General features: G+C 37.0%; 2 protein-coding genes across 3 annotated transcripts in view; one reads left to right on the forward strand and one right to left on the reverse strand.

Annotated features, from left to right (window-relative positions):
• The window catches only part of Asph (Aspartyl beta-hydroxylase), a 284141-nt gene extending 255936 nt beyond the window's left edge, over positions 1-28205 (forward strand). For both annotated transcript variants that reach the window (XM_090406732.1, XM_090406733.1), the window contains exon 14: positions 27035-28205. In XM_090406732.1, the coding sequence (XP_090262858.1) occupies positions 27035-27185 (151 nt within the window). In that variant the 3' untranslated portion in view covers positions 27186-28205. The remainder of the gene's footprint in view (positions 1-27034) is intronic.
• Positions 28206-38842: 10637 nt separating this feature from the next.
• Positions 38843-210300, reverse strand: LOC150097671 (glutaminase liver isoform, mitochondrial-like). The gene is made up of 15 exons (XM_090407710.1): positions 209942-210300; positions 209375-209468; positions 193031-193167; positions 176899-177028; positions 171544-171623; positions 160226-160389; positions 151740-151810; positions 135872-135904; positions 112898-112956; positions 91894-92011; positions 91611-91787; positions 83817-83948; positions 62616-62770; positions 52883-53023; positions 38843-39158 (listed from the first exon to the last, which is right to left on the reverse strand). The coding sequence occupies exons 1-15, from the start codon at positions 210214-210216 to the stop codon at positions 39011-39013; spliced, it is 1914 nt and encodes a 637-aa protein (XP_090263836.1). The 5' UTR covers positions 210217-210300; the 3' UTR covers positions 38843-39010.
• Positions 210301-225333: the final 15033 nt, after the last annotated feature.

Genomic DNA, 225333 nt, shown 5'->3' on the forward strand with positions numbered 1-225333 from the left:
CTCAGCTCTGGCTTACATTAGGATGCAGCTTGAAGCAGTACCATGGCATAAAGATCCGCAAGGGAAGGATGTTCACAGTACATGGGGATAATCTAGGGCTATCTGGAGGAAGTAATATCACACTGTATACCCAAGGTCAGCAAAGTAAATTGGGTCGGAGTTAGATGAGTAGTATCATTAAGCATGAGCTCCAAAAATGAGAATGTTGTGGAGAGTATATTAAGGAGAAAGATGGCCAGCTAACTCATGGACAATACAAGGATCAGGCAAGAAAGGTGACCAAGCATGGTAAGGAAGACAAAATCAGATTATGGGAAGAAATTAGCCCAGCAGGCGACAATCCCAAAGAGTTTTTTAATTATGTGGCAAGTAGGAGGAAGGATAACTTTAATAAGTGCAGATGGTCGAGAGGTAGCAGAAGCAGACAAAATTGTTCAGCTGCTGTGTGACTATTTGCAAGAGTATATCATCCAAGTGAAGATGTCATTATGGCAGAGGTGATAGGATCTAATGTGAGAACAGAGGTTGATGAATTAGAGATACTTAGGATATTGTAGAATTTTTATGCAGCTGTCAAATTAGATGGGATATCGACTTGCATTTTAAGAGAATGTGCAGCAAAACTAGGCATGCCCTTGACTAGGCTGTTTAATTTAAGTCTCAGCTTAGCAAAGTTCCAAGAGAGTAGGAGGAGGGCAAAATAATTCCTTTGCATGAAGGAGAATCTACGTCTGTAGTAGCAAATTATAGACCAAGCAGTATTTCAGGAGCAGTTCTAAAAGTACTGGAAAAGTTGGTCAAAAAGAGAATTCAGGAATGAGTGGATAATATCATAATATTTTATTATATATATATATACACACACACACATATATATATATATATATATATAGCTAGATAGATAGATATAGGTAATTATATATATTATATAATGGTATAATGAGTGGATATGATACTCTTTTAGCATTTTATTATTTCTGCTCTATACTGAAGTAAACGTAATGCTTGAAATATATGGTTTGATAGAAAACATTCAAAAGAAATCAGGAATCAAAACAACACCCAAAGCCATATTAATCTTTGACTTTGGTTATGCATTTTTTACTAAATAATTTAAGGAAATTACAAAACTAGGATATACATTAAAATAAATTTTAATATACTTCAGTATTTCGGCAACGTCACATTGCCATTTTCAAGAAACTTAAGAACAAGACACGTGCATGCAGGCACAACAAACAGTAAGTGAGGAAGAAGCAGGAAGCTATTATTTCTCTTAAAGTCCTGACGGTGTCCCCTAGCGGGCAATGTTGGTATTCTTGGGCATTTGGGCTGAAGGTCTTCTGATGTAGGTTTCCCGAATTTGAGGCAGTCTCATGCAGCCAAATTCATTGAGGTTTCAATTGTTTCTTAGGGCTGAAGCTGATTCCATGAAAAGTCTTTCATATTTGTATTTACTACGGTGTATTATTGTGGCTTTCTTCCACCGTATTCTATGGCAGTTATCCAGCGTATGGTCAGCAAGACCAGAGTGGCTGTATTGGTGAAACCGGATGTAGTCCTTGTGTTCTGAAATTCTGATATTTGCTGTCCTGCCTGTTTGGCCAAAGTAGGACAGCTTACAGCTGCAAGGGATCTGGTAGGTCTGTGGGGGGGGTCTTTAGTGGAGCAGATAAGGGATGCCAATTTTTTATATGATCTGTAACAAGAAGTTAAGTCATGTTTTTTTAGGATTTTTCTAATTTTTTCTGAGGTGCTTCGGATATAGGGTATGGTAATGGATTTAGAGTAATCCTTGTTGTGAGGGGGGAGTTGTAGTTTACTGGTTTCAATATTTTTTGGGGGGGGTAGCCATTGGCTGAGAAAGTGTTGAGAATGTGGTTTAGTTCTGTGGTTAGGGCATTGTCATTTGAACAGATAAGTTTAGCCCTGTTGTGTAGTGTCTTAATGACTCCATATTGTTGCGAGGAGGGGTGGTGGGATTGTTGGTGAATGCCTGTATGGGTGGGTTTTCTATAGACTGAGAAAACCAAGGTTCCATCAGGCTGACAGGTGACTAGTGTGTTTAAGAAAGGAAGGCAGTTGTTTTTTTCTTCTTCCAGGGTGAATTTGATTCTGGGGTGTTGGTTGTTTAAGTGTGTTAGGAAGGAGAGGAGTGCATCAGAGCCATGTGGCCAAATAGCGAACCCATCACCAACATAGCAAAGCCAAATGGTTGGTTTTTGTGGGGCAGAGTTTAAGGCTTTCTCTTCAAAAGTCTCCATATAAAAGTTGGCCAAGGGTGGGGAGAGTGGAGAACCCATGGCTGTTCCCTCTATTTGTTTGTAGAATTTTCCTTGCCAAACAAAATAGCCTGAGTTCATTGTGAACTGAAATAGGGCTGTGATATTGGAAGGAAATTTAGCTTGGATTAGTTCTAGTATTCTTTGAGTGGGACATTTGTGAATAAGGAGGAGACATCAAAACTGAATTATATCAGTGTGTTTGAGTGTAAGGTTTTCTATGCTGGCTTTGAGGTGGACTGAGTTTTTTTTGTGTGTGAAGGTGTGTTGCCAGTATAGTGTGTGAGAGAGCTTTGGCCAAATGTTTAGCTAGTTTGTATGTGGGGGAATCAATGCCATCCACTATGGGACGTAATGGCACATTTTCCTTATGTATTTTTGGGAGTCCATAAATACGGGAGGGGGGGGGGGTAAATGGTTTTAATTTGTTAGTGATTTCCACAGGCCAAGAAGTGACCTTCTTAAGGAACGTGTGGAGTTTTCTAATTTGTGAGCTGGTGGGATTGTACTCGATAGGGAGGTAAGTAGCCCGATCTAACAATAGAGCTTTCAGCTTACCTGTGTAATCCTTTTGGTTAAGCAATACTATGGCATTCCCTTTATCAGCTTTGGTGATTACTATTTTCTTGTTTTTCTTTAATTCTAGTAGAGGTTTAATTTCCTTACTGGGCATGTTGGCTTTTGGTGGTTTAGCTTTGGTCAGAACACAAGCCACATCCAGTCTAATATCATTGGCGATATTAGACTGGATGTGTATATTAAAATTTATTTTAATGTATATCCTAGTTGCCGTTGTAATTTCCTTAAATTATTTAGTAAAAAAAACTCCAATAATGCTAATTATTTAACAGACTAACTGATCTCTTAAGAAACATGATATTAAGTGTCTTCTTCTTCTTCTTCTTCTGCAGCTTCTCCCACTTAAGTGGGGTCACTGTTTGTTATGAGTCTCCTCCACACCTTCCTGTCTTGGGCTGTCACCACATCCAAGTTCTTCATCTTCAAGTCCTCTTCTACCAGCTCCCTCCATCTCTTCTTTGGCCGCCCACGCTTCCGCCTTCCTTGCACATCCATCTGCATGACCCTTCTTCCCACATATTCGTCCTCCCTCCTCATCACATGACCAAACCATCTCAACCTTGCCTCCTGTATTTTCGCTCCTAAGTTCGTAACTTTCACTGTTCCCCTGACATAGTCATTTCTCAGATGATCCTTTCTGGTCACACCGCACATCCACCTAAGCATTCTCATCTCTGCTACTTCCATCCTGCTGAAGTTATTTTTCCTCAGGGCCACAGTTTCTATAGCATATGTCATAGCTGGCCTCACTACTGTCCTATAAATTTTGCCTTTCAGATTGATCGGCACCCTCTTATCACATAACACTCCAGCCATCTCCCTCCAGTTCCTCCAACCTGCTTGTTGCATCCCACTTCCTTCTCACCTCCTCCATCTTCTTCCACTGTCGAACCTAAGTATCTAAAGTCTCTCACCTTCCTGATGACATTTCCTTCCAGCTCCAGGTCTGTCTCCTGGCCACCGCCCACTGCGCAACACATATACTCTGTCTTACTTCTGCTCAGTCTCATACCTCTCTCTTCCAGTACTTTTCTCCATCTTTCCAGTTTAGTTTCCGCTTCTTCTCTTGTATCTACACACAGCAAGATGTCATCTGCATACAACATTGTCCAAGGTGCATCTTCTCTCACCTCCTCTGTTACCTCCTCCATCACAATATTAAACAGAAACGGACTTAATGCTGACCCTTGATGCAAGCCAACTGTTACTTGAAAACTTTCTGTCTGTCCCAAACAGGTCCGAACACTTGTCTTCACATTTCTGTACATTTCCTGCACCAACCTGACATATTTCTCCGGTACCTTCTGCTCCCTCAGACACCTCCAGACTTCTTGCCTTGGCACTCTATCGTATGCTTTCTCCAGATCAATAAATACCAGATGTAGCTCCCTTTGTTTCTCTCGATATTTTTCCATCATCTGTTGTTGATCTACCAGGCATGAAGCCAAATTGTTCCTTTGCAATCTCCACCTCCTCCCTCAATCTACCATCAAGAACCCTTTCTAGGATCTTCATTGTGTGGGACATCAACTTGATTCCTCTGTAATTTTTACAGTCTTGTGCATCCCCTTTACCCTTGTAGATGGGAACAAGAGTACTCTCCCTCCATTCCTCAGGTATATTTTCCTGTTGGCAAACTTTCATGAACAGGTCCCACAGCAGGTCAATTCCCTCTTCCCCCAGTGCCTTCCATGCCTCCACTGGAATTCTGTCAGGGCCCACCGCTTTTCCATTCCTCATCCTCTTCATGGCCTCCGTCACTTCCATTCTACTGATGTTCTGCACCATCCCCTCAGAAGACTGCCCATCTCCTCTGTGAGTCCTTGCATTTTCCTCATTCAGAAGTCCCTCAAAGTATATTTTCCATCTGTTTCTTATGTCCACATCCCTCCATAATACTCTTCCTTCAGCATCTTTGATCTGCCTCACATGTAAGATGTCCTTAGCTGCTTTATTTCTACATTTCGCTAGTTGGTAAATTTTTCTCTGTCCTTCCTTTGTTTCTAATTGATCATACAGATCTTGATATGCCATGGCCTTCGCCTGTGCCACAACTCTCTTGGCTTCTTGCTTTCTCTCTTTGTACACCTCTCTGTCCTCTTCCACTCTTGACTCATCCCACTTCTGCTTTGCCTTCCTCTTAGCTGTCATTGCCACTTGTACATCATTATTCCACCACCAACCCTCCTTCTGCTCTCTAATCTTTCCAGATGTCTCACCAAGCACCTCGATTGCACAGCTCAGGATTACTTTTGAATTATGTTTCCACCAATCTTGTACACTTTCCAGTCCATCCGAAATCCTCTCTAACACTCTCTCCCTAAAACGATTCCTCACACTCTCTTCTTTTAAGCGAAACCACTTAATTGTCTTCATCCCATGGCAACCAGAAGTTCTTATCTTCGATCTTAATTTAAAGTCTGCGCACAGCAGTCGGTGTTGTTGTGCTACTTGATCTGTTGGAATTACCTTACAATTTGTCACAACCTTAAGATGTTTTCTTCTAGTCAAAATGTAGTCAATTTGTGAGCTGTTGTTACCACTTCTAAATGTTATCAAATGTTCTTCCCTCTTGAAGAAAAACGAGTTCACAATTGCCAGATCAAACGCTACTGCAAAGTCCACAACCCTCTCTCCTTCCTGGTTCATCATTCCCACTCCATGGCCACCATGCACCCTTTCACAGTCTCTATTCTGTCTTCCTATGTGCCCGTTCAAGTCTCCTCCGACAATCACCATCTCATTTTCTTCCAATTCCCTCATTTCTTCATCTAACACGTTCCAGAACTCATCTTTTTCCTCTGCTGTACAACCAACTTGCGGGGCATATACACATAATACGACCACCCGCTCTTCTCCAAGACCCAATTTCATTCGCATGATCCTGTCGTTCCTTCTACCCACGTCCAGTACTTCACCCTTCATTCTGCCACACACCACAATTCCTACACCATTTCTTCCCTCGTTATTCGCTCCAGAGTAGAACAATTTATATCCATCTCCCAGTTCCTTTGCCTTTCCACCTTGTCTCCTGCACACATAAAATGTCCAACTTCCTCTTCCTCATCATGTCTGCCACCTCTCTTCCCCTTCCAGTCATGCTTCCAACATTCAGTGTTCCCTCTCGCAACATCCTCTCCACCTGCTGGGCTCGCTTCTTTAACCGCACCCGCCCTTGATGCGGTAGCCCTCGTCCACTTCTCACAGCTGTAGGGCGATGTGGCTGCGCATCGCTTAAGGGGTACGCCCTAGCCCTTATATCATTTTCTCTTAGACTCATAATCATAGTTTGAGTTGGCACTGAAGTTTTACGACCGGATGCCCTTCCTGACATCAACCCTCGCATTTATCCGGGCTTGGGACCAGCACCTATTGAGGCTAGCTTGCCTCCTTCGGAAACATGATATTAAGTGTAAATAATAATAAACACTATTAAGAATTTCTAATAATGACTGCATGATCAACAGTGCTAGCTATATTGTCATTTAACTTACTGCCTTTCATAATTATCAATAACAGTGAGAAGCACAATGCTAATTGCATATTAGCACCTTAAAGTCCATCCAATAATTGACCACTGTAACCATAAAATATGAACTCCTTATACTAGTCATGTTTTTCTCTTCAGGAACTTCTATTATCTCCCTTAGAAGCCTTTCAGTCAAGATCATCAGAATCCAGCTATCTATATTATATCTTGTGTGAATGATCATCATTGACCTCATCAGTTTCCTGAATGTACATTCGGGGGGGGGGGGGACAGTATGCTCTGGCAGTATTACACGATTAAGTTTGAATCATTACTAATCCACTGTGAACAATTTTCATCCAGCTTTACATATCACAGGTCAGCACCAAAATATTGTCAGATTTTATATTTCTGTCTTCTAAGGCACATTTCTGATTGACATCAATTCGCCTATATTTTGATCTTCTTTTAGGTCTTTTCATGCTAACTTGACATCAAACATCTGTCTTTCTAGCCTTTCCTCTGCCATGGCTATACTCTTAGATTAGCTTTGCCCACACATTCTTAAATGCTAGCAATGTCAGTTCTTTCCTAATATCTTCATTATTAACATAATTCTGCCATTGATGCTATTTTGTTCAGTTTCCTAATTTTATCAGACTTGTAAGTTGAAATGAGTTTGAACACTGTCTTATGTATACACTGCTAGTTTAGTCGCTATTAAATTCCTGATGTACTATCGCAAGTTCAAATCCTGCGATAGTACAAATGAAAAGTTCACATTATTATTTTCTGGATTTTCCTCCAAATTAATCTGTTATCTGTCTGACAAATTATAAAAGCTGACAATATTGTTAACTTTTATATTTCAGTCTCCTAATACACTTCTTACTACATCAATCCATCTCAATCATAGTTATCCTGATCTTTTCCTGCTATCCTAGCATCAAACACCTTTTGATTCCTCACCCATTCTGCTACCATCCATACCACCCAAATTAGCTTTGTCAGCACACACATTCCTGAATGCTAAGAATGTCAAGTCCCTTCCTAATATCTTCATTTTTAATATGATTTTGCCAGTGATTCTATCTGTTCACTCCCTTAATCTTTCTCAGAACTCTCAGATCCATAACTTAAAATATTGCTTTGAACACTATCTTATATACCAAGTTTAGTGTTCTGACTAATTTCTTCATGTAAAGTCTATTGTCTATTTCCATATTTAATTTGCCATCTTCACTAAAAATCATGTGTATATAGCAGAAATGTTTTATTTGCTCTATAAGTTTCGTATTCTAGATACAGCTGATGTTTTCAATATTCCTACCTATTTTCATCTTGTCATGTTGATTTCATACCGAATGGGTTGAAGCATAGAGCAATTATTTGATTTAGTCTTTTACTGGCTTATTAAAGTGTGTAACATCACCTGCATAAAGTAAAGAGCTGAGTTGAATATCTACAATTTTGATATCAAGCCTAAATGACTGGCAAAACTTTTGTACCTCCATATTTGAGTTTCTACTTGAATATCATTTACTCCAGCTGCCTTTTCATGTTTCAGCTTTTTGATGCTTTTTTGTCTCAAGTATTGATATGTACTGGTGATTGCATTGCTCTTAAATATTTTCTATCACTGTTCTGTCACTTCTTGTTTCATTTAGCAGTCTTTCAGAGTAATTTCTCTTACTCCATACATCTAGAATATCTTTATCATCTGATTCCTTAAGCATACTGTTTCCTCCATTTCTAAACTTTTTCTGAAGCCTTGAAAACATTTTGCCAACTATCTTATATTTATCTCCCATATTCTTTATTCTTACCAGTGTCTTCCTATAACTTTTGTTTAGCTCCCTTTACATAATTGCTTTGCTGATTTACTTTCTAGGAATTTTTTATTCACTTTCTTCTTTTCCATGACTGCAGATTTTTCTCTCCTTTCAGACAACTTTTACTACATGCTGCTCTGGCTGAATCACTATTTTCTTCAGTATCTGCAACTGAGTCTCCAAGGTTCTTGTTTTCAGACTAATTCATTTTTTTTAAATAATATTTTGTATTTGATTCTACAATTTATTTCTGAAAGTTGCTTGACTTTGATTCTCTTTCAAAACTTTTCTAAATATTTTTCTTCTCACCATGAAATTTATTTTTAGCCTGCATAAAACTAAATAGTGACTACTTCCTATTTCAAATCCCTTATATACTCTTGTCTCTTAAAACCAGTATGAACATATCACTGTCAGCAATAACATGGTCAGTGAGACATTATTTCTTGTATCGCCAGAATTGCTAACCACTCGGCCAACCACTGGTTGGCCAAGTAGTTAGCATATCCAATCTCCAGCCCAAAGGCTGCAGGTTCAAATCCTGCCATGAGCAATCTTCTCTCCATGTGCATTGGTACACATCTTTATGTTGGAAGATGATGTAATGATTAGCCTATGTCATGAATAGAAACCCAGCAGGTACCTACCCTACCATTCAGGGGATTTTTTTTTTTTTTTTTTCAATTTATAAAAAACATTTCTGTATGTCTAAATAGTTTAAAATCAAGTTGCATTTAATCTTTCATACTACAAACTTGAAATCATTAGCTAAGAACATCATGTTCACCAAGAAAATTTGTCATTTGTCATTTATAAAATTTAATATTGCTATAGTATTAACTTTTAGTGGTATCAACTGAATTGTTGATTTCTTGAGAACTCTTTTCTAGAAGAGCTTTTACATTTCCATTCCACAAAAGAGTATCACAAAGATACTATCCTCTGAGTTTATTAATCTTTGCTCTTGCAAAATGAAATGCCTCCAAAGGCATCAGATTACGTTTTAGAAGCAGTGTGGTTAATGATGCCAATTCTGAAAAAACATCATTGAAAATTTCCATTATTTGATATTCCAGAGCTTCTTGCTGAAAAGAAGTGACAAGAAGATTGCAGCTATGAATAATGGCTTGAAGCGCAAAATGTCTACACAGCCAACATGCTTTGTTAAGTGGTTTGAAAGTCACAGATTCACAATTAGAAGCATTCACTATTTTTGCAAATCTACACTTTTTTGTTGTTGTTGATGATGATCAGCAAAAAGTGTAGAGCTCTCATTAATGTTTTAGTGTCTCCCATTAGCATGATCTCTTCCCCATGTCTTCATTACAACTTCATTCTCTAGGTCTTCATTACAACACAACGTTGTTGTACTAAGTGTGGAAGTTCATGTTTTAGTTGACTAGCTATCCTGAATCCTGCCTACTATGACAGTTTGATATCAGAGTAGGTAGCAAACTTCCTACCTCCATACTTCATGGATTTCTCTTGAAGATTGTTTACTAGAGTGGTGGATAGGTCGAAGTTGGGTATCCCCCCCCCTCCACACACACACATTTACCTGAATATCTTTATCTGACTTAATCAAAGTTATCTGAATTATCTAGCATACATTAAATAAGTGATAATCTATCCTATCTATTTACCTTATTGAATATTTATAATTTGATTGTTTGCTATTGCTTCTGTAACTGTCAAATAAATACATTTTCTGGAATCTGTAATAGTTGCTTTTCTTTTAAAGATATGTTGTAAAATTGTGAAAAAGCTTTCTCAAGAAAGCTAGTGCTCTGAACATTATCACATAATATTTACAATTATGAATGCTACATAATTGTAATAAAAAAAAGAGAGGACATTCATAATTTACAATTATGAATGTCCTCTCTTTTCGACTACAATTGACTCACTATAGTAAACTAGGGATCACAGAAATGGTTTGTTATAGGGGATGGTTTGCTATAGTGAATTTCTTTTAGAATAGCATTGTGCCTAGGGGGGGATTTGGTCAGGACTTTTCAGTAGTTTTGGTGAGCAAGCTTGTTTGCTGTTTTGCAAACTGACTATACAAACACATTAAAGCTAATTTTAGCTTATAAATTATATCAGCTTGTTGGTGACAATTAAGTCTGTTAATGATCTGATGAAAAGATTAATTATTTATGAGTTAAGTAATTTTTTGCATTGATGTCTGCTTGATACCTAGAATAAATAAGTAACATTTGTAGTGATTGTGATATCTTAAGTGGCAAAAATACATATACAGATGATACTATGGAATTTCAAGAGTTTGGGCATGTGCATCTCATGAAGTGGTTAATGGATTCAAATGCACATATGGTGAAAGAGGTGCAGAAATTTTGTAGAAGTATCTGACCAAATGTTGTTGTCAATAAAAATGCTGCTCAAAAGAGCAAAATAATGCAACTTCTTTTGTAGCCTATTTCATATAGCAGTTCTGAAGTTTCAAATAATGTACAAACATATAAATGGACACACATACAAGTGGCCTATTTTTAATCAGAACTGATCAGATAAGCAGAACTAACTTGACAAAGTGATGTAGAATATTTTGACTTTTTTATTTTAATTTCATAAAATTACAAATGAAAACTTGCTTAAGAAGAAATAAACCATTGTGGTCTTGATCTGTCTCTGCAAGCATTTCAATCCCTCTATGAAACAGGTAACTGGAGGTGAAAAACTTTTGGTTTCCTCAATATGGGTTGAAGCAATGTCTGCCTAGGAAGAAAACCATCAGTTGGAATAAGTGAACTTCAGATGGTGTCATTAACTGTATGTTGGGTGATGGATAAGTTCCATCTCCTTTATTATTTCTTGTCCACTGTCGATGGTCCATTGCAAGATAGTGCACACGTTAAACTGCACGTATTTATTCTTCTTGTAGAGAATAAGTCTGCATTGATAGAATGTTCTTCTGGAACTAGCTGTAGACTACTCTTGAAATTTCCAAATCAGTATCTTAATGGAATAAGGAATGCTGTTTTGCTCCACTGATTTTGGTTCAGATTATTGAAGTAGACCTTTTTTTCATCAGTAGGCAGGAAAACTCAGCAAAAAATACAGTTCACAAAAAAAAAAAAAAAAAAAAAAAAAAAAAAAAAACTGATAAAGTGAAATAACTTGTTAATAAAAATAAAGATTTTTATCAAATGAAGATGGTAAGTAAAACTCCAGAATGACATCATTACACAAGAGAAAAAACTTCATGATTATAACTACAAAATTTTCCTTGATGGTATTCATCATCATCATATTTCTGATATGTAACCTTGGGGGGGGGGGTTTACCGGATGTTATGATAGTACATGACAATCTGTTATTTGCCAAGACTCCCAACATTATCAGATCTTATATTTCTGTCTTCTAAGGCACCTATATCAACTCACCTACATTGTGGTCTTCCTCTGGTTCTTTTTCCTGCCAACCTGGCAAAGAATATTTCTACTAATCTGTCTTCTCCCATTCTGTTTAAGTGATCATACTACATGAGATTAGCTCTATTAACACATTCCTAAATGCTGACAATGGCAAGTTATTTATTAATATCTTCATTTTTAACATGATGCTGCCATTGATGCAATCTGTTCACTTCCCTAATCTTTCTCATCATCATCAAAATTTTTTATATATACCTTCAACTAGTGTTCAGGTTACTACAATTATTATTAATCTCCTATCAGCAATTTTCCTCCAAATTAGTCTTGCTTGTCAGCACTCCAATATTGTCATATCTAACTTTCATGCTTCTAAGGCACTTCTGATGGAATCAATCTACCTAGCCTTTGGTCTTCTTCTGGGTCTAATTCCTTCCATGGCATTAAGCACCTATTTTGCTAACCTTTCCTTGCTCATTCTATTTAAGTGGCATCCACCTTAGATTAGCACTGCTTATACATTTTTGAATGCTAATAATGTCAAGTTCCTATCTTCAATTTTAATATGATTTTGCCATTGATGCCATTGGTTCACTCTCCTAATATTTCTCAGAACTGTCATATCTGTGGTCTCTAATCTTGGATCAAGTACTCTATTTCTAGCCACTCTCAGACCATAACTTATAATTGGTTTGAATACTGTTTTGTATATTGCTGGTTTTGTATTCTAGAGAATAAGAGTGGGGATAATATGCATCTTTGTCTTACTCCTGATTTTAATTCATCCTCCTGTATTTCCTTAAATTCTAACTACTGATTTACAACTTAAATTTAGACTGTGTATTGATCTGTATAATGTTCCATTTACTCCATATAACTGTGGTGTTTTGAAAAGCTTTTCTCTTGGCATCTTGTATGTATGCCTTTTCCAGATCTACAACACTTCCCATTTCTCAACTATTTCTCATAAAATGAAAATCTGATCTTGACAGCCTTTATTTGGCCTGAACCTGGCTTGTTCTTCAAGTTTCTCTTCCACAATTTTTCTTAGTCTCTTTCAGTATACTTGCAACACTTAGTAGAGAAATTCCTCTGTAATTCTCACATTTTTGCTTTATTAGGAACTACAAGAGCTCTATCCCCAATCATCTGGAATTCAACCTTCTGAACAGGCATTCTGAATAATGTTGTGTAGCCACTGCAAAACTTTTATACCTCCATATTTAAGCATTGCTGGTTGAACATCATCTACTCCAGCTACCTTTCCACATTTCAAGTTTTTGATGGCTTTTTCTATCTCAAGTATTGATGTGTACTCCTGTTTGCATTCCTCTTGAAAATTTTCTCTACTTTACTGTATGTTTCATTCAATAGTCTCAAAGTAATTACTCCAAACATGTAGGATATCCTTATCTTCAGTTTTCATGTCACTTTTATCATCTTTGTTCCTCTTTAGAGTACTCTTTCCCATTTCTAAGCTTTTTTTAAATAGTGTCCAAAACATTTTCCTATCCTCCTGATATTTAATTTCTATATTCTTACCAAAGTCTCCCCATGACATTTTGTTTTGCATTTTTCTCTGTATTCTTTTAGATTATCTGCCGACTTGTTTGCTATAAACTTTCAGTATGCTTTCTTCTTGTCCAGGACTACTTCTTTAACATCGTATGTCCACCCTTGCTATCCTTATTTTTCTATTAGATACTGTATTTCGGGAAATTTTTCATGTGGCTCCTCTAAAATACAAATCAGTACAACATAGTAAGTTATTTTCTTAAGGAGCACCCTGCGTTTTGAACACACTGGCTCTTTCCTGTGATTTAATGAATAAAAATATTATGACATATATATTGCATATTCCTGACACATACTTTGGAGTAGATCTGAGTACTCATGTTCTTGTTTTGCTAACTTGAAACATAACTGAGATAATACGTCGCTAATAAGTATAAAGTCATAAAACCAAATAACCATAAAAGAATAAATCACAAGGGAATTAAAACTGAACTGTAAAATAAAATTGAAGATTAATTGATATACATGGCAAATTTTAAAATAAGAAAGAAAGAAATTATGTGGTGACATAATAGAACTTCAAAAAAAAAAAATAATAATAATAATAAAATAAGAACAAATAAAACCAAAACGATGTAACAGTATTTATTTTACAGTTGTTTTACAATAAGTATAAAATCATAAAACCAAATTGTAAAATAAAATTGAAGATTAAATGAAATATATGGTAAATTTTTAAATAAAAAAATAAATAAATTACATAGTGACATAATAGAACCTCAAAAAAAAAAAAATAATAATAATAAAGTAAGAACAAATAAAACCAAAATGATGTAACAGTATTTATTTTACAGTTCAGTTTTAATTCCCTTGCAATTTATTCTTTTATGGTTTGGTTTTATGACTATTCTTATCAATGATGTATTATGTCAGTTATGTTTGCCAGAATATGTATTATTTATGTCATAATATTTTCATTAATTAATAAAATCACAAGAAAAAGCCAGTACACTCAAAATATAGGGGTGCTCCTTAAGAAAATAAGCATTGCTATGTTGTATTGACTTATTTTTCTATCCTTATAGACAACTTCACCACATGCCTCCCTAGTTAAATCATTCAATATTTTCCTCAAAGTTTGCCACTGAAACTCTGAGATATGGTTCTTATTTTCAAAGCATTTCATTCTTTCTTTGCTAATGTTTGTATGGTTGAGTCGACAGTTTACCTGTAAAAGTTTTTGTATTGACTTTCATTCTTTTTATCCTACTTAAAACTAAATGATTGTCACTTCCTTAAATCTTCTGTTAACTTTTGTATCTTGAACCAGCATCAAGATATCACTATCAACAATGACATGATCAATAAGACTTTTTTTGTGTCTTCTTTCTACATGAACTTGTAGACATCTTTATGTTGGAAGATGATGTTAGTAATGACTAGTCCATATCCTGAGCAGAAATCCAGCATATACACTTACCATTATTATTACCCTTTCCCTTTTCTCCAATTTTACCAAAATATTTCTATATATCTGATGGGATTCATTTTCTCCTTTGTTGGCTGCCTGCTCCAGTGACTTGAAAAATTCCTCCATTCTTCCTTATGAGAACCTGTGGGACTAGGCACAAATAAGTTCCATTGTCTATTTCCTCATTTTGAAATTTTCCCATATAACTACTTGAAACTGTCTTCCAATCAAGAAGTTGTTGGTGTTCAGTGCACTAATCCTTCCTTTCATTATAAAAATTATGGAAACAACTACCATGTTAGAACAAAATTTCAGTTTAATCTAAACCAAAATAATCACTCTGTGTTTTGATCTTCACCTTAAGGTCATCATCTGGAGTATACACATATACAAAGAAACAAGCTGCACTACAATTACATGGTATACTAAAGTTACATTGATTTGGTCACCCATTAAAACTACTGGCCTGACCTCTGTTGGAAAAAAACTTGCTACATCAATGCTAGAGTCCTGTTATTATTATTATCTATTTGGTTACAAAAATAAATTAAGCTTAGAGAACATGTTCACACAAAGTTACTCATGTAAGTATACATATAAATTAAAACAGTATGGATGGTGTCCAATAAAAGCTGAAATAATTGCTTAGAGTCAAGTCAGGGTTTGGTGGAAAACTTGAACTAAGTGGGCTGAATGTGTGAAATTCCAAGAATTTCACACATTTATTTCTATGCCACCATTATTGTTAAAATTAGGATGGTTAATCAAAATTTCACAGGCTTCTTTAAATTTCCATCCAGGTTTTTTTGATGTAAAGAACAGGTACTTTTCCAATCAGTTTGGTGTAGGGTATTAATAAAATGTTAGCTTAATTTATTTTTGTAACCAAATAATATAACAGGACTCTAGCATTGATGTATTAAGTTTTTTTTTTTTCCACCATAGGTCAGGCCAGCAGTTTTAACGGTTGACCAGATCAGTGTAACGTTGGCATACCATGTAGATTGCAGTGCAGCTTGTTTCTTTGTATATGTGTGTATACTCCAGATGATGACCTTAATGTGAATGTCGAAACATCGAGTGATTGTTTTGGTTTATATTAAACTGCAGTTTTACTCTAACACAATAGTTGTTTCCATAATTTTTATAATGAATTTTGATCAATGTATAACCATGAAGGAAAAGAATCCTTCCTTTCATTGATCATTATTTGCTTGAATATAATATCCTATACTTATTATTTTGTAAGATCTCACCTGTTTTTGTTTTCTTGTCTCAGTAATGCCAATTTTGTCCACATGGCACTTTTCCATTTTTCATGCAAGTTTCATTTCTTTTCCATTAATACTCCTTACATTGATGGTTCATATTTTCATTTCCTCTGGTGCTGGGTTTATTCTACTTTTTCTAGATGTTAAGTTTGAGTTTCTTCATATAGCTGACTTTTCACAGTTTGTCTCATTCTTGATGAAAGCAATATGGGAAGCCTTGTTTAACCAGGTGACATGCCAACCAGCATGAAATCTTATCATATCATACAATCATATGTATTTATGGTTTAACCAATACTACAATTTTTTGACCAAGTCCCAAATTGCAAGTCCATCCTTGTTCACTCACTACCCTTCTAATCTTTCTCAGAACTCTTATATTTGCAGTCTCCAGTTTTTGATCAAATATTTTATTTCTAACCCAGCACTCAGAACCATAAGTTATAGTTGGTTTGAACATTGTTTTGTATATAGCTAATTTGGTGTTTTGATGCTCTCTTATTCCATATAATTTTTCCTATCATACCAGCTTTACTAATTCTGTTGTTGTCTATTTCTATATTTAATTTGCCATCTTCACTAAAAAAATTGTGCCTAAATAGCTGAAATGTTTTGCATGCTTTGTTCTCTAAGTTTTCAATTCAGGATAAACTTGATGTTTCTGCCTATTTTCATAATCTTTGTCTTTTTAATTGTTAATTTTCATAACCAAATTTATTACAACTGCTAGTCAATTTAGTCAGAGAATCTGGCAGACTTGTACTGGATTTATTTAGAAATATAACATCTGCATAATGTAAAGCGCTGAGATTAATATCGCCTACTTTGATATCAAGTTTAATACCAATTTCCTTCATAATGTAATCCATATAGATAATGAAGAACATCGGAGACTATGTTTACTGTTGTTGCACATCTGATTTAACATTCTCCCATCTTCCTCTACATCCTTCAATTCTAACTACTGAGTTGCAGCTCAAATAGAGACTATGTATATCTTGATATAATGTCCTATTTACATTGATGAGCTTTCTTGTTAGCACCATATGCCTTTTCCAGATCTATGAAACTCAAAGAGAGAGATGCTATTATATTTCCATGATTTCACAACTAGTTGTCTTAAAGCGAAAATCTCATCCTTACAACTGCTGTATATCATGAATCCAGCTTATTCACCAAGCATCCCTTCCACAATTTTTCTAAGCCACTTCTCAAGTATACTTGCATAAATCTTACCAGGAACACTCAGTAGGGAAATAACTTTGTAATTTTCATGTTTAGTTTTATTCCTCTTTTTTATAGATGGGTACTATGAAAGCTCTACTCCATCATCTGGAAATCGAACATCTGACCAGCCTTTCTGAATTATGTAGTGTGACCACTGTAAAACTTTTATATGAGGGTGGCCTGAAAACTTCTCAGCCTAACAATGAAAAAACGAATTTATAGTTTCAAAATTATTTTTATTTTCAACATAATCTCCCTTAAGACTAATGCATTTATACTTGTGCCATTATCCCGTCCCTGTAGTGGTTCTCAGTAAGCTCTGCAAAATACCCCTCTAGCTGCAATCACCTCTTGATTCAAAGAAAAACACTGACCAGTGAGGAAGATTTTTAGTTTTGGGAAGACATAGAAGTCAGAGAGAGCCAAATCTGGGGAATAGGGTGGATGTTTTAACAATTCATAGTGCAGATCCCTTAATTTTCCCATTGCCAAAACACCTTTGTGGGTAGGTGCATTGTCCTGATGAAAGATGATTTTTTCTTCTACAAACCGAGTCTTTTCTCGCGAATTTTTTCATCTAGTCTGGTTAAAAGATCGGAATAATATTCCCCAGCTATTGTTTTGCCCTTTTCAAGATAATTAATAAACAAAATGCCTTTAGTATCCCAAAACACTGATGTCATGACCTTGTCTTCTTTGGTGCTGAACAACCGGCTTCTGTTCACTGTTTTGACTGTTGTTTGGATTCTGGTGTGTACTGGTGAATTCAAGTCTCATCCACAGTAATAAATCGACGCACAAAATCAGTTTTATTCTTGTTAAAATGCTCCAAGCACTTTTCAGAGATTGCAAGTGCGTTTTTGATCTGTTGTGAGCAACTGCAGCACCCATCTTGGGTAAAGCTTTTTCATTTGCAATTCTTCACGCAAAATATATCCTACAGGTTCTTTAGAAATGCCTATAGTCTCAGCAATTTCACACACTTAGACTCGCCAGTCATCCAATACCATATCGTGCACTTGATCAATGATTTCTGGTGTTGTTACACTTTTTGGACTTCCTTCACGTGGATCATCTTCAAGGCTGGTACAGTCATGTTTAAACTCAGCAGCCCATTTTTTAATTATCAAAAACGAAGGAGAAGAGTGCCGATAAACTTTTATGAACTTCGAATTAATTTCTTTTGCCGTTAAACTTTCTTTTACAATGAATTTTATAACTGCACGATACTCAATTTTATCCATTTCAAGAGATACAGACAACACTTTTACTTCAGACAGTTGTATAAAACAAACTACTTGATAGACTGACTTGCAATTTCACATGGATGCTTATGACAGATGTATCAACTTAGAAAAAAAATCTTGCCAATAGTGTTGCCACCTATAGTCAAGAACTTTTCAGACCACCCTCATACCTCCATATTTGAGCATTTCTGATTGAATATAATATACTTCAGCTGCCTTTTTTTCAAGTATGGTTACTTATTGTTGATTGCACATTCCCTTTGAGTGTATTCTATCATAGTGCTGACAATACCTGTTTTGTGTAAAAATCTAGAATATCTTTATCTTAATTTTCCATGTCACTTTTATCATCTCTTATTCTTTTTGCAGTACTTTTTCATCCATTTCTAAGCTTTTACAATAGCCTCCAGAATATTTTGCCATCTTCCTGATATTTATTTTCTATGTTCTTAACAGTCTCCCAATAACTTTTATTTAACTAGTTTTACACAGTGCTTTTATACAATGAAAAACAGATGAATGTCTATCAACAGTAATGAGCATTCTGGATGACCATTGACAAGCACATCACAAAAGTGCACGAGGTTATCCTTCGATCATAGGTTAACTATTTGTGATTCTGAGATTGTAGGACTATTGTATGGAACTGTTCGATGCATTTTGCAGACATTTTAAACAATGTATTGCTGCAAAATTTGTATCAGGACTGCTGAATGATGTAGCACAGAAAGAAGACCAGATAGAAGAATGCATTTCTGTCTGTAGAGAACTCAAAGATCAAACCAAAGATGACCCCAACTTCATCTTCTTCAACTCCAGTGTCATAACTGATGATGAATCATTAGTTTATGGCTATGATCAATCCTAAGTCAAAACAGCAGCAGTTGCAGTGGAAGTTGCTAAAAGAAAGTGCTTAAAGTTTGCCATAATGTTAAGTCAATGTCGATCATTTTTTGAACATCCAAAGCATTGTCCACAAGGACTCTCCCGCCCACCCCCATCCCCATTGAAACTATCAACATCAAGTTTTACTGTGAGGTTTTGAAGCAGCTAAGGAAGCAGTGGAAGAACAGCGACTGGGCTCTCCACCATGCAACTTTTTTCCTATTCTCCAAGAATATTTCACCTGGAAGAGTGTCATTTTGACACAGCTGACAACATAGTCACACTTGAGGAGTTCCAGGGATGCATGGAATTATGAAAAATCTGTTGGGATCACTATATACATGCTCAATGGGGACTACTTCAAAGGAGATAGTGGAAACTAGCAATTAGTGTCAGTAATTTTTTTTATTATTATTATTGTCAATTCCCTGAACTTTTGGATAATAACTCTTACATGTTTTTCCACTCCTGTGGAATCTTCCCTGCACTGAGATTCATCTTTTTCTTTCTTCCATCATCTATATGGATGATGATGAGGCCGAATGAACTCTTTCCATTTCTGTCTGTCCCGGGAGAGTCTGAACAATTCTGTCCAGTTTGGTGTCGCTTGTTGTGATTTGGTTTTTGGGTCCTCTTTTATTTTGTCTATCTATCTAATTCTGGGCCGTCCTTTGCATTTTTCTTTATTTTATCAGAAAGCTACCATCAAACTTTTAGATGGTAGCTTTCTGTTCCCATTCTGGTCACATGGCCAAACCATTGCAGTCTTCTTGGATTTTGTTTATTATTGTTATTTCTTGTTTTAGTCATTTCCTTATGTCTTCGTTTCTTAGTCGATCCAGTAGAGATACTCCAAGTAATCTTCTTAGCCAACCCATTTCAGTAACTAATATGTTTTTCACTTCCATAGAGGAGTATTGGGAGGACCATTGTTTCATAGATTCTTACTTTTATTACTTGTTTGATGTCTCTTGACTTCCATATTTTATTAAGTCATCCAAAAGTTTGGAATGCTTGACTGATTCGTCTGTTTATATCTTTTGTAATTTCACCATTGTATTCAATAACTCCTCTAAGGTAGGTGAAGTTTTCTACCTGCTCTAGATTCTTACTATCAATTTCAATTTTCAGATTGGTGATTCTTTTTCCTATTTGCATAATTTTTGTTTTGTCTATATTTATGTTTAATCCATATTTTATACACTTCTCCTTTATTTTATCAGAAATTCACTGTAGATTTTCTTCTGTGCTTGCAAGTAATGCAATGTCGTCTGCAAATTTTAAATTTGTTACATTTTTCCCATGTATTTTGATTCCGGAGTCTTCATTGTTTAAGGCCTTATTGGTTGCTTCTTCCAGTGTAAAATTGAACAGGTCTGGTGACAGATTACATCCCTGTCTTACTCTGTTTTCTGTGTGGAACCAGTTGGTTAAGGTGTCCTCCATTTGTACTGTACTTTCAGATTTCTCATGCAGATTCTTTATTATTCTTATTGAATAATAAAGGAATTCCAAATTCTTCCATAGTTCTCTTCTACGGATTGAATCAAATGCCTGACGAAAGTCTATGAAATTTATGTAGCAACTTTGGTTGTACTCTAGTGTCTTTTCTATTAGCTGTCTTAAGGTGAATAGTTGATCAATTGTGCTTCGTCTTGGTCTGAAACCTGCTTGTTCTTCTCCTAATGCTAGTTCTATATATGACTTAATTTGTTTTTGGAGTACTTTCGTAAAAACTTTACTTGGAATACTGAGGAGGCTAATGCCTGTAATTATTGCATTCTGTTTTATCTCCTTTTTTGTATATAGGGGTTATAACTGATTTGGTCCAATCAGTAGACACTACTTCGTTTTTGTAGATCCTTTCAAATAATCTTTTTAATGGTTCCAAAAGTTGTTCCTTTCCTGCTTTTAAGAATTCTGCATCTATTTGATCAATGCCAGGTGCTTTCCTAGTTTTGAGTTTTTCTATGCTGTGTACTATTATTTCTTTGGTAAAGATATCTGTTTCCTCTTCATTTCAATGGCTGGAATAGTAATATCCTGGGAGCTGTTTTTATTATATAAATCTTTGACGTATTCTTCCCATCTGGCCATTCTTTTGTTTTACTTTCAATTAGTTGTCCCTCTTTGTTTTTGATCATTATAATTTTTGTTGTCCGTGTCTTACTAATTTGGTCTATTTGTTTATATAATCCATGAAGGTTATTTTCTTTTGATAGCTTTTCTGCCATTTTGCATTTTTCTTCTAACCAGTTATTCTTGTCTCTTTTAACTAGTTTTCTAATTTCTGTGGTTAATCTATTATTTTCATTTCTGTTTTAGCTTAATTTGAGATCAAATCCTTTTTACTTTCTCTTTCTGTGTAACCTATTGTTTTTTTTGCTGATTTTAATATTATTTCCTTTAATTTGCACCAATGTTCTTCGATGTTTATATTCTGTTTTGGGTTCGTTCAGGTTTTTATCTAGTTCTAGTTTATATTTTCTTAGAATATTGTTGTCTTGTAGTTTTTTTTTACATTCAATCTCCTTTTTACTCTAAAAGTGCTTTCAGATTTTAACTTTATTCTTAGGTTTGCTAATACTAGCTTATGGTCTGATCCACAATCTGCAGAAAAGGATCTGCAATTTAGGATACTTAATTTCCATCTTTGGTTTACAATAATATAGTCTATCATATTCTTGGTTTGTCTGTCTGGTGATATCCATGTCCATTTTCTTTGGGGTTTTGGATGTTTAAAGAGAGTGTTGGTTATTGTTAGTCTATTATTTGAGCAGAAGTTTAGCCATCTTTCGCTACGTTCATTGCTTTCTCCATACCCGAACTTTCCAATTACTCTTGGCCAGGTGTTCCAGTCTTTGCCTACTTTTGCATTTAAGTCCCCCATTACAATTAGGAGATCTTGACTTGATGTCTGCTGTACTGCTTTTTGCAAATCTATATAGAATTCCTCAATGTCTTCTTCTGATGATGTCGAAGTTAGTGAGTATACTTGAATAATAGTCAGTGATCCGATTGATGTTTTAAATCTTGCTTTAATTATCCTAGGTGAGATAGGATTGTAAGACAATAGAGAGTTTTGAGCCTTTGGTTTTAATATAAGTGCTACTCCTTCGTGTTTGTTGTCCTCCCTACCTGAAGTTAAAATTTTGTACTGTCCATGGTGGAATTCTCCTTTTCCAGTCCATCTGGTTTTGCAGAGTCCAATCACTTCCCATTGGTAGTTGTCTAATTCATGTAATAGTATTTCCAATACTCCTTCCTGGTGAAGAGTTTTTACATTCCATGTTCCTATGTTTTTCTTGCAATTTAGGATACTTGCAGGAAAACATCAAACCAAAACATCACAAACTAGGTGATGTTTTGTTCCAATAGCATATTTTTCGCCTTCACTATCTTGGTAACCTAATAGTGGGTGCGACCCTTGTTTGACCGGGCAATGGTCGAGCCAACGTGTATCTTTAGGTTTGTTAGAGTTCATTCGGTTTCAGTGGTTAAGTTTCATCAATTGTCAACCACCACTCCTTGACCTGAATTCAGCCGCTCCTAACATGAAGTACAGATGCTGTTTACAGCCGATTCACCAAATACATTTGCTGCTTGAGATTGCGCTGAGATTCATATTATACAGTAAATTCGAGGCATGACCATTTCAGCTTAACACCACTGTAGTATTCATTCTAATATCCCCTCAGACCCTATTGCTGAATTCTTATTCAGTTTATGCAGCAGCAGTTCTAATACTGCTTCCTCATATACCTGAGTTATGGAGTTTCTTTTTTGCTTACATCAGGTTCATAGCTCTTATCCAAATGGACACTCATTATTTAAACAACCACTTCTGCATCTGTCACCCACATAACATCTGCATTCAGTAGAGTTAGTCCTCCACATTCATTCTTTATTTTAATTGTAGCAAAAAAAAAAAAAAAAAAAAAAAAAAATCAGCTAACGCCTTTTTATTCCCGTATGTGGGGAGTAGGCGAGGCCATTTAGCCCTGTCTAACTTTTGGAGACTGAGTGGGCAGTTCAATCTCCACTGGTACCAATCAGAGATAGATGGCCCAAGGCTATCACTATTAAGCGGTACTCAGTGAAGAGAGACGGCTCAAATGTGCCGCCATCTCGTGGTCCCTAACCCTAACACAATATATTTAATGTCTGAAATAATGTGGGTTCTACGGTCGATTTTCTTGAGTTTACAGGACGAAAAACCCGAGTTTCCGGGAGGAAAAACCTGCTTGCCCGTGCCAGAGATCGACTAACTCGGGAACCGGTCGAAAAAAGGCTTAGAAAAATTTCCTCTAGTCGCCGACTAGACTCGAAACCAAGTCTTCCTTCGTGCGGCCAAGCGCCGTGGTTGGCAAACGCCACATCCACTGAGCTACACATGCTCTTGTAGCATAACCATAAAATCTTTTGGGCTGTCTTTATCTTGCAGAGCCAGTTTCTTTCCATACTCAGGCTTAGCTTTCTGTACAATACTTGTAACTCTTCTGACGTCATCCTTAAGTACACAGTGTTCCTTCCACATCATCTTAATAAGAAGAGATACTTAAGAATTTCTTACTTAATGAGATTGCATGTCCATTTTACGTCTACATTATTTATTCTTCAAATTCTATGGGCACATCCTGATATTGCATCATTTAAGGATTTGCTTCAAAGAATAACTCAACTTACAGTGCAATCAAACATCCTTTTGACCAGGATATCAGAAATTTTATGAAGTATTTAAAAAAATCTTCTGTACTTTATATTTTCTCAAAATCTTTGGATTGGACTGAAAGTTAATCACAGTCCGGTAATAAGATATAGAATGACATTATAAAATAGGAAATATAATGCTTAAAAGTCTTAATTGTTAAGAGGCATGCATACTTATAATTTGAGTAATATTAGCAGGCTCTTTCAAAATATAGGTAACCCCTGTATAACATGGCATTCCTGCAACATGTCTTGCTCTTACACAGTTCGAGAATTGGGGAAATCCCCCATACAACACAGGACATGATGAGAGCTTTTAAGAATAAGCACGAGCTCATTTGATATTTTTCATTCAAGCATGTATGTCATGTCAGATTTGCGTACAGAATTTTAGAATTTATTAGAATTTCAAATTCATTTTGTTCGTGGAGTATTAAACATATTTTAAGACTTTCAGTGTTTTCTTCTTTGTACATTTTTTGTATGTATTATTGAACATCAGGTTTTAATGCTGACGAGATGAGCCATTGTTGGAAAAAAATGCCCAAGAGAACATTTATTTCAAAAAATTAAAAAGTTGCACCAGGTTTTAAAATATCAAAAGATCGTGTAACATTACTTATGTGTAGTAATGTTTCAGGCGATCACATGGTAAAACCCATGCTAGTTTATAAATCCCTCAATCCTCGTGCAATGAAAAACCTAAATAAGAGTGTTTTACCAGTATATTGGATGGCAAATAAGAAAGCTTGGGTAACTACTGATTTATTTAAAAAATGGTTTCTAAACTGTTTTCTACCAAGTGTGGAAAACTACTTAAAGCAGAAAAATCTAGATTTTAAAGTTCTACTGATGTTGGATAATGCACCCAGGCATCCAAAAGATTTAAATCACCCATATGTCAAAATAATTTTCTTACCACCAAATACAAGTTCATTACTTCAACCATTAGATCAGAGATTTATAGTTTCATTTAAAACTAATTACTTCAGGAAATCGTTGCAATGGGTTTTGAATAAAGTCGACAAATCTATCGAAGTCATGGAAACTTTTTACAATTTTGGACTGTATTAATCTCATAACTTCATCCATCAAAGAAATAAAACCAAACAACATTAAATGCCTGTTGGAAAAATATATGGCCAGAGTCAGTTCAAAGCAAAAATCTAATCAAGCCAGCAGAAAACAGAATGGATGCAATAATAGAACTTGCTAAGTCTCTAGGAGGGGAAGGTTTTGACAATATGTATGTCGAAGATATTCAAGAATTACTGGTGGAAGAAGAGACTAATGAAGCAAATTTGGTGGAAATGGCATCTGGGATAAACCAGATTAATTCAGAGGACAAAAGCAGATGGAAATGAAGTTAAACATTTTACCCTAAAAAGCATAAAGAAAGGCCTAGACTTAGCTGAACAATTGGAGTTATATTTTCTAAATGAAGACCCTTCCACTGAAAGAAGCACAAATTTTAAGAGAGAACTTCACAAGTGCTTAGCTCCATACAACAAAATTTATAAAGATCTCTCAGCTAAAAGCAAACAATCGAAAATAACATATTTTTTGCAAAAAGTAGATGTAATTATGTAACATTATGTAATACTTTTGATCAATTATTGTTTTAATAAACATACATTTCTCTTAGTTATAAGAAGAAAATAGTATGGTTCTTTTAACTTTTGGAACCTAACCCTGTTTTTTGTTTCATACAACACAGCATTTTTTTTAGGAACCTAACGACTGTGTTATACGGGGGGGGGGGGGGTTACCTATATAAAATATAACATTTGGCAGGAAAATAATGGTTTTGATGACTGCTTTTTTTTGTTTTCTAGGAATCCTTGTCATTATAATTAACATTCATTTGATGAAATATTCATAAAAATTAGTTTTAGTGGCCTCTGTTAATCTTACTAAACTGATGACAATGTTTCCTTCTGTGAATAGAGTTTGGTCTACTCCAAGAGAAATGTTATCAACTCTGCTTTGTTGGCTTTATACATTGTTTTGTGAGTGATCTTAATCCCAAGTTCAGAATTTATTTGGGATTTTAGAAATAATTTTAGTGATATTGCCAGTGTTGAATTGGTCAAATGCAGTGCTTTCTGAACTCCTACCAAAGGATCTCTGAAGTTTAACTTGCAAAGTAATAGTTTTCAAATTAGACAGCTTTTGTCACTTGTTTTAAATGAATACAAATAAGATAAACGATGCATATATAATTTTGCTCATGAGAACAAACTACAGTAGTACTGTTTATCCAACTTTCAAATTAACTGACCCTTGCATGTCAACTGAGTTCTGATAATTGAAGGGTCCAATAAAATGTTAGATTACTGTAATTAATTTGGTGTGTAGGATATATACAATTATTTGTGATTTGCAGAGAAAAGTGCAATTGAAGTATAAAAGTATAAATATCAAAATATTACCCCATTTTTTTTTACAAAAAAAAACATTACTTTTATACATTCCACTCTTACTATAACATACTGTGGAAAATTCCAGTTGCCCTATATTGATCTTTCAGAGGAAAATTTACTAAACTTTCTATCATAACAGATTATTCCTTTAGCCTTCTGTAAGTTTTTGGTAGTGAGAGTCAATTTGTAGATAATTATAACCTATTTTTTTGTCTTTTGCTAAGTTCTAATGATTGTCAAAATTATATTAAATTTCATATGGCTAGTTTATAATAAATTGAATATAATTCTTTTATCTTATACATAAAGTTCTGGAAATTAAACATGCAATTTCCATAACTTAATATATCTTTTGACCTTATTAGTCTTCTCATGCTTACGCTATATATAGTCTGTTGTAAGGAAGTCAGATTACTCATATAAACATTACATTATATGTATTACATAGTTTTCAAATTTGCTTTAATCATAACTGATTTCTTTATTAAATTTATGATAAGCTAAGTTTTATTTCATAGAAATTCTGGTTCAAATGATTCAATATAGTACACATTCAGTGTAGTTATATGGTATTCCATGTAAAAAAAAAATTGAATTGAGTTTTTGTATTATACCATGACAAGAGCATGGCTTGCTGAGCATTCGTATTTTTCAAATTGCAAGACCATTTATTCAGATTTTAACTGTTATGTGATATTTTATTATTTATTTTATCTTATTTTCTAAAGACAGTGGAAAGAAGGCAAAGTGATTATGTTTGATGACTCCTTTGAACATGAAGTCTGGCATAATGGGAGCTCTTTCCGTCTTATATTGATTGTTGATTTCTGGCATCCAGAACTGACAGCTCACCAGAAAGCAACTTTGAGTGCTATATGATTTTTCTAAATCTTATGTGAAGGGGATGACCATAATGATTGTAGATATTTTGTTCTTCAGAAACAAACAAAAAAAAATTACAATAATAATTAAATTTCATCTAGCTTAAATGAAAGCAATAATGCACTAGAATCTATAAATTTTTTAATTGATCTTATATGCAAAATGTACTGTTTTGGGAGAGCTATTCTTCAAGTTTGATGGATACAAAGTCAGAGGCAGCTATGTTTTTGATGGTGTTGAGTTCATAATTGCAACTAAATTAGTTTTAAGGATTTTGTGCATCATGTTTGTTCAAGATTGTTATTGCCTTGCTAAAAAGAGATCATGTTGCTAATATTGTTACTGTTAGCATATCACATTGTTAAATATTTCATAATGAAATACTCAATTGTATTTTTATAGTGTTACATTTATAAAAAAAATTTTACTGTGAATATTTCTGTGATCAAACAAATATAAGGTTGTATAAATGATTTTAAAAATTGTCCTAGTTTACTTATCACAATCCCCAATAAAAGTGCCTTAGCTAGCCTGGTTGCAGTGCTAGGATTTTTATCAAAGTACCTGTTCTCATGCATGATCTAGCAGGTGGTCTTGTCTAAATTATATACATACATACATAATATATATATTATTATTATTTATTCTACTTGATTGGACTTTCTCTGGTAAAAAAAAACATTTATTCTTTTTTGTAAAATAGTACTTATAAAACAATTAGAAAATATTTATGTTAAGTAAAGATTAATTGACCTGTAAAAATTATTTTGTGACATACCATTTATGTTATTACACTGGAAAGAAACAAAGTAGTAGTTGTTGCAAAACTACAATTGTATAAATTATGTTTTTGTCTTTTTTGGTTATTATTGTCTATGGGCTGTTTTATGTTGAAGTCCCAGTGATTGTAAAACTTTTTTTTTTCCCCTGCGCATACCTACAATGTATTCTTTATCATGTTGTTACTACCTTCAATAAGTCTGTCTTTTGCCAAGATTAAAACTTAAGATAATTTAACTGGTCAGGTTATTCATTTTCATATTGCATTATTCAAACTTTTAATTATTAGGTAACACTTTAATCAGCAATACTTGGCATATTTTATTCTGGACATTGGTCAGTTTGTGATGCAGTGAAGAAAAATGAGAAACATTCTTGAGTGAAATATACCTTTGTTGTTTGTCATAATAAAAAAAAAATCCACCTGCAAAACATTGCTAATCTATGATACAATGTGGTGCTGTGAGATGGGCTAGATAATTCAGAAACTCTGAATCTCAGCTTATTCCCACATATTGATAGGAACCTTCATAGCTCAGTCAGTATAGACGAAGTCCTTTGGTTGGAAAGACCTGGGTTCAATTCCTGTCCATGATGTGAGGAACCTTTATCTGGTCTCTTTCAACTAAAGGTGAGTTAGCCAGTCTCATACGGAGGTAGAGGGTTTTTTCACCTGGAAACTCTGATTTTTCATCCCTCACACACATGGATCTATAGTCATAAAATACATATCATTAAGAGGACTCAACTCATCCTAAGGGATAGGGGAAAAAAGGGAGGAACCCCATACGAAATAAATAATTCCCACATTTTCCTGTTCTTCATCATCTGTTACCATCTACAAAAGACAAATGGCACTTCTATTGTTATGAGGAATCTGATGTTTACCAGATTCCTCATGAATATAATATGACACACTTGGGGCAGACACTGTTCTGTGAAAAAAAGAATTGAACTTTGGTATTGCATTGAATATGTGACACCTCAAAAGTCTGGTCTGGCACAGCACAGTATTGATACGACACAGTATTTGGTGGGATGAAGCTCGTCTTCTCCATAGATGCAGTTTTAAGCCTTTTCGAAGAATGTTGTGAAACCCTTTTGTTTGGGAAATTCTCATTTTATGTAAACATCAAAAATAGTTTTAATATTATTTATTAATATCTAGCTTGTGGCAACTATTTTTAATTGGTAAACCAATTGTTGTATGTATCGTGTATTCCTGTTTTTTGATTTGCTTGTTTCTACACAGTGATGATATACTGTTATTTTCAGTACAAAATATCTGTACTCATTAAAGTTAATTACTGTGGTTAATAAAAACATAAGGTTATTTATGATTAAGTTTACATTGTTTAATTTCCTATCGACAGTTTTTCTCCAAATTAGTCCAGTATTTATAGTTATATCTAATATTTTGATCTTCTAAGGCACTTCTGACTTAATAAGTCCACCTAGATCTTGGTCTTCTTCTAGGTCTCTCTTTGCTAACTTTTCCATTCTGCTCACACATTTCTGAATGCTAATAATCATTAATAGTGTCAACTTAATTCCTAATATCTTCATTTTTAATATGATCCTGCCATTTGGCAGAATGATATTAGGATTCAAGTTGGTGCCATCTGTTCAGGTCTCTAATCTTTATCAGCTCTAATTCAACTCTCAAACCCATAACTTAAAAATCAATTGAATACTGTTTTGTACATTGGCTGATTTCTCTTATTCCATATAAATTTGTTCCATATGGCTTCCTACCATGCCAGCTTTGTTTATTCTCTTGTCTATTTCCAAAATTAATTTGCCATGGTAAAAAATCTTTTACCATGTTAAATCTATATATATATATATATAGATTCTCCATTGAGAATGCAATTGAAGTTTTCTGTTTCTGCTTATTTTTGTAGTTATTGTCTTTTTTATTGCTGATTTTCATACCAAATTTGTTACAGCTGTTCAATTTAGTCAGAGAATCCTCAAGACTTGATATTATTGTCATCATGATTAAGAGTACAATATCATCTATGTAAAGCAAAGAGTTAAGTTTGACATTCTAATATCAGGTTAAATGCCACTTTCTTTTGTAATGCGATCCATATAGATGATGAATAAGAGTAGAGATAATGTACATCCTAGTCTTACGTCTTACCCCTGATTTTATATCTGATCATCTTCCTATATTTCCTTAAATTCTAACTGCTGATTTACAACTTAAATACAGATATTTTTGCTCTGTAGAGTGTTCTATTTAACCTATGTAATTGTATCATATTGAAAAGTCTTTCTCTCTGCATCTTTGTCATGTGCCTTTCCAGATCTACAAAACTTATATTCCCATGATCAGCTTCATTTTCCTTTTTATAGATGGGTGCTATGAGAACTCTACTCCAGTCATCTGGAATTTCACCCTCTGACCAAGTCATCTCGATTTTGCAGTGCAGTTACCGCAAAATTTTTATACATTTGAGCATTTCTGGTCAAATATCTAATCCAGCTTCCTCTTCCTTTCTACATTTCAGGTATTTGATGACTTTCTATCACTGCTTCTTTCATTCAGCAATCTTTCAAAGTTATTCCTGACTTCTTGAATATCCCATCTTCAGGTTTCATTTAACTTTATTATTATCTTTGATTCCATTTACAGTGCTCTTTTCTTCATTTGTGCTTTTTCATTAGCCTTCAGAACATTTCCCCCTCATTCCTGATATTTATTTTCTATATTCTTACTAAAGTCTTCCCATGAATTTGTTTAGCTGCTTTTACATGTATCTTAGCTCTTTTGCATCTTATTTTCCAGGACTACTTTTTTTAAATGCTTATGCTTATTATGGAGTTCTTATTTTCCTATTCTTGCACATTATTTTATCACATGCTTCCATGCAAACAAATGGAAGTCTGAAGGTGCTAAGTCTGGGTTGTATTTTTTGTGGGGCAGAGTTTCCCAACAATCACAGTGCAACCACTCACAAATGGTGTGTGTGGAGTAGTGTTGCCATGCACCAAAATCAAACCCCGTTTGTCAGGATTCCTGGCCATTTGCATCAAATTTTGGCTTTGTTTGTCCAACATTGCACAGTAAAGCTCTGCATTACTTTTTCCTCCCAGAACACTGTGGCCATGACTTTTCAGACAGTGGGAACAGTTTTGAATTTTTTGCACAGAGGAGACTAGATTTTTAGAGATCATAGTCTTGTTTGCTTTGTGGGGTTAAGTGATGAACCCACTTTTCATCTCCTGTGACTAGACAAGCAAGAAAATCCTTGCGTTGTGCTCCTCTGACAATTATCGAGGCACCCAGCAGGAGTGCACCTTTTGAAAGCAATGGACATTGTGAACAATTATATGCAGTTTCACTTCACAGCTTGCTTTAAATTCATTGCATCAAAAACATGACTGTTTCTTTGACATCACCTTTTCATTATACACAGCAACCAATTCATGGTGAATGTCACTTGGTGAAACCACTTTCGCTTGTAAAAAGTGAATAATTTCATGGATACATGTTTTGGATCACACTTGCATGGTAGCTTCCATCATGCAGCTGGGCTATCCACTGTGTTTTACCTCATTCCCTTCTACCATTATTAAAAAAATATATATGTTACCTTACTTTTTGGCAAATTTAAATTAATTTTTTTTTTTTTTTTTTTTAATTTTGGATTTACTTTTTTGGCCTGTTTAGATAATTTTCTCTCATAATTTGATTTAGCCTTCCTTTCCAGACTAGTTTACCTTTCTTGCCTGCACTTTGTATTTTGCTCATGAGCATGCTGATCCCCTTCCAATCTGTGTCACTGCAGTTGAATTCTCCTATGATAATTGTTTGGCCCGCACTTATGCTAATCTCCTGGTGCATGGCAACCATTTCTTTCTCTGGGTCCATGGGTCTATAGCAGCAACCAACCATATATTTTGTTCTGTCAGCCTGTATCTCACACCAGATAGCCTCAAATGAACAGTCTCTCTCCGATCCATGATCTTTTGTTGAAGTTCTTCAGTTGTCATTAATAATACACTTTCCCCTGTCCTATTCCCTATATCTTCTTCTTCTTTGAAAAATACAATATCCCTTGCATTCTGTCACTGTAACTACATCATTCTGTCACCAGATCTCTGATGCTGATAATTTTCAGCCATGTTGAGCTGACCACTATAAATTGCACACCATTCCTCCTGCACAATGACTCATTGGCAATCATAAAAAAAAAAAATTTTTGTTTTTCACATTTGACATCCGTAGACGCCATATGGTCACTCCCAGAGTTTGTAGGACAATCACAGACATCCATGCCTATGCCAGGATTCGAACCTGCAACCTCTTGGTTGGAGAGCAGACATGCTAACCACTCAGCCAACCAGGCTGCTTAGCAATTATGGCATTTCTCAATTCTGAGGCAGCAGACTCAGTCTTTTACTTTCTGATTTTATTTTTGCTTCTTTCAACGAGTCTTTCATTGCATATTTCTCTCCTCTCAAATCATTGGTGCTTGCCAAAACAACAAATCTTACTAGCCCCAACTATCTGTTTTAAAACCTTAGTCATCTTTCTTGTTTCTTCACATCCTGTAATTTCAATTCCTAGAATTTGTACCCTTGGAAGAAAATTGGTACTATTATTTCATGCATATTTGGGAAAGTGGCTCCTGTAGCTCTGGACTTTTGGGGCTAATTTTTCCCCTCTGCAAAATTAACAACTTTGCTAACATCCTTGATTTTTGCACCCAGGAAGCATGCCTTCCTTAGTTTCTCATTAAGTACACCTATCATCAAATCTCCAAACATTTTTTCCTTACTCCCAGTTTTTCACACTTGGATACTTTTCTTATTCCCTTTTCTTTCATTCTTCCTCCTGCTGTATCACACACTAATTATTTCCCCAGCCACTTGACTCACATTTTGTCCTGTGAAGGAGTCCATGTAAGTGTACTGTTTTCTCTCTGCACTGTCATCTCATTATCCACAACACTTTCACAATCCTGCCTTGCATTCTTAATATTAGTTAGTTCATTTTTCCATTTTCTACACAACTCATATTTCTTGCACTCATAAAACATTTCTGACACACAAACACACTGCCTTTGCATATTTACCACAAACCATTTTTTTCATACATATCAGTGCCATGAATATAGAACACTTTTTAAGCCATATTGCATAAAGTCACAATTTGAATACGTACACAACTAACAACAGTCAAAAATAAAGAAAATACTACCAATAATGATTAGCAATATCATGAATATTTGCTAAAAACAAGGACATCTGAAAAACATATGCACAACACTCACTCAAAAAGATGCCGCTAGTCCTCTAGAATCATACCTATAATGGCTTTTTTTCTGCTGATTTACAGAGCCTAAGCCTGAGTTTTGCCACAAGGCTACACAGCCACCTTAATTATTTTCCAACATTTCTTATAATTGTTCTTGTAATGTTATATATGCATTTTTATCCTACTTTCTCAGTAACACTAAGAAAGAAAGAAATAACATAATTAATATTCATATGGCATCTTAACAGCTCTTTTGTATTCTCAATTCTTGTGTATATTATTATTATTACAGCTACTTTCACTGAGTCACTAGACTCATAGTGAGAGGCTTGCTCAACTACCAACATATTTATCATATTGAACCTTATACTCCTTAACCATTCACAATACATTTTGGGAATATGTTCTGCTCAGCCACCATTCTCCATATATAAAAAAACTAACATTTCAAAGGCCTAATATTGTTTTGTTGCATATCACAGAATGCTCTCTAATTTTCCACATAAAAAAAATAAAAACTAGGCAACCAAATTAGAGCACAACACCCCATGTGTAGTCAGACTCACCAATGCTTTATGCAGTGCTATAACTGTTACCATATTCTGCTTGTCAGTGTACTTTTTATGTAGTTATATAGCAGCAATATGATGTGTAGTCTTTGCAACACTTGCAAATGACCTCTAAATTTCAGTTCATTGTCAACCATCAGCTCCATATCTCAAATCTCATCTATTTTAAGGCACAATTTCACTTATATCTCAGGATGCATATATCAATCCTGATATATGAAATATGGGTTTGATTCACATATTAACTGAAATAAGTTACAACAGCATGGCCGAAGAACATATACACAACACTCGCTCAAAAAAAAAAGCCTCTAGTCCTAGAATCATACCTATGATGGTTTTTTTTCTTCTGGTGATTTACAGAACCTAAGCCTGAATTTTGCCACAAGGCTACACAGCCATCTTAATTATTTTCAAATCTTTCTTACAATTGTTCTTGTAATGTTATATATGCATTTTTTTTATCCTACCAACCTGCATGTGGTAATCTATCAAATGCCTTTGCAAAATCCAAGAATATCTGTATACGAATCTTCTGTATCTAACATATTCATCATTGAATCATAAAATGCAAATTGACTGCTAGAACAAGAACAACCCTTCACAAACCTATACTGACCATCGTAGAGAATCCTATGTCAACAACTACAACTGCAAACAATATTTCTTCTAATTTCATATATGCATGAAAAACATTTTGTGCACAAGTTGGCAGTCTCGTACTCAATGTGTGCACGTGCTCACAACAGTCACAGCAACATTTTAATTTGATATGTCTAAAACTGGTGACATCTTTTTCAAAAGACCTTTTATGTTGCATGCTAAATATTTTTAAGTGTGACTTAACTGTTTACTACTTTAGCTATTTAAATACTGCATATACATGCAGTTTATATGAACAAATTGTCACATTTGTTCATTCGCTCAAAAACGAATTTGCAGTTCTTTTCCACCTTAATTTTGACAGTGACATTTTGAGTTGATGCACTAAAACTGTTAATGCAACATTTCTCATGTTAATTGGCTTAAATCTGCATCTGTACACAGCTATAAAAATTCATCACCATTTGCACAAGTTCAAGTGACTGTACATTACTAGACAGTAGACACTAAACAAATATACTTCTGCAATTTGCTAACATCACATCAGTTCACTCACACGGCACAGCCTAAAAGTAACTAATTAGAGAGCATTAAGTTGGAATGGGTTATGGAGTCATATCAAAGTGGAGACATTGTAGAAATTACCAAATAAAATAAGTATGATTTATCATGTAATTCATTTTTATAGCATATTCAAAAATTATTGACTGTGAAATAGAAATTCTGAAAGCCAAAATTTTGTACACTCCCGTTTTGAGTGGTGTGCATGTGCACAGCTTACAGAGAACATCGATTGCAGATATATAGACTATCTGTAATTGAAAACTTCTGCCCTAGAACCGTGCTTGTGGAGCAGTACTATTTTGTCTTCTTTCTACTCCTTAGGAACCTTTCCCACTGCAAAAATTTTAATTCAATAACCAGGTCAAAGCCATAGCTAAATCTTTTGCATGCCCCTTAAAAATACATAGTAATATGTCATCCATTCCTACAGCTTTATTAACATCTAACCAACACTTCATACACCTGACTTTCACCTCTAGTTTCCCTATTATTTATCTTCCATTATGTGTTGCACAGCATCATTTACACTACTGTTATATGCTGATACAATGCTCATTAAATAATTCCACTACATCCTTTGCTATGGTCACTTCTACTACCATAACTATCCACCCTTTCATAATTCTTCCTATTGCTTGCCGTAGTGGAAGAATTCTCCTGAATTAATTTTGGCGTAACTGTCTGGTCTTCTCTCATGCTTAATTTTTTTTGCTCTTTTCCTTGCATTCATCTTTTTTAGCAGCACTTTATATTCTGTTTGGATCTGATCACTACTACCTGTCTTGTACCTACTATATAAGATTTTCTTTTTCCACACTGTTTTTCCTGATTTCACTATTCATCCATTTCATCTCTGCTCTTTATTTGCACAACTTTTGGGATGCAGCTGTACATTGCTTGTTACTGGTGCTTCCTGATCATTTCCCATGCTCATATGGAATTTATGGACAGTGAGAGGATGTCAATTTATGTACAGGAGGGAGACAGTAAGCAGAAGCAATCTGAGATATGTGGGTGGAGAAATCTGAAAAGAGGTAGCCATCTACCACAGCACAGAGTAGGAGACCTAAGGGAAAGGTAGCAACCAAGGAAGGCAGACATTGAAGTATGGTAAGCAAGCCTCTATGCTCAGATCCATCAAATATCAAGATGAGTCACTTTAGTTTCTCCAAGCCTTTCATGGTTTGTATCTAAAGGTGGTTCGATAGCTAGAGAGAGAGAGTTCTGCTATGGATCAGAAGTTCTGGTTATAAACAATAAACATCTGTATTGGATTTGTGCAACAATATGGAAACAGTGTAAACTGAAAAAGCATATTTTTTAAAAAAGATGATTTCTGCATCTAAGAACAAAAATGAACTTTTTTTTTTGTGTTGGAAGAGATTCAATAACCAGGTCAAAGCCATAGCTAAATCTTTTGCATGCCCCTTAAAAATAAATGGTGATATGGCATCCATTCCTACAGCTTTATTAACATCTAATCAACACTTCATACACCATAGAAGGTACTTCCATAGAGATTGCCAGAGTCTGTTGTGGGTACCATGACTGTGAATGAGTTCAAAGCAAAGTATGATAAGATATTGCACAAATGTGGGCTAGTACTGGGTCAGGGTTATGGCCTCCCTCAATGAGTAAGGACTCCACGGTGTAGCCCATAATGATATCATAGTGAGCTTTGATGTCACCTCCTTATTTGTAAATATTCCCCTTTTTGATACTAAATTTACTGAAAAATGTCCTCCCCCCCGACATTACTGATGTTTTTAATTTTGCTATCCATACTGGTTGCTTCTCCTGGAAGGGTACCTTATATATAAACAGATAGAAGGTACTTCCATAGACTCTAAATCCCCCTATGGCCAATTTCTATATGGAGCATTTTGAAAAATGTGCTTTTGATGCTGCCAGTCTCAAACCTTCTATTTAGTTAAAATATATTAATGATGTGTTCTCTATTTGGCAACATGGCTCAGACACATTAGACTCTTTCTCCACCTCAATAGTCAACACCCCAGAATCTAGTTCACTATTGATAAAGAAAAAAAAACAACAGCTTACTTATTTTAGATACTCTGATCACATGTCTGCTAATTGGTATTCTTTCTTTTTCAGTTTACAGAAAAACTACCCACATAGGTACATAATACATACATAAACTTTTCTCAATCTCCCCTTCTCAGCAATATAGAGTCTTCAAATGTCATCCATAAAAATGAATTCTTCGCCTTCAGCACCATGGAACAGTCGAACATGCCTTTGAAGAACTTCATTGTAATATCATTCACTTTTTCCAGCACTTGTAGCTTGGTGCAGCCATTAAGTATAATGCCTCCCCACACCATAATCCCCAGCACCAACATATCTATCCCTTTCAAGAACATTCTGGTGATGGTAAGTAGTGCCACTTTCATGCCAGATCAAGTGTCTAGAATTAGAGTAAAGACAAAAATGACTCATCTGTAAAGAGTACATCAGCCCATCACTGTCTTGTCCAATTTTTATGGATACAACACCACTGAAAACATGCTCTATGATTAGCTGTGGAGAAAGGGACACAGATTACAAGTAGCCCTATAGGCCTACTTGTCACAGACGCCTTGCCATAGTTTGTCAAGATATCTGCATACCTGTGCTTGAATGGAGCTGACCTGCCACGGTGTGTCAATTGCATTTTGCTGTTATAACCAAAAATCTGTCTTCATGCTCCTATGTAGAGTGAGGGCAACCTCTTAGCAAACATCTTGGTGCAATGCTATGTGAGATTCCAAATTCTCTGGCAATATCAGTAATTCTGCAAGCCTTTCTAATAATTCTTTCCTGCATGAAATCAACTAGATGATGTCTTTGAGACAGTAAAAGGCATCCAAATTTGCATCTTTATTCCTTCAAACACAATTTGCTTAATGCAGCCTTTTCTGGTAAGTGACCCCTTTGCACGCGATTCAAAAATTTGAACATGTACCCACTTTCTACTCAAAATCATCAGTTATACAAATTGCCACAAGCTGATTTGTCTGAATTTGCAGTTATCATCTTCAGAAATAATGTTCATCCTTAGGTTTTTGGTCACCAATGTGTTATTCCATTAGTCAAGAAGGAGCAATATGATTGAGATATATAAGTTGGTTAAAGGATTGTTACAAATTAAATGCAGAAGATTTTCATAGAAAAGTAGAATAAGAGACCATTTCTGGAGGCTGTAATAAGAAGGATGTGAGCCATGAAGTTAAAAGTAAATTCTTTGTTGGGAGAGTGGTGAGTAGAATGCCCTGAGAGTGTGGTCAGCATAGAAAGAGTGAACGAATTTTATTATTACATGACACTTCCAAGGAGTCTAAAGACTCATCGAGGGGGAGCACCACTCAATCTGCCAACTACAGCAAACCTCATCTACACCAATGCCATCTACTGCCCATCACCACTAGTATTTTCACAAACATCTATGTCCATGGTGGGATTTGAACCTGCAGCTTTTGGCTGGAGAGCAGGCCGGCAATTTTAGCCATGGTTTAGTGAGTTTTGCGTGTGTGACAGAGACAATGGGAAACTCCTACAATGTCTCTTGACTCCACATTTGTGTGATAACTTTTTTTTAGTATTTTTACAAATGTTTAGCAGGCCACTATGCGTACTTTATCTCAACTATTTAATGGTTTTTGATTACAATTAAATTTAATTGTAATCAAAATAGCAAATTTTAAGGAACTGTTACTATATTTGTAAGTCATTGTAAAAATAAAGGTTGGAAACTGCATAGGTCATGACTGTACACCTATCCATCTAAATGATTCAACAAATTTTGGTGAAATCTAATATTGAACAGCTACGTTAAATTCTTTAAAAAAAAAACTCAAATTTACACAATATCCAAGTCTAATTGTGTTTTATTTACATAAAGAACACTACTGGAAATTATGAGCTATCCAGCATGTAGAGCCTTTAATCTATAATGTACATTAGTTTGTTGTTATACAATTACTGCTTAAAAATATTTTTTTAAAAAAAAGGTCAAATATTTTCAATAACCAAAAATTTTATAAGCTTTCTGGCAAATGCTTAGTGCTCTTCTGAGTGAGTCCATGTACTATTTCCACATCTGAAATGGTTTCCCAACTATCCAAGAAGTCGGCAACATTGGTGTATTTAAATGCCAGAGCATCATCTAAAGGAGTGTGTCCCCATCTAATGAACAGAAAAATATTTCATATTTAAGCTTATTTTGAATCAAAAATCACATGGGGTAGGGGTAAATTGAATCTTATGCAGGCTTAAACAGTATTTTGCAAATTTTGTTGCTGTTATTGCTATTTTATGTAATTATTATAATAGAAATATATATTCTTAAATTAATTGAATATATCATGTATATAGATGCTATATTACATCACTGTTCTGCTCATCATCCATCCCAAAAATATGGAATAATTAAACCTAAGATGTCAAAGAGCTCACAAAATCTGATCGTCAAAATAAGCTATCTAACAAAAATACCAAATATTTCCTTTTTCAATCCTTAAAATCCAACAACAACAAAAAAAAAAAAAAAAAGTATTGACCATTTCTCTCCTCATCCTCTGACTAAACAGAAGATGAAATTTACAGAATTTTGGATATAAAAGCACTTCTGAACAAGGTATAAAAATATGGACAAGGCATGCAATATTTTTTTATGAAATATTAGAAATTTTTAAATGTGTCAGCCAAATTTATCAATTATTATCTTCTAACAAAGAGAAGTTCTTTCCTTTGAAAGACATATTTCTGAACATAGAGTTATATTAACATGATTCAACACTAGCCATGTTATTAATTGTACTGATTCAATTGCACTTTTTTTTTTTCACACTCACTTGTTGGAAACCTAGACTACGTTATGCCATGAATGGACGAAGGATTTTTTCTATATATATACATACACACACACACAAACACATACAGTAGATTTTGGTTAATCAGGGCGGCCATTTATTTGGGACAAATAAATGGCTGCCCTGATTACCGAAGAATGGAAACAAATCGAGAATATAACCCAAAGTTGCTTTGTTTACTTGGGCCACCTTTATCAGGACAGTGGCTGTAGATGGTGCATGTGTAGTGAGTTTCATAGAGAGAGTTGCTGTCAGTCAGCACTGTGATGCAGAGTAGAGAGGACACACATTTTGACAGTAACAATTCTACTTAGGGTGACTGCTAGGTAGCATACTTTAGATTAAAACAAATGTGTGTTAATTTTTTGGTAAAAAGTGTAACAAGCAGTGTAGCGATTCTTTTTTTTTTTTATGTCACTGGCGAGATGCCAAGGAAAGATCTAACATTAGCAAATAAAATTGCCTTACTTGACAAAATAAAAAGCCAACCATCTAACATCAGTTGGCAGAGATAACTGATGTTTCAGAATCTACAATTGCACGTTTTGAAAATCCCAAAAACGTAAGTGAGAAGGCAAGAATCCAGATGTTGGGGAAGCTCTCAATCAATGTTCTCTATTGTAATTGGACAAGGCATGTGTATTAATAGTCAAATGTTATAAAACCAAATCAGAAGAGTCGCCTTTAAAGCTACAGATGGTTAGTTATCATGATGGAAAACCAGACATGAAATAAAATTTGAGGAGGACAGTGCTGAAGTGGCAATCAACTAAACTACCCAAATTGTTGCAGAAGTTTAGTCCTAATGAAATCTATGATGCTAACAAAACAGGTCAGTTTTACTGTGCCACACCATACAGTTCCCTGAGCTATAAACTTGCAGCGCTGTCAGGGTCAAAAAAAGCAGTGGATTATGTTGCCGTAACATGTCGAGAAGTGAAAAACGGAAGCTGTTGGTCATTGGAAAAAGCGCCAAGCCTTGATGCTTTAAGGAGTTTAGAATGGATAGTTTGCCAGTTCTTATTGTGTCAAAAAGAATGCACGGATGACTTCTGTTATTTTTCAGGAATGGCTAATGAGTTGGGATGCAGAATTGCAATGAAATTCAAGAAAAATTCTGCTTCTGGACAACTGCATGTACGTCCTCAATTAGATTGTTTGAAAAACAATTGTGGGCAGCATGGCTTTGTAAAAGGTAGGTCTTGTCTTAGTAACTTATTCACATTTTATAATAAAGTGACAGCAAATTTGGATAAAGGTAATGGTGTTACACCATGATACTGCTTGACTTTAGCAAGGCATTTTGACAGAATGCCACATGGAAAACTATTACAAAAACTGGAGCAAATGGGAATGGATACGAGGCTGGTAGCATGAGGAGTGGCTGACAGACAGACAGACACTAGTGTATGGTAGAGTGGAGTCTAGGAGAATGATGGTGACTAGTAGAGTACCTCAGGGTTCAGTATTAGGGATCGCTACTCTTTAATTTGTATATCAATGACATAGGGAAAGATGTTGGGGGGGGGACACGTTCAGCTGTTTGTTGATGATATAAAAACTGGGGAGTGCAATAGTTGATAAAGGCAATGTAGATATTCTGCAGGATGATTTAATAAATTGGCATTGTGGGCAAAGGATAGTGATTGTCAATTTAATGTTGCAAAATGGAAGGTTATGCACTTCGGGTTGAAAAGGTTGCATACATATGGTGTATCATATTGATGAGGTTAGGAACTTGGGGATAATGGTAGACAAAGAGTTAAAGTTCAGAGGGCATATTGCAAAAGTTGGTAAAATAGCTCAATGAATTACTTGGATGTTGAAAAATACGTTTATCTTTACTAGTTAACGTATTTTACTACCTTATAGAGAGGAAGTTATTATTCCTCTTTATAAGGCTATGATTTGGTCACCTGGGTTTCTTGGGGACCAGGTGGTGGTCAAAAAGATTCGGAGATGAGTGACCAAGATGGTGACAGGTTTAAGTTTTGTTGGTTACAAAGTTTAGTTGATAGGCAGAAAAGAGGGGGACATGATAGAAACTTTTAAGATATTAAAGTGGTTTTTATAAAATTGATGCAAGTGAAATTTTTCAATATATGGCAAATAATCAGAGAACTATAGGCCATCCATGTAAGTTGTAGAGGAGTGTTGTTAGTAGGCGTGTGCAGACCAGATTTTCTGCACAGAGAGTGGTGAGTACAATGGATTGCCATAATTGGTTGCGAGTTCTCTAACAGTGAATGGATTCAAGGAGAGGTATGATAAGATTTGTGTATATGATGGTTGATTTGAGTCTCCAGATTTCACAGAGATGCCGTGAAGTCCGGAGACTAAAATAAAAAAATACAACTATATAGTAGTCCTACTCACCAAAGAAGAATATGTTTAATCTCTACTCGTTGAAGGCTTTGATTGATTCATTTGTGCAAGTTAATAGTTTAAAACCTGGCTGGTAGGATGTCAAAGCTGTTCTAAGAAGCTCGATGAGGTGGCTGTTAGTGAGGATAGGATGTTTTTACTTGACAAATTTCATTACAGAGAAGAGAGATTCACAGCAGTAAGTTGTCCCAAAAACAGAAGTCAGAAGCCAGTTTTCTGAAGATTGGGATACTTTGCTTCTGGGATTTGTTTCCAAAAGTCAGCAGATGAGCTTTTATCTACTAGCTTCAAACGCACGTCTTCCTGCAGCTCAATAAGCTGTCTCTATTGAAGCAACATCCACGGTAAAAGGTGCAACAACAACAACAGGACATCCATCATTGATGACATCAATCACAAAAGGATTCACAAGAAATTCAAAACATGGCTTTAACTTTTTTAGTTTCTCAAACCTATTCTGAAGTGTTTCTAAGTTTCCTTCGTATTGTTTCAGTTAAAATCGTCCTCCCATTGTTGATTAAACACTCATTTCTTGTTCGTATTTCCGTTTTATGCTCTTCTGTTGCTCAGTCATTTTAAACAAGGGTTTTATAACTTTCACTAAAATCAATCTTAATTGTTTATTAATCAGAAAAGTACTTATCTACACTAAAATTCACTAGTTATGTTCCGCTACCACTACAAGCACGTAACCTGTGTGTATTGCATGAAGAGTGATGATGCAGAGTCATGGCAACAGAGGCAGTGGGTAATGCAGCGATCATAGTAGTCACTTTTGGAACTAATTTTGGCTGGAGCGACACAGGCCATAAAATGTCAAAACACTTTTTACCAACCAAATATGATAATAAAATCCACATTAACAACCCTTTTGGCCGGTACCATTTAAAAGCTAAAAATGTAAAGTTTCAAAATATATGTTTTTTACTTATCTTTAAAGCATTTGCGAAATAAAATATTCTAATATTGGTACATACTATACTACTATAGATTATTAATATAAAAGTTTAGAAAAAATGACAATGAAAAGCAATATTGTCTCGGGAACTGCAGTTTGCCCACCCCTGGTATATGATATCCTCAACAGCCTTCTGTAATATCACATCTCAAAAGCAGCTATTCTTCTTTAGGTTTAAAGTCTCACATCCATAAGTTGCTGTTGGAAAAACAACTGCATCCAAAATCCTCAACTTTGTTCCCATGGAGATAGACCCATCCTTCCATATTTTAAACAAGTCTCTGACTGTTGTTTTAGGCATTCCTAATCTTCTTCTGAATAGCAATTCTTCACATTAATAATGGATCTCAGGTACTCAAATTTGCTGACTTCCTCAATTCTTTCTCCATTCAAGTGTACTTGAATGGAGAAAGAAATGAGGAAGAAATACAAACAGGGAAGCTCTTGTTTCTCAAGAGCTTCTCTGTCTGTATTTCCTTTGAGAACAATAATCTTTGCCTTGCTATGATTGAGCTGAAGTCCTCTGTTATTACTGATCTTGTTAACTTTATCAATAATTTGTCCTAGTTATTCCTTGTCATTACAGAAGAGTATGATATCATCAGCATATCACAGATTACTGATCAATCTACCACCTGTCTTAATTCCTGTCTCGAGCTCATCCAGTGCTTCACGCATGATGTCCTCTGCATATATACTAAACAAGTGAGGAGAAAGTAAACATCCTTGCCTAACTCCTTTTCCCACCTGAAGCCAATCAATGAATCCAAAACCTGTTCTTTCCGTGGCTTCTTGCTCCCTGTACGAGTTGGCTTTCAACCTGTCTCCTAAGTTTGTCATAATCACTAGCCTTGAACTTTCCCATATATCTTTTCTTCACAGAAGTCTGCATATGGCTAGCCACAACCCAGGTGATTACTTCATGATCACTCTCACCAACTGGAGGAAAGTGCAAAACCAAAAAAGCTAAAACCTTACCATGTTAAAATACTTCAGATAACTCCCACACTTCATCCAACAGTTGACACCATAGACATACCTACAAACGTCAAGCAATTAGCAAATCACTCCCCTCCCCCAAGGGAGACTCTCCCTCATTTATTAAAAGTTCACTTTAAAACCATAATAGGATATATATTAACCTGAAAGATTCAGACATGATGGTCAGATTTTACATTACTTCACTGTTCACCAATGTACCCTTATTATTTTTATTATTTGACACTAGGGAGTCCAAGGACTCATCGAGGGAGGGCACCTGCTCTAAAACACCGTCTCCACCAACTGACCGCAACTACACCAATGCCATCTACTGCCAACCACCACTAGTATTTCACACAGACAATCACAAACATCCATGCCCACGGTGGGATTCGAACCCGCAGCCTTTTGGCTGGAGAGCGGATACGCTATCCACTCAGCCAACCAGACTAGTAAGGCGTCTTAACAAAGACTCCTTACCTTAATAAGCCACATTTTCCCTTTGACATTCATGAATTATTCAGATTATTTTACATTAATTTTCTAGATGGAACTGCTATAGCCCCCTCCTACAGTAGCTGGTTTATGTGTAGCATAAACCAGCCACTGTGGGGGGGGGACAATTTCTCAACACAGCTACACATAAACCAGCAGCTTGTTTATACTATGTAAATGATGATTTTGCTATTTAGCCTTATAGCCTAGATGCATTAAATAGTCATTATCCAAAATTACTCTACTCCATAGAAAAGAAACTAATAACTGTCTTCCCTTCCTAGACACACTAGTGAACGATTCATTAACCTTTTCTGTTTATAGAAAACTCAGATAAATGAGTAGGTACATGGAGGGAATCACACCACTACCTATCCCATCCCAATAGTATGGTGTCGTGACGTGTTCTCTTGACGTTCGAATCCGCCATCTTGCTAAAAGTCACTTTCATCAAATACGGAAAACTAATTGCAAATTAATCACTGATCTAAGGGTAGAGAAATTTCTATTATACTGCGCCACTCTATATGAATTAGTAGGATCAATTCAAAATTAGTTAGCAGTCTTTTCACTCATTCAGGCCGATGGTATTTATTTTCATTCCTTCTGGGATTCCCGCTAGATCCGAATTTTTGTGAACGGTGCAGTAAAAAGAAATTCAGGCAAACACAATATTTAAATTAACAAACAAAACATTTAATATATGGTTATATAACAATTACATAACTTCCACTTCTAAATATGACAAACCAGTCAAGTTAGCATATCAAGTCAAGTCATTCATATTAATCCAATCTTCCAAACTTTCACATACAAATTCACAGTTTCAGAATTACAAAGTTCCTATACCCAACTTATTACAATAGAAATTCTTAATTAATCAGTTTCCTTGTATCTCTCAACTACACTCTACGATTAACTCATAACAGGCACTAACCACGGCAGATATCATTTCAATGTCTATATTTTCAACTCTCAGCCTCGATGGTATGCTACAGTTAATGTTAGAAACAGCGCGACGGAACTAATACTTAAATCTTCATACACTGAAATAAACTAATATGACTGTCCTTACCAGAAATAATCTTCAGTACTTCCAATATTTTGTGAGCACACTTCCAAATTGTATTTATCACACTTGCGAGACACTAAATAACTAAAACATTACTAATCGCGCTTCAAAAACTCCACATAACAACTATAAGGTACATTAATTATTCTTATTTTTCATTCATCAACTAGTTTAACTCCGTACAATTCCTTTTTTGGTAGTATAGAAATAAGTCGTAATTGTAGACTGACTGGATTTATTCAGAATTCTTCGTTGAATGTCCAGTTCTCTAATTATCCGATTACGGCAATAATTTCCTTTTATTACTACAACTGATTTTGCTTTCAGCCAACTATAAGATTCACTTATAAAAAAAAATATCTACTATACTCCTATCCTTAGGAATCTTTTAATTACTTCTACTTCTTTAGTTTACTTCCTTGCTACCTTATAGTTCCAAAGTTCCGTTCCGACTCCCTACTACATATATATTTTCTCTTCTTATTCTGTCCACGCTCCCTTCACACGCGCTCGTTTATTTCACGCGTCTCTATGACAACCGATAAACGTAAACATTCTCGCGAATGTTACATTAGGCTACACAACTACATCGAGTTATTACATAACATTAAGCTTTCACAAAAAGAATAAATAGAATAATCGCATTTCAACAAATGCGTAGTTAAATTACAAATATAAGACTTTATAATATTGACATAAGAACAAATAAAATAGCTTAATAACATTTAATACAGAATCTATTTACCATTAACGCATTTCTTTGATTAAGCAATTAAATATTTGACATAATTAAGGTAGTTATATGATATCAATTATAATTTATGTTATTTACATTAAATAATATTTACAAATATAGTTCTTGTGACGGAAAATCATGTTGGATTCTGAATCAAATAACATTTATTCTATTTTCTACATAATTAGAATCCAACAATGGGATCCTTGAAAACACTTAGACACAGAGTCAGGACTATTTGTTCAAATGATATGCAGCCCTGGAAACTAAACTCAGATACCTTCACAACACTTTTTTTAACCAATGGCTAAAACACACATAAAGTTAACAAATTACTGCACCGTGTGCTTCCCCCCCACACACACACCAACCCTCCTATAACCAACACACAAGATCACAACAAAACTGTTCTCATCCCTTATTCAAGTTACAAAGTTTTCCACAAATATAATATTCGTATCATCTTTAAACCACACATTCAGCTAACTACTTTCATCTACTTTTCTATGGATCGACTTCATTCTTTTGCACATCCTGGAGCATATAAACAGGGTTTCCCAAACTCTGTTCCACAGAAAGTGAATAAGTGATCTGTGAAAAATTATCAAAATTAACAAGCCTGGAATGATTTTAAATTCTTAAGCAAGTTCAAACATGTTTGAAAATCAGGTGCTCCTCACTTTGCATGTTGATTGTGCTATTAAGACCAGTGCGCGCTGGCCTTGACTCAGCCGCTTGCAGTTGTCGACACCTCCAAGCACGAGGTGTCGACAACTCTATTCAATAGAGTTGTCGATTGAGTATCTATTCAATAGACAGAGCGTACAATATATCTAGCACACAGATGAAGCAAAATGAAGAATTAAACTACCTGACACAGAAGCTCACACTTAATGGTTTTGAACCCAAGACATCAAAAGAATTCTTAATACAGCTCCTGCAACTCCCTTATCAAAACAAGATTTCAAGAACACAATCATGCTGCGGTACTTCAAGAACGTCATGGACAAATTGGCTACATTGCTCCGCAAGTACAACATAAAAGTGGCTTTTCTTCCTTTACAAAAATTATCAAGATTCCTACATCCACCAAAACCTCCACATCATCCCATGAAAAAAACCAAGCGTCTATCAAATTCACTGTTCTTCTGGCATTTGTTACATAGGCCAGACAGGAAGGAGACGAGAGATCCACATGGCTGAACATATAAAAGATGTCAAAAAAAAAGAAGGGAACACAAATCAGACTTAGCATTCCATACAGCTATTACTGGCCATCAAGTACTCTGGCAACAGACAAACATGTCATATGTTGATAAGAACTGTTTCACAAGAAAATTTAAAGAAGCTGCAAGAATGCTTAGAATCATGGCAACAACCAACACTGTTCTAACTAGCATACAATAAGGAATGTCTCATTTTGTATTCGGGTTCTCAATTAATGAACAGTTTGTGAAGTCAAAAACATCTAATTGACTATTAGTTATCAATAATCTTTGGTTGTTGCATTAAACTTTTATACACCATTACCGCTGACGATGCAAGTCTTACGATGAACAAAACTTGTCGGAATTTTATTATTTTATTTTTATTGTTTAATAAGCATGTGGTCTCAATACCGAAAACTATCTCCAGAACTGCTTACGTTAATTCTTTTTCTTCTTTGCTTCATGGATAGGCATTTGCCTGTTCTAGTTTCGCTGGTCTTTCCATTTTGACACTGGTCTTCCTCTCTCTCTCTCTCTTTTTCCCTTTGTCTATATCTATCCACTCTTTTGGTAGCCAATATCTTTTCATCCTAAATAGATATTCTTTCCATTTTTCTCTATATTCTTTGATCTTTCCATTTACATTTCTATATTTTTTCATCTATATCTTTATCTTTTAGATATTATGTTATTATGCAGCCTAAATAATTAAACTGTGTCATCTGTTTTATTATTTTATTTTCTATAACTGTTTTTGATCTAACATGATCTCAACCTTTAAATGCCATGACTTTTGTTTGTTTGTTTTTGTGAAATTTTTGAGTTGTATTGTTGCCTTATTTTGTTTAATTCATAAACTGATTTTTGAAGGTTATCTTTTTAACAGTTTGTATAATCTGATTATCTGCATACAGCAGTGTACTGATAACAGTTCTTCTGGTTAACTGGATACCTTGTTTTGTTGTTGTTTTCCATATTTTAATAATCTGATCAATATATATATATATATATAATTGAATAGAGTTGGAGATAAGCTACATCCCTGTCTAACACCCCAATTTATTTCAATCTCTTCTGTTAATTTATTACCTAACTGTAAATGTATTTTTGTATCTTTATATAAACTTTGTATAGCTTGTGCCAAATGTAATGGATATCCTTGTTTTTTCATTATATTCCATAGTTTTTCTCTGTGTATTTTATCAAAAGCTTTCTCGTATCTATAAAGGCCATGAATCTCTAAATTAAATTCTCATCTTTTTTCAATAATTTGTTTTAACACATAAATATTGTCTACACATGATCTTCCATGTCTGAAGAATCTTAATTTTAAGATATTCTCCACCATAATAAATTTAGTTTAATCCTTTATCCAAGTGTGAGCAAACAAAGTTTGTTCACAGCTTTGAAAATATCTTCAAAGTTTGTTCACAGCTTTGAAAATATCTTCAGGACTGGGGTAAGGTAGTATAACACTGGGCAACTCATAGCAAAGGTGAACCAAGCTAACATCACTCTTATCTCAGTATCTCCCATAATGTAAAACACATCTCCTTGCAGATATGTATAATGTTATACATTAAGAGAAGGGCCACTACCCAGACTAGTTTCGAGCTTTATTGAGATCTCTTCAGTGGGAGCCAGGCCCAGAGTTGGAGATACCAGGCAGAAGCATTAGCAAGGTCATCTCTACCTATAGGAGTTGCCAAGTGTGCCACCTTTTTATTAAATTACTCTGGATTTAGAGAAAGATTGAAAGTTTATTTTTCACTTGGTTAGACTATAATAAATTTAGTTTAATCCTTTATTCAAGTGTGAGCAAACAAAGTTTGCGCCTGAAAATATCTTCAGGATTGGGGTAAAGTAGTAACAACACCGGGCAACTCATAGCAAAGGTAGACCAAGCTAACATCACTCCTATCTCAGTATCTCCCATAATGCAAAACACATCTCCTTGCGGATATGTATAATGTCATGCATTAAGGGAAGGGCTACTACCCAGACTAGTTTCGACCTTTATTGAGGTCTCGTCACTTCTGGGCCTGGCTCCCACTGAAGAGACCTGAATAAAGGTCGTAACATAAAGTTACATTCATCCTTTGAACTCATTCCACACATTCACACATCACTGTCACACCTGGGCAATACTTTTGCTATCTTTCCTCTCACACTACTGTCTTTTATTCTTCTTGGCAACTATGTGATATCCAGTCTTATACTCTCCTTATTTCCAATCAAGTCATTTGTTCCTGTCCCTCTACCAATTCTTTTGTTTGGTTATACCTCATATCCAATGTCTCAATCCCTCTATTCATTCCACCACCCAAAAAACAAATGCATATTCTTGTTCATGGCAAAAAAGCACATGCAAGTGATGGTAAGATAACGAGAGTAAGTAATATCATAAAAATAATGCAAGATTTGAAAGCAGAGTTGGTTAAGATGAGGCAAGATATGAATTGGATGGCAATCTTAACCAACCATGCTTGCAAATCTTGCATCAGTTTTTTGTCATATGAAAGAGGTAATGGAAACCTACCAAATGGTGTTGAGGGATTGATTTTTAGAGGGATCATGAACAAGAAGATGCAAAAGGTTTGTTTTTTGGGTTGTGGAATGAATATCATCATGCAAAAAATATAAAATTAACTTATTTTGCTGCAGCCCATACAACTACCATATTTTATTATTATTATTAACATCTGACTTCCATGGAGTTAGAGACTTATTGTGAGAGGTACACACTATCACACATAAAGCTCATCACTGTGCCTTAAACCGATTCAATGTGTCTACATTCACAACACATGTCTCATAACCACTGCCATTATTTCCTTCTTTCATGTCTACCTTATGTGGATATAATTCCTCTGCTATCATCAACAGCACTCCCCTTTCCTTCTTGTCCTTTCTGTCCTCAAAAAAAAATATTACACCTTTCCATTTCTATTCCCATTAGGATATCATCCAGTAACGGCTAGTGAGAAAAAATTTTTTTTTTCATTTTGTATAGGCAGCACCCCCACTTAAAATTTTATCGGCCACCACTGATATCATCTTCATTCAACACTTATTCTAATGACTTTGGAGAATAAACTATTGGTGAAACCATTTCATCTCCCTTATTTCCTGGCCTTTGTAAATAAACATAGCAGTTCACTTTTATGTCTATAACCAGTCCTACATAACCCACTTGTTAGTTGTGATTTTCCCATCACACCTGCCCTTGCCCAATCACCTTTATCACTGACTACCACATATATCTGCTCTGTCTCAACTTCCCCACTCACATCCTGATCTATTCCATTTCTATGCTAACCATCCTCATACATCCATTCGCTACTACTTCCAACATGTGCTCTGCCTATGCCATGTCTTTCTGGGCTTTCCTCCCATTTCTCTGTTCCTCTTGCATTTCTGTTCTCTCTTCATCTCTCAAGCTACTCCTGTTTTCATTGCCAAGTACTTCTGTCTTTTCAATATCACTCTCCTAATCTTTCACTTCATCTCTCTTACTTCTGATCTCTTGCTTGCATCACACTGCACTTCCATCTAGTAACAGTTTCTCCAGTTAACTCACTCCAATGCTATTCAAATGCAATACATCACATCTGTATAATTCTCTTCTTCATTCAAATACATGCCATACATCTGTAAACTGCACTACCTTCTCCTCACTCAGCTCTGCCAGTATACCAATTCATGATTCTGGCTCTCCATCTGAACTCATCATTGTCATACCTCAGCAACAAACCAACATCCTTTCCCACTATACTGTTATCTTTCACTCTCCTCAATAACTATCTGATATTTGCCCTTACATTCTTCTGTCCACTTAAATCAGTTTTTCCCACAACTACCACTAATTCTCTCGCTCGTTTCCTCCTTATGTCCAAAGCATGAATTATCTTGCTCATTCTTCCTCCTGTATCAGTTCTTGTGGACTTTCTCATTAACCAATCCTCTAACAATGGAATCTCCATACTCTTCTATTCTCGAATCACTCGTCACTTCTTTTACCCTTTTTTCTTTCATTCTATTCTTTTGCACATTTTCATTTGTTTCCACTAAACATATAATATCACACCACATATTCCTCATTTCATTTTGAATAACTGTTTCATCAGATCTTGCATTCCAACAATATCACTCTCTGTCACTCCTATAGTCTCACTACCTCTCGTTCTGCCAAACCTTACTTCCATTTCCTCCCTTTTACATTTTTGCATTCTTTCACTCCCTCAGTCTCATTAGCTTTCCTTCTGTTTACATTTCTTTCATTTTATGCTATCTTTCTTTCCTTCAGTCTGTTTTGCATTTGTTAACTCACAGTCTAACAAAATATTGCACTTCCTGAAAATCCGTTTTTGTAAGAAGTGTAACTAACATTTTTGAAAAATCTATGTTGTTAACTACACTTGATTTTTGTGATGCTTGCGTTGCACCGATTGACATCCACATAGTTGACCTCATGAGTACAGCCACTGTTCCATTCAAAGAAGGCAAGATTCAAAATTTCAATTAATAAAGTTAGTAACAATTCCTCAAGGCCAAAAATCATGCAGGTACACTATGTTATCAAAAGTAAACAACAGTATAGTAAAATTCAAGCAATATCAACCAATTATTATGCAAAATAAAACTTATCTTTTCCAGAGCTCTTTACTAACTCTGTGCACATTGTAGCCTTCTAGTGATCATGATATACATAACAAAATTATGATAAAGAGTAAGCAGAGCTATGAAAGATGATATGGTCACTTAAACAGAATGGGAGATAAAAGATTAGCAAAACAGTTGTTTGAAATAAAAATCGTAGGGAAAATATTCAATGGAAGACTAACATATATAACAGACAGCTTTAGAAGTTCAAAATGTTAGAGCTGAATAAAAAAGATCTGTCAAATGATTGACAGAATAACAAACAAAACAGAAATATAAATACAAAATAGTAATAATGAAATATTAATTATGTCATCATGGGAGTCTAGTAAGGTGTAATGAATGCATCTAGTGTGAATGAGTTTAAGAGAAGGCATGGCAGCTGGTTTGGTTGATGTATAGCCTTCTTCAATGATCCTTGATCCCTGGAAGTCTAATAATAATAATAATAATTATAATATCTGTTATTCACCCCCCTCCCATGAGAGTATATACAAGAAAGTGATTATGACTACTGATTTCATAAAAAAATTATTTTAACCTGTCTTCAGGGGCAAGATGAACGTGACAGACCCTCAGTAAAAATTCAACACATTCCTGATGACCTTGTGCTGCTGCCAAGTGAAGTGCTGTGCGACCATCATAATCACTCTGTTGCATATCCATTCCTGATAGGTAACATCTATACAAGTAAAAACATTTAGGATGCAGTTAATTAATAAATAAGAATTTAGGTTGAAATACATTCAGTACTTTCCCACCAGAAAAGATGGAAGCCTATAGTTTATTTCTATCAGAGCTAAAAATAGAAAAATGCAAAAATTCTGACCAAACTGGTTGGAATTCCTGAATTTCTCCATCCTTAACCCTGCGGACATCGCGATCGAAAAAACTGCGGCTTAGGTCGCATGTATATGAGAGATATATTCATTACTAGTATGTGCTGAAATGCGAAAAAACTTAAAAAAAAAATTACACTGCAAATATAATACATGATGGTTTATTTATTTTCAGTTACAATCTAGAAATTATTGAACAAAGGAAAAAAAAACAAAAACAACTAAACCAATACTATCTGACATCAGAGTTCGCGGTATCTGTCAGATACAATTTACTATCAAATATCACTTTCACTTTTGCATTAGACTCTATCATTCTCATCATCGGACTCCAGAAACATTTGCTGAATCTTTTCAACATCTGATGGATTATCTAATCGATATATTTTTCCAGTCATTTTCAATTGTGAATTAAAAAAAAACAACTAAACCAATAATATACTGACATCGAAGTTTGCAGTATCTCCCAGATACAATTTACTATCAAATATCACAAACCTTCACATAACATGTGTTAAACTAAACTGATGGCATAAACAGAATATCACTCATAATATATGTATGCACAACTAGTCATGACCTCCAAGCTATAACTGGATATGTGTAAGAATATTTATATTAAAACAATTTGTTTGTATCTGTCAGATCAGCCGTGACCTCCGCAGGGTTAAAAAAAAATCTCTAAGTCAAATAGGTTGGATAGCATCTTGCTTTATTCTTTATTTCATCTAATGGAAAAAAGATATTCTTCTGTCCACAACTTTTTCTTGAGCTTATTTAGGAAAGATAATCCCTGTATTAACAATCAATATACTCATATCAATCAATATGCCATAAACGAATTACTTGGTATATACCTCAAGAATATCTACAACCACTTCTTTAAATGCTGGTTATCATACTGTTTGCTGATATGGAAAAAAATAATACATTCAGCTTCAGTCCCATCATAGTCGTTCCACCTTATTTCTCACAAAGAATAATCCACTCCACATATTCTTACTTTTTTTTTTTCTGAAAATAATCAGATCTCCACTTGAGATGAACTCCCTTTTTATTATTATTATTGGAAATAGAAATACAATTTTATTAATACAGACCAGTTTACAATAAAACATTTATTAAAACCTACCAATTTCACCAGCAAACTGTCTGGCTTTTTCAAGGCATTTACGGAGATATGAAAGTAAATGCAAATTAAAAGGAACATAAAAAACGTTGTAAACCAACTAGTAGCTATGGTTACACGTTTCGTGTGTGAGAGAGAGAGGACTTATTGTTCTTATTCATTATCATGCATGCGTGTTTGTTGTAGACGTGTAATGTGATTACTGGCTAGCTGTAGTTCAGATTGATTGAGAGAGAGGATCAAGTTTTTCCACGAACTGTTTAGAATTACACCCTGATTTCTGTTGAGGTTTTCGCCGATTATTGACACTATTGTGATACCTTTCATCAAGTCAATTTCTTATCAAATAGCAAGAATACTAAGAGCCCACGACATCAGAGTGATGTTCAAACTAACCACCAACATCAGACAAGTTTTAGGATCCCCAAAAGATAAAGTTCCATTCTACAAATATCCAGGAGTATATTACATTCCCTGCTCCTGTGGTCTTGCCTACATCGGACAAACTTCACGAAGTTTAGAAATTAGACAAAAAGAACATGTTGGTGATGTAAACCACAACAGAAGCATCTCTTCCGGCTTAGCACATCATTTCTACGTCTAACCACACGATAGAGTAGCAAAACAGCTCCATGCCATATCTCGATGACGACTACAGGCATCGTGTATTTAAGGAAGCCACAATAGTGTCAATAACTGGCAGAAACCTCAACAGAAATCGGTGTAATTCTAAACAGTTCGTGGAAAAACTTGATCCTCTCTCTCAATCAATCTGAACTACAGCTAGCTAGTAATCACATTACACGTCTACAACAAACACGCATGCGTGATAATGAATAAGAACAATAAGTCCTCTCTCTCTCACGCGAAACGTGTAACCATAGCTACTAGTTGGTTTACAACGTTTTTTATGTTCCTTTTAATTTGCATTTACTAGCTTTCATATCTTCGTAAACACCTTGAAAAAGCCAGACAGTTTGCTGGTGAAACTGGTAGGTTTTTAATAAATGTTTTATTGCAAACTGGTCTGTATTAATAAAATTGTATTTCTATTATAAAACGACCAAATATGTATAATTTAAATATTATTATTATTATTATTTAGGCCTCCAAGGAGTCAAAAGACTCATCGCGAGTGGTCCTTCCTAGCAAACACAAAGTCTATCAAGCCTCATCGCGGGAGGGCCCTCCTAGGAAACACAAAGTCTTATCATACCACTCCTTAAACTCATTGACCATTCTTGCTCTCACCACTCTATCAGGCAATGCATTCCATGGTTCAACCACCCTTCATGCAAAGAAACCACTCCTGTTCAAGAAACACCCTCTTGTTCACAGTTTCCTTTTGTAACTTTCAGGGATAGCCCCTTGTCATCATTCCTTTCCACTGTTCCACCAAGCAAAAGAACACCCCAGTGTCAACCCTGTAACCACCCCTCAACAGTTTAAAAGTCTCAATTCTTCTATCCACCAAACTCTGCAGTCCACATTCCCTCAGCCGATCCTAATAACTAACATTGTACAGTCCTGAAACCGTCTTTGTTATCCGCCTTTGTACCCTTTCCACAGTTAATTTATCCTCTTCAAATCCTGGGGACCAAATCTGAAAACAATAACCTAAGTGTGGTCTAATCAGGGTCTTATACAACGGAATGATAACTCTTTTATCTCTGCAGGTCAGCATCCTTCTCATTATTGCAGCAATCCTCTGTGTTACCTTCACCACCTTTGTAATATGTCCCCTAAATTTCAGGTTTCTATCAATCATCAACTCCAGGTCTCTTGTCTCCTCTACTTCCTCTAGTATAGTTCCTCCAATAGAGTATGCAGCGTCCCATCGATGTGTCCCAAACTTCAAGACCTTACATTTTTCTGCATTAAACCGCCATCCCCATTCATTTGCCCATTTGTCTAGCTTATTCAAATCCTCTTGCAGGGCTACCACATCTGCACTATTACTAATAACATTTCCCAGTTTCACATCATCCGCAAACAACTGAATATCTCCTTGCAATCCACTGACAATGTCATTGATATAAAGGTTAAACAATATAGGTCCCAGTACTGAGCCCTGTGGGACCCCCACTTGTAACCCTATGCCTCCTTGAAACTGTCTCATAACCAAAACTTCAAACATCCAGTTAACATCTGTCCTGGTATCTTAAAAGTTGAGCTTGCTCTTCTCTTGTTCTTGATGAACTTGCTCATCACATATTCTCATCTGATGATGAGAATAACTACTTATATGAGAATAGAGATTTATAAAAATTCCAAATCTCTTATGGTATGAGACACTGATCCCATATCTGGGGAAATATTCCTAAAATTTTCTTAAAAATTCTAGACTGTTCAACAGAGAACATTCATACACTAATGACCCCATCTACTCAGATGTTCAGTATTTTTTGCCTCTTCTACAAGTACTTCCACAAGCATTATTCATCTAAACTTGACTATAATTCTACTACTTTAAACCTGATAAAATGCAAGTAGTAGATTGACTAACATCAATTTTGAGTTAAATTCCATATTTATGCTAACTGCTCCTCTTCATTCACCTTACCAACTTTATCCAAGGAACATACTTCTTTCACTTTTTTGAAGAAATTATGATCTATAAACATTCAAAAAAATAAATAAATATCAATAACTATGTGTAATAAAAAGTTACATAATAAAAAGTTCTATATTGAGGAAGAAAGAAAGAAAGCAGTAAAGAAGCAATTGGACATGGAGCAATATAGAACTTCAAGGTTTATTAGTTCCAATATTCCTGGAATACAGTATAGAAACTGTAATAACACAGAAACATGCAAAACAATAAATGGAAGATATTAGATTAGAAGCCTCCAGTCCTACTAGGGATGCACTTTTTGGGTGATTGGCCTTGGCTGTTAGATAGGTCTAAGAATTAATTTCCCAAAGTTTGAAAAGTTTAATACAGCCATATTTATTTAGATTAGGTGGTTTTTTAAAATCTGCTGTGGGAACCTTTGCTTGTCAATGATACACTCACTGGATTGAGAGATGTTCAGTTATTTGCAAATGATGTGAAGCTTGTAAGGGTTATATTAGCAACAGTGCTGATGTGGTGGCACTTAAGGAGGATTTAAATAAGCTGTACAGATGAAACTGATACACAAATGAGTGGGGATGTCAGCTTAATGCAACTAAATGTAAGTCATAAAATTCGGGATCCACTATTGCAAAGGCGGTGAAGGTAAGTCAGAGTTTTGCTGCATTACTAAGGACTTTGACCAGAGGATTTAAAAAATCAGCATAATATAAATAAATATAGTTGTGTTAAACTTCCCAAGATTTGGGAAACATTAATTCTTAGACCTCCCATCACCAGCATCCATAGGGGAGTGCATCTCATAGGATTTTATGCTTCTATTCTAGCATTGTCCTTTTTTTTTTCTTCTGTAAGTGAGTGTTATTATAATTTTTATATTGTAGCCCAGAAGGTATCTATATGACAGAGATGAAATATTAGAACTATTAAACCTGTGTTTAATAATTTCTAGGTGCTGCTGTATTCATTCCTTAAACCTACTTATGAGCTTAAACTTGGCACATACCTGATATGATTGATAACTAGGTATTTTATAGCATGTTCAGTGTGCCAAACAACAATTGTGCTCTGATATAGCTCAGCCAAATTCTGCATCAGCATTTGGTACATAAAGTTCTTTACCTCTACAAAAAAGAAATGTAGAGGAAGTCAAATTGTGGAGCTAGAGACCCAGGTGATTGGGACTTGCGCTCCTAATAAATCGTTTAGAAAATGCAAATTAAGGAAGACTTTCACTGTGCTGGTATGGTAGTGTTCCAGCATGCTGGAAGAGGTTATCCTTATGATAATTGAAAGATTGCATAATTGTGCAGCATGTTCAATCACATTGCCCTGTTATTGTGGCTTGCAAAAAAAAAAAATGACCTAAATGATGGAATCTTAATTCAGACATACCCCACACATTCATTGTGGGGCTAGCACTCCATTACAAATGTGTAGATCTTCACTTCCCAAAAGTCAACATTAATAATGAATAGCATAATAGCCATGATAGAAGAGAGGCCTGGAATGAGCAGATGTTTGGAGGGCATTTGAGAACAGAAAGGAACTGTATGCAAGAGACCGTTTGCATTTGAATGAGGAAGGAAAACTAGAATTACCAGGGTGGATGGTAACAGGAGTGGCCTCTTGTGGGAATAAGTGCTTGGGAGAAGGGGGAATACATCAGATAATGCTGAGTCAAGTGGAGTCAGGAGGAGATAATGATAGGTATAGAAACAGTAACATTTTTATGCTTTAATACTAATGCCAGAAGTATCTGGAATAAAGGAGATGAATTGGTGGTGCTGATAGCATCAGCCTGCCTGAAGATTATTTGGATCTCTGAGATGTGGTTGATAGAAGATGATATAATAACAAGAATAGAAATAGAAGGTTACAGCATTTTTTGAAAGGATAGGAAGTGAAAACGCAGTGGTGGAGTACTGCTTATGATAAGTGATGCCTCATGTCCTCTGTGACGGCTTTGGAGGGCAGTGACACTAATGGGTTTTGAAAGTGTGGTGTGAGGTATAGGTGGGCAAGACAGGATATTTAGTGGGGTGTTGCTACAAGCCAAGGAGCACAGAGGGGGAGATGTTTAGGCAGTTGAGCTTGGCAAGTGCAAGAAGAACGATTGTTATGGGAGATTTTAACTACAGCAGTATAAATTGGGAAGACGAAAGTGCATGCAGTAATAACGGAATGGAATTTCTAGAATTCTTGAAGGACAAATGTCTTAGGCAACATGTAATAGAAGGAACACGAGGTTCAAGAGTTTTAGATTTGGTCACAGCATCAGAAGATCTGATTATAACTGAGATGGAATATCTGTCCCCAGTTGGAGAGAGTTACCATGTGGTTTTAACTTGGAAGATGAATAGACATGCAGAAGTATCAAAGAGAAGGGAATATATGTGGAATTATAAGGTAGGTGATTATAATAGTCTTAGATATAAACTTGGGGAAGTTTCATGGAAGGAGGAATTGGAACAGTGAGATATCATTAGTGCTTGGGAAACTGTGAAGGATAGCAATAGTAAGCTGTATTCCACGAGTGAAGAAGAGGACACAATTTGGTGTAAAGTCGATGACAAACAATATCAAACAGGAACTGCGGGTGAAGAGGAGGTTATGGAAGAGATATATATAAGGAGAGCAGATGCATAAAGAATATAAGACTCAGGCCAGGAGAGTGATTAGTATGGTAAGGAACGTAAAACTGGGATATGAGAAGAGATTGGTCCTAAGATCCAAAGAAAATGCTAGGTAATGTTTAGCTATGTGGCCAGTAGGAGGCAAAATGATTGTGGAAGAATGACATTGTGGGATATAAATGGGAATAGAGTTACTGATGGAAAGGATATAATGGAGTTATTCAGTGAACACTTTATTGGAGTATTTCATCCTGGAGAAGTAGGTTTTAATACTAGAGGGATAAGGCAGGTTCAAGGTTTAGAGGTGCAAGAGAAGAGTGTGTTTCAAATACTGAGTGGGACTGGATGGAATTTCACCACGGGATTTGCTAAAGAACTGTCATTTTTTCATTGAAAAGCCAGATCACTACCCTTGTTCTGGCTTTTCAGTGAAAGTCTTGCTATGGTACCTTTTCCCATAGCAAGACTTCCATACCCAAGGAATGGAAGGGAGGTAAGATAGTGCCATTGCATAAGGGTGGTAGCAGACTGGAAGTGTCACATTATAGACCAATTTGTGTTTCATCAGTAGTTGTTACGATCTTCGAGAAATTAGTGGGGGACCATATATAGCGTTGGGCAGATGAGAGTAATGTTATCTGTGAGAGTCAACAGATTTTTCAAGGGGCACTCTTGCTTTAGTAATATGATTGCCTTTAATAATAACGTGACAAAGAGCAGCTGATGAGGAAAGGCATATTCTGCCATTTTTTTGGATTGTGCAAAGGCATTTGACGCCACATGATAATTTGATATTTAAGTTGCAGCGCATGGGTTTAGATGTCAGATTAGTGAAATGGATTCAGGATTGGCTGTCTGAGGTATCAGAGAGTTGTGTATGGTGGGGCAATATCAAGGAGGCAGAAGGTTACAACTGGGGTCCCACAGGGCTCAGTACTGGGACCTGTATTGTTTAACCTTTATATCAATGACATTGTCAGTGGATTGCAGGGGAATATTCAGTCGTTTGCAGATGATGCAAAGCTAGGAAGGATTATTAGTAATAGTGCAGATGTGGAAGCCCTGCAGGAGGATTTGAATAAACTGGTCAGATGGGCAAATGAATGAGGTATCAGTTTAATGGAGCAAAATGTAACGTCTTGAAGTTTGGGATACATCAATGGGAGACAGCATACTACTTTTGTTGGAGGAGCTGTACTGGAGGAAGTAGGGGAGATGACTGATATAAACCTTAAATTCAGGGAACATATTGCAAAGGTAGTGAAGGTAACCCAGACAATTGCTGCAATACTGAGAAGGACACTGACCTGCAGAGATTGCATAAAGCCCTGATCAGATCACACTTGGACTATTGTTCTCAAATTTTATCCCCAGGATTTGAATTAGATAAATTAACTGTGGAAAGGGTACAGAGGCAGATAAAGATGGTTTCAAAACTATATAATGTTGGTTATGAGGATTGGCTGAGTGAATGTGGATTGCAGAGTTTGGTAGATAGAAGAAGAAGAGGTGATATGATTGAGACTTTTAAACTGTTGAGAGGTAGTTACAGGGTTGATACTGAGGAGTTCTTTTGCTTGATGGAATGGAGGAAGGAGCAAAGATAAGGAGCCAATTCTGGAAGTTACAAAAGGAAGTTGTGAGCAAGAGGGTGGGGATTGGTTTCTTTGCATGGAGCGTGGTTGAACTGTGGAATGCATTGCCTGATAGAGTGGTGAGTGCACAAACGGTCAATGAGTTCAAGGAGTGGTATGGGGGTGGTTGAACTGTGTTTTCTAGGAAGGATCTCTCACGATGAGTCTTTTTGACTGTATGGAGGCCTGAATCATCATCATAATAATAATTTTTCTACTGTGAATAATAAAAAAAAAAACCTTTTCTATTGTTCTTTCTATTAATACTATATCCCTATGGCTACATCATCATCCTCAGTCAACCAAATCTAACTAATGCTTAAAACGTTTGGCCATGGTGATCTAACCGATGTCAAAATCTCCTTAATCCTTAGTCCAAATACTTCTGGCATTAGTGTAAGCAAGCTGTAATACCTCCTTTCATCTCAAAACTTCCTTTATATCTTGTGTTGATTGGCTCACTAAAGCTAAGAACTTTAGTGAACAGCATACAGCATCTTGTAATCATTCTCCCACTTACTCACCTGTAGATTGCCTGGAGACTCACACCCACCTACATTCCCTTAAACATTCTGGTTTCCATGACCTGCACTTTCAAACTCTTTCTCTTGAGAATAATATTTTTTCAAGACACCTGACCACAAATCCATTCAAATGCAAACCATCCACCTTATATAAATCCTGCCTTCATCAAACTCACTCCACACATCCACAAACTTCACACTATTTCTCCTGCAAAATCTGCATTGTCTCATTTGTTATCATGGCTCTTTGTCTCAGCTTGCTTCTATCATACCATAGCAGCAAGCTCGCAACTTTTACTTTCTTACTCTTCCTATTCACTTGTACTAAAATATGAAAGATTGTTAGTACAATCTTTCATATATTCTTGCATACCACACATCATCTGTTAGATGATTTGTACCAGCAAAAATAAACATCTCTTCACCTACACTCTCTCACTCTCTCTCTGTATCCTTAAAACATTGCTAGCATTCTTATTATTGGCTCCAGGTGAAACACAATTTCACATTCTCTCACTCTCCTAAAACACTCCTTGTATCACTGAATTACTATACAAAATTCAGTTCTTATCTCTCCCTTTTGCTCCTTCAATATTTTGCCAGGCATTTCTCCACCCATTCAATATCATGTTTTGTTTTGTGGAGAACTTCACATAAGCAAACTATCTTTCTCATTTCCATATGGTCATTCTCTGCATTTTCCATTGTTTCATTCTTGCCATATGCCTCTCACTATTCAATTCACCAAAAATGTATTTTCAAATATGTGATTCATTCATTAGTCTTTGACATTACTGATTGTGCAAATTCAGCTGGTGATATATCCAAGAAATGATTGTTAATTTTTTTTAATTAATTAATGCTGTAGCAATAACGATAATAATTTATATAATGAAATTGATAATATGAAAAGCATGTTGCCAGAAACATTTCTTACCTCCTTAGTGTAGCAGCATCACCATTAGCAGCGGCTAAGAGAAGAGTAAAAACATTAGAGGCCACTGCATGATGCTTTTGATATCTGGGATCCTTTTTCTGACTGGTATGTCTCAGGTTATCAAAATGATGAAAGTTGAATATATGATTCATTTCCTTCAAAAATTAGAACAGATGCAATTTAAGTAATATCTGATACACAGTAATAATAAATAATTAATAAATAGTATAAATAAATAATAAAAAATAATAACCAAGTGAAAAATAAACTTTCAACATCTAAATCCAGAGTAATTTAATAAAAAAGGTGGCACCTTTTGGCAACTCCTATATGTAAAGATGACCTCAGCATTGCTTCTGCCTAGTATTTCCACTTCTGGGCCTGGCTCCCACTGAAGAGACCTCAATAAAGGTCAAAACTAGTCTGGGTAGTGGCCCTTCCCTTAATGCATAACATTATACATATCCGCAAGGAGATGTATTTTGCATTATGGGAAATACTGAGATAGGAGTGATGTTGGCTTGGTCCACTTTTGCTACAAGTTGCCCGGTGTTGTACTGCCTTACCCCAGTCCTGAAGATATTTTCAGGTGCAAACTTTGTTTGCTCACACTTGGATAAAGGATGGATTAAACTAAATTTATTATAGTAATAATAAAATTTTGTTTAATCATTATATTTCATTCATGATTACCTTCAAAAATAATTGCAGTGTAATTAACAAAACTAGTCCCTGCTAATTTTTTTTTGCACAAGTTGTGAAGTAGTTAAAGCAGATAATGGCAATGATGTGAAGGATCCTGACATGCAGAAATAAAGAGGTTACAATGCCATTGTATAAGGCCTTACAACAGAAGAACCACAGCCTGATCGTTCACACAGGGAAGGTAATGAAGATGTGATTGTGGAAGAAGAAGATTTGGGGGATTATTTCTCCCGTTTTATAGTGGCAGTAACATACAGTACAGTTTAATAATAAGGTTAAAAAATCAAAATGACAGTATACTTATTACAGTTAAGTCCCTAACCCCTATAACTCTGTTGATTTAATGTATTGACTTATGTCCTGCTGGATGGAACGAAACCCGAACATAAGTCGAGGGATGACTGTATAACAAAACCGTTACATTTCCCTATCATACTATAATTCAAATTCTTAAAAGTAAAACAATAAAATGCACGGCATGGCAACTGCTTTATTGGTTTATTACTTATTACCATGGGGGCTGCATCTCAACAGCAGCACCACACAGTCAGTACACATTCCAGAAAATGTATTGTTTTTTTTTTCCTTCTAATTTTGCATATAACTAAGGCCATCAACAGGATTTTATGACCCCAGTAATAATATTTCTGCAGACCCCTATTATATTAGGGTTTTTGCTTAATCCTTTCGATGCATTTATGCAGTGTATAAAAATTAACAAGCAGGATTCCATTTTTACCCTAAAAATAGTGAAAATGGCCGATTCATCATTAGCTTTTTTTAATCTGTTACACATTTATATCCATTGGATCATTATCGAAACCATTGAAAAAATATTTATTGTTTATGCATGTTTAGTCTAGAGCAGTGGTCGCCAAAGTGTTATACGGTCGCCTAACAATGTTATATCGACCCCCAGAGGTCGATATAACATTGTTAGGGGTCGATAGAAAAATATAAGACATCATTATACGGATAATATTTAATTCGGTTGACTTGGATTACCTCCATCCTGATTGATAACGCAATTAAGAGTGAATCGTGGAAGCAGTGACATGAATAGGACCTGTAAGATGGAGCAAGGTCATGAAAATAGTTACGGAGGCCAATCATGTAGGCCAAAATGACGTATTTACCAATAAATGGATGTTGGTGGTTCCCGCCCAGTGGCGCAGCAGGAGCGAGAGCGCAACACGTGCATGGTTGCTTATTTACTTATACTTACACGTATTCGATCCCAGTCTCATTTTTGAGCAGACATACAAGTGAGCGTTAATGTTCTAAAATTCATTAACATACATATTATAATTCAATCGTTTCATTATTCATTCATGAACTAAACTTCAATATGTTGAAGAGTTGAGCAGGGCTGGTAGTTTTGTACATCCTATATATACTTATCGGAAGATTGTATTATTGTTATTTTGTTATCTAAATTAAATTTTATATTTTATATATTATTTATCCCTCCTATCAAATATGCAATGTTAAGAAAGTCGTCAAAAACAAAACCGTATCCCTTTGACATTAAGCCAATATAATAATATGTACTATATTATACCGACAAGAAACACTAACTATAAAATAAACAATCTAAAAACTCACATAAGCATCTTTTTTGCTTGTCCTATTATAATTACGTAATAGTAAAATAGAGGGAGTTGATAGAAAAAGTCAAGAAACTCTTGAAGGGGTCGATGGTCAAAGAAGTTTGGTGACCCCTGGTCTAGAGTCTAGATTTAAACAAATCATTCATACTGTTGCACATTTATGGCAACCAGGGAGCTGTGGCAAAAACACTCACCAGTTTGATGAGTAGTGACGGTGACTAATCCTCAGATTGTTATAATTTGATATCGTTAAGTGCGTGTAATATCTTTGTGATTTTATATCGTTCTTCTTTGTTTTTCTGAGGTGAGTTAGAGTATCGCAGTTTTTTGTGGCATGTACAAATCACATGCTAAATTTGGCAGGTGCACATGCAGAGTCTGTTGCTACGAATTCTGTTACCTTTTTTTTAGAGCTGTGGAGCATTTGTTCATGTTTTTTCCTTCCTCAACCCATCGCTGGGACATTCTGACTTCAGTCGCTGGTCAAAGTGTCAAGCATGGAGTGCACGGGGAGATGCTGTGAGTGTTGTAAAGAAAATTACTTGAAAATCTTAAGTACTGTAGAATATTTAACTGGTGAAAGAAAAGAGAAAGTTAATAGAAGAAAACAGAGTTACCAGGTCAGATGCTGGCATGCTGCTTGTTGCATTACAATCATTTACCTTCCTGTGCTTTCTTGTGTTCTAGAAATGCAACAAGCAGCATGCCAGCATCTGACCTGGTAACTCTATTTTCTTCTATTCTTTGATTTGGAGGTACACAGGTCTACCTTCAAATCAAAGGATTGAATATACAATACAACAATGTGACATAAAACTTGAAGCTTTAAAAGCATTTTTAATTGAAAATAGGGACGAATTAGTTAACAATTCAGTAGCTTATGCCAAAGAAATTTGTGATGATCTGGGGATAGTCATGGATTGTCGGTGTAGAAAGAAGAAACTGATGGTAGGTGAAGAGATTCTTTCAGACAGTAGGTCTAATTTAGCTTTATGATAGATTCTCTTTGCACATTCAGTTCTCGGATACTAAATGCACTCTCGCTTTTCTTTTCAATAAAAAAAGAACCATAGCTGAAAAACTGGAAGAATCTCTAGATAATGAAAGTTGGCATACCTTTAATACATACTGTGAATCTCAAGCAGCCAGAATACAATATAATAACAAAGTAAATCTTATAAGTAAATTTGAAACATTAAAGAGATTACAAAATAATAGGAACTCAAAACCACACATCAATATTGACAAAGTCGTTATCAACAAATCCTCCTATATACTTTCAGATGTAGAACAAAGCATCCTTAGTAAAGGTCTAAACTTTATTTCTTCCCCAAAATTAATACGGAGACACTACTTACAAAAATAAAAAAAGCTGCTTCTTTTCTCCCTCCACAAGATGCAAACCTTCTATGTATTGAACCAATCTTTATTATCAATAATGCAAAACCACCTGCAGACAACATTACTTCAACTGAACGCAAAGATATTAAAAGTTTAAAAAACAACAGAGATATAATCATCCTCCCTGTGGATAAAGGAAATCATCCTGAACTCTGAAGATTACCAGAATAAAATGACTGAATTACTACATAATGATACCTACTCAATACTTGAGAGAGATCCAATTCGTGAACTTCAAAATCGTACAAACAACTTATTAAAAACAACAACTGAATTATCCCGAAACGTTCATTTATCTCTATGCTCTCTCCATCCGTTAATTCCTCGCATATATGGTATTCCTAAAATCCATAAAGAGAACACCCTATTACGCCCAATTGTAGAAGGTATCGATTCTCCTACATGCAATCTTTCAAAATATCTTGCCAAATACCTCAAAAGTTTTTCAGGGAAGTCACCATCCTTTATCAAGAACACTACAGAATTTGTTACATACATCAAGGATATTACAGTTGATGAAAATGACATCATGGCTAGCTTGGACATAACTTCTTTGTTCACTAATGTCCCAACAGATGAAGTCCTAACATTACTCAAGGACAAGTTATCCAAAAAAATGTTAGCCTTGCTTACACATTGCATTAGGTCCGGTTACTTCAAATTTCAAGATAATATATACAAACAAAATCATGGACTGGCTATGGGTAATCCTTTATCTCCTGTTCTTGCAAATATTTACTTAGAAAATTTTGAAACCAAGGCTATCTCTTCCTTTATTTTAACACCTAAAGTTTGGAAACGTTATGTGGATGATGTCTTCATTGTTTGGAGCCATGGACATGAATCCCTTATGGTTTTCCTCGAACATCTCAATAGCCGACATCAAAGTATTAAGTTTACTGCTGAGCTTGAAACGGATAATTCCTTGCCTTTTCTTGATGTCAAACTGACTCGCTCTTCTGGTAAACTAAAAATATCGATATATAGAAAGCCCACACATACCAACAGATATCTGCACAGTCAGTCCCATCATTTCCCTCCTCATAAGCTTGGAATAATTTCCACCTTGGGATATAGAGCCCGTTCTCTTCTTGATGACCCAAATGAACTTCTTACAGAAATAAACCATCTGAAAACTTCTTTTGAAGTTAATGGATATTCCAAGAAAATCATTGACAAATTCCTTCTTAATCCTCCTAGACATCACTCAGAAGAAACAAATAGATTCAAAGGCAATATATCTATTCCTTACATAAGTACTGTTTCACATAAATTAGCAAAAGTTCTAAGAAAATACAATATCAGAACCTTGTCCACTTCCAAAGATCCGTTCCTTAATTAGCCACCCAAAACCTTGTCATCATCAACTCAAATACCCTGGTGTGGAATTTGTGGATGTGTGGAATGAGTTCGAAGGGCGAAAGGACTTATATAAGATGGATGGGTTACATTTGAATGGAGTTGGTGTACGGAGACTTGAAAGAGTGTTGATGAATGATGTGGAAGTGGATGTACAGACTCAGGGAAACTAGATTTATTAAGAGGGGGGGAGTAGATATGCAGACTTTAGGAGGGCAGTTAAGTGTATGAATGAGTATATTATGCCCGAGCAAGTACGACGGACAACAAATCAGAATGGGATAGTTAGTATAAGGCATCAAAGTAGGGATGGGACAAATGGGCTTCTGCAATTCATGTACACTAATGCCAGGAGTATTAGGAACAAGAAGGAAGAGTTTTTGGCCATGGTTGGCACTTCCAGGCCACAGGTTGTCGGTATTAGTGAAACATGGCTGACAGAAGATGATAAAGCTAGTGGGATTGAATGCGACAGGTATAGAGTGTTCAGGAGTGACAGGGTGAATAAAAAGGGGGGAGGAGTGTTATTGATGATAGCTGATGAGCTTCAGCCAAGGAGTATAGAAGTTGAACTGCAGGATGGGGAAAAAAGCACATTTGAGGCTGTTTGGTGTGCGATAGAATCTAGCAGAACAAAATATACAATTGGGTGCTGCTATAGACCGGGTGATGGAGTGGATGGTGGGGATAGTATGCATAAGCAAATAGAAGAAATGTGTGGAAGGAGGGTAATTATTATGGGTGATTTCAATTATGGTAACATTGACTGGAAAGAGGAGAGGGCACATGGGAGGAAGGAATTGGATTTTATGCGGTTATTAAGGGACAACTATCTACGGCAACATGTATTGGAAAATACCAGGGGGCAGAGAGTGCTGGACCTAGTAATTGCAACTGAGAATGTGGCTGTAACAAACATGACCATGTTGCCACCAACTGGTGAGAGTGACCATAAGGTCATGACTTGGGAGGTGGCTAAAGGAGTCGAATTTACAATTAAGACAGGGTACATGTGGAATTACCAGGCTGGTAAGTATGACAAGCTTAGGTGTGTGCTTGGCTCAATGCCATGGCATGTAAAACTGCAAGGGCTAGATGTTGATAGTGCACGGGAGGTGGTTAAGAACTGTTTGCAGGAGGCAATGGTTAAATGTATACCGAGTCCGAATAATAAATCAAGTAGGGGTTAAATGGATGAATAACACTATTAAGCTTGAACTGCAAAAAAAGAAACAATTGTGGAGGGAATTTAAGGAGAAGGGTGACCATCAGGTGCAAGAACAGAATAAAGCTCAGGCCAGGATGGTAACAAGGGTGGTAAGAAAAGCAAAAGCAGATTACGAAAGGAAATTGGCCATGCAGGGTAAAGAGAATCCCAAACAGCTTTTTCAATATGTTGCAAGTAAAAGGAAAAATGCTCATGGTAGAATGATCTTAAAAAATGCTGAGGGTAGGGAGGTAACCGAATCAGTCGATATTGTGGAATTACTGAGCGAGCACTTTGCAAGAGTATATCATCCAGGTGGTGACTTTGCAAGAATGGAAGAACCAACAACTTCTGGAATTGTGATGAATGAAGTAGAGGTAACTAGTCTATTACAGAACCTCAATGTCAATATCTGTGGGATTGGATGGTATACCAGCTCGTGTCGTACGCGAAGCGGCCAAAGAATTGTCAGTGCCCTTGACCATTTTGTTTAATTTGAGCCTCAGGACTGGGTCAGTCCCAAGGGGGTGGAAAGAGGGGAAAATAGTTCCACTGCACAAAGGTGGTTCCAAGGCTGCTGTTGAAAATTACTGGCCAATCAGCATAACAGGAATCATTATCAAGGTCTTAGAGAAAATAGTCAAGAGGAAAATACAAGACTGGATAGAAGAAAATGGGATACTGTATCGGGGACAGCATGGTTTTGTGAAGGGTAGGTCATGCCTCAGTAACTTGCTCACGTATTATAACACAGTGACAGCTGAACTGGATAAGGGTAATGGGTTTACAGTGATTCTACTGGACCTTGCTAAGGCCTTTGACAGGATACCACATGGAATTCTAATCAGTAAATTGCAGCATATGGGAATGGACATAGGGTTGGTGAGATGGATAGGAGGGTGGTTGATGGAGAGATATCAGAGAGTGGTTTATTCAGGAGCAGAGTCCACAAGACAGCCTGTGACTAGTGGTGTGCCACAAGGATCTGTTCTTGGACCACTGCTGTTTAATTTGTTCATAAATGATATAGGAAAGGATCTGAGAGGAACAGTTCATTTGTTTGCAGATGATGCGAAGTTGGGTAGGGCAATAGTGAATGCAGATGACGTCAAAATTTTGCAGGATGATTTGGATAGATTGGAGGTCTGGGCTAAGGATGTCAATTTAATGTGGCAAAATGTAAGGTTATGCATTTTGGGGTGAAAAGATTGGCGGCAGTTTACTGAATTGGTGGAACCGTGCTCCAGGAAATTGATGAGGCACGAGATTTAGGAGTGTTGTTGGATAAGGAATTGAAATTTAGGGGACACATTGCAAAAGTGGCCAAATCAGCTCATCAAATCACTTGGTTGCTGAAGAATATGTTGACAAGCAGGTTATTGTTCCTCTGTATCGAGCATTGATAAGACCCCATCTCGACTACTGTGCTCAGATTTGGTCACCTAGGTTTCTTCTTGATGGGGAGGAAGTGGAGAGGATCCAGAGGCGAGTGACCAAGATGCTAGCAGGTCTGTGGAATGAACAGTATGAGAACAGGTTGAGGATTTGTGGGTTGCAAAAATTGGTTGATAGGCGGAGGAGGGAAGATATGATTGAGACATTCAAATTACTGAAGGGTTTCTATAAAATTAATTCAGAAGATATTTTTGAGAACAGGGCTGGTTGTGGGAGGACTAGGGGACATCCATGGAAACTGGCAAAAGTGTCGTTAGTAAAGGTGTTAGAGCTGGGTTCTTTACTTTTAGAGTAGTGAATGAGTGGAATGCGCTCCCTGAGTCTGTGGTGGATGCTGTGACAGTGAATGAGTTTAAGGCGAGGTATGATAGATACTGTATGAATGTCGAATAGTTGTGATGAATATGATTTGGGGCCTCCCTCGATGAGTCTAATGACACCCTGGAGTTGCCCGTAATAATAGTAATAATAATAATAGTATATAAAATATTATGTGATTGTGATATTCCTTATTTTGAGTAGACAGACAAATCTGTTGAAATGCGTATGGAAGAACACATGAGAGACATTACTTAAAAGAGACAGCGAGCGAGTGCATTATCAAGTCATATCCTTTTCTCGGCTAATCCTAATGATGATAACCAAAGTCACAAAGTCTGCTGGGAAAAATCTACTAACATCTTCCGTTGCAGTGACGAAATAGAGAGAAAAATTGTGGAATCTAGAGAAATCATCTTAAATCCTGTTCATCTAAATAACATCTTAAGCTACAACCTCCCAGATAGTCATTCAGCTGTAATCTTGTACTGGCGTTCACGTGATGCAGCAAGCACACACTCTCCCAACAATGCAACAAATGAAAGAACAGCCTCAAATACAACTACAACGTTTTCATGCTAATTATGTATAAAGACTGTCTATGTTGTTCATAGTCTTTTAACCCTCAATGTTTAGTGTTTTTTTCTTTTATAATGTCACCTGAAGAAGGCTGTTACAGGCCGAAACTAGTAGTGTGTTTATATTAAAACCTTTTTACTTAAATCTCGGTTCTAGTCATTTAATTCTTCATAAAACTATGTATGTTAACTGAATCAATGATCATTCTGTCATATATATATATATATATATATGTGTGTGTGTGTGTGTGACTGATAAAAATTAAACTTTCCCAAATTTTGGAGAAGCAGTTGTTACGATTCACATTTGGGTAGATTCAATGTGTCTACATTCACAACACACTCAGGCAATGCATTCCACTCTGAGAAATCATCTTAAATCCTGTTCATCTAAATAACATCTTAAGCTACAACCTCCCAGATAGTCATTCAGCCGTAATCTTGTACTGGCGTTCACGTGATGCAGCAAGCACACACTCTCCCAACAATGCAACAAATGAAAGAACAGCCTCAAATACAACTACAACGTTTTCATGCTAATTATGTATAAAGACTGTCTATGTTGTTCATAGTCTTTTAACCCTCAATGTTTAGTGTTTTTTCTTTTATAATGTCACTTGAAGAAGGCTGTTACAGGCCGAAACTAGTAGTGTGTTTATATTAAAACCTTTTTACTTAAATCTCGGTTCTAGTCATTTAATTCTTCATAAAACTATGTATGTTAACCGAATCAATGATCATTCTGTCATATATATATATATATATATATATATATATATATGTATGTGTGTGTGCGCGCGCGTGTGTGTGTGACTGATAAAAATTAAACTTTACCAAATTTTGGAGAAGCAGTTGTTACGATTCACATTTGGGTAGATTCAATGTGTCTACATTCACAACACACTCAGGCAATGCATTCCACTCTGTGCAAAGAACCTGCTTCTCAGCCTCTGTTTATGCCCTCCTTATACAGTTTCCAGAGATTGCCTCTTGTTGTACTTCCCCCCCTCTCTCTCTCTCCAATTCTATGAAAAATCTCTTCCATGTTAACTTGATAACAAACTCTGACTAGCTTATATGTGTCAATCAAATCCCCCTCTCTCCCTCCTATTCATGAGGCTTTGCAACTTACATTCTTTCAATCTGTACTTGTACTCCACATTCCAAAGACCACTGACCACCTTTGTGAATTGTCTCTGGACCCTTTCTAACATACCCTCATCACCATGAAAACCCAGTCTCTGTACAATAATCCATATGAGGCCTGATCAAGACCTTGAATTTCAGGTCCTTGTCCACCATCACTCCTAGATCTCTCATCTCCTCTACTTCCTTTGAAGTTTCATCATCGAGTGTATACTTTGCATCCCATCATTGCTTACCAAATCTCAAAACCTTACACTTTGCAACACTGAACTCACAGTTCCACTTACCTGCCCAATCAGGCAATCTGTTCAAGTCCTCTTGTAAGGCCATAACATCTGCTTGACTCTGCAATTGCTCTCTCCAGTTTTGCATCATCATCTGCAAGCAGCTGCATATAATTAGTTAAACCCATCATGATATCATTAGCATACAAATTGAACAACAATAATCCAAAACTGACCCCCCTGTGGTACACCAGGGATAATGCATCCCCATAAACAACTTTCTGAAAACTATCTGACAGCCAATCACTGATCTAACTCAGAAGTCTGTTATCCAATCCCATCTGTTTCAATTTACTTACTAGTTTGTCATGTGGCAGTCTATCAAAAGCTTTTGCAAAATCCAAGTACACCACTGTATTGCATCTCCCTTGTCCAAGGTGTTTGTTAGCTTGTTACAGTACATTAGTAAAACATAATCTCCCTTTAACCACGCTACCAGCCAGGACATATATATACGTCCAAGTTACTATGGATGCGAAGTGCATATTAAAATTGTAATGCCATTCATATTACATTGAAATATATGATGGAGACGAAGTGTATGAGGATGCATATTTGATCCATAATGGCCGGTAAGGTTGTTAACAAACCCATGCTGATAACCACAGTGAATACTTGAATACCGCTGTTATCAACCCATTTCTGTATTCAAATTCTCACCAATCTCTCCAGTACCTTCACTACAACTCCAGATATATAGATTAGCTTATAATTTAAAGCTGCAGCCTTATCACCTCCTTTATGCAGTGGAACAATTTTACTCTCCTTCATTATTATTATTATTATTATTCCTGACACCTCCAAGGAGTCCGAAGACTCATCGCAGGAGGACACCTACAACTGTCTCAACCACTACACCGAACCTCCTTGGAAGCTGTACTGTTGTAAGACTCTAATTAAACAGGCATGCCAATTCCCTAGAATATTCCCTTAAGATGCATGGTGATATGAGGGTTGTTTGAAAAGTTTGGTAAATTTCCAATAGATGGCAACACAATTCATTCATTCATACCAGTGTCGGCACATATCATCTTTTTCATGACTCTTGGCAAAATTTTAGCTAATGCGATGCATAGTTCTTGTTTGACAAACATTTAAAATAACATTGTTTGCATTTTTCATAAAAATGGAGAAAAACAAGTTTCAAGCAGTGATAAAACACTTATACAGTGGTACTTTGAGATATGAGTTTTGTTCATTCCAAGACCGAGCTCGTAAGTCAAAATGCTCGTATATGAAATCAATTTTCCCCATTCAAATTAATTAAAATGAGATTAATTCGTACCAGCTCCAAAAAAACTCCAATTTTTTTATAATAAACAAATATTGTATACAAACAAAATAAAACCAAATACTGTACATTCATACACGTAAAAGAGAATCTAAAGAAATAAACAGATTAGTGGAGCTGATTAGTGTATGGTATTAATTTTTTCTTTCACTTCACTTTTGCTTAAATTAATTTTCTTCTTCACTAGTTTTTTCTTTTTTGCCACGCTTTCGTCACTTTCATCTGCAGGGTGTTTCAATAGAAACCTGTCCAAGGATCTTTGTTTCTTCCTCCCTTTTAGAATGTTTCTGAAATGAGTTAGGCAAGTGTCATTAAATAGCGACGCTGCACGACCAGTTGCAACTTTTTCAGGGTGTTTCTTTTCAATAAAGTCCGAAACTTTTTCCCACATTGTCAACACTTTCTTTATCTCGCTTGAAGAGATAACCTCCTCTGCCTCTGCGGTTGTACCAATCTCCTGCAGAACCTCCGTATGTTGCTGCATGTGTAGTTCCGTCAACTCCTCCGTTGTCAGTTCCTCGGAATGTGCGGCAACAAGGTCTTCGATGTCTCCCTCATCCACCTCCAGGCCCATGGATTTTCTGAGGGACACAATCTCTTCCAGCACTTCCTGTTCAGATCTAAATCCTTCAAAGTCCCTTTCAGCCACAGCCTCAGGCCATAGCTTTTTCCATGCAGAGGTCAAGGTCCTTTTTGTAACACCCTGCCAAGCCATATCAATAATTTTGAGGCATATGACAATGTTGTAGTGGTCCTTCCAGAACTCTTGAAGGGTGAGGTTTGTGCTCTCTGTAACCTCAAAGCAGCATCGGAACATGTGTTTGGTAAAACATTTCTTGAAATTGGAGATCACCTGTTGATCCATGGGCTGTAGGATAGGGGTGGTGTTGGGTGGAAAGTAGAGAACCTTTATAAAGCTGAACTCCTCGAGGATATTGTCCTCAAGGTTTGGTGGGTGGGCAGGAGCATTGTCAAGGATGAGAAGGACTTGCAGGGGTAAGTCATTGACCTCGAGGTATTCCTTAACGGCAGGACCAAAGACCAAGATGACCCACTGCACAAAAAACTGCCTGGTGATCCATGCCTTTGGGTTTGCCCTCCACATAACCTGCAGTTTTTCTTTTAAAACCTTATGTGTCTTGAAGACTCTGGAGTTTTCTGCATGGTATACGAGCAGCGGCTTGATCTTGCAGTCGCCACTTTTTTTGACCAATGTTGATTTTGATCCACATTTGCACACAGTGCGAGGGTCAACTTATCCTTCATGGGCTTGTGACCTGGCATCTTCTTTTCTTCTGCCATTATGTAAGTTTTGCTTAGCATCTTCCAGAAGAGCCCTGTCTCGTCACAGTTGAAAACTTGTTGGGAGATGTATCCTTTGGCTTCGATCAATTCAGCAAAGGTTTTTACAAATTCCTCGGCTGCCTTAGAATCAGAGCTCGCTGCCTCACCATGTCTGACAACAGAGTGAATGTCGGTCCTTTTTCGGAAATTTTCGAACCACCCACGACTGGCTTTGAACTGAACTGCTCTTGTGAAGCCTCCTGTGCTGAAGTATCTGGGATCTGCTGCAGCAAATCTGCATAAATGGCTCGTGCCTTCTCGCAAATTATAGTCTCTGTCACAGTGTCTCCTGTGAGCTGCTTCCCTGTCAACCAAAAAATCAGCAGGTTCTCCATCTTTTCATGGACAGAGTTGCGTAGCTTTGAAATAATATTAACGCCCTTAGCTGGAGTTATAGCCTATATCGAGTCCTTCTGCTTCAGAATAGTACATATCGTAGAAGTAGTGTGATCGTACTGCGTTGCCAAGTATATTACTCTTACGCCTTGCTCATATTTGTCTATTATCTCACGTTTTAATTCCATTGATATCACCTTTTTCCTTTTCTCACCACTGTTCTTTATACTCACCTTCTTTGGACTCATGGTTATATGAAAAAAATTAGCTAAACTGTACATACAAAAAAAAACACAAAATTAAAACTCAATATGACAGAAATGCTTCTGTGGGGAGGTAAACATGTGAACTGAACAATGAGCAAGACTCGGGAATCTGACCAGAGTGGTGGTTGTGACGTCACTGAAGCAGGCTAGTATCTCAAATTCTGGCTCGTAACTCAAGGTAAAAAATCAACCTAGTGACGGCTCGTATCTCAAAAAAACTCATATGTTGGGGCACTCATATCTCAAGGTACCACTGTATTTGAAGAAGTGAATGGCAGCGCAAATCAAAGCCAAGTTAGATGAAGTTCATGGGGACTCTGCACCAGCATTAAAGACTATTTATTTTTGGATAAATGAGTTTAAACATGGTCATAAGTCCATCGAAGATGAAGTGTGCTCCAGACGCCTGACTGAGGTCATTATGAAGGAAATGGACAAAATCCATGGTATCGTTATGGAGGACTACCGAGTGAAAGTGCGTGAGATTGCTGATATTGTAGGCATTTCAACTGAATGGATGTATAATATCCTGCATGAAAAATTGCACATGAAAAAGCTGTGTGCACGATGGGTGCCGCGATTGTTGCCTGGCAATCAAAAACGCATGCGAAAAGACATTTCAATGCAACGTTTGCTGATGCCTAATCACAATTTGCAGGATTTTTTTGCCTCGATTCATGACTGTAGACGAAACTTGGATCCACCACTACACATCTGAGTCCAAGCAGCAGTCAAAACAGTGGACAATGCCTGGTGAAAGAGCACTGAAAAAAAAGCGAAGACCATTTTGTCAGCTGGGAAGGTGATGGCCACTGTTTTTTGGGATTCCCAAGGAATTATATGATGGACTATTTGGAAAGACAATAACAGGAGTCTATTATGCATTATTGTTGGACCATTTAAAAGAAGAACTGAAGAAAAAACGGGCAAGATTGGTGCTCTTTCATCAAGACAATGCACTGTCCCACACACTGGCCATCGCAATGGCAAAATCGTATGAATTGAGGTTCAAATTGGTTCCACATCCACCATATTCACCGGACTTGGCCCTGTGCGACTTCATGTTCCCAAACTTAATTTTTAACCAAATTTGGCTCGGTGGGAAAAAATTTTCTTTGAACGAGGATGTCAACAAGGCTGTCAATGACTATTTTGCACAATTTGACAAATCGTGCATTTTAGATGGGATGAAAAAATTGGAAACTCACTTGATCAAATGTGTAGATCTCGATGAAGACTATGATGAGAAATAAAGATGATTTTTCCAAAAAAATGTGTTTAATTATTTTTTTATCAAACTTTTCAAACAACCCTTGTAATGTCATCAAATCCTATCACCTTATTGATATCAATGTTATTTATTTATATCTCAAATACCTCCTCTGCTCACTCACAATTAAGCCATCCTCTTCTGCATCCTCTACACTTAAGATGCTCATTATGCCACCCTGATCAGGATGAAACACCCTTATATATTGATCAATGAATATTCCAACAATGTCTTCTCAAGCAGTTACCATTCTACCATTTTCATCCATTAACATAATTTAACCATAATCATTCTTCCTTCTACTTGCCACATATCTCAAAAACTCTGTGGTTTTTCTTTGCCTGATTTGCCAATTTCTGCTCATACTGCAGTTTTGTTTTCCTTACTAACTGAACCACTCTCCTAGCTTGTTCTTTATACTTTTCATGTAACTGATTATCACCATTATTCATCTTTACTACCTTCTTCTTCCAGATTTCGTGCTTAAGCTCCTCATTCATCCATTTTGCACCTACCTTATTCAGCCTTCTGGCCTTCAGAATACATTCCCATATGGATGCTGTTATGTATTTCTTTGTCAGTTCCCAAGCAACATTATTTCCTTACTCGTCAACTCCTCGTTCCATGCTACAGCTCCAAGCTGTCTCCTATGCTTGTCATAATCACCAGCCTTATTATTCCATATATATCCTTTCCTCACAGAAGTCTGCATATGGCTAGCCACAACCAAGGTGATCACTTCATGATTCATCTCACCAACTGGAGGAAAGTGTGAAACCCCACTCTCAATTACATCCTCTGATTAAATGATCAGATATCTAAAACTCTCGATTCTTGTGTATCCTCCTTTATGTGCTGCCTGAGATAGTTATCTCTCAAGAACTCGAGAAAATCATTTTCCTTATTCCCAAATGCTATCTCTTCATTCCAATCTATACCACCAGAATTAAAATCACCCATATAATTTCCCTTCTTTTGTTCACTAATCGAAGTTGTTTATACATTTCTTCATAACCACCCTCCACATTTCCAGGACTACAACAACATCCAACTAAATATGTCTTCCTAAACCTAACCTACACCACTCTGCCTCATAACCACTGCCACTATTTCCCTTTCTCATGTCTACCTTATGTGGACATAAATCCCCTGCTATCATCAGCACCCCCCCCCCTCCATTCCTGTCCTTTCTATCCTCACAAAAAAATACTGTATCCTTCCATTTCTATCATTTCTATTCCTGTTAGAATATCAACTTCATTTAACCATGTTTCACTTATTTCCATGATTTGGGGCAAATAAACTCAATCAGCGAAACCATTTCATATTTTGTAATATTTAATTTTCACTTCTGGCATTTGTAAGCTAACACAGTATTTGTCATTTTAATTACAGTTTAATCAATATTGACCTACAAATAAATTGTGTAATTTATTGGGAAAAGGAGATTTTTTACTTACTTAACACCTTCAGGGAGTCCAAAGACTCATTGAGGTAGGGCACTTACTCTACATCTCTCTGTCTCCACCAACTGCAACTACCTTCATCATCTACACTAACGCCATCCACCGCCGACCACTCCCACTAGTATTTTCATTTTACCAATCACAAACATCTATGCCTACAGTGGGATTCGAGCCCGCAGCCTTTTGGCTGGAGAGCGGACAAGCCAACCAAGCCGAGATGAATTTCACTGCCTGGTGTGAGATGACCACTCTGCTTATTAGAGAGCTGAAGTGACTTCCATGTTTAGTCTCTAGAGCAGGGTTTCTGAACTATGTAAAAAAATAAATTTAAAAAATACAAAAATTAAGTAATAAAGATTGCACGAGAACTTGCCAAAAATGTGTTCTAATTATGTAAATAGAGGAAGAACATGAGGTTTTGAATGCAAGTGAAATTTCTAACAAAGGATCAAATGCAAGACTGACTGGATAAGTGGTAGCCATACCTACTCTTGAACCAACAAGCTTTGGGTTCATATTGCCATGGGCATGAATGTTTGTGAATGCCTTTAGGTGAGAGATGAATTTCACTGCCTGGTGTGAGATGACCACCCTGCTTATGAGAGGCCTGAAGTGACTTCCATGTTTAGTCTCTAGAGCAGGGTTTATGAACTATGTAAAATAATAAATTTAAAAAATACAAAAATTAAGTAATAAAAATTATTTTAAACAATTCTTAGCTTGTCCATGGTGCTAATGTGCTGTAAGTTGTAAACCTATAGCACATTAGTACTATAGGTTTATAGTACAGTACTAATAGTACATTTTTTATATGATTCCCACTCATGAAAGGTTATAAACCTATAGTACATTAGTACTGTGAGTAGGCTAAGGATTTTTTTTTTTCTATTTTTATTACTTTTATATTTTTTTGTAATATTTAATTTTTACATAATCTGGAAATCCTGCTCTAGATACCAAACACGGAACTCATTCAAACTACTTCAGGTCTCCAATAAGCATCATGTTGATCTATCACAATGAGTGACAAAATTCATCTCCTACCTAATGGAACACAGCTGCATAAATCAAAAATAATTATTATTTTATTTATGATTATACAAATATCTCCAAGGAGTCAAAACACTGATCATGGAAGACCCACACTAACCATTATTTGTTGAAAGTTTTTTCACTTATATGCTATAAATTAAAGACGGCAAAAAATTATGTTTTTGGTTTCATCCTATATCCAAGTGTAAGCAAACAAAGTTTGCACGTGAAGTCACTTCATAACTGAGTCACTTATATATAGAAGCTAATGACTTCACATCCAATTGCCTTAGTATCCCATAATACAATGCACATATCCTTGCAGACATGTATAATGCATAGCATTATACATGCCTCTCTGGTCTCCTTAAGAGGGTGGCTGCTGGACAGATAACAAAAATGGTACATGGAGGGTCAGAATCCTTACTGCAAAAACAGGCGACTGGCAGTGTGCCACAAGGTTCAATGCTGGGACCATTGCTGTTAATTTGCACATAAATCATATAAGAAATAACTTGAAAGGAAATATTCAGTTGTTGCTGATGATGTGAAATTAGGTAGTGTAATAGTTAATCAAGATGATGTGGAGAGCTTGCAGGATGATTTAAATAGGATGTCAGTATGGACAAAAGATAATAGGTATCAGTATGGACAAAAGATAATAGGTATCAGTTCAATGTAGAGAAATGTCAAGTTATGCATTTTGGGATAAACAGATTATAAGATGTGTATCATATTGACTGCACTATACTCCATGAAATAGAGGAAACCTAGAGATTTAGCGGTGGCAGTATACAGAGAGTTAAAGTTTAGAGGACATGTTGCTAAGGTAGCCCATAAGATTACTTGGCTATTGAAGAACACATTAACAAGTAGAGATAAAGAAGTTGTTATTCCTCTTTATAAGGTCTTAATATGTCAACATCTGGATTACTGTGCTCAGGTCTAGTCTCTTGGGGATGTGGAAGCAGTGGAGAAGATTCAGAGGCGAGTGACCAAGATGGTCAGTGACCTGTGGAATGTTCCCTATGAAGATAGATTGAGGGTGTGTGGATTGCAGAAGTTGGTTGATAGGAGAAGAAGAGGGGATATGATAGAAACATTTAAGTTGCTTAAAGGGTTTTATAGGATTGATGCAGGGAAAATGTTTCAGCACTTGACTGGAGGATCAGAATAAGGGATCATCCCTGGAATTTGAATAAAGGTGTGGCTAGCAGGATGTGTGGACTAGAATTTTTGCTTTGAGAGTTGTGAATGAGTGGAATGGGTTGCCACAGTCAGTTGTGAGTTATTTGTCTGTTAATGTCCAACTCCATGGATGTGTCTGTACAATAATAATAATAAATATAATTATAATCCTATCACTGCTTAGATAATGAACTTGGCTTTGTGTCCCATCTTGAACCTTACAATATAGGGGTACTTGTCTTTAGAGTTATTTGTCTGTTAATGGGTTCAAGGAGAGGTATGATAGACTAATCTTGATAGGTTCAAGGAGAGGTATGACAGACAAACTCCATGGAGGTGCCTGTACAATAATAATAATAAATATAAATGCGTGGATAGGCTTATGTGTTCTTCAGACATGCTGTAATAGATTTAACGGTATTGATATGAACACAGATGGATAAGAATATAACTATTTATTAACTTAAAAGCTAATATTTCGCTGGTATTATATCCAGCATCTTCAGAGCACACAACACAAAGTTTGTTACAAATGCAAGACAACCACAATCCGATGGAACATCTTATCCATCTGTGTTCACATCAATACCATTAAATCTATTACAACAATAATAAATATAATTATAATCCTATCACTGCTTAGATAATGAATTCGACTTTGTGCCCCATCTTTTATTTAGAATGAAGGTGAACCTTACTGTTCCATTACTTACTCCAAAATGAATGATCAGGAAGTCACCATGCTTCATCTAGTTTCACTTATTCCCATTATCTGAATATTCTGATTTATGTTTTCCATTTTCCAACATCTAACTGGGCACTTCATGTTGAACCCTACAATATAGGGGTATATTTATTATTATTGAGTATTTTTATTATTATCCCATGATCCCCATTAAGTCAAAGACTCATCTAGGAGTTCCCTTTTGTCCTACGCACAGCTCATCATATACCATGCCTTAAACACATTCAAATTCTCTGCAGACATCATGCTCTCAAGCAATGCATTCCAATCATTTACAATTCTCTATGCAAAAAACCTGCTTCTTACTCCCTTGCTCACACTTTCCTTTTACAGTTTTCATGGATGATCTAATTTCCCACCATTTCATGAAAAACCTCTTCAATGTTAATTTATAACAACCACTTACAAACTTGTATGTCTCTGTCATATCACTAGACTCCACTATCCACTAGACTCTGCAAATTACATCATCTCAATCTTTCTTCATATTCAACATTCCAGAGATCAGAAACTATTTTACTCAGTTGCCTCTGGACCATCTCCAAAATCTCTTCATCCTTTTGAAAACCAGATGACAATCTGTGCACAGTAGTCCATATGTGGTCTCACCAGAGCCTTATACAATCGAACCAGAATCTCCTTACTTTTATAAGCCAGTGTCCTCCACATCATTGTCAGAATATGTTCCAATTAAATTCATTTTTAATTGGAACATATTCTGGAAAATGCAATGCTCTCTACTTTGTGGCATTTCTATGGAAATTACCATTATCTCTTTCAAGAAAACAATGCACCATGTCATAAGACAGCTGCTGTAACTGCATGGTTTGTGGACATGAACATCACCACACTTGATTAGCCTCCACAGAGCCCTAATCTCAACCCTACTGAACATCTGTGGGAGATGAACTGGGGTGTTGGGTATGCCAAGGGACATCCACCCCACAACAGTCCAGGACCTCATTACATACCTACAGGAAGAATGGTCCCAAATTCCCATTGATTGCTACCATATGCATGTGGAAAGTATTCCTCATAGAATTGCTGCAGTCATTGCAGTGAAAGGAAGCCCTACACCTTATTAGTGATTACCATGACTGTTTGTTCCTCACACTTATGGTGTCCATTAACTTCTTTCCAAGCAGTGTATATATACTGCCATACAAGCAGAAAAGATATTTTATTTAAATAATATGTTGCACTAATGTGTCACACTCAAGTACAGTACTAATTTGATTAATGCCCTATTCATTTCATTTTTTTAAACCAAATGCATACAGAATACTAATCAAAGTTGGCTGAATGGTTAGCATATCCACTCTCCAGCCCACAAAAGGCTGCGGGTTCAAATTCTGCCATGAGCATGGATGTTTGTGAATGTCTGTGAAAATACTAGTAGTGGTGGGCAGTAGATGCCATCGGTGTAGATAATGATGGTAGTTGTGGTTTACTGTAGTTGGAATGAGTGGCGGAGAGTGGAGAGTTGTGGAGCGGGTGCTCTCCCTCAATGAGTCTTTGGACTCCTTGAAGGTGTCAAGTAATAATAATAATAAAAATAATAAAGTATACTAGCTAAATTAGTGTACCTACTATACAAATTGCTGTATATTTTTAATTTACATTTTAAAAAATTATATATTTTTTAATTTTCTTTTTTTATTTACATATTTTTTTTAATCATATTTTTTTGTAATTTTATTTTTCTTTATAAAAACATAGGACTTGCAGGTAAGTGGCATGTAAAAAATTTCTCAGAAACTGAGAAAATCAAAGTGGTGCATAAAACTTTTCTTTTATCTGCTTCATATTTCTGTAAATAAATACACTGTTCAAGAAAATTAACAAAATACTAATAAAATGTGCTGTAACTTTAACAGTGCAAAGTTACAGTAACTAAATTAGTGTACTTAGTGTACAAATTACTGCAGATTTGTAATTTACATTTTTTATTTTTTATAATTTTTATAATTTTTTTTGTTTTTATTTTATTTTGATTTTTTAAACCATATGCACAAAGAATACTAAACAAAGTACACCCACTAAATAGTGTACTTACTGTACAAATCACTGTATATAGTTATTTTACATTTATTTATTGTATATATTTTACTGATAAAAATTTTTTGACTTTCAGAGATGATGATATGACAAGATTTAAAAAGTTTTTCAATTTAGTTGTAAAGTATGTTATATTACTTACTTCACAGAACTGAACAGCTCGAAGTGAGTTACCATATTCATCTAAAGGAGGTGACCAAAGACAAAGTCCAAGAACATTGGGTACAACAACCATGGTACATCCTGAAACACCAGACTTTGCAGGTAGTCCAACCTGTAACAGAATTTTAAGCTTACAGTGGAAGCATAAGTTTAATTAAGTAATTAAGAATCAATGTGAGATTAATGGTGATAGAGAGGATGTCCAGGGAGAGGTATGCAGGAGTCACATTCAAGAAAAGATGTTGTTGGAATTTTTATAGAACCAGAAATGAGCTATTATGTGTTTACAAAGCCTTACATTATACTGCCTCAAAACCACTGCCATTGTAACTCCTCAGCTATCATCAACGGTATCTGAAATAAGAGGAGTGAAACTGTTGCACTGATTGAGTTTTAGCTCAAAAATTGTTGGATTAGTGAGATGTCAATGGATGAGGATGACATTCTGAAAGGAAGATCATATGATGTTTATCATAAAGACAGACAGGACAGGGCAGAAAGAGTGCTGTTGATGATGGCCAAGGAGTTATGCCCATCTAAGCTGGAGATGCAATGGGCAAATAGTGGCAGTATGATGTAAGGCAGAGGTGTACAGGATGAAATATTTAGTTTGGTGTTGCTCCAGACTTGTTAATGTGCAGGATGGGGAACAGGAAATGTATAGACAAATTAGCCTATCAAATAAGAAAAGAGTTATCATTTTTTGTAAGTAATTTTAATTATGGTAATATACTTTGGAATGGAAAGATGGGATCTAGAGACGAGAATGTTCAAGTGTTTGAGACGCAACTGCCTTAGGCAGTAATAGAGGGCACTCAAAGATCAAGAGTTTGGATTTGATCATTACATCAGGGGATGTTATTATAAATGGGGTGTCAAAAGTACCTGCAGTCGGTGAAAGTGACCATGAAGAAATCACCTAGGTGATGACCAACCATATGAGGACTTCTGTGAGAAAGGAATAATTTGCAGAACTATAATCCTTTCCTTCATAGTTACACAGTAACCAGAATTCATCATAAAAATTATGGAAACAACTACCGTGTTAGAGTAAAACTTCAGTTTAATATAAACCAAAATAAAAACTCGACGTTTCAATCTTCACATTAAGGTCATCATCTGAAGTATACACACATATACAAAGAAACAAGCTGTACTACAATCTACATGGTATGCTAAAGTTACATTGATCTAGTCAACTATTAAAACTATTCGCCTGACCTCTGGTGCAAAAAAAAACTCTTACTACATCAAAGCTAAAGTCCAGTTATTATTATCTATTTGGTTACAAAAATAAATTAAGCTAGAGAGCAACATGTTCATGCAAAGTTACTCATATAAATATACATATAACAAATCAGTATGAATGGTGGCCAATAAAAGCTGAATAATTGCTAAGAATTTTAAATTCAGGGTTTGCTAGAAAACTTAAAGAACTAAGTGGGCTGAATGTGTGCCATCCAAATTCTTAGGATTTTTATGTCACCATTATTGTTAAGATTAGGATGGTTAATCAAAATTTCACAGGCTTCTTTAAATTTCCGTACGGAAAATTATGATGTAAAGAACATGTATGTTTCTAATCGATTTGGTGTAGGTATTAAGAACATGATCTGAGAGACCTGCTTCACCAAAATTGTTAAATTTAATGTGTCATTTGTGTTCTTTTTTCTTTATGGATAATGATTGTAAGTCCAGTTTCACCAATATGAGGTAAGTTAAAGATGCAATAGATATAGATAAGCCCCAGGGTGAGCCAATCAGGGTAGAGGATTCTTAGAGGAGTTGAATATGTTTTTTAATTTTATAGGTGGTTTAAAAGTGGCATTAAGATTATAATGGTGTAGAATTCTATTTATTTTTTCTGATAACCCTTTAATATATGAAATAGCTATGGTTTTACTGTAATCTATATTATATGCATTTTTGGATGAAGTTTTATGAAGAACTTTATTGAGTGTTTTTGCTATAGCCATTATTTATAAATGTATTGCTAATAATTTGTAATTCTTGTTTAAGAGCTTGTTCATTAAAGCAAAACCTACAGTTTGACTAATTAGATGCAATGACAATGTTTTCGTTATCTGGCCACACAGCAGCCAACGTTAAAACACCTTCCTCAGCCACCTGAACAAACAACATGAGCGCATACAATTTACTATTGAAATTGAAAATCAGAACTCGCTTCCTTTCCTGGATACATTGGTCACACATCTTCCCACAGGCAGTCTATCCTTCACTGTTTACTGCAAGCCTACACATACCGGCCAATATATACATGCTAACTCATATCACCAGCAGAGCTATAACAATTTGCTCCAACGAACAAGCTCTTAAACAAGAATTGCAAATTATTAGCAATGCATTTATAAATAATGGCTAAAGCAAAAACGCTATCAATAAAGTGGTGCCATATGATATAGAAACAGTAATGCTGCTACTATAGATGTCTCAACATACAGATTACTGTATGTTGAGACATCCGTGGCATAGGGGTGGAACAAGTATTTGGTTAATTCAGTTAGAATTGTAGTCATTAGATAAGAAGATGTGACAAATACAGTTAAGTTCAGCTATGGGGGAGCCTGAGAGGTTAATGGCTCCATTCTAACTGGGAGGTGGGGCATAAGAAAGTTTGTGAGTATAACTACCTATGTGAGTTAGTTTTCTTCAACGGTGAAAGAAAGTGTAGATTTAGAAAGATGTGTGATTCAAGTATCTAGAAAGGCCAGACTTTATTTTTCTATAGTAAACTGAATTCTAGGGTGAGGTGGAGGAAAAAATGGAAAACACATCATGAATGTATTTTAGCTAGGCAGTAAGTTTAAGAAAGGCAATGTCAAGAACATATTTTTCAAACTGATCCCACTAAATGTTTTTAGAAATGTAAAAAGTGGCCAGGGGAGATTGCAGTAGCTGCATTCTCTGTATATTTTGAACTTCCAAGTGAAATAAACAGCATGGATGCCAAAATGTCCAGTGTCCAAACTGTAGAAGTAAAGTTTTAGACAGGGTAGGAGGTAACAAATTCATGAGGCCAAGGCTCAATTTTGGCTATAGAACCATAAGATGAAGAAGAAGAATGGCAAAAATGAAGTGGTGCCATATGATATAGAAACAGTAATGCTGCTACTATAGATGTCTCAACATACAGATTACTGTATGTTGAGACAGTGACATTGGGGGGGGTTAGTTAATGATAACAAGAGTGAGATTATTAGAAATATATACACTTTTGCACAAGAATAATGTTTAATTTGCTAAATATTTCTGGTATTCTTACAACAACAGTTTACAGAAAACCAACTTTCACAGGTCGTTATATTCTCAAAGAATCTGCTCATCATCCTGTCAAAAAACAGGAATCATAAAATGTTTAATCCAATGAGCCAAAACTAACTGTTCAACTTCTCATTTATTACAGAAGAAACTTTCAACTATCAAACATCACATGAAACTAAATGGCTTCTCCAAAAAGAGTACACAACATCTTTTTGATTCTTACAATCCAATACAGAACAGCAAAGATTCAATACGTTGAGTTCCAATTCCTTACATTTCTGGGATTTCAGAACCAATTTCAAGAATTCTGAAAGAATATGATTTAACAGCCACTTATACACCTATTAACAAATTATCCACCCATTTTCTTTCAAAGATAAACGCTCAACCTTGTCTCTACCTGGTGTGTGTAGAGTTCCTTGTAATCTTTCTGACTTTGGACAAACTGGAAGTTCTATAGAAAAAAGAAGTCAAGAGCATCAGTCATCAATTCAACAACAAACCTGAGAAATCTGGATTAGCTCATCATGGATTAGAAACAAGTCACAACATCCTTTGGTCCAAGACTCTCCTCCTACACAGATGTCGCTACAAATTTGAACGTTTATTTAAAGAAAGTGTGGAGGCCTTACTTCAACGTCCTAACTTGAATCGTAATGACTGTATATCTACATAAAAATTTGGGAAAGTTTAATCAGGATAACACATTATTTTTTTTTAATTTTTTAATTTTTTTTTTTTTAGCAAATTTCCTATATTAGTCTAATGTTATTTAAGATTATTATATGAGTTTCTGAATTAATATCTTTAATTATGACTTTAAAAATGTTTACTCTTCTAATACTTAACAATATGACATCACGCGGCTCATTCTATGTGTGAATGATCAATTGTTCATATTCCACTTTTTTTTTTTTAAAATGATTCTTATGTAGCCACTGAAGATGGTCTGTAATATTCAGACCGAAATATTTGGCAAATTAAACATTATTCTTGTGCAAACGTGTATATATTTCTAATCATTATGTCATATGTATCGTTAAAAAATCAAGTGAGATTATATCATTATATATATATCTGTTGATATTTCGAAAATACTTTTGATATTTTCTCTGCTACTAGTATGTTCTTTCTTTTGGTTACATCAGTTTCTTTAATATCATTTTTGTTCTAGGTGTTTATCAAAACTTTCTAGATTCCCCCCCCCATCATATTACCAGCCTATTCAAATCATCCTATAAATGCTATATATCAGTTGCATCTCTGATTGCCCTGCTGATCTTTGCATCATCATCAGCAAGCAACTAAAGATATTCTCTCAGCCTCTTTCCAATATCATTAATGTATGCATTAAGCAACAATGGTCTTGGGACTGATTTCTGGGATATACCACTGGTCACCTTAAATCTGGCAGATTCACATCCCCCTATGTATCCCTTTCTGATATCTGTCCATCTGCTACCCACTTTTGAAGCCAATAGTTTATATTCCAATTCCACATTCTCTAGCTTATGCAACAGCCTTTCATGTAGTATCCTATGAAATGCCTTAGCAAAGTCCAGAAGTATCATAGTGTATCCATTCTCTTTACCCAACTCAGCCTTCACATTATTATAAAATATGAACAAATTGCTGAGACATAACCTCCTCTAAGTAAACCCATGCTGTTTCTTGCAAAGCATATTTTGTTTGCCCACTAATTTCTGTATGAGAGTTCTTACTGTCTCTAAAATTAGGTTGATAGTTAGACACATCAATCTTTGCATCACCTTTGTGCAATGGGATTATCATACATTCTTTCCATCCCTGTGGGATCTTTCCTGAACTATGACTCAAATTATGCACAGGCCAGAAGGGTGACGAGTGTGGTAAGAAAAGCAAAAAAGGATTACGAAAGAACATTGGCCATGCAGGCTAAAGAGAATCCTAAACAGTTTTTTAGATATGTAGCAAGTAAAAGGAAAAATGTACATGGCAGATTGATTTTAAAGAATGCCGATGGTAGGGAGGTAACTGAATCAGTTGAGATAGCTGAGTTACTGAGTGAGCACTTTGCAAAAGTATATCATCCAGGTGGTGACATTGCAGAAACGAATAAACCAGTAGATTATACAGGAATTGTGGTTAATGAAGTGGAGGTGAGTAGTCTATTGCATAACCTCAATGTCAATACATCTGTGGGATTGGATGGTATACCAGCTCGTGTTGTACGAGAAGCAGCTAAAGAATTGTCAGTACCCTTGACCATTTTGTTTAATTTGAGTCTCGGGTCTGGGTTAGTCCCGAGCGGGTGGAAAGAGGGGAAAATAGTTCCACTGCATAAAGGTGGTTCCAAGACTGCTGTAGTAAATTACCGACCGATTAGCATATCAGGAATCATTGTCAAGGTCTTAGAGAAAATAGTCAAGAGGAAAATACAAGATTGGATAGAAGAAAATGGGATACTGTATCGGGGACAGCATGGTTTTGTGAAGGGTAGGTCATGCCTCAGTAACTTGCTCACGTATTATAACACAGTGACGGCTGAACTGGATAAGGCTAATGGGTTTACGGTGATTCTACTGGACCTTGCCAAGGCCTTTGACAGGATACCACATGGAATTCTAATCAGTAAATTGCAGCATATGGGAATGGGCATAGGGTTGGTGAGATGGATAGGAGGGTGGTTGACGGAGAGATATCAGAGAGTGGTTTACTCGGGAGTAGAGTCCACAAGACGGCCTGTGACTAGTGGTGTGCCACAAGGATCTGTTCTTGGACCACTGCTGTTTAATTTGTTCATAAATGATATAGGAAATGATCTGAGAGGAACAGTTCATTTGTTTGCGGATGATGCGAAGTTGGGTAGGGCAATAGTGAATGCAGATGACGTCAAAATTTTGCAGGATGATTTGGATAGATTGGAGGTCTGGGCTAAGGAGAATGGATGTCAGTTTAATGTGGCAAAATGTAAGGTTATGCATTTTGGGGTGAAAAGATTGGCGGCAGTTTACTGCATTGGTGGAACCGTGCTCCAGGAAATTGATGAGGCACGAGATTTAGGAGTGTTGGTAGATAAGGAATTGAAATTTAGGGGACACATTGCAAAAGTGACCAAAACAGCTCATCAAATCACTTGGTTGCTGAAGAATACGTTGACAAGCAGAGACAAGCAGGTTATTGTTCCTCTGTATCGAGCCTTGATAAGACCCCATCTAGACTACTGTGCTCAGATTTGGTCACCTAGGTTTCTTCTTGATGAGGAGGAGGTGGAGAGGATCCAGAGGCGAGTGACCAAGATGATAGCAGGTCTGTGGAATGAACCGTATGAGAACAGGTTGAGGATTTGTGGGTTGCAAAAATTGGTTGATAGGCGGAGGAGGGGAGATATGATTGAGACATTCAAATTACTGAAGGGTTTCTATAAAATTAATTCAGAAGATATTTTTGAGAACAGGGCTGGTTTTGGGAGGACTAGGGGACATCCATGGAAACTGGGCAAAAGTGTGGTTAGTAAAGGTGTTAGAGCTGGGTTCTTTACTTTTAGAGTAGTGAATGAGTGGAATGCGCTCCCTGAGTCTGTGGTGGATGCTGTGACAGTGAATGAGTTTAAGGCGAGGTATGATAGATACTGTATGAATGTCAAATAGTTGTGATGAATATGATTTGAGCCTCCCTCGATGAGTCCAATGACTCCCTGGAGTTGCCCGTAATAATAGTAATAATAATAGTAATAGTAATTATACAAATATGCCAGTTTGGCTGAATGTTCCTTTAACACATGTGCTGATATCCCAACTGTTCCAATTGCTGAATTCTTCTCCAAGTTATGCAACAGCTCTAGAACCTCCTTTTCATGCATCTTTATCTCTTTATCCAATGTAGTGGTAGCACTATGTTACATACACCAGGTTGATAAATCTTGGTGGCAATCACTATTTGAACTACCTCATTCAAATTTGCTTCTGATACTAGGGTACTGTCTGCCTTCAAGTAAATTTATTCTTCTGCATTCATTCTTTCTTTTACTTACAGCATAATGATAAAATTCTTCTTGGTTGCCTTTAACCTGTGCAGTGAATTTTTTTTTTTTTTTTCATACTTCAACTTTGCTTTCTATACAATACTCATTTCTGGCCTGAACTTGATATATTTCATAACTCCTCTCAATCTTATTTTTATAATGTTCCTTCCACATCATCTTTTTCTTATAGCTCTTTTGTTTAATGAGATTGCACATCCATTTCACTTCCATTCTATATGTTTTAGTTCCAAACTCTAGGGACACATTCAGATACTGCATCATTTAAGCATCTTTTAGAAGCTTCCCATTCACAGCTGATACCACAGAACCAAAGATAGCATTGGGAAATCTGAATATGAAAAATGAATAACTAAGGCATAAATGTGTTATAAATTATCTGATATAAAATTAATATTTAATTGAAAAAATTCATTAAAGGTGTTATGTGAAAGACATAACATTTGCATTCTATATATATATAAAATATACCTTGAAAGCAAACTGTCCAGAGTAGTCATACATCCCACAGGAATGCATCAGAGACAAGACATTGCGTACAGCATCAACATTCAAAACCTTGCGATCAGTTATGGGACAAATACCACCACTAGCAAGAGTTGCTGCCATTACACTGAGAAGTTCACAATCCACTTCTAGAGAACACATCTAAAATGTTATCATCAATGAGTACGAAACACTCCAATAATGTTAATATATACAGAGAAATGAAAATTAATAAATATCAGCTCAGTTTCTAAGTGTATACTCTTACCTGGAAATAAAAGTTCATTACATCTCGTAATTGAGCATTTGGAGGATAGCATCTGTGCTCCTTCATGAAAAATCCAATAGCATAATTTCTGTCAGCAGCCTCTCTCTCTGACAAATATCTAATAAAATGAAGCAGAGGAAAAGCATTGCATTGCACTGATTTATTATTATTATTATTATTATTATTATTATTAAGGGCATCTATACGGAGTTGGACGACTCATCACAAGAAGCCCATACTGGCTGTCATTCATACAATATTTATCATACAACTGCCTAGATTCATTCACTGTCAGAACACATTGGGTTGTCAAGAATTGCTGGAATGGGTTGTCAGAACACTCTGACAACCGATTCTAGCCATTCACCACTTTTCAAGCAAAAAATCTATACTACCTATAAACCATCCTTACTACCACATTCTTAGAAACTTCTAGGAATGATCCCTAATTCTCTTTCTACCTATCACATACTGATTTTTTTAACAGTCTTATCGAATCCTTTAAAAAATAGTGGACAGGATAAGTTTCTATCTTGTCCTCCCTTTTCTACCTGTTAACTGAACTTTGTAACCCACACAAATCTTAAATCTATCCTCATAAGGAGCATTTGAGAGGCCTGCGACTATCTTGATCACTCGGCTCTAAATCTTCTCCACCATCCCCAAGAAACTCAGGTGACCAAATCTGTGCCCAGATTTGGTCACTCCTGGGTCTCTAGGTCAAGATGTGGCTGTATCATAGCTTATACAGAAGGAAAATAACCTTCTTTTCTCTATTTGCCAGTGTTCTTGAACTATTTTGCCAACTTTTGCAATATTCCCTCTGCACTTCACCTTCCTGATTGCCATCCTTCCCAAATTCCTAGCCTCATCAATTAGTTGCAGTCCAGTACCATCAGTGTATTTAATATTTTCATCCCCCAAAGTGCATGCATACCCTTACATTTTGCCAGATTAAAATGTATTATTCTTTGCCCACACACTGTCAATTTATTTAAATCATCCGGAAGATTCACTGCATCTTTTTTATTATTATTATTATTATTATTATTATTATTAACATCTGATCTCCATGGAGTCAGAAACTCATCATGGGAGGTACACACTATCGCATGCGATGCTCATCAAACCGTGTCTTAAACTGATTCAACGTGTCTACTTACGTGCCAGCTCCAGTTTTGCATCAGCAGAAAGCAATTAAATACTTCTCTTCCCCTCCTCTCAAATTATTCCCTATGTCAAATATTTTAATACATTATAGTACAGAGCTCTGAGGAACTCCACTAGTCATCTTCATTTGCCTAGATTTTATTCCACCATATATCACTCTCTGGTGTCTGTGTGTCACCTCTTATTTATGTTACACATTTTATAATAGACTGAAAAACGAGTTAGATAAGGAAAACACCAATGCCATGATGCAGCTGCTAGATTTTACAAAAAATATTTAACAGCATACTATGTGAAAAAGTATTACTTAAGTTTGAGCTTCCCTATATTCTCATTGCTCCAACTTATGGCACTCATCTTCTGTTAAATGTTTTTGCAAAGTCCAGCAGTATTGTGGCATTAGTATTTTCCTTATCTAAATCATTTTTCATTCTATTATAAAATGAGTAAATTACTAAAGCAGGAGCTACCTTTCACATAGCCATGCTGCCCACCACAGATTATCATATCCCTATCGATCCATTCCTGAATTGTATCAATTATCTTTTCCAACATGTTAACCACTACTCCTGGGATTCTAACTGGTCTGTAATATGCTATTTTTGTCTTGGAGCCTCCTTTATATAATGGGACATATTGCTTAGTTTCTGTAGCTCTTTTATTCCACTTTCTTCTAGGGCTTATATACATATTATATAATCATATAATGCACATATACATGTATGTGTATATGACTTCAATATTCTAGGGCCTTATATACATGTACTTAAATAACACCATTTTATATTGTTATTTATACTTTTACTGTTACTTAAATAACAATATTTTATATTGTTATTTAAATTTTTAAAAATAAACTTTTAAGAACTCAAACTCTTTATGTAAGAGTACAAAAATACAAATAAAAATATTGTATTTCAGTGGAAAGGCAAAAAGTCAGCAGTCTTTTTAAAAATGGAATTTTGTTCAGTAATTAAATATATACAAGGTAGTATCAAAAAGTTTTGAGACTAGGTTTGTAACAAGCCAACAGATGGCGGCACAAGGCTGCACGCACAGTCACAGGGAGTACCTACCTTCATAAGTCAGTGTGCCAAAAGACATCATCCTGTGTACATCAGGAGCTGTGCAACTGATGCTATTCTGACCACCTGCGTTACCACATCTGTGATTTCATCATGGACAGCAAGCTAGAACAAAGAACAAATGTGAATTTCTGCATGAAACTGGGCAAATCTGCCACAGAGACATTTGACATGATTCGGCAAGTTTACGGCGATGCTGCAATGAGTCATTCGAGGTGTTTTGAGCGGAAGAACATCACTTGAAGACGATGAGAGATCAGGAAGACCTTCAACAAGCTCCAACCCCCAAAATTTCGAAACCATTCGGCAACTTGTGCATGCGGATCGTCGGAGAACACTCCACAAAATTGCTGCCATTGTCGTTGTGTCATACAGAACAGTCCAGGCAACCCTCACGTGTGATTTGAACATGCGCCGTGTTGACCCAGGAGTAGAAGGAACACTGTGTCGAAGTCTACCAAGTACTCTATCAGCGTGCTGTGGATGGCCCATCCTGCATGTCGAGGATCATTACCAGTGACGAAGCTTGGGTGTACAGGTACAACCCTGAGACGAAGCAACAGTCTTCACAGTGGAAGAGCCATTCGTCTCCACAACCGAAAAAGGTGAGGCAGGTCTGCAGCTCGACCAAGTGCATGCTCATCGTCTTTTTCAACATTCGTGGCTTTGTGTATCGAGAATTCATCCTCAAGGGCCAGATCATCAATAGCGAGTTCTACTACCAGGTTTTAAGGCATCTGAGAGAGGACATTCAGCAAAAGCTACCGGATCTGTGGCGCACGAAAAACTGGATGCTCCATGACAACAATGCACCCCGTCACTGAGCTCTCCTCACACGTCAGTTTCTTGCCAGAAACAACATGATCTCACTTCCACACCCACCTTACTCGCCAGATTTGGCTCCTGCAGACTTTGCCTTCTTCCCGAGGATGAAGATCCAGCTCAAAGGTCACCGTTTTGACACCGCTGCGGAGATCCAGCGTGAATCGCAGAAGGTGCTTGATATGCTTTGAAAAGAAGACTTCCAGGACACATTCCAGAAGTGGAAAGAATGCTGGATCTTCATCTTCAAATTAGTCCCTTTGCATATCAATACAGTGCTGGGAGCACTGTATTGATATGCAAAGGGACTATTTTGAAGGTGGTAGTGTGTAAACATAGATAAATAAAGTAATTTCTCATAAACAGAGCTAGTCTCGAAACTTTTTTATACCACCTCGTATGTATAAATATGACAACAAAAAAAATCAAACAAGATTATAATACTTACAGAAGTTTTTCCTTCTTATTTTATATCTAAATGTTCCACTGATTTTAAAACAGGAAGGAGATCACATTTATGGAATTATAGTTGTTGAATAAGGAGTCAAATCACTCTGACAATCATTGAAAATGCAAATAAAGACTTTTATTATTATTTTATTATTGTTGTTCCGGGAAACTCCAAGGAGTCGACAGACTCATCGAGGGAGGCCCTAACATCATGTCAAGAACAACTATTCAACATTCACACAGTATCTATCATATCTTGCCTTGAACTCATTCATGGTCGTAGCACCCACAACAGACTCTGGAAGCTTATTCCACTCATTCACCACTCTCCAAGTAAAAAACCTAGCTCTAACACCCTTGTCAACCATGCTCTTGCCCAGCTTCCATGCATGGCCGCTAGTCCTCCCACCACCAGTCATATTTTCAAAAATATCTTCTGGATCAATCTTATAAAAACCCTTCAGTAATTTGAATGTCTCAATCATATCACCCCTCCTTCGCCTATCGTTCAATTTCTGCAACCCACAAATCCTCAACCTATTCTCATAGGGTTCATTCCACAGACCTGCTATCATCTTGGTCACTCGTCTCTGGACCCTCTCCACTTCCTCCCCGTCACGAAGAAACTCTGGTGCCCATAACTGGGCACAGAAGTCCAGATGGGGTCTTATCAAGGCTCGATAGAGGAACAACAACTTGTTTGTCTCTACATGTTAAAGTATTTTTCAGAAGCCAAGTGATTTGGTGAGCTGTTTTAGTCACTTTTGCAATGTGCCCCCTAAACTTCAACTCCCTATCCACCATCACTCCCAAATCCCTGGCCTCATCAATCTCCTGGAGTACGGTTCCACCAATGCGATATACTGCTGCTATTCTTTTCACTCCAAAGTGCATAACATTACACTTTGCCACAATTAAATTGACATCCATTTTTCCTAGCCCAGTCCTCCAAACTATCCAAATCATCCTGTAAAATTTTGACATCCTGTGCACTCACAATTGCTCTACCCAACTTTGCATCATCAGCAAACAAGTGAACACTTCCTCTCAAATCCTTTCCAATATCATTGATGAACAAATTGAAAAGCAGTGGTCCAAGAACAGAGCCCTGCGGCACTCCACTAGTCACAAGCCGTCTTTTAGACTCCACTCCTGAATAAACTACTCTCTGGTATCTCTCCTTCAACCACCCTCCTATCCATCTCACCAACCCTATATCTATCCCCATCTGCTCTAGTTTACTGATTAGGATTCCATGTGGTATCCTATCAAAGGCCTTGGCAAGGTCCAGTAGTATCACTGTAAACCCATTACCCCTATCCAGTTCAGCCGTCACTGTGTTATAAAACGTGAGCAAGTTACTGAGGCATGATCTACCCTTCACAAAACCATGTTGTCCCCCATACAATATCCCATTTTCATCCAATCCTGTATTCTTTTCTTGACTAATTTCTCTAAGACCTTGACAATGATTCCTGATATGCTAATCGGTCGGTAATTTACAACAGCAGTCTTGAAACCACCTTTATGCAGTGGAACTATTTTCCCCCTCTTTCCACCTGCTCGGGACTAACCCAGACCCGAGACTCAAATTAAACAAAAAGGTCAAGGGTACTGACAATTCTTTAGCTGCTTCTGGTACAACACGAGCTGGTATACCATCCAATCCCACAGATATATTTACATTGAGGTTATGCAATAGACTACTCACCTCCACTTCATTCACCACAATTCCCGTATAATCTACTGGTTTATTCGTTTCTGCAATGTCACCACTTGGGTGATATATTCTTGCAAAGTGCTCACTCAGTAACTCAACTATCTCAACTGATTCTGTTACCTCCCTACCATCGCATTCTTTAAAATCATTCTGCCATGTACATTTTTCCTTTTACTTGCTACATATCTAAAAAACTGTTAAGGATTCTCTTTAGCCTGCATGGCCAATGTTCTTTCGTAATCCTTTTTTGCTTTTCTTACCACACTCGTCACTCTTCTGGCCTGTGCTTTATACCGTTCATGTGCCTGCCGGTCACCTTTCTCCTTAAATTCCCTCTATAGTTGTTTCTTTTTTTGCAGCTCAAGCTTAATGGTGTTATTCATCCATTTAACCCCAACTTGATTTATTATTCGGGCTCTAGGTATACAGTCAGCCACTGCTTCATGCAGGCACTTCTTAACTACCTCCCATGCACTATCAACTTCTAGTCCTTGCAGTTGTACATGCCATGGCACTAAACCAATCAAGCTCCTAAGCTTGTCATACTTTCCAGTCCGATAATTCCACATGTACCCTGTCTTAATTGAAAATTCTACACCTTTAGCCACCTCCCAAGTCAAGGCCCTATGATCACTCTCACCAATTGGTGGCAATATGGTCATATTTATTACAGCCAAATCCTCAGATGTAATTACTAGGTCAAGCACTCTCTGACCCCTAGTATTTCCCATTACATGCTGTTGCAGATAGTTATCCCTTAATAACCGCATAAAATCCAATTCCTTTCTCCCGTGTGTCCTCTCCTCACTCAAATCAATATGACCATAGTTGAAATCTCCCATAATAATCACCCTCCTTCCACTCATTTCTTCTATTTGCTTGTGCATACTGTAACCACCATCTTTTCCATCACCTGGTCTATAGCAGCACCCAATTGTATATTTAGTTCTTCTAGCCACAATCTCACACCAAATGGCCTCAAATATGCTCTTTTCTCTATCCTGCAATTCAACTTCTATTCTCCTTGGCTGTAGCTCATCAGCTATCATCAACAATACTCCTCCCCCCATTTTATTCTCTCTGTCATTCCTGAACACACTATACCCATCACATTCAATCCCACTGGCTATATCATCTACAGTCAGCCATGTCTCACTAATACCAATAACCTGTGGTCTGGAAGTGCCAACCATGGCCAAAAACTCTCCCTTCTTGTTCCTAATACTCCTAGTATTAGTGTACATGAATTTAAGACCCCCATTAGCCCCAACCCTACCTTGATGCCTTATATTAACTATCCCACTCTGATTTGTTGTCCTTATTTGCTCTGGCATATTATATTCATTCTTACATTCAACTGCCTCCCTAAGGACTGTATATCTACTCCCCCTCCCCTTAACAAATCTAGTTTCCCTGAATTGGCACATCCACTACATTCAGCAACACTTTCTCAAGTCTTCTTACACCGTAACCATTCAAATGCAAGCCATCCATCTTATACAGATCCTTTCGCCCATCAAACTCACTCCACACGTCCACAAATTCCACACCACTCGTCATACATAACCCATGCATAAAGTCATTCGCAATTATGGCCCTCCTTTTAAACATTTCACTGTTATACCGTGGCAAAAGACTAATCATTCTAACTCTCTCACTCTTTTCTTTTACTACCTCAAACAATTCATTCAGGTCTTCTAGCATTTCCATTTTATCTCCTTTCAAATCATTCGTACCTGCCACAACAATCATTTCTTTTACCCTTTCCTTTTGCTCTGTAATAGACTCAGTTACATGACTTAAATATAATTCTGAATCGTTATCATGAAAAACAATTGATGATACTTCAAACTTTCATATATGATAAGACAACTATAATACAATAAGTAGTAAATTAGTATATTATTTTAGGACTCTACAGAGTCATAAAATCTCTTAATGTGATTTCTGCAATATCTAACTTTTTAAATTTACCATTAGTTTCATGGTCAGTGTATTTATTTATTATGTATTTGTTATTATTTATTTATTAAATAAATAAATAAATATTAAATAAATAATGTAAACCATGTCATTGCCTACATTGATGGATCATCTGATAAAGCACTCAACCATGGAGGTTCAGGGATTTTTCCAACTCTACCTGAAGGAGAGGAGATGCAAATCAAAACCACAGCTTGCAAAATAGCTTCAAACTTCACTTGTGAATTAACAGCCATACAAAACAACTCTCATGTTCTATCTCTCTAATCCAGTAATAAACATTACAGAAGGAATAACCATCTACAGCGACTCTAAATCTGCACTTGAAGCTCACACAGGAAAGTCATGAACAACTAACAACATTAAATTTGAAAAATAAGAACTGCATACTGCAATGGATACCAGCCCATATAAATATTGAAGGCAATGAAAGAGCAGACAGTCTAGCCAAAGAAGCAATACATTTACCTCAAAAATTACACCCACTATTACTAATTGATGCTAACTCTGTCGCCAAAATAAGATTGGTAAAACAAACACTTGAGAAGAATGAAATTGGTGAAATTAATGAAAATAGAGAAATAACCACAATCATCACCAGACTAAGGAAGGAACATTTTAAAGGCATGAAAATTCAGCTAGACGGTAGTAGCAGCTATGAAGCATACAAGAACTGTCCAGGAGTTGAATTAACACCTGCCCATATCTATTCTTGTCCAGCAATTGCTGCTGCTCTACAGAAAATTGGCAATAACCCTAAAGAAAAGCTTTACTCCAAAGTTCAACAGATTGCCAAAGCAGTTCTACAGTTCCACAGTCATATCTAGAAACTCTTCAATGGACTCGACAACAACATTATTTATTTATTCCTCAGGAAGGCACGGAGAAGTCACATCTAATAAGTGATATCAGTGAAACTTGTTATAGATCCAAAAATGAACTTTTGTGTTTGTATATGAATGTTATAAATATCAGAAATAAGGAGAACGAAATTTTTGCACTGAGTTCATTCACCCAGAAATTGTTCAAATAAGTGAAACATGGTTGGATGAGGATGACATCCTGACAAGAATAGAGACTATGATATTTTTCAGGAAGATAGAAATGGTAAAAAAGGAGGTGGAGTGCTGTTGATAACAGAAAAGGAGTTATGCCCAGTGGTGAGCTATAAGGGGCTCATGCGAGCCCTTCATTAAATTTTTCTAAAATTTGCGAGCCCCTTGTTCTTCTTGTTTAATAATCTTGTAGAACTAGAAAATACCACCGCTGAATGTATACATGCTACTATAATTGCTACTTTAAATTCATATGGATTTTCTGATAACTATATAAAAAATCATTTCATTCTGATGGAGCTAGTGTAATGTTAGGAAACAAATCAGGTGTTGTAACCAAACTTCTACAAAAAATTTCCCAACGTTGTGATTTGGCATTGCGCTCATCATTTACACTTAGCATTAGACGATTCGATAAAAAACATTAAAGAAATAAATCATTTTAAAATATTTATGGATAAATTATATGCTTTTTATCATCAATCACCAAAAAATCAACGAGAATTAAATATGATTACAAAAGACCTTGGTATCGAAATTTTAAAGATCGGCCGTGAGTTTGGACCACGATGGGCAGCTCGCAGTTTACGAATGGCTCTTGCTTTGTGGAGAAATTACCCAGCTTTATGCAAGCATTTTGCATTGAATGATAAATATCTAGCAAGATATTTATCATTATTAATAATCATTAATACTAGATCTTAAAAGATCTAGCATTAATGATTGATATCCTGCAGGAATTATCATATCTGTCAGAAGCTCTACAAAGTTGCAATATAAGTATTATAAGGGGTATTATTTTTTTTTCTCTACGATGCGAGCCCTTTGTTAAAATTTCCATAGCTCACCACTGGTTATGCCCGTGCAAGTTACAGATGCACAGAAATATAGCAGTAGTGATTTTGAGGCAGTATGATGGTATGATGTAAGATAGAAGTGAATAGAATGAAATACTTAGTCAGATGTTGCTATAGACTTGGTAATGTGGAGAATAGTAACCATGAAATATATACACAAACAGGAAAAGAGTGATCATTATAGGTGATTTTAATTTATGGCAATATAGATTGGGATGACAAGATGGCACAGGAAGCAAATAAATTAATTTCTCAAGTTTGTAAGGAAAACTACTTAACTACTACTACTGTAACAGAGGGTACGTGAAAATCGAGGGTCTTAGATTTGATCATCTCATCAGAGGATGTTATTATAAATGAGGTGTTAAATCTCCCTTCAGTTGGTGAGAGTGACCATAAAGTGATTACCTGGGTGGTTACGAGCTATATGAGGACTACTGTGAGAGAAATGATATATGGAAATAAAGTTGCTGATTATGAAATGATCAGGAGACAGCTTGCAGACTTTGCATGGAATAAGGAGTTGAGAGGAAAGGAGAACAATGTTGCCTGGATGACATTCAAAAATTACCTAATAGAAGCAATGTCTAAATATATTCTGAAGGTCAGAAGGTTAAATAAAGTAGTGTGAAAGATGAATAGAAAGATCAAACATGCAATAGAGAGGAGGAGGAAGGCATGTGGCAATATAGATTGGCAAGATAGATATGTAAGGCAATAACATAGGTGAGTGGTAATAATTAGTTCCGAGAGGAGTATAAAGATCAGCAAGAAGAGTAACTCAGTTGTTAAGGACAGCAACAGTGCAGAAGCAGCAGCAGTTAGCTAATGAAAAAAACTAGGGAGTTCTTTGATATTATTATTATTACATGACACCTCCAAGGAGTCCAAAGACTCATTGAGAGAAGGCACCTACTAGTAGTGTACTTAGATTTTATTCTACAGTTCTTGTTTCCACCACTTAATCCACTAACTACAGCGAACTGCAACTACCATCATCATCTATTGTCCACCACCATTAGCATTTTTGTCTGTAAATTGTGTGTTTTCTCAAGGCTGCTTTGTCTGTATGCAGGATGAAAAACCCAAGTTTCTGGGAGAAAAAACCCTGCTACCTCCGTATGAGATTGGCTAACTCGCCTTCCATTGAAAAAAATCTATATAAAGATTTCTCTTGTTATGACAAGAATTGAACTTAAAACTTTTCCAGTCGAAGAGCACAACGTACCATCATTCTTCCAACTGCACTATGGAGCCGCTAATGTGACCATCAGGAAAAAAAGAATGATTATGAAGGGATGGCATTGATTGAAGAAAATGGTAAAAGGATAACTGCTGCAGAGGATATAGTTGATACATTAAATGAGCAGTTAATAAAATTATTTCATTCTTGTGAATATGACATTATGTGGAGTTTGGGAGCAATGGAAGGGATAGTAGACAGACTGACTGTGAGTAACCAACAGCTATATGGGGAATTGAGCAAATTTGATGTTAATGAGGCTGTGAAACTTGATATATCACCACATTTTTTATGGAAACATGCTCAGGAGTTTACATCTGCTTTGGCATTCTCATTTAATATGAGTCTTCCAAAGGAGACAGGTGCATTGAACAACAAGGGAGATGGATATGCAGTGGCATACTTAGATTTTACAAAGGCTTTTGATAGATTACCACATGATAGTTGATAGTTAAATAACTTATCATGTGTAATCTAAAATGGATGATGCTGGCTCGGTTGGCTGAGTGGTTAGCGTATCCTCTCTCCAGTCAAAAGGCTGCAGGTTTGAATTCCACTGGGCATGGATGTTTGTGATTGTCTGTGAAAATACTAATGGCGGTGGGCCTGATGTAGATGATGATGGTAGTTGCGGTTCGTTGTAGTTGATGGATTGAGTGGTGGAGACAGAGTTGTAGAGTAGGTGCCCTACCTCAATGAGTCTTTGGACTCCCTGGAAGTGTTGTGTAATAATAATAATAATAATAATATAAGATTAGTGCACTGGATTGAAGATTGGCTGTCTGATAGGTATAAGCAAGTTGTATATGGGGGAGCAATATCCCATAAGAAGAAAGTCACACTACTGGTTTCCCTCAAGGATCTGTTTTAGAGTGATTGGTTGTAAATCTGTATATTAATAATTTTGAGGAAGGTTGAATGGGAATATTCCATTATTTGCAGATGATGAGAGTTGGGAAACAAGTAGAGAGATGTGACTTTACAAAATAACTTGAATAGACTGAGTGAATGAGCAGAGTTATGGGTTCAATGTTGCAAAGTGCAAGGTTTTAAAATTTGAACAACAAAGATGGAATGTAGAGTATACACTTGGTGGGGATATACTGAAGGAAGGGGGAATAAGGAATTTGGGTGTGATAGTGGATAGGGATCTAAAATTTAGAGGACTCATTTCCAAAACTGTAAGGATAACACAATGAATTTTGGCAATGATACAGAGGACACTAACTTGGAAATAAAGAGGTTTTTCATAGGATGGTGGAAGATTGATCCCTGGGAGCTGTATAAGGAGAGTGTGACTAAAGGAGTGAGAAGCAGGTTTCTTGCATGGAGAGTGGTGAACAATTGGAATGCATTGCCAGAGAGTGTTCGGCAGAGAATGTGAATGTATTTAGGCATGGTATGATGAATCCCTCCCAAAATGGGAGAGGCCGTCACCAAGCAGTAGGGAAGATAGGCTGAATAATTATGATGAGCTATGTATATGACAGGGGACTTCCCACAATGAATCTTTGACTCTATGGTGGTCTGAGAATAATAATAATAACATGCTGCTTGCCTATCACCCCATGCCAAATGTCATCATCATTTTCTAATAACTGATATGTGTCTTCAAGGGATGTACAGGATACCATGATGGTATTTACATGAAAAGTTTACATTATTTCTGACTTCTTATCAACAATTTTCCTCTAAACTAGTCTGTCATCTGCTAGAACTCCAATATTATCAGATCTTACATTTCAGTCTTCTAAGGTACTTCTAACTGCATGGTACACCTAGATCTTGGTCTTCCCCTGAGTCTTTTCCAGCCATCTTGGAATCAAACATGCTTTGCTAATCTTTCTTCTCCCATTCTGTTTATGCCATCTGTTCACTCTCCAAATTTTTCTCAGAACTCTTATATCTGTGGATTCCAGTCTGATCAAGTGTTTTACTTCTAAGCCGTTCTCTGATTCACGAGTTAAAACTGGTTTGAACTCTGTCTTGTATATAGCTAGATTAGTGTTTTGACTAATTTCTCTCCTATTACATATACATTTATTAAGTTTACTCCATATCCTTACCATACTTTGCTAATCATGTTCTCAATTTCCATATTTAATTTTCTATCTTTGCTAATAATTGTGCTTAAATAGATAAAATGTTTTGTTCTATAAGTTCTCTAATTAGGATGCAGTTGATGCTTTCAATGTTCTTCTTGTCTATTTTCATAGTCTTCATCTTTTTTTTTTATGCTGGTTGTCATACCAAATTTATTAGAGCAATTATTCAATTCAATTAGGGAATCCTCCAGACTTAATTTATTTAGCTTTTTGATTGAGATTCAAAGCCACTTTCCTTCATTATGTGATCCATACAGATGATGAATAGCATCATCTGTATGAAAAAAAAACAGACTGTGTATTGCTTGATATAAAGAGTAGTACAGTATTTTTAGGAAGAAAAGACAACATAGGAGAAAATGAGTGTGTGATGCTAAGATGATTTGAGTCTAGCTAATTGATTTTCATGAATTCAATGCATAATTGATTATGCATTGAATCTCATTTCTTGTAGGTAGAGTGGTATCTGCTGCTGCACATAACCTTAGCTGTCGTAAATTGTCGACAAAATCTTCATCACAGAGATTTGATAAATATTCCACCCATCTCTCATTTATTTCTTTACAAGGCTTTAATACCACCTCATCTAGACTACTGTATACAGATCTAGTCTCCTGGTAGAGGGTGCAAAGGAGAGTGTTAAAGATGATATTGGGACTGTGAAATGTACAGAATTTGTGGACTGCAGACACTAGTTAACAGTAAAAAGAGCACTGATATAAAGAGCCAGCCTAGTTGGCTGAGTGGTTGGTATATCTGCTCTCCAGCCAAAAGGCTGCGGGTTCGAATCCTGCCGTGGGCATGGATATTTGTGATTGTCTGTGAAAATAGTAGTGATAGTGGTGGTTGGCAGTAGATGGCATTGGTGTAGATGATGAAGGTAGTTGTGGCTGGTGGAGTGAGTGGTGGAGATGGAGAGTTGTAGAGTAGGTGCCCTCTTCGATGAGTCTTTGGACTACTGGAGGTGTTACATAATGATAATATGATAGAGAGACCTATAAACATCTAAAAGGGTCATATAGGACACCAGTAGATGGAAGTTTCATTTTATAGAGGGTGAAGAGAGGATGAGAAGTTGAGAATGAATGCAGTGAAGAAAGGGGGTGAGGACTAGATTTTCTCTCATAGAGCAGTGCATGATTAAATGGGTTGTTTTTGAAGATGGAGAGTGTGGTAGTGTGAATGAATTCAAGAGAACATATGACAGGTGGTGTGAGTAATGTCTAGCTTTCAGTGAGTCCCTGACCTGGAGGATTCCTATAATATTAATAATGTCCCATTTACACAATATAATTGTTGCATTTCAAAATGTTTTTCTCTTTGCACCTTGTTATATCTTTTTTCTAGATCTACAAAATTAACTACAAATCCCTGCTATGCTTTCATGATTTCTCAACTATTTGTTTTAAAGTGAAAATTTGATGATGACAACTTCTATTTGTCCTGAACCCAGCTTGCCCTTCTCCTAGTTTCCCTTACACTTATATTTTTAGATTTTTTTAGGATTGAAAGCTCTTTAATCAGTTCTATTAGAATAGCTTATTATTCATTAAACTGAAAAAGGAAGAAAGATTATAGAAAAACATGACAAGCTCTTAAATAAATTGAAACAGATTGGATTGGATAACAGACTTCTGGGTTAGATCAGTGACTGGCTGTCAGATAGGTATCAGAAAGTTGTATATGAAAGTGCAGTATCCGGGAAGAGAAAGGTCACCAGGGTGTGCCGCAGGGATCAGTTTTGTAGCCATCGTTGTTCACTTTGTATATTAATGATATTGGGTTGGGTTTAACTAGTGATATCCAGCTATTTGCAGATGACGCAAAACTGGGGAGAGCAATGGACAGTTAAGAGGATGTTAATGCCTTACAATAGATTGCATGAATGGGCAGGTAAGTGGAACTATCAGTTAAATTGCCAAGTGTAAGGTTTTGAGATTTGGAAAGCAACGATGGGATGAAAAGTATACACTTGGTGAGGAAACTTTAATGGAAATAGAAGAGATGAGAGATCAAGGAGTGATGGTGGGCAAGGACCTAAAATTCTGTTGCCACATTGCACAAGTTGTGAAGACATCACATCAGATAATGGCAATGATGCAGAGAACCCTGACATGCAGAAATAAAACTTATGATTCCATTGTATAAGGCCTTGATCAGGTCTCATATGGATTATTGTGCACAGATTTGGTTGCCGCGTTTCCATGGTGATGAGGATATGTTGGAAAGAGTTCAGAGAAGATTCACGAAGGTAGTCAGTGGTCTTTGGAATGTAGAGTATGAGGATAGATTGAGAGAATGTAAGTTGCAGAGCCTCATAAGTAGATATGATTGAGACATATAAGCTGGTCAGGGATTGTTGTCAGGTAGACATGGAAGAAATTTTTCATAGAATGGGAGAAGGGAGTAGAACAAGAGGCCATTGCTGGAAACTGTATAAGGAGGGTGTGAACAGAGGAGTGAGGAGCAGGTTCTTTGCATCTAGGGTGGATGGTGAATGGAATGCATTGCTTGAGTGTGTTATGGATGTAGACACATTGAATCAGTTTAAGAAGCAGTTGGACAAGCATTGTATACAATAGTGTGTACCTCCCAAGATGAGTCTCTGACTCAATGGAGGTCAAATGTTAATAAAAATAATAATAAAAAATGGAATGTGAATTGAAAGTTAAGATTTCTAAGTATCCCCCATCAACTCAGAGAGATTCCTTGAACGTTGGGATGGCTACACAGTTAATCTCTTCCTGAATGGGTGGGGATTTATGACACTGATGGGGAATAGTCAAAGGGTATCTGGAGGAAACAATATCACACTGTATACCCAAGGTCAGGAGGTTAAACTGGGTAGGAGTTAGATCGATGAGTAGTATCATTAGGCAGGTTGTGCAAAAGTAATGATGTAGAGTTTGTGGACCTATGGCCTGATGTAAATATTTGTATAATGCTGATGGACTGCATTTAAATGGATTTTGAGTTAGATGTCTAGTGAGAGCTTTGTTAACTGAGAGTGTAGAAGCAAAGTCAGGAAAAACTAAAGAAATTAGGGTAGATGCAGATGAGTGTGTGTGTGTGTGTGTGAAGGCATCGATGAAGCAAATAATTGTAAGAATGACCAACAAGTGCAGAATCTAGCTCTCAAGCAAAAATATTGAATAGGATAGTCAATTCAGGAAGTAAAGACGGTTGGGGATGCTGCAGTTTCTATATACTACTACCAGAAGTATCAGAAACAAGAGAGAGAAGTTTTGGGCATTGGTTAGTGCCATCTTGCCAAACATTATAGGAATTAGTGAGACTTGGCTAACAGCAGATGATGTAGTTGCAGGAATATAATGCGATGGATTTAGTATTTTCAGAGAAGATACAGTAGATAGGACAAGGATATGGTACTGTTGATGATAGCACATGAATTGCAGCCAACAAGAATAGAAGTTAGTCACACAGATGGCAGTTCATTTGAGTTAATCTGGTGTGAGATTGAGGCCAACAGGGCAAAATATAAAACTGGATGCTCCTATAGGCCAGGAGGTGCCAGGGATGATGTGGAAGATATGCATCGCTAGATTAGTATGAGTGCAAATTGAATAATTATTATGGAGGACTTCAACTTGGGAGACATAGACATGGAAGGAGGAAAGATCACATGACAGGAAGGAAATGGAATTTATACACTTACTGAAAGATTATTACTTGAACCAGAATGTGACAGAGGGAACCCGAAGTACAAGAGTGTTGGATCTTGTTACAAGATCAGAAGACCCATCCATAACTAAGGTGGGCACATTGCCTCTGATTGGGGAAAATAATCTTGTGGTCTTGACTTAGGAGATGGCAAAATGTGGAAATCCCAGTTAATAAGGGAGGGCATATGTGGAACTACAAGGCAGGTGATTATGATATACTTAGGAGCTTGAGGCAATACCATGGCATAAAGATCTGCAAGGAAAGGATGTTCACAGTGCATGGGATAGTCAAGGGGAATCTGGAGGAAGCAATATCACACAGTATACCCAATGTCGAGCCTCCGTAGATCAGTCAGTACAGAGGAGCTTGAGGCAATACCATGGCATAAAGATCTGCAAAGAAAGGATATTCACAGTGCATGGGATAGTCAAGGGGAATCTAGAGGAAGCAATATCACACTGTATACCCAATGTCGAGCCTCCGTAGATCAGTCAGTACAGAAAAAGCCCTGTGGGCGGAAAGACCTGGGTTGGATTCCCATCGGTGATGTGATGAACCTTTATCTGATCTCTTTTGACGAAAAGTGAGTTAGCCAGTCTCATACGGAGGTAGGGGTTTTTTCACCCAGAAACTTGGGTTTTTTTTAGTCCCCCAGAACAGGCAAACAGGCAAACCATGTGAACACACATGGATTACATTCATGAATTCGTCCCGGCCATATGCTGGTCCTGAGCCCTGATAAAATTGGGGGGAGGGAGAAGCAATGGTGAACTATCCTGTAAAAAAATCTCACCAAGAATACTTTGTGGGCAGTGCCTAAAGAGTCACCTAAGGTTGGAAATGACTGAAAGGGGGGAAAACCACCAACATACCCAATGTCAAGAGTGTAAATCAGGTAGGAGTTAAATGGATGAGTAGTATCATTAAGTATGAACTGCAAACAAAGAAAATGTTGTGGTGGATACATAAGGAGAAAGGTGCCCAGCTAAAACTCATGAACAATACAAGGATAGTAACCAGCATGGAAAGCAAAATCAGATTATGAGAAGCAATGACAAACAGCCAAAAAGAAATCCCAAAGAGTTTTTTTAGTTATGTGGCAAGTAGGAGGAAGAATAACTCTGGAAGGATAACTTTAATGAGTGTTGATTGTATATAGAGAGAGAGATAACAGAGGAAGATGAAATTGTTGAGCTATTGAGTGATCATTTTGCAAGGGTATATCATCCAAGTGAAGATATTATTATGATTATAGGTATCAGGGACTGATGTGAGAACAGAGGTTGAAGAATTGGAGGTACTTAGTATATTGCAGAATCTGAATACAAATACAGCTGTGGAATTGGATGGGGTATCAACTCATATTTCACAAGAAAGTGTATGGGATTTGGAAGATGCCTTTGACCAGGCTGTTTAATTTAAGTCTCAGTTCTGGCAAAGTCCCAAGAGAGTAGGAGGAGGAGGAGGAAAAAATAATTCCTTTGCATAAAGGAGGATCTAAGTATGTGGTAGCAAACTATAGACCAATTAGTATCTCAGTAATGGTGGTAAAAGTACTGGAAAAATTGGTCAAAAATAGAATTCAGGAATGGGTAGATAAGAATATGATACTCTATGAGGGGCACCAGCATGGCTTTGTGAAGGGTCAGTCATGCATTAGTAATCTTTTTTTTTTTTAAATGGAGCAGTGCTTACTTTTATGGGAAACTGACAAGAGGTTGCTAGTACTGCAGATGGGTAAGAAGGAACTTATTCACATTTATCTTGAAAACTGTGGAATGTATTCCTTGGAGAAACACATAAGATAGCAGACTGTTCCAAAGGAAAGCAATGGAAGGGATGAATGAGGAGGAGGAGAAATTTGTTCTGTGAATTTGGAGATATACTGTGAGGGAGTGTTGTAGTTGCTGCACACATTTGAACTGATTTGATGGAGAGTGGAGGTATTATTGATACTAATTCTAATGAATGGAGCCACAGAAGTATTTGTAGGAGATGCAAGCAGCAGAAATTGAACACCTGTGTGAAAGTCAATGAAGTGTATTAGTGAGTGGAGGATCATCAATCAGTTTGACTGCCTTTCCTGTACAGAGTCCAGTATCTTTAGAAAGCTCTTAGGGGAACCATCCTATATATGGGAGCAATATTCAATGGTTGGACAGATTTGTGATTTGTATAAAGTTAGAAGTTAAAGTAATACTTCAAGTGAAAAAAAAACAACAACAGCTAATTGTTTAGAGGCAGAGGAGACAATATTTGTAATATGTTTATGCTAAGAGAGATCTGAGGTTAGTATTATCCCAAAAAGATAAATCTCATCATGCATGGTGATTTGGGTGTTGTCAAAAGGAAGGCTGGAAAAGAAGGGTTCTTTGTGTGAAATAAGACAGAGTTGAGCTTTTCTTGCACTGATCAGACTAGATTATCCAAACCCCCCACTGATGAAGGTTTTGGATAACTGTATTTACGGTGGTAGTGGTCAGGGCTCTGGAGATTGTGGTAATTTGTGCATGCTGGGTTTGTCAAACGAAAGGGAGGAATGCAATCATCAGCAACTATGCTGGGTTGAGAGTCTGCTGGAGTAAGTCATTTATATATAGAAGGAATAGGGTGGGTGAGAGAATGGTGATTTGGGTGTTGTCAAAAGAAAAGCTGGAAAAGAAGGGTTCTTTATTGTGTGAAATAAGATAGAGTTGAGTTTTTCTTGCACTGATCAGACTAGATTATCCATTGATTATATACTTAGAAGATAAGTAACCATTTACCATCACCCAAAGTGAACATCCAGTCAGAAAGCTGGCAGTCCAATTGCAGAAGTCAGGGGGTAGACCAAATGATGAGAGTTTGCTCAATAGGTCTTTCACCCAGTCATGTCAAGGGTGACAAACTTTTCCATAGTATTTGTACAGATGTGGGTGTGTAGATCACCTGTTGACTGACAGTGATGGAAATATATTGGTGGTCATTTATTAGCCGAGTCTTTGAGATACACAGCAGTTACATGTTGATAGCTCTTTCCATTACTTTGGAAAGAACTGAAATAAGAGAAATCAGATGGTAGTTTGGTGATATTGATTTGTCTCCCTTTTATCAGGATAGGTTGAATGTGAGTTAATTTCCATACTGCAGGGTAGATATTAGTGGAATAAGAGAATGTAAAAAATTACACAGAAGGGGAGTTTGTTTTGAATGGGAGAATCTAACTTTTTATAATAGAGTAGTAACTGAGTTTGGTAAAGGGAATAGCTACACAGTGATACTGCTGGATTTTGCAAAGGCATTTGTCAGGATACCACATGGAATTCTGTTATTCAAATTGCAAAAAATGGGGATGGATAAGAAACTGATGATATTGATAAAAGGGTGCTCATGAACAAATATCAAAAGGTTATATATGGAGGAGCAGAATCCAGGTGTCTAGTGATGTAGTGCAGGGCTGTGTACTTGGACCACTGCTGTTTAATTTATACATAAATGATATAGGAATTAATTTGAAGGGAGATATTGAGTTGTTTGGTGATGATGCAAAGTTGGGTAGAGTAATAGTTAATTGTGATGTAGAGAGTTTGCAGGGTGATTTAAATAGGCTGACAGTATGGGCAAAACATAATGGATATCAATTTAATGTAGAAAAGTGTCAAGTTATGCATTTTGGGATACAAAGATTACAAGCTGTGTATCACATTGAGGGAACTGTACCCAAGGAAACTGATGAAGCCATGGATTTGGATAGTAATAGACAAAGAGCTGAATTTTAGAGGGCACATTGCTAAAGTAGCCAGGGTAATGCACAGGATTACTTGGTTATTAAAGAACACATAACAAAAAGAGATAAGGGAGTTATAAAATCTTCATAAAAAAACTCTTTATAAAGCCTTGAAATAACCACATCTGGATTACTGTGTTCAGGTCTGGTCACCTGGTTTCTTGGGGAGATAAGGAAGTGGAAGTGGGGGGAAAGGATCCAGAAGCAAGTGACCAAGATGGTGAGTGGTCTGTAGAATACTCACAATGAGGACAGACTGAGGGTTTGTGGATTGCAAAGGTTGGTTGATAGGCAAAAAACAATGGGGGTGGAGGGATATGATAGAAATATTTATGTTATTCAAAGGCATTTATAGGATTGATGAAGGGGAAACATTTCCCTTCAAGGTCATCTCTTGAAGTTGGGTAAGAGTGTGGTTAGCAAGGATGTAAGGAGTGGATTTTGTTTGCTTGGAGAGTGGTGAATGAATGGAATAAGTAGCCTGAGTCAATTCTGAGTGCTTTGTCTGTTAATGGTTTCAAAAAGAGGTGTGATAGATATTGTGTTGATAGTTTGGGCCTCCTACAATGCGTCTCAGAACCATGGAGGTGCCTAAGCCTCTGTAGCTCAATTGGTATAGACAAAACCCTTTGGTCGAAAAGACCTATGTTCTATTCCCATCCATGATGTGAGGAACCTTTATCTGGTCTCTTCTGACTAAAGGTGAATTAGCTGGTCTCATACGGAGATAAGGTTTTTTTTATCCCAGAAACTCTGGTTTTTCGTCCCCCATAACTGGTAAACTGGCCCTGTGAACACACACAGATCTACAGTCATAACTACTTAACCTCCCACAAGGGGACTCAACTTGCCCCAATAAGGATAGGGGAGAAAAGGAAAGAAACTCCATACGAATAAATAAATAAATAAATGGAGGTGACTGTGTAATAATAATAATAATCTGTGTTTGTTTTTTGTTTTAAAAAAATTATGAACTAGTGGTATGCTTTAAAAAGTATTCTAAAAATTATATTTAGAATAAAGGATTTAGCATTTTAAAGAATACATGAAATACATATACATACATGGAATTATTAAATCCTAAATGCTGACCACCAGCTATTGCTTCATAGTGCTGGCACATCTGAAAATAAGATATATTTATTATTTATCATACAGGAAATAACCAATCCATCCTTAGCTTACTCAAGGCACAAATTTTGTTGTTAACAGAAACATCTATAGACATTTTTAAAAAAAATAAACAACAGATAACCTGCATAAGAAGAAAAAATCATTATCAAATTCCTGATATGTAACTTCTAGGGGCATACAGGATGCTGTAATACTACTACATGAAAAGTTTACTTTATTTCTAACTTACTATCAATAATTTTCCTTTAAACAAATCTGTTATCTGCCAGGACTTCAATACCATCAGACATTATATTGCTATCATTATATTTAATTTACATTATTAATTTATATCATCATAAGACATTATATTACAATACTATCAGACATTATAGACCAGGTAATGTGGATGGTAGTGATAATGAAATATATAATCAAATTAGCCAAGCAAATAAGAAAAGAGTGATCATTATGGGCAATTTTAATTATGGCAATATAGACTGGAATGATGAGCTAGCAACTAGAAGTAAAGAAAATGGGTTTCTTGAGTTTTTGAGGGATAATTACCTCAGACAGTATGTAACAGAGGGCATGCGAGGATTGAGGGTCTCGGATTTGGTCATCTCATCAGAGGATGTAATAATAAATGGGGTGTCAAATCACCCACCAATTGGTGAGAGTGACCATGAGGTGATTACCTGGGTGGTTGCCAGCAGTGTGAGGACCTCTGTGAGAAAAGGGTATTGTTGTGTCCCAATTTACGATTTCTAATCTAATCTTACAAATTCCTTTTATCTATATTCTTCTAACTTCTATGCCCGAGATTTCACCAAAACTTATACCAATATCTAAGTTATTGCTCCCCGTAGTACCCCTAATATTTGTATTTATACTGCGCCTTTTGGGATATTTAGTTTAGGATATTACATACATAAACAAGGAGAAAGAACTCAAATATATCTGAAAGTGTAACTATTGCAGTCGTGACACTTAACTCGATTCTCAACTTAAATTTTCTGCATGACTAAGTACAATATTTTCAAGCGGTTATCAACTTCACCATTTATGTTGTCATAAATAGGGAGAAAGTCAATCTCGAATATATCTCTTAGTATTTAAATATTATTGCAGTCGTGACTCTTAATCTCTTTCCTCAACATTAAATTTCCTGCATGATTAGGTACGATGATTTTAAGCGGTGCATTGGATTAGCAACATCAGACAACTCTTTTATCATTGAACAAAAGGTTTATTACATTTCTAAACATGGTACAATTCAAATACTAAACTAAAATACTTATAGACTAACATTAAATTATTACAAGCAATATGGCTATTTGTGATTATGCCGCCATACACATTAATTCATAAATTCACCTGATGTGAACAAATTAGATCAATTCATACTATCTGATTATTCATACTGAAGTAGATTAACAAATCGTTCACTGCTAACACATACTTGTGACATTTCAATTATTTCATACATTACATTAGGCATTCAATTCTTAGGATACGTAATTACTTAATTCACACTATTCCGTTATACCGTTATTTGCACTAACACACAATTATGTCATTTAAATATCTTGTGCAATATAATAGACATGCAAAATTATCTTAGGACTCTTAATCATTCACAAATCTTTAACACTAGTCAATCTACACATAACACATTCTATCATATACTAAAGTCCTAGTATAACTTCAACAGTTCTGTATTGGAATCACGATACTTTTCACAGACAAATTTCTAGCTAACATAGGTTATGATTTACAGTACCTTTCTTGAGCTCTTCGTATGGGCCTTTATTCTTTTCCAAACGAACCTCTGATATAACTTCTCGTAACTCTGGAATACTTTAACACACATATATTTGCTCTACTATCAGCAACGAGGACATTGATCTCTTTACAGCTTTCTGCTTTACGTAGTTATCACTACCGTCGAAACGAAAAAGATCCCTCCTTTTCTAGGACTCTATGGCAATTTTTCCTTTGCTTCCTACTCGGGAAAACGGGAATCGAAATCCCGCTCACTTTCGTTTCCGTGTTGTGACGAGGAGATATCACCCCTGTCGCCACTCAGGAAAACCCAGTGAACTCCACCGGCACCAAAACCAAACTCCAAGGCCAAAAGCGACTATCCAAAAAAAAAGCCCCTTGGGGGGGGGTTACCAACCCTTTTATAGCTGCTCCCCTAACGGCACCTTTTCTTACTTCCTTTCTCCTCCTTCTACTCGTTTTTTAATCATCGACCAATTAGGGTGGCGTTTTCCCGCCAAACGTCATTTGATCGGCAAGCCCGTTCTCAATGTTTCAATCCAGGGATCGGCCCTAAGCGATAGCTTTGCTTTTCTTGTGCTAGCCTGACTTAATCCCCTTTCAAACTTTTTCTATGAATTCTACTTAATAACTTAATCTCTCACATAACGTATTTTATGACTCGCCCATTTCTACTTATTTACTTAACTCTCTCATTTTTAATGGTAATACAAATAGTAATCTATACTTTCCTTTGTTAGCTACTTATTTAGTTAGAATTCCTTATTTTAAGTCATATTACAATATTAATACATTCCTTCCTTTATCAGCTACTTTAACAACAATCCTTACGTTTTATACATATTACTGGATGCAAGAAATATTCCATTAAATAATTCATTTTTTTTATGCAGGGGTTTTAATTTATGATATTTATTCTTCATGTTACACCATGATAGCTGAGAATACTATATTCCTAAGATATCAGGTGTAACAGTATATGTGGAACTACAAGGGGGTGATTAAAAAGAGATCAGGAGACAGCTTGCAGGCATAACATGGAATGAGGGGTTAGCTGGAAAAGAGATCACTGCAGCTTGGGGGATTTTCAAGAACTATCTAGTAGATGCAATGTCTAAATGTATTCCAAGGATGAGAAGGTTAAATAAGGTAGGTGTGAGATGGATGAATAAAGAGATTAAGTATGCGATACAGAGAAAAAGGGCATTATGGAAGCAGCATTAGAGAAGTGGAAATAACCAATTCCATGAGGATTACAAACATCAGACAAGGCTGGTGACTTGCTTGGTAAGGGTAGCAAAAGTGAGGTATGAACAGCAGTTAGCTAATGAAACCAAAAAGAATTCTAAGGAGTTCTTTCCATGTGCAGCCAGCAAAGGAAAGAATGATTATGGAAGGATGATATTGATTGGATAAAATGGTATAAAGACAGTTGTTGCGGAATGTGTGGTGGAGATACTTAATGTGCAATTCGTAAAGATCTTTCAATCTTGTGAATGTGACTTCATGGAGAGATTGAGAGCAGTTGATGATGGGGAGGAGAGACTAACTTTAAGTGAGCAAGTGGTGTATGGGGAGCTGAGCAAACTAGATGTTAATAAGGCTGTGGGACTTGATAATATATCACCACGTATTCTGAAGGAATGTGCCAGGGAGTTGACATCTGCTTTCGCATATTTTTTTAATATGAGTCTTGCACTGGGTCAGGTTCCTAAGGAGTGGAAGGAGGGCAAGATTGTGCCACTTCATAAAGGAGATGATCGAACTCAAGCATCAAACTATTGGTCTATCTGTGCGTCAGGTGTTGTGGTTAAGTTGTTGGAGAAGCTTGTGAGAACTAGGATCCAGAAGTGGGTTGACAACAATGGTATTATCTTTGATGGACAGCATGGATTTGCTAAAGGAAAGTCATGTTTTAGTAATCTACTTACTTATTACAATAAGTTGACTGCTTCCTTGGATAGAGGATAAGGATACACAGTAATATACTTAGATTTCACAAAGGCTTTTGATAGATTACTGCATAATAAGTTGATAGTCAAACTAGAGCAGATGGGTTGGATATTAGATTGCAGACTGGCTGTCTGATATTTATCAACAAGTTGTGTATGGAGGAGCGATATCCAGGAAAAGGAAAGTTACTAGTGGTGTGCCTCAGGGGTCTGTTTTAGGGCCATTGCTGTTTAACTTGTATATTAACGATATAGGTGAAGATTTGGATGGAGATATTCAGTTGTTTGCAGATGATGTAAAGTTGGGATGAACCATGAAGAGTAGAGAAGATGTTGTGGCCTTACAAGAAGACTTGAATAAACTGAGTGATTGGGCACAAGAATGGGGATGTTAGTTCAATGTTGCAAAATGTAAGGTTTTAAAATTTGGGAAACAAAGATGGAATGCAGAATTTATGCTTGATGAGGATATATTGTCGGAGGTGGAGAAAATAAGAGATCTGGGGTGATAGAGATAGTGGAATCTGAAATTTAGGGGACACATTGCCAAAATTGTGAAGACAACACAAAAGCTTCTGGGAATGATGTGGAGGACACTGACTTGTAGAAGTAAGGAGATTCTTGTTCCATTGTATAAGGCTTTATTTAATTAGGCCACACATGGACTATTATGCCCAGATTTGGTCACCTGGTTTTCAGAAGGACGAAGAGATGTTGGAAAGGATCCAGAGGTTAGGAAAGATTGAGAAGATGCAATTTGCAGAGTCAGTCTGGTGGACAGGAGGAAGAGAGGAGATATGATAGAGACCTACAAGCAGGTTTTTTTCATGCAGAGTTATGAATGATTGGAATGCCTTGCCTGAAAGTGTGGTGTCTGTAGAGAATTTGAGTGTTTTAAAGCATGGGTATGATGAGCTGTGTGTGTGTATGATAACAGGACCTCCCAGATGAGTCCTTGACTCCATGGGGTCTTGGGTGGTAATAATTATATTTTGGTCTTCTAAGGATCTTCTTACTGCATGAACACACCTAGATTTTGGTCACTGTCTTGGACTTTTTCCTGCAATCTTGGCATCAAATGCCTGCTTTGCTTTCCTCCCCTATTCTGTTTAAGTAACTATGCCACCTGAGATTAGCTCTGCTTACACATTCCTAAATGGTAACAATGTCAAGTTACTTCCTAATATCTTTATTTTTAATATGATTCTGCCACTGATGCCATCTATTCATCTCTTAATTTTTCTCAGAACTCTCATTTTACAGTCTACAGTTTCAAGTGAAACAGTTGATCAAAGATGAACTGTTTCACTTCTAACCCAGCTCTCAGTTTCATAAGTTAAAACGGGTTTGAACACTATTCTGTATACATCCAGTTTAGTGTTTTGACTAATTTCTTCCCTATTTCATATAAATTATTCAGTTGACTCTCATGACACATCAGCTTTGTTTATTCTATTTTCATATTTAATTTGCTATCTTTGCTAAAAATTATTCCTAAATAGCTTAAATGTTGGACTTGTCCTATGGTTTTCCATCCAGAATGCAGCTGGGGTTCTCAGTGTTCCAAGCTATTTTCATTAGTTCTGTCTTTTTACTATTGATTTTCATGCCATATTTGTTATAGCCAATTTAGTCAGGGAATCCTGTAGGCTTGTACTCAATTTATTTAGGAATACAACATTATCTGCGTAAAGTAAAGAACTCAGATTATCATCTCCAATTTTGCTAATGTCACTTTCCTTTATAATGTGATCTGTATAGAGGATAAATGACAGTGGAGATAGTATGCACCTGTGTCTTACACATTTTGTTACATCAAACTATCTTTCTGTACATCCTTCAATTCTAATTGCTGACATTGCTGATTTACAACTTAAATATAGACAATGTATTGCTCTGTATAATATTCTATTTACCCCATAAAATTGTAGCATTTTGAAAATATTTTCTCTGGCCACCTTGTCATGCTTTTTCCAGATCTATGAAACTTAAGTACAGATCATTGTATCTCCATGATTTCTCAACAATTTGTTGTAGAGTGAAAATCTGATTTTGACAATTTCTATTTGACCTGAATCCAGCTTGTTCCTCCTCATGTTTGTCTTCTGCAATTTTTCTTAATCTCTTCTTGAGTATGGTTGCACAAATCTTACCTGGAACACTAGTAGGAAAATTCCTCTATAATCCTCACATTCAGTTTTATTTCTCTTTTTACAAATGGATTCTATGAGAGGTCTACTCCTATTATCTGGTATTTGACCTTCTTACCATGCAATCTGAATCATGCAGTGCCACCACTGTAAAACTTTTATGCCTCCATACTTGAGAATTTCTGGTCAAATATCATCTACTCCAACTACCTTCTCACATTTCAGGTTTTTGATAGGTTTTTCTACCTCGGGTGTTGATATATACTCCTGATTGCATTGCTGGTTAAGTATTAATTAAAAAACTTTAATTAATACTTAAGATTAATTTTAATTTTAAAGATAAACTTTAATTAATACAGAATGAAGATAAATGTAACCTATCAAATCTTTTGAGGTTAGGACAATGCAACAAAGAAGAAGAGGATAAGAATAAAGATTTTAAGCCTGCTATCAAAGTATGATGAGAGTGAGTTAATGAGGTATGTCCCATGACTGCAAATTGATCAATGCATAACATGTTCAGAATGGCATGCATTTTGTAAATATATGGACTGAGTTTGATGGATGAAGGGACATATATTACTGATGCCTTGCAAATGGATTTGGAGTTAGGTATCAGGAAAAAGTGTTATTCAGAGAAAAAGGAAGTGCAAAATCAGAGAAAGTGGGGGGGGGAGGGTGCAGGTAAGTAAGGCAAGTACCTTGAAGTCTGGGAATGTGAGAATGGAAATAACCAAAATGGTGATTAGTTTCTCAGGTCAAAAATTTGAATGGGGAAGTCACTCAAAGATAGGCACCTGTGGAACTAAAGGAATATTACAATGCATGTATTCTAATGCCAGAAGCACCAAACACTATGAAGATAACTTAAAGATGTCAAGAAGTTATATTCTTGATTTCATCCTTTATCCAAATAAGCAAACAAAGTTTTGAGCATGAAGTCACTTTACGACTGGGCTACTTGTGTATAGAAGTGAATGATCGTTGATAAAATTACTTAATATTGCGTAGTTTTGTTTGCCTTGTGTATTTTAGTGCGTCTATTTGTGTGTTTTTAGTGTGTTATAACTTATTATTTGATAAAACACGTTGCAATAATTATGGCACCTGTACGAAGGAAAATGGCGGCCAGTAATGATGGTTCGCCATCTTTATCAAAGAACGGTAGTATAAAAGAAATGAGTCAGTGTACTAGCTGTGAAATGTATGCTTTGCGGAGTGCGGTCAGAGTGTGGATAGATGATAATAAAGGATTGAATGTGTGTAGAAAATGTAGGGAGAATGAGGAATTGAAGTGTATTTCGGATAGTGAGTGTGATATTTTTGTTAAACTTCAGAATGAAGAAAATATTATTATTATTATTATTAATGTTCCGGGAAACTCCAAGGAGTCGACAGACTCATCGAGGGAGGCCCTAACATCATGTCAAGAACAACTATTCAACATTCACACAGTATCTATCATACCTTGCATTGAACTCATTCACGGTTGTAGCACCCACAACAGACTCTGGAAGCTTATTCCACTCATTTACCACTCTCCAAGTAAAGAACCTAGCTCTAACACCCTTGTCAACCACGCTCTTGCCCAGCTTCCATGCATGGCCCCTAGTACTCCCACCACCAGTCATATTTTCAAAAATATCTTCTGGATCAATCTTATAAAAACCCTTCAGTAATTTGAATGTCTCAATCATATCACCCCTCCTTCGCCTATTGTCCAATTTCTGCAACCCACAAATCTTCAACCTATTCTCATAAGGTTCATTCCACAGACCTGCTATCATTTTGGTCACTCATCTCTGGACCCTCTCCACTTCCTCCCCATCACAAAGAAACCCTGGTGCCCATAACTGGGCACAGAAGTCCAGATGAGGTCTTATCAAGGCTCGATACAGAGGAACAACAACTTGTTCGTCTCTGTGAAAATAGCGATAAGACAAGAAACGGCAAGGTTGTACATGAGAATTATGAGAGTGTGAATGTAGAAAGTGTGAATGATAGTATTAATGGTTTCTCAGAGAATAAAAAAGATGAGATAGATGCATTGAGTGAGATCGCGTTGCTGAATGGTGCGATAGAAAGGGCAAAACAGCAGCTAGAGTGCATGAACAAAAGTCGACTGAATGAACCAACCAATAATAAAAGGTATGACAGGAAAAATAGGCGTATGAATGTGAACATGAACAAAATGAAGGATAGAGTGCTGTATGGAGACTCGTTAGTACGAGGTGTGTTAGTAGAGGATTTGACAAAATCGTACCAACCTGGTGCGACCATAAAGGATGTAACTGAGTCTATTAGAGAGCAAAAGGAAAGGGTGAAAGAAATGATTGTTGTGGCAGGTACGAATGATTTGAAAGGAGATAAAATGGAAATGATAGAAGACCTGAATGAACTGTTTGAGGTAGCAAAAGAAATGAGTGAGAGGGTTAAAATTATTAGTCTTTTGCCACGGTATGACAGTGAAATGTTTAAAAGGAGGGCCATAATTGCGAATGACTTTATGCATGGGTTATGTATCACGAGTGGTGTGGAATTTGTGGACGTGTGGAGTGAGTTTGATGGGCGAAAGGATCCGTATAAGATGGATGGCTTGCATTTGAATGGTTATGGTGTAAGAAGACTTGAGAAAGCGTTGCTGAATGTAGTGGATGTGCAAATTCAGGGAAACTAGATTTGTTGGGGGGGGGGGGGGAGTAGAGATACAGTCCTTAGGGAGGCAGTTGAATGTAAGAATGAATATAATATGCTAGAGAAAATAAGGATAACAAATCTGAGTGGGATAGTTAATATAAGGCATCAAGGTAGGGTTGGGGCTAATGGGGGTCTTAAATTCATGTACACTAATACTAGGAGTATTAGGAACAAGAAGGAAGAGTTTTTGGCCATGGTTGGCACTTCCAGACCACAGGTTATTGGTATTAGTAAGACATGGCTGACTGTAGATGATACAGCTAGTGGGATTGAATGTAATGGGTATAGTGTGTTCAGGAATGACAGAGAGCATAAAATGGGGGGAAGAGTATTGTTGATGATAGCTGATGAGCTACAGCCAAGGAGAATAGAAGTTGAATTGCAGGATAGAGAAAAGAGCACATTTGAGGCCATTTGGTGTGAGATTGTGGCTTGCAGAACTAAATATACAATTGGGTGCTGCTATAGACCAGGTGATGGAAAAGATGGTGGTGACAGTATGCACAAGCAAATAGAAGAGATGAGTGGAAGGATGGTGATTATTATGGGAGATTTCAACTATGGTCGCATTGATTGGAGTGAGGAGAGGACACACGGGAGGAAGGAATTGGATTTTATGCGGTTATTAAGGGATAACTATCTGCGACAGCATGTAATGGAAAATACTAGGGGTCAGAGAGTGCTTGACCTAGTAATTACATCTGAGGATTTGGCTGTAACAAATATGACCACAGTGCCACCAATAGGTGAGAGTGATCATAGGGCCTTGACTTGGGAGGTGGCTAAAGGTGTAGAATTTTCAATTAAGACAGGGTACATGTGGAATTATCGGGCTGGAAAGTATGACAAGCTTAGGAGTTTGATTGGCTCAGTGCCATGGGATGTACAACTGCAAGGACTAGAAGTTGATAGTGCATGGGAGGTAGTTAAGAAGTGCTTGCATGAAGCAATGGCTGACAGTATACCTAGAGTCCGAATAATAAATCAAGTAGGGGTTAAATGGATGAATAACACCATTAAGCTTGAGCTGCAAAAAAAGAAACAACTATGGAGGGAATTTAAGGAGAAAGGTGACCAGCAGGCACATGAAAGGTATAAAGCGCAGGCCAGAAGGGTGACGAGTGTGGTAAGAAAAGCAAAACAGGATTACGAAAGAACATTGGCCATGCAGGCTAAAGAGAATCCTAAACAGTTTTTTAGATATGTAGCAAGTAAAAGAAAAAATGTACATGGCAGAATGATTTTAAAGAATGCCGATGGTAGGGAGGTAACTGAATCAGTTGAGATAGCTGAGTTACTGAGTGAGCACTTTGCAAGAATATATCATCCAGGTGGTGACATTGCAGAAACGAATAAACCAGTAGATTATACGGGAATTGTGGTGAATGAAGTGGAGGTGAGTAGTCTATTGCATAACCTCAATGTAAATACATCTGTGGGTATGGATGGTATACCAGCTCGTGTAGTATGAGAAGCAGCTAAAGAATTGTCAGTACCCTTGACCATTTTGTTTAATTTGAGTCTCGGGTCTGGGTTAGTCCCGAGCGGGTGGAAGGAGGGGAAAATAGTTCCACTGAATAAAGGTGGTTCCAAGACTGCTGTTGTAAATTACCGACCGATCAGCATATCAGGAGTCGTTGTCAAGGTCTTGGAGAAAGTAGTCAAGGGAAAAATACAGGAATGGATTGATGAAAATGAGATACTGTACAGAGGACAGCATGGCTTTGTGAAGGGTAGATCATGCCTCAGTAACTTGCTCAAGTTTTATAACAAGGTGACGGCTGAACTGGATAAGGGAAATGGGTTTACAGTGATACTGCTGGACCTGGCAAAGGCCTTTGACAGGATACCACATGGAACCCTAATCAGTAAACTGGAGCAGATGGGGATAGATATAGGGTTGGTAAGATGGATAGGAGGGTGGTTGAAGGAGAGATACCAGAGAGTGGTTTATTCAGGAGTGGAGTCAAAAAGACGTCTTGTGACTAGTGGAGTGCCACAGGGCTCTGTTCTTGGACCACTGCTTTTCAATTTGTTCATCAATGATATTGGAAAGGATTTGAGAGGAAGTGTTCACTTGTTTGCTGATGATGCAAAGTTGGGTAGAGCAATTGTGAGTGCACAGGATGTCAAAATTTTACAGGATGATTTGGATAGTTTGGAGGACTGGGCTAGGAAAAATGGATGTCAGTTTAATGTGGCAAAGTGTAAGGTTATGCACTTTGGGGTGAAAAGAACAGCAGCAGTATATCGCATTGGTGGAACCGTACTCCAGGAGATTGATGAAGCCAGGGATTTGGGAGTGCTGGTGTATAGGGAGTTGAAGTTTAGGGTGCACATTGCAAAAGTGACTAAAACAGCTTACCAAATCACTTGGCTTATGAAAAATACTTTAACATGCAGAGACAAACAAGTTGTTGTTCCTCTGTATCGAGCCTTGATATAACCCCATCTGGACTTCTGTGCCCAGTTATGATCACCAGGGTTTCTTTGTGATGGGGAGGAAGTGGAGAGGGTCCAGAGACGAGTGACCAAGATGATAGCAGGTCTGTGGAATGACCCTTATGAGAATATGTTGAGGATTTGTGGGTTGCAGAAATTGGACGATAGGCAAAGGAGCGGTGATATGATTGAGACATTCAAATTATTATTATTATTATTACGGGCTACTCCAGGAGTCCTTAGACTCATCGAGGGAGGCCCAAAACATCATGTTCACACAGCTGTTCAACATTCTCACAGTATCTATCATACCTTGCCTTGAACTCGCTCACTGTCATAGCACCCCCCAACAGACTCTGGCAGCTTATTCCACTCATTTGCCACTCTAAGAGTAAAGAACCCAGCTCTAACACCCCTGCTAACCACGCTCTTGCCCAGCTTCCATGGGTGTCCCCTAGTTCTCCCACCACCAGTCCTGATCTCAAAAATATCATCTGAATTAATCCTATAGAATCCTTTTAGCAATTTGAATGTCTCAATCATATCTCCCCTTTTCCGCCTATCAACTAGTTTCTGCAACCCACAAATCTTCAACCTGTTCTCATATGGTTCATTCCATAGACCTGCTATCATCTTAGTCACTCACCTCTGGATCCTCTGAACCTCCTCCCCATCAAGAAGGAACCGAGGTGACCAAATCTGGGCACAGTAGTCGAGATGAGGTCTTATCAGGGCTCGGTACAGAGGTACAATAACTTGTTTTTCTCTGCTCGTCAAGGTATTTTTCAACAACCAAGTGAGTTGATGAGCTGATTTAGCTACTTTCGCAATGTGCCCCCTAAACTTCATCTCCCTATCAACCAACACTCCCAAGTCCCTGGCCTCATCAATCTCTTGGAGTACAGTTCCACCAATGTGGTATACTGCTGCTAATCTTTTCACTCCGAAATGCATAACCTTACATTTTGTCACATTAAATTGACATCCATTCTCCTTAGTCCAGAACTCCAATCTATCTAAGTCATCTTGCAAGACTTTGACATCTTCTGCATTCACTATCGCCCTACCCAACTTTGCATCATCAGCGAACAAATGAACTGACCCACTTAGACCCTTCCCTATATCGTTAATGAACAGATTAAACAGCAGTGGTCCAAGAACAGAACCCTGTGGCACACCACTAGTCACAGGCCATTTTTTGGACTCTACTCCTGAATAAACTACTCTTTGATATCTCTCCATCAACCACCCAGCTATCCATCTCACCAACCCTATATCCATTCCCATATGTTGTAGTTTACGGATTAGAATTCCATGTGGTATCCTGTCAAACGCCTTTGCCAGGTCCAGCAGTATCACTGTAATTTCCCTTATCCAGTTCAGCCGTCACCTTGTTATAAAACTTGAGCAAGTTACTGAGGCATGATCTACCCTTCACAAAGCCATGCTGTCCTCTGTACAGTATCTCATTTTCATCAATCCATTCCTGTATTTTTCCCTTGACTACTTTCTCCAAGACCTTGACAACGACTCCTGATATGCTGATCGGTCGGTAATTTGCAACCATAGTCTTGGATCCTCCTTTATGCAGTGAAACTATTTTCCCCTCTTTCCACGCCTTCGGGACTACGCCAGACCCGAGACTCAGATTAAACAACATGGTCAAGGGCACTAATAATTCATTAGCCGCTTCATGCAAGACCCGTGCCGGTATACCATCCAATCCCACAGATGTATTCACATTAAGGTTCTGTAATAGACTATTCACCTCCACTTCATTCATCACAATTCCCATATAAACTGATGGTTCCTTCATTTTTTCAACGTCACTACCTGGATGATATACTTTTGCAAAGTGCGCGCTCAGTAACTCCACTATATCGACTGGTTCAGTGAACTCTTTACCATCGTCATTCCTTAAAATCATTTTGCCATGTACTGTTTTTTTCTTGCTTGCAGCATATTGAAAGAACTGTTTGGGATTCTCTTTTGCTTGCATAACTAGTTTCCTTTCATAATCGGCTTTTGCTGTTTTTACCAAACTCGTTACCCTTCTGGGCTGTACTTTATACCGTTCGTGTGCCTGCAGGTGACCCCTTTCTTTAAATTCCCTCCATAGTTGTTTCTTTTTTTGCAGCTCAAGCTTAATGGTGTTATTCATTCATTTAACCCCTCCTTGTTTCACTAATCGGACCTAAGGTATACAATCAGCCATAACCTCCTGTAAATGCTCTTTGATCACTTCCCATGATCTATCGACATCCAGCCCTTGCAGTTGTACATGCCATGGCACTGATCCAAGCAATCTCCTAAGCTTGTCATACTTGCCAGCACGGTAATTCCACATATACCCTGTCTTAATCACAAATTTCACACCTTTAGCCACCTCCCAGGTCAAGACCTTATGATCACTCTCACCAATAGGTGGCAACATGGTCATATTCATTACAGTCAAATTCTCAGATACTATTACCAGGTCGAAGGGTTTTTATAAGATTGATCCAGAAGATATTTTTGAAAATATGACTGGTGGTGGGAGGACTAGGGGCCATGCATGGAAGCTGGGCAAGAGCGTGGTTGATAAGGGTGTTAGAGCTAGGTTTTTTTACTTGGAGAGTGGTGAATGAGTGGAATAAGCTTCCAGAGTCTGTTGTGGCTGCTACGACCGTGAATGAGTTCAAGGCAAGATATGATAGATACTGTGTGAACGATGAATAGTTGTTCCAGACATGATGTTAGGGCCTCTCTCGATGAGTCTGTCGACTCCTTGGAGTTTCCCGGAACAATAATAATAATAATAATTCACATCAATTGCCTTAGTCTTCCATAATGCAAAGCAAATATCCTTCAGACATGAACAATGCTATGCATTATGGGAAGGACCACTACTGAGACCAGTTTTAACCTTTATTGAAGTGAACATGTAAAGGGGTGCTCATGATAGACCTAGAGTAGTTAGGAGAAAGAAAAGACAGACAGATAGATAGTATGAGAGACAGAGAAAAGGCCTCAGCTCTTTTATATCATCATATAGCCAAAGGCTATATGAAAAAGGTTTCCCTTTTTCACCAATCTCATATAGATGAACAGCCAAAAGAAACTAAAGTGCAAAGATGACTGATACTCAGGTTAGCCTTATCTGAGTTAACCACCTTGAGTTGCGAGTTGCCCTTCTCTGCCTGGGATTGCTTTCCAGTCATCCCTGCAATTAAGTATAATATCACGTTGAATTAAGAGGATGGAACCATTTAAAAAATCTCTCATACCAAAAGTAGACAGAATTTTTTTGTCTCCTCCCTGGTGAATATTGCATAATATTCATAATATTGGTCTACGCCATCTAGTCAAAAATTTGATACCATATTTATTGGTACTTTTTTCCTCAAAATTAAAGTTAAAAAATTGTGGTGTAGATATATGCAGGATTTTCGGAAACTAAAGTTTTTCAGAAAAAAAACTAAATTGACATTTATAATTAAACCATCAGTATTCATTATAATTTATAATTGTTCACATTATTTATAAAATGAATGCATTTAAAATTTAATTATTATTATTATTATTATTATTGTTCCGGGAAACTCCAAGGAGTCGACAGACTCATCGAGGGAGGCCCTAACATCATGTCTGGAACAACTATTCAACATTCACACAGTATCTATCATATCTTGCCTTGAACTCATTCACGGTCATAGCACCCACAACAGACTCTGGAAGCTTATTCCACTCATTCACCACTCTCCAAGTAAAAAACCTGGCTCTAACACCCTTGTCAACTGCGCTCTTGCCCAGCTTCCATGCATGGCCCCTAGTCCTCCCACCACCAGTCATATTTTCAAAAATATCTTCTGGATCAATCTTATAAAAACCCTTCAGTAATTTGAATGACTCAATCATATCACCCCTCCTTCGCCTATCGTCCAATTTCTGCAACCCACAAATCCTCAACCTATTCTCATGAGGTTCATTCCACAGACCTGCTATCATCTTGGTCACTCGCCTCTGGATCCTCTCCACCTCCTCCTCATCAAGAAGAAACCTAGGTGACCAAATCTGAGCACAGTAGTCTAGATGGGGTCTTATCAAGGCTCGATACAGAGGAACAATAACCTGCTTGTCTCTGCTTGTCATCGTATTCTTCAGCAACCAAGTGATTTGATGAGCTGTTTTGGTCACTTTTGCAATGTGCCCCCTAAACTTCAACTCCCTATCCACCAGCACTCCCAAATCCCTGGCCTCATCAATCTCCTGGAGTATGGTTCCACCAATGCGATATACTGCTGCTATACTTTTCACCCCAAAGTGCATAACCTTACACTTTGCCACATTAAACTGACATCCATTTTTCCTAGCCCAGTCCTCCAAACTATCCAAATCATCCTGTAAAATTTTGACATCCTGTGCACTCACAATTGCTCTACCCAACTTTGTATCATCAGCAAACAAGTGAACACTTCCTCTCAAATCCTTTCCAATATCATTGATGAACAAATTGAAAAGCAGTGGTCCAAGAACAGAGCCCTGTGGCACTCCACTAGTCACAAGACGTCTTTTTGACTCCACTCCTGAATAAACCACTCTCTGGTATCTCTCCTTCAACTACCCTCCTATCCATCTTACCAACCCTTTATCTATCCCCATCTGCTCCAGTTTACTGATTAGGGTTCCATGTGGTATCCTGTCAAAGGCCTTGGCAAGGTCCAGTAGTATCACTGTAAACCCATTTCCCCTATCCAGTTCAGTCGTCACTGTGTTATAAAACGTGAGCAAGTTACTGAGGCATGATCTACCCTTCACAAAACCATGTTGTCCCCCATACAATATCCCATTTTCATCTATCCAATCCTGTATTCTTTTCTTGACTAATTTCTCTAAGACCTTGAAAATGATTCGTGATATGCTAATCGGTCGGTAATTTACAACAGTAGTCTTGGAACCAACTTTATGCAGTGGAACTATTTTCCCCTCCTTCCACCCACTCGGGACTAACCCAGACCCAAGACTCAAATTAAACAAAATGGTCAAGGGTACTGACAATTCTTTAGCTGCTTCTCGTACTACATGAGCCTGTATACCATCCAATCCCACAGATGTATTGACATTGAGGTTATGCAATAGACTACTCACCTCCACTTCATTCACCACAATTCCTGTATAATCTACTGGTTTATTTGTTTCTGCAATGTCACCACCTGGATGATATATTCTTGCAAAGTGCTCACTCAGTAACTCAGCTATCTCAGCTGATTCAGTTACCTCCCTACCATCGGCATTCTTTAAAATCATTCTGCCATGTACATTTTTCCTTTTACTTGCTATATATCTAAAAAACTGTTTAGGATTCTCTTTAGCCTGCATGGCTAATTCTTTCGTAATCCTTTTTTGCTTTTCTTACCACACTCGTCACCCTTCTGGCCTGTGCTTTATACCGTTCATGTGCCTGATGGTCACCTTTCTCCTTAAATTCCCTCCATAGTTGTTTCTTTTTTTGCAGCTCAAGCTTAATGGTGTTATTCATCCATTTAACCCCTACTTGATTTATTATTCGGACTCTAGGTATACAGTCAGCCATTGCTCCATGCAAGCACTTCTTAACTACCTCCCATGCACTATCAACTTCTAGTCCTTGCAGTTGTACATGCCATGGCACTGAGCCAATCAAACTCCTAAGCTTGTCATACTTTCCAGCCCGATAATTCCACATGTACCCTGTCTTAATTGAAAATTCTACACCTTTAGCCACCTCCCAAGTCAAGACCCTATGATCACTCTCACCGATTGGTGGCAATATGGTCATATTTGTTACAGCCAAATCCTCAGATATAATTACTAGGTCAAGCACTCTCTGACCCCTAGTATTTTCCATTACATGCTGTCGCAGATAGTTATCCCTTAATAACCGCATAAAATCTAATTCCTTCCTCCCGTGTGTCCTCTCCTCACTCCAATCAATGCGACAAAAGTTGAAATCTCCCATAATAATCACCCTCTTTCCACTCATTTCTTCTATTTGCTTGTGCATACTGTCACCACCATCTTTTCCATCACCTGGTCTATAGCAGCACCCAATTGTATATTTAGTTCTGCTAGCCAGAATCTCACACCAAATGGCCTCAAATGTGCTCTTTTCTCTATCCTGCAATTCAATTTCTATTCTCCTTGGCTGTAGCTCATCAGCTATCATCAACAATACTCTTCCCCCCATTTTATTCTCTCTGTCATTCCTGAACACACTATACCCATCACATTCAATCCCACTAGCTATATCATCTACAGTCAGCCATGTTTCACTAATACCAATAACCTGTGGTCTGGAAGTGCCAACCATGGCCAAAAACTCTTCCTTCTTGTTCCTAATACTCCTAGTATTAGTGTACATGAATTTAAGACCCCCATTAATTATCAACATTATTTATGCAATCAGCCACTCACCTTCATCAAGCAACAATACTATTGTAATTAAATTAATTATTTCTAATAAATCATGTCCCAAGCTCTCAAAATCCAGTCGCACAGTTCTAATGATGGTCTCTTAATCTTAATCCACTGTGCAATCCAAGATCGAGCAGAAGTCAATGCCCTCACTCCTACATTTCCTCTACTGGTTGCTTCCATCTCTATGTATATGAATGTTGTGGTATTAACAAAAGATTCTGCGCCTCAACAACAAATGCAAGCCAATGATTGTTGAGTTGAAATGAATTCCAAAATATCTGCTATAACAATATTAATTCCCTATTTCTTAAAGTTTTAAACTTTTTTTCGTATGCAAAACTTTTTAATTTCTTTTTTCATGAAGTAAAATCAAGGGTGTGAGATATACGCGAGGGCAAGTTATATTCAAGTAAATACGGTATCTCCTAGAATGCTTCTTTCTAAATACAAAACTTGTCTGAGTGAACAATAAAATTTCCACAATACAATATTATAAAGCATTTGTATGTCATATTGTTGGTTTTCGAATCCAGGTTTCTTTCTAACCTTTCATAAATAGTATTTTAGTTCATTAATTATAAAAATCAAAATTCTTTCTCCATTGCTGACAGGTGGTGGGTACTGCAAAAAAAAAATAACCTGTTCTGTTGTAAGTAATGGAATGCCCAACACATTACATAATCTGTTCCAAATAGGGTAAGAGGGCAAATGTAGAATGCATGTTTTACTGTTTCCAATCAGTTACAGATGTCACAAATTGGATCTCTGATGTTAAAATACTTCTATTTGATGGTATTGACTGGAAGGCAGCCATATGCAATTCTAGTCAATACCATCAAATCTTGCTTGGAGATCCCTCCTGTTAGGAGGGATCTCCAAGCAAGATCTCTCCTGTTAGGGTATCCTTGGAACTTCAATAAGTTATGAAACAAAGTACTATTGTTGTCCGTACCCAACTGTGGAAGTTCGTGGCAAAAGAGATTAAAGATTTTTTATACCAAATTTTATTTTATTTTTTTAATGGAAAAAATGACAATGCCAGAGTGTTTTAGCAGTCTTAGAGCTAAGCACAGAGTGATCTTTGAAACTGTATTGCTTAAATAGCAGAATTTTAAGACTAGAAGCCCAAATCCTCCATGCTTCTTTGATAGTTGAAGAAATTCCTTTTTAACTTCTTAGTATTGGCTGGACCAAAAAATTGCATAGGCTTACTACATAATTGCTATTCTTCAGCTTCTGTGATGTCTGTAATATTTATTATGTACAACTGAGCAGGAAAGATTATGGTTTTGAGTACTATGGCTTTAGAAGAAAAGGAAAGTGGTCCTATTTTCTAGTCTTCTAAGGTTTCAAAGTTCTTGTATATAAGTTCTTGAACTGATAATATTGGGTAAGTGGAGAAGGGAATTCCAAGTATAATGAGGGGTTCTCTCTCTTAGGGGTTAGTTCAAGAGGAATGTCTCCAAGATTCCACTTTCCAGAAACTTTTAATTTTGTTTTCTCTGCATTAGTAGTTAATCCACTGATCTTGCTGAATATTTCCAAAATACCAAAAAAGATATATATGGAATCATTATCTTCAAAGTGCCCACTACATCATCGGCATATGATACCTTATTTTCCTTCATAGTTGAAGGAACTATTATTCCTCACACAGCATGTGTATGTCAACTTCCTGTAAGAAAGGTCCATTGTTCCAATGCAAAGGAGCAATGGACTAAGAGGACAACCTTGCTTGACTTCTTTCTGAATTTTGACTGGGTCTGACAGAAACCCATTAACTAGGAGGCAGGTAGTTGAATTGGCATAGACTCCTTTGATAATGGATAGCAGCTTTTTTATCTACACCAATTTGCTAGAGGATGTGGAACAGAAAGGGATGCTGGACATTATCAAATGCTCGAGTAGGGTTTACTGAAAGCACTGCCATCGACTGCTTTTTCATGTTAACTAAGCAGATTAGATCATGTAGCAGAAACAGATTAAATTCTACTGCTTGGCCTGGCATTCCAAACATCTATGTGCTTTTAATTATGTATCCCATTCCTAGTTTGAGCCTATTATTGATAATGCGAAAACATATCTTGTAGTTAGTATTAGATAGAGAAATAGATTTCCAACTGCTTGAGGTCTCATTAGTAGGAGCCAAACCCAGAATTGATACCAAGGTTGAAGTAACATAGAAGGCATATTTCCATATACAAGTAGTCAAAAGGTGTTGCATCTTATTATTAAAATACTCCAGATTAGAGATAGATGTTGAAAGTTTTTTCATTTGATTATATTATACCTTAAAGATGCCAAGAAGTTATGTTCTTGGGTGGAAAAAACTTTCTACATCTATCTCTAATCAAGAGTATTTTAATAATAAAGTGCGACACCTTTTGACTACTTGTATATGGAAAAATGACTTCTACATTACAACCTTGGTATCACTTCTGGGTCTTGCTTCCACTGATGAGACCTCAATAAAGGTCAAAACCAGTCTAGGTAGTGGCCAGATATAAATATCCAGAAGGATATGTTCTTTGCATTATAGAATACTTAGGCAATTGATGGGAAGTTATTAACCATGTGCAAGTAGTCCAGTCGTGAATTTAAAAAAAAATAAATAAATAAAATATTGTGAAGGAATATAAATTTATCAATATAAATCAATATTAAAATCTACCCTATATATATAAAATGATAAGCCTTTTTATGTCACATTTGTATGTCACAGTCACATCTGTATGTCACGTTTTGAAATTCAGGGGCTACCCTGAGTGTCGAGTCTTCAAAATTAAGGAGAACCAGCCTACCACTCCAAAACTTGGGGGGTTGAGCGCTGGAGGTGCCATGGGGGGAACCCCCTTTCGAGTCTTCAAAATTCGAGTCATCAGAATTCAAGGAGAACCGGCCTACCAGTCCGGAACACGGGGGGGGGCATAGGCACCAGGGGGTCTGAAATGAGTTAGGAGAAACACTCTGAAATGAGTAAGGAGAAAAAGAAATGGCTCGATGTTATGATTGTTATGTTTGTATACGAATACTAGAAGTATCAGAAACAAGGGAAATTAATTAATTTAGTATTATCAATATAATCAATATTAATCAATAATAAAGAGAGGCTGAATAAGAAAAAAAAATGAGTGTGGGTATGTAGGAAATGCAATATTTTCATGGATCTTGAGGCTTGCTTCAATATGAGTAGGGAACATGGCAGTTCAAGATTGTGTGAATGTTCAGAGTGTGCGGAAATGATAGTGAGGAAAAAAGTTCGATTGATGATAATGTGTGCATTAATGATATTGAAAAACAGAGTGCAATTAATGGAGAATGGTGGTGAGCAGGGTTGACATCAAACAAGTGTGTGACTGGTAATAAAATAGTGAGAGTGAAGCATAAAAAGGATGCAAGATTTGAAAGCTGAGATGGTGAAGATCAGGCAGATGCAGAGTGAAATGAAGAGAACTGGAGATACTGATAGAAGAGTGAAGAAGACAAAATCAAATGATGTCGGTATGAAAAAGGTAACGTAAGACCTTGAATATCATTGTATGGCTATTCAAGTATTAGAGGTGTAGTAAATGAGAAGATGCACAAAGTTTGTTTTCCAGGAGGTAAAATGAATACAGTGATTGAGGTGTTGGATATGAGGAGTAAGCAAGCAATGGAGTTGGTAGTGGTAGTAGGGACAAGACTTGACTAGGAACAAGGAGAGTGTAAGATTAGATATCAAGAGATTGTTGAGAAGGATAAAAGATTATAGTGTGATAGGAAAGGTAGTCAGTGTGTTGCCCAGGAATGACAGTGATGAGATGAGGCAGAGAGCAAGAATTATGAATGATATGTTAGCAGAAATGTGTGAAGAGAAAGAAATGCAAGTTGTTAATGTGTTTGATGGAAGAATTGAACTTTATAAGAGTGATGGACTGCATTTGAGTGGTTTAGATGTCAGTCATTTGAGTGGTTTAGATGTCAGTAGAGAATGAGAGAACAAGTGTGCAAGACAAACAGGAAAACAGGGAGACTTGGAGTGGACAAGAAAACACAAGAAAGTTTGATGCTCCAAGAGGATATGAATGTATGTGTGTGTGTGTGTGTGTAGACAAAAAGGGAAGAGGGTAACCTGGGATGTAGAGATAATAGTTGGATTTGAAAACAGCTTTGAAATGAGTAAGGAGAAAAAGAAATGGTTCGAGGAAACTATGGAGAAGTCACATCTAATAAGTGGTGTCTGTAAAATTTGTTATAGATCCAAGAATGAGATGTTGCATTATGTTTGTATATGAATACTAGACGGATCAGAAATAAGGAAAATGAAATAGTTACATTGATTGAGTTCATTCATTCATCCAAAAATTATTGGAATAAGTGAGATATGGTTGGATGGGGATGACATCCTGACAGGAATAGAGATAGAAAAGTACGATGTATTTCGTGAAGATAGAAATTATGGGGGATTTTAATTACAGCAATATAGATTGAGATGGTGAAATAGCAACTGGAAGTAAAGGAAATGAGTTTGAGTTTTTGAGGGACAGCAACCTCAGGCAGTATGTAACAGAGGGCACATGAGGATTGAGGGTCTTGGATTTGATCATCTCATCAGAGGATGTTATTATAAATAAGGTGTCAAATCTCCCTCCAGTTGGTGAGCATGACCATGAAATGATTACCTGAGTAGTTGCCAACCATGTGAGGAATTCTGTGAAGAAAGAGTATATTGAGTCAGTATGCCCAATTATCCTTGGGCATACTGACTCAATCAATTCAACAAACTTAGCTCTCTTGTTTCGAATACTTCTTACATTTGTGTCTACAAACATAACAATCCCTTTGTCTTTGAGGTCATTCTACCAGCAAGAACATTCTATATTCTAGCTGCTAAGCTACACCCCTCTCTTTGGTCTGACCACTCCCGTTTCCCTGATCCTGACTTTGATTTTTATTCCTACATCTCTCATCCTCACCTTTATGCATTCCATCACCTTGTGTTGCTACATCTTCCATCTCATATCCATCTTCCTTCTCTCATACAATCCATTTAGTTCTGCTATCCTGCTTCACAAACAGACTCTGGTGATTTAAGCAATTTCAAGGCATCAGGTGATGATATCAAGTAATTTATATCTGTAAAATTTGTTATAGATCCAAGAATGAGATGTTATGTTTGTATACGAATACTAGAAGTATCAGAAACAAGGGAAATGAAATAGTTGCATTGAGTTGTAATAATATTGGAAGTTGTGTAATAATAACATAATTCTGCATTGAAATTATTATTTACACCAATAATAAAGAAAACTCAATAATGCTTAAACATCCCTTATAATAGGAGTGATTTTGGAATACACCAACATGACTGACTGATTTGCCAGTTTGGAAGTAACAACTAACGTTAATGTATGAATGTACAGACATAACTTAACAAGTAATTTAATCTAGAGCACTGCCATGAATTATATAGCTAAATACTCACCCAATCAAATTTTTCAGATACTTTCATATTGCCCTGTAAAATAATTAAAATGTAGTTTATTTAGCATAGTATCAATGAATTTCTCTCAATCCTTCTCTCTTTCTTTCTTTCTCACTCTCTCTCTCACTCATATAATGTTAGTACCTGCCCAGTAAAAAACAGTTTATTGCTAAAAAAAATTTTGTTTCTTGCTATATTCAAATATTTGTTGCTTCAAATTATTTGTTTATTGCTTTCTTCAATATTTTCACACATCAAAGATTTCAGAATAAATCACTCCTTCCATCCCAAGTGTTACAAAAACTTAAAAAAATAAGAACATACATCAATTGATCAACTAGTCAAGACAAGTGCTGCATCCCAGAGATGGTGTGCTTCACTGATGGAATTCTTTCAAGTGGATTAAAATAATATATTTATTTGTAAAATGCACTATACACAGCATACAGTACAAAAATAAGTTGTCTGCAAAATAATGCAATTCCAGAATTTGAATGCAAGTAATTTTCAAACCAAACTGTTGACAGTTATCTAACATGCACCTACTCAAAGACTGGATGTTGCATGCACATCCAGCTTGGTCTGTTTTATGCTATGCAAAATTTGAGTCATTGATTCATGTACAATAAGAATTAAGTGAATCTACCAGGTCAATCGATGATCAAGTATATAAGATGGCCATTGTATAACATGGGCCACTGTTGTTTAATTTGTATATTAATGACATACGGAATGATTTGAGGAGGAATGTCCAGTAGTTTAAAGTGCAGATGATAGACTGTACATTAAATATTTAGGTTTAAATATTTAATTCAAGGTCAAAACTAGATAGCAGGAAGGAGATTTCCACATAGACTTTTGGACTTCTGACCTAATGTTCAATTGTCAACTTCTCATGGTGCACTCAATTACCTAAGTACTGAATGGGCTGGGCTGGGAATTTGGGATTCAGCCAACTAAATTGTAATATTTATTGTCTTGAACCAAAAGACAATCATGGTACAATAAGATGAAAAATCACACTAGACAGGGCAATGTCCAGTAAAGTTCGTGTGTAGAGGCTTAAGTGCTGTGAGGACACCATGATGGAGGCTTAATGGATTGTATACAGAACTCAGAAAGGATTAAAACAGAATTTAATTCTTCCTATATTTCATCTCAGTCAATGAGACATCTTCAGGAATTACAAAAAAACTAATGTAACATATATATAAATAACAAACAATACTAAGCCCAACTTCCCAAATCTTGGGCAGCTTAATGCAACCATGTTTGTTAAGATTTGGTTGATTCCTGAGAGCTGCTGCTGATTCTAAGAATAGGCTCTCTTTTTTGAATTTGCTGTGGTGGAGCATGGTGGTTTTTTCCCATGAGATCCTGTGGGTTGTATCCAAGACATGGTCAGCCAGGCCTGACTGACCATAGTCGTGGTTGCAGATGTATGACTTATGTTCTTCCAGGCGGATAGTAGCTGATCTGCCTGTCTGTCCAAAGTACACCAGTTTACAGGAACCGGGTACTTTATAGACTCCAGGCACTGAGAGAGGAGGGAGCTGATCTTTTGTAGAATGGATAAGGGTAAAAAGTTTGCAGTGAGGCTTAAATGCTGTGTGTAGGTTGTACTTTTTTAAAATCTTGGCTATTTTTTCGGCTGTACTTAACTCTGAACTTTGGTCTATTCTCTCTGGCATCTCAGAAGCTTCCGCACAGAAAGAATTTCAAAAAATAAAAAATAAACATATCAAGAAATTTAACAACCTTTATAAAGCCAAGCCGTAACCGCAAATTCGACCACTCCAGACAGCAGTTAACTTATCATCCAAAAGGCTTAATGACGATGCCGTCGGTGCCCTATGCAAGCCTCGGCCACAATTTTGTGGTCGCTCTGAAAGAAGTACCGGTGCTTAATGTGATGTTCAATGTCTAATGCAGGATCTGTCGCTTAGCGCCGGAGATAGCAAATAACATCAGACTTGACATTGCCAACATCCTTGCCCAGTCTTCTCCTCCAAAAAGTAATTTATCGTCCACCCAACGCACTGCTCTCATGAAATTATGAAAAGAAAAAAGTATCATCATCACCAGAGCTGATAAGGGTAATGCCACAGTCATTCTTAATGCTACAGAATACAATCGAAAAATGGAGATTATCCTACGGGATCGCTCTACCTACACCCCGCTAGAACACGACCCCACAAAAACTAAAAAAACTAAACTTTTAAAACTAAAAAACTTTTAAAAAAACTAAAAAACTTACTTTAAAAAGTGTCTTCCTGACCCCCGGAAATCACAAAAAAACTCAAACCCTTCTGTTCCCGTCCCTCCTGAATATATACGGTTTACCAAAAACCCACAAACCCAATTCCCCACTAAGACCTATAGTAGATACCACTAACGCACCTTGCTACAAACTGTCAAAACAGCTGGCCAACTCTCTGACACCCCCCACTGGACTTTCCACATCCTATATAAAAAACTCTACCCATTTCAAAACCCTCATAGAAAATATAACCTTAAATAACACAGACATATTGGTAAGCTTTGACATCTCCTCATTGTTTACCAATATTCCTTTAATTGATACCTTAACACTCTTAAAAAACATTTTTCCTTCTGACATCTTAGATCTCTTTTCCTTTGTCATCAATTTGGGTTATTTTTCTTGGAAGAACAAAATCTACAAGCAGACAGAAGGAACCGCCATGGGTTCCCCCCCCTCCTTTCAACCCCTCTTGCCAATTTTTATATGGAAGATTTTGAAAAATGAGCCAATAACTCATCCTCTTTCAAACCTTCTATCTGGCTAAGATATGTAGATGATGTGTTCTCTATTTGGCCTCATGGCCCAGATACATTAGACTCCTTCCTCAGTCACCTCAACAGCCTTCATCCAAGAATCCAGTTTACGATGGAAAAAGAAAAGAACAATTGTTTACCCTTCTTAGACACCTTAGTTACATGCCTTCCCAACGGTACACTTTCCTTCACTGTATATAGAAAACCCACGAACACAGGCAGACATATCCACAAACTCTCCCAACACCACCCCGCTCAACAATATGGCATTATTAAAACTCTCACCAAGAGAACCCACAATCTTTGTTCTAGTGGAACTGCCCTTACAACTGAGCTTGACCACATACACAACACTTTCCTCCCCAATGGCTACAGCAATCACAGTATTAAAAAAATAATCAGAGCCTCTCCCATTCAGGACCCTTGGGGTCAAATCCATGCCTCACAGAACCTTGCATATCCACTCACCAACATCCGTGACCTCAACTCTAACCTCAACAGCATCGACTACCACCTACAGTCCACCAAACACCACCTACTCTTTTTAACCAAAACTCAAATCTCACCTACCCCCAGCACTATTCACCTCAACCTTCCTAACTATACACTAACTCGTTTTGACCCAAGGGTGGTGTCTGTGCATATATCCGCTCTAACATACCCTGCCAGAGAACAAATAGCTTGGAATCACCTGACTTAGACCTTCTATGGCTGAAAATATCCCTCCCCAACTCAGTCAAATTCATCTGCTGTCTCTATCGCTGTCCTAATACCAGAATCACTCAGAGCTCTTTAAAAGTTGATTTTCTCCAGTCCCACTCCCCAAACAGCAAAATCATCCTCCTGGGTGATTTCAACGTCCATAACACTAATTGGCTTTCCTCTTCCAGTCATACAGATCCAGTAGACAGAGATGCTGAAACATTTGCAGTCACTAATGACCTCACGCAAATTGTTCAAAAACCGACCAGAATACCAGATAACCCAAACCACTCCCCAAATACCCTAGATCTTTTCCTTACTAATGACCCCTCCAAATATACAGTGAATGTAGTAAGCCTCCTAGGTAATTCTGACCACAACTTAGTGCTCATCTCCTCCCCCATGCAACAACGACTACACAGTTACTCCCACACAAGAGTAGTTTGGCATTATAATAGTGCATAATGGGACAGTCTCCGAGACTACTATGCTTCATTCCCATGGTTAAACTATTGTTTCCGGTCTTCCAGTCCAGACATATGCACCGAACGCATCACCAAAGTGATCCTCGCTGGCATGAAAGCATATATTTCCCACACTACTCAGACCTGCCATCCCCTAACTAAACCCTGGTTCTCCAAAAAATGTGCCAAGGCTGTACAAATGAAAAATCTGGCATACCACAACTGGCTCAAGTCAAGAACCCCATCCTCATTCAATGCCTACACTGAAGCCCGAAACAAATGCAAGAAAACTATCAATACTTCAAAAACAGATTTTGAACGGGCAAAAAGCAGGAAGCTTGCAGCCTGTCCAAATGGCAGCCGTGCCTTTTGGTCCCTTGCCAAGGCAATTGGCCATAACTTTTGCTCTACACTATTCCCACCTCAATCATACCCAGATGGCTCATTTGCAACATCACCCATAGAAAAAGCTAACCTCCTGGCATCACACTTTGCCTCATGCACACATAACTGACAATGGCAAATGCCCTCCAGTCATTCCAACTGCCCAACATACAATGCCCCCTATATGCTTTTGCCAAAAAGACATCACAAACCTGCTGTCTAAATTAGACACAAAAAAGTCTCCTGGCCCAAGCGGAATTCCTCCAATTATCCTGTAGGTTTGTGCATCTGAACTGACTCCTATCCTATGTCACCTGTACACACTCTCTTACTCCACTGATATATATCCCAAAACCTGGAAACTGGCTATATTCAACTCATTCCTAAAAAGGGTGATAAATCACTGCCATCTAACTACCACCATATCTCACTCACTTCAGTCCTATCTAAAGTAATGGAGAAAATTATCAACTCTCAACTCCTAATCTACCTTGAAGGTGCAAGGCTATTAAGCAACCACCAGTACAGATTCCACCAAAGCCGTTCAACAAGAGATCTACTCTCATACATCACCCATCACTGGACAAACGCTATGGAGAAATTCGGGAAATCCCAAGTAGTTGCACTTGATATCTCCAAAGCCTTTGACCAAGTCTGGCACAAAGGCTTACTAAGCAAACTCCCATCATTTGGACTGCCTCAGGACTTCTGCAGATGAACTGCCAGCTTCATGTCTGGACACACACTATGTGTGATGGTAGACGGCTTCCTATCCTCTCACCATCCAACTAATGCCGGGGTCCCTCAAGGCTCAGTTCTCTCACCGACCCTCTTCCTTCTATATATCAATGACCTACTTCAGTTGACCTCTAACCAAATAAACAGTTTTGCAGATGACAGCACACTACATTCCTCCCTTTCATTTGACAAACCCTATCCTATGCAACTCACTTCATCCCACAGAACATCAATCACCACTGCCCTTAATTCTGACCTCCTAGCCATCCTCTGATGGGGCTCAAACAACTTTGTGAACTTCAATGCTAGTAAAACCCAGTTCTGTCTTATTTCTCACAAAAAAGAACCATTTTCCCCCAGCATTGTTTTCGATAACACTCAAATTCACAGACAAGACAAAATTTCTCTTCTCAGAATTACCTTGACATCAAGCCTCTCCTGGCATAAACATATCACAACTATTGCATCCTTAGCTTCCAAAAAACTAGGTTCTCTCTTTCGCTCAAGATGCTACTTCACCTCTAAACAGCTGTTAATACTATACAAGACACAAATCTGCCCAGTTCTCAAATACTGATCTCACATCTGGAGTGGGGCTCCAAAAAGCTCCCTCAAAATGCTTGACTCAATACAGAGGAGAGCAATTAGACTAATAAATGACCCATCCCTCACCAACTCGCTCCCCCCACTTTCACATAAATGCTTGGTCTCTGCAATCTGTACATTCTGTAAATACTTTCACGGAAAAGGTTCATCTGAGACAGCATCAATAATTCCCCTACCTGTACTAAGCCCATTGGAACACATACAACTGCAGTCCAACATCCTTTAAAGTACACCTCGAAACCCACAGAACAAGTTTCTTCTCCTCCTCATTCATCCCTGCTACTGCAGTATTGTGAACAGTCTTCCCCTGACGTATTTCCCAAGGAATACAATATACAGGCGTTCAAATCAAATGTAAACAAGTTTCTCCTTTCACAACCCATCACCCATGTATGGTGCTAACGTATTATAGATTGACCAGCCAACCTCCTCTATATAGGCCCAACATACAAAAAAAAAATAAAAAAATTCCCCGGTCTTCTCTTCAGAAAGAGTTTAGAAATGCTGTCAACATACCCTACATCTGTAGCACATCTGAAAAAATAACCAAGATTTTTAAAAAGTATAACCTACACACAGCATTTAAGCCCCCACCACAAACTTGTTACCCTTATCCGCTCTACAAAAGATCAGCTCCCTCCTCTCTCAGTGCCTGGAGTCTATAAAGTACCCGGTTCCTGTAAACTGGTGTACTTTGGACAGACAGACAGATCAGCTACTATCCGCCTGGAAGAACATAAGTCATACATCTGCAACCACGACTATGGTCAGTCAGGCCTGGCTGACCATGTCTTGGATACAACCCACACGATCTCATGGGAAAAAACCACCATGCTCCACCACAGCAAATTCAAAAAAGAGAGACTATTCTTAGAATCAGCAGCAGCTCTCAGGAATCAACCAAATCTTAACAAATATGGTTGCATTAAGCTGCCTAAGATTTGGGAAATGCTTATCACCAGAGGTCCCACTTTACATTCCAGGCTACCTACAACTGCCCTTAGAGGGCGCTCCACCTAGATAGGACTTTAGTGTCACCCACGTGGTTGGCTTAGTATTGTTTGTTATTTATATATATGTTACATTAGTTTTTTTGTAATTCCTGAAGATGTCTCATTGACTGAGACGAAATATAGGAAGAATTAAATTCTCTTTTAATCCTTTCTGAGTGCTGTATACATTAAGCCTCCAACATGATGTCCAGTTAAGTTATTATTATTATGACACCTCCAAGGAGTCGAAGAACTCATGGGAGGGCAGACTACTCCACTACACAACTCATGTTCTCCCCCACTTAATCCTCTAACTACACAACAGCATTACTATCATCAACACACACACACACACACACAAAATGCCATCTACTGTCCACTACCAAAAGTATTTTTTGTCTGTAAACTGCGAGTGTTCTCACGATCAATTTGCCTGTATGTGTGATTATTCCTGAGTTTCTGAGGAAAAAACTCTCCTACATCTGTATGATATGGGCTAACTCGTGTTCAATTGGAAAAAATCCATAAAAAGATTCCGTTCATCATGATGAGAACAGAACTCAGTTCTTTTCCAATTGAAAGGAGCACTATTCTGTTATTAAAATCCAAGTTATAGTCATCATTGTGAGAGCAAATAGCGAGAAGCTGTATATATGAACAAACTCAAACTCCGCACCGACTGGTAAAAATAAAGAGATTTTGGTTGTATTGTGTAAGGCCATGATTAGGCCATACAGGGGCATGCCAATGGTATTTGCCACCCCTAATACTGCATTGTATAATCCATATTAGATTTTATCTACATAAAATGCTGCCCTATCAATGTTGCTGCCTGGGTGTAGCGGACATTCATGGACTACTATGCAATGATTTGGTCATTTACTTTTCATCAAAAGGATGAAGAGATATTGGAAAGGATCCTAGGGCAATTGACTAAGGTGGTTTCTGGAATGCTAAGTATGAAAAAAAGGTTGAAAAGATGCAATTTACAGTCTAGTGGAAAAGAGGAGTAGGAGAGGTGATACGATAGGGATGTAAGTATATGAGATTAACATTGAATAGGTCTTTCAGAGAACTGTGGGAGATTGGGGGGGGGGGTGCCATCCTGGAAGCTGTATAAGGAGGATATGAGCAAAGGAGTTAGAAGCAGTTTTTTTTCATGGTTGCAATGCACTGCTGAGAGTGTGAGCAGAGAATCTGAATGTGTTTAAGGCACAGTATGATGAGCTATGTGTATGACAGAGGGACCGAACGTTATGAGTCTTTGACTCGATAATGGTCTGAGGATAATGATGATAATAATATTGAAACAAACTCAAACTTCACATCAGCAAAATTCAGGATAGTCAGCTTAAACATAAATATCAAAGGAAAATAAATACAACTAGCAGAATAATTAGAAAATTACTACATGGATTTAATTGGTGTTACTAAAACAGGTGAGACTCTTCTAAATAACCATTCCATCCATTCATGTGCCGTCTCCTATCTAGGAGGCTGACTACTATGATGTTACTCATAGTTAACTACAGGAGTAACGACATGTGGTGAGAACCGTATCTCTTCCACATATTGCCGTAAGTATTCATGACTGTAGCGGTGTGTGTTCACAGGATTGGTTTGCCTGTTCTGAGTGATGAAAAACCTGAGTTCCAGGTTAAAAAACCCTCTACCTCCGTATAAGACCGGCTAACTCACCTTGAGTCGAAAGAGACCAGATAATTTGTGCACATGGTGCCAATAAAGAGGAATATGAATACAATGGCATCCAGGTCGCTATCTTTGTCTAAAACTTTTAATTTAAAAGATTTTATTCAGTGTACTGTTTGTGAAATGTATGCTTTCAGGAGAGTGGTTGGAGTCTGGTTAGACAACAATAGTGCATGTGTGCAGAAGGTGTAAGGAATGTGAGGAGTTTAAAGAGTGTTTCAGGTCGTGAGAGTGAGATCGTTGCTGAAAGTGAGAATGTAAAAAATAGTGATATGCGAGGTATGAATAGTGATATTTGCGAGGTAGTACCAGAAGATAGCTGTGAGAGTGGCGTTGAAAGTGAGAATGAAGGTAAACATACAGAACGAATGAATGAATTAACGGATAATAAAAATGATGAAACAGATGCAATGAGTGAGATTGCACGGTTATGCAGAGCGATACGCAGGACAAATCATCAGCTGGAGCGTTGGCAAAAATGTTTACCGAGTGTACCAACTAATAAACGGCAAAAGTATGATAAGAAAAATAAGAGTATGATAGTGAGCGCAAACAAAATAAAAGAGCGAGTGTACGGAGGTTCTTTAGTAAGAGGTGTAATAGATGAGAGTTTAACAAAATCGTACCGACCTGGTGCGAATGTTAAGGATGTAAGTGAGTCAATTAGAATGCAAAAACAGAGGGTGAAAGAATTGATAGTAGTAGCAGGAATGAATGATTTGAAAGGAGACAAAATTGCTATGAGAGAGCATTTGAAGGAATTACTTGAGATAGCAAAAGAGAAGAGTGAGAGAGTTAGGCTGGTGAGTCTGTTGCTGCGGTATGACAGTGAAGACTATAGAAGGAGGGCCAAAATTGATAATGACTTTATGCGTGGATTATGCAGCAGGAATGATGTGGAATTTGTGGATGTGTGGAGTAAGTTTGATGAGCGAAAGGATTTATATAAGATGGATAGTTTATATTTGAATGAATTTGGTGTACTGAGACTTGAAAAGGTGTTGTTGAATGAAGTGGAAGTGGAAGTGGATGTGCAGAATCAGGGAAACTAGAGTTATTAAGGGGGGGGGGAATAGATATGCAGACTTTAGGGAGACAGTTGAGTGGATGAATGTGTGTAATATGCCCGAGCGAGTACGAAAGACAACAAATCAGACTGGGATAGTTGGTATAAGGCATCAAAATAGGAATGGGACAAATGGGCTTCTGCAATTCATGTATACTAATGCAGGAAGTATTAGGAACAGGAAGGAAGAATTTTTGGCCTTGGTTGGCACTTCCAAGCCACAGGTTATTGGCATTAATGAAATATGGCTGACAGAAGATGATATAGCTAGTGGGATTGAATATAAGGAGTATGGTGTGTTCAGGAGTGACAGGGAGAATAAAATGGGGGAGGAGTGTTATTGATGATAGCTGATGAGCTGCATCCAAGGAGAATAGAGATGGAACTACAGAATAAAGAAAATAGCACATCTGAGGCTATTTGGTGTGAGAATGAGGCTAGCAGAACAAAATATACAGTTGGGTGCTGCTATAGACCAGGTGATGGAATAGATGGTGGGGATAATATGCATATGCGAATAGAAGAAATGAGTGGAAGGAGGGTAATTATTATGGGTGATTTCAATTATGGTAGCACTGATTGGAAGGAGGAGAGGACATATGAGAGGAAGGAAAGAATTGGATTTTATGCTGTTATTAAGGAATAACTATCTGCAAGAGCATGTAATGGAAAATACTAGGGGTCAGAGAGTGCTTGACCTAGTAATTACATCTGAAAATTTGGCTGTAATGAATATAACCACGTTGCCACGAATTGGTGAGAGTGATCACAGGGTCTTCACTTGGGAGGTGGCTAAAGGTGTGGAATTTACAATTAAGACAGGGTGCATGTGGAATTATCGGGCTGGTAAGTATGACAAGCTTAGGAGTTTGATTGGTTCAGTGCCATGGCACGTAAAACTGCAAGGGCTGGATGTTGATAGTGCATGGAAGGCGGTTAAGAAGTGTTTGCATGAGGCAATGGCTTACTGTATACCTAGAGTCCAAATAATACAATCAAGTAGGGGTTAAATGGATGAATAACACCATTAAGCTTGAGCTACAAAAAAAAAAAAAAAAGAAACAACTGTGGAGGGAATTTAAGGAGAAAAGTGACCGGCAGGCACATGAATAGTATAAAGCGCAGGCCAGAAGGGTAACGAGTGTGGTAAGAAAAGCAAAAGTGGATTATGAAAGAACATTAGCCATGCAGGCTAAAGAGAATCCCAAACAGTTTTTTTGATATGTTGCAAGTAAAAGAAAAAACGATATTAAAGAATGCCGATGGTAGCGAGGTAACCGAATCAGTTCATATATAGTTGAATTACTGAGTGAGCACTTTGCAAGAGTATATCGTCCAGGTGGTGACATTGCAGGAATGAATGAACCAATAGCTTATATGGGAATTGTGCTGAATGAAGTTGAGGTGAATAGTCTATTACAAATCCTCAATGTCAATACATCTGTGGGTATACCAGCTCGTGTTGTACGTGAAGCAGCTAAAGAACTGTCAGTGCCCTTGACCATTTTGTTTAATTTGAGTCTCGGGTCTGAGTTAGTCCCGAGGGGGTGGAAAGAGGGGAAAATAGTTCCACTGCATAAAGGAGGTTCAAAGACTGCTGTTGCAAATTACCGACCATCAGCATATCAGGAATCGTTGTCAAGGTATTGAAGAAAATAGTCAAGAGAAAAACACAGGATTGGATAGATGAAAATGGGATACTGTATGGGGGACAGCATGGTTTTGTGAAGGGTAGATCATGCCTCAGTAACTTGCTCACGTTTAATAACACAGTGATGGCTGAACTGGATAAGGTAATGGGTTTATAGTGATTCTACTGGACCTTGCTAAGGCCTTTAACAGGATACCACATGGAATTTTAATCAGTAAACTGCACCATATGGGGATGGATATAGGGTTGGTGAAATGGATAGGATGGTGGTTGATGGAGAAATATCAGAGAGTGGTTTATTCAGTAGAGTCCAAAACACGGCCTGTGACTTGTGGTGTGCCACAGGTTTCTGTTCTTGGACCACTACTTTTCAATTTGTTCATTAACGATATAGGAAAGGATCTGAGAGGAAGCTTCACTTGTTTGCTGATGATGCAAAGTTGGGTAGAGCAATAGTGAGTGCACAGGATGTCAAAATTTTGCAAGATGATTTGGATAGTTTGGAGGACTGGGCTAAGGAGAATGGATGTCAATTTAATGTGGCAAAGTGTAAGGTTATGCATTTTGGGGTGAAAAGATTAGCAGCAGTATATCACATTGGTGGAACCGTACTCCAAGAGTTTGACGAGGCCAGGGATTTGGGAGTGTTGGTGGATAGGAAGTTGAAGTTTAGGGGACACAGCAAAAGTGGCTAAATCAGCTCATCAAATCACTTGGTTGCTGAAAAATAATTTAACAAGAGGAGACAAACAGGATATTGTTCATCTGTATCGAGCATTGATAAGACCCCATCTAGACCACTGTCCACAGATTTGGGCACCAGGGTTTCTTCTTGATGGGGAGGAGGTGGAGAGGATTCAGAGACGAGTGACCAAGATAGCAGGTCTATGGAATGAATCTTATGAGAACTGGTTGAAAATTTGTGGGTTGCAGAAATTGGTTGATAGGCAGAAAAGGGGTGATATGATTGAGACATTCAAATTACTGAAGGGTTTCTATAAGATTAATTCAGAAGATATTTTTGAGAATAGGACTGGTGGTGGGAGGACTAGGGGCCATACATGGAAGCTGGACAAGAGTGTGGTTAGCAAGGGTGTTAGAGCTAGGTTTTTTACTTGGAGAGTGGTGAATGAGTGAAATAAGCTGCCAGAGTCTTTTGTGGGCACCATGACTGTGAATGAGCTCAAGCTGAGGTATGATAGATACTGTGTGAATGTCGAATAGTTGTTCTTGACATGATGTTAGGGCCTCCCTCGATGAGTCTAAGGACTCCTTGGAGTTGCCCGTAATAATAATAATAGTAAAGGTTCCTCACGTCATCGATGGGAATCGAGCTCAGGTCTTTCCGACCAAAGGGCTTCATCTATACCGACTGAGCTATGGAGGCTCTCAAATAACCATTACAAGATGTCATACTTAGGGCAATGATGTCAAGGATACGAAGGAGGAGCTTCAACATAAAACATGAACATAATCTTGAATGCCAGGCAATATCAAGTAGAGTGATGTAGACAAACATCAGAATTGAGAACTGGACAGTGAGACTTATTTGTCCTATAGGCACACAGAAGATTTTACTAAGGAAGAAGTGGAAGAATTTTTTTGAGGCATTAGAGAATGCAGCTGATATTAAAACCAAAGAAGAGTTGGTCCTTCTTTATGGTATATGATATGTAGGGGTATATGAGCTTCATGTCAATAAGACAACAGGATTTGATGACAAATCACCACTTGTCTTAAAGGAACGTACCAGGTTTAATGAAATAATAAGTCTTACAACAGCACAGGTTCCAAGGGAGTGGAAAGAGGGTAAGACTTATTATTTCATTAAATTATTATTTCATTAAACTTCCACTGCATAAAAGTGGTGATAAGGCTATAGTTTCAAATTATAGGCCAATCAGTTTATTTGGAGTTGTGGTGAAGGTACTGGAGAGATTGTGAGAAGTAGGATACAGAAAGGGCTGTATCCCCTGCTACGACCTCCCTTTATACTACTAGCAGGGGATACATCTCCCTGTTGCCTATGGTGCCCAACCCCCCATGTTCTGGACTGGTAAGCCGGTTCTCCTTGAATTCTGATGACTCGAAAGGAGGGTTCTCCCCCTCCCTGGTGCCTACGGCACCTAACCCCCCAAGTTCCAGAGTGGTAGGACGGTTCTCCTTGAATTCTGATGACGCGAATTTTGAAAACTCGAAAGGGATCCCCCCCCCCGGTGCCCAAACCCCAGTTCCAGGCTGGTAAGCCAGTTCTCTGAGCTGGTAAGATGGTTATTTTTGGATCAGATGCTCGGATCTTGCTCCACCTTTGCCACAAGTTGCCCCTTCTTGCACTATTTTCTAAGACACTTGAAAACAGCCATTTTTGGCTGTTTTCAAGTCTGTCTTAGAAAATAGTGCAACAATATTATATGTTGTGCTGTAATGCTTCAATATTAGCTTTGTCTTATATATCTATAAAAATAATGCAACGTTTAATATTTTTCTATTAAAAAAAATGTATTATATAAAAATAGTGCAACATTTAATATTTTTCTATTTAAAAAAAAATGTATTATTTTCCTCAAATTTTTTATATAAAAATAATTACACTACTCACACCAAATTATTATTATTATTAATTACTATTAAATATAATATATTATATTAAATATAATATATTATATTAAATTTAATTTAAAAGCCAGACAAAAAAATGTGACACAAAAACGTTACATAAAAATGCTTATCATTTTATATCTATAGGGTAGATGACAAGGTAACAAATTTATTCCAGGGAGATGCATATACAGCAACATATTTATATTGTTCAAAAGCTTTTGATAGTCTGCCACACAACTAGCTGTTAAAAATTTGAAATCGGTAGGATTGGATAACAAACTAGTGAGTTATATTGACGATTAGCTGTCAGATAGATATCAGAAAGTTGTATATGGGGATGCAGTATCCCAAAAGAGGAGTGTCACTAGTGGTGTGCTGCAGAGGTCTGTATTGGGTCATTGTTATTCAGCTTGTATATTAATGATATTGGGGTGGGTATAACAGGAGATATGCATCTATTTGCAGATGATACAAAATCTGGGGAGAATGATTGTATGAGTGAGAAAGTAAGCAGAACTATCAGTTCAATTTTGCAAAATGTAAGGTTCTTAAATCTAGTAAGCAATGATGGGATGCAAAGTATACACTTGGTGAGAGAACTATGAAGGAGGTAGAGGAGCTGGGAGTGGTAGTGGACAAGAATCTGAAATTCAAGGGCCATATTGAGCTGTGAAGTCATCACATCACATAATGGCAATGATGCAAAGGACCTTGACATGAAGAAATAAAGAGATTATCATTCCACTGTATAAGGCATTGATCAGGCCTCATATGAATTATTGTGTACATATTTGGTCCACCTTGTTTTCATGGTGATGAGGATATTTTAGAAAGGGTACAAAGGTGGTAACTGGTCTTTGGAATGGGAAGTATGATCACAGATTGAAAGAATATAATTTGCAAAGGCTTGTGAATAGGAGGGGGGGGGCGATATGATTGGTGAGACACATATTTGAGATTGAGACATATTCAGAAGTTGATCAGAGGCTAACATGGAAGAAAGTTTTCATTGTGTTAGATGTTAGTATTGAAAGAATGTAATTTGCAAAGATTGTGAGGAGGAGGAGGGTAGATTTGACCGAGACATATCAGTTGGTCAAGGCCATTACCAGTTTAACATGGAATAAATTTTTCATAGAATGGGTATATATAAGGAGGGTGTGAGGAGAAGGTTTTTTGCATGGAGAGTAGCTGGTGAGTGTGTGGAGTGTCATATTAATGCAGACACATTGAATCGGTTGAAGGGATGGTTGGATGAGTTTGTGTGTGTGTGATAGTATAGAGCTCCCACAATGAGTCTCTGATACCATGGAGGTCAGATGTTAATAATAATGCTTAAGAATTCTTATTTATATTGAGCAGGAAAGAAGTAGTGGTTGGAAGGCAAAAGAATAATAAATGTTTTAGAGGCTGAGGAGACCATTTATGCAATATGTTTATACCAGAATAAATAGCTGGATGTGAAAGTCAGTCTGAAAAGGGGAATCTGATGTTGAAAGGATATCAGAACATTATCAAAAATAAGAGCAGATAATAAAACAGAACTGAGTTTTAATAGCATTGAAATTCACTGAGTTGTCTTCATCCCACTTGACAATGGTGATGAGATCAGTGTTTAAAGCATTGGTTACAGCAGATCTTGATGCTTCATTTCAAGATCTGCAGTTGAAACCACAGGATAGGAAGCTGAGATGGCAGAGCAGATTGATCCGTAGAAAAAGGAGACATGAAAAGATTATAGTTGTAGTTACAAAGAGGGGAGCAGACATCTAGAGTGTATTTGAATGGAGAGCATTAAGAAAAGGTCTAAATAGTTAAAGCATGATGGAAATTAGCATTCTGGTTGGAATGGTAACTATTTGTTTTAAATAGTTAACCTCAATGTTAAATAGTTGTTTTAAATCGTATGATCACAGATAGCAAGTGACCTAACTTCCTTTCCGGCTTGATATGTGAAGTCAGAGGAGGGGGGAGGGATCAGATTGTGGTATAAACATTCAAGTCTCCTTCCTAGAAAGATAACTGCAACGATTACAAAATTCCATGGAATAGTTAAAGTATTTTGAACCAAAACATTATATATTCTTCTAATCTAAATGATCATTAAAATCAGAAATTATGATGCTCTTATTATTTTAGTAAGCTAAAGGTTACCAACCTCTATTAAATATAGTAAAAGGGAACAGATGACAATTGCTCCTGCATTAACCATTGGATTGTGTGGTTTTTCTAAATAACATAAAGAAAACGCATACATTTATAATTAAAACATAATAAATAGTTCTAATAGAACATGTGTATTAGACATATTTAAAAACTTTCACAGCTTACATCTATAAAAAAATACATGGAATTTTATTCAAAACCTTCAATATATTTCATCCAATGTTATGTAAACATCAGGAAGTCAGAGTAACTACATTCAAAACAGGACTCATAAGAATGAGTCATAAAGCAGGTGCATACTAGCTTGTGTCTCTGTCGCAGGTGAAGTATATGATTACAGTATTAGTGTTCAAAGAAACAATTGTAAAAGACTGAGTCAATGGTATCTGAGGCCACACTTGGAATGGAGTCTGTGCACTCCCTGTGTGTGAGTTACGTACACAAGTATGTAAAAAAAAAATCTCCCATAAAAAATAACAAAAAAAATCTAAATTTATAGAAAATATAACAAAAGAAAATTAGTACAAAACCACCCTAAATAATACTAAAACATGACCTACACAAATAGTCAATCTACTAACTAGAATACCAGATAATCCTCATAATTCTACCAATATTCTTGACCTTTTCTTAATCCTCTCTCTCTCCAAATATACTGCAGATGTCTTCTTTCCCCCTTGGCAACTCTGACCACAATCTTATTCAAGTCTTCTTCTCTGCAGTTCATCCTCCGCCCAGCCAATCTCAACTTTGTACACTATGGGCTATAATTGTATTACTTATTTACATGCAAACACAAGCCATACTATTTATCTGTTTAGAAGGCCAGATATTTGTCTGAAACTTAGAGACCATCTTCGGTGAACTGATGTTTAAGTTTCAGACCAAAATATCTGGCCTTCTAAACAAATAAATAGTATTACTTATGCCTTGTGTTTTCATGTAAATAAGTACTATAACTATGACACAAGTTTCTCTAAAAGAACAAACACTATAATTGTGTCAATGGGGATGACTCTGGAATTTTTATGCCACTTTTCCATAGTCAGATTACTGCTTCTGCTCTCATGATCCAAACAACTGCACTAAACTAGTAACCAAAATAATCCTCACTGAAGTCAGAACCTTCATTCCCCACTCCATTGCAAACCCCAGACCTTATCCAAGCCTTGGTTCTCAAAAAAATGTGCCTCTGCCATCCATGATAAAAATACAGATTATGTTCAATGGCTTAAATAAAAAAACTCTAGCTTCTCATTCAGCTTACACAATAGCCAGAAACATGTGTAAAAAAATTTATCAATGATTCCAAAACAAACTTCATAAGAATGAAATGCAATAAACTCAATTCCTGCTCAACTGACAGTCAACTTTATAGTCCCATGTTAAGACTGTTGGGCATAATTTCGGCCCTTCCATGTTGCCACCTCTCTTACATTCTGATGGCAGTATGGTAACCTCACCCAAGGAAAAGTCAGACCTCTTGGCATCAGGTTTTCCTCCAACTGGATGACCAAAGAAAATCACCTCCAGTACTTCCACAAACTGTCCACTGCATGCCTCCTCTGAACTTTTGCCAAAAAGACATCAGAAAAACCTTCATTAATCTTGATACCAATAATGCTCCTGGTCCAGATGATATTCCTTCAGTTGTTCTTAAGACTTGTACTCCAGAACTGACACCATCCTGTATCATCAGTATAAACTTTTGTATTCTACTGGCATCTATACAACAGCATGGAAGCAAGTCCACATCCAGCCTGTACCCAAAAAGGGAGACAAAAGTCAGCCATCTAACTATTGCACCATTGCTCTCGCCTCAGTTCTTTCAAAAGTGATGGAGAAAGTTATCAACAACCAGCTTTTTCATTACCTGGAGACTCATCAGTTAACCAGTGATCACCAATATGGATTCCGTCATTCTCATTCTACAGCTGATCTTCTAACTAATTTCACTCACCTTTGGACTTAGGCCACAAAAAGATTTGGAGAAACTCATGTTATATCTCAATATTTGTAATGCATCTGATCGTGTCTGGCACTGAGGCCTCCTGAACAAGCTGCCATCTTATGGCCTAGCTTCTACACTTTGTGATTGGATTTCCAGCTTCCTTATGTGTTCATTGTGTGTCATGATGGATGGCTTCCTCTCATCAGAAGTTCTGTGCTCTTACCCACATTCCTCCTTTACATCAATGACCTCCTTTTTCTCTGACTTCAAATCCTATTCACAGCTTTGCCGATCACAATACCCTTCATTCCTCATTCGATAAACCCTGCAATTCCCTAATTGTTAGATATCTCAAGATCTTCCATAAACCAGTGACTTGAACACTGACCTCCTCCTCACCATCCTGAAATGGGGTGAAGACAACTTAGTAAATTTCAATGCCAAAAAAATCAAACCTGCTTTATTACCCACAAGAAAAATTCTACCTCATTCCCTTCTCATTTTTTATTGTTCCAGTTTCCTTTCAAGATCAGCTTTCTCTTCTAAGGTTGACTGTCACATCCAGTTTATCCTGGCACAAACATATTATTTACATAGCCCCCTTAGCCTCTAAAAAGCTTGGTGTTTTTTTCCATTTTAAACATTATTTTTTTTCCTCTCAACTTTTAACACTTTATAAGTCTCAGATCCATCCAATTTTAAGTACTGTTCCCACATTTGGGGTGGAGCACCCAAGACCTCTCTAAGAATTCTTGATGATATTCAGAAGAGGATGATCTGCTTTACAGATAACCTTTCTCTCACAGACTTCCTTCAGTCACACTATCATAGGTACTCTGTTTCAGCACTGTGCCTTTTCTATAGGTACTTTTATGCCGCTGCGCCTCTGAATTGGCTACTACCATTCCATTACTTTCTTCTAACCAGAGAAAAACTAGAGCAGCCACTGACCAACACCCACTGTCCAGCTTCAAAAGCACGCCAAAATAACTTCTCATTAGTTTCCTTCATTCCATATGCCTATTCTTTGGAGCAGTCTCCCCCATAACTGTTTTTCTCGCTAAGTACAACCTCCCACTCTTTAAGAAACATATCAACAGGCTACATTTTTTCCTTAATCACTTGCCCACACATGGCACTCTAGTGTTATAAATCTTGTGACCTTTCATGTGTGGGATCATTTAAAAATAAATAAATAAATAAATAAATCTGTTATTTATCTTCAGACCTCCCCCCCCTCTCCTGAACCAAGAAATTTGAATATTTCTTCTAAGCATGCTGTGAATAGCTTTGGCGATATTTTATTATCTTGTCTTACACCTCACTGTATTTCCACAGCAAAGCTGCTTCTATTATTAAAATGAACTGTTGCTGGGGCATTCGTGTATGATAATCTGATGGTCCCACATGGCACCTCCACTTGCTGGTTTTGTAGTGTTTTGAGTACATAAGTTTTTACTGAATCCAAGGCTTTTTCAAAATCAATAATACTAAGAAATAATGGTAGCTGATATTCATTACACCATTCTATAATCTGTTGTACAAATTGAACATGGTCCACTATGCTAAAGCCATTTCAAAAGCTTGGTTCTTCTTTTCGTTGTATTGTACAAAGCTTATGAGCCAAAACTCTTGCAACCATTTTTAAACTGCCAATAGAAGTCTGATGGATCAATAGTTCTTCAAGTCTTCTCCATTCTTTTCTCATCTGTTCAAGATTGGCTGAGTACCCTAATTAGGGGTTTTAGGCAATTTATGCAGCCCACTTGCCACTCCTCTGCTGCATCCCCTAAAAGAAAGTATTTTATGTCTGTATGTTCAAAGGGCCAGTCTGCATGTTTTGAGGGATGAAAAACCTGAGTTTCCAAGAGGGGAAACCCTCCACCTTCATATGAAAATGACTAACTCATCTTTAATTGAAAAGCTGATAAAGGTTCTTCATGTCACAGAAAAGATTCAAACCCAGGTCATTCTGACCAAAGGGCTTTGTTGAAACCAACTAAAGTTACAGAGACTCCTTCAAGTCTTCATATCACCTTTTTTTGTGTATCAGGATAAGGATAGCCCTTTTCATGCTCTTGACACATCATTTTTCTTCAGATAGAGGTTTAAAAAAATTTCACCACGATTTTGTAAATCACTTCCCCACCTGCTTTTAGGAGTTTAGCTATGGCTCCAGCTACATACATGTAAGTTCACATATATCCTTACATTACAGAAGCTCTCATACAGCTGGCAAATATCCAGACAATCACCTCATGGTCACACTCCTGACACCTAAAGGTAGACTGGAACTCATTCAATAACACCCACTGATAAAATGATTAAATTCAGGACTCAGTCCTCATGTGCCTTGCATTATGCACACTTAATAAGGTAGTTAGATAACTACCTTATTAAGTAATACAGTTCATTTCAAGAAATTCATTTTCCTTACTCCTAGATGCCATATTGTGGGATAAAAATGGGAATAGAGTGACTGATGCAGAGGACATAGTGGAATTGTTCAATGAACACTTTATTGGAGTATTTCATCCTAGAGGAGTCAGTTTTAATGCTAGAGGGATAGGACTGGTTCGAGGTCTGAAGGTACAGGAGGAGAGTGTGTTTCAGATACTGAGTACTCTGGATGTCAATAAAGCTGTGGGACTGGATGGTATTTCACCACGAGTTTTGAGAGAATGTGCTAGGGAATTGACAGTGCCTTTAACGTGGCTTTTCAATGAAAGTCTGGCTTTGGCAAAGGTGCCGAGGGAATGGAAGGAAGGTAAGATAGTGCCATTGCATAAGGGTGGTAACAGACTGGAAGTGTCTAATTATAGGCCAGTCTGTGTGTCATCAGTAGTTAAGATCTTGGAGAAAGTAGTGAGGGACCGTATACAGCATTGGGCAGATGAGGGTAATGTTATCTGTGAGAATCAACATGGATTTGTGAAAGGACGCTCTTGTTTTAGCAATATGCTAGCCTTTTATAATAAAGTTACAAGAACATTAGATGAGGGAAAGGCATATACTGCAATTTTCTTAGACTTGGCGAAGGCATTTGGCAGGGTGCCACATGATAAGCTGATATTTAAGTTGCAGCACATGGGTCTGGATGTCAGATTGGTCAACTGGATTCAGGATTGGCTGTCTGATAGGTATCAGAGAGTTGTGTATGGTGGAGCAGTTTCCAGGAGGCAGAGGGTTACAAGTGGGGTCCCACAGGGCTCAGTACTAGGACCTATATTGTTTAACCTTTATATCAATGATATAGCCAGTGGATTGCGGGGGGATATTCAGTTGTTTGCGGATGATGCGAAGCTGGGAAGGATTATTAGTAATAGTGCAGATGTGGTAGCCCTGCAAGAGGATTTAAATAAGCTAGATAGATGGGCAAATGAATGGGGGTGTCAGTTTAATGCAGCAAAATGTAAGGTCTTGAGGTTTGGGAAACATCGATGGGATGCTGCATACTCTATGGGAGGAGTTATACTGGAGGAAGTAGGAGAGATGAGATCTGGGGTTGATGATTGATAGAAACCTGAAGTTTAGGGGACATATTGCAAAGGTGGTGAAGGTAACACAGAGGATTGCTGCTATTATGAGAAGGACACTGACCTGCAGAGATAAGAGGGTTATCATTCTGTTGTATAAGTCTCTGATCAGACCACACTTGGACTATTGTTCTCAGATTTGGTCCCTAGGATTTGAAGGGGATAAATTAACTGTGGAAAGGATACAAAGACGGATGACAAAGATGGTTTCAGGACTGTACAAGGATAGTTATGAGGATCGGCTGAGAGAATGTGGACTGCAGAGTTTGGTGGATAGAAGAAGGAGAGGTGATATGATTGAGACTTTTAAACTGTTGAGAGGTGGTTACAGGGTTGACACTGGGGAGTTCTTTCGCTTGGTTGAACAGCAGGAAGGAGTGATGACAAGAGGCCATCCCTGGAAGTTACGAAAGGAAACTGTGAGCAAGGGTAAGGAGTGGTTTCTTTGTGTGGAGGGTGGTTGAGCCATGGAATGCATTGCCTGATGGAGTGGTGGGAGCAAGAATGGTCAGTGAGTTTAAAGAGTGGTATGATAGACTTTGTGTTTCTCAGGGGGAGGGACCTCCCCTCGATGAGTCTTGACAGACTTTATGTCTTAGGAAGGACCTCCCTCGATGAGTCTTTTGACTCCTTGGAGGCCTGAATAATAATAATAATAATTAAATCCCCTGTTAGTAGTAAATAGTCTGTTTTATTTTTATATCTGTGACTTTCTGCAGTTCTTTGTAAAAGGTTTTCTGTCTTCTTCCCCCTCTTTTGGTGCATATCCCTCAATTATTTTTGTGTGACCTTTCAAGTGTTGTGAGTCTAATTTCTGTTAGTCTATCAGTAGAGTAGTTATAACATACAATGTTATTCTTCATAGATTTACATATTATTATTATTATTATTAATAATCTCCTCTCCCTGTCCATTCACAATCATTTCATCACTGTTCTTCTCATGTGCTTTTGCATCCTGTCTTATTTATTTCCTTAAGATCTCTTGTTTGCCTCTCTCATTAGTCTCCCCTTCCAGCAAAAACTGATTTTCCAGCTGACCCACACTAAATCCATTCAAATTTAATCTCTCATGTAAATAATTCCATCAAATTCTTATCAAAGATTCACAAACTGCACTTTCTTCTTCACACACAAATCTGCTACACAGCATTCATCATCCTCACTGTCTTTACCCATCACTATTGTTGTGTTGGAAAAAGTGCTGATTCACTATTGGTGAGTCATCCTGTTTCCGATCCAACATATGGTAACGATTAGAGATAAGGAGATAAGGACATACTTATGCCTCCAGAAGAAAAGCTAAAAGATAGTGTACATATGCTCACTTAGAAGTGTCTAACCACCTTTAGTTGTAGATATTAAGTGATTTTGAGAAGCTCATAATTAAAGTTGATAATGTCTGTGTAAAAAAATTAGCAAGGGAAAATTATGTATCAATACTGAAATGTTATTAATAGATGTATATAAGATGATATATGTATTAGAGTCATGTCAAAAACAGTTCGGAGTTGCAGTGACCAATCGGTCGCCGCTATGAGCATGACGTAGTCATCGAGAGAGGGCGCTCGCATTTACAATATAAGGTCCGGCACGAGATTCAATCGTTCTCTTGTTTTCTGTTCCTGCATTCCTGATCCAACTCCTGGATAGCTGTGGAAGCTTAGCGTTGGTGTCCCGGTTGCTGTACGTGCCGTGACGAGTATAGTGCGCCAAGGAATGAGGCCGGAATTCTAGCAAAGAGCCGTTGGTTAGTTATGCCAACGTACAGTCAGTGAAAGGTGAACCTTTCAAAGAAAATAGAAGTAAGTCGCAGATGCCATGAGAATACGTGATGAGAAAACGTAGAAGTGTAATCAAGGAAGTCTCAGCAACTCCATGAAAAGACAAGAACCGTAATGTACAAGTTTTCATACTCATATTGAATAGTAACCAAAGAAAGAATAGGAACTAGGGAATTAAGGAGCTCCGCACAATTAACTTTCATATAGTACCTAAAGGACTGTTTTGGACTAATCTGTCTATGTCTAGCAAGCTAGTGCCACTCTAAGCTTATGCTGAGAAAGGAACCAAACCTTCAAACTGTTTATTTTGGAAGAAACATGTATGATATTATGTTAGAAATTAGTTTGAATATTAATTAAGATGGGGGAGGATAAAGCCTGAGCATAAATAAGAATATTATCCCATGTTAAATTACAAGATAGAATACGTCTGATATGCTCTACATAAGGATTGCATATAACTATGTGCATGTATTGTTTTTATATATGGGAACTGAGTAACTCTGTGTGAATTAACCGAGTCTGAATATAGTAACACAAAAGAAAGTGTGGGACAGTTAGAATAAATTTAGGAGTAGATATTTTGGATATTCTTAACATAAAGGGGAGGGGAGTTCAGACTCTTTAGTATTAAAATTACTATTTAAAGTGTATATATGTTAGTGTTTTAAAACAAATGTATTTCTTTAACCTAAAGCTCATGAGTCTCTCATTTTCTGAGATTTGAATTACCACTTATTAAACTTCCGGACCTGCACGAGTAAAGGGGGGAAACCACTGCAATAAGAAAAAGGGGGGGGGGACCACGACTGCAAATTACGTGATTCCTTTATTATCTTGCGTTGTTTAATTGTGTATCAGAATTCAGTTGCTGGCTGGCGCAGTCGTTTTAAACAATTATAAATTTGTCGGCAACAGAATAGCTGATGTCATAAAGAAATAGATAACAGAAAAAGCAGAATATAATTATAACAAAAAGGAGATACCAAGACGTAACACTATCATACCGGGGCTCAATTCCAACTCCACTACCATTACTTTCATAGCATTATCCTTCACTCTCTCCTCAATAATCTGATATTCATCTGCAAATTCTCTTTCTGTCCACTCAAATCATTCAACCTTACAACAAAGACTTTCTTTAATGAAATTTTCAAAATCATGGAAACTATATTGTTGTGTGATAATTTACTGAACAGGAAACATACTATCATCATCCAAAACTAATTCATTAAACATGCGTCCACTAGGTTCTTGTCCTACAAACTGGTGTACTGTTTCTGATCCTAATGAGCTCAGAGCAATAGCATAATTGATTGGCTTCCCAGCAGACTGTATGGTAAAATGTAAATCTGTATTTCCAATTGAAAACCTTAAAACAAAAAAATCTAATAAGCATGATTTAATTTTTTGTTTAGATCAATTTGTTAAATAAATAAATTAAAAAATTGCATGTTTTGTGTGTATATATTATCAAATTTGGATAGTAACTAGTAACATGGATAAATACTACTAAATATATACTTTACCTTAGTTTTATAGCAATGTCAAAATTGACATAAAAGCAAATTGAAATGAAAAAATGATTACACCACTGGTGATGTATGTGCGTGAAAGGAGCCAAGCATACCATGGAAGATGAACAACAAAGTTGATTACTTATATCATATGTGACAGCATAGGTGTTCTGAACTGCATAGAGTAAATATTTAGTAACAGAAGAAGCAAATCAATATCATGATTTATGCTTAATCAATTTCATTCAAATTTACACTTACTATATATTGTTGGAGGTGGAGGAAATAAGAGATCTTGGGGTGATGGTGGATAAGGATCTGCAATTTAGGGGACACACTGCCAAAATTGTGAGGACAACACAAAGAATTCTGGGAATGATGCGGAGGACACTGACTTGTAGAAGTAAGGAAATTCTTGTTCCAATGTATAAGGTAGCGTTTCCCAAACTTTTCCTATGACGGAACACTTCACAATTCCTGAAATTTTCACAGAACACCTTGGTTATTTTGCAATGTATTAATTAATAATTAATTGATACATTCCAAATTATTAATTAATTAAACATCAATTAAACATAAACATCATTAAATTAATTTGTGCTGATTTTCATTGACATATCCCATTCTGATCACCAAAAATTTATAATATTATTATTATAAGTACTTACAAGTGAATGCAGACTTTTTCTCCTGTGTGCTGGTAGTTTTCCCCTCCTTTTGCACATCCTGGAGATAGCTTTGTAGGCTGGTGGTGGATGACTCACTATCTGTCACAAACACCTTCAGTAAGAGATTTCTTAATACCAAAATTAAACAAAGTCCCTTGTCTCTTATTCATATTAAAATTTAAATCTGCAGGCTTATTACTTTTAAAAAATCACGGCACTGCAGTTTCGAAACTTTCACCCGACAATACAAACTTGCGAAGAAAGTATTCAGTATTACTAGATTTGAGAACCGGATACAGACTACCTTGATCTTCAATTTTAGTGGAAAAATTTTCTTTATACTTCCTTGCTGATTGGTCACTAACATTTGCAACACAGATATTATTTCTTTCAGTTTTGAGAACAGAGGATACGCTGCCCATTGTTGTAATCGGCTTGCAGGCAATTTTTATGATCGGTCATAAATGGCAGTATTCTCTTTCCCAATTGTTGAAAGATTTCAATGTGTGAAAATTAACGATAATTCATGAATATTTCCATGTTTAAAAATATGCCATTTAAAAATATGCTGTGTAGCAACCTGACATTCGCTACACAGATGTCATTTCCTTCAGTTTTGAGAACAGAGGATATGCTGCCCATTGTTATAATCCGCTTGCAGGCAATTTTTATGACTGGTCATAAACAGCAGTATCAGTATTCCTTTCCCAAATGTTGAAAGGTTTCGATGTGTGAAAATTAACGATAATTCATGAATACTTCCACATTTAAAAAGACACAGCTTGGTCACTAACATTTGCTACACAGATGTTTTTAGGTGTTCTGGGTCTGAGCTTTTCGACATATTCACGAATATTATTCTCCTCAGAATATTTCCACTATAAAATATATATTCGTGAAAAATGCTTAGAAAACTAAAATGACAAAATTCCAGGAGAACTTCTTGTGGAACACTTATTCAATTCACCTTTCGCGTGAATAAGTGTTCCACTATCCGATTTAGTCACCTGGTTTTCAAAAGGAAGAAGAGATGTTGAAAATGGTCCAGAGGCGACTGATTAAAGTAGTTTCTGATCTCTGGAATGTCCAGTATGAGGAAATGTTGAGAAGATGCAATTTAAGTCTAGTGGATAGGAGGAAGGGGGGGGGATGTGATAGGGACCTACATTGATGGTTGACAAGGCTGATGATGATGAGTGATGATGAAATAATAGAAGATTGAGAATTTTGATGAAAAAGAAAAAAGCGATGATGATGATAATGATGAAGAGATTCCACTCACTGCAGGATTGATTAAAAAAGGGCTTCAAATGGCTAGGAAATTGCAGTCATTTTCTTACACATTGATCCAAATACTGAATGAGCTGAACGTGAACTGAAGTCATTGTATGGTGTGATATAAAAATTATACAAAGATCTAGTCAAAACAGGATCTCAATAATTAATTACAGCTTGTAATTAATTACAGAATAGGAAAAAAAAAATCAACCTCCAGAATTATTGAAAATTAGTGCTAATTTATTTCCTTTTAATGAAGAAACTTTTCCCCATGACAGTATGAATAGGATGGCCAAAGTGTTTCAATTGATGGAAGAGATTTAATTCCAGTCTCACACAAAAGAATGTGGCTACTGTCAGAAAGCGGCAGCAAATAAAATTAACTAATAACCATATGTGCAGGTGTATTTGGGCCTTTTCAAATTTCTGTTTTGTTAGGGACACACTATTTTCTTTAAGAAAGATACATATGTATATACTTTAAATAAGTATTTAAAATAAAAACTATTCCATTAAAATTAAATAGAGTTTTATTCATTGATTTTCATATGTTTAATTTGAAAATAACTTACTGTTCGTATCAGGTTTTCACATCTGGAACCATTCTTCTATTTTTTCATATGTACTGTATTCTTTTTTACACTTTTCATTACATTTCATTTTTTTCATTTACACAATTTTTTCTGGAACCAATCTACCATGTAAATTGAGAATTGGGTGTACTTCCTTTGTTGCTACTAAGTAAAATTATTGCAATGTTTAGTTAAATGCAAATAGAGTGTTGGCTATACTTCAACAACATACTTTTTCTTACTTATGTCCAAGAATCTTTACATGTTATAGCGTTTTTAGAGGATTAACAATGAAAAGGTTTTTTCATAAAATGGTAGGGAGATGGGAGAACAAAAGGTCATCCCCAAAGTTGTATAGGGAGAGTGTATGCAAGGGAGTGGGAAGCAAGTTTTTTGCATGGAGAGTTGTGAATGATTGGAATGCATTGCCTAAGAGTGTGGTGTCTGCAGAGAATATGAATGTATGTAAGGCACAGTATGATGAGTTGTGTGTATGACAAAGGGACCTCTTGCAATGAGTCTTTAACCCTATGGGGATATCTTGGGATGATAATAGTAGTAGTAGGAATAATAATAATAATGTATTATTTGTTAGCTTTGCTTTGTAAACTCAGAAACAACCATCATGAGAACTTCGTTCATCTTCCCCTTCACTCTAACACACATGATGTAATGAAAGTATGTTGCAAACAAAGTTGAGTATATTATCAGTTCTGATCATATGCTCATAATCATAAATCAGTTTAGTTTGTGATAAGAAACTGAAACAGATATGACTTGTTGCTAATAAGTAAATAAGACAGTTATGATAGTATTCAGTATAAAATGTTTCTAAAACACTCTGAATAAGTGTTATAAATATACTGAAAATAAACTGAACGTTTATGACTTATAAAGTTTGGCTAATAGAAGAAAAAGAGAGGATATGACAGACACATTTAAGTTACTAAAAGAATTTTATAGAGTAGCTGATAAAGAAATGTTTTGATGCATGACTGGAACAAGGGATTCATCTGGAACCTATTAAGAGTATCATTAACTAAAGGTGTAAGGACTAGATTTTTTGCTCGGAGAGTGGTAAAAGAATGGAATAGGTTGCAAGAAACCATGAATGCTTTGTCAGTGAATTACTTTAAGGAGGGATGTGATAGTAATGGCATCATCTTCCAGTGGCAAATTCGTGAATATTATGAAGATGGTTGAAATACCTACTAGTTTTTTAACATTCCTTAATATATTAATATAAGTAAAATGATATAACTGAAATAAAACATTTCAAAGTTTTTACTTTATTATAATTTTAAAAAATACAAACAAGTTTTAATATCTGAAAATTTACTTTTTTTTGTCTGCTCTGCTCCAATTTCATGGAAGGAGGAATGTTCCTTTCACTTAGTTATCTTCTGCTCATGTTCCCAATTTCTTTTTTATTTTTTTTAAGCACTACTCTGTCCATATCCATTTTCCTGAGGTGCTCTGAAACCACCTGAGTTGAGCTACCTCAATTCTTTCTTGCAGGAACTTTGTATCAAGATTATGTCTGATAGTTTGAGTTCCTATTTTATCCCTTCTTGGCTTTTTTTTAGCAACCTTTCTTAAGCAATACATTTCTGTTGATGAATTTCCCATATTTCCAATTGCCCATATTCCGATACTATGTTTTGATAGAAAGTTAACTTTGTTTTCACATTTATTTCCAACTTACCCATAAATTCTCTAATTTAATACATGGTACAATTGTCCAGCCTCTACTATTCTTTCACCTCTCTTTCAGACTCCCATTCTGAGTCTGAAATATCACTGTCCCCAAATATTTGAAATTCTGCACCTGCATCAGACTGCTTTCCTTCAAATATTATCAGTCTTCATTTTACCAATTCTTGTTCCATCTCCTTTTTGCCCCTGCCTATAAAAAAATCAAATTATCAAAGATTCTCCTCTGATTTTTAGATTAAGATAATATCAACAAAAACATAATAAATTTAGTTTAATCCTTTATCCAAGTGTGAGCAAACACAGTTTGCACCTGAAAGTATCTTCAGGACTGGGGTAAGGTGGTACAACACCAGAAAAACTCCTTGCAAAGGTGGAGCAAGATACCAACACTCCTATCTCAGTATCTCCCATAATGCAAAACACATCTCCTTGCGGATATGTCTGATGTTATGCATTAAGGGAAGGGCCACAACCCAGACTAGTTCCGACCTTTATTGAGGTCTCTTCAGTGGGAGCCAGGCCCAAGTGGAGATACCAGGCAGAAACATTAGCAGGTCATCTCTACCTATAGGAGTTACCAAATGGTGTGCCATCCTTTTTTTAATAAATTACTCTGGATTTAGAGAAAGATGTTGAAAGTTTATTTTTCACTTGGTTAGAGTATAATAAATTTAATTTAATCCTTTATCCAAGTGTGAGCAAACAAAGTTTGCGCCTGAAAGTATCTTCAGGACTGGGGTAAGGTGGTACAACACCAGGGCACTCCTTGCAAACAACAAAAACAAATGTTAAAACACACACACACACACACACACACGCACATGTATGGGATTCATTTGCCAATCTTCTGTTTTAAACTTCCTGAATTTCAGCTTAGTTTTAATGAAATCTGCAACATAGTAATTAAGAGTGACACAAGTCAGTGTGGAACACACATAAGCAATTCAAAGAGACAGAATAAAGGCAAATACAACAATTTGCAATTGTTATAAATATATCCATCAATGCCTTAGTTGACAGCAGCAAGTACTGCACCAAAGAAGGATCATATCAAATAGATAATTAATAATTTCTGATATTTGCAAAGCATGAAAGTCTCCCAAACTTTGGGAATAGAGAGCAATCATTCTGATTTAAATTAGGATGTCTGAACATTCTTTGAAAAGGCATTTATATTTAAAACTGCTTTTACAGAAAAGGCATATATCATTCCAGAGGATAATAATGTGTTTGGTCTTAATACCATTGTGTTCAAGGCCTGAATTTTGAGATTTAAGGTACGCTGTCCAAAGTATGTTCATTACATGTATGCTCATTCACAAAATCTGGTAAATGCCAACCAGAGAAAGAGGGGAAAGTTTGCCCTTTGTAGTTGATAAGAGATTAAAAATTTTGTTGATTAGAAATACGTGGGTATCCAGTGAACTTCATGATTCTGCTGACAGGTTCAGAAATGTCTGAAATGTATGGGATTGGAACCCTGTATTCTATTTGCAGGATATCACTTACAGGAAATGTAAGCATCTATTATCTGTTTGAGTGTTGTAGTCATTTGATTCCATTACTGCTTTGACTGTGAGAGCCTCCTGTTGTAAGGATGAAGGTGAGCAATGTTATTGTGCTCTGATAATTAAGGATCAGACAACTCTGATTTGCATTCATTCATTCATTTCATATATTCACTGGACATCCACAGATGCCATATGATCACTCCAATGCTCAGTGATGTGCCACGCCAGACCTCAACGTGTAGTCCTATTGTATGCTTTTCTGGAGGCTTCAACTCTCTGAAGATCAGTCACTCTACACACACCATCCATCCACATTGATGGTCTACCCTTTCTTCCACATCTTCTTACTTGCTCAGATCCATTATCTGCGCTTATTACTCTCCCTTCCAGCAGCCTTACCAAATGACTCACACCAAAACCATTCAAATGCAGTCCATCACTCTTATAATTCCATTCGTCCTTCAAACTCATCGAACACATTCATAAACTGCACCCTTTCTCTTCACATATTTCCACTAACATATCATTCACATTACAAAAAAATGCGCCACAACCAATGGGATTCAAACCTATGTAGGAGATCCCAACAGATTTCTAGTAGTTCACTGCATTAACCTGGCTATAACTGCTCCTTTATGCATTTATGTCACCATGTAATATGCTCATCCTTAGACCTTCAATTCCAATGGCCAAATGTAACTAATTATGCCCACCAGATGGCTTCTTTTAGGATTGTGAGTTTTTGTTTTATTGTATTTTTCCCTTGCTTCAATCTCTTTTACTTATGTATGCCTTAATGCACATATTGATGTATGTGTATCATCCCCTGCTCCTCCTGTGAAGATGTCAATTTGGCTTTTACAAAAAAAAACAGGTAGCTCCTTTTAGGAGCGATTTTTTTTTTCCCCTTCATTCTCACTTACTTATGTCTGAATGCACATATTGATGCATGTGTATCATTCATCCCCTGCTCATGTGAAGATGCAAATTTGGGTTTTGCAAATTACATGAAGTAATAATTAAATTACTTTAGTTTTTATATGATATATACTGTTACCTCCTTTGTAATAACACTAAGATGATGAACAGAAAGAAAAGGACCTTATACACTTCAATTTTTTTTTCTGTGGGATTATGGAAAGAATAAAGTGTCTGTTAAAAGTGAATTTGTCACAACAGTAGTAGGTATTCTGGAAGGGATGGAAGCACACAGAGAAATTGGTGAGGTTGGATGTATTCAAGCCTCCTTGTGGAGTCACAGTGAACTTGGTTATCCCAAATAAAATAACTTTATACATTCCAAACTAACATTTATAATATTTGTTACTGCCATATCTTGTTTTTTATTTCAATAAATATTGTTTGGAATACAAGCAGCTTTTTAGAATACAAGTTTAGAATATAAAAAATCAAATGTAAAAATGTTACATATATACATGAATTTATCATCATCATCATCATCATCAAATTCCTGCCATGTACCCTCAAGGGGTGTACAGGATATGACAGTACTACATGAAAAAATTACATCATTACTAACTTCCTATCTACAATTTTCCTCCAAATCAGTCTGTTACTTGTCAAGACTCCAACATTATCAGATCCTATATTTCTATCGTCTAGGGCACTTTGTACCGTATCAATCCACCTATATCTTGGTCTTCCTCTGGGTCGTTTTCCTGCCAACCTGGCAGAGAACACTTGTTTTGCTAATCTTTCCTCTCCCATTCTATTTAAGTGACATACCATCTGAGATTAGCTCTGCTAACGCATTCCTGGATGCTGACAATGTCAAGTTCTTTCCTAATATTCTCATTTTTAATATGATATTGCCATTGATGCCATCTGTTCACGCCTCTAATCTTTCTCAGGACTCTCATATCTGCGGTCTCTAGTCTTTGGTCAAGTGTTTTACTTCTGACCCAGCTCTCAGATCCATAAGTTAAAATTGGTTTGAACACAGTCTTGTATACAGCTAATTTAGTGTTCCGACTAATTTCTTTCTTATTCCATATGAATTTATTCAATTGACTTCCCACGATACCAGCTTTGCTGATTCTGTTGTCTATTTCTATATTTAGTTTACCATCTTCAGTAAAAATTGTGCCTAAGTAGCTGAAATGTTTTACTTGTTCCACAGGTTCTCCATTCACAACACAGTTGACATTTTCAATGATTCTGCCTATTTTCATTGTCTTTGTCTTTTTATTGCTGATCTTCATACCATATCTATTACAACAGCTATTCAATTTAGTCAGAGAATCTTGCAGACGTGTAGCGGATTTATTTAGAAGTATAACATCATCCGCATAAAGCAAAGAGCTGACATTAACATCTCCAATTTTGATATCAGGTTTAATACCACATTCCTTCATAATGTGATCCATATAGATAATGAATAACAGAGGGGATAATGTACATCCTTGTCTCACACCAGATTTAACATTAAACCATCTTCCTGTACTTCCTTCAATTCTAACTGCTGACTCACAACTCAAATAAAGACTAAGTATTGCTTGATATAATGCCCCATTGACACCATATAACTGCAGCGTATTGAATAGCTTCTCCCTTGGCACCTTGTCATATGCCTTTTCCAAATCGACAAAACTTAAATACAGATCTTTGTTATATTCCCATGCTTTCTCGACTATTTGTCGTGAAGTGAAGATCTGATCCTGACAGCCTCTATTTGGCCTGAATCCAGCTTGTTCTTCACCAAGCTTTTCTTCCACAATTCCTCTCAACCGTTTCTCAAGTATACTTGCATAGATCTTGCCAGGAACACTAAGTAGGGAAATACCTCTGTAATTCTCACATTCAGTTTTATTTCCCTTTTTATATATGGGTACTATGAGAGCTCTACTCCAATCATCGGGAATTCGTCCCTCTGTCCAGGCTTTCTGAACTATGCAGTGCAGCCACTGTAAGACTCTTATACCACCATACTTCAGCATTTCTGGTCGAATATCATCTACTCCTGCTGCCTTTCCACATTTCAAGCCTTTGATGGCTTTTTCTACTTCAAGTATGGATATGTATTCCTGACTGCATGCCTGGTCAGTGTTTTTTATCAGTGTGCTGTGATCACTGCTTGTTTCATTTAGCAGTTTTTCAAAGTAATTACTCCATACTTCAAGGATATCTTTTTCTCCTGTTTTCATTTCACCTTTATCATCTCTAATTCCTTTTACAGCACTCTTTCCTCCATTCCTAAGCTTCTTCAACAACCTCCAGAATATTTTGCCACCTTCTTGATATTTATTTTCTATATTCTTGCCAAAGTCCTCCCATGACTTTTGTTTAGCTAGTTTTACACACTGTTTAGCTTTCTTACATTTGTCTCTGTACTCTGTAAGAGTAAAAGCTGACTTATTTGCCAGGAACTTTTGATATGCTTTCTTCTTTTCCTTCACTGCCTCTTTAACTTCCTGTGTCCACCAGGGAGTTCTGATTTTTTTATCTTTGCACACAACCTCACCACATGCCTCTCTGGCAGAATCAATCAATGTTTCCGTCAGAGTTTGCCACTGAATCTCCAAGGTTTGATTCCTGTTCTCAAACTCTTTCATTTTCTTTTCAATAATATTTCTGTATTTTAGTCTACAGTTTACATCTGAGAGCTGCTAAACTTTTATTCGCTTTAAAACTTTCTTACATGTTATTCTTTTCAATATGAAATTCAATTTTATCCTGCTCAAGACTAAATAGTGATCACTTCCAATTTCAAATCCTCTGTACACTCTGGTATCCTGCACCAGGGAGAAAACATCACTATCAACAATAACATAGTCAATGAGACTTTTCAGGGGTGCTTAAGGGTCAAAGCTGTATAACTGAGAGGAGACCTCCACATAGCCTTTAAAGGAATGCGGAGAACCGACCAGGGCTTCTGACCTAATGTCCAATCCTCACCTTCTCGTGGTGCACCCTGTTGGGTATCTACTTTGATACTGAACGAACGAGGATGGGCTGACAATTTGGGATTTAGCCGACCAAATTGTATTCTTATTGGTTAAACCAAAATAAAAAATGATGGTACAACATGACAAAATTTCATGCCGGCTGGGGCGTCGCCCGGTTAAACAAGGCCCCCGTTGTTTTTGCCAGGGAACCAGGGCGAACAGCGAAAAGTCAGCTACTGGAACAAATCTGAAAACAAACCCCAACTCAACATCACCAGAGTTAAAGATCGGTACTATCAACGTAAGAAGCCTGAATGGCAAAGAAATGGAGCTAGCTGAGGAATTAGATAAGTACCAGATCGACATAATAGGGGTGACTGAAACAAAAAAGACCAAAACTGGTGAGATCTTTCTGAGCAATAAATACAAAATGTTATATTCAGGCAATAACAATCAAGGAAAAGAAGGAGTAGCCATAGTATTCAACACAAAATACGAGGCTAATCTTCTTGAATGGCAGTCAGTCTCAAGTAGAGTAATGTGGGCAAATATGAGAATGGGGAACTGGACAATGAGACTTATTTGTGCCTATGGTCCCACAGAAGGCTCTACTAAGGTAGAAGTGGAGGAATTTTTTGAGGCTTTAGAAAAAGCAACTGACACAATGAAAAAGGAAAAGTTGGTCCTTGTTGGGGATCTAAATAGTAGAGTAGGAAATGATTGTGAGACATACAAAAATATTTTGGGAAAATTTGGAGAAAAGAGCAAAGCTAATAATAATGGCAAATATCTGTTGGATTTCTGCTCAGGACATGGACTGGTTATTACTAACACCATGTTCCAACATAAAAATGAAATTTTGTCATGTTGTACCATCATTTTTTATTTTGGTTTAACCAATAAGAATACAATTTGGTCGGCTAAATCCCAAATTGCCAGCCCATCCTCGTTCATTGAGTATCAAAGTAGATACCCAACAGGGTGCACCACGAGAAGGTGAGGATTGGACATTAGGTCAGAAGCCCTGGTCGGTTCTCCGCATTCCTTTAAAGGCTATGTGGAGGTCTCCTCTCAGTTATACAGCTTTGACCCTTAAGCACCCCATAATAAATGAATTTATTAAAGATCATATAGGTTCTGATAATAAAATCAAGCCTTCAGATCACAACATATATCTATATCCCAACATAACAGCATAGATCACAATGTACGTGTGTGTATATATATATGAAAGGTTGATTTTATAAAGAAAATATTCTTGCCTTACTTGAAGAAAAAAAAAATTTTTTATTTTGAATTTGTTACCTCATGGAAGTAAAATATCCTTATAGCATTATTACTGGATGAATTTTCACTTACCGCTGTCCATCAACACTACAAATGCTGACACCCCAGTAATTTGGATCATATTTTGCTAACTGTGGAATGTAAGATGCAACCTGAGGACAAAATCATAAAATAAAATAAAATAAAATAAATAAAATGAAACTGAAGTTGGGATAAGCATCAAATATAAAATAAAAAATAAATAAAATATTAATCACTGTTTTAGCCACTGCTTACAGAAAGTTGCTGGCTGGCTACATCAGCTGAGTGTCTGTTTATCAGCTATTGGGCAGTGGGTTTGACAATGTCTGTTAGTTGAAACGACACAAACAAATACTCATGTTGTGGATATATGTGAATGCCATTAGGAGATGGATGATTTTCAATGCTGGTGTGAAACTATTAACCTGCTTACTGTAGGGCTGAAGTGGCTTAAAAAAAGAGTGCCATATCTGTTTTCCAGAACAAGGTTCTTCCTGGGTTTATCTAACCCTTAATCTATCCACAGTAAGTTAAATGGATTGCAGGCAAAAACGTTTTCAGTTGACTTTATACATCAAAAATCTACAAATATTACACATAAAAAATATACAAATTATTTGTATATTTTTTGTATTAATAATTATTTTATGTATTAATAATAATTATCATCATTATCATTATTATTATTATTCTCAGATTTCCATGGAGTCAAAGACTCATCATGGGAGATCCTCCTATCACATATACACAGTTAATCATACCATGACTTAAATACATTCATAATCTCTGCAAATATCACACTCTCGGACGAAGTTTGCAAATCATTCACCACTTCCCATGCAAAAAAACTGCCTCTTACTCCTTTGCTCACACCCTCTTTATACAGTTTCCAGTGTTGACTTCTTGTTCTTTCTTCCCCATCTCCCACCATTCTATGAAATATCTCTATAACATTAATTTGATAAAAAACCCTTACTAACTTAGATGTCTCCATCATATCTCATCTCCTCCTCCTATCCATTAGGCTCTGTAAACTGTATCTTCTCAACCTCTCTTCATACTCAATATTCAGCAGACCAGAAACCACATTGGTCAATTGCCTCTGAACTCTTTCCAATACCTCTTCATCCTTTTGAAAACCAGAATGAAGGATGAAGAGGTATTGGAAAGAGAAAAAAAACATATACAGGTAACAGATAAAAAAATGGAAACACTGAGCTATCGGATCATATTATCAATAGTTGTAATGCAGCATCTACGATGCATCAAACACAGAGGCATGGTTCAATGATCTTTCTGTATGACAGAGTAAGGACCTGCTGCAATGAGTCCATTGGCTCCATGGAGGTCATGTTAATAATACATAATAATATACACTCTGAAAGGAAGTGTGATTTGCATTATGAGATAAGGCAATTGAGGCGAAGTCACAGTCTCTATATACAAGTAGACACTAAGATACTTCATTTACAAACATTGTTTTGTTAGACTTGGATAAGGATTAAAACAAGAATATAATTTCTTATCAAATATAACTTTGTTAATAATTGGTGGTTTATATATAGAAAGGATATTCATATATATTATATCTTAATATTTATCCTACCATAGAGATGATCTCTGTTTCTAACAATTAGTTTTTTTATTTCCGAGTGTACCTATATATTATTATATGCACAAGGGTTCACTCCAATTGGTGCAATGATCTTAACTCTTTCTTTCAGAATTCAAATAATCACTGACTCAAGACCAAAATACAAAATAAACACATTTAATAAAACAAAAACAATATATATATATATACACTTCAAGCAATATTACATAACTAACTACAAATTAATTGGATCCAAGGCTTTTTTAAAATAAACTTACACTTAAGACTAGACTAAACCCTTTGTTTGCACAATCACAAAATGTTTATAGCCAGTTTCTTTCTCTGTCAAGGCCTTTTCAGAAGATATATGACTCTATTCTTCATTTTTACAGGATCATTCTCATCAATTATGTAGCACACATTAATTCTTCCGAACTTAATTCTATCTCTTTTCTTCAGTAGAAATAATAGTCAGATCCGGCGTCCTTAATACAGATGAAACTTCCTAATCAGTTTTCTCGAACATTCCTTTAAAACGTAAACAGCAAATTCTTCTTTTATTCACTAAATGCTTATTGACAATCTTACTCTTCCAATTAAAAAAACTTACAGTTCTACGATTCTCTTTTCGGAATCAACTATAAATCTTTCAATTAGTGTTTCCTCTAATATTCCATTTAAAACGCATATAGCAATATTTTCTTTTATTTATCCACATACTTATTCCACATTAAAACTTAATAGTTCCATGATTCCTTTTTCGGAATATATTTTTAATTTTCCTCCGACTGTCACATAAAAAAACTTAAGTTCCTCCGAACCTAAATATCTGCCGGCTTGTGTTCTAAATTCCTTCCAAACGCTCTCTTGTTTACAGCTGTTACTCAGATACCCAACGCTTTCATTGTCAGCTGTCAATCACACATCAAACTTCTTGGCGAGCATGCACACTCCTTGAAAACGACAAACGAGAAACTAGGTGTATAATGGCTGACACGGTTGTTTCCGTTTGCGACAAGAGAATGTCTTCATAAAACACAAAACTTAATATTTCAAACCATAATAAAATTTGTTTAAAGTAACACAACTATTCAAATCCGGTAAGTACATTAAATTTTAACTGCTTTACATATTAGGGCAAGATTGTGCCACTTCATAAAGCAGGTGATCGAACTCAAGCATCAATCTATAGGCCTATCTGTGTGTCAGGTGTTGTGGTTAAGTTGTTGGAGAAGCTTGTGAGAACTAGGATCCAGAGTTGGGTTGACAACAATGGTATAATCTTTGATGGACAGCATGGATTTGCTAAAGGGAGGTCAAGTTTTAGTAATCTACTTACTTATTACAATAAAGCGACTGCTTCCTTGGACAGAGGAAAAGGATACACAGCAATATACTTGGATTTCACAAAGGCTTTTGATAGAGTACCTCATGATAAGTTGACAGTCAAACTAGAGCAGATGAGGTTGGATATTAGATTAGTGCATTGGATTGGAGACTGGCTATGTGATAGGTATCAACAAGTTGTGTATGGGGGTGCGATATCCAGGAAAAGGAAAGTTACTAGTGGAGTGCCTCAGAGGTCTGTTTTAGGGCCATTACTGTTTAACTTGTATATTAATGATATTGGTGAAGATTTGGATGGAGATATTCAGTTGTTTCCAAATGATGCAAAGTTGGGACAAACCATAAAGAGTAGTGAAGATGTTGTGGCCTTGCAAGAAGACTTGAATAAATTGAGTGATTGGGCACGGAAATGGGGATGTGAGATGTTGCAAAATGTAAGGTTTTAAAATTTGGAAAACAAAGATGGGATGCAGAATTTATGCTTGGTGAGAATATATTGTTGGAGGTAGAGGAAATAAGAGATCTGGGGGTGATAGTGGATAAGGATCTAAAATTTAGGGGACACATCGCCAAAATTGTGAAGACAACACAAAGGCTTCTGGGAATAATGCGGAGGACACTGACGTGTAGAAGTAGGGAGATTCTTGTTCCATTGTATAAGGCTTTGATTAGGCCACACATGGACTATTGTGCCCAGATTTGGTCACCGGGTTTTCAGAAGGATGAAGAGATGTTGGAAAGGGTCCAAAGGCGACTGACTAAGGTTGTTTCTGACCTCTGGAATGTTGAGTATGAGGAAAGATTGAGAAGATGTAATTTGCAGAGTCTGGTGGAGAGAAGGAAGAGGGGAGATATGATAAAGACCTACAAGTTGGTAAGGGGTTGTTATAAGATCAATGGTGGAGAAGTTCTACAGAGAATAGTGGGAGATCAGGGGAGAACCAGAGGTCATCCCAGGAAACTGTATAAAGAGGGCGTGAGTAGGGGAGTGAGAGGCAGGAGGATTTTTTTGTGCAGAGTTGTGAATGATTGGAATTCCTTGCCTGAGACTGTGGTGTCTGCAAGGAGTTTGAGTGTGTTTAAGACACGGTATGATGAGCAGTGTGTGTGTGTGATAAAAGGACCTCCCAGATGAGTCTTTGACTCCATGAGGTCTTGTTTAATAATAATAATAATAATATCACTTTTAACAAAACAATTTCCATAACGGGCACATCGTAAGTGTCGACAATGCGTGTTATGTAAACAAAACTAATAAACATACTAACATAAACAATACGTAAAAATATTCAGAATTTTAATTATGATTATTTTTACGTCTTCCCTCAAAATTTCTTAACCAATTGTATACTCTGCATCCTATCCTTGTCTACTAAATTCTAGTGCCTTACACTTTGCAACATTGAATTGGCAGCTTCACTCACACAGTCTATTCATATCTTCCAAAGTCACAACACCTGCTCTACTCCTCAGAGTTCTTATTATTTCTCAGAGTTCCTCATTTTTATTATCCCAGAAGATTCTTTATCCCTGTATTTTTATTCCTACCTATATGTTATCTTCCCTTAAGAAATTTTTGCATATGCCAATAATACTTATTAATGCCACAAACTCACTCTTATTTCTGATACCCCTTGAATTAGTATACAAACACAATCTATGGCAAGTCCCATAAGTCATGATTATTTCATCACTCCCTTATACTGTCTCATCAGTCTCTGACCTCATCCAACTTTCCCTTCCTATTTTTATAAAACCTCTAAACTTTCCCTGATATAACTGATACCAGTTATATCAGGGAGGCCATCCTCCTACTTACACTCTGCTCACTCTAACTGCTTATGCTCTACATTTTTTTTCACTCTGTCCTACCATAATCATATTTTCACTGTTATATTCATCTACCTTCCACAATCCTTGCTGATATTTTTCTTTGCCTTTACTTTATTTTGTCTTAGTGCATTTTCTATAAATGTCCAACACTAAACCTCAAATGCAGTTAATCTCTTTCAAACTATTCAACTTTCCTTCAAATATACTGTCATATATTCCCAAACTGCATATGTTTTGCCTCACACAACTTAGCACCATGCCATTAATTTCCACTCTTCATCTCAACTCACTTATTATAATGCACACCAACCACTTTTCCCTCTTCCAATCCACATCCACTACCATCATTTTTGTTCTTTATTATTTCACTCTTGGCAAATTCTCTTTCTTCAAACATTCTGATCTTATCATCCCATTTCTTGCGCATACACATGCACACACACACTACTTATATTCTCATTCTCTTTATTCATCCTTATAGTTCAAGATGATTTCACTTTTTTTGATGCACACAGAAAACAATTTCTTGCAAATATCTTAGAGAAAACTTTTTATACTGCCAACACTCATTTCTTAATACAACAATACATAAAAATTACCAACCACTTATCTCTTTTAAAACAAATTCTCACCTTACCACCTGTATTTATTTTGCATTTCCAGTAACATTCCTCAATATAGTTAGTAAATTCTTGGAAGTCAGGAATAACAAGTTCTTGGCGAAGGGCCTTGCCTATTAGCTCAACACTTTCTGCAACAACACTATAATGGAATATTTTTAAATAAATAATTACTTTTCTTTTAAGTTTAGTATACCAGATTACAATGAAAAAATATTACAGTTTTTTATAATGATTAATTTCATGCAAAATGAGTATTAAATGTAACCATATTAAGTCATATACAAAGAGAATTAGTACTAGGTATAATGAACACTTAGTATTGAATTAGTGACAAGGAAGAATTCATCATGCAGAATATCCACAATTCTTCATGATACACTCTTAACAAGGGGGTTTCACATGCATTTTTGGTGGAGGAATTAGCACAAAGAATCTTGTTGCTCCTCCCTCAAATTAATTATTTTATTCACAGGATGTAGGGATCTATCTTTTGATCCATCCTTCAACAATATTCCAGAAGTGTTCGGTAGGATTATGATGGGAATTTCAGCAGACCATGACATCTATCCAAATAATGGTACTATTATTAACCCAATATCCAGAATTGGGTTAATAATAGTAGCATTCTCTTTGATGGGCTGCATGAGTTTGCTGTCCATCAAAGAAACCATATCAGTTAACTGAGTTTTTTTTTCCCTACAGACAGCTAGAATAAGTGAAACATGATTAGATGAGAATGATATCCTGAGAAGGAATGCAAATGGTTTTCCATGAAGATAGGAAGACAAGAAGGGGGGGGGGAGAGTACTGCTGATGATAGCAAGGAAATCATGTCTGCACAAGGGAAAATAGTGGTAATGGTTTTCGAGCAGTATGGTATGAGGTGGAAGTTGATAGGATGAGATATTTAGTTAGGTGCTGTTATAGGACAGGGAATGTTGAGAGTAGAGATGAAGAGATGTATATGCAATTTGGCTTAGAGAGCAAGAGAAGGATGATCGTTATGGATGATATTTTATTATGACAATATTGACTGTAATGAAGAAATAGCCTCAGGGAATAAGGAAAATAATTTCTTGAGTTCTTAAGAGACAACTATCTTAGGCAATATGTAATTATTATTATTATTACATAACACCTCCAGGGAGTCCAAAGACTCACTTGAGGGAGGGCACTTACTCAACCATTCTCCATCTCCACGAATGGCATCTATTTGATTCACCTTCATCATCTACACACCAATGGCATCTACTGTCAACCACCATCGCTAGTATTTTCATAGACAATCACAAACATTCATGCCCATGGCAGGAGAGCAGATATGCTAAGCACTCAGCCAACCAGGCTGGCAACAAAGTTCTTGGCTGGGTCATTGTTGGACTGGCAGTGTAGTGGCTTCAATGTTGAAGCCACTAAATTGAAACCATGTAGTTTTTTCACAATAATGAAACCATGATTTTGTATTTTTGTTTAATGATGTTTTTTGTTTAACAGTCACTGTTGTCAAATGGAGGGGGGACATCATTGGTGGATTGATTATGGAAATTGCATGCAATCTGCACAATACAATATTTAATATGCAATGAAGGGCACATGAGGGTTGAGTCTTAAATCTGGTCATATCATCATAGGATGTGCTTGTGAATAGACTGTCTAATCTTTCCCAGTTGGTGAGTGTGACCATGAAAGATCACCTCAGTTGTCAACAGTCATATGAGTATTTTTTGTGAAGAAGGGATATATGTGGAATTACAGGGCCACTGATTATGAAAGCTTAGGACACAAGCAGGAGCTATAGCATGGAAAGATGAGTTGAGTGAAAAGGAGACAGATGATGCTTGGGCATTGATCAAGAGCCATGCAAAACTACAATGTCTGACTGTATTCCAAAGGTTAAAATGCTAAATAAGGTAGGAGTAATAAAATGGAGGAATGAAAGGATTAATCATGAAATCTGGAAGAAGGCACTGTGGAGTAATACAAGGTAAATGTTGGTATGATGGGTACAAAGAACAGGTCAGGAAAGTGACTCAGTTGGTAAAAAAAGCAAAAGTAAAGCATGAACAGAAATTGACCAGTCAAGCCAAGAAAAATCCTAGTGGGTTCTTTTGATATGTGGCAAGTAAAAGAAATAATGACTATGAAAGAATGATGTAAGGGATGACAATGGTAGAATGGTAACTACTGCAGAGGATATAGTTCAGGAATTCAGTGGGCAGTTTATTAGGGTATTTAATCCTCATTAATGTAACATCATGAAAACCTTGAGTATAGAGGGTTTGGTGGACAAGGGAACTGATAGTGAGCAAACAAGAGGCATATGAGGGTAGTAGAACTTGATGGTATACCGTATTTACTTGAATATAACTTGCACTTTTTTTTCCCAAAATTAATGCTAAAAAATTATGGTGCAAGATATATGCAGGGATTTTTGGAAACTAAAGTTTTCAAGAAAAAAAAATTGAAAATGGGTATGACTTAGCAATAATCTCCTATTCATTTTCGCTACTTCTGGCCTCAAGAACAGTTTCCTTGCGTGCATCATCAAAGTCATCTACCCAAATAGTGTCATCTTCTTTACCATTATTTCAAGCAAAAATTAAAAAAGTTATAAGTTGAGATACATAATGAACAATCCTTCACGAATGAGAAGTGAAAGCAAAGCATGAAACAGACAGCAATGGTAGGCCAGTAGAGATAGAGCAGCTATGAAGACGTGCATGTGATTGGTGCGGTATTAACAAAAGGTTGCATGACCCAATGACAAAGGCAAGCCAACAGTTTTTAAGCTGAAATGCTAATTCTCTTCAACCGATTTCCATAACAACATTCATCATATATTTCTTAGTTTTAACATGTTCATGATGGGGTGGTGTTTTGCCCATTTATCATTCCGACAGAACATCTCATTATCGTTTGTGTACTGCTTCTGCATCGAGCGCCCAGGCTCCACTCACACAAAGTTTCACCCTTCGGTTGAATTTTATTGCTGCTTGTTTGCATGCCACTTTCATGTCGAGCTGGCAGGCAGATTCACACACACATTAGGTGGCATGTTTCAATTTTTAGTCGAATTTTATTTGAAGTTTGCCTTTGTGATCTGTCTAAATGACATTGAAAATTTCAAATGTAATCAAACACTTATTTCATGTAATCGAAAAATTGGACAATAGTTTTTAGGTAGATATTGTGTTTGCCAGTGCAAAATATGGTTTTGCTCGACAGCCTAGTTTCTGTGGGATGTCATAAGGATGACTTCCGTTATGAACGTTATAAGCAGCAGGCTAGAATAGTCACAAATGTTGTATGGAAAGTAAAATCTGAGTATGACAACCCACAAGAATTCTATCGATATGCTGCAAGCAAAAGAAAGAATGAGTATGAAAGAATAACTCTTCTAAATCCTGATGGAGTGAGGGTTACAGTTGCAGAAGAGATTGTTCAGTTAATGAGTGCCCATTTTGTTAAAAGCTATCAACCTGGTGGGTGTATGCAACATTGAGCTCACTGTTACCTCTTCACTAGATGAAGAAATGCAGGTCTATGAGTGTTAGGATGACATATTACAGCTGTTGCACAAATTGAATAAGAATTCAGCAATAGGGACTGATGGGATATCAGCATGTGTGCTAAAAGAGTCTTCAGCTGAACTGGCCATTCCTTTGACTAGGCTGTTTAATATAAGTCTCAGAACAGGAAAGATTCTGCAGGAATGGAAGGAGTGTATGGTAATTCCATTGCACATAGGTGATGCAAGGACCGATGTATCCAACTATTGACCAATTAGTATCTCAGAAGTGGTGGTGAAGATTTTGGAAAAATTGGTTAGGGCTCACATTCAGAAATGGGTTGACAGTGAATCTCTACTTTGCAATGAGCAAGATGGGTTTACTAAGGGAAGGTCATGTTTTAGCAACTTGCTCACATTCTATGACAATGTTACCATTGAACTAGACAAGGGAAATGGATACACCATGATACTTTTGGATTTTGCTAAGGCTTTTGACAGAATACAGCATCGTAGACTGTTGCATAAATTGGAGAAATTGGGTTTAGGTTATAGAATATTATCATGGGTAAGAGGATGACTGACTGACATATTAAAAAGTGGTATAAGGACGATGTGAGTCTGCAAGATTTAAGGTAACAAGTGGTATACCACAAGGATCAGTGCTTGGTCCATTGTTATTCAATCTGTACATTAATGATATTGGGAAGGATTTGACAAGTGACATACAGCTATTTGCTGATGATGCAAAGATAGGTAGGTAGCGTAATCAGAAATTCTGCTGATAATGCAGTACTTGCAGAATGATTTGAATAGGCTGGAATTGTGGGCATGGGAAAATGGGTGTCAGTTCAATGTTAGTAAATGTAAAGACATTCGCTTAATCATGATTAGATATCCAATGTCATATTATATTGATGGGATTAGGCTACAAGAAACTGATGAGGCTAGGGATCTTGGAGTGTTAATAGATAGGAAGTTGAAGTTCAGGGGCCATGTGGCATAGATTGCAAATACAACTCAAAAGATAATTGCAATGCTGAAATGAACATTCACATGTAAAGATAAGGATGTTATTTTGCCTCTTTACAAGGCCTTGATAAGACCTCACTTGGACTATTGTGCACAGGTCTGGTCTCCTGGATTCCATTGGGATTCTGATATATTGGAGAGAGTACAAAGGATATCAGGAATCTGAATACTGAGAATTTGTAGACTGCATACACTAGCAAACAGGAAAAAGAGGTTGATATGATTGAGACTTACAAACTTCTGAAAGGTCATACAGGATTTCAATTGGAATTTTTCAATTTATGGAGGGTGGGGATAGGACGAAAGGGCATCCTTGGAAGCTGAGAATGAAGGCTGCTAAGAAGAGGGTGAGGACTAGATTTTTTTTCTCTTAGGGTGGTGCTAATTGCAATGGATTGCCATTGGATGTTGTGAGTGCAAGCAGTGTGAATGAATCAAGAATAAGTAATATAGCTGGTGTGTGTAGTATGTAGCCTCCCTCGATGAGTCTCTGACTCCTTGGAGATCTCTCTTAATAATAATAATAATTAAAGAGCACTTTACCAGCATATTCTTATACTAGTTAAATGATGCTATGCAATATGTAAATGGAGGCAAATATTAGGGAAATTATAGGTGAAAGAATCAGAAATGCATCAGGTGTTGATCAGGTTTATGATAATAAAGTTGTGGGAATGGATGACCTATGATCACTCTCACCGATTGCCACCAATCAGTGAGAGTGACCATAGGGTCTTGACTTGGGAGGTGGCTAAAGGTGTAGAATTTTCAATTAAGATAGGGTACATGTGGAATTATCAGGCTGGAAAGTATGACAAGCTTAGGAGTTTGACTGGTTCAGTGCCATGGCATGTACAACTGCAAGGACTAGAAGTCGATAGTGCATGGAAGGTAGTTAAGAAGTTTTTGCATGAAGCAATGGCTGACTGTATACCTAGAGTATGAATAATAAATCAACTAGGGGTTAAATGGATGAATAACACCATTAAGCTTGAGCTGCAAAAAAAAAGAAACAACTGTGGAGGGAATTTAAGGAGAATGGTGACCGGCAGGCACATGAATAGTATAAAGTGCAGGCCAAAAGGGTAACGAGTGTGGTAAGAAAAGCAAAAAAGGATTACGAAAGAACATTGGCCATGCAAGCTAAAGAGAATCCTAAACAGTTTTTTAGATATGTAGCAAGTAAAAGGAAAAATGTACATGGCAGAATGATTTTAAAGAATGCCGATGGTAGGGAGGTAACTGAATCAGTTGATATAGTTGAGTTACTGAGTGAGCACTTTGCAAGAACATATCATCCAGGTGGTGACATTGCAGAAACGAATGTACCAGTAGATTATACGGGAATTGTGGTGAATGAAGTGGAGGTGAGTAGTCTATTGCATAACCTCAATGTCAATACATCTGTGGGATTGGATGGTATACCAGCTCGTGTTGTACGAGAAGCAGCTAAAGAATTGTCAGTACCCTTGACCTTTTTGTTTAATTTGAGTCTCGGGTATGGGTTAGTCCTGAGGGGGTGGAAAGAGGGGAAAATAGTTCCACTGCATAAAGGTGGTTCCAAGACTGCTGTTGTAAATTACCGACCGATAGCATATCAGGAATTATTGTCAAGGTCTTAGAGAAATTAGTCAAGAAAAGAATACAGGATTGGATAGATGAAAATGGGATATTGTATGGGGGACAACATGGTTTTGTGAAGGGTAGATCATGCCTCAGTAACTTGCTCACTTTTTATAACACAGTGACGGCTGAACTGGATAGGGGTAATGGGTTTACAGTAATACTACTGGACCTTGCCAAGGCTTTTGATAGGATACCACATAGAACCCTAATCAGTAAACTGGAGCAGATGGGGATAGATATAGGGTTGGTGAGATGGATAGGAGGGTGGTTGAAGGAGAGATACCAGAGAGTGGTTTATTCAGGAGTAAAGTCTAAAAGACGGCTTGTGACTAGTGGAGTGCCACAGGGCTCTGTTCTTGGACCACTGCTTTTCAATTTGTTCATCAATGATATAGGAAAGGATTTGATAGGAAGTGTTCACTTGTTTGCTGATGATGCAAAGTTGGGTAGAGCAATTATGAGTGCACAGGATGTCAAAATTTTACAGACGATTTGGATAGTTTAAAGGACTGGGCTAGGAAAAATGGATGTCAGTTTAATGTGGCAAATTGTAATGTTATGCACTTTGGAGTGAAAAGAATAGCAGCAGTATATCGCATTGGTGGAACCGTACTCCAGGAGATTGATGAGGCCAGGGATTTGGGAGTGTTGGTGGATAGGGAATTGAAGTTTAGGGGGCACATTGCAAAAGTGACTAAAACAGCTCACCAAATCACTTGGCTTCTGAAAAATACTTTAACATGCAGAGACAAACAAGTTGCTGTTCCTCTGTATCGAGCCTTGATAAGACCCCATCTGGACTACTGTGCCCAGTTATGGGCACCAGGGTTTCTTCATGATGGGGAGGAAGTGGAGAGGATCCAGAGACCAAGATGATAGCAGGTCTGTGAAATGAACCTTATGAGAATAGGTTGAAGATTTGTGGGTTGCAGAAATTGGTCGATAGGCGAAGGAGGAGTGATATGATTGAGACATTCAAATTACTGAAGGGTTTCTATAAGATTGATCCAGAAGATATTTTTGAAAATATGACTGGTGGTGGTGGGAGGACTAGGGGCCATGAATGGAAGCTGGACAAGAGTGTTGTTAGCAAGGGTGTTAGAGCTAGGTTTTTTACTTGGAGAGTAGTGAATGAATGGAATAAGCTTGCAAAAAACAGTTGCCTATACCTTTGACCTGGTTATTAAATGAAAGTCTGACAGTGGAAAAGGTTCCTAAGGAGTGAAAAGAAAGTAAAATAATACCACTCCACAAATGGTTCTAGGACAGAAGTTTCCAATTATAGACCAGTCTGTATATCTGCAGTTGTAGTGCAGAAGAGAATATAGGATTGAATGGACATAGAATTCTTTATGATAGTTGATATAGGTTTGTAAAGGGGAAAGTCTTGCTTTAGCTATTATATTAGATTATTATTACTATTATTATTATTACTATTATTACGGGCAACTCCAGGGAGTCATTAGACTCATTGAGGGAGGCCCCAAATCATATTCATCACAACTATTTGACATTCATACAGTATCTATCATACCTCCCCTTAAACTCATTCACTGTCACAGCATCCACTACAGACTCAGGGAGCGCATTTCACTCATTCACTACTCTAAAAGTAAAGAACCCAGCTCTAACACCTTTACTAACCACACTTTTGCCCAGTTTCCATGGATGTCCCCTAGTCCTCCCACAACCAGCCCTGTTCTCAAAAATATCTTCTGAATTAATTTTATAGAAACCCTTCAGTAATTTGAATGTCTCAATCATATCTCCCCTCCTCCGCCTATCAACCAATTTTTGCAACCCACAAATCCTCAACCTGTTCTCATACGGTTCATTCCACAGACCTGCTATCATCTTGGTCACTCGCCTCTGGATCCTCTCCACCTCCTCCCCATCAAGAAGAAACCTAGGTGACCAAATCTGAGCACAGTAGTCTAGATGGGGTCTTATCAAGGCTTGATAGAGAGGAACAATAACCTGCTTGTCTCTGCTTGTCAACGTATTCTTCAGCAACCAAGTGATTTGATGAGCTGTTTTGGTCACTTTTGAAATGTGTCCCCTAAATTTCAATTTCTTATCCACCAGCACTCCTAAATCTCGTGCCTCATCAATTTCCTGGAGCAAGGTTCCACCAATGCAGTAAACTGCCGCCAATCTTTTCACCCCAAAATGCATAACCTTACATTTTGCCACATTAAACTGACATCCATTCTCCTTAGCCCAGACCTCCAATCTATCCAAATCATCCTGCAAAATTTTGACATCATCTGCATTCACTATTGCCCTACCCAACTTCGCATCATCCGCAAACAAATGAACTGTTCCTCTCAGATCATTTCCTATATCATTTATGAACAAATTAAACAGCAGTGGTCCAAGAACAGATCCTTGTGGCACACCACTAGTCACAGGCCGTCTTGTGGGCTCTACTCCCGAGTAAACCACTCTCTGATATCTCTCCGTCAACCACCCTCCTATCCATCTCACCAACCCTATGTCCATTCCCATATGCTGCAATTTACTGATTAGAATTCCATGTGGAATCCTGTCAAAGGCCTTGGCAAGGTCCGGTAGAATCACCGTAAACCCATTACCCTTATCCAGTTCAGCCGTCACTGTGTTATAATACGTGAGCAAGTTACTGAGGCATGACCTACCCTTCACAAAACCATGCTGTCCCCGATACAGTATCCCATTTTCTTCTATCCAATCTCGTATTTTCCTCTTGACTATTTTCTCTAAGACCTTGACAATGATTCCTGATATGCTAATCGGTCGGTAATTTACAACAGCAGTCTTGGAACCACCTTTATGCAGTGGAACTATTTTCCCCTCTTTCCACCCACTCGGGACTAACCCAGACCCGAGACTCAAATTAAACAAAATGGTCAAGGGTACTGACAATTCTTTAGCTGCTTCTCGTACAACACGAGCTGGTATACCATCCAATCCCACAGATGTATTGACATTGAGGTTATGCAATAGACTACTCACCTCCACTTCATTAACCACAATTCCCGTATAATCTACTGGTTTATTCGTTTCTGCAATGTCACCACCTGGATGATATACTTTTGCAAAGTGCTCACTCAGTAACTCAACTATCTCAACTGATTCAGTTACCTCCCTACCATCGGCATTCTTTAAAATCAATCTGCCATGTACATTTTTCCTTTTACTTGCTACATATCTAAAAAACTGTTTAGGATTCTCTTTAGCCTGCATGGCCAATGTTCTTTCGTAATCCTTTTTTGCTTTTCTTACCACACTCGTCACCCTTCTGGCCTGCGCTTTATACCGTTCATGTGCCTGCCGGTCACCCTTCTCCTTAAATTCCCTCCATAGTTGTTTCTTTTTTTTGCAACTCAAGCTTAATGGTGTTATTCATCCATTTAACCCCTACTTGATTTATTATTCAGACTCTAGGTATACAGTCAGCCATTGCTTCATGCAAGCACTTCTTAACTACCTCCCATGCACTATCAACTTCTAGTCCTTGCAGTTGTACATGCCATGGCACTGAACCAATCAAACTCCTAAGCTTGTCATACTTTCCCGCCCGATAATTCCACATGTACCCTGTCTTAATTGAAAATTCTACACCTTTAGCCACCTCCCAAGTTAAGACCCTATGATCACTCTCACCGATTGGTGGCAATGTGGTCATATTTGTTACAGCCAAATCCTCAGATGTAATTACTAGGTCAAGCACTCTCTGACCCCTAGTATTTTCCATTACATGCTGTCGCAGATAGTTATCCCTTAATAACCGCATAAAATCCAGTTCCTTCCTCCCGTGTGTCCTCTCCTCACTCCAATCAATGCGACCATAGTTGAAATCTCCCATAATAAACACCCTCCTTCCACTCATTTCTTCTATTTGCTTGTGCATACTGTCACCACCATCTTTTCCATCACCTGGTCTATAGCAGCACCCAATTGTATATTTAGTTCTGCTAGCCACACTCTCACACCAAATGGCCTCAAATGTGCTCTTTTCTCTATCCTGCAATTCAACTTCTATTCTCCTTGGCTGGAGCTCATCAGCTATCATCAACAATACTCCTCCCCCATTTTATTCTCTCTGTCATTCCTGAACACACTATACCCATCACATTCAATCCCACTAGTTATATCATCTACAGTCAGCCATGTTTCACTAATACCTATAACCTGTGGTCTGGAAGTGCCAACCATGGCCAAAAACTCTTCCTTCTTGTTCCTAATACTCCTAGTATTAGTGTACATGAATTTAAGACCCCCATTAGCCCCAACCCTACCTTGATGCCTTATATTAACTATCCCACTCAGATTTGTTGTCCTTATTTGCTCTGGCATATTATATTCATTCTTACATTCAACTGCCTCCATAAGGACTGTATCTCTACTCCCCCCCCCCTAACAAATCTAGTTTTCCTGAATTTGCACATCCACTACATTCAGCAACACTTTCTCAAGTCTTCTTACACCGTAACCATTCAAATGCAAGCCATCCATCTTATATAGATCCTTTCGCCCATCAAACTCACTCCACACATCCACAAATTCCACACCACTCGTCATACATAACCCACGCATAAAGTCATTTGCAATTATAGCCCTCCTTTTAAACATTTCACTGTCATACCGTGGCAAAAGACTAATCATTCTAACTCTCTCACTCTTTTCTTTTGCTACCTCAAACAATTCATTCAGGTCTTCTATCATTTCCATTTTATCTCCTTTCAAATCATTCGTACCTGCCACAACAATCATTTCTTTCACCCTTTCCTTTTGCTCTCTAATAGACTCAGTTACGTCCTTTATGGTCGCACCAGGTTGGTACGATTTTGTCAAATCCTCTACTAACACACCTCGTACTAACGAGTCTCCATACAGCACTCTATCCTTCATTTTGTTCATGTTCACATTCATACGTCTATTTTTCCTGTCATACCTTTTATTATTGGTTGGTTCATTCAGTCTACTTTTGTTCATGCACTCTAGCTGCTGTTTTGCTCTTTCTATCGCACAACAACGCGATCTCACTCAATGCATCTATCTCATCTTTGTTGTTCTCTGAGAAACCATTTATACTATCATTCACAATCTCACAATTTTCATGTACAACCTTGCCGTTTCTTGTCATATCCCTATTTCCTTCATTCTGAAGGTTGACAAAAATATCACACTCACGATCGAAAATACACTTCAATTCCGCATTCTCCCTACATTTTCTACACACATTCAATCCTTTATCATCATCTAACCACACTCCGACCGCACTCCGCAAAGCGTACATTTCACAGCTAGTACACTGACTCATTTCTTTTATGCTACCGTTCTTTGATAACGATGGCGAACCTTCATTACTGGCCGCCATTTTCCTACGCACAGGTGCCATATTTATCTGTAACGTGTTTTGTCAAATTAAACGTTATAACACACCAAAATTAGACGCACTAAAATACGCAAGGCAAACAAAACAAAACTACACAATATTAAGTAATTTGTATCGATAACTGAAAATGATACTTATCTTATCTGGAGCATGCACGAACACTACTCATTACGAATTCATCTAGCGGCGACTTCCCGACATAGATTATGTTATAAAACACTTTAGTACACTAACCACGTTAATAAAGCTCTAATAATATACCAAAATTAAACACTTAAGTCCATTAAATTGAATCCAAAACACCAATAAATCAACAAAAAACACAAATCTCTCAGGAGCTCTCCGATAGCACGTCCGTTCACCAGCTAGCCTCGACACCCTCGACCTTTATTATATATTATTATATTAGATATATTATATTAGAACTGTATGGGAGTGATGGACTGCATTTGAGTGGTTATGGAGTGAGTCGCTTGAGAGACTGTTGCTCGAAGGTAGAGAAGTGAATAGAGAGAATGAAACAGATCGAGAGGGGAGTGATGAGGAAGAGCAGGAGAGTAAGACAGATGAGATTGAAGAGGTGGATATGAATGGGGAAGTGAGTGGTATGAGTATAGAAAATGAGAGAATAGGTGTGCAAGAGGAGCAGAGAAACGGAGAGGCTCAGGGTGGACAGGGATACACAGCGTGAGAAAGGTGGATGCTCAAAGAGGATGTGAGAGCATGTGTAGACAGGAAAGGAATGGGATGACCTAGGATCAAGAGGAAACAGAATCGAAGAGGATTCTAAAATGAATAAGCAGAAAGGGAAATGGCCTCAGTCGAGCATGAGAGATCACATCGAGAGTGGAACTATCTGTATCAGTGGAACTAGCTGTAGATCCAGAAATGAGCTGTTGTGTTTGTTTACAAATGCTAGAAGTATAAGAAACAAGGCAGATGAAATGGTTGCACTAATTGCGTCTGTTCACCCAAAGATTGTCGGAATAAGTGACACATAGTTGGAAGAGGACGACATCCTGACAGGAATAGAGATGGAATGGTATGATGTGTTTCGTGAGGATAGAAGGGGTAAAAATGGAGGGGGAGTGCTATTGATGATAGAGAAAGAGTTATGGCCATACAAAGTAGAGATGAAAGACGGAAATAGTGCCAGTGGTTTTGAGGCAGTATGGTGTGAGATAGAGGTGAATAGAATCAAATACTTGGTGGAATGTTGTTATAGACCTGGTAATGTGGATGGTGGCGATAGTGAAATGTATAGTCAAATAAGCCAAGCAAATAAGAAAAGGGTGATCATTATGGGTGATTTTAATTATGGCAATATAGACTGGAATGAAGAGATAGCAACCGGAGGTAAAGAAAATGAGTTTCTTGAGTTTTTGAGGGATAAATACTTCAGACAGTATGTAACAGAGGGCACACGAGGATTAAGGGTCTTGGATTTGGTCATCTCATCGGAGGATGTAATTATCAATGCGGTGTCAAATCATCCACCAATTGGTGAAAGTGACCATGAGGTGATTACCTGGGTGGTTGCCAGCAGTGCAAGGACCCCTGTGAAAAAAGGGTATATGTGGAACTACAAGGGGGCTGATTATGAAGAGCTCAGGAGACAGTTTGCGGGTGTAGTGTGGAATGAGGAGTTAGCTGGAAAAGAGATCAATGCAGCTTCTGGGATTTTCAGAAACTATCTAGTAGGTGCAATGTCTAAATGTATTCCAAGGGTGAGAAGGTTAAATAAGGTAGGTGTGAGATGGATGAATAAAGAGATTAAGCATGCGATACAGAGAACAAGGGCATTGTGCAGGCAGCATAAGAGAAGTGGAAATAACCAATTTCATGAGGTCTACAAAGACCAGGTAAGGAGGATGACTTGGTTGGTGAGAGTAGCTAAAGAGAGGTATGAACAGCAGTTAGCTAATGAAGCCAAAAAGAATCCTAGGGAGTTCTTTCGATATGTACCCAGCAAAAGAAAGAATGATTATGGAAGGATGACATTGATTGGAGAAAATGGTACAAAGACTGCTGTTGCAGAATGTGTGTGGTGGAGATACTTAACGAGCAGTTCATATAGATCTTTCAGTCTTGTGAATGTGACTTCATGGAGAGATTGAGAGCAGTAGATGATGGGAAGGAGAGACACACTGTAAGTGAGCAAGAGGTGTATGGGGAGTTGAGTAAACTAGATGTTAATAAGGCTGAGGGACTTGATAATATATAGCCACGTATTCTGACGGAATGTGCCATGGAGTTGACACCTGTCATGACATATTTTTTTAATATGAGTCTTGCACTTGGCCAAGCCCCTAAGGAGTGGAAGGAGGGCAAGATTGTGCCACTTCATAAACGAGATGATCGAACTCAAGCATCAAACTATAGGCCTATCTGTGTGTCAGGTGTTGTGGTTAAGTTGTTGGAGAAGCTTGTGAGAACTAGGATCCAGAGTTGGGTTGACAACAATGGTATTATCTTTGATGGACAGCATGGATTTGCTAAAGGGAGGTCAAGTTTTAGTAATCTACTTACTTATTACAATAAAACGACTGCTTCCTTGGACAGAGGAAAAGGATACACAGCAATATACTTGGATTTCGCAAAGGCTTTTGATAGAGTACCTCATGATAAGTTGACAGTCAAACTAGAGCAGATGGGGTTGGATATTAGATTAGTGCATTGGATTGGAGACTGGCTATGTGATAGGTATCAACAAGTTGTGTATGGGGGTGCGATATCCAGGAAAAGGAAAGTTACTAGTGGAGTGCCTCAGGGGTCTGTTTTAGGGCCATTACTGTTTAACTTGTATATTAATGATATTGGTGAAGATTTGGATGGAGATATTCAGTTGTTTCCAAATGATGCAAAGTTGGGATGAACCATAAAGAGTAGTGAAGATGTTGTAGCCTTGCAAGAAGACTTGAATAAATTGAGTGATTGGGCACGGAAATGGGGATGTGAGTTCAATGTTGCAAAATGTAAGGTTTTAAAATTTGGAAAACAAAGATGGGATGCAGAATTTATGCTTGGTGAGAATGTATTGTTGGAAGTAGAGGAAATAAGAGATCTGGGGGTGATAGTGGATAAGGATCTAAAATTTAGGGGACACATCGCCAAAATTGTGAAGACAACACAAAGACTTCTGGGAATGATGCAGAGGACACTGACGTGTAGAAGTAGGGAGATTCTTGTTCCATTGTATAAGGCTTTGATTAGGCCACACATGGATTATTGTGCCCAGATTTGGGCACCAGGTTTTCAGAAGGATGAAGAGATGTTGGAAAGGGTCCAAAAGTGACTGACTAAGGTAGTTTCTGACCTCTGGAATGTTGAGTATGAGGAAAGATTGAGAAGAAGTAATTTGCAGAGTCTGGTGGAGAGGAGGAAGAGGGGAGATATGATAGAGACCTACAAGTTGGTAAGGGGTTGTTATAGGATCAATGGTGGAGAAGTTCTACAGAGAATAATGGGAGATCAGAGGAGAACCAGAGGTCATTCCTGGAAACTGTATAAAGAGGGTGTGAGTAGGGGAGTGAGAGGCAGGTTTTTTTTGTGCAGAGTTGTGAATGATTGGAATGCCTTGCCTGAGAGTGTGGTGTCTGCAAGGAGTTTGAGTGTGTTTAAGATACGGTATGATGAGCTGTGTGTGTGTGTGTGTGTGTGTGTGATAAAAGGACCTCCCCGATGAGGTCTTTGACTCCATGAGGTCTTGGGGTAATAATAATAATAATTAAAGCTTGAAATGACGAGTCAAATTTCGCAGTCCTTGCAGGAGACATGTTAGTATGTAGCCCAATTTATCGAGAAGGAAAAATATCATTGCTGCATCCAGCGAGAGGGCCAAGGGGCCCCGGCCCCCACCCAAAAGAAAAAGGAAAAAACAATAGAAAAATTTCCAAAAATATTTTCCTAAGTAAAATTATTGTTATTTTTTTAATTTATGTTGGCTTCTATTTCTATGCTACTTATGAATTAGCGATCACATAAGTTGGGAATACCCTATCACACTCGGGAATCCTGGCCGCTATGAACACAAAGCAAATGAAGTATTGCTTGGGTGCTACTTTGTTTGCCCGAGCGGGGCCAGAGGAGATCACGGGTATCACGTATTGGCGATCACTGCAGATGTTCAGTCATAGCTCGTATGCAATGCGTAGTGTGTATTCTCAAATCGTCTACTCAACTGCCCCCTGTCCCCCCCCCAAATTAAATCGTGAGTGCTTCCCCCCCCCCAAGATTAGATCTGGAATGCGCCACTGGAAAATAGTATGCTACTTTTTAATGGAATTTGATAATAATCATTATTTATATCCACCTTTGAGGACCATGAAGAACATAACAAACAAGAAAGCAATTCTTCTATATTCCAGAGAGGAAAATCTATAGACTCAGCAACTTTGTTCACTGCCCTCAGATAGAATAGAAATCTTAGGTCACCATCCAACAAAATGTTGGTATTAGCATGTTAACTTCATTACCGAGTGTGTGATACTAATAATCATGCAATTAAGTAAGCAACAGTGTAAACATTTTCTTGTCTTATACATAAATTGCATATACTGTATATAGCTTTAAAAAATACTATTATTAAGATGCACCTTTTAAAAGTTTGTCGGTCCATGTATGCCGATTCTGAAGTTCCATGATCTTGATTTTGTTCACAGATAGCATTCAATTTTGAAGTCATATTCTTGAGTCGTGGATCTGTTTTCCTTAATCCAGATGCTGAAAGTGCCTATATATAATACAAAAGGTATGTTAAGTTTACAAAAAATCATTATTATTAGCATTAATACCGGGGGGGGGGGGGGTTCTGATAAACACCTAGAACAAAAACGATATTAAAGGAACTGATATAATCACAAGAAAGAACATACGAAGATATAAGAATATAAGAACATAAGTTACCTTCATACCTCTGTCTATATGTGAGAAACTTTTATCTGGTCTCTTTTGACTAAAGGGAAGTTAGCCGGTCTCATACAGAGGTACCCGGAAACTCAGGTTTTTCATCATAAAATTTACAGTCATAAAATATATATATATATATATCTCATCCCTCATTAGGAGGGCTCAACCCCATTCCCCCCAAAGTAATGGGGGAGAAAGGAGGGAAGCCTCATACAAACCCGGAAACTCTGGTTTTTCATCATAAAATTTACAGTCATAAAATATATATATATATATAAATATACCTAATCCCTCATTAAGAACGCTCAACCCCCTCCCCAAAAGTGATGGCGGGGAAAGCCTCATACAAATAAAAAAATCAGTTGCTTTAATATGAATTTTGTTCTAGGTATTTATCAGAACTTTTCGACCCACCCCGTGTAGAACTGATTTTAACAACATATCACATAAAGCTGCAATTACTGTTTTTTCACACCATATCAAATATCTATGTGATAAATAAAACGAATTTTCATAGATGGCCTCTTATTTCTCTTTTCTCTATTTGACTTACTTTATTAAAAATTTCTTCTTTATCTATTTGCAGGCTCCCTTCACCATATTATTGTTAATTATTATTACACTTAAGGTTGTTATACAAAGGTCACAGGAATAGCTATTCAAAATAGCCTCAGCCTCATAACTACAATGTTGATAAGAACACTAACTTGTAAGAATAAGGAAGTTAATCTTCTCCTGTACAAGTTTTGATAATATCACATATTAAATAACTGTGCTCAGATATTGTCAGAGGAGATAAGAAGACAACTGAAATGATCCAAGATGATATCAGGTCTATGGAACTATGCATATCAGGAAATGCAGTCATTCAAGCCTGAATAACAAACAGCACAAGCAGGAGGAAAACTCAGGGTTATTATTATTACGGGCAACTTCAAGAAGTCGATAGACTCATCGAGGGAGGCCCTAACATCATGTCAAGAACAACTATTTGACACATTCGCACATTATCTATCATACCTCCCCTTGAACTCATTCACAGTCATGGCACCCACAACAGACTCTGGAAGCTTATTCCACTCATTCACCACTCTCCATGTAAAAAACCTCGTTCTAACACCCTTGTCCAGCTTCCATGTATGGCCCCTACTCCTCCCACCACCAGTCTCCTATTCTCAAAAATATCTTCTGAATTAATCTTATAGAAACCCTTCAGTAATTTGAATGTCTCAATCATATCACCCATTTTCCACCTATCAACCAATTTCTGCAACCCACACATTTTCAACCTGTTCTCATAAGGTTCATTCCATTGACCTGCTATCTTGGTCACTTGTCTCTGGATCCTCTCCACCTCCTCCCCATCAAGAAGAAACTCTGGCATCCACAGTAGTCTAGATGGGGGTATTATCAAGGCTCGGTACAGTGGTACAATAACCTGCTTGTCTCTGCTTCATAAAGTATTTTTCAACAACCAAGTGATACGATGAGGTGATTTAGCCACTTTTGCAATATGATGCTAAACTTCAACTCCCTATCCAGCAACACTCCCAAATTCCTGGAATATGGTTCCACCAATGTGATATACTGCTGCTAATCTTTTCACCCCAAAATGCATAACCTTACACTTTGCCACATTAAACTGACATCCATTTTTCCTAGCCCAGTCCTCCAAACTATCCAAATCATCCTGCAAAATTTCATCCTGTGCACTCACTATTGCTGTACCCAACTTTGCATCATCAGCAAACAAATGAACACTTCCTCTCAGATCCTTTCCTATATCATTAATGAACAACTTGAACAGTAGTGGTCCAAGAACAGAACCCTGTGGCACACCACTAGTCACAGGCTGTCTTTTGGACTCTACTCCTGAATAAACCACTCTCTGATATCTCTCCATCAATCACCCTCCTATCCATCTCACCAACCCTATATCTATGCCCATATGCTGCAGTTTACTGCATGTGGTATCCTGTCAAAGGCCTTAGCAAGGTCCAGTAGAATCATTGTAAACCCATTAACCTTATCCAGTTCAGCTGTTACTGTGTTATAAAACATGAGCAAGTTACTGAGGCATGATCTACCCTTCACAAAACCATGCTGTCCCCCATACAGTATCCCATTTTCATCTATCCAATCCTGTAATTTCTTCTTGACTATTTTCTCCAAAACCTTGACAACAATTCCTGATATGCTGATCGGTCGGTAATTTACAACAGCAGTCTTGGAACCTCCTTTATACAGTAGAACTATTTTCCATTCTTTCCACCCCCTTGGGACTAACTCAGACCCGAGACACAAATTAAACAAAATGGTCAAGGGCACTGACAATTCTTTAGCAGGTTCACGTACGACATGAGCTGGTATACCAACTAATCCCACAGATGTATTAACATTGAGGTTTTGTAATAGACTATTCACCACAACTCCCGTATAAGCTATTGGTTCATTCATTCCTGCAATGTTACCACCTGGATGATATACTCTTGCAAAGTGCTCGCTCAGTAATTCCACTATATCAACTGATCCGGTTACCTTCCTACCATCGGCCTTCTTTAAAATCATTCTGCCATATAAATTTTTTCTTTCACTTGCAACATATCAAAAAACATTTTTGGGATTCTCTTTAGCCTGCATGGCTAATGTTCTTTCATAATCTGCTTTTGCTTTTCTTACCACACTCGTTACCCTTCTGGCCTGCGCTTTATACCGCTCAAGTGCCTGCCGGTCACCTTCCTCCTTAAATTCCCTCCATAGTTGTTTCTTTTTTTGCAGCTCAAGCTTAATGGTGTTATTCATCCATTTACCCCCTACATGATTTATTATTCAGACTCTAGGTATACAGTCAGCTATTGCCTCCTGCAAGCACTTCTTACCTGCCTCCCATGCACTATCAACATCCAGCCCTTGCAGTTTTACATGCCATGGCACTGAACCAATCAAACTCCTAAGCTTGTCATACTTACCAGCCCGATAATTCCACATGCACCCTGTCTTAATTGTAAATTCCACACCTTTAGCCACCTCCCAAGTCAAGATCCTATGATCACTCTCACCAATTGGTGGCAACATGGTCATATTCATTACAGCCAAATTCTCAGATGCAATTATTAGGTCAAGTACTCTCTGACGCCTAGTATTTTCCATTACATGCTGTCGCTGATAGTTATCCCTTAATAACCGCATAAAATCCAATTCCTTCCTTCCTCCCATATGTCCTCTCCTCCTTCCAATCAGTGCTACCATAATTGAAATCACCCATAATAATTACCCTCCTTCCACTTATTTCTTCTATTCGCCTATGCATATTATCCCCACCATCTATTCCATTACCTGGTCTATAGCAGCACCCAACTGTATATTTTGTTCTGCTAGCCTCAATCTCACACCAAATAGCCTCAGATGTGCTCTTTTCTTTATTCTGCAGTTCCACCTCTATTCTCCTTGGATGCAGCTCATCAGCTATCATCAATTACACTCCTCCCCCATTTTATTCTCACTGTCACTCCTGAACACACCATACTCCTCACATTCAATCCCATTAGCTATATCATCTTCTGTCAGCCATATTTCATTAATGCCAATAACCTGTGGCTTGGAAGTGCCAACCAAGGCCAAAAATTCTTCCTTCCTGTTCCTAATACTTCTAGCATTAGTATACATGAATTGCAGAAGCCCATTTGTCCCATTCCTATTTTGATGCCTTATGCCAACTATCCCAGTCTGATTTGTTGTCCTTCGTACTTGCTCGGGCATATTGCACAAATTCATACACTCAACTGTCTCCCTAAAGTCTGCATATCTATTCCCCCCCCCCTTAATAACTCTAGTTTCCCTGATTCTGCACATCCACTTCCACTTCATTCAACAACACCTTTTCAAGTCTCAGTACACCAAATTCATTCTAATATAAACCATCCATCTTATATAAATCCTTTCACCCATCGAACTCACTCCACACATCCACAAATTCCACACCACTCCTCCTGCATAATCCACACATAAAGTCATTAGCAATTTTGGCCCTCCTTCTATAGTCTTCACTGTCATACCGTGGCAACAGACTCACCATCCAAACTCTCTCTCACTCTTCTCTTTTGCTACCTTAAGTCCCTGTCACTCCTGAACACACCATACCTCCTCACATTCAATCCCATTAGCTATATCATCTTCTGTCAGCTATATTTCATTAATGCCAATAACCTGTGGCCTGGTAGTGCCAACCAAGGCCAAAAATTCTTCCTTCTTGTTCCTAATACTTCTGACATTAGTATACATGAATTGCAGAAGCCCATTTGTCCCATCCCTAATTTGATGCCTTATACCAACTATCCCAGTGGTGCACTCAGGATTTAATCTTTGAGGGGGCCGAGCGCTTGGGATTTAACCTTTTTTTTTTGGGGGGGGGGGGAGTTGAGTAGACTTTTTGCGAATACACACTACACATCGCATACGACCTATAACTGAGCATCTGCAGTGATCGCTAATTCATAAGTAGCACACAACATAAATAAAAAAAAATGAATTTTAATTAGGAAAAGATTTTTGGAAATTTTTCTAGTGTTTTTTCCTTTTCTTTGGGGGGTGCCCGGGCCCCTTGGCCCCCCCGTCTGGGTGCGCCACTGAACTATCCCATTCTGATTAGTTGTCCTTCGTACTCGCTTGGGCATATTACACACATTCATACACTCAACTGTCTCCCTAAAGTCTGCATATCTACTCCCCCCCCCCTTAATAACCCTAGTTTCCATGATTCTGCACATCCACTTCATTCAACAACACCTTTTCAAGTCTCTGTACACCAAATCCATTCAAATGTAAACCATCTATCTTATATAAATCCTTTCGCCCATTGAACTCACTCCACACATCCACAAATTCCACACCACTCCTCCTGCATAATCCACACAAAGTCATTAGCAATTTTGGCCCTCCTTCTATAGTCTTCACTGTCATACCGTGGCAACAGACTCACCATCCAAACTCTCTCTCACTCTTCTCTTTTGCTACCTCGAGTAATTCCTTCAAATCCTCTCTAATAGCCATTTTGTCTCCTTTCAAATCATTTGTTCCTGCTACTACTATCAATTCTTTCACCCTCTGCTTTTGCATTCTAATTGACTGGCTTGCATCAGGTTGGTACGATTTTGTCACTCTCTCATCTATCACACCTCTTACTAAAGAATCTCCGTACAACACTCGCTCTTTCATTTTGTTTACACTCACTATCATACTCTTATTTTTCTTATCATACTTTTGGCGTTTATTAGTTGGTACGCCCGATAAACATTTTTGCCAACGCTCCAGCTGCTGATTTGCCCTATGTATCGCAAATAAAATGATCCAAGATGATATCAGGTCTATGGAACTATGAATATCAGGAAATACAGTCATTCAAGTCTGAATAACAAACAGCACAAGCAGGAGGAGAACTCAGAGTTATCTCTGGAAATTACGTAAGGATGTGGTTAGGAAGTGAAATCCAGGTTCTTCTTATGGTGTATCTTGAGTATGTGCAACCATTGGATATGAGTGCATCTCTTTCGTGAATGTTTTTAAATATATATATATGCATGCACACACACACATACATACACACATAGTAGCGAACAAATTAATCCAAACAAGCCAAATTTTCATTAAGTTTTTGGTTTTTGTTTCAGTTCACTATTTTGGTTGAGTGTTGCATGTTTTAACTGCCTCTACAATGTTTATTAATAGTATTGTGAATTTTTAATAGTGTAAACAAGTTGACATTCATAGTATTTTATTCATTTTGTGGGGCTATAAAATGAACACATCTCCAAAAAAGGATCCAAAAATATGTACTCTTTCTCAGCACATGTCTATGACTCAAAGACAAATTGCCGATGAGTGTGGTGTTGGTTTTTTGTACTGTTAACGCAATTTTAAAGAGGTTTAGAGAGACAGGTACCTTTTCTCCTGACAGAAAATGAGGGTGAAAAAGGAAAACTACATTTACTCAAGTTCATTTATTAGTCAGGAAAATCGAAATGAATCCAAGATTATCTGCTGCCGAATTAAATAGAGACTTGATAGCTAGTGGGATTAATGATTCTGACATGACAACCTGTCAAAAATTACTGGAAGTAGGGAGAACAAGAATTTGATCAAGCCATATATGGATTACTGTGCACAGATTTGGTTACTAGATTTTCAAAAGGATGATGAGATGTCAGAGAGAGTTCAGAGACTAAGAGAATGTGGAATATGAGGACAGATTGAGAGAATGCAAATTGCAGAGCCTGTTGGATAGAAGAAAGAGGGGAGACATACAAGTTGATAAGGGATAATTACCAGATTAGTATAGATAAGATTTTTCATAGAATATCTAAAGATGGGGGGGGGGAAACAGATGGAACTTCCAGGTCATCCCTGGAAGCTGTATAAGGTGAGTGTGAGCAAGGGAATGAGGATTAGATTTTTTGCATGGAGAGTGGTGAATGATTGGAACGCATTGCCTGAGAGTGTGGCGAGTGCAGGGACAGTGAATGCAATGTTTAAGTTGAGGTGAGCATGAGAGTAAGACCTCCCATGAACAGTCTCTTGACCCCATGGAGGTCTGTTGATAATAATAATACTTAAGCCCTCCTATAAGTGGGATGGTGGTCTCACACTGGATGATGAAATACATCTCCCACCTGAAGACAATTATAAACATCCGTGCACATTAGAATGATTAAAATTCGTAGATTGATGGCAGGAGAGTGGGCAGGTTAATCAATTAGCCAGTCAGGCCAGCTGATGTAAATAACTGATTTAAATGTGTAGTAATCTAGAAAATGGAAACCAAATAGAAATTAGCTGACAAACTGGGCGAGTGCTTTTCCTCTCTGTCAAGCAAGAGAGTGAACTATTTTTAAACAATGACAGTGGCTAAAATACTAATCAGTGGCCCAGCTCAGTAATCTCTGAAGATTATAACCATTGGATAAATCTGTGCCCACAAAAAAACTCCCTGCCCCCAAAAACAAGATAAATTTGTAGATTAAATCATAGGGGATTGTAAAAATAGATGTTTACTGAGATGCAATTTATCAGTTATTACAGTTTACTTTCATGATTCCTCAATTTAACCCCAGCAGCGTAACTAAATGCAATCAAACTCCACAATTGACCTTAAAGAATGGGCCTAGTTTTAGAGCTTCTTTTTGGCAGCTGGAATGTTTTAATAACAGCTCATCAGCTGTATATACAAGAGTGCCTTGAAAAACTTGTAAATTTCAAGTCTCTATCCAACACAACTCCTAAATCCTTAATCTCCTTCACTTCTTCCAAAATATCCCCATCAATCCTATACTCTGTATCTTATCTTTGCTTCCGAAAATTTAAAACCTTACGCTTTGCAACATGAAACTGATATCCCCCACACACTTACCCATTCAGACAGTCTATTTAGGTCTTCTTGCAAAGCTACACCATCTGCTCTACTTTTCATAACTCTCCTCAACTTTGCATCATCTATAAACAACTGTATATTGCCATTTAAGTCTTTCCAATGTCATTTACATACAAATTAAGAATGGACCAAAACAGATCCCCAAGGAATGCCACTAGTCATGTTAACTTCTGGGATATCACTCCCCCCATACACAACAGTATCTTAAAAGTAGCTTGAAAAAGTTTCACATCTAGTCTGCTAAATGAGGTTTCCAGATAAGGAAAAAAGAGAAAAAATCTCGTAACTCAATAGTAGCAATGTACTATAGATTTAAACCTTTCATAGTACTGTGGATAGACAGTTGGAATATTTGAGATATGATGAGATGAGATGTTTTTGATAGGGTCCCACTGCTAGCAAAATTGATAGAACTCCAGATATTAGTTATGCCACATGGACATCAGAGTTTTCCCAGAATCTCCTGCAGTCAATATTTACAGCATGAATGGACGTTTGGTGGTCCCCACACTCTATTACGTGATAATAACCTCTTTGAAAATCCATTATTTGTTCTCTATGAGCCATGCTCTGCACACAGATGTAGAATCAATTCTAGGGATACATGTGTTGGCCTTGCATATCAGTAAGTGCAATGAAATCCTTAGTAGTATAAGGTGCAGCTCAAACGTTTTGAGAAAATTAATATAAAACAACATTTAATAAATATACCATGCTAATTTTAGGTCAAAATTGTAGACTCCTCCTTGAATGATGTATTTGTTTGTGTTTTAGACAATTGCTTACGCCTTTTTCTTCGGAATGCTGTCAGCTCCCTTGTAACTGCACTCTGAATCACATTTAATATTTGGAAATGATAACCTTTTCATGAAAATTTCAATTTCCGGAAAAGAAAATAACAGGCTAGCGCAAGGTCTGGAAAGTAGGGTGGATGGTGAAGTACAACGACTTTCCTGCTTGACAACGGCAGCGTAGTGTGAAGGTGCATTGTCGTGAATCGGGAAGCAATCGTTGGGTTGGTACAATGCAGTCTCACTCGATTCATTCTTTCTAGTAAGTAACGTATAAAAAATTCAGCATTAACCTTCCATTAGAGCCAAACTCGCGGCGAATAACTCCTTCCGAGTCAAAAAATTAAAATAAATAATAATAATATAATAAAATAACATGAGTATCGTTTATCACTCGAGTCTTTGAAAACACGGCTTCATGGGCTGGAGTGATTTTTTCCCCCACCCACTCTGTCTCAGGATCGTACGCGAAACACTGCATTTCGTCACCAGTAACAATTTTGTTCCAAAAAGATTCATCTTATTCCGCAATTCCTTACAGAGAAATTTACTGCTACCCCATTGCATCAGTTACAACACACAAAAGCATGCGCCCACAAATTGAATTAATTTTAACTATTAATTCAATGTCCCAGTCGTAATAGTAACTCATACATTTCGCTACAAATATTTCGAATGTTGGTAACAGGTGGCGCGCGTAATGATCTTGTCAAAACTTTTGAGTTCCGTCTATGTTTCATATAAACACAGAGGTATGGGATGGAGATTCCAAATACAGTACTTTTTCCACCATAATTATGTCTATAATTCTAAGGAAACAGGAAGTTGGGTAATCAATACTTCAACCTAGTTCCTTGTAGGTGAATGAGATAGAAGCCTATGAGTGCTTAAGTCATCTCGATACGAAAAAAGCTATTGGACTAGATGGTATTTCACCACATGTTACGAAAGAATGCGCTAAGGAACCGACACTTCCGTTGACTAGGTTGTTTAATGAGAGTCTAGTGTCCTTAACAATCCCTAATGAATGGAAAGAGGACAAGATTGTTCCATTGCATAAAGGTGGAAGCAAAACAGTTGTTTCAAATTACAGACCAGTTTGCAATTCTAAAGTGGTTGTTAAGATCGTGAAGAGATTGGTTAAGAATAGAATACAGGAATGGATGAAAAAGAAAGGGATTCTGTATAGAAATAAACATGGGTTTGTTAAAGGGAAGTCTTGTTTTACAAATTTACTTACATTTTATAATAAAGTGACTAGAATTATGGATAGGGGTGATTCATATACAGTGATACTTCTGGATTTTACAAAGGCATTCAACAGGCTACCACATAATAAGCTGGTGTATAAGTAACGGCAAATGGAATCGGGAAATCAGTTGGTTGATTAGATAGAAAACTAGTTTTCTAATCGATATCAAACAGTGGTGTATAGAGGTGCTATGTCTCTCAGGAGGAGAGTAACCAGAGAAGTCCCACAGGGTTCTGTTCTAAGGCCGGCCACTGCTGTTCAATTTGTTGTTAATGATATTGCGAGTGGTCTGCAAGCTGATATTCTGCTGTTTGCGGATGATGCTAAGCTGGGAAAAGTTATTAGGAATGATGTAGATGTCCTGGTGCTTCAGAGAGATTTGAATAAAATGGCTATGTGGGTAGACAAGTGGTGATGTCAATATAACTAAATGTAAAATGTAAATAAATGTAAGGTTTTGTACTTTGGATCTCAAATAAGTAAAGCTGTGTATCATATTAGAGACGTTGTATTACAGGAGGTGGAGGAAGGTGATTGGGATATTAGTTCAAGAAACATATTGCAAAAATGATAAAAACAGCACAAAGAAATGCCAGTATGCTAAGAGAACACTGACAACTACAGATAAGGATGTGATCATTCTGCTGAACAAGGCTTTGATTAGACCACATCCGAACTTTTGTGCATCAGTTTGGTCACCGAGGTGACAAAACTGAGAATTCCAAGGTGAGAAACATGCTCGGGAAAAAGTTCAGACATGAACAAAATCAATATCGGGATTGTGAAATACTGACTGTGAAGACAAGTCGAGAGAATGTAAATTACAGACGCTAATGAATAAACGGAAGAGAGGGCAATGTGATTGAGACGTATAAATTGTTAAGAGGGGGGGTCTTATCAAATGGATACCCACGATATTTTTCAAACGGTTGAAGGAGGGAAGGGGATAGAGAAGATAGGTAATTCTTGGAAGTTGTATAAAAGAGTTGTGGGTAAGAGAGCCGCACAACGCTTTTGGTGAGTGGAATTTATTGCCGAATGAGATGGTGAGTACGCAAACATTGAAACAAATTAAGATGAGGTATGATAAACATTATCTATTAGGATGCATCTAATTATTGCCTTCCTCATGAGTCTTGATTCCAGGAGGTGTTTGTATAATAATAATAATAATAATAATAATAATAATAATTTGATATGAAATTCCGAAATGTAATATTAAAATTTCCCATCTGTTTTATATGGATGACTTGAAGTTATATAGAAAATCGGCCCAGCAAACAGACTCTTTATCGAACACTGTTCGTATTTTCGGTCAGGACATCAAAATGGAATTTGGTTTAGTTAAATGCGCAGTTTTATCTCTTAAACTAGAAAAAATTAATGACACTAGCAGTTTTAATTTTGATCAAGAGAAATATATAAAAGCAATTTCAGCTGATGAACACTATAAATACCTAGGAATATTAGAAGCCAGTGATATTCTCTACTCAAAGGTTAAACAACAGGCATCATCAGAATACATCAAAAGAGTTAGAAATATTCTTAAAACAAAACTAAATGGATTAAACACAATCAGAGCAATGAATTCTTGGACTATACCAGTGATTTGATACACAGCTGGCATAATAGATTGGACAAAAGAAGATCTGAACAAACTGGACCGCAAAACTAGAAAACTAATGACTATGTATCATGTACTGTATTACATCCACGAAGTGATGTTGATCGGTTGTACCTAGCAAGGAGAATATGAGGATGGGGTCTGCTGCAAGTGAGACAGACTATGGAATAAGAACAAATTAGTTTAAGAAGTTACATCGACAATAGCGCTGAGCCAATGCTTCAAGCAATTACACAAGAAGACCTTCTAAAAGCCACAGGAAACAAATCCAATTACAAAAAGGAACAACAAAATAACCGATATGTAAGCTGGAAAAATAAACCCTTGCATGGCCAATTTCCTAGAGACACTGGGGACAAATTTGGCGTGAACATCAAGACGTGACAATGGCTACAATATGGATATATTAAAAAAGAAACAGGAGGATTTATTCTAGCAGCTCAAGAACAGGCATTACAAATTAATGCAATCAAAGCAAAAATTTTGAACATCAATAGTAACAGCAAATGCAGATTAGGCGATCAGAAGATGAGACTGTAGAACAGCTAATCAGTGTCAGCAGCAAGATAGCTCAAACTGACTATAAATACCGCCATGATCAAGTGGCCAAAATAATTCATTGGCATGTATGCAAAAAACATGGCTTTCCTACATCTGATAACTGGTGGCAGCATAAAATAGAGACAGTATTGGAAAACGAAACAGCAAAAATTCTCTGGGACTTTCGAATACAAACTGATCTGCTTTTGGAACACAATAGACCTGACATCACAATTATCGAACATCGACAGGTTTGGATTATCGATATCGCAGTACCCAATGATATCAACATTAATAACAAAGAACTGGAAAAAATTTCTATATATCGAGATCTGGCAATTGCAGTTGGCCGTCTGTGGCTTAAACATACCAAAGTCATTCCAAGTCCGCGCGGTTAGCCTAGTGGCTATGCGCTTCGCAACCATATGCCTGGGGAAGGAGTGTCCTAGGTTCGATTCCCGTCGGTGACGTGAGGAGCTGAAGGAACTTCCTCAGCCATAGCCAAGTTAGCCAGTCTTGGGCGTGGACGGCAGGGTTTTTCCCCCAGTTTATTCTGGGGTTTTTCATCCCGCAATGCAGGCAAACTGGCCTTGAGAACTCAACACTACAGGCCATAGGATACACCGGGGCATAAGGCTGACCACCTTATCCTGTAAACGGAGTGAGGTCTGATGATCAATGGACCCTCGACACCGCAAGGTAAAAGAGGGTATAAGGAAGATGACAAGTCATTCCAATTGTTATCATTAGCAACTTCAAAGAAGCTATCCAACTATTTACAGCAATTAAATATCAACGAAGTGACCCCACAATGTAGGGTCACTTCGTTGATATGACAATGTGGGGTCACTTCGGTCCAATATGACAGAAGAGAGACTAAGTAATTTATCCATACTTTCTGTAGAAAATAATTATGCCAGCAAGATAAACTTTGACAAAGTTATTGAACATTACGTAAATGTTAAGTGCCGCAGAATGTAAAAAATGTGTGTTGAAAGTTAAAACAGATGTCCTTTCTTTTAGTGTTACACGGTGATCAGCATTCATTTAAAAATTGTATGGAATTTACAACCGTGTTAAAAAAAACTTTTTTATTATCTCGACGTTTCGATCTTCATATCAAGATCATCATCTGGGGCATACATAAATATACAAGACAAGCTGAGTTGCATTATTAACTAAGCTAGAGAAACAATGATTTGATCACATGTTATTCTACTGGAATGACCTCTAGTGAAAAAAAAATTATAAATTACACCAATTTCCGTTTCTAGATACACTTGTCACACGTCTTCCCTCTGGCAATCTTTCCATCACTGTTTACCAGAAACCGGCACATATGGGACAATATATACACATAAACTCCTACCACCACGCAACACAAAAACTAGGTGTCATCAACCCTCTAAAAAACAGGGCTCAGAAGATCTGTTCCAGTGAACAGGCACTGAAAGATGAATTTAAAATTATCAGCAATACTTTCCAAAATAACGGATACAGCCAAAACACTGTTAACAAAATTCTCTACAAAACCTCAATAAAAAAAACAAAAACAAGCCAGACTACAGTAAAACTATAACCATTCCCTACATTAAAGGAACATCAGACAAAATAAACAGAGTACTACAAAAATACAACATCAAAGCCACCTTTAAACCTCCTGCAAAATTAAAAAGCTTACTCAACTCATCCAAAGACCCACTAGCTCCAGGGTGAGCTAGTGGATGGAGTGGGCCTCCACAATAAATATGGAGTATACCATATTTATTGTACTTGCAACATACCATATATAGGAGAAACAGGATGCACAATTCCTATCAGACAAAAAGAACATAAACGACACATTAAATATAATAATTATGGTGAAGCTGACCTTTCAGATCATGCCCTGAATACCTTACACAGAATTGTCTGGAAAAGCACTAGCTGTCTACATTGCACTAAAACATGGCATGAACGGAAATTTAAGGAAGCCTGTGAGATCACTATCAACCACTCCAATCTGAACAATAATGATGGTCAAAAAATCCTAAACATATGGCAGGCATATATTCGACCCACTGAACCTTCCACACTAAGAACAACTATAAACAGGACTGCTGTAGAAAATCCGGTATCTTAAATAACAATTGTAATACTAAAAATAGGACATCATTGTTTCTGAAAGAAAACCATCTGTAAGAAAGAATGTTTAATCCTGTCATCATGAATAGAATTTAGCTTGATGTAATTTATATATATATATATTTTTTACTAGAGGTCATGCCAGTAGAATAACATGTGATTAAATCATTGTTTCTCAAGCTTACAGTTTTAATAATGTAACTCAGCTTGTCTTATATATTTATGTATGCCCCAGATGATGATCTGATATGAAGAACGAAACGTCGGGATAATAAAAAGTTTTTTTTTTTTAAACACGGTTGTAAATTCCATAAAAATTTTAAATGAATTAAAACAGATGCGTTTTTTGGATGGGGAGAGGGGAACAAAAAAAAATGCCGGTCGGGGTACCAAAGATTCTGGGTACGCCACTGCCCCACATGACCTACAAAAAAAAAAAAAAAAAAAAAAAAAAAAAAAAAAAAAAAAAACAGCATTACTTGGAACAGTCCATATTTTACGACGCTACTTGACGGAGTATTCTTAGATTCTTGGGTAGAATCTGAATCGTTCTGTATCACCAGTCGAATTGTTGTTTAAATATCTTGTTTTGACTGTGTATCAGTTATGTGAATAAAATATTAACAATAATAATAATAAACAATATTATTATAATATTAATATATTAAAAATAAAATAAAATAAATCGGCTAATGCCTTTTATTCCCTCATAGGGCGTAGGCAAGGCCCTTATATCCTATCAAGCTTTTTTTTTTCTTGGAAACTGAGTGGGGAGTTCAATCTTATTTATTTATTAATTTATATTAATATTATTATATTAATAATAATAAGTATTGACAACGACAAACTAACAAAACACATTTATTTTTTATCCATTTAATTTCAAATTTAAATTTATACTTACAGTTAAAATATAGGTGCTGGTCCGGTCGGCCGAGTGGTTAGTTCGAATCCCGCCGTCGGCATGGATGTTTGTGAATGTCTGTAGAAATACTAGTATTAGTAGTGAGCAGTAGATGGTGTAGTTGGATTGAGTGGTGGAGACAGAGAGCTGTAGTGTAGGTGTCCAAAACTCATCCCTCGATGAGTTTTGGACACCTACACTATGAGTTTTGGACTCCCTGGAGGTATCATGTAATAATAATAATAAAGGCGAATCTCGAGATTCTATAGTTCAAAATCCGAACTGTTATTAAATAATATCTTGAAAAAGTTCCAAGTTGTGGTCTCTAGAGTAGGGTTTTGGGAATATGCAAAAATAATTTAGTGTAATTTATTATAATTTAGTGTATATTTAATTTAGTAATATATCCTGTACTATGACTGTAGTCATATTCATCAAAGCTTGATTTGCTTCCTCAGTCTTAAGTAAAAGGCTGGTTACATTCCACTAATTCGAGCCCTACCCAAGGGCCTATGAGTTGTGGAAATACTTTCTGAAAATGATAGCTGTGCCGAACAAAGCGGCCTTTTGCAGCTGCCCAATTTTTAATCTATCTAACTAGAGTGCTTCTAGATGTTTTTTCAATGTTTTAGGGATGGCTCCTAAAGCACCTATTATTATGGGAACAACTTTCGTTTTTCTTTTGCCAGATTCGTTCAACTTCGATTTGCAAATATGATATATATACTGTATATATGTATGATATTATATTATATATATAGATAATAATAATAATAATATATATATATATATATGATAAAAATAGGGGGAAATAACCAGACTCTTTGGTCTGGTTCCCATTGATGAGACCTCAATAAAGGTCGAAACCAGTCTGGTAGTGACCATTCCCATAATGCATAGCATTATACATGTCTGTATATCCTCGATGAGACTTTGGACTCCCTGGAGGTGACAAATAATAATAATAATATCCTTAGCCCACCCATGGTACAAAATGTATTATATGTTTATAAGTAACATTTTGGTTGGAAGCAACAAGATTTTTTAATTAAAAAATAATAATAATAAAATCCAAAGGCTTCAGCCACGTTTTCAAGGAAGGTGCCACGTTCTAATTTCAGAATCAGCTTGCACACATATTATCATAAATATTATGAGAATATGGTTACTGTCAAATCATCCAGAAGACATTTTAAAAAAATCTAGAAATTGCATTGTCAGTAAATAAGCATTTTGCATATCTAGAAATATGAAATGAAATAAAAAGTAAATTATATCTAATGTATTTTAATATATTTTGTTATATAGATTTCCTTCTTAATGTAATTTAAATCATTTTACAACTTTTTAATTATTATACATATGCAGCTCACCATTAGAAATTTTCTAACAGAGACCATGTCATTACTATTTTTGAATGAATCAAAGAGTGCATCTTGCAGACCTTGAACTCTTTCAAAATCATTCCTAAAAGAAGATGGAAAATATGTATTATCAGAACAAAGACATTGTAGTATTAAGAACAGACTAACAAAGTACAATTATTTTTATCTACTTGATTTAAAAATGTAATCTATATTTACAGTACTATAATTTATATATTACGTTTTATTGTAATATAAATTAATATTAATTAATTAAAATGAATTAATAAATTAATCCAAAATAACATGAATTCCAGATTTTACAGAAATGGTACAAGATATATTTTCTTTCAATTTTTGTAATATTAGGCCTCATATTGTAATTAAAACAGGTAGCAATACGCTTAGCATTAATTTAATTTCATATATATTTGGCCAGAACAATTCCTTTCTGTTTGCTTTGAGTAATGAAATATATTAATTTGAAATTAAGTAATATATTAACTTATATTATACATATATTTTGTAATCGTGATTTTATTTTAATTGAAAAGATTACTAAATTATACCACTTACTCTGGTTTCAGAACTTTAGGTTCCATCTCGGTGGATAAAGGAATCTCTCTAGGTATTAAAAGATTTCTTTGCTGGTGTTTTTGAAAAGCAAAGTTTATGTGGTACCTACTTTTAGGAATTACAGCTCTAGCTGTTTCTTGAAAACAGAAAACTGATCTGCATCGGAACAGCGTATGTGAGAAGAATGGAGGAATATAAATAAAGACGTTTCTGGATCTAAGAATATAGTTCCAATAGTATGTTGACGAAGAGTGAGCTAAACTTTGAAAAATCATCTTACCAATGTTCTACTTCTAGTTTAACAAATTATCTTAACGTACTTTTCTAAAAACAAAATAGCACTTAAGCTGAGTATCTTTACCAACTGCCTGAAAGCAAGCATAAACGGCAATTTGAGTATTTATTTTGTATTTAACAGACTGATCACATGATGTAGCATAATTGCATTTCACCTCTACAAAACAATATAAAAAGCAATATAGTTTAGAAGCTCTTACATTACAGTCACTAATCGGTTTTATTGGGTGAGATAAAACGATTTTATTTTATGGATTTCAAAACATTATAGCTTCAAGAACCATAAAAACTACGATTACTCCATAATATTCAAGGTTAACGAAGACACTTAACAGTAGGTCCTTGAACTAGCCTTTTTATTATTATTTATTGTATTGCTGGTAAAGACATAACAATTTAGGTGCTGGTTACTTCTTATTGGTTAACTTAAAAAAAAAAAAATTGTTACTAGATCATGAAGATGGAAGCTCAGCAGATCTGTAACACGTTCATTGCCAATCACGCGATATCGCGCGATGCGAGCCCTCACCGAACGGCCGAACACGCGTTATCGCGTGAACGTCGCTAACTAAATGAAAAATGAAAAAAAATTTGGCCACCACACGAACTTCCAATTTTCAGCTTGGCAATGAACGATATCGCGCGATCACGCGATGCGAGTTCTCACCAAACGGCCGAACACGCGTTATCGCGTGGACGTCGCTAACTAAATAAAAAAATAAAAAAAATTTGGCCACCACACGAAATTCCAATTTTCAGCTTGGCAATGAAAGTGTTAAGAAGGAATAATCACTATGTCAATGTATTAACTGCTTTTAATGAATTATTTTTTACTGAAGCCTTTGTAGGTATGACTTTAGAATGTGAAGGTAAGAGACTTAAAGCACACAAATTCTTTCTTATATTTCTTGAAAACTCGTGTAAACATCCAGTTGTTATTCTGAAAGACATAAAATAAACGGATTTAAAAATGATAATAGATTTTATATACAAGGGCAGGGGCGGCTCGTGCATAGGCACTGCAGAACTGCAGCACCCCCAAATTTTTTCGATATATAAATATATTTATTCATTTATTTATATTTGCTTGTAATATTTAATTTTATCATCAACATCCTATACAATTCTCTTATTTTGTATAAAAAATAATAAAAATCCATCTTGTAGCAGTTAGAAGGGCGAAGGACGCTAGCAGCACTCTGTTTACAAGCATCTGCACATCATAGTGAAATGCGAGCTATTAGCGTAATGCGGCACTGTCCGTCACTCAGTTCCACTGTTGTTTATATGCACTTTGCGGTAGTAGTAGAGTGTTCATAGTGCTTATCGTGTTTACTCCGTCTCTTTAAATATTTGGACATTACAATTAAAGACATAACATTTGTTATAGTTTTTATTTTAGAACGTTATTGGGGTTATTGACAATTATGACCTCAGAATTTTTGAGTAATTTTGAATTATAATAAACGTATAATTTTATCGATAATAAACAATATTTTTTTATGTTTCATTTTTTTTTTTTAATTTTTGCCATAATTTTGATATTTTATCCAAATACGTATACACTGTACTTACAGGTGTATATGTATATTTTGAAAGTTGCAGCACCCCACGATTTCAAGCCACTAGTCGCCACTGTACAAGGGTGAAGTGATCATTTCGCAGGACCAGCTTGCTATGTTATTTAGTGCTGCTAAAAGTCTGAATGTTGAGATCTGTACAGAGTTTGCACATTGGAATACTTCCTATATTGATATTCAGGAGAAGAGTGAACATGACTGAAGTAACTAGGCCTTGTAACCGGGCTCTTAAGGTGAACATCCTAGACAAGTCATCGGCATTGCTAAGGCTGCAAGGATGATCAAATTTCATCGCAAGCGTATGAATTGGAATCACCACATGTTGAAGAAGATGCTACTTTGTCGCCTGCTACCATGTTGGTGTTGGATGCTGGGAATATGGAGGAGTGTGATCAAATTTCAGCACACGCGAATGAATCGGTCTCACGACATACTGAAGAATATGATAGCGATATGACTTCTGCTACTTTATCGTCTGCTGGTTTGCTAGATGCTGAGGAGTTTATCTTTGGTGGTGGAGAATATCAGTAAGGTAATAAAAAAGGGAAACTTTAATAAAAAAAAAAACAGAATGCTGTTTTTTTTATTAAAGAACTTCTACATTAGAGTGTGTAAAAGAGGACCTCCAAATCAAAAGATGCTATTTTAGATGGTGATAGCAACAAAGATGCTGAGTCCACTGTTTTAAATATGCAGGGCTAAAATGTGTCGGCAACATTAAACAAGAGAAAAAAATCAGATTGATTGTGCAAATGGGATTACTAAAACAACGTCGGGCAATCCAAAGGCCTTAAGTGGACGCACAACGTTTGATTAATAGAGTAAGTGATGACAGTACATCTCTTTTTTTTTTCCCCCGTCCACCAGTACTGGAAAGTTTACATTTTTCACATATATACAAATCCTCCTTAATCTCATACCACGTTTAGCCTGAGGCATACACCGAACAAACATAACATCTAACATTATTTTTGATGTTATGTTTGTTTGGTGTATGTCTCAAGCTTTGAAAACATGTGGTATGAGATTAAGGAGGATTTGTATATATGTGAAAAATGTAAATTTATTGAACAGATGATACATGAAAACATAAGGCAAAATGTGCATGAAAGTGAGAATGATTCTGGGATGAGTGAAGAGCGGAAACTAGATTTTAGAGAGATTTAGAGAACCTCCGGAGCTCACTGTAGATAGCACAGAGTGAGTTTAGGGGGGTTGGGTAAGAGATCCTTGGGAATTGAAATGGAAAGGATAAATTTTGTAAAGATGGATGGCCAGGGGAGGAAAAGGATGGAGGTAAAGTTAAGAAAATTATACTAGGGGATTCGATGATTCGTAGAATAAAAACCGGAGATGTCTTTAAAGAATGCTGGCCGGGAGCTACATTAAAGTGTGTGACTAGAGCTATAAAGAAAGGTGAGAGTGCAGATGAAATTTTTTTTAAAAAAATTCATTTACATTCGTATAAAATCATTTGTCCCAACCATTAATGATTGGGACGAATGATTTGGGAAGCAGCGTAAATCGTGTGGCAAGGGATTTGAGGGTGATGTTGGAGAAATTAAGAGTAAGAGTGCTAGGATAGTCAGTGTGCTACCCAAATATGACAGTCGAGAATTGAGAAAGGCATTTGATTAATGAAATGGTAGCTATGGTGCATACGAAAAGAGGGGTGGGATATGTGAATGTATAGGAGGAGTTTGATGGTAGAAAGGAATTATGTGCATGGTCTGCATTTAAATGAATACGGGAGTAAACATTTACAGAAGTTACTGTTTAAAGGAAATATGTGGTGTTAGATCAGGGAAACGAAAGTTATTAGAATGGAGAGGAATGGGAATGGCTGTCAGAAATAACAGTGGCAAGGATGGGGGGGGATGAAGAGTCAAGGGTAAAACTTAAAAATACCCTCCTCTGTTTATATACCAATACGAGAAGTATAAGGATTAAGTCAGACGAGTTCATAGCATAGGTTATTACAGTCCAGCCTCAGATAATAGGAATATTGGAAACGTGGTTGACGAAATGATATCTTGACTGGCATTGAAGTTGATGGATATAGTATTTTTTAGAGAAGTCAGAAATTATAAAAAAGCAGCGGGTGTATTACTGATGATAACAAATGAGTTGTGTCCTTATAGGTCTGTGGAAGTGGGGGGTAAGTATAAGAGTGATTATGAAAGTGTCTGGTGTGAAATAAGTGTTACTACTAGACAGAAATATTCAGTTTGGGGTGTGTTACAGACCTGGGAATAATGAACGAGAGGAGAAAGAAATGTATTGGCAAATTAGTTTAGTTAGTGAAAAAAAGCTTTGTATTAATGGAGTATTTCAATTTTCGAAATATAAATTGGAAAGAAGAAATAGCTTATGGGAGAAATGGAAAAGATTTTCTTGAATTCTTAGGGGATCACTATCTGATAGAGTTTGTGATGGAAGGAAGCCAATGGCAAAATGTACTGGATTTAGTGATAACGTAATTGTTAACAACATATCAACATTGACACCAGTTGGTGACAGAGATCGTGTAGTCTTGTCCTGGGAGGTGCAAAAGCATGCAGAGACATCCAGAGTAAAAGGGCACATCTGGAACTATAGTGCAGGAGAATGGCAAACTCAGAAAGCAACTTGAACGAGTTCTGTGGGAAAAGAACTTGAAAGATATTCAAGTTCTATATCCTTAATATATCGTGGGTAATAGCTAAGATTTATTTGATGCCTAAATCAAAGATTTATTTGATGCCTAAATCAAAAAAGGATTAATAAAACAGGTGTAAAATGAATGAATAGGGAAATTAAGCAGGAATTGCAGAAGAGAAGATTACGGAGAAAATTTAAACATCGAAGATATGAACAGTTGCATGAAATCTATAAAGTGCAGGCAAGAAGGACAAGTATAAAAACAAGTCTATATCCTAAGAAAAATCACAGAGAATTTTTCTGTTATGTACCGTGTAAAAGAAAGAATGATTATTGGAAGAAAAAAGTGATGGAAGGAACCCAAGGGCAAAATGTACTGGATTTAGTCATAACATAATTGTTATGATGGTAATGATACAATTCTAAGGAAACAGGAAATTGAGGAATCAATACTTCAACCTAGTTGCTTGAAGGTGAATGAGGTAGAAATCATGATTGCTTAAGTTATTTTGATGTGAATAAGGCTATTGGACTAGATGGAATTTCAACCCGTTATGTCTGCGCGGTTAGCCTAGTGGCTGTGCGCTTCGCAATCATATGCCTGGGGAAGGAGTGTCGTAGGTTCGATTCCCGTCAACGACGCGAGGAGTTTAAGGATCTTCTCAGCCATAGCCAAGTTAGCCGGTCTTGGGCGTGGACAGCAGGGTTTTTTCCGCCAGTTTATCTGGTGTTTTTCATCCTGCAAGCAGGCAAACCGGTCTGAGGACATACGGATTACAGTCAGGAATATTGACCCAGCCATAGGTCTGATTCGTCAGCCTATGCCGGTTCCGGAGCCCGGATAAAATTTGGGGGACTAGATAACACCATGAACTCCCGTAAAAAGGGGGAACGTAGTATCATCACACGGAATTTATTTTAACCCGTTATGAAAGAATGACCTAAGGAACTGACACCTCCGTTGACTCAGTTGTTTAATGAGAGTTTAATGTCTTCAAAAATCCCTAATGAGTGGAAAGAGGGCAAGATATTCCATTGCATAAAGGTGGAAGCAAATGTTTCAAATTACAGACCAGTTTCCATTTCTGGAGTGGTTATTAAGATCGTGGAGAGATTGGTTAGGAATAGAATGCAGGACTAGGTGGAAAACAAAAGGATTCTGTATAGAGGTCAACACGGATTTTTTAAATGGAGGTTTTGTTTTACAAATTTACTTACATTTTATAATAAGGTGAATACAGTTCTGGATAGGAGTGATTCATATAGTGATACTTCTGGATTTTACAAAGCATTTGGCCAGCTACCATACAATAAACTGGTGTTTAAGTTACAGCAAATGGGACTGGAAAATCAGTTGGTTCATTAGATAGCAAACTGGCTTTCTAATCGATATCAAACAGTGGTGCTATGTCTCTCAGGAGGAGAATCACCAGAGGAGTCTCATAGGGTTCTGCTCTACGGTCACTGCTGTTCAATTTTTTTATGATATTGAGAGCCTGTGTAGCTCAGTGGATGTGGCGTTTGCCAACCACGGCGCTTGGCCGCACGAAGGAAGACTTGGTTTCGAGTCTAGTCGGCGACTAGAGGAAATTTTTCTAAGCCTTTTTTCGACCGGTTCCCGAGTTAGTCGATCTCTGGCACGGGCAAGCAGGTTTTTCCTCCCGGAAACTCGGGTTTTTCGTCCTGTAAACTCAAGAAAATCGACCGTAGAACCCACATTATTTCAGACATTAAATATATTGTGTTAGGGTTAGGGACCACGAGATGGCGGCACATTTGAGCTGTCTCTCTTCACTGAGTACCGCTTAATTAGTGATAGCATTGGGCCATCTATCTCTGATTGGTACCAGTGGAGATTGAACTGCCCACTCAGTCTCCAAAAGTTAGACAGGGCTAAATGGCCTCGCCTACTCCCCGTATACGGGAATAAAAAGGCGTTAGCTGATTTTTTTTTTTATTACTAGTGGTCTGCAAGATGATGCTAAGCTGGGGAAAGTTTTTAGGAATGATGCAGATGCACTGGTGCTTCAGAGCGATTTGAAGACAGTGGCTATGTGGGCAGACAAGTGGAGATTTCAATTTAACACCAGTAAATGTAAGGTTTTGCATTTTAGATCTCAAAAAAGTAAAGCTGCGTATAATATTGGAAATGTTGTATTACAGGAGGTGGAGGAAGTATGTGGTCTTGGGATGTAGGCGATAAAGAATTTGAAGTTCAAGGGACATATTGCAAAAATGATAAAAACAGCACAAAGAAATGCCAGTATACTAAGAAGAACACTGACAAGTAGAGATAAGGATGTGCTCGTTCCCCTGTACAAGGCTTTGATTAGATCACATCTGGACTACTGCGGATAGATTTGATCACCTGCGTTCCTAAGTGAGAAGTAAGCTGTGGAAAAAGTTCAGAGACGAATAACAAAAGCAATATCGGGATTGTGAAATACTGACTATGAAGATAGGTTGAGAGATTGTAAATGACAGACACCTTTCTCGCTGACTGGCTGCTCTTATCAAAAGTAGTCAGTGACCAACAAAAGGATTGTTTCCTTTGCATAGTTCTTTAAATATCGCACCGTTGAACAGGTTGAATTTTCATAACCAGATAGAGAATACAGTAAAAATTGGGGAGAGGATTCAATTCAGGAAAGGAATCGCTTATTTCACACACATCGCTACAGGTTGTATGATGCAACAAAAGATGGAGGAGTCTAGTTGATACTGACTTAGCTTACAGTCCACTAACAATAAAGGGAAGGATTGTAAAGGGGAATTACATAAGAAAAGATAATACCTAAACCTCTTAGCATTAATTACTTCGACCATAATTCAAACCAAACTAGCCAGCCTGGTTTGCCGAGTGGTTAACGTAACTGCTCTCCAACCCAAGGGAACGCCGACAATATGTTCAATGTGTGCGACGAACACAGGCGCCAGGATAGTAAAGGCGCCAAAGATTTCAGGAGGAGGAAATACTTAAAAAAACATTATTAATTAATTATATCAAAATAAATTACATTTTTGTTTAAATTTTAATTATATTTTATAGACTTGTCTTAAACAAATTATTTATAATCACTTATTTGTTATTATTCCTTAAGATCTTATTTTATTCTGATCCTAGTTCTAACAAGTAGTTGTTAGAACTAGGAACTTTATGCTAATCAAGTAAAAACTTGAACTTGCGTGAGTTTACTGTTTACAGGATGATGCGTGTTTGAATTTTTTTAACCTTGTTCACACTCGCATTTGCTCTAAACATATATAAGAAAATCTGCTGCAGTTTTTAACTTTATTCTATATTCTGTTGTTATCAGCAGAATATAGGCAACATCTTGCAACGTACCTGAATCGTCATGAGAAAATTTTAATCATTTGAACAATTACAAAAAATGGACAGAATTAATTACATCTTTAAAAAATAAAACTTGTATTGATCATTTGCAACAAATAGTTTAAGATAATGAAAGAAAATGATGGTATGAAGTTATGAAAAGAATAATTTTTGAAGTACAGTTTTTAGGCAAACAAAATCTAGCCCTTCGTAGTAAAAGTAATAAACTTTAAGATTGCTACAATGCCAATTTTTTAAAATGCATTGAGATGTTAGAAAAGTTTGATCCTTTTATATCGGAACACACGCGACGTGTAGCTAATGATCCTGACTAAAAATATGCCCTCCTATTTAGGAGATAAAATTCAAAAAGAAATACTCACTTTATTGGCATCAAATATTAAAAATAACGTTTTTATTTCGCAGAATATTTTTATTGAGGGGAGGGGTATAGGGGCGCCAACTAAAGTTTTGCACACAAGCGCTGGACACTACTGGCACGCCCCTGCTCCAACCAATACCTCTCGAGTTCGAATCCTGCATTTGGCATGGATCTCTGTGATTGTCTTTAAGTGTAAGATGAATTGCATCGTGCATTGTGCGACCAACTCCCCGCATATGGAAAGCCTGAAGTGGCTTGAAAAAGTTCCATGCTTGGTGTTTGATCATTTGCAGAGTTGGCAAGGTTTCTGGACTATGTGAAAATAAATACAAATAAAAATCATTAATAAAAAAGAAAAAAATCCTTAACTTACTCATGGTACAAATATACTATTAATTTACAACCTTTTGTGGGTAGAGACACATTTAAAATTAAAAATTCAGTATGCTAAATGACGGGAATCGGGTCAGTTTCCTAGAAGTTTCAATGGTCTCTAATTACCGCTGACAGCCTACTATAATTGAAGAGTGAATTTTCAAATTCTTTGTAGCCCTGTGGCCTAGTGCTCTTCTTGCCAGCGCCACTTGGCAAAAAGTGGCATTGGTGACATTTGCATCAATAGCGCTGGGTCACTCGAAGAAAGCCATTCTCAATTCGAAGCTAGTAGCCGACTACAAGAACTTTTTCTAACCCTGTCTTCGACCAGTTCTCAGGATAGTCAATCTCGGGCACGGGTAAGTGGGTTTCCCATCCCAGAAACTCGGGTTATTCGTTCTGTAAATACAAGAAAATCGACCTTAAAACCCACACTATTTCAAACAAATAATATATATATATTGTGTCAGGGACTATGAGATGGTGTCATTCGTTCTTTTCATTGGAGCGTTTATAATTATTGATGGCCTTGGGCCCACTATCTGCTGGTAGCCAATCAGAGAAGGGATTTCCCCCTGAGCCTTCAAAAGTTAGACAGGACTAAAACGGCTTCGCCTACTCCTTATAGAAATAAAAGGCGTCAGTGAGCGATAGAAGATGCACATTGGAATGGATACAATATCGGGAAATAAGGACGCTTTAAGGGCTGATGTTGCTCCCGATCAAACCTCTAAAAGTGACTTAAAACAAGCTATAAACAAACTGAAAATGAAAGATCGTCAGAGAATCAAAATTGCAACATGGAATGTGAGAACAATGAACAGATGTGGAAAATTAGAAAATCTCAAACAAGAAATGGACAAAGGAAATGGAAAAATTGATATCATAGGGCTCTGTGAAGTCAGATGGGAAGGAATAGGTGATTTTTATAGTAACGAAGTAAGAGTAATTTACTTAGGTGGAGATAAAAAAAAAAGGAAAAAGGAATTGCACTTGTTTTTAATAAAAGAACAGCAAAGGGCATCATTAACATAAACTGCCTGAATGACAGGATTATGGTGGTAAAATTGAAGGCTGAACTGGTGGACATAACAATAATGCAGGTACATATGCCAAGAGGTGACCATTCAGATGAGGAGAGAGAGAAAATGTACGAACAATTACAAGAACTAATTAAGGAAGAAAAAACTATATGATTAGAATGGGAGATTGGAATGGAGTTGTAGGAGAAGAAGGGAATGGGAGTGTAGTAGGAGATACGAACTAGATAATAGAAATGAGAGAGGAGAGGTTAGTGGAATTCTGTAAAGAAAATAAGCTAATAATTATGAATACTTGGTCTAAAGAATCTAAGAGAAGACTATACACATGGAAAAAACCAAAAGATGCGGATATTAAATTGATTACATTATAGTAAAGCAAAGATACAAGAATAGTGTAAAAAAATGCATGCCAGTATCCTGGAGCTGATATTTACTCTGACCACAACCTATTATTCATAGAAATAAATGTGAAACTAAAGAAAATAAAAGCTATGAAAAGGAAAAAATTGAACTCAGAGAAATTTAAAAATACTAAGGAATTTGGAAATAGTTTGGAGAATTAGAGGAAACAAGTTTTTCAAGTCACAGCCTGTGTAGCTCAGTGGATGTGACGTTTGCACACCACGCCACTTGACCGCACGAAGGAAGACTTTGTTTCGAATCTAGTCGTCGACTAGAGGAAATTTTTCTAAGCCTTTTTTCGACCGGTTCCCGAGTTAATCGATCTCTGGCACGGGCAAGCGGATTTTTTCTCCTGGAAACTCGGGTTTTTCGTCCCGTAAACTCAAGAAAATCGACCATAGCATCCACATTATTTCATACATTAAATATATTGTGTTAGGGACCACGAGATGGCAGCACTTGTTGAGCCATCTCTCTCTCTCTCCACTGCATGCTGCTTAATTAGTGATAGCCTTGTGCCAGCTATCTCTAATTGGCTGCCAGTGGAGACTGAACTGTCCACTCAGTCTCCAAATATTAGATAGGGCTAAATAGCGTTGCCGCCTACTCCCTGTACGGAAATAAAAAAGCGTTAGCTTTAAAGTTTTGTCAAAATTGAAGATCCAGAAAAGAAATGAGAACAAGTTAAAGAGAAAAAGATTTCAGAAGAAGAAATTGGATATGTAAGAGCTAAAAGAATAAAAAAAAACTTGGATAACTAATGAGAATATTTCTATAATGGAAGAAAGAAGAAAATGGAAAAATAAAGATACCCCAGAAGGAAAAGTACAATATAGAACCCTGAACGACAAATTGAGAAGGGAAGCAGAAAGATGTAGAGAAGATTGGCTTAAAAAACAATGTGAAGAAATGGAAAATTATGAGAGTGGGAGGGTATGATCTTTTATATGAAAAACCAAGAAGCATGAATCACAAGAGAAATGGAATTCGAGTTAGAGGCATAGAAAATAAGAATGAAGAAATAACTGAAGAAGATAAAATCTTAATGAGATGGAAGAAATACATTGAACATCTATATGACCAGGAAAATAGACCAAATGAATTGATATTAGAATATATATAAAGAAGGTAAATGAAGATGATCTAGCTACAGAGATTTTGAAGACAGAAATAGAAATGGCCATTAAAGAACTAAAATGTGGAAAGGCAGAAGGAATAGATGAAATACCTACAAGAGTTGCAGATAAAGAAAAGGTTGTGGAAGACATATAAAGAAAAAGGTGATGAGCGTTCCAATGAGCAATATAAAGTACAGGCAAAGAGAGTAACCTGTATGGTAAGGAAAGCCAAAGCTAATTATGAGAGGAAGCTAGCTGATGAATCCAAAAGAAACCCTAAAGAGTTCTTTCGCTGTGTGGCTAGTAAAAGGAAGAATATCCATGGAAAGATTACTTTAAAAAGTGTTGATGGTAAGGAAATTACTGAAGCTAATCAAATAGTTGAGTTGCTTAGTGATCATTTCGCAAAAGTGTACCATCTTCGTAGTGATAGTGCAGTGTCAGATGTGCCATTGACTGATGAGAGTATAGAGATAGATGAAATTGAGGTGCTTAATATATTAAAGAACCTTAATGCTAAAACTGCCATTGGGTTAGATGGCATATCAGCCCATGTGTTACGAGAATGTGCAAGAGAATTAGCAACTCCTCTAACCAGGATGTTTAATTTAAGCCTCAGTTCTGGTAAAGTGCCAATAGAGTGGAAAGAGGGGAAAATAATTCCATTGCACAAGGGAGGCTCTAAGACTGATGTTGCAAATTATAGACCAATCAATATATCTAGAGTGGTGGTTAAGATTTTGGAGAAATTAGTTAAAATTAGAATTCAGGACTGGGCGGACAGCAATATGATACTTTATAAGGGGCAACATGGTTTTGTGAAGGGTAGGTCTTGCCTAAGTAATTTGCTTACGTTCTATAATAAAGTAACAGTGGAATTGGATAAAGGAAATCCTTACTCAATGATACTGGTTGACTTTGCAAAGGCTTTTGACAGGATTCCACATGGAACTCTGTTACATAAATTAGAGCAAAGGGTTTGGATCCGAAGATGGTGATTTGGATTAAAGGATGGCTGGCAGACAGATAGCAAAGAGTGGTTTACGGAGGAGCTGAGTCCAGGAAAAGGCAAGTGACTAGTGGTGTACCTCAGGGCTCAGTTCTTGGTCCTCTATTGTTTAATTTGTACATCAATGATATTGGAAATACCTTGAATGGAAATATCCACTTGTTTGCTGATGATGCAAAATTGGGAAGAGTGATAATCAATTCAAATGATGTGGATATTTTACAGGATGACTTAAATAGGCTGACGCTATGGACTGAGGTAAACGGCTGTCAGTTCAACGTGGCTAAGTGTAAGATGATGCACTTCGGGAGGATGAAATCGCATGCTGTTTACTATATTAACGGAACTGAACTGCAGGAAGTTGATGAGACAAGAGACTTGGGAGTTATTGTGGACAGAGTTGCTAAGATTGCCAAAACATCACATCAAATTACATGGTCGTTGAGGAACACACTAACAAGCAGGGATAGGGAAGTTATTGTTCCACTCTATAAGGCATTAATAAGGCCGCATTTGGAATATTGTGCACAGATCTGGTCACCAGCTTGGTGATGCAGAAGTGGTAGAGAGGATTCAGAGGCGGGTTACAAAGATTGTTGCAGGTCTGTGGGATGTTCCCTATGAGGATAGATTGATGATCTGTGGGCTCCAAAAACTAGCTGATAGACGTAGGAGAGGAGATATGATAGAGGTATTTAAATTGTTAAAGGGATTTTCCAGGATTGATACTGATGATATTCTCAAGAATAATGCAGGATGTGAGAGAACAAGGGGCCATCCCTGGAGATTGTGTAAGAGTGTGGTTAACAAGGGTGTTATGACTAGATTTTTTACTTGGAGGGTTGTGAATGGGTGGAATGCTTTGCCAGAACTGGTTGTGAATGCTTCAACTGTGAATGAATTTAAGGAGAGGTATGACAGGTATTGTGTAAATAATGGTTAGTGTGTCAATGTCGGGTCTCCCGCGATGAGTCTTTTGACTCCATGGAGACACCGTTAAAATAATAATAATAATTCTTGAAACAACTTCAGAAGAAATGAACTGAAGAAATAACCAAACTAATAAATTTAATTTATAACAAAGGAGAATTACCAAAAGATTTTATGACCTTAACATTTATATATACCAAAGATGCAGTGAACTGCAAGGATTTTAGAACAATAAGCCTCATTTCCCATATATCAAAAATACTTATGAGAATCTTAACATGAAGAATTGCATCTAAATTGGAAAAATTTCTTGGAGATCAGTTTGGTTTCAGGAAGGGTAGGGGACCAAGAGATGCAATTGGACCGTTAAGAATAGTAAGTGAAAGAAGTTGGAAGTGAATAAAGAAGTTAATATCTGTTATGCACATTTTGAAAAGTTTTTGATTTTGTAAAATAGGATAAGATGGTGGAAGTAATGGAAAAGATTGGAAAGACAGAATCTAATTATTTCACTATATATGGGACAAACTGCCATGGGAGACATATACAGGGTGTTCGGGATAAATTTGACATATTTATAATTAATTATATTTTTCCGTAAGTTACATATATTAACACACACTTCTCTTCATTTAAAAGTTTGGACCCTTCTTCATTCATATACAAGATGTCAGAAAGGATGGATAGCTGGAACCCACCTGAATCATGGAAGAGAATAACTTGTATCATGATGATTCGTGCCCGCCATCAAAATAAGGATATTACGACTGCTGCCCAATGCTCCCTGAATACAGTAAAAACAATCAGGCATGAACTAGAGACTTGCAATGGTGACTACGATGTAGCAAGAAGAAAGATCCCTAGCAGACGATCTGATTGCGTTCGTACAGCAGAATTCCTCGCAAATCTGCAGGAACAGGTGTTGAAGAACCCTGGCATTGGAATTCGGGCTTTGTTCGTGGAGTTGCTAACTGTAGTCAAGCCCTGGATAACAAGGGTAGCCAATGGTAGGCCGTATGTATGGCAGCAGGATTCAGCCCCTTGCCACACCTCTGGGAAAAGTCAAAAATGGTTGTCTGAAAATTTCTACGACTTCACCAGTCCAAATGTTTGGCCTCCAAACTCCCCAGACCTTAACCCCATGGATTATTTTGTATGGGGCGCAGTTGAAAAAGACACCAATCGCACTTCCAGTAATACAAAAGCCCAGTTAATGGATAAAATTAAAACAGTTTTTGCGGCCCTTCCCAGGGAGACTGTAGCATCAGCTTGTTCGAGGTTCCGAAGCAGAATTGAAGCTGTGATCGATGCTAATGGTGGTTATTTTGAGTAAATCTTGTTGATAGTATTGTAATTAACTCTGCCTGTAATGTTTTTTTGTCAATTCATTAAATTTAATAGATACAAAGAAGATTTTCTTTTTCCTTACGAAACTGTCAAATTTATCCCGAACACCCTGTATATGGTAAAACAGAACCAGGTATCATTGGACGAGGAGTAAGACAAGGCTATTCTCTGTCATCAATTTTAACATGTATTCCAAATCAATGTTAAAAGAAGCACTGGAGAATTCGGAAGGAGGAATAAAGTTTGGAGGTAGACAGATATTTGCAATAAGATACGCAGATGACAAGGCATTATTATGAAATACTGACTACATCTGTTGAGCAGATTACTGGAATCCTGTATCAATTATGGAATGTAAATTAACATCAGAAAAACAAAGGTAATGAAAATAGCAAGGAAAGAGGCAAATATTGATATCAGAATAAATGTGGAAAAATTCAATCAAGTAAAGACATTTAAATATCTAGGAAGTGTGATTAGCAACGATGTCAGATGTAAAAGTGACATAAAAGCAAGAATAGCGATTGGAAGAGATGTCTTTAATTGAAAATTGAATTTATTCAGAAGTAAAATGGATAGAAACCTAAAGATTAATACTACTAATAAAATGTTGTGTGGAGTGTTGCCCTCCATGCAGCTGAAACTTGGACAGTGAAGAAAGCAGAAATTAAGATTTTGGAAAGCTTTGAGATATGGATTTGGAGAAGGATGGAAAAAATCAAATGGACAGATAAAATAACTAATGAAGAGGTCTTGAAAAGAGTAGTAGAAGAAAAAAGTCTGTTAAGGAGAATAAAAAGAAGCAAGGGAAACTGAATCGGACATATTCTGAGAGGGAATTGAATCATCAGAGATGCCATCGAAGGAAAACATAGACGGAAAAAGACCCAGAGTAAGGAAAACAAATGGATAGATGACATGCTGAATGGAGACAG

Source organism: Typopeltis vanoorti, chromosome 17 (genome assembly GCF_054136105.1).
Source record: "Typopeltis vanoorti isolate ZY-2024b chromosome 17, IOZ_Tvanoo_1.0, whole genome shotgun sequence".
NCBI classification, from domain to species: Eukaryota; Metazoa; Arthropoda; class Arachnida; order Uropygi; family Thelyphonidae; genus Typopeltis; species Typopeltis vanoorti.

Bases quoted from the DNA above. Each gene is read 5' to 3' on its own strand.
- LOC150097671 (XM_090407710.1), bottom strand. From the start codon at position 210,216: ATGATTTTTCAAAGTTTAGCTCACTCTTCGTCAACATACTATTGGAAC. The intron at 62,771-83,816 runs GTAAGTAATATA...TAATTTTTGAAG, and splicing joins GAGCTGTTCAGTTCTGTGAA to GAAATGAATCATATATTCAA. The intron at 53,024-62,615 runs GTAAGAAATGTT...TTACTTGTATAG, and splicing joins GATGCTGCTACACTAAGGAG to ATGTTACCTATCAGGAATGG.